General features: G+C 39.9%; 3 protein-coding genes and 1 long non-coding RNA gene across 19 annotated transcripts; 2 read left to right on the plus strand and 2 right to left on the minus strand.

The window, feature by feature from the left end:
* The first annotated feature begins 33782 nt into the window (after positions 1–33782).
* Positions 33783–130138, plus strand: OSBPL3 (oxysterol binding protein like 3). 8 transcript variants are annotated; one of them, XM_030009314.1, is made up of 24 exons: positions 33783–34023; positions 54267–54389; positions 79481–79723; positions 88719–88838; positions 89045–89098; positions 89308–89421; positions 90202–90372; positions 93737–93863; positions 94703–94806; positions 94950–95042; positions 95644–95800; positions 98192–98322; positions 101184–101291; positions 104155–104289; positions 104979–105072; positions 108173–108423; positions 110331–110468; positions 113203–113266; positions 116252–116330; positions 119359–119503; positions 121279–121423; positions 122107–122233; positions 122801–122923; positions 124473–130138. In XM_030009314.1, the coding sequence occupies exons 3-24, from the start codon at positions 79631–79633 to the stop codon at positions 124567–124569; spliced, it is 2670 nt and encodes an 889-aa protein (XP_029865174.1). In that variant the 5' UTR covers positions 33783–34023; positions 54267–54389; positions 79481–79630; the 3' UTR covers positions 124570–130138. The 8 variants fall into 8 exon arrangements, with proteins under 8 accessions (XP_029865174.1, XP_029865179.1, XP_029865175.1 ...); XM_030009319.1 differs by having other exon boundaries at positions 88722–88838; XM_030009315.1 differs by having other exon boundaries at positions 33783–34010.
* A 9813-nt stretch (positions 130139–139951) lies between these two features.
* Positions 139952–169090, plus strand: GSDME (gasdermin E). Of its 7 annotated transcripts, none has more exons than XM_030010280.2 (12): positions 139952–140262; positions 142116–142229; positions 144138–144257; positions 144671–144933; positions 146072–146264; positions 156291–156462; positions 157457–157577; positions 162051–162239; positions 164228–164355; positions 164556–164658; positions 166188–166261; positions 167054–169090. In XM_030010280.2, exons 4-12 carry the CDS (start codon positions 144723–144725, stop codon positions 167282–167284), a joined length of 1422 nt encoding a protein of 473 aa, XP_029866140.1. In that variant the 5' UTR covers positions 139952–140262; positions 142116–142229; positions 144138–144257; positions 144671–144722; the 3' UTR covers positions 167285–169090. The 7 variants fall into 7 exon arrangements, with proteins under 7 accessions (XP_029866140.1, XP_029866133.1, XP_029866135.1 ...); XM_030010273.2 differs by having other exon boundaries at positions 139954–140262; positions 164472–164658; XM_030010275.2 differs by having other exon boundaries at positions 139954–140262; positions 144677–144933; positions 164472–164658.
* Positions 169091–171148: 2058 nt separating this feature from the next.
* Positions 171149–232576, minus strand: PALS2 (protein associated with LIN7 2, MAGUK family member). 3 transcript variants are annotated; one of them, XM_030009451.2, is made up of 12 exons: positions 232356–232576; positions 200214–200340; positions 195182–195334; positions 189704–189856; positions 188953–189180; positions 187634–187765; positions 185471–185570; positions 184849–184917; positions 183631–183792; positions 180927–181129; positions 180408–180536; positions 171149–178057 (listed from the first exon to the last, which is right to left on the minus strand). In XM_030009451.2, exons 2-12 carry the CDS (start codon positions 200328–200330, stop codon positions 177881–177883), a joined length of 1623 nt encoding a protein of 540 aa, XP_029865311.1. In that variant the 5' UTR covers positions 200331–200340; positions 232356–232576; the 3' UTR covers positions 171149–177880. The 3 variants fall into 3 exon arrangements, with proteins under 3 accessions (XP_029865311.1, XP_029865309.1, XP_029865308.1); XM_030009449.2 differs by having other exon boundaries at positions 200214–200332; positions 232354–232575; XM_030009448.2 differs by having other exon boundaries at positions 200214–200335; positions 232354–232575.
* A 13191-nt stretch (positions 232577–245767) lies between these two features.
* On the minus strand, positions 245768–246723 carry LOC121233217. Its single transcript, XR_005932139.1, has 2 exons — positions 246493–246723; positions 245768–246291 (listed from the first exon to the last, which is right to left on the minus strand). It is a non-coding gene; the product is annotated as an uncharacterized LOC121233217 (long non-coding RNA).
* Positions 246724–288358: the final 41635 nt, after the last annotated feature.

The following is a 288358-nucleotide window of genomic DNA, read 5'->3' on the forward strand; positions in this document are numbered from 1 at the left end:
CATAGTGTTCAAAACACATACCTTGGAGCAGGGGAGAAGGTGTATTCTTTCCAGGTTGTTTATGCATTTAATTTTCAACAGTCTTGGATAACAACCTGGCAGTGGAGATCAGAAGTCATTACTCTGCTGGTTTTACATCTCATTAACGCAGTTCACTGCAGCTTGCTCAGGCAATGTGAGTCCCTGCCTTGTTGCTTGCAGAATCACTCACTCTCCAGATGCATCTTCCCCTTCCTTATTCTTCATGTGTTAAAACATATTTTTGTATGTAAGACTGTGTTCTCCCTGTCTTACCACGCTGCCGGTCTTTTGGTCATAAGCCCTCAAAAGTTGCTGACGGACCCTTACAATAATCTGCAGAAATTCACTGCTGATGTCCCCACTCAGTCGTGACTGTCTGGTGACAATTTCTTTTTAAGATGTCTGATGGTCCTTAATCTGTATGACATTGCCTTTTATTGATCTTGTTTAATTCTAAATTTTTAACAGAGCTAACTAAAGCAGGTGAAAGTTTTATGTGGCTTTTACCTGCAATATATCTCAGGATTTTTTTACTGTGAGCTGCAGCATGATGATGTAGGCATTCCCTGATGTGTAGGACTTCCAGACAAGTAGGAAAAATGCACCACATACACTGAATTTTAAAAATATTGTTGATGTCACCTACATGTAGCCTCAAGAACATGGTGCTGTCACCTGGGTTTCATTGCAGGAATGTGCCTATATGACTGTAATCAGCCTTTCCCTGAAAGCGTTTGTACCACTTCTCCTTCTACTGCTGATTCATTGTTCGGAGAACAGAGAGGAATGGAAATCAGGTTTCTACATATCTTACCATGTTTCTTATGGGACCTTATCATTTTATTTCCAATTATTCTGTCAGTTTACCCGCTATTCCTATTAGATCTAGAGTTCTTCCCAGTGCTATTTTTAAAGGAAAGGTACCACATTTTCAACTCCACAGATTTGTGCCATAGTGACTGATTTTAATTCTGCTTCACATGTACAAATTGTCATTGGTTATTTTACCCATCTGGTCTTTCTCTTCATTTTACCTGTTACAATTTATACTTCTTTTGTATTGGTTGAACTGCAGGCAGCTTCTTGCACTTCCATATTCAAACATACTCTTTAATTTACACATCTCTTAACTCTGTAGTGGACTGTTTTTTAAAGTTTCCAGGTAATGGCTTTATTTGAAAGTTCTTTTTTCATTGTCTTTTTCATTGTTTAAAATCTTTTTTTTTTTTTTAATTCACTGGAAAGGATTTGTTTTTTTTTTTAATTATCCTTCACACAATGGCGTTGTATTATTTTGTATACACCAGTGGTTTGGACCCAGATATTCTTATGTATTGAACAAGGATTGTGTCCTTCATAGGGATGCCTGAGAAATAGTCTTTTCTTGTGAGCCTCAAACACATGCTTTCAAAAAGCAATCATGGTAAGTGCTGAGAAACTTCTGTAACTGGCACCATTTGTGCAGTTTGTTGCTTACACCAAATGAACAGGAGGGGGAGCCAATGTACTAAAAAGCTGCAGAAGAACTCAACATGCACTTGAAGGTAATTTTGAACAAACCTCAGTTTGAAAGACGAAGTTCATTTGTACAAAAAGCAGTTTTACTACAAGTGCTCAGCAAAAAGCGCTGGAGGTGATTAGTACAGCTGAATGCATTGATATGTCTGCAATAAATTTAGGGTCTTCTGAATTCTTAAACTGATTCATGTTTCATATTTCATCAGGCTAGCTCAAGTTTGAAATAGCTGGTATTAAATTTCAACCTATTCAAATGGTAAAAGATTCAGTTAGAAAGCAAAATGTTTCTTTCTGACTACTCAAAGAATCTTAATCAAAAGTGGCAATCTCTAATGCATACTCTGGCTTTGTTCCTACTGTGGAGCTCACATTGATATCATCAGTTGACGTATTATGCTTGAAATGGATATACAGATTGTAATATAGTTTCTCCACTAGCAGTTAGGTAGGAACATGATGACCTTTGCTAGTAAAAATGCACTTTAATTCCGGTTTTAGTACTGTTTTATGGATGGTGTTTGTTGATAGACTCAAATTACTCCAAAAACCATGATAGGTTTTGTAATACAAGTATAACTAAATACTAACACTGTTACTATTTAAGGTGCTAGGAAAACTAACACTTGTAGCATTGAGTCAGAATTTTACTTAGCTGGGATATTTCTCATGGGGATATCAATGTTAATTTAACTATCAGTATGGATTTTCTGGCACGTGCCCGAACATGAAGCCTTTGCAGCTCTTCAGAAGACCATGTTGCCTTTCTTCATATCAATCCATGGTCTATATGTGGTGGAAGTTAAGCTTGTTTTCAGTGCCTATCAGGAGCAGTGTGATCAGACATTAAAAATTTAGCTCATATGTGTGTTTGCTGTCACTCTGAATTCTCAGAAAGATGACATCTCTCTGTACACCACCATGCAATGACACATCAGAAACAACTCCCCACAAAAAGAAGCAATCCAAAGGGAGAGCTTTTGCAGTTGAAAGATACTTCCACATCAGAAAAGCTATCAAGAACATAGAGAAGCCTTCTACAAATGAACAGGGTCACAAGATAGAAATCAAGATGACACACATGAAGCAAAGAAAGGGGAAACAAAGTGGAAAATGGAACAAGGTTAGTACAGGGTGAAATATTACATATTCTCATCACATGTTCAGCAGTTGCAAAGACTATGCTTGTGCTGTAACCTATTTAGTAGATGCCAGGTATTGCAGTATGAAAGGAAAAGCAGTGGAAACCCAGAAGCAATAAAAACCAAACTTGCCTACCTTCAGCTGAAGGTTTGGCAACTCTCTGTGTGTTCAGTGAATATTCCTTTGGTTGGATGCTTTTAATTTTGTTGCAGATCTGTGAAGTCATCCAATTGATGCTACCTGGCTCCAGCAGTCTGTACTCTTCGCTTCCACCGATTTTAGTGATACATATTCCACATTAGGAAATCAGCCAGCTGAGAAATGGTGTGATGTTTACTCAGTGCACATATCAAATGATGTTTTGCAGGGCTGTAAGCTCTGATCCTTCTGTAAGACTACAGCCTAATGTACCCACTTAAGCAACATGCTTGAGTTACACTGCAGTGGATGGTATAGCTTTAAATTTTGCTCCAGCTTCAAATCTTACCTGAAAAGTAGAGGTCAGTAATCTTCAGTAGCTGTGGTGAACTTAATATAGATGAAAGGGCAACAAGAAGGGCTTTAGCATGGGAGAGAGTAGTCATGCAGTAGTCAGCATGAAAAACAGCCTTTGTTCCTTAGCCAGAATATATAAAAAGCATTGATGGGGAGCATGACCTAAATTACATTTACATTGCAGATTATTTTTTTTTTTAATTTAAGGATGGTAGTTCTCTGTGCGGCTCTGTGCCAATCCAGAATTCAGTTGAAAGTCAAGTCATCAAGAAAGTCATCAACAAGTGAAGATAAAAAGACCCAAAGCCCAGTGAATCCACATCTTCTACAGTGCCATCTGTCTGACTGACTAACTGTCTGGCTCTTTAACACCAATTTTCAGCTTCTAGATAGTGCAGCCTGATGCTTTGAGTGATCAGGTTAGCCAAATTTATGGTTTTCTCTCAGAAGATGGTTTCCAATAACCTTTTTTTCATTATATTGAGATTTTAAGAGAACTGTTCCTTTGGTAAAGCAGTTGATATTATTTTTCTCATATCAATCAAATCAGTGCTGTGTATGTGACTGATGCTATCACCAGGAAAGCAGGAGAGGGGAAAAGTCACAGCGGAGGCTTCTCCCACTGCCTACAGTGAGCTGGGATAGTCCCCTCCAAGGGTTTCACATCACAGCCCAGAGACACAGCACCGTCATGAGTTGTACACCCATGACAGTTTGGTGCCTGGCAGCTGGGGTGTTTCTGTTATGGCTGTGAAACACTCCTACAAAGCTGGGGCTCTGGGAAGCCTTTCCCGGTCCCCTTTTTGTGATCTAATCACGTCAAGTCTATGCCCACTCCTACTGGGGTTAAAAAAGGGGATGGAGTAAGAGAGAGAAACTGTTACCAGTTTGTGCACTGTGGTGTAGGGGTTCAGTCTGGGAGAGTTTCCAGTTGGGCTGGTGTGGTGAGAGAAGTTTTGCCACCCAGAGTTATCTTTAATCTTGATCTTCTCACTGCCTATTACCGTTAACGTCTCTGGCACCCCGCACCTCCCCTCACTGCAGCTCCTTTTCCTGCACGGCTGCAGCAGTAACCTCCACCAGGACGTGGGCATGTTTGACTTCAAAAAGGCGGGCAGTCTCCACTGATCTTCCAGGTGGGTGTGATTTTCTTTCTACTATGTTACAATTTCCAAACATCCTTTCTTTCTAACCTTAGGGTACAGATTTTGGCTCTTACTTTAAAGAGCAGCACAGGATGCCTTCCTGAAACAGTGTTTTCTTAGCCAGTCTTTTGATTTCTCCAGGTCTTTCTTGGGCAATCCAATCACCCTTGTTTGTTTTACTGAAAGAGTTGGGCTCCTCATTTTCTGTAAGATCTTCTAAGTTTGGGGGGCGGGGGGTATTTATGGGTTGGGGGTTTTGTTTGTTTGTTGGTTCATTGTTGCTTTGTTTGTTTGTTTGTTTTGCAAGAACTAATAGGTTTTAATTTAGTCTCTGAATGGCCAAGCCAGTCCCTTCCTCATGAGAGAAGAATATAATACTATAATCCTATTTCTCTGACTGCGTGAAGGTCACGCTGAGGGACTTCAAATCTTGGGCAATTATTGGGTAAGAATTTCTTATTACTTCATCTGCAGAAGTTCCCTTTATTGATGCACATCATATACTCACTTTCTCTTCATTTATGGACCCAATGTAATTTGAGAGCTTGTAACTTCACTGAAAATCGTAGTAAATATCAAGTGTACATTTTAGGACAGCACTCAACATCAAGAGGTTTCAAAGGCAGCTTTCTTAGCTTTCAGTAGCACAGGTGCATAAGACTAAACAAAAGCTTTATAGAAGCACAACAAGAATCTTTAACTTGGGAGTTTCATATTAGAACAAGAAGATATTAATGAAATTCTGAAATGTTTGACCCTCTGGTGACCCATCCTGGTTTCTTTGCTGTCTTCAGCTATTACATGTCTCTGGAGAAGCAAATATATGGCTGTAGTGATTGCTAAAACATTCAGCTAGCAGGTGATTGTTTTAAGCTATTTTTAAGGGAGTTCCTACATGAACACAATAGCTTGTTCATTTTTCTTTTATTTTTGTTTTACTGAGGCCCTTGTCTCTCTCTCAAACACCTTGAGGGTGGAAGAGGAGGGAGAGGGGCTAGTGCACTCTGACTGCTGTATAGAGCCCTTTTTCATAGCTGTGGATGTACCCCGTATAGGTGGGACTTTCTCTTTTTCCTGTGACTTGTTCATGGCTACTGTTTCTTTCCAGCCACAGAGGAGGAGACCCTCTCCCTTTTGTAAAGCCACCTTTTGAAGGAAGGTCTGGTATTTTGTTGCCTAAGCCCATCTTTTCCAGTAAATGTGTATTTGAGTAGGTGGAACCAGTCTGAGTTTGTACACTCTTGTGCCTGTCTCTGAAAATGTTTCTTTGCAAGTTTTACGTGGTGCAGGGGGTTTAACTGATGAACAGGAGCAGAGTTTTCACTACTCTTAGGAGTGGTATCCACTTACAGTTGTAAAATGAAATGCTTTGAACTTTCTAGATGTGCGCAAATATGCAATTTGCAAGTAGGTGGAATTTTTCTGTCTTGCCAAGCTTTGTAGCAATCACATAGAGCTACAAGCAATTTTTAAGTATTGAATAGGGTTTGATTAGTTAAAAAATGCTAGGGTTTTTCTCTTATGCTTTAGTGGATATATAAGACTGTGAACCTGCCATTATGTCTTTAATCACAGAAAATGCAAGTGCCAGTAAGTCCATGCAATGTGTACAAAGCATGCCAGAGGTGTGAACTTAACTGTTTATTTCTTGTCAGTCTCAGGAAATTCAAGGTCTTAAAAAATTACAGGTGTCAACTAGAAATTAATGTGGCCATGTGCCTCACACATGTCTGCCTAAAGTTTAGTTCCTGCACCCAGACTTCATTGGGGAGGATTTACACTCCATATTTGCCTTGGTTTTAGTTCGCTGTCACCATGACCAAAATGAGAAACCTCTTCTGGGCATTGTATTGGCTGGGAAAGTTGGGTGTAGACCACTGTATTAAAGCATCTCAATAGGGGCTTGCAGAGCTGGTGTATCTATATCTCGGGCCTGAAGGTTTGGGCTTTTGTTTTTCAGCTTTGATTGTTTCTTGCCAATATGTCCTTTCCTGGATTATTTCTCTTTAGCTTCAAAGCTTACCTCAGAAAAGCTCAGAGGTCAATACTTGTATTCTTTGTTTGAATTCCATTTTATGGAAGATGTAGGAGAGGCAGTCCAGTACTTAAAAAGAAGTTAATGTTTTGCTGCTGTTGCCTTGAATCCCTTACAGCAAGAAAAGGTAATTTAATGACCGAAGCAACAACTTTGGTTAGAAAGACATCCTACACCTGGAATCCCAGATTTATATCCTAGAGGGATCAACTCTTCATCCTTCATTTATCCAGCATTAAATAGTCTATTTGGAAAGAGCTTGTCTACAGTGAATAGATGATGAACCTCCCTCCATAGGTCCTTCTGAAAAAGTTGTGGTTTCTCTATTCTTTCTGACAAAGTCTTGTCTTGGTATTGCTCTGCTGTTTGCTCGTTGAGTACTATCAAAAATATATATATGTTCTATATTCTCTCGCTGCTTCACAGTGTATGTATAGATAACTAGAGATTAAAAGTCTGCATAATATAAGTTACTACAATAATAATTACAGACTCAGTGCACTGAGTCATTTTATTTTTTTTTAAGTAATGGTCCCTAGCAGTTCAGAACTGATAAATAGGATGTTGGATAAAGACATCTGGCCCAGAACAATGTTTTCAGCAATCCTGTTTTTGCAGCTCCTTTCCTACTATTCATATGCATTTTTCCGATCTGTGTCTGAAGCTCAGGAGGAAAATAATCAGCTTTTGTGGGATTTAGACATTACAGTGTTTCTCTATTTCTAAGCACTCAAGTAATAAAGGCTTTGGTAATCATCTCCAGCATACAGTATTACAATCTTTCCAAAGCTGTCATTGCTGTTAAGTTTAATGGCTACTCTACAACTTAGAAGCAGCTATGAAAATCAAAACGGATGGCACCACAACTACAGACTGAAATCCAGAAAGCTGTGGTTCTTGCTCCAAGAAAAATATTGAGTGCATTAGCAGGACATGACTTCATTAACAGCATTAAAAGTTATCATTTACGGGAAGGCAATCTCTACTTTGGCACATATTTCAGCAAATGACAACAACTTTTTGAAAATTTCAACTAGCGTGCATAGACAGCTAGTTTAGGGCAGCAGGTCTAAAAGCATTTAAGATTACAGAAGTGCTCTTTAGAATAATATGAAGAATTGTTATTGCACTCATTTTTCTTTCATTTTAAAAAGACATTTTGCAGAATGCTTAGTGTATACTGATGTTCATATATAATTAAAACCACAGGCATGTCTCCTAGCTAATTATGTTGCCCAGTATCTTTCTAAAAACATTGTCTTTTATACTCTTCTATTTTCTTCATAGTAGGAAAGAAACTTATTCTAAATTTTGCTCCTTCGTGGCTTTTACAGTTTTGCTTACAGTTGACTCGATTTTGGGACAGGGGGGTTAGATTGCTTCCTTCTGCTTCTCCTCCATCCCCATCTCTATACATGAAACCTACATAATTCTCATCAGTCCTTTCTGCAACACTGGCTGGATTTGTTGATGATCTCTTATTTCTATCTAGCCAGCAGTGAGTCCTCTCCTAGGCTGCTGCCACACAGGGATTTAGCTTTTGTGACATTATCCATTCTGGGAACAGCAGGACAGATTTCTTGGACTTCTGCAAGCCATCTATCTGAAATAAGAATATACCACGCTGCAGCTCAAAGACTGCTATTTTTTCCTGAGCCAGCAAAATGATATTGATAATATTTCTTAGCTTTTGACAATTTATATTTTTCTCTTCAGTGTCATGATTGTTACATGAATAGCTGCTATAATGTTGATTTAGGACAGCATCATTCAATGTTTCAGAAAATCAGGATCAATTTCAATTAGGCTTTTCCAATTATCTTTTACTTACAGGAAAAAAATCAAAGTGGGTAGGAATGCTATTGTGTCTCTACGGATTTCTTGTTTACAATTGTAAGGCTTGACTCTCTTCTGGTTTACAGTGATACAAATGAGACATAAATGTAAGGCACAATGTAAATGTAGACTGGTGTAAAAGCATTGGGGAGAGAGGAAAGAATTTGGGCCTAAGGTGGGCAAAATGGAGAGTATTTAGATGAGGGTAGAGTGCATGGTCTTCAAAGCAGAGGAGTCAAAGACAGGTCCATGAATCCAAAGTGGACCAGGAATCTGAACTCAAATCCTGCAGAAAAGCATGAGAGGCAGCTGGTTTGATGTCCCTGCCCAGCCTTGCCACAATTATATGTTTCAGATATGCCTCTTCAGGCAGGAAGACATACAGGTAAGACACTTGACAGAGAGAAAGGGAACATAACCACGTAATTAATACAAGCCTTCCCTGCACCTCCTGAGAAAGGAGAGAAAGGCAGACAGGCTGTTCCCATGTCCTCACTGGTTCTGGGTGGCTGCAGAGGCCAAGCAGACCTCACCATAGCTTAGAGTACCCAGGGGGGTTCTAGAAACCAGGAAAGCCTCTCAGCAGCTGCGATGCCTGAGGTGCTGCAGATCCACCAGGACCTGCCTTCACTGTGCTCAGGCTTGGGAGCAGCTGGCGTAAAGCAGACTTCTCTCCCACGCAGTTAGAGAAGTTGTGCAAGCCTCGTGTGCTGTCACCACATCCTAACAGAGCCAATAGCCTCTTCTGTGATGGAGCTGGGCACTGTCGCCATACTAAAAGGGATGAAAAATGAATGTAAAAATGAAGTTTAAAGAAATGTGAGAAGAAAGCAGGAAAGTAAATAAAATCAAGCCTGCTCTTCAGCTCATTACAGTGAAGAGAAAAGAGTGGGGATGAGAAATCAACAAGTCCTTGAGGGAAGGAGGAGGGTACTACATCAGTTAACAGTGGGAACTGAAAATGCACAATATTTGTGCCTCAAATATTCACCTTGTTGCTCACATCTAATTTTCTACCAATGTTTTCAACAATAAGGGCCATCAAACACCACCACATATATACACAAAATCTTGTATTCTGGAAAAGGTATTCTCTTCCTCAGTCACTACAGACCACCCTGTGGCACTAAAGAACTGCCCGTGCAATGCAAGGAGCTCTTCCCTCTTGCTGCCTACCTGCACTGGATGCATGTATCTGTCCTTGCTGCCAGTTACTGGACACGGGCTTTGGCACCCCTGACCGAGCTGCAATGTCACCAGAAAAGCCAAGTTTCCTCAAGTCACTGAAAAATCAGCTACATAATTCACATTTGGCAAAGCTGTGTGGAGGAAAGAAAGCACAAATCACGGGGGTAGCTGGTGTGCTCCATGTCCAGCACCTAGATGGAGAAATGCACAGGTACTGAAGGAAATAAAAGGATGAAAGGAAAGGAGTAAGGGATACATGGAAGGGGCTGAGGGGAAGGTGAAGAGACTTTATGGGGGGAAAAAAGGTCCTCAAGACTCCTTCCTTAGGAAGGAGAGAACAAAAGGACTGGAGATAGTCAAGGGGAAGGAAAGATGGTGAAGTGATCGGATGGAAATTAGGGATGCAGACCTGATGTTCTTTACTGGGGAGACAGTCCTGAAGGGAGAGAAAGTCATAAGGAAAGCTTAAGACTTTAGGAAGGAGCAAAGCAAATGCAATTTAAAAGGACTGAAGAATTTCCATGAAAAGTGTGAGAAATTAAAAAGGCTGCAGAAAATTCACCCGGACATAAAAGGATGATGCTGGAGAAACAGAAAGTAAGAATCAGAGCAGGACTAGGATGTTATTGGCTCTGTTTTAATGAGCCTTTGGCCCATCCAGCATTCTGCTCCATGCATGAGTGACTAATGGCTTGTTTCCTTCCCTAGATTCTGTTATTTTGAATATAGTCTATACCAGTCCATTTTTCTTTTTCATTTTGAAAAGCTGACTGATCTTGCACTTGTGCAGCTGAAAGTTCATAAAAATTCAAAAAAGTAGTCTTACAGCAAAAAGCAATATTACAATAGTGAAGCGCTGTACCTCCATAGGCAGCAGCTGCAGGAATCGGGTCTAATTTTCACTCTGATCAGCTCTTCAGATGAGCATTTTTACATGCCTTTGGTCTCATTCTGTGCAATAACTGAGGTAACAACTGAAAACTATGGAAAAGCTTCACATTATTAATTATGTAGTTACTTCATTAGTGATTAGAACATATATAGCAGGAGGACATATACACACACAGAAACAATTATAAATTATTCAGTTGAAACCACATTTACCAAAATGCCCGAGCCAAATTATCCTCTGTTTCATATGGGTTTGAGATTTGTATCTTAATTTTCCATAAAGATGTGAATCCTTTATGTTCTTTAATTTGTTCTCATGTAGAAGAAAGAGAACACCCATGATCCCATTTTCTTTGGAGGAATTTCAGAGCAATGAGTATCTCTGGTAGCACTAAAGAACTCATTGAGCTAAGCCTTATTTGCAAACTCATAAAATGACAGCAATTCTTGGAAGCATCTTTCATTGCTGAAATTGATAGTCCTATAGTGTCATCTTCTGAATAAAGTTGCTTTGGAAATATGTAGTGGGGAAAATTACTACCCAAACTCTATTTGTGTTCCTTTTAATAATATTGACCTACAGTTCAGTAATAACCAAAATGTTGCTTATATGTAAATATATAGAATGTTTCTATCCTCTGATAATAAATAAATGTCTAGGAACATCTGAAGCACAGGTTTAATTTCAACTGGAAATGAAGTTTTAGAGAAGTTCTCATGCCTCACAGGGCAGGCACATTACTGGGTTTTTGACAATAGTATTGTCATTTCTGATCAGCTTCCTCTATTTCTTGAATTTGTGCTTAGGAGAAGGCCTGGTTAAAAGGATGTTTCAGCAACCAAGTAAGAACTCCTTTAGGAAGCAATGTTTCCATACTCCAAGGTGACAGCAGAAATGGGAGCTTCTACTATTCTCTTCTGCTCTAGGCTTGCTCAGGCTTTTCACTCTAAGGATTAGGTATACCTGTGCTCCACAATGCAGCGCGATGTAAAGGTCTCCAGACTAATTGTTACTGAGCTAGCATTGCTATTAAAGAAATAAGAGCTGCATTAGCAGAGCACTTCATGAGAGCCAAGTTCTCCTGCTGAGAAACTAGCTTGGATGCCTCTACTCATTTAATACTAACTAGGTCAGGCGTCACAGCCAGGTACTGTCTTCTGGCGCGGAGACATGGGCAATGTTTCTGCAAGAAAGAGCACTGACTGCATCCCTGGGTGATTCACCAGGTGAGCCTGCCTGCTGGCCGTACACATGTGGTGGCCCTGTAGCCTTCCAAAAGACGTGGTTGCTCATGAGTGACACAGCGAGGCCGAGAGACCTTTGCATCTTTGGCTTCTGACCAAACTCCTCCATGAGATGAGAGGCAGGCGAGTGGCAGCGGCTGACTGGGAACATCAATCTGGGTATTGATTTGTTTCTTTCTCCAGCCTGAGCAGAGCAGGATCCTGCCCCTCCTTGTGAAGGGAACTGGCTGCGTGGGGGCCCAAAGCAGAGCAGCATGTGTCAAGTGCTGGTGGAAACGCCTGGGGAGGCTCTGCAGTCATTCCAGCCAATGCTTTGCCCACCACCTCGAGCAGTGCTATCGATTTTGCTCCATGCTCTTGCCATCAAGCTGAGTCAATACTCAGTTCTTCTAAAAGCTACATTAGAAAAATGTCAGCAGAAGATCCACTGCACCTCCACATATTGTTCAGAAAGCTCTTGGGATTAGCTAGGCCTAATGCAGTAGGACAGTATATAATCTTTCTCTTTGATTGCTGGAAATCTGTTGTTATGCCAGGCTCTGCCTGTCCTGAGAGAGAAGAAGTATTCTGCCAAATTTCATACTGAGCGAGTGCAGTTCTATAAATCAGCCTTAATGCTTAGCTTATTAGAACTACAGGCAAATAAAAGAAGGCTAAATGAGCCATACTGGGTATTTAACTATGTATGAGGTACGACTCAAGCAGCACAAGGACTGTGTGTTGGACGTACTGTCAGTGGACTCAGTAATGAAGCTGTTTACTGGGGAACACTCACTTTCCTTTAGCCAAATGACAAGAAATCCTTTTTGGCATTATATGACTGTGATGCTGCAAGTTTTACAGTGCAGAAATAAACTTGAAAATCTAATTTAACACTGAGCAATAGCTTGTTGATCACAGACCATAACATTTATCTTAAGGTAAATCACTTTCCTCTAGACAACAGCAATTAATGTTTAGACATAGAGGTATAATGGACAGTTCAAAAAAAGAGTAATGTCTTCATCCCTGTGTCTCATAAACTCATTGTCCAGAATGTACATAGCTCTCCTTAACCTTCAGTGATGCCCTCTGCAGAACTTACTGCAAGTGTTCCAGATATTTGCTTCTTAAGGGATGACCAAAAATATAATGAGATGAAAATGGTTGTGATTTATTCTTGAAGCTGTTTGTTGCAAGATTCTGACCCAGATTCAGCTCTCCTTAGGGCAGTTTTGCACTGCACTCTGGGCAGAATGCCCTTGAAAAGGGCAGAGCTGGTGGTGTGTTTGTGGACTATACTCCAAGGTGTCTTAAGCAGCAAAAGTCAAACTCTGCTTGCTCTGTGAAATTATTTTTAAAAGTCAGAAAAAGCTAAAGGCAAAAAAAGAAAACTATTTATTCTGTAAAGAATATGCTGTCTAAAATCTGTTGAGATCATGTTTAGTAAACAATGCATTAACAAGAAATCAAAGTGATTCCTCCAATAAACCTGAAATCAGACCTTACTGTTGAAAAAAAAAAAAAAGAGATTAGCCATTCTAGTTAGTACCGTTTGGGTTTGCACTTTGGTACTGATGCTGAAAGTGCCAAGTTGGCACTCAGAGTCCAGCTTTACAAACATGACCCTACTTTTACCTTTTGCTGAAATGCTCTGTAACATAATGGGGCTCTCATTTCCTTTTTCCTGAGAGATGGGCTTTTGTCATCCTAATTCTGCTAAGAAAAAGAAAGGCTCATAGGAAACATCACCATCTTTGCTGGCTTTAGCTTATACCTAAAACTTACTGTTCTTCCTCCAGCCTGTTCTTTCTGCATTCTCTTTCCTCGCATCCCACTTTCATTTCTCTTCTTCACCCTTCTCCCTCTCCCTCTCCTTGAGCAGGTGGGACTGCACACCTCTGTGACACCTGGATTAGAGACCTATGCCTTAAAGAGGCTGAATGCTAATGCCAGCTCACCAGATTTCACAGGCTGTGGATTTGACCTAGCTGCAAGGGTGCAAGGAGTGCTGCAGCAGCACAAGCCTCACCTGTATCTCTTGCACTTTCACTCTGCTGCGTCCACTTTGTTTTGACTTTGCAGAAACACAGCTAATTTCTCAACAGCTCCCCAGGGAAAGACCGTGCTGTCTGTTCTTTTCTAGAGACTCTTTTCAGATATGCTTCAGCCGCTGGGATGATCAAATAAGTGCATCAGTAAGGATTCCTGTCTCACTGCTGCCAGACCAGACAAATTCATCTTGATACAGAGAAAATCAAGTTTGTTTGCTTTCCCTCTGTGTGTCTTACACACAGACATGTACACATATATAGCTTCCTACCTGTTGTTTCTCATCCCTCTGGGCCTGATTGTCACACTGGCAGGCTATAGCATGATGGAAAGAAGTTTCCATTCCTGTATGATTAGAGTTGTCCAGTGACATTCCACATCATGAAAGAGAGCCAAGATCCAAAGCATCCCCCACAATCTGCCATTTGTGGCTGATAAGACGCGCTGTGCATTGGAAATATCAGCAGAGGTTGTATTCCCCTACCAGTAATGAAGCTGTTCTTCAATGTTTGGCCTGAGTTGCCTCACTATCTGTCCTAGGACTGAGCAGGCAGTAGTAGCTGGACTCAGCACTGCAAACTACCTTTAACGATTTACTGTCATTCAGAGAGATGGTTGTGCTAGCCCTGCTCATTCATCTGGCCTGTTTTACCACCAAAATTAGCCCAGTGCTTGCCACACAAATATCTTTCACTTAGAGGGTACTATATAGGAATATAAGAGCACTGTTAGGACTCTTCTACACCTCTCTGTTAGAGGAGGCCAGCACAGCCACTCTGCAGAGCCTGGGGCGTAATTCTTCAACATGAGGGAAGCTGAGGTGGAAACGTCTCCTCACACTTCAGCTCATGCAGAAGTCAGAATGGAGAAAACATTTGCTGTAACTCATAGCAGAAGTAGACTATAGACAATCCCAAACTGCAGGTAAGTGCACGTTACAAGATTAGGTAAGCATGTCAAAAGATTAAAAGTCTGCTGCAAACTGTATGGTTTCTATTAGCGTCACAGTTTTGGCTTTCCTCATCAGAAAATAAATAGTTTTGTATGTTCCTCAGCGGAAGATTTTAAAACAAGAGTGAAGCAGGTGTGCTGTGCAAGTGTCAGGAATAATCCCCATACTCTCTCTGCTGCCAGTGTCCTTGGGAGCTGAGATGGGATCGACATTTTTCCTCCTTTAATTATGTAATTTTTAATTTGCTGGCAGTTCATAAGGAAGCCGCTAGCCTGAAACAGCTGCTGGGGCTGTGTAAAATTAACCTGAGCCATGTCCAGGCTCTAGCAGACGGGTGCTGCTCTGCACAAGCTGACGCATTTGGTGCTGACATCCCATCTTGAAGCTGAGTGCAGAAGGCTGAAAGCTGGATATGCCCTGGAGATCAGTATGTCCTGACTTCCTCCGGGTTTATCTTCTTAGGCCTCACACAGATGGATTTGCGGGGGGAAATCAGGAGGAGTGTAATTCTCCTCATCTATAAGTACCATAGCGTATTTCGTACCATAAGATGGGGAAGTGACCGTGGCAGGCACTGCTTTCTCCCCCAAAGCGCCGTCATGACTGCTTTATAACTAACCCTGAGCTATGGACACATAGATGAGATACCTTTGGAAAACCCTAACTACCTCCTACTCCCCACGTTCCACCCTAAAGAACGTGACACAATTTCTTAAGGCAAATCTGCCCTGGCTGAAAATTTTTACCCCAGCCAAACCACAAGGTGATTCCTGTGTTAGCAAAGGTGGTTTACCCTAGGAACAGTAGCTTGTGTGCTGTTGGTCTAGGGCGGCTACCTCTGGGCTTTTGCCTGGAAATTTTTATCTCAGGGCAGGATTGGTTAGTGCTTTTGCTCTGGTTTTACCTGTTCTCTGACTGGTGTTATGCAGTCTCCAGTGCTCCCAATGCAGTGCTTGGCTGCAGTTTGCCGAATACTCGTTCTGTCCTGTCAGACAGAAAGAAACCTGCTCTTATTTCAAATTAAGGCTGTGTTTCATGGGGAAAATCAGCAACGTTATGGTGAGTCAAGAAGTATTGAAGTCAGTTGGCATAACTTAAAAAGGGAGAAACCTGCATGTTGAAGAATTCATCCTACAAAATGCCTTTGAATCAATTCAGAGCAGTCTTTCACCAAGGAATAAAGGATGAGGATTAAAGACCACTTTAGTCTCATTAGGACCACTGTAATCCTAAATGAGGACACCCATTTGGGGCTTTAATGCATGTTGGTTTCCCATGGTCAGATGAATTGGCTTAATTTACCAAGTGTCCCCTTGCAGACAAACCCTAAGTCTCCTTTGTTTTGCACTTTTGCGGTGTCCTACAACAAAGGACTGCTGCGTCACACCTGCTACCCCACGTGTACCCAATCCTCTTTCCTTCTCTAAGTCACTGACTCATCCCTTTCGTCAACTCTTGACTCTCTTTGTAAAGTTTTGTACGCTGCAATCTATATAAAGAAACAAATTGCATTCAACTGTATTAGCAAGAAGCCTGGAGGGGTTTTGGTTTGGGGTTTTTTTTATTGTACACTGCCAGAAACCAATTTTCCCAGATCTTCAAACTTTCTGAAATACTTGACTCACATTCCTGAATTATCAGGACTACTTCATGGTCGTGTTTTACTCCTTCATTCACTGTGTTCTTTATAGAGCTGATCCTCTCTTTCCAAAATTATTTAGATGATGCTACAATTAGCATATTTCACATAGAACTAGCAAGTCCATCTACTCTCTCACTGTAATTGGAGAGAATTGTAACACATTTGAAAATAAATAGCCCAGGCATGAGGTGGTTTTGTGGAACAATACAGAACAAGTGGGTGGACAGGAATGTGGAAATAGAGCCAGGATTCTGAGTCGTAAAAATTGGCTCATCTCCATCAGCTTGCTAGAGCTACAATAGCTTCAACTGTTGCATTTGGCAATGAGCTATAAAATGGTAAAAATACATAGTATAAGGAGAAATGTGTCCTTCTAAGCTGTTCTTTCAGTGGATTTCTGCTGGCAGCAGCACAGCTTCAGAAACAAAAGATCTGAACTTAGGTTTCTGTAGTTGCACTCTTGGCTGTAACTCACGTGGAGTTACAGCACAGGAACCGTGCAGAAGTGGGGCGGGGGGAGGGGGTGTCTCTGTGATAGCTAGAATGACTGGAGATATACAGGAGGTAAATGAAGAGATTTCTCTGTACTGTAGTGATCTGAATGACCAGGAAATACGATAGCTCATACCAACACTTTATGATTTGTATTTTTATGCCATTGAGCAATGGCGAGAGAGGAATATTGAAAAATTCCTTTTATTTTTTTCCCTGTCTTGCTAGGACAGCCACTTCTTTTCCTGAGTTAAATTCTGGAGTACTGTTTTAAAAAAAATGCCAACATATCTTTAGAAAAATCAGGATACAGGTTCCAAATTCAAGGTGCTGTTGGAAGTTGTAATCCCATCCTGCCAGTCATCCCTAACTTCATATGACCAGTCTCCTATACCACAGCTTCTGTTTATAATTTCTCACAGGCAGATTTCTGGTTTGTGTTAATTGGTTGGGCTCCCTTGGCATCTTCCAGGGGATCATGGGCAGTGCTCAATAAAGAACGAGGCACCTAAAATCTGCTTCAGCCATCATTTTGTTAGCACTAAGAGGAGAAAATCAGATCTTTGTGGCCCAGCTTCCTGCTGTAGCATCTATGGACAGAAATGTGTCTTGAATCAAGACCTTATCTACTTGTTTGTTGCTGTTTAAGGAAGTCAGGTCATAAATCCAGTTATTCATATCAATCTTTATTTGAGAATTTTGTTCATCTTTTCTATTTTTCTAAAAGTCAAAAGATTTTATGACAGCTTAGAAAGATCTCATCATAGCTGTGCTATATTTATTAGTCAGAAGTCTGATAAGATGTGGCCTTTTCTCCTCATGATTCTCCAAATACATTCTTCCACTCATTTATTTGCTGCTTCTGGCTGACAGCAGCTCTTCAAATGGCTTAATATAGCATGTAAATATCATGAATTTGCAAAACATGGAGCATCAAAGAAGAGAATTATGATGTACTGTGTCCTCCCTCATTTCTCAGGCTAATATAAAATGTCATATGCTTCTGTTATTGAATTGGAAACAAGTTGTTGCTTTTCTTTAAATTTAGTTTATGGTAAAAGGCTAAAAGTACTCCCACACGCTTACATGGGAAATATTATAAGTATGAATCATCTTCATTGCATTTGCTTCCTCCCTGATGTTAGCAGTAGGGCTAGCAATGAGGTTGTGTGTGCTGTTCCATTCCTTCATGGACGTCTGATGGCTGGGATTGGGACCAGAACTTGGTTTTCACAGTTGTCAGCTGAGTTTCACACTTATATTACTCCTATACCCAAATCAGTAGGACAAAAGCATTTGTGCAGAGCTCTACTGAGCTGTTAGTGTAAGGGCTATTATTAGGATAGTGTTGGGAAGCAAGACTCATTTTTCATTTATTATTGAATGAAGTATCCCGACAAAATTCTTTTGCGTAGCTAACTTAGGTTCCCTACAATGAATGATGCAACAGTCACCTGTATTGCCACTGATCATGCAGAGGTAGATAGACCACAGGAATACTGGAGGACCAGAAGTTGCTCAGAATCGTTAATACAGCTGAGATGTCTGTGGCCTTTCAAATGATATCTGCAGCTCAGGGGAGACTGGGTAAGGAAGAGTCAGAATTAAGAGTCTGAGAACTTGCACAGTGCCTCCCCCCTCAGATGTGATGGGCCTTCTGGGCTCAGTGCCCAGGAAGAGCCGCCAGGGACTGCCATCATCACTTATCTGCAGACAGAAGGACATGAGTAATGCTTTGGATGTCACCCCACACCTCTCCTGCTGCAAAGTGGTGGTGCTGCTGCAGCACAGCCACAATCACCCCCTGGAATCCAGGGTGGCAGCAGGAATGCTGTCCCAGTCACATTTTGCATCTCTGACAAACCTCTGGGCATACGTGACACTTTGGGCCTGGCTAAGAAGAAATACAGAGCTGAGCCTGAGGTTTTTTCCCTAGATTTTCAGTGGTTCTTCTGTTATTTGGAGTACCACGCACCTCCAATCCTTTGCCAGGTTCTCACTTCTATCGGTTCTCACTGTCCAGTGTATAAGGATGCTAAGTGTGCACACTCTTCTTAGTGGGTTATTTTTGTAAGAGAGAAAAAGAGAGAGCAGGTTGGTTTGGGTTTTTTTCACTTTCATGTCTTAAGGAAATAAAGAAGTCTTTTGTCAAAGAGTTTTGAACAAGTTGGCCAGTTTCAGCAAAAGGGGTGGCTGGGCAGAGATCTCAGAGGCATGAAGATCTGACAGGTGACTGGATGGGGGCAAGAAAGTGGGAGCAGCAGGAGGAACTCAGCTGAGATTTCTCTCTGACAGCAGCTGGTTAACCAGTGACTGTGCCTGTATCTCTTCATATCATGTGCTTGCTCGTGCTCAGCAGGAAGCCTGAAGGCTGTAAACAAGGGACATAAGTAGATCTTTGGATGTTTTATGAACACATCAAGGGACTGTAAGAGGAGCTTGAGGGGGAGGAGGATTTAGGAGAGACAAAGATTGGGGGCATGGTGTTGGCAGTGTTGCAAGAAGCATAGGTGAGAGTTGGGTTACCTCTATGGATTAGTGCTCAGGACACAGAAAATACATTTGCAGGACATCAGCCTTAATTTTCTTTACTGCTAATGGAATAAGTTATTTCCCTCTTCAGTCCCAATTGCCATAGCTTTGTTTTTGTATTCACTCTCTTGTCAGCAACGACTAGAAAGGCAGACGCAAACTTCCACATCTGCTTGAAATTCTAGCATGGCAAAAAATAGTGTTTCCTAGCCAGGGAGCAGCTCCCTGATAACTGCAGTAAGCAAATGGAAGAGCCACAGCTCTAAAGAGCGTGTGTACGTGTGTCAGCAGCAGTTCTCTCTTTCACTGCAGTGATCTGTACGAATTAGAGGCAGAAGTCACTACTGAGCCAGCTCATGTAAGTAGAGCTTACCCAAAGTGTAGTGTTTAACACCTTCTCCTACTCTTGGCTTTCTGATGTGTTTAGTGTGGGTGTTCTGCAAACGTGAAAAGGCCTTATCAAGCTGTGACCTTGAAAGAGCTGCTGTTATGCAAGAAACTAGATTCCGCTTGTACAGAACTTGTACCAGTCCACCATACAGTTATTTGCCACTTCCTCAGTGAATGGAGGTTTTTTTCACTTGGCAGTATGCCTAGGTCAGAGTTTGTACCAACCAGAGGCTAAATCTACACCTTTTACCTTCCTCCAGGAATAGCATTTGCAATAGATCTGATTGCTGTTCCCTTTGTCAAGGTAACTGTGTCACCCTTTTGCAGTTCAGTGTTATATTCTTATACAACTTGAGCTCTACTGAAGTTCTAAGGCAAATGGCAACAGCAATAATATTGCTGTGAGCCTCCAAGAAAGTGGTGGGATACAACAAAGTGAGAAGACTTGGGATAATTACCCCCAGACTTGCAGAATCCATGTTACTCATCATGTATGTGATCTGATGCAAAGTACTGCGGAACTTTACAAGGACATGAAAAAGGAAGAGCTGTGCTTCATCAGGGAACAAATGGCAGCTGGAAATCCTGGTTTCAGAGAGAAAACCAGAGGCTTTGCACAACAGTCATTTCACCAAGCTGAAGGACGTGGCAACAATATTCTTTGTAGACAGGCAATGGGCATAGTCCGCAAAAATGGTCTAAAACAAAAAAAAAGCACAAGTTTACTCTGCTGAAGATAAGACAACCATCTTTTATTATTTTCCTAATCTAGGATTGTGAAGATCTAGCAGTAAAAAGTGAAATAGAAATGACCTGCCAAACTAGTGACACCCTCCTTTTCCTTCCAAGAGTTACACCACAGCCAGAGTCCTTGCTACTTTCTCTTGCTCCCCTCACCAGTAAGTTTCAGAAACTCTCTGAGAAGATAACTGTTTGCAGCTTTTATGATTACATCGCTGAAATGTTGTCAGAAGAAAATGCTTGCCCTGAGCTGCCATAAGGTATTGTGCTGCCAAAGAAAGTGGTTCTTTGTAACCGAGCAACTAGAGATCTCTGACTTTTGTCAGCTCTGCTTACAAGACTTTGTTGAAAACAGTGACAAAAGGCTACGTCCACATGGACAGCTTAACGTGCTCTTGAAGCACATATCTGACCATCAGAAAGAGTTGTCAAGAATTTATTGTGGAGTCAGAGGAGAAAGGAGAAGCAGATTGCTGATACAAGACTAGTGCTTATTATCCAGATGAGCTTAACACACAGTAAGATGTAAGATGTCACTGCAAATCTCCAGTGCTTCACTTCATACAATGAAAAGGACTTGAGCTTAGTCACTCAAAGGTATGTCACTGCTAGGTGCGGGCAATTTGAAAAATAAGTATTACTATGACTTAGCTACACACTACTCAATTTTATTGCATTGTAAATTGATTGTATTCCTGAAAATTGTTTTTAATTGCACGCATTTTAACAGTTTGCAGACTTCTTAATATTGATGAGTTTCCATATTAGCTCTTTTTATTACATCTGGAAAAGGCCCTTCCCACGCACAAATATTTAGAATACTGGCAGTTTTTTGAACCAGACCAATGTGTACCTCTTGTACTGCATTACTCTGGTTCAGGCGCCTACTTTCAGGGTTAAGAGTGTCAATGTTCCTCTCCCATTGAAAGCTGTGCTTTGGAGTGCTTTTGTCTCAGCTGAGAATTCTTTGGAGGAAAACAGTAATTATATGACAATGTTCTTTCTATTTTTTTGTATCACAACAGCAAAGAAATGTACAAAAGTCACATGAGCCAACACCATCTCTAGCCCAGGAAATGCAGGCTACTTTAAAAAGGGCAGTGTTGTAGATGAGACAGAGTAAAAGACAGCCCATGATGGATCTGGGAATTGGGGTTTACTTAACAACCAACAGTATTAGAACTTTTACCCTTCGTAATTATTTCACATACTCACTCACTCCCGCCACCACCCCAGCATTATGTCCACTAGGTCTCAACTTCCCTTCCCAGCAGGGATATCACTGTCCAGCCAGGAAGGCCATCCTCTGGCATTCACCTACATGCAGCCCTTTGGTCTCTAGGATCTTCCCCCACTTTCAGGACCTTTCCTCTAGCCAAGATCTTCACCTTCCTTTTTCCAGGCCACCTTCCTTTTATTGAGAGCACTTCCTTTTGGGAACCCTTCATTTTATCACCTGCTCTTCTTTCTGGAATTCCAGGACCCTGTTTTTCCCAGTCTGAAGAGCCAGTGTGCAGAAGCACAATGCACATGATCAGCCTTGTAATTGGTTGTTCTGTCTCATCTCTTCATTAGTTGCAGGATTTGGGATGTGCCACTTCTGTTTAGTCCAGGTGTTACCAGAATTTACTACCAGCCTGTACCAGTTGCAGTTAGTAAGCAGCAGGATTCTGCTTGACAGTTCAGAAGTTCAGCTTCAGACATTCACTCCCCCACACATACACCCAACTATCTGTGCCCTGTTAGCTTTCACAATTTAAGCCATTTTTTCACGTAGGACAGGCAGGACAGAAGCTTTTCACATTCCTCACCCACTGCATGAGCTAGGACTGGGATTAAAGGGCTTGGGGTGAATGCTTGAGGACAACTAGATTTTAAAGTATATCTGGCTGGAGAAACACTGCTGAATCCTATCTGGGCTCTACTGGAAGAAAGAATCTAGTTGGGAATAATTTGGTCATTTCTATCTTTGCTGGCAGAGTCTATGAAGGCCACCCTCAGGTTGCAGAGCCAGATTCAGGAGCACAATCCTGCCCAGTTAGTCATGAGGGAGGTGTTAGGATAAGCTAGACAAGACAATAACAAAGTTAATAAAAACATTGGTAAAACTTGGCATCAGCACACACAAAGAGATTAAATTGTAGGCAACTCTGCAGTACAAGGCTCTCCAAACTAGCATGAGCTCAACCCAGTAAGTCCTAGAGCGGATCCCCATGAGAACATGGGTATATCACTTCCAGATTCGACCTGGCTCACATGGAGCCTGTGTGGCTGTCTCTGCACCGAGAGCACAGTTACCATGCCACCTGGTTAATTCTTCCCCTGCTAACTAGGAGGACACTATAGTTGTTGTGGTTTTGGATGGGTTAATGTAAACTAAAACCCACTTGCCTGTATTTCACACAAGCTAAAAAAGACAAGAATGACTGCATCGGGTGGCTAGGATGGCTGTATTTAGCCAGAAGTCTGCTCCGTACTTGCAATGCTTCAACCCAGCTTTTATTAGAGACTCTTTTGCCTTTTTCTTCTTTTGTATTTCTAGGAGCTAATTTCCGTTTACAAAGTTATTTCAGCTGGATCAGATAGCTAGGCTTTACTTCTTTTAAAATGGCTGAAAATTATTTGAGTCTATTCATTGTGAAAAGAGGCCCCAGAGTGTTGGGCATTCACAACGGAAAACTATTTTTAGTCTGTTTTCCTAAGGAAACAATGCCTACTCAGCCAAGTTGTTTGTTCACCCATCTATCAATTTAGTTCTAATAACTATGAACCTGCAGACTGATTTCAGGCAGATTTGGCAAATTTGCAAAGTTCCTGCAAATCATGTAAAAAATCCTTGGTTAGGTAGAAAAAGCCTATTATTTCCTTCAAGATGCAGGAAAAGGAGGAAAAATTCAGCCATTGTTCTTTTGGGTGAGAACAGGCTGGCCCATTAGACTGTGCTACTAGTTGACCAGGTGCAGAGCTCTAATTCAGCTATGGCACATCTGGCCTCTTCCCTGCCTGGTAATTAGAGGACCTGAAGTGAAGTGACACTATTGTAGGAGAGCTTAGGGACATGTAGATAAACTGGAAAAGATGAGGGGAAAACTGGGGTTATTGAGTGGATCTTTGTAGGAAACATGTAGGGAAACAAATCTGTAGGAGATCAGAGTTATTACTTCTGCTACCCATGAAATACTGTCTTCTCTTTCCCTCTGAAGTTTCTTACTCTGAATTTTTTTTTTTTTGCCATTTATATTCAGAAATCTCACCTGAATGACTCAGATCTTTTCAGCTGGCAGTTTGAAGATGTCATTGCCATTCAGCCTACATTTGTTGGATAAAAACGACAGCCACCTTTCTGGGCACCTCCTCCCTGAGCTACTTTGAGAACACAGAAGTCCAAGCAGTACACTCCATTTTTCCCCACACACACTGTCTGTGTCACTTTTCTTCGTTTGGAGAGTGAATACTGAATACAGACCTCACATTGACACTGAGGAACTTTCATGATGACAGTCATGATTTCTGAAAGTGTTAGCTGGTTATGTCTGGATCATTTTCTTTTATGTGTGAGATTTCAAGAATTGAAAGCATAGAGATTTTTAGCACGTACCTGCTAAACAAGGTGCTTTTCAAATTCAAGTTATTCTCAATCTCAGATACATACAGAAGTGACAGGATGGCCGCCTGAGGAGGTGAGAAGGGAAAAGGGGAAAAACGGAGGATAAATAGTAGAGGCAATGTTTGGGTCTGCATTTATGGTATATGTGGGTCAGGTGAAGGAACAAAGGATAAAAGAGGTAGATGAAATGAGGGAGTGGAAGTGCGAAAAGCTGCACAAGAAAGCAATGCGGGATGTCTTTGAAAAATTCCTTTAAGTTTCAAACCTCTGTAGCAGCCTTCTGTTAACTGGCAAAGTGAAGACCAGAAGAACACTGCATGGTATCATATTGTTTTGTTTATTACCTTTCATTTTTCTTCTTACAAATGCTAATACCTTACTTTTTGATATATGCTGAGCACTCGGCAGATGTCTTGGATAAGCTGTCAACATGCACTTGCATCTTGAGCACCACAAATTGATTTGACAGCTAAACTGGACAATTTAAACAAAAATTGGTTACAATCAAGACTGAAGTGTATCTTCTCCTTGCCAAAATAAAACCCTGAAAAACACTGGTTCATTTGACGCAAATATTCCATTCAGCCTCAGAGAAAGGCTTTGCTTAGAAGAAAAGTAGAGGAAAATATAATCTAACCCTCCCTTCAACATTACTGTTCCTGCTTCTTCAGTGAGTAAGCGCTTATCCATGATGTGGGAGCCTAACCGCCTGTCTGAAGCATCTTCAGAGACAGCTGAAAGGAATCAAGGTTTTTTTGGCATACAGCTAATTAAACACACTAGATCAGGTAGAGGCATTAAAACCTCGCATCGTCTTGGGAATAGTTTAATCACTGCCAAAGTCAGGGATTCATTCTCTTTGGTTTTTTTCTCTGAGTAAATTAAACCCCTCAACCCACACCCTTTGGCACAGTTTGTGCTGTGGTAGCTCTGGCATTCCCCCACCAGATATGCAACTCCCTCACAGGAGAGGAAGCGGAACTGGTTCTCCTGCATCTTTGCCAAGTGCTCCAGTTACTACTTCACTTTTTTGAATCTGGCCCTCAAACATTTATGGGTCTTTTCTTGCTGAAACTATTTGGCAAAGTCAGTTCATATTTGCAAACAGTCTCAAGATGACAGCAATCACACTGACAGTTTTACCGGTGGTTTTTTAATGGTCTTCTTGCCAGTTCGGCCTAGAGCTGTCCTTGGAGGTTACAGTTCATTCAGAGCCCACTGCACACAAGCGCGCCATAGCCTACGTTCCTTCCAATAAGCCTTATCTTGAACTTTCTCTGTTGGCATTTCATTTGCAATTATATTGCTTCCAAACGTTTACGGTAGCTTTATTAGATCCATCTGGTATTCGTAATCCTCCCAAACTGTGCCAAACCCAAATAATCTGTATCACAAGCAAATTTTACCACCAGACTATTCATCTGAATATTCACTCTGAGTAATATACAGAATGCTGGTTCCAGCCAGGGTTATTGGGGCATCCTGCTATTAACCTTTTTCCATTTTAAGAGGTAGTAATTTATTCTAGTTCTTCGTAGTCTCTCTTTCAGCTAGTTTTTAACTCATGACAGAACTTTACCTTTCACCTCTGATTCTCAAGCTCCTTTACAGCCTCTTTGAGAAAGACTTTATTGACAGTGTTTCAAGGCTCTGAGTTAACTGCATCCCCTCATCCTTCATTAGCCATTATTTTAATATTGAAATAATGTTCACGTCTTAGAAAATAAATGTTTTTCCCACTATTAGCAAGTAACTTTATTTTGGCTTATCAAAGCCAGTGCATGGGAGGCATATTTGCTTGCTTTTCTCCCCCTATTGTTATGACTGTTTGCTTCCAGCCTATAATAGTCCCGCAGCTATCTCAAAAATGCACCTTTAATTCTTTACCTCAACACTGAACTAAAACTCTATAACCTATATGATTCCTAAAATCAACATGAGTTCCACTTTAAAGAGCGAATACTATGTTTTTCATTTTCACCTTGCAAAGTAAATGTTTGCCATAGCACATTGACTTAGCTCTTTGAGGTCAGATAAACAGCCCATCTAATTCAAAGTGCATTTTTCATTTTGTGGGATGGCTTTTCCTAAATTCATCTGCTTCTTATTTTAGTTCTCACTGGACATTCTTATATCACCTGCTCCCAGTTATGTAACGTGATTTAATTTCATCTATTCAAAGATGTCTCCACGAGTCTTTCGCCTTTATTACTTCTAAAAACTAAGACAAAATGCTGAATTCCCTGCAGGTAGTTATTTCCTGGCATTCCATTATACTCACTAGTGTGATAATGAATGTACATAAACAGCTCCATGTCTCTGCCAAATATTTTTCTTCTTTGGTTATGAATGGAGGACTTTCCCTTTTTAAAGACTTTAAAATATACTTTTTCACTCTTCGTTCCTACAAATGTGTACAGACCAATGGCCTCAACATTTTTGCTATAGTATTTGCTTAACTTTTCAACAGTTTGTTGTTTTGGGTTTTTTAATTCCATTAAAAAATAGCGGTTTATTAAAATAAAAATCTTAACAGCTGGTAAATCCGTGTCTATTTGTACTCAAAAGGAGATTTTAAAAGTGGCTGGCTTTAAAACCTTGTACCCATATCCTTTTTCCACACCTCTTCTGGAGGCAGGAAAGTAGAAAGGCAGCTGCATATCTCTGTCATGGTTGAGCGCACTGTTAATTGAATTTGTGCCAAGTGACTACTTGCTTGATTAGCAACTGACTGGGTTGAGGTGACCGTGATGAACTGGCTATACCTTGGCTGCAGGTGAGTAAACTTCCTTTCATGCCTTTTGCTAGTGACCTCTATATTTGTGTTTGCCCAAGGCAGGCTGTGGGGGAGGTTTGCTTTTCTATTTTACTTTGTCAGTCAGTCGTGTCAGACTGTGGCACTAATGCCATAAATACTTTTGTTCTTCTCTTTCTCAGCAATCATCTTTGAGTTCAATTGAAGGCTTTCATTGCTTTATCATTGTCAAAACTTTCTTAACCACAGAGACCCATTACTCAACAGCAAGCCCTTAGAAAAACAGCACGGATGAAAGGATGGATTGAGCAATAGACTGGGTTGCCTGTCTTGCCTCAATTAGCGTGGAGCAATAGTGGGGGAAGGTGGTTGTCCTCCCAAAAGCTGCCTGGATGCTCATCAATGTCTTGAGATGCAAGGGAAAATCCCAGCCACTCAACATTTTGATCCGTTAGGCAAGGCATCTGACCCAAATCTCATTGAACTTGAAGGATGATTTTTCCATAAATTTCAGCAGCTCTAGAACTGGTCTGATGCAGCTGCCTGGAACGGTAATGCTACTTCAAATAAAGGTGAAGATTTCATTTCTTGGACATTCCTTCTGCCTGGAACCATTGCTAGCCTCTCAAAAAAAAAAAAAAGGGAAATCTGTCTGGACTTACTGACTTGTTTTGTGTGGAGTCAGGGTTATGATGTCTGGGAAGATGTATTTCTCTGTCAAACACAGTGTTGGCAGCACTGAAAATGGGAAGTAAGCCATACTATTATGCTTCTGAATTGTTTTAAAACTCAGGCCATGACACTAATGGCTGCGGTACAGAAAGAGGAGAGGCTACTACTGTATATCAGCAGAACTCATCCCACCTAGCTTAGCTTTTCCCACTGCAACTTGGCAGCCAGACTGAACAGTTTCAAAATGAACAGTTAATTCACACCAGCAACAGGCATGCTTTCTACTCTCCTCTAGTGAAATTCTTACCTATGTACATACATCTAAGAGCTGTGGCTAGGTCTGGTACATTAACTTTTTACTGAGGTGCAGGTCCGGGAGTGCAAAGTATCAATAGCCACGAACTGGCTGTAACTATGCCTAGTCTGAGAACTGGGAGACTGTCTCATCACTGGAGCAGGAAGGCTCTGGAACAGTTCCTTGTTTAGAGGCCAGAAGCCTAACTTTCAAATGAGTGTGAGGAGAGTTGATTCTCTGCTCTTCCATTCTGATACCAGTCAGAATAACTGTCTGCTAACAAGTTTAATGTCTGTAGCTGGACTTGCACACATTGTCAGGTTCATGCTTGTTACTGCCACTACTGACCCTTGCTGAGTATCACATGCACTCAAATGAAGCACTAGCAACTTTAAGGAGTTCACACAATGGAAAACTTTGCCCATGCTGTCAGGAAATGTACCTTTTAGGTACAATTTACAAGGTTTGAACGATATAATTTATTTTTACTTTGAAGTGAAATGCAAAGGCATCTGTCCCATGGCCTTCCAGAAAATGCCTTCTAGATATAAATTCAGTGCCTTACCTTACCTTTTGCTTTCATGGTCCTGAAAGAATGAAGTAACCTGACGTCAGCAGTTTTTGTGCATTAATGTTTCCACATTTTTTCCTATTGTGTCTATTCAAAGGAAAAGAATAGCAAAGCTAGCCCTAATGAGAGAAATCTGGATCTTATTCTCACTGCGGAAAACATGACAATCTTCAAAGATTAAAGAATCTGTGTGCAGTTCCTCTGAGAAAAGGAGAGCAGGGACCTAACCTCTGGACTTGAAGTGCTCCACACTGTGTGCAATAGTTACCAAGAAAGAATAATACAAGAGGTATGCCTGGGCCTCACCCAGACCCCAGTGAAGTAAGTATAAACTTTGGTTGCAAGGGACAACATATTAAGTCTTCTATCTGCAACTACATAAGACTTTAGAAAGGCAAAAGACCCATGGGTGTGGAATATCTCTGCTAATCCTTTGTGCCCCACAGGAGGTTTCTGTCTCTCCTACTCCAGAGAGAACCCCTCACCAGCAACCCGAATAACCAGGCTTGCATCAGTAGGGGAGGATTATCTGGCCCACAGTGCACTGAATTAGACTGTTTCCTGATAGCTGTATTGCCCTCTGCCAGTTGAATGGCATCTGGATGCCAGATTCTGCAGAGACCTGTATCACACCTCTGTAAACATGCTTTCTGAATACAGTAAACTTCCATGTACTCTGATACTTTCTGCCTTAAGTAATATGGAAAAAATAGGACTATTTTTTTCCATCTGACTGCATTTTAGATAAATACTAAAATCCCAGAATACTTGGAAGAATGAGTAATAGTCACCAATGAGGGGGAGGAGGATAAATGTTATAAAACAGCATCTGACATGTATGAAACCAGCACAAGACTGACAAATCCAGAATCCTCAATTGCCAGTTTGTTTAGCTTTTCTTCTTAAAGGAAAATGCTACTATTTTTAAAAAATCAGAGTAATTTTCTCTTGAAAACCTTGGAGTTGTCTTTCATATCCAAGTCAGTATTAAAGTAACTGCTTGAAGCATGTCCTTGTCTGTGTGAAGCAGAAGCTTAGTGATTCTTAACTCCCTGTTTCTCCAGTGGTCTGGACATTAGATTGGCTCATTCACCACATGGTGACCACTTGACATTCACAAGTTGGCCCTCAAATGCAGTAAGCCTGGTAGCTAGATCCAATACAACTGGGCCCTCCCAGTTTCCCTGGAGCTAAATGGAACAGACAAATGCAAGACAAATCAACAGCAAGAAAAGTACTTTTAGTACGAGTGATGAATGTTATTATTTGGAATTCAGCTTTTTCCAAGTCCACAGATCCTATTGTGGCAGGTGCTGCACAAGCACACACACAAGAAAGACAGGGTTCTCCAGAGTCTGCATTTTCGGCTTTAGGGTTTTTTTTTAAAGAATTTATGTTGCATGCCTTCTCTATTTCTTTGGTGTGCACTGGCGCCTTCCGGGGTGGATCAGCAGTGCCGTGGAAAGAGGCTGTAAAGCTATCATGTGTCATGTTACCCAGCAGGTATACACTATGCATGCTCATGGCAGCCATAGTAAATCTGTGCATTTTATGAATGTTTGCTGCCTGGTTCATCCTACTCCAGCTTTGTAAGTCTTGGGCCAGAGCAAACTTCTTTTGACTATGTGGCACAGGGACTCTCTTGAAGAGCAGTTTGGGTATGGGGAAAGGAACATCTGCTTACTTTCTTCACTGTGGTACAGTCCCCAGGGGTAATGCCTTGCTGAGTGCCAAGCTGGTGGATATTCATTCCTTTTCAGTTTTTTGCTTTCCCATTTTGACTAACTTCTGGCCACAGATCTGCTTTGCCAACATGGAAAGACTGTAAGACTTCCTGCACTCTCTGCCCTCATCTGAATAAGTAAACTACAGCCAGTTTAGCAGTTTGTAGGGAGAAGAGTAAAGGTTGCTGCAACAGCTGGTCTGTTTTCCCCCACAGCTGTAGAGGTCTGATCACCATACAAATGAAGGGCAGAATCAAGACTGCTAAGAGTATTTGCAAAAATGAATTTTGCTACACATATGAGATGCTTTCACATGGGCATTACAGCATCAGGCACTTCAGAGGTAAACTTGGTACCTCAGAGCTATTCAGAAGGGCTCCAAAGGGAACTTAACAAGGCTAATTCTAGCTGGGAAGCCAGACAAGCCATGGAAGAAGAGCCAGTGACTACAGTCATGTGGAAAGAGGCCTGGGCAGATTAGGGAGACAGGCAAGCATTTAGAAGTACCAGCAAGAAAGACACAGGAAAGGTAGTGCCAGTAGCTTACATGATACCAGCCTGTAAATGCAACAGGACAACAGCAACATTTGCCAAAGCATTGTCAATGGGATAGAAGGCTTCTCAGCGGTGATCGACAATAAAATAAAAGGTACTGGCATAAGGACAGAAATTACATGATGGGGAGGGCTGGTGGAAAGAGGAAAGCTACCAAGGACAGATTTATTTTGGTGCACAAGGAAAGATGTTGCTGAATTTCAAGACAGATGACTCCTGCCCAGGACTGAAGATATATGTGCATAGTCATCAGGAGAGAAAGATAGATTAATCCAATAACTTTGCAATGTACACAACTCTCCTGCTGCTCACACCTTCTTGGCCACAACCATATTGATAAATATATTCCTCTGCTGTAAATGTAGAAGCTCTTCACAGGTCTTATTTGTCTTAGTTGTTCAGCTCAAACCACAGGACATAACTTGTATCTCATAATGAGCCTTCTCTGTTTGGTCCATATACATGGTATGGAAGCTTGTCCACTCACAGGAGACTAAGATTGCTTAAACATGAAACATCATTGCATTGAGTTCAATAGAGATGCAGTAATTATTTTCACCTAATAATTAAAAAAAAAAAGCTGGAAATCAAAAGACAATCCCTTTTATTGCACCACTGGAAACATTATTGAGAACTGTCTTTACAAAACCACAGGAAAGAGCAAGCTAAAAGGACACACAAAGTAGTAAATTCAGGCCATGTAATTTAATTCTGAATTATATGAGATCAAAGGGAAGCTGAATTAAAAAAAAATACCTGTTGGATTATGCAGAATGGAGTTCCTCTTAATAGCTCTGGAAAGATTGTGGTGTCATGAGGCTCCATCAATCAGAACAGAAAAACCAAAGAGCAAGGATAAATTGAAGGTTAAGTGCGTGGTGCTGAGGAACACCCTAACCACCTTCCTTTTACTATTATAATCCGGATGGGCTTGTGTTGATGGATCTATTAAGAAGGAAAAACAGCCATCTGTATTCAGGCAGAGGCTTTCTGCCTGTATATTTCCCCTGATCTGTACAATCATCTTGTATTTTGCCATCTCAGTTAACAGACTGTCACTATTTCTCTGTGTGTTGATTTTCTAACAGAAAGAATGATCTTATTCTCAAAGGGCTGCCTATTAATTTATTTCTAAACTTTTCTTTAGCCCACGAAAAAAGACCACTCCAATATTTTTTCATTGTTTCAGTTCAACAGAAGAGCAGAACAAAAGGAAAGGAAACAAAGCCTGAAATCCATAGAAAGATCAAACTCCTTCCTGATGAGACTCCAGTGAAACAATTTAATACAGCACAAAAAACTGGTGCTCAGTCTATGTTTTTTGCTGTGATGGAACACAGGAACAGTAAATGTCCTAAATATTTCAGGAAGCTCAAATAATGCAATGTCTATACAGCAGGACTCAAGATGGAGATTTTGGACTAGAAAAGAGTTTTATTTTTGCTTTGTTCATTTCCTTTTCATTGCAGGGCCTGGAGACTGTACATCCTCAGGGAGCCACCCATTCCTTTCTAAATCAAGAGGTGATCTGAGTTTGGTTTCAGCGGGAGCTGGAACAGGCCGCACATGCATGGGAAACATACTGCTACCTAATAGTATGTTGTTACATCATGTGATCACTAGAAAGGTGTACCATCAACATATTCCAGTTGCCTAATTTTGCCTTAACTGATTTGCTGCTGCAGGCTATTTGGTGCCTTTAGTTCAACAACTGTGCTCTTTAAAAGGACACTGCTAATTTTGTCCTAGAACTTGTCTTTATAAAAACAAGCTTTTATAAAATCTGAAACCTAAGGAATTGCTATAAGCTATTGTTAAATTCCAGTTGTTTGCACCCTGACAAATACCCTCTGGCAATGCCTGAACTCCCATACAGCAGCAACTTGAAGCTACGTTAAACAATATAAGCAAAACTAAAACTGCTTCTGTTGCTTTTCTTTGACTTTGTTGCTTGATGCTGACCAAAACATCATCGCTTGAGTTTTCATTGCATAGGCAGCATCCCCTTAAGCTATCATCAGGCTGTATGGCTACAGTCAGCAGCAGAGGCAACTGGAGCCCTCTCTGCTGTAGTAGCACGCTGGCCAGCTCTGAAAGCAGCATTCGAGGTGTTCGAGTCGCTTTGGTGTCTATGGTTTGGGAAGCCTCCACTGGATAGTGTTCTTAATAAATGTGATACTCTGCAGTGTCTCTCATGCCCTTGTAAGATTTCATTCAAAGTGCAAGGTACTACTCCCAGGCTATGCTACCACGAGTTCCCGTCCATGAGTACCCTCTCCAGCTTTTGGCATGTCACTTGAGCTTGCTTTTTCAAGTGCTTCTGCTCTTTTCTACTGCAGTATGAAAGGTATCAATGAAGAAAAGGGTTTCTGTTTCCCATAATCACTGCAGCTGAGAAAAGCACCAAGTTCCGAATGGAATCGAAAAGCAGCTGATCAGTTTTGAGGCGGAGTAGGGAAATCAGGGTGGTTCTTCCCGCCCCCCTCCCTTTCTCCTAAGTGGGGATTAAATCGCACTTTGTAAATAAAAACTGTGTGAATTGTGTGCCAGGTCACATCCCGTCTACGTCTTCGGAAGCAGTAATAATTTTGGAAAGATTTAGCGCACACATTAAACGGTTCGCGGAAGCAGTCCAGAGCGCTTCTAACGGCTTGGATCTAATTAGTCATTCAGGTTGTTTCTTTTTAAATAAGACCCAGAGGAACACGCTAATTTTAGGACGCCGGTGCGGGGCGGGGGGAGGCGGAGGGGGGCGGGCAGGGGTGTTTCTCTCCCCGCGGAGGAAGCCCGTCCCGAGGCGGCGGGCAAGGCCGGGCGCGGGGAGCGCTCCCCGGTCGTTGACCCCCTCTGGCCGTTGTGGGTGCGGCGACCCGCGGACGAGCTCTCCCTGCCGGCGCCCGCTCGCACGTCGCTCCGAGGGCGCGGGCAGCCGCTCCCTCGGGACGGGGCGGCTGAGGCAGCCATGGCTCCCCCGGCTCCGGCAAGGCCGGTGCGGGATCAGCTCCGCGCCTCGCCCCCCCCCCGCGGCACCGCGTGCCCTGCCCTGTCCCGTCCTATCCCAGCTGCTTAAGGCCGGCTCGCGGGCTCAGCCCCGGCTTAGCCCAGGGCTCCTGTCCCCGCGTCCCCTCAGGGACCGCTCCCCCACCTGTCCGCCGGGCGCCGCCCGTGACGTCATGGAAACACCCCCTTCCCTCACCCCAACGGCCGAGGAGGGCGGGCGGGAATAACGCCTCCTTAGCACGGGGCGGCGGGGGTGAACGGGCGCTTCCCGTTCGTCAGGGCGGCTGCCAATCGAGCGCGACGGTCCCGCCCCCGGTCCCTCTCGTGGATGTTCCCCAGACGCCGAAGCGAGCGGCGGTGTCGCTCCGCGCGCCCCCGCCCTCCCCGCCGGGACCGGCGCAGGTAGAGCGGCTCTTTATGGTTGCGCTTGTCGCTCCCGCCCGACTCCTTCCTCCCTCCTTCTTGCTGGCTGCGAGGCGCCGCTGCCCGGGGGCCATGGCGGGGGCGCCCGGCGGGCGGTAGCTCGGCCGGCGGCAGGTGAGGGGCTCAGGTGGGTGTCCGGGCGGGGCTGGCGGCCACGGGGCCGCTTCCCCACCGCGCTGTAGTAGACGGGGGGAGGGCGGCGTGGCGAGGCGTAGTCCCCGGGTGGGCGGGTGGCGGTTGCGGCCCCCCTCGCTGAAGCGCCGCGGCGTGCCGGTAGTCCGCGGGGCGGAGGCGGGGGGGGGGGGCGCGGCGGCCGCCGGCGAGCTCGGCAGGCGAGAAAAGTGGCTTTTTACCACATAAAAAGCACTTTTCTCACCCGGCTCGCAGCGAGAACCCCGAGGGCTGCTGGCCGCGGCGCGGGCGGGCGGGCGGCTGCTGCTGTCGCAGCGCCTTAGCCCCGGCGCCTCCCGCCTGCCCCGCCGAGCCCGTCTCCGGTCCCCTCCTGCGGCCGTCGGGGTCCCCGGCCGCGCCGCTACAGCCCCGGAGCGGGCAGTCTGTTCCGGAGCGGCAGCGAACGTAAAACACCTTCCCCTGCTTCGGGAGGGTGGTGCTGAGGGTTGCTCATCATTTAACTCCCGGTGCGCGCCGAGACAGAGCGAATTCCAGATAAACCGTGATACGCCGGGCAGCCACTCCCCAGGCGCAACCTCCCGGGCGGAGAGGTGGCTTTCCCGGAGGGGTGGGCAGGGACGGGTCTCCTCGCTTGCTGCGTGCTCTGGGGAATCGAGTTGGCAGCCGGCTGGCTGTTAAAAGTAACTTCAGAAGTCTCGGGCATGTTTGCAAAGCCGTCGCTCTTGTCTAAATCTGTGGTCGTGTAAAATAAAAAATGCCACCATTATTATTTTTTTTCTTCTTGCCCACATCTTCAAGAAAATAGGTTAATTAAGTCCAGCCACTTCACTTTCCAGCTTGTTTTAATTTCCATGTGAGGACGAATTAGGCAATATGAGCATTTAAATACTCTATTACTTGAAAACTGTTTGGTACAGTTCACTGACAGTGAAGTACTCTTCACTGACACTTGCTGATTTATTTTTACTAGGAGGTTATCTAGAATGGCTAGAGAAAGGGCATTTACATTTCTGTCCTAGGCCTCCAATGATGGTAACAGTGTTTTTCCTTCTCCCCTTTCTTGAGAAAGGACACAGGGAACAGTTGGTTGTTGCTTTATCCCTTGACTTTCATTGATTAATTATAGAGTTCAGGATGTTTCACTCTACATAATTTCAGCAGAGCTTGTAAGTCCAGTTTGGGTATTTAAAGCAAGTGTTTTCGTGGACGTTTTCTGTAAAGCCATGAATAACAACAGTTTTAATTTCCATGAGCTTTGTTTTTTATTATTGAAAATGTTTAAAAAGAAAACCTTAAGTAATACTCCCTAGTCTGTGCTCCGAATAGATTAAGCTAAATATTTTCCACCGTGGCTCCTAGTCTGTCTATAAAGCAATAGCATTCACGATTCTTTATTCTCTTTTCCTTTACTCTGATATCCCCCTCCCCACACACTGTTAGGCCCATTTATGTCCTCTCTTACCATTTTGTATAATATCTGGCTTTGCATGCAGGAAAGGTGGGAGGGGAGTTTTAGGGATTGGAGGTGCTCGCTGTGTATGAGTGTGGATGTGTGTGTGCATGCTGAACAGTTGTGGTTGGGCTGACATTACCAGCATGTTCACCAGGGACAGGAAGTCATGGTGAGGCTCAGCTGGAGTCTGCTTATTGCGATGCTGCATGTGTAGCTGGCTCGTTCGCTTTTGCAAATGTAAGTATACTGTATTTTATACAAAACCTTATTTGGTTTTCTGATAGCTGTGCGTATGTCACTGTACAGAATTGGGTCTAGTTCAAACTGCATCCATTATAAATAGATGTATGTCAGTCTAACAAGCTTTCCTTCATTTGTTGCATTCTGTAGGTTTTGTTACATGCTGTGTAGAAAGTAGAGTGGAATAGGGCATTATTCTGGCAGTCGGGGATCTTATGGTTTCTCACTGTAAAGCTGAGTTTTCAGTTGCTACAAACAGTGCTGTTAGCAATTTATATATGAGCTACGTTTTCAACAGGAAGGCTTTTCTCATTTTGTAGCTAATATATTTTAGACTTAAGTTTTATTTGCTTTAATGTGCATTTAAAAAAAATGCAGTAATGAACAAGGCAGCAGAATGAGTATTGGACTGTGCAGTCATGGGGTACTTTTATACGTCAGAAGCAGCATAGTATTTATATCAGCATATTTTGATCTCATTGAAGTCAGTAGAAATTTCTCAGTTGATTTCAATCTTGTTAAGATTTGACTCACTGAAGATGTAAAGTTTTGCTGGTAAAGGCTAGGGGATACTGTGATACACCACTGCTAAGGAAGCCAAAGAAACTTCTAGGAGAATCTTATTGCCTTTTCCTGTATCAAGTTTCCGTTAATAGGATGCAGATACTGTGAGATCTGACAAACAACTCTTCACACTGGGACTAATGTGTTTCTGTTACCAAATTTACCCAGCTCTGCTGTTTGAGATGATGGATTTTCACGTTGGTCTTCTGCATTTGTGGTTGTGCTCAAGCAGTATACTTTGGGGGACAGACGTTGTTTTAAGTCTCCTGCAGTGGTCACTTGTGGTACAAGTACATAAATCCTTGAATACTGTGCCTTGAAATACATGTTTTGTTGCTTTAGTTTCTCGTTTGTCTGAAGTACAAGGAGCTTTTGTGTATGTAATGTTCTGTCTGGTTGTGGGTACTTGTCCTTATTCTGCTGACATAAAATATATCTCCTTGATGTTAATTTCTAATTACCTTAGAGCAGGTTTTCTGTCTGCCTTCAAGGCTGAGTGATGTGGGTGTTGGTGCTAATGAATATGGCAATCTAGGTAAACTTGGAAACATAATAGCTAAGAAAAAGTATAGCTGTGGGTCTGATCCTGGGAGGCAGGCTATCTGTAACTCCTCCTGCTTTCAATCTGTTTTAGCTTGTTGCTCATGCAAAGTTCTCGAAGCTGTTTGTGACTTTCACATAGTGCGTGTGTTCAGAATTAGCAGATTCTGTTACATATGAAGTTATGACATGAATTAACAGTGTTGGAGTAGTGGTTTTGGAGCTCTGTCAACATGAAACTCATGGCACGTTGTTGAAAATTGCTTGAAACCTTTAAAAAAAAAAAAAGCTGAGGACAGCCTCAGTGGAGGAAGAAAGCAGAAAACTTGCACAAATTCTTTCTGATTGTCTGTATTCAGGTGTCCCAACTGAGACAATTGTTAAATGACCAGAGTTTTGTTTTTTTTTTAATATGAATTCAATGGCAATTCTGGTACCTGCCTTGTTAGTAAAAGCAGTGAGCGCTCTAAGAAGTGGTTAGCTGAGACCAAGAAATGCATTCAGTCAGTTCAGCCCAGTGCAGCTCAGCCTCTACTGTCCTGCCTGTCTGGTGTGTCAGAACAGCACTGACTCAGTGCAGGCTCCTTGGGGTAGAAGTCACGTGTTAGTGTGTAGCACTAAGCGTGGCAGTGCTTAATCCTATTTCAGTGTCTGGGTGCTTGGTGATGCTAACCATGAAAGTAAAGAAATGGAGTCAAGCTGCTTTTGATGTGGAGGGTGCTAAGTGATTTTTGCAATGCCTTTTTGCTAATGATTCACAGTCTTTGGATGAAGGCTATTCTAGACGTGGCTCTTGACTCTTTTTCTATGGAAAATAAGTACTGATAAGCATGACTTGACAGGAAACCCTGTTATGTGCAACAGGAGGGAGGAATAAGAGCAAGAACTGATTTTCACTGACCTCTAAGCCCTGAGCTGAAGTAGTGCATTGAGAATTGCTATGAGTTTCTAGCTCTTAGAGAGATCTCCAAACTTAATAATTGTATATCTGGCTCTAAGACAGCCTGACATAAAGATAGTGGGTGCCTAATAGCATCTGGTAAGTCACAGAAGGAAGGCTGCAGATATGATTCTTTATGTGCCTCTGTGTGTTGCTTTTCAATTTTGTAACAGTTTAGACCGAATCTGAAAAATCCTTCCTTTGAAGTCATTGAATAGCATATTAGCCAAGCTCTGCATTCCTTGTCTGCCCAAGAGGTGTGTATATATCTGTGTTTCTAGATTTCTCACTTTCAAGTCTAGTTGTTAAATTACAAGTACTTGAACTGAGGATTCCCTCTTTAGTGTTTAAGTTGTGGGGTGTTGATGGCTAAATCATATTTAGGTTGGCAAACACAGCTGCTGCCATGTCAATACTTAATTATTTCCTTCTGGATTTTTTCTTTGCACACCTATGTTAACATAAGTGCCAAATAAATCTCCCTTTCTTCTGCTTTCCAATGTAATGCATGAACTGGGAATTAAGGAGACTTTTCTTTTGATTCACCTTTCCATAATAGCAACTTTAAGTGATATCTTCAGATTCTGCCTGCATGTTGGTTGAGCCAAAACCTAAAAAACCGTCACAGCAAAAACGTGGTAGTATGTGGTGCTGCAGTTGTCATGCAGCACACTTGTATTTAACTGCTGTTCTTAGAGTGAAGATGGTAACAATACAAAATAGCAAAGGTGAGAAACTAATCCTTGTTTGTACCAGTGTTTATAACTATTGTGTTTAATGTAATGATCCCTGTTGGATTTCAGTAATGACTTTTTGTTTCCATTAAAAAAAACTCAAGCATTGGGCTTTCTGGCCATTCGGTATATCCTCTGATTAATGTTTTTGGGGTAGAATTCTGAAATGTTTCACTAGCTGAATGTAGTCTTACTCTTCCCTCATCTTAATTTCTGCCAATTCTGTTATTACTGCTCGTGATGATACTGTAAAGGGTCTGTTATCACAAGTGACATCTCTTATCTGTTCTGCTGATCACGTAGGTCCCTTTCAGGGGACTCTGATCTGACTTACGCCACTTGTGGTTCTGGAGGCTTTTCGTAGTCGCAGCATATGCATTGTTACTGTTCTGATTTCAGTCTGTTCCATTTTCATATAGTTGCTGGTGAAAATGAATGAAGCTCCTGGTCTCAATGGTTCCAATAAAGAACAACTGTGTGGGTATACTCCATTTGACTTAAATGTTTACTACTTTCTGCCCAGAGAGTAGCTGAAACCATAGAAGAAAATTTCTGAACAGCTTGTCAGTCACCAACAGAAGCATGTGCGCAGGAGACTTGATCCTTCTCAGTGCACAAGCCCATCTGTGTCATTGTTAATTCTGCTTGTTACAGAAGGTTAAGTCCTGCCCTTCAAGTTTTCATGTGAACAGAGGAGGATATATGTCTCTGGCACTACTTTCTTCCTTCTCGCCAACCACTCACATTAAAAAAAGATTTGTTGCAGTGTCTCCCTCTTCTGCAAGATAATTGCTTTGTCAGTGTGTCTAGAAAAATAGCCCTGAGGAGGGTTAAAGAGAGTTTCTTCATACTCTTAGTTCCCCAAGTGAAATGTACAATTCTTATTTTTACATAACTTTTGCTGTCCTGTCTGCAGTGGCAACATATGGCATTGAAACCAGCCTTGATAAATTTTATTGTCAAAAGGGTTCTGCCGCTGCCTCAGGCTGTGAGGCATAATAGCAGCGTCTCCTCTGAACCTGATGCAGAACACGTCTTGCTCATACTGGCACCTGGGACATTGCCGGTTGCAACTGTATTGCTAGAAAAGCAGCTTGTTTAATAGTCTTATAAAATACTGTATTCTGAAGGAGAGTGAATGGTTCTATCATTTCTTTCTATATCCCTTGCTTGTGACCAATATAAGCGTTGAGATCCCCTAGAGAAAGCTTTGACAGCATAAACTGTGAATTTAAGTGCAACTTATAATGTAGGGGGGGAGGAGGGAGGAAGTTTTGCTATGAATGGGATTCAGTCACTGACTGTCTGGTATACCTTAAAAAAAGAAACAGTGAGTGTCTGTTAATCTTCTGTGGTACTGCTTGAGCACTTTAAAATAACAAAGTAAATCATCAGTAGCAATGGGGATCCCGAAGACATCCTAGTGATTACTGTTTGCATACTGGGGAGCTGATGAAGCCATCTCCAAAGGATGTGGGCTACTGAGTCTTTGCTAGTTTAAGATGACTGTGGTAGGAGTTTGTGGTGGCTTTCTTGGGTTCACTCCCTGATACATTGCAGCTTACCAAAGGTAGGCAGGCTGGTGCTTGCTGAGAGATACCTTTCTACAATTTGGTAACTGTGGGTAGTTCCCCCCCACAATTGGATGTATCTGTCTGTGCAGCTCAGTGGCACATGACCTCTCAATTCTTGGGAACTATGCAGCTGTTTAGGTAGCAGATGTTCTAAGAACTTGCTAGTCCATTTTGTTAGCAATGATTTCACCACCTCAAAAGAAGCGGGCCACCTAGCATGCATCAGGCTACTTGGAGCTGGTATTATTGCTAAAAAATGGCAGGTCTTTGCTTTTTAAATAAGCAATAATGGAACAAAGAAACAAAAAATAATAAGCAAAAGCTGTTATTAAGACTATGTCTGAAGATGAGATTTCTCAACTTTTTTTTTGCTAGTGAGTAAGAGTGATTAATAAGGCTCTGTGGTCTACCCTGTTGCTGTCATGTCATGGAAACTTCTCAGAACTGTGTCTTACTTGCTCTTACGGTTAAATAGGGTTAGTTGAATTGCTCAGAACAGCCATGTTTAGTTTCCTTAAAAGATAACATCCTGATAATGGTTTTGTCACTTAAGATATGTAACAGGGCAGGACCAGAGGCACTGGGCACTGAAACACAGGAGGTTCCCTCTGAACATCAGGAAGTATTTTTTTCACTGTGAGTGTGACTGAGCACTGGCACAGGTTGCATGGAGATGATGTGGAGCCTCCCTCCTTGGAGATATTCAAAAGCTGTCTGGACATGGTCCTGGGCAGCTTCTTCTAGGTGACCCTGCTTGAGCAGGGGGTTGGACCAGATGACCTGCAGAGGTCCCTTCCAACCTCAACCACTCTGATAATTCTGCTAGTGTATTTTGAAGTTTAGTGTAGTGCAACTCTTCTCTTCAAACTCGGTTAGATTGAGAAATGTTTTTGGAAAAGCCGGTTGGAGTCCTGGTGTTCTTTTTCCAGTCTTGCCTGGGCCTTAAGTGAGTCAATAAGCAACCCTGTGGCTGGGATACAGGTCATCTTTCATACAGCAGGGTGCAACCATTGTTGGAATAGGCTTTGTAGGGAGAATTGGTGGTGTCTGTCTGACAGAATTTGAATTCTAGAAATAGAAAAGAACTAGAACTAATGGGGTTTGCTAATTTGCTGATAGTAAGGTCAGATAACAAAAAAAATTGTGTATGAAGAAAGGAGAATCTAGGCTAAAACTAGTCCTGTTATTGAACTCTAGTAACAACCATGTTGGGAAAGAAGAGTTGATATTTCTTGTTTGTGTTCTGATTAAGGTTGAACAATGGAAGGAAAAGAATTTAGGTGTTGGTCTACAGGACTTTGTCATGTCTTGGCAAGAAAGCTACTGTTTTTTAAGAAGTTGTTTCAGTAGGTGTACCCTTACTAGCATCAACAAATACTACGTACTGAACAAAATGATGGATAGCTAAGATGTATCAGGGATCCTCATTTGTCTACCACTGTGGTATCTGTACCGCTGCTAGGCTGAGCGGGCACCCAGCTAGGTTTAGATTCCTGGACTGGGTATAATGGGCTATTTTGCCATGTTATTCTTAACCTTCCATCCAAAGAACAGATCTAAAGGGAAATGAAATCTAAAGTTTGGGTGTTGAGCAAAATATTGAGCCAAAGTATTATGATTGATTGTTGTTTTCCTTAACTGAACGGTACTGATAATTACTCTTTTTTTTTTTACTGAGTGACCTAGCTAGGAAGTAACAATTCAAAGCTCTTATGCTACTGCCACAGCTGCTGAAATTCAGGAAGGATAAAACCCATTTATTCTTTCCTGTTGCTTAAAAAAAAAAGTGGTATCATTGAGTTCATTTGCAGATTTGTTACTGTCCTTCAAATTCACTTCTCATCTGCAAGGCATTAAAACCAGAAGCACTCAGTAGTATGATAACCTTCTAAACCTTGTAAAACTAAGGTTCACTTACTAAATATCTCCCAGTGCTTAAAGAATCTCAAATTGTTGAGAAAGCAGAACTAAGAGGTAGGGAACTGCTTGGTGATGGTGAATAAACAAAGTTTTTGCCTTTTAGCTGATGTCCACTTTGTTTTGTTGAAACAAGCTTTTTAACATCCTATTTCTTAGAATAAGAATAAAAATGCACTGCTACAATCATGGTTTTTCATTCAATTCACTGAATAAATATAGAACTTAATTTCAGATTCAGAGATAAGATGTTAGAATTTTCCACAGGATAGCTGAATCATAGGCTTTTCTCCCCCCCCCCCCCCCTTCATTTCACAGCTTATTTTCCTCTGTATAATACTATATTGTACTCTACTATTTGAAGTTCAGCGGGATCAACACTTCCACTTGAAAATCAACAGCAGAGTCATTGCCAGGATGTCACTTTGGCAGATGAGACTTATTGTTTGTTTACTTGTTTTTTTCTAAAAGAAAAAAAAAAGTATTGTCAGGTTTTCACAAAATGGAGTATTTGATAAGGGTGACTTGTAAAGTTTTTTTTTGGTTTTTGGTTTTTTTTTTCCTTTATTGCAGGAACACTTAAGTATACAAGGTCACTTTCTTCTGCCATGTTGTCTGCATGCAATTGCTGATGTACTGAAGATCCCTTACTGGTGATAAATTTACATTTTTAAAAGATCAAATTTCAAGTAATGGGACACCATTGAATATTTTTAAATGCATACAAGGTCATTGTTTTCATCAGGCAGGCTTTAATAATCTGCTTTTAGTCCTAGTTGATTAGTTTGATGAGCTGAGTAGGGAAGATGCAACTTCCCATTTATTTCTAGCTGTATTGTCAGCCATCTCTTTATTTTTAAACAAGTGACTTCCTTAATTTCATAGTAATTCTGTGGTAGAATGGTGGCTGTATCTCGGTATCATCAAGTGACTGAGTGTTCTCGCTTGAGGAAATGTTTGTGGGGCTTGCTGTGGTGGTGACTGCTTCCTACTTGAAGAGGCTTAGGAAATCTTGGTTCCTGAGGCAGAGCTCAGCATTTGAAAACATCCACATTTTCCTAACTGTGGATGCCATTTCAGTCTTGATAATCCAGACTCAATGACAGTTCACATTGAACTACCAAATGTTCCTTGCCAAATGAGCTTGCATTATTTACTTCAATATGACTAGAATGCATGGTTAGCATAAATGCACCCTCTATTCAGTGCAGGATGAGTTGTTTGCTTCTGGTTTTCCCAAATTAAACTATTAAGTAGTAGTTCAGTGTGCAGAGCCCTTCTTCAAAAGGATTGTCTTTGCTTGCTGTTAAGTGAATTTTATGTTCTAAACAAAAAAAAAGTTAGTCCCTTGAATATTAGGAAGATGTAATGCCCTTCTCACTCTTGCCTGTCTCCCAGCACTCACATTTTGTGAACTTGAAGTCTTGAGGGATTTTCATTCTTAATATCATTGCTCAACAGTCCGCAAGTGCATTGCCACTTGATCTACCTTGTGATGGGTTACTTAAGAAGAGAGGTGTAGGCTGTGCATCTGTTGTGCATTACTTTATCGATAAAATCATATCTTCTATATTAGCCTAACCTAATGCACTTACAGCTGAGAGGAAGGGTGGTATTTGCTAAGGGAACTAGGGATGAAGGGTGGGAAAACAGATTTTTAGATACTAGTGTACATAACTTTAATTCTCACTTCTTATTCTTGTTGACCAAACTGTTTTTTTTACTTCCCTGTCATTCTTTTTGGCCCTTGAAAATAACGGGGGTGTTCTAAGTAAATCCGGGTGAATCATCTTGTGAAACTGTTTTGCCCAGACTGTGGATGCCACTGAAACATTTGCATGCAAGAATGTTTTGTGGAATGTAGGAGGAGTACAAACAAAAATCACAAGGCATAGATTGGCTTGACTTGTGCTTGGATTGGCTTTGTTGAAGAAGGGAACTGAAGAAAACTGTTCTGATCCCCCTAATTGCTCCCTGCACTGAGATTCTGAAGTGTTTGTTTCTGTTTATCTGAGTCCCAGAACTCTGGAAACTGCAGTCATCGTCTTTGGAAAGGCATAGGCATGCAAAGTACTGACATCAAATCAAGAAGAAAATATCAACAGATTTCATTGTCAGAATTGATGTAGTGGAAGCTACATATGCCTGGTAGCCTAAACATAGATTCTAAAAAGTACAGTTTCCTTGCTCTGCCACTTCTTTGTATTCCTTAAAAAACAAACCACCAAACCTTTGTTCACAGAAGAAATACATGTAAGTGAGTAAGGCTGAAGTAATTTATTTTTATTAATGGAAACTTTAGAGTATTAAGGCAAGGCCAGTTTACAGCCCAGGTTAAATCAGCAGTATTAATGTTGGTAAGTGGTATATAAAGACTTGCTTGCTGAAAGTGGCTGTACTGACACATCACAGGAACACTCTTGGAGAGAGTTCCTGGATACTCAATGTTCAATATTGGTTGCAGTCAATACGATTCCCTTTTGTAAAGTGACCAAGCATCATCTTAAAATAGTCAGAGCTTTGTCCCTAGGTGTCCTATTAACAAATTATTTCAAAACTTCCCTGCTTTGACTAAAACTTTATTCCAGGATTCTGACCAAATGTATCCATGACCAGTTTGTACACCTGGCTAAAACTGTTATTTTCTCTGTGTTTATAAGAGCATCTGCGTTCCCTCTGAGCCTTTGTAAACTGGTTAACTTCTTACTCTGTTCACGTGGGGGAGACTCTCCCTTCCCCCCAGTCAGTCTAGAAGACTTGCATTTAGACTTGAAGAGATGCAGAGAATCTTGCGATGTGGCTGACTAGGTATGCTCATGGTATTCACTTCAGGACAATATTCTGCTGTCAATCTTCCTTGCATAAGTGCACAGTGATCTCAGGCATGTCTTAGGTGCTCTTTTTTTGTTTCCTGACCAGAATAGATGCTGGCAGTGCCTTGCGCAATGACGTTTTTAATGTTTCCCTATAAGCCTCTGTAGGAAATGCCTTATTTTTATGTTAAAGGACAGCTTTTTTCTCTTTTCAGACCTTCATCAAATTGGTGATGGAGTGAATGTGTAATCAGCTTAGATGAGTACCTTCTGCTCCTTGGTCACTTCCAGCTGTCATAGCAGAACTTCTGATTGCCTTACTCCTCTGGTCCTGACCTTGCCTTCAGGACTGATGAACTACATTCCCTGTCACCACTTCCATTCATGTGGTTCCTCTCACCTGGTGTTCTAGTTGTTCGGTGCATCAGAGGTGCCTCAATACTTTTTGTTGGCAGCAATTTTTATTAGACACCTCAATTCCCTTGCCACTAGTAGGACTGTTAAATAAAACTAGCCCAAAGATAATTCTTGGCAACGTGTTCTGGTGATCCATGTCCAGCCTGATACTTTTTTTTAATTGTTTTCTGTGGCCAGTTACTTAATCACTTTGCAGTTCTTCTACTAAATAAGATCATTGCCAGCTTTATTAATTTTTTTAAGCAGCTGTTGTCAGGTCCAGATGAGATCTACAGATTTCCCTTATCTTTTTAAAATTTTTATTGAATAGTTAAACTCTTGCCATTGACTTTGGTATTTCCTTCTGGCTCTTTGACTTAATCTGAAATCTTGCATGCTACTGATTGTAGCAGGGCTGTTTTCTTTTCCCTTTTCTCCTGTCACCTCCAACTCTAAAGACAGGTATTCTGTTTGCTCTCCTGCTGTTGTAGAATATCTCCCATTGGTTTGTTTTTGTCTTCTTGAAAAGTATACTTGATGGTTTTTAAATTTCTATATTGGCTAGAGGTGAAGTAGGCACAATAACTTGAGAATGCATGAAAGTTTTATTTGCAACTATATGTACAATGTAATCTGCATTTTCTTGCAGAAATCTGTAGCAGTATCATCTGGTTTCCTCAACTCATGCTCAGGAAGCTGTTACTTTTGACTCCATGCTGGTTGTGATAGTTTCCAGGCCTGTTCGATAGTAGACAACCTGTCTTGTTTACTAAGAAATTTTCAGTGCCAGGTTACTTCTTCACTTAGTTTCGATGTGTTGTTGAAGAAATCTGTTTTTAATATGTTTTAAATAAGTTTTTTTTTAAGTTTTAACTTTATTCCTGTACTTTAACGTATGAGGTGCAACTTCTTTAATTCCTTTCTTGCCTTTTTGGGAGGGGTGGGGAAGCTATCTAGTTAGACCTCTTTCATCTTGCAGGTTGTTTACTGCACACTGCATCCCATGCGGCATTGCCAGATTTGTTTCTGCACATTTAATTAAGCAGCAGGCTAGCATTTTCAATTTAGAGAGTCTGAATTCTTCAGTCTACCAGACTACTTAAACTAGTTCGTTTTGCTTATTGCTCACTTGAGTCAGAGAAATTAATCTCCTGTAATGCCCAATTCACTGTGATATTTTTCATTCTAATAAAATAAAATCTGTACCAATGCTGGTTTCTTGGAATCTGCTGCAGACTCTCAGCACTCTGAGCAGGGCTGTCTGTTTTTAAAGTGCTTTTTTTTGGATGCAGTTGGATTCTGTTCATTCTTTTGCAGTGTGGTGTGTGTGGTTGATTTTTTTTTCTAATTCTGTCACAGTTTTAAGTGGTGTAGATAGGTACTGCCCCTAACTCTACTGGCTTTTCTGAATAGTGTATACATTTCAGTATATGTTTTAGCCAGTAAGGCTCTGTTGTCCCTGTGATATCTAGCCTGTATTGAATTCAAGTTCATCAGTTTTGTAGTATAGGCCTCTCTTTTAAGTACACAAGTACTTCAGAATGTTTTATCTGGTCATACCTGTTTACCAGGGCAGAATACTTGTCTGCCTGACCCCTGTTCTCATCTGTGTTAGGACTTTTGGTCCTTTATCAAACAATCAGAGGTAAGAGTCCTTCTTGGCTACATCCTCATTTTTCTTTTGCTATGGTACAGTGAGGTTAGATGCTGAGATTGCATGGGTGCCCAACAACTTTCACTTCTCACTTTCATTTGTAAATCCCTTCTTGGGTGTGTCACCTTGTCCTAGAGGCTCAGTGTCATTGTCTCATGAACTGCTGAGTGACTCTGAATACTCCAGTGTTTCACCCATCTTTCTCTCTCCTCGTTATTTTAATGCCTCTATTAAATCCCTTGAGATATAGCTGGATCAATTGTTTGAAGTCCTGCCATAGAAATAATCTTTAGATTTCCTGCTCTCCTCCCCTTTGCCCCCCCCATTCTGTTCTGTAATTGTAACTTGAGTAACCTTGAACGCCCAGAAAGAATATAGCTTCAGATCAGCAGGGAAATACATAAAGTGCAAGGAGGAAGGGGAAGGGCTGACATATGTGAATCATTTGATGAGACTGTGAAAGCATTCACTTAAATGTGACTGACTTTATATAAATATATATATATGTAAATGTTAAAAAAAATCTCAAGTTGCATTTAAGTGAATATATTTAACTGAAAATATTTATATATAACTTTCTTTCCCCATGAAGTCACAGATACAGTAGTAGCTGTTGCCAGAGTTTTTCAGCAGCTATTGCTACAGCTGAGGCCATTTTTGTAGGTCACCAGATGTAGAGAAAAGCATCTGGTAAATAAATAGATTCCAGAATTTGTAGGCAGCATAACTGGCTGCATCTATTTCTTATTGTCTGTGGGGAAAAAGTATCTGAATAAACTTACTGTGAATAGCTTGCAGCTTTTGCAGGATGGTAGGTATTTATTCTGGTGGATCCTGGAGGTTGGTATATATTTACTCTGCTGAATCTTGTTGTTTTAATATAATTGCTTTTTAATTAATGTTTACATGAAAGTTTTGTGAATGTTTAGGCCTCAACTGTCCTGACCTGAGGCTGATGATGTTTTGCTTGGGGTTTTTTTGTTGTTTTGTTTTTTTTTTGGTGGGTTTCTGTGTACACATGTAACACTAAGAGGAAAAGAAGAAGGGGTTATACTTATGTAGGTGTTCTAATTTTGGAGAGGAGAGTAAAATCTCTTCAGTATTACTGGTGACAAGAAAACAAATCACCTTTTTCTGGTATCTTTTCTCTCCTGCTAATCCCCAGATCCAGATTTAGTGGATGGTCACGTAATGCTACCATAGCTGCATGCTTACTTTCCCAGACTAATGCTGCAGTTGCTTTGGCTGATCTCCACTGTTCTTCTATCCTTTCGCTTGTGCGGGTTTTTCTACTAATTTCTTAAAAAGCAGCATGTGGTATGTCCCTACTTACTGCACCTTATGTGATAGTTTTAAATGTGGGGAGAGGGTGAGATGTTTGATGCTTGAGACTTGTGCAGCCAGAGCTGGCAGGCTGCCCTGCCCTATCCTGCCCTGCCTGTATCTGGTTGCTGCCTGAGAGCAGAACAGCTCTACTAGGAAGAGCCCCGCGGAGTTCTAGGTCACTCAGCTCTGATTCATGACAGCTAACAGTTAGCATTAAGAGTATATTTATCCATAGTAGATGTGTGATGTTGTGCATGTTTGGTTGTTTGTTTTTTTTTTAAAGCATTCAGGCTGTCATGATTGGCAGTTTTGAAATAAAAATGCTTTCTGCAAGTGACAGAGCTAGTATACAAAGTGCCTCCAGTATTCATCCCTATTTTTGATGCTATTTATCCATATTTTGGTCTGTTACTTCAGAAGGAAAAATATTAATGGCAACAAGCATCATGATTTTGTGCTTTATCAGAAGTGGGTGAATGAAGCCTGTCTACGCCTGCACTGACAGTAGGGAGCCTTTCTGTTCTGCAGCAGCTCAGTTAGCAGTAGAGCACAGATGTTCCAATGCAGAACAGTGCATGTCAGGAGGCTCGCTTTAAAATCTCTCTTAAGTAACAAATAGACATAGTTCCTTTAACCTGTTTTATCCAGCCTGGTCTGCACCTCAGAAATGGTAGCTCAGAGGACAGAAAAAGCTGTGGCGTGCTACCTTTGGCCTTGTTCAGTATAGTAGGTACTTCCTGGCAGACCTCCAGCTGGTGCTCCTACAGTGCATGCACAGCTCTAACACAGGCAAACCTGGAGTCTTAGCTGGCTGTCCTGGTTTCAGCTGGGATAGAGTTGATTTTCTTCCTAGTAGCTGGTAGGTGCTATGTTTTGAGTTCTGTATGTGAAGAATGTTGATAACACACTGATGTTTTCAGTTGTTGCTAAGTAGTGTTTAGTCTAAAGTCAAGGATTTTTCAGCTTCTCATGCCCAGCCAGCGAGAAAGCTGGAGGGGCACAAGAAGTTGGCACAGGACACAGCCAGGGCACCTGACGCAAACTGGCCAACAGGGTATTCCATACCATGTGACATCACATCTAGTATATAAACTGGGGGGAGTGGGGGGGGGGGGAATCGCCGCTCGGGGACTAACTGGGTGTCAATTGGCAGGTGGCGAGCAATCGCACCGTGCATCACTTGTACATTCTAATCCTTTTATTATTGCTGTTGTCATTTTATTAGTGTTATTATCATTATTAGTTTCTTCTGTTCTATTAAACCGTTCTTATCTCAACCCACGAGTTTTACTTCTTTTCCCGATTTTCTCCCCCATCCCACTGGGGGGAGGGGGAGTGAGTGAGCAGCTGCGTGGTGCTTAGTTGCTGGCTGGGGTTAAACCATGACACTGGCCCATCACTTCAGCTCTACTGTGACATTCAGTAATGCATCTGGTCTGATAAATACTTTCTTTTCCATAAGTTGTGTTATTCTTCTTTTCCCCACTCACCAAAGACAGGGATGAAGAAGAGCAGAACTTTTAAAAATTAAGAATTCGGCTCAGTAAAGAAGAGAGAAGAGGATGGATGAAAACAGAGAAAATAGGTAGAGGGTGGGTGCAAGCTAGGTGATGGTTTGGGGGAAGGGAGTTTACAGTTATGGCCTGAGGGAAAGTGGAAAGACTTGTTATTGCAGTAGTGGCTTTTTTTTTTTTTTTTTTAACTCCCTGAATTGTAGAAAAATTGTGGGTACTTCAGTTACATAATGACCTCTAAAATGAAAGTGAACAGAAATGCTGAGTCTGTAGAACATATTTCTAGCTGTCAGCCAAATTTTCTGCCTGAAACTGTTTATTGGCTCAGAGAGGGAACCTACATAGAACTCTTCCTTAAAATTTTGAAATCCTTATTGGGTATAACAAGGCAGAAGAGAGAACTTGTTTCATGCCTTTATCGGGGTCCTGCAATCTCTGCTGCCATAGCAGATTTTGGACCCCCTCATGTATGTCAGGCCAATACAATGGCTGCAGGGAAGAGTCAGGCTGCATGTGTGTGTGCAGGAGACTCACTCTTCCTCTTCCTCCCCTGTGGTGCCTAGCTAAGTGGCACAGGAAGAAGCATGTGGGTACCAGGGCAGCCTGCCTGTAAAGGCAGCAACTTGACTGGAAACATGGGACTAACAAGATTCAGTACAGTCTGCTAATAAAGCAACAAGATTGCTTAGTTTAAAAAAGTGTAGGTATGCGTGCTTCCATCACCTGCTGGAACCAGAGTGGTGGAATAGGAAGGCAATTGATCACTTGAAAATAGGAGTTCTGAAGGAGTGTTGGACACTCTAATCATCTTAATGGTTTACTTCCTGCTTCTCTCTGGTAACATGCAATTGTGTATGCCTGTGTGCTCTTTCTAATGGGAATATTTTTCCCTCCTGGCAAGACAGAAAAGCTGAGGGGGAGCTATTAAATTCTGAAAGTTATATTTAGCTCAGAGCAATTAAAGCTAGCACTATATAATGACACTTAGAACTAGCTTATCCATCATGCAAACTGTAAGATTTTAATGTTTGGTTTCAGTCAGACTTGAAATTACTGTTAGCTTTTGCTCACATTCATTAAACTCTGATTTTTAGAAGGCATGTTTGTTGCAGGTTGTTTTGGACAAGTCACTTGCGTTCTTACCCTTCCCTGTTGGTTTTTTCCTAGTTCCATTTTTAATGTAAACCAGCATAATCCTGTATCCCTTCCAAAGGGAGTAGTTCTCCTCTACCCTCCTGTCTGCAGCTGCCTGATTTGCTCTTTTCATCTGCTATATGCTGGCAGCATGTTCATGCAGTGAACTAGTTCAGCAGTGTGGCTAAAAATCTGGCTTTTTTCCTGGTTGGTTATTAACTGGATTCATTTCCCACTCTCATTCCACTCTGTAGTCATGGAGTTTTGGTAGGAGTGGTTTTGGTAGGAGATGCAGCAAAAATAAATGGCTAACTTTGAGAAGGGAGAGAATTGGCTAGTTCTTCCCCAAGGGCCCAGTTCTACTTGTTGCGGATTTACACCAAATCACACTCAATTGCCAGATGAGGTCTTTGTTACACTCCTGGTAGGCTCTTCCAGAAATACTTAGAAATGCGTAGGTTCTTTGGGACTAATACAGTACAAAACAACCTAATGAATTGTTGTAGAGTTGTTAAAAGGTCAATTATTGCATGTTCATTCTTTTTTCTTTTTTTCCTTGGATACCAAATAATTAGTTTTCTCTGTTCTGCATTAAATGAGCATCCCTCTATGATGCTTACATGAGATGTAGTCACCCACTGTGAGATATGTTTATTGTTCAATTTATCTTTCTATTCCACTGTATCAGGCTCTAGAATTTTTCTAATGTCTAATGTTTGTGAGTATGTCTGTACAAGTGTGGATTACTTTTTTATTTTGTAGGCACAAAAAAAGTTACAAACCAATCAACAGTGCAGTTAAGCTGGTCTGGATTTCCCAGATGATTTTAGAAAGTGTGCACTCATATGCAAGATATTCAGAAACACAGTATAATATGGGTGCCATCCATATGCTCACTGATCAGACTGGATCACTGCAGCACAGTGGTTTGGGGAACATGGGACGTTTTTTGGACCAGCAAATTGTGGAGAAAATTTCATTTGGGGAAGAGGAAGACTTGCTATGTGTGTGAATATGTGGAAAGATTGTGGAACAACAAACGCATCAGTTGGCTTTATGGGGTGACTAAGTGGTTGACACAAGCCTCAGCTCCCTGATGGGCTTCTCAGATACCTTTAGAAACATCATTCAAAGCTAAGGCCCCTGCATTTGTCTTTTACTGGGTGGTATGGAGTTCATGAATTCTGCAGTTGCGAAGACAACGCCAAACTCTTACACAGGGGGCTGCATAATACAGTGGAAATTTTTAGGTATTGTTTTGGGTAACTTAGCTAAACAAAGGCTTTGGCATTGAAGTGGTGGAAATGGCAACTCCCCTTTCCTGTCCCTTGACCTTGTGGAATTGCTGCATAAGGTCTGACCTTGTGGGCTGTGTTGAAAAGCTCCATTATTTTTCTTGCTTTTTTGGGGGACAGTGATTTTTTTTTTTATGTCTATTTTTTAGGCCGTAGTGTATTTTAGAAGTTAGCACAGAACTGCTGATGGCCTAATATGCCTAGTGAGGGAGAATGCTTAGGTTGTATTTCCTTGTATCTGTCACTTTCCTTTGGGGTCCCTCTAGGGTCCCTGCTATTTCAATGTGTTATGTAATATACTCCTGATAACTAATGTAATAGTCTTTAACCTATATCAGATTATTTTTTTTCCTATTTCTCTTACGTTGTTCATGCAAGTAACACAAAGAATTAAAGGCACTATTTTTCAAAGGCTTATCATAAAGTGATTTTGTTGATTTAACCATGAGAAGTTTTTAGCATATGATTAGTTGGAAGTTGTAAATGTAGAACAGCTTAACTTTTGAGTTACTGGGAAAAACAGCAGCCGTAGATTTGGGAAAATCTGAGTAATAAAATTGTAAAGTTGGTTCATCACTCAAATATGTTATTTCAGCTGCGTCTGCCCAGTGCATGCTCCTACAGGCTAAAAATGTCGGTAGGCTTTTATATTAATAGCTATTTTAAGTCTCTAGTCTTAAGAGACAGCACAAATGAAGGAACCTTAAATTAATCTAAAGTATCAAAGCTAACATGTCAAATGTTCTTTCTTACTCTAGTTTTAAAAACTTCCACCCTTAATATTTGGAGTATTAAAAATACACAAGTTCATACAATAAAAAAAGCTAATCCTGAAATTAAATCATGGATGTTTAGACTTCAAACCAGCTGGGGGCAGTGACATTTTCACGAATGTAACAAACAGAAGAAGTAAGGAATTGAGTGTAAACATGAAATTAGGAGTTATTAAATGTAGACAACTGGCAAGAGAAGGCAAAAGTATTGCTCAAAACTCAGTGAGTGAAAAACACAGAAAAAGATTTCCTTTTTCCTTGGAAAATATGCTAACACTTTAAGAATACTACTAAATAAGGGCAGTAATGTCAATAATTGAAGAAATGCAGGAGAGCTTAGTTCCATTACTGAAATGAAGCTGTGTGGTCTATTGACAGCATATAGAAATAATAACTAAGAAAAAAGTTAAATTATAACATTGGATAATAGTTTTGAATCTAGGGTACAAATAATTTGAGGAATTCTCTGTTTCTCTTACTGATCTTGAAGAAACATTAGGAAAGCCTCAGAGCATGGGAGGAAGCCTAATGATGTGCTTGTTTTTATAAACAGTAAGTGATACGTGGTACCCAGACACTGGTTCATCTGGTGTCGATTACAGACTTTTGGAATGATTGTCATCAAGCTGATATGGGAACTGACTCAGTGCGACAGAAATTCAAATCTAATAATTGGAATAAAGATCCATACTGTCTATGAATATAGAGGCTAAACTATTGATCCGTTTTAGCTCATATTGAGCACATTAAACTTTGTCATAAGTGATTTCTGTTTGGTAGTGTTCACATTGTACAGAGAAGTCCTGCAGGCCACTAAAACTGTAAAATTGGATTGTCTTCAGAAAAAGTGCATTTGACTAAATGTCAAAACTGCATGTTGGTTGCTTCAAAGCAACAGCTGAATAGTGATTTGAGTTTGTCAAAGAGTAGTACCCCTGGCATCTCTTTCTATGCAGGATTCTTCTTTCTCTTTTTTGTGCTGACAAGATGTTTGAGTGGGTTCCCTACATCCTTGGTAGAGTTACGCACTTGTGCAGAATTCTGGATCCTTGGGGCAAGAGATATTTCTGTTACAAAATGCATTGCTCTGTTAGTGTGTTAGTAGACTAAAACTTAGTTGCTTAGGAGAATGTTGCTAACCTGAACTTCTAATACATATCTTTCAGGAGAGGAAGATGTAGCTGTAGATGCTGTATTTTAGGGAAGTATTGGGGGGGCGGGGACGACGACACACACACAAAAAACAAGGAGTAAAATTTTCCAGATATTCATATATTGTATTCCTTACTGCCCTTGTGCTTCTCAGGTGTGAAAGGACAATGCAGCAGGAAGTTTTATTTCTCATCTGATTTTTTTTTGTTTGTTTTTCAGATTCAACACCAGACTCAGGTGACCTTGCCATATCTTGCCTAATGGAATTGCTCAGACTTTCACTGCTGTAAAAAAAGAGATTTGGATTCTTCGTAGTTGGCACTGAGACACTACCTGCTCATTGTAAGTCAATCTTCCTTATATCATGGATGTGGTACCCTCCCTGTAGGAAAGCAGAAGTTAAATTGATGTGGAGCCTGTTTCAGCCTAGAGGGGATGTGATGAAAGAAGCTGTCTAAGAAGCTTATTGCTATGAAGAATCACTCCATCAATGGAGAATCAGAGGACTGTAGTATAGCTGGCACAGAGGTAGCACTTCAATCCCTGTTTGGGATGATACATTTTGCTTAATCGTATGTCTAGAAGAATTGAAGGATGTAGCAATGAAATGGAATAGGTAAACCTGAAGTTGTGCTAATGCAACCTTATATTCTGCTGAGATGAGGGTAATTGTTCAAAAATACCTCAAAACTGTATTACTTTTGAGGGAACTGGAAAAAATATCATTTCTTGGGTTGTACTGTGTTTGGGTTCCCTTTAATCTTAGGCTTTGGGGTTTCCACTGGTCACCTACCAGGTCAGGAATGGACTCTCTCACCCATTGTGCCATTGGTCTCTTTGTGGTTTGTGTCTCATTCTGAAATGTTCTCTATAGATTGCAGCCAAAGATAGGACTTCGGCAAGGTTGAGATTGTTACCGGTGATATCTAAAAACTTCTTGTGTTGCTGGTGGGTGTGTTTTTTGTCTGAGTGTTCACTGTTTGTGAAATTTATCATTAGGAGGAAATTCTCTCCCAAGTCATATTGCCAGTTATGGCACTTGTGGCATTTCACCTTCTCTGATAGCATGTAGATGTACTCACAGTGCATCCTGAATACTTAACAATTTCTCTTTTGGGGTAGGGACATTGATAATGCACTTCAGCTTCCTGGCTAGCTGCTTGTGCTGCATTTTAACTTTTTTAATATGTTCTTGACCTTTTTAACCTATAGGCATTACATTAGTATTATAGGCCACAAAGGACAGGTAGGATGTTGTAGGTTCTACACGCATATGACTTACATATTTGCTTGCAGTTGTGGAAGGCTGGATGTTCTAACTGTGCAGTTCTTACAGTCCTGCGATTGTATATAAACTAACGTTTTGAAATTAGTGTTAACAGGCTTACGTAGATCTTTTACCTGTAAAGCAGAATATCGCACTGCTGTTCTGCATCGATTTCCCATTATACTTACACCTGTGTTGGTGTAGGCTTAGTCACTGCTTTAAGCTTGGTGAGTCCTTTTAGGCTAAATCTGTCACCGTTCCTATTGTGAGCACATAAAAGGTATCACTAGCTGTATATACTGCCCAGTAGGACTTACTTTCCTCTGGAAAGCTGGAGATGAGTCATGAAAAGTGAAGTATGTAACAGGCACAAGGGTTGAATCTTTGCTAGATGTGGCTGTTGTAAAGCACATTAACATCTGTGTGTGTTTTCAGCTTCTACAAATTAGGAGCAGAAGAAGAGTCGGAGGAGAGCAAGGAGTGGAAAATATTTCTACTTGGTTTATTTGTGTCAGTAGGTACTGCCATATTGCTACAATGGGCTTTCTCTGGGAGGTGCCCAGTTGCTATAGGATCCTTTTACCTATGCAGATAGCGAGCTTTATCTAATACTATTACAAAATAGTTAGCTGATTATGTTGGGAAGTTTTATGTTTAAGTAGAAAAGCAATGTTTCATGATTGTTTAATGACTTTCAAAAAGTTTCAGTGTACTTGGCAGAAATCAATATAGACCTGCCCCACCCCAGTGTGCAACATGTGGCTGTTTTATTTACAGAGGGGGCTCCTGTGGAACAGATATGTTCATGACTTCACATGGAGTTGTGCAGGAAACCTGTGAAAAAGTCAGGGCAAGACCTCACTTTGCTGATCCTAATCTTTCCAGTGCAAGACTGTTCTCCATTGAAAGACAATTTTGATAGTTGCTAAAAGGAAGGGTGGTAGATCTATAGGGATACAAAGCCAACAGTTTCAACTGTTACAAAAAGAGAATTTTTCATTGCTCCTCTAATAGCTGTAGCAGAAGGCTGCAATGAGAACTAGTATTTATCTTAATAATAGTATTTTTGTTGTCATACTGACATAGTACCATCCTTTTGGCATATGTTCTTGGAATGCATTAATAATTTGTAACACCCTTTTTTGAAAAACATTAAATCTCACATTAACACGTGGTGTAATTTCACAGAATAACTCTGTCTTTGAAAAAGGAAAGAAACAGTAATTGGTGCTCAAAGTCAATTTACCTTAAGCTGCAGTTATCTTAAATTCATTTTTACAAAGTTGAAAACTGAATCTATGGCTATTACTAAGCAGTTTCTATATATTACTGAGCCTGTAGAGGAATTCTTTACTGCTCTCTTGAACGTAGGAAAATATAGTGAAGGAAGTGATCCACATTCTTCAATCCTCATAAATTTTATTAAAGAAACTTCATGGAACCCCTGTGAATTCCTTTCTTGGTATTTTCTCTAGGTTTTGCCAACCTAAGATTCTAAGCTTAGTTCTTCAGTACAAATATTATGTACATTGATTTTTGTTTTTCTCTCACTTGGACCTCTGACGTGGTAAATCTTGTGAAAGGTATTTAATTTTACTTTGTAAGTTGAACATTGACAGAAATGTTAAGAATATTGGTAGCTCAACATTGTCTGCTGGCTCTTTACTAACAGTCTTATATGAGAAACTCTTTGTACAGACCTAAATTCTGTGCTAAAATGTCATTTAGTACTTCCTTTGAAGGAAGATGAGGTCAAGTCTTAGTGTGCATATACCTGTAAATGCAAAAATAACCAATGTGCATAACCCTAGCTCTTCTTTGTGCACAAGCTCATGTCTGTGAATTTAAGCTACTTCTCTCAGATGAATTCTAAAGTGTTTCTTGTGGATTTAGTTATAAATACTTTCACTAACTTGTTCAATGGATAGTAGCACAGGTAGATGTTCCTGCAAAAAGAGTGGAGAAGGGGAGAAAAAGGATGTTTGTTAACTTACTGTCTTACTAGTTGCTACTGAAATAAATTAATATTGTGTTATTTTTTAAGACTAAAATAAACTATACATCTAATCATCATGGATGGCATCTATGGAAGGGAGGGGTGAAGAAGCAGGATAACTTTACCTCATAAGAGCGTAATTTTGTAACTTTTAGTTGTAGTCATAGGTGCTTTGGTCTTAAAGGGGTAATACCTGACTAGACAGAGGAGCTGTTTGAAACAACTGGACTGCTGATTTATTTAGTATGATTACAGAATAAAGTAATTTTTAGAATTTGTGTCAGTAGAAATTAGATGTTTGTGAAAAGGTGGATCAAATGTACAGGCAGAGTTTCATTAATACAGCATTGTAAATCAGTCATAGCTTAAATGCATCTTCTAGGGCAAGTTGTCACTTGTAAGTGCCAAACATGTCAGGCTGATGTTGGGCTTAAAGTGGTGTGAAAAGGTTAGGAGCTCCTTGGTCCTGTGGTGTCGAGGCCACAGAATGTTCTCCCTGCAATAGGGACACAGTATGTCTCAGACATGAAAATTCAGAGCTCTTTAATAGTTACTGCTTCCTACCTTGGGAGAGACTACGAACTTAAGTGCTTGAAATAGGTAATTAGCATAGCCAAAAGTAACTTTTAAGAGAAGATCGTGAATCTTGTCTCCTGTTATTCAAACTTCTGATTCCTCATGCTTATCTGCTTATTATGCTGTGTGCCTCATCATTCCAGAGACTATCAGTTTGGTCACTGTACATTTTAGCAACAGGAACAAATTGCTGCCTTGCTGCCATTACAAGGAGGATTTTACAAAGTGAGATTCTGCGTTTTGCTTCCAGAAAGTGATACAGATAGTCCAGATTCTTACCACTGAAAATATTTTCGTCGCACTCTCACTGAGCAGAAGCACACACTTTTCATTTGGAGGTCACAAACTCAGTCAGTCCTTTGATCTAAATCAGTTTTGTGCTTGGACGAGCCATGAAAACTTGCCTCTCATCTTAAGAGTAGCTCTAAGATACCATCTCTGTCTTTCACTATAAGTTTGAACATGCGTTTTGATCAGCCTTATCTTTTTTAGAAAGACTGAGTAACTTTTTCCTGCCTTTGCTTATGTAAACTCTGGCAAGTTGTTTAGTTGTCCACCAGGTGAAGAATAAAAATAATGCTTCAGATACAACAGAAGTGACAAATCTTCCACCATTTCAAGGGTGGCATTAGAAATTTATTTATGAAGAGCAACTGCTGTATAGCTTCAGGGCTCCTTGCTTCCAGTTGTGCAATAGCAAAGTTTTTGCATGCTTTTAATTGTGTGAGAGAGGAAGAGAAAGTTGCAGTTGTTGAACTCCTTTAGTAGTATGGTAATGAGGATGTGGGACTGAATCTCTGATCCTGGCATGTGTAATAGTGAATGAGGTATGTTCTTGCCCTCTAGTGACTCCTTTGCTCATTCACTGACTCCTAGTTTAGATGCCTTATACTCCCATTTGCTTTTGGGAAAAGGTCATATCCTCATTTTAATTCATAAGGCTAGTTCTTGTAGCAGTAGGTATTTGAAGAAATGAAAATTGAATTGTTCCTTTAGGTTTGAAGAAGCTTCCTTCTGTTTTTCTAAACAGAAAAATCTTATGATTATTAAAAGTAGGTACTTTTCAAGAAGAAATAAAGATTACTTTAAAGACTGTGTTAAATGTTAACAGTATAATTTTTTTTTAATGTCACCTGTGTAAAATTCACAATCGGTGTGCTTCTGTAGTAATGTGTTTTAATCTTTTATCCTCATGTGTTGGTCCAAGCATGTAATCTGTTGTAGATTTTTTTTGTTGCACATCTTATCAAAGCATATACGAGGGATGAAAAAAGGTCAACCCTGACCAAGGATAATTATCAATAGTGATTAATAAACAGAAATGTATTTATGGAAATGTAACATTTGCAATATTTGTTCAACAAGTTTTTTAAACTTACTGACTTTATGCTTGTGCCACACAGATATGAAAGAAAATGTGTACTGTGGAGACACATGCTTTTTAGTTAAAAAACCGTAGCAAGAACTTTTGAGAAGAAAAATATATTCTCCCATCAGCAGAAGTTATGTGGAAAGAACATTAAGATTCTGGCAGAAAACCAGGCAAGGTCTTATCTGGTAGGGAGTAAAACATGCTGGCTGGTAACTGGCAGGTGCAATAGTGAACATCAGAGCAATACAGTATAAAATGATTTTTAAAAGCTTTAAGAAGCTTTTAATGCAGCAGCAAGTTTTACTGTAACTCTCACTGGCCCTCCCTTCTGTCCAGGTGACTTCTGTTCTTCCATATTTTCTGGAGCAGACCTGGGCTCTGCTAAGATGGCAAGTTATTAAAGAAAAAGAAAATTTCTTATCTAAGACCAGATTTTATATGATGCCTTACCTTAAAAAGTACAAAAAATTTTCCTTATCTTTTTTTTCCCCTAAGTTTTGTTCACGTGTATGTCCCCAGGAGTTTTTTTACTTCCGGTCCTTAAATATCTGAACAATTTGACAACTGTCCACAGGTGTGTTTGAATGTACTGCAAGTAGTAGCTTATTTTGAATAGCAGGAATTGTGCTTTCAGAAAAATCAAAGAAATTTAAATTATTCTACTTAGAAGTCTAATACAAAATGATTAATGAAAATGTTGATACTGGAAAATTGTCTTTCTGTAGTGCAGCAAGTGTTTGAAACTGCTAACAAGCTGTCAAGTGCTACAAAAGGAAGTAATTTTAATTCTTGGGGGGCTTCTATGTTAGCTAAAAGGTAGATGCTGTCAGCTACAGTAATAGTCCAGAGACAGCAGTGCTCACTGTGACAGTGAAAAAGCTGAGTGTGTTTCTGGTTGAGAGACATCAATAGAATTTGGTGTTGCTGCTCAGAAGCATAAGGAGGACTGCAAAAGTACCCTGTCCCTTTATGTGTGATTTTAATGCCAACTGTTCTTGGGCAGCAAGTGATTGCTTCTGAAGGTTGAAACTGCTTGTTAATGCAGTTTTTAATACTTAATGATGTGCCACTCCCTGCCTGCTGATATTATTTTTGTCATCACTGGACAAAATTATATTAACAAGTGGTTGGCAAGTTAAAAGGTACTGTAAGATAAGCTAGTTTATAATTTTACCTGTAATATCTTCCAGCATCTGGCCAGCAGCTTTTGAGAGAAAACATTTGGTTCAGGAGAAGTCGAAAAAGCATTCATTGTTTAGCTCAGGCTTTAGGACTCTGAAGGTAACCAGATTCTCCACTGTTTGGAGGGAGATGGGCTGCCAAGTTAAGAACTGAAAAGTTCAGTGGATTTTGATTTGTCATGAGGGTAGTATGAATTTGCATATTTTCTATGCCTGTAGATGGCTTTCATAGCTGGTAAACTTCTGACTAAATTTAGCGTGTTGTAATGAAATGGGGATGCGAAATTATTAACAGAGCAGACCGTGTTCTCTACCCATAAAGAGGAAACATACTACATATCTCTGATCATGTAAATTAAGGTGATACCAGAAAACTACAAAAGCGTCCCTAAATCCAGAAGACAATTTTTTTTTTTTTTAGTTTACTTTAATCTTTTTGTATGTTTGCTTTTTTATGAAGATAAGAAAAGACTGATTCTCATTAAAACCTAATGAACTGTATGTGGATATCTGGTAGTAAATTTATCTTAGCAAAACAAAGTACTTTCACAGACAGCTGTACATATTTGCTTAAGTAATAATTTATATAGCATCGCATATGTCTAATTCAGATTCTTAATTTTACACTTTTTCTTACTCGTGGAATGGTGACTAGGATGATATTCTGTGTATGATCTGTGGTAAAGTGCATTTCCATGGAAATTGGTTAAAATACTGAAAAAGTAATTTTAAAAATTAAATTTAAAAGTGCTACATAGAACTAATTCACTGAACCAGAAATGTACAATTGTACCACTGTACTGATTTGTTTCTGGTTGTACTTCAGAAGTGTAAAAGCTGTTCCCTTGCACAGTTTGGTATTTTGTTAATTTATTAGGTGAAGAATTAGCAGTTTTTTCAATTCCCATTTGCCTTTCCCCCTTTTGAGTGAGCAATATACAACACTTAAGACTACGTAGCATGTATTACCTGAAGATGTTGCTATATAAAAGGTCATGTTAACTTTCCACAGCAACCTTGATTCCAAGTGGCTGATTAACAGCTTTTCCTAATCCCATGGATAGAGTCCCCTTAAAACCTTCCATTTAAGCATATGCTGCTTTAATTTGCTTTTTCAATTTAAATCATGTTTAGTAGACTATTGTCAGGCAGTGTAATCGTAACTTCGGAAATAAAATTTCAAAGTTAAACATTTCGACAAGGTTATTTTTTGCTGGCATTTCAGGCTGTCCAAAATGACCACAGTTTCAGTTTTTCTAATGTTCTGTCATCATCTGGGGTGACAGAATCCACCTGTCCTCTGCAAAACAGAGGACACAGCTCTTCTGTCTCCTTCCTTTCAGTTCTTTTAGTGGGAAAGTCAACAGGTCATAAAATATGCAAAAGCTCTAACTGCCACACTCTAAATAACAATCGGACAGTAATATGCTTCCAATAATAGATCTTACAAGGAGTAACTAACAATGACTTTTAAAACAACACTGGTTAAACTCAGGGTTTATGATCTGTAGTGTTATAGTTTGGAAAAGATATTAATGAATACAGTGGTTCACTCATTTTACTTGAACATAAAGGAATGAAAATGTAGATAAAAGTGAGATATTTTTTTTTCTACAGCAGATCACTAAGCCTGCAGAATTTCTTGCATGTGTTGTATCTTTGCTGTATGACCAACTATAGAAGTGTGCACATCAGTGTCCGAAGTACTGATAAACTTTTTGATTTTTCTTATAAATCAGTCCTCGACAGCATGCATTTTTATTTTTATTTCACCCATTGTTATTGGAGGATGTATTGGAGAGAAGAAAAGGGAGGCTAGCAGTGGGTGAGGGAGGACTGTGGCTGTCTGACCGTAAGAAAAGTGGGGAGTTTACTGCTCCGGTTAAATCACCTTCTTGGCTTTGTGCAGCATGGGCTCTTCTACAGAAGTAGGGTCTATTAGGCAATTTTCCAGAGAAATACTTGGATGTATCAAATTTGGAGATAATGTTTCTTTCCTTACTAGCCCAAATTCTGCTGAGGGGTGGTTGAAGAGTGAGGGAGTTCACTTGCTTGTTTTTCAAAGTCATCCCATGAAATTGCAAATTTTTTGAAAGTCTCCTAGGTACAAAATTATTCTTCCCTCAGGCCATGATTCGTGCTTTCACTTAGACACTGAATCTAGAAGGCTATTTGTTCTATCTGGCCAAACTGTAGTTTATACTTCACCTTTAAAATTTTTGCTTATGGTTTATGTTTTGGGGTTGTTTGGTTTTTTTTGCTTTTTCTTCCCTGTGCCATACAGTTATCAAAAATCTAAAAGAAACCACTAATTAAGAGGTGGTGATAGCTAAGTAACAGCTGCTAAGGGCATGATTTAGCATCTCCCCTTGTAACTATCTCCCCCTGCAAGTTGAGATTTCAATCTACCCTGTATTTGCAAACTCCTTGGTAAAGGAATGCTGGTGACCAGGGTGCAGGGGCTGCTGTGATGGATGTTGTGGTAGGTTGACCCTGGCTGGATGCCAGGTGCCCACCTAAGGTGCTCTATCACTCTCCACCTCAAATGGATGCGGGAGAGAAAACATAACAAAAGGCTTGTGGGTTTGAGGTAAGGACAGGGACATCACTCAGCAATTACTGTCACAGGCAAACAGACTTGACTTGGGGGGAAAATTAATTTAATTTATTACCAAGCAAATCAGAGTAGGGTAATGAGAAATAAAAATTAAAACCTAAGACACCCCCACCCCCCACCCCCCTTCTTCCTGGGCTCAACTTCACTTCCACAGTCTCTGCCTCCTCCTCACCAGTGGCACAGGGGGATGGGGAGTGGGGGTTGTGGTCAGTTTGTCACATGCTGTCTCTGCCACTCCTTCCTCCTCAGGGGCAGGACTCCTCACACTCTTCCCCTGCTCCAGCGTGGGGTCCCTCCCATGGGAGACAGTCCTCCATGAACTGCTCCAACATGGGTCCCTTCCATGGGGTGCAGTCCTTCAGGAACAGACTGTTCCAGACTGGGTCCCCCATGGGGCCTCAAGTCCTGTCAGGAGCCTGCTCCAGCGTGGGCTTCCCATGGGGTCACAGCCTCCTTTGGGCATGCACTTGCTCTACCGTGGACCTCCATGGGCTGCAGGGGGACAGCCTGCCTCACCATGGTCTTCACCACGGGCTGCAAGGGAATATGTGCTCTGGCACCTGGAGCATCTCCTCCCCTCCATCTTCACTGACCTTGGTGTCTGCAGAGTTGTTTCTCTCGCATATTCTCACTCCTCTCTCTGGCTGCCATTGCTGTTGTGCAGGATTTCCACCCCCCTCTTAAAAATGTTATCCCAATGGCTCTACCACTGTCACTGATGGGCTTGGCCTTGGCCAGTGGTGGGTCCGTCTTGGAGCCGGCTGGCATTGGCTCTATCGGACATGGGGGGAAGCTTTTAGCAGCTTCTCACAGAAGCCACCCCTGTAGCCCCGCTGCTACCAAAACCTTACCATGCAAATCCAATGCAGATGTACTCTGTGCTTCTCTGTACCTGTCTCTGGCACTGGCCAGTACCAGATGCCACAGAGGAAAGTGTGTTAGTTGTTACACTGAATAGTTACAAAATATTTGCCCTTTTGTCAGACCCTTCCTATAATCTTCATCAGGGTGACTTATGATCTGGTCTGAAAAAGGCTGTCTTTAAATTATTTTTTTCAAGTTTATAGAAATTGCACATCCTATTCTAATAAGTGTATACCTTGATGGTATACATGAAGCTAAATAAATTTATATTGTAGGGATTGACCTTGGATATATTTGGAAAAAATACATCTGTTTTCAGGGGTGGTGTATATTATTTCTACTGGCAGCAATTGCCATGGCCTAATGCATCAACTTGGAAAATAATGCTCATTTCATTTAAATAAAAAAAGTGAAACTACAAAAAAGAAAATCCCCGAACACCAAGCTAAAGAAAGTAATGACTGTAACAAACTAACAGCTGCAATAACTAACAAACAATGGCCCTTGAAATGAAAGGGGGGGGAAAATGAACAGCTTCTCCCCAGTGAAGTAGCTTTATGCTATATCATTAAATCTCACTTGACAAAATTGAGATGTCTTATTTAAGACCCTTGCAATGAAAAACTTCAATTTTTCATTTGAGTCTGTTCTCTTCCCACTCCCAGAAATGCCAGTAAGCTCTCACTGGTTTTGGCTGTGTTCTTAGTTTTGTTTTCTCCCTGCGGTTATATTTCAGATGGAAGATTTTTGAACAATATCACAGAAGTATTTGTCAAAAGAAGAAACACATAACATTCCTAAATGCTGAGTATCTTTCAGATTGTCAGTATGTCAAAACAGTATCACTGAAATGAGCTGTGCTTTAGTAAAAGTGGATGTAGCGGTAGGAGAGTGGCACCACACATCAATAGTCACCATCTCTATGTGGTGGTGGGAAGTATGGAGGACAGTATGGCTGAAAGATGTAGAGAACAGTGACTACAGGCTTTAGAGAAATATAAGGAAAGAAAGAAAGGAGTGATAAGAATTTCTTACAACTTTGTATGTCTGCACTTAAAATCAGATATTTGGCTTTGTATAATAAATGTATCTTTCAAAGCAGAAGTAGAAAGCCATTTTCAAATCATGAACAGCTCAGGGTTCTGTAAAACATAAAACCAGGCTAAAATCTTATTTCTAAATGTATTTCATTTTATTCCTGTCAGTGTTGTCTTGCGTCTTTTATATGTTTGAAAAAGCAAATTTAGAGGTCTTGAAAACCCCCATTAAGACTGAAATGCAACTCAATGTACATGACTATCACAGTTTTCTTCTTTTCTTTGAAGTCCTAATGGAGGAAGATATAAATATGTCTGCAAGGTTATGTTGGTCAAGCCACAGGTTATTTAGTGTGCATCTGTTTAGGCAGATTAGAATATTTTGGGATTTATCTTGTTAGCATCTTCAGACTTGGTTAATTCGTGACTAGCAGCACAAAATTTGAGGAATACTTCTGAAGTGAGATCTTTATAAGCTGGAGACCCTTTTAATAGTAACTTGTAAGGCATAAGGAACCACTAACACTGTCTTTTGCCTGGATGTCTGCCTGTGTGTGGGATGCTCCAGCTGTGCTGTTAGAATCACCACCTGTGGGAAGACAAAGTCATGTTTTTCAGTTACATAACTATGCATTGCATTTTATTTAACTTGTAGCCCAAAAGTCTGACCACAACATGCTAGATATGATGTGTGCATTTAATACACAGAGGCTTTGTCATAGAAAAAATAAATGTGTACATTAAGACTTGATTAAAAAAGGATCATTAACACTTGAACCAGGTGATAGCATCACTACAGATGTACGTATGGAAAGCATGTGTATACTTTGCTTAGGTATTGGGAATAAAGCAGCTTTATGACCAGCAAGAATTGTGGGTTTTGCCATGGAAGCTGCTGCAGAAGTTCTTAGCCTGATAAATGGAATACAGCTGCTGAAGGTGTATTTGGTAGAGGAGAAGGCTGCAGTCCACCTGAGTCTCCCAGGCAGGTGGCATACTGACAGATCTGAGTACAGTGGCCAGCTCAGAAAGCCCAAGTGATGCAGATGTTGAGTGAAAAGTCCAGATCTGTTGAGATTCTGCAGTGGCTCAGAGCTAGGGGGCTTCTGCCTTGGCTTCCAAATGTGCCCTGTCATGAGGCTAGTGTACTCTAATAGGCAGTAACCTTTAATTGTCCTTCAGCGTTGCAGCATCAGACTGCAACTGCCATGATTGAGTATTAGTAAAATTCCTGTCATTAAGCTGGAGTCTGAGAACAATAGGTAACATGTTATAAAGTGCAGGGGAAGGTAGGTGTACCCACCTTTGTAAAGAATATTTTATTGCTGTCACAAAAGTACTCATATTTCTGCATGCATTTGTATTCCAGAGTACTCTGAAATGATTGTGAAAACCAGTGTTGCTGATATTTATTTATTTCTCTTACCAGTGGTGAACAAGTCCTGATTCAGTATGTTACAGGGAAGATCAAATGGAAGGGTGTTTAGTGGTTTTGGATAAATCGTGGCAACCCAGTTTGAACTGTTTGCTTGCACATGATTTATTTGATTTGCTACCTGTGAAATATCCTGTTTCTGTGCATGTGGACAAGAAGGCTGACTACTCTAACTGGATGTTGTTGAAATAATATCTCGGTGCTTGCTCAGCTGAAGAAAAGTCAGGCCTGCAGCGTCCCTGGAATTAGTTCTGAATCCAAAAAAGCCAGTGGTTGATTATGTACAAAATGTTAATTGTCATTCTGCTCTGTTCAGACATAACTAATGTGTGACTTAATTTGGATACATTAGCTGAGAATCATTACATTCACATGGGAAGAAAAGCATTTGTCACATGTATTTACTTTCTCATGCTTAATGCGCAACATCCAACTTGACAATTCCTGCACTTGTTGGTGAGTTTAAGCCTCTTAATTTTGCTGTATAAAGTGGTTAAGCTTCTGGTTTTTAACTTCCAAATGCCTCATGCTTTTTCCATGTCCTTGCCTAGTGCTAGAAAAGTATTGCAGGCATAGGGAGTGGGGCAGGGAGGAAGATGGAGAGAGATGGAGTCTGTGAATGTATGAACTGGCAATAGGAGATGTGAACTCTGTTCGAGCAGTTTGTGGAGTCCCCAGGCAAAATTAATACAAAGTCAGATCCCTCTACACAAGGCAGCAAAACCAGTGCATTGCAGCATTTACTGAAAGCTCTGATTATATTAAAGCACTGCATGCTGGAATTGTATGGACAACCCACAAAAGCAAATAACAGACTTTTCAAAATGAGTTGCTAGATGCCACAGGGAGTAAAGGCAAATTTACATCCCATTTTTGGGAATGATACTGAATTTCTTAATAGGTTGGTGATTGTAATAAGTCAGAAGTTGTATGGCTGGGAATGCTATCATTTATGTGAAAGCAAAATGTGAAGTGTGAAAGCTTTTAATGCAGTTTTGGGTCGGCCTAAATGAACTGCACAGTAGGGTGGATGTTTTGGGAAGCATGAAGATGTGGTCAGCTTTCACTGGATGCTATTCAGAGCCTGGCATGTGGCTCCCATTTGTCCCACTTTCAAAATTGTTCAAAAACCTAATGGTGCTGAAAGGAGAGAAACATAAGGAGAGAGATCAGAATCTTTTTCTCCAAGTAATTCGATAACTTTTTTGTGCTTGACACAAATATAAATTATTTGGATTTTGATATGTGGGCTTCCTAAATGAACTGGCATGTGGCTTTAACAGCATTTTAATTCAATTGACCAAAATGAAGAGATAGAATACAACACCAGGTGCTCAAGAAATGTGTTGTGTTGTACTGTACTCTGTATTTGACTGTCATCTTTAAAAAGTATGATACCCATTCAGCATGATAAGAAATTGATTCCTAAAATCATCTCTCTTGGTGATGCAAATGATACTGGAGTGTAACAGGAGATCCTGTTTGTTTTGTCACTGTATTTTATAGTTTGGCTACTGACTTGAAGCAATGGGCACTTTCACTGTTCATCTGCCTAACTGGTATTGTAAAATCACATTAGAGAACAATCTTTCAACGTTTCACTGTGGGAACAACATGGGAATAGCTTCAACAACAACAATTTTATGGTTCTCCCAATTAGTGTGAGTCTTCTACTTTGGAAGATCATTATAATGAGGGACATCAGGGGGATGGTCCTTTGGTCAAAATAGTAACTATTTGTCCTTTTGAGTCTCTGTCCGTATGTGCAGGGTTTCAGAGTTTTGTTAGGCAGATACACGTGGTACTTTTCGTGGTTAGCAACATAAAGATGTCAAGAAATGCTGCTCATGAATTTCATCCATGACAAATTTGTTACATAGAAGCGCACCTCTTTACTCCAGGAAAGCCTGTAAGTCTTTCCAAAAGGATATTTTTGCAGCACTCTCCATTGCATATGAAGTGAAAATATGCTCAAACTACCTTGCTCTTTTCCCCAGATGCTGATGAGTGGTTAGGCGAGTTAGCATGCTTGAGAACAACAGTCTGAAATAGGAACTGGGGGAATACCAGCTCCTATGGCCACCTTGTTGGTTTGCTGCTAGGACAGACAGTTGACTTATTTTCTTGGTTTTGAGTACAGAAGAGAAGACTGGAAAACTGCAAATGCTCATGATGTAACTTCTCCAAATGTAATCCTTCCAACTGCCATCTGTCATTCCAAGTTTTATCTTTGATGTGACATTCCATGTAAATCCTTGTCATTTTTGAGTAACAAAAGTAAAAGGTTTGAATATTTTTGACATATTTTATGATGTGCTCTCAAAAACAGTATAACATAATGCTTAGGAGAAAAGATTGGATGCACTTTACATGGAAATTTTAAATTTTCTTGACTTAAATTACCATTCACAGCAAATTTTTTTCACATTCCTCCTCCAGTTCTTCACTTTCTACAGGCATTTAATTTTTCTACCTTTTCACAATTAAATGCATAGAAAAATAATAAAAAAATGAAATTCAGTTCAATGGTTGTGTCTTAACTGTATGGCACAGGTGTATTTTTTTCTAGAAGGAAGTGTGAGTTATGAAAATGCTTTAATGTCTGCAAACTTCAAGTTTTGTCATCAAGACTTGATGAAAACTTTGTACATAGAGTTTCAATCTTGAGCAGCCTTTGAAAAGAAAATTATGTCAGAAGTGCAGTTTTATGGCATAAGCTTTGTAAAGATGTTTTCCTCCTTCATGCATTCTATATTTTACTATGTAAAAAACATGTACTTGAATGAGTTTCTCAGACCTTTTACACAAACAGTATCACGTGCTGGCAAAACTGTGGAAAACACAGTCAATGAAAGATGAATATTAATAAAAGCAAAGGAAAAAATATATAGGTCAGAATGGGTGAAGTGGGCATGACTGCCATCTCTTAAGAAATTAGCTTTCAATATTACGTTTCCTGCAACTTCATATGTTGTTATTTTAGACATTTTTATTAAAAACAAAAACCCCTTTTAGCTCATTCTTCTGAGAAATTGCTTCTTTTTTCTATTTTCCTTTTCAGAAATTCATCAAGTGCATTATATGAAAAATTGTAGAAAATGTTTTGTTAAGTATGTCAGGATGCACTTTATGCTGCACTACTCATAATTAACCACAGGTTTAATTTATTTTTGTGTTGTAAGTTCTGATGGTCTAGAAAAGCCAGTCACATGTGCCAGCATTTTAGAAACAAACACAAAAATGATAAGAGGTTGGGAAGAGAGTAGAGAGATAGAAGGCAAAGACCACGAATGGTGGCACTCTTCTAATATTAAGCAGTTTAAGGGGAATCTACATCCCTTGTAAACACTTCTCTTTATTGCTGCTTTTATAGCCTATAATTAAAATTCAGGTTGTTAGCTGCAGTTCAAGTATAACCAACCTCAAAAATGCTATGAAGCAACCAAGTTGCTAGACTGCACACGTTATAAAACTCTTCATGTTGTTGTCTGCTGTCTCTATAGCCTGTTTACAGTGACTGGAACTGAAGTAAAAAATGAGTGTACTCATTAGAAATAACAAGTATGGATTGTTAAGTTGTAGCACCTTTCAGCTGAGCTCAAATCAAGTTCTTTGTAAATTATTCATTCTTTCATATTGCTGAGGCACCCTAATTAAAACATTCCATCTTTTAAACCTCTAAAAATGCTTGAGAATGGGAGTGTAGCTGAAGCTTTTTTTAATCATGCAGAATTTCTTTTGTTTTTAATTAAATTCAAATAGATAGCTGGTAGCTTGCACTAACTGGAATCTGAATGTAAGATTAGGGATAGAGTATCTTTTTCAGATCTGTCTTGATTGGTTGAAAACAATACTGCTTCCACTTTCTTACCCACAAGTTGGTGATGACCATCCCTGCATTTTGGCCAAGCAAAGTATGTGAACTACCTACCCCCTGTGACAAACAGCTCTCCACTGAAGTGGATTAGGGAGGGCTCCTGTGATTTTTATTTAAATTCATTTATTTATTGGCAGGGGAACTACTGATCTCCAGAAAAGAGACAGTAACAAATTGCTTGGGAACAAGAATTTCTTTAACTGCTTTGGCAGTTTTAAAAGTGAATATGAATTTGAGCTCTAACCTGTCAGTGGAGGCACTGAGCTGCTACTGAGACCCATAAAAGTTCTCAGCAGCTTTGTATTAACTCTGAGCTCTATTGCTGAAGGCAGGCCATATTTTTACATTGGGATGTCATTCTGTAGTAGACGTGTATAAACAAACTTAGTGCATTAAAACTCTACATCTTCCTTGTTCTGGCCTGTCTGTAATAGTGTTAAATTATTCACACAGTCTTAATTGAAGCTTTCCTTTCTGGCCAATCTCCTAACTTGCTTTTAGATTTTTGTTCTGTTGTAGCTAGGTAGCAGCAGGACAAGATCTGACAGGAAAGCACTCACTCTGAAATGGACTTTCTGTTCTTCCCGAGCACAGTTGCTGCTTCTGCAGCTTTGTGTTTACTTTCTTCCTCTTTCAAGGTCAACAGTTCTCTTATCAGCTCTGTCCAAGTAGAGCCTCTAAGGTAACCCCAGCTGGATTTGGGTTCTCCTCCAGAATTTTAGAACTTGAGGACATGTTGGTGGGGTTCTATCACTTGAGGTGGGGAGAGGTCCCTTTTATGCTCTCTTTTCTGCTCAAGAGCTACCCTGTTAACCTAATCGGAGGCCCTCTACTCTAGCCTGCATCTTCTTTGGCTGACCCAGCTATTATGATTGATACTTTCCCATTTCATATTATTTAGGCAAAACATTGCATATAATCGTTCAGATTTATAAACTGGTTTCCCACATCTTGCATCCCTCTGCTTCTAGGTCTCTTTCAAGTTCATCTTTATCCTATACCATGAGGATAATGTTGCAGAAAACCTGATCTGTGGAATCTCTTTCCTGGTTCCCATTGTCAAGGTGTTTGTTACAATCATAAATATGAATGGATTTAAGACCAACTGTGATGCAGAATCTTTCAAGAGCATGGTTCACTCTATCTGCATCTGCTCCTCACAGTTCTCGTCACCTACATACAAGTATGTGATACTTGTTTCCAAGCACAAGGACGCTTGCAGGTGTCATCCTGTCAGACCTTGAAAAGCTCCAGCCCAAGCCTTAATATTTTTAATTTTTAAAAAAACATATTTCTATGTACACTTTTTTCTTTATATTTGTTGTGGGTTTTGTTGTTTGTTTGTTTGTTTGTTTGTTTTTATCAAAAGCTTGGGGTTAACAAACTCTTACCTTTTGGCATTAAAACCAAAAATGCTTAGCACTTGTAGTACTAATTGTCCTCAATATACTTTATACGTGTTAAGTGTTTCCTACAACGCATCTCTAAAGTGTCAAGGTTTATTCACACATTGCGTGTTCAGAAACAGTGTTGGGAAGTTAGTGGCCCCTTACCTAGGATGGTGCTAGAAAGGGTTAACACTGATGTGCTAACAACTACCTGCCCTTGTTCAGAATACTATACATGTCTTTTGATGTCTCGGGCTATCTTAATATGAAAGACTTTCTGTGAAGAAATAATCTGCATAATATTTAAAAGAAAGCTCTAGCTCTGCATTTATAAATACTAATGTTGTAAAGTACACTGAAAAAGGTGTACTGGAATGGACTTAGAGACAGAATCCTCTAAAGATATGGTAAGTCAATCAAGAAGAAATGTGACGTTTTCATAACTCATGGTCATTACACTTTATACAGTGCATAAATGAATTTCTGTGTACCTTAAGAAGAACTGAATCTTGTTACCACGGTCATTAAAGTTAATGAGATTTAAATTTTGAGCTAATAGGCCTGCTTATAAAGGAGAAGCACTAACCATTCTCAAAGGGAAGTGTTGTTTCCTTTGTAACTTTTTTCTTTTAGAAATTAAGTGACATACATAAGACATACATGACAATTCCAGTGTATCATGGAAAAACAGATATCTGGGAGGGGGACCCTAGGTTTTTTGGGGTGGGTGTTTTTGTTTGCCCTTTTTTTTTTTTTTTTTTTTTTTTTGAAAGTAGATGATGCCAAAGTGTGAAAAGTAAAACACCACATCAAAGAGGACAAAGCAGGTTTGTTGGATCCTGCTACTCTTTAATGAACACATCTACCTTTCCTGCATGAGATAAAGGATCTCTGTGTTGTTTGCTGTTCATACATACCCCATAATGTTTTTCTTCAGACTTTGGTGAGGATCGTTCCTGGGCCACCTGAACTCTTCCAGTAGTCCTGTTTGCTGTTCTACCTGAAACCACAGGTGACTGGGTTTGGATTTCTTTCTCCATAGTTAAACCAACTATGTCAGCTGGTTTAATAAAATATGTTGCTTGATGTCAGCCTTGATAGATTTGTGCATCTCACAGCATTATGCAGCTTATCAGGTCACAAAGAGACAGTCTGATTTGTAGTTACATGGATGCCTTCAATGATTTGACAGGAAAGTGATGTCTTTTTCTTGATGTGCAGGCAGTGCTGTCTTAAGATCTTGAATTACTACATGCTGGCAGACTGACAGATATTTCCAGAACTAACATTGGGCCTATCAAAACTGAATCTAGGAAAACAAACAGTGTGTATTTCAGTAACATTTTAGCAATAACAAGTGCAGTTTTAAAAAGGAATAAGCCTTTGAGCATAGTGGAGTATCTTTGTTTTAGTGAAGAAAGCAAAGCTTTAAATAGTAACAGCAGAAAAAAGAAAGGCAACCAAGCTTGTGCCAAGGCTCTGATGGTAATGTTTCCACTCGTACCAACTCTGCGACGTTATCACTAACAGATGGGCCTTTCCAAGGTTTTAGTACAGCCTGTAAGATGATACCATGTGCCTGTTACTTTTGTTACTGTGATAATAAGCCTTTTTTCTCTTTTCTATTGCCTGATCATCCTTTGCCTTTTCACTTGTAAGGTCTTCTCTAGATGAATAGCACTTCCAGTACAAACAGACCCACTGCTGCTTTATTATTTGAGCACAGGGAGGGCTGTCAACCTTGTTAGCACTGGTGTATGCAGTCAGTGTGTGTGCTCCCAGCATAGGATTTGATCACAGCTCAGTAGCTGTTATTTTTCTGCTCCACCCTCTTGACAGGGAGACTGTGGACCCCTCTGTTACTGGGTCACAAACCGGTTCCTTCGGTCCCCCAGCTTCTGGCTTTTCGGTCAAGTGTGTAAGTCACGCTAAGAGCTGGAAGGGAGCATGTGGGACCCCACTCAGTCTGGCAGCTCATGCTAGAGAGCCCTGAGCTGCCAGGCTGTCCATAGGCAAGGCTCTCTCTGAAAGGGGCAGGGGGAGAAGGAGAATTACTAGTTATTTAGGACCTGACTGTGAGTTAGGTCAGTCCTATTAGTTAAGATTCTCATCTGCAATTAAAAGTTGGGTGGAAAAGATGGTATGATAGCTGACTAATTACTGTAATAATACAGCCATTACTGCATGTATTTTCTGTATTGCTAGTCACCAAGACTTTTAACATATCTATCTAGAATATATACTCAGCAAGGTTTTTTTTTATACAAGCGTAATCTGTCGCAGATCTCCTGGGGGGGTGGAAACAGTGTCAAGATTAAGCATTTAAAATTAATGATGTTGCATACAGTATTATAGTCCAGTTTCTATGGTGAATGTGAGGGAAAGGTGGTATTTTTATATATACTTGTATTTCAGGATGCTGATTGACCTATTTCTAAAGTTTTATATAAGATTTTTCTAATATAAGGATTGAATTATTCGCCCCAAGGTTTAGTGAAACAGCAGATACTTGTTTTGCTTCAGGTGAGTCTGACTAGACTTCACATTGAAGCATGTTCTTCTTCAACATCTTTCTCGGTATGTATTCTACTGGATTGTTTCTGGGTTTTTGTTTTGGTTCTTTGCTTTCTCTGTACTGGATCATACAGGATTTTCTTTCATCAGGTAATGAACATTATACATGAAAAGTAACCTGGTGTTAAATGTGGTATGTTTGTCATTTGTCTAGCTTTTTCCATTTCCCACTCTGTATGTGTCTCTCTTGATTAGACAGTTAGGAGAGTTTTGTTTGAACTAAATTTTCCTCTTTGGGGTCACTGAAATAGCATGATTTAATTAGTACAATAGCCTCCTTAAGGAGGTGGGCTAGATGGAACTGTTTCTTTGCATCACGGACTACTTCAGCGAGTTGTATGTGTCCATGGCTAATGAAAGCATCTGCTCAACAGAGGTTGTGATTTGGATGATGTCTAGAGACAGAACCTATCTGATGGAAGGCAGTTCTGAAATAGTTCCTGTTATTGTTAATCTCCCTAATTTGTTTGAACTTTAGGTTTCAAAGATAGTTTTAAGAGCTTGTTTTGTTTTAAACTATTTTATGTTTGTTTCTGCAAGTTTTTTTCTGTAAAGAGAATAGCTAGCAACAGGACAGTATTTGTGTACTTTGTCCTTCAATAGTATGAATCTTGTAATTCAGGAACAGCAAATACCTGCCTTGAAAAAATATCTTCAATAGTTGTAGATGGCATATCTGTAGTCTATAAATAATTCTTCCCTTTTCTGAGCCAGATGAGACACTGGGATAGATTAAAGCTGACAATTTGAAGTATGACAGAGAAAGCCATGAAAGCAGTACTTGGAAAAGACTATTGCTTTGTTTATCCAAGTGGACATGACTGAATGTAATTTAATAATAGCTACAGAGCAAAGGTTTCAGCACGGATTCTTTTTTAATTCTGTGAAAGTCACTCAGTGTTGCTTGCAACTCTGATTTAGATTGCTCAGTCCTGTGCTTGCTTTGTCCACATGACTCTCATCAGGCTTTCTGTTGTTCCTATTCTTCTATCCACAAAACCTTAATTGACTACCGTTATAGAATGAGATCTACGCTTCCAGTTTTGCTGCTCAAAATCTCTTTACAGTGTTCTTTCACTGCTGAATCAGCTCTGAAGCAGCTGTTAAGGCTTTATTTTTCTTCCGGAGCCATGACAAAAATATTGCATAATGTTGATTTTTTTACAGTTTTCCATTTTTTTCTGAATTTTTGCCTTTCTTCTTTTGTGAGATGTGGAAAAACTTGGGTTTTGCTGTAAGCTTATTGCTTTGAGAGTTGTGAGAGATGAATTGTGATACTGAGAGGCTGCTTTGAACCTGTGCAATTTTAAAGGTTTGAGGACAACTCAGGATAGTACTTATTTTAAAAAATGGGTCTTCCTGTTGTATGTGTTACTATAAGTTTACATTAGCTTTAATTGACGTAGAATGGAAAGACTCTTAGTAACAGATGATAAGTAGAGATAAGTGCTGTTTATGGGTTTAGAATGTAGTATCTATAAATAATATTTGATACAAAATGCACCTGGTGATGTCATTTGCAAAAGTACTCCTGGCCTACTTTTGCTTCTGTTGACTTGATAGCGAAGAATTAGGCCAATACTTTACACTTGTGAAAATTTCTGTCCTAAATTTATTTGGATTTGCCTCAGCCTCACACCTTTGATTTGTCTTTTTGGAGTAGACCAAAGTAAGTGGCATTGTGTGCTCCAGAGGAAAGGTGGGAACAAACACGGTTCTGAGGCCATCCTGTGGCATAGGGAAGAGCAAAATGTATTGAACCTGAATTAGATCATGATGACTTCAAAACATCAATTTTAGCTGCAATCTTAGCTTAGTTAGCATAATGCTGATTTTTATGCCTGCTTTAAAGTTGTAATTGCTCTTGTACCTGGTAGCCTTAAGTTCCACAGGTAATGTAAAATATCAGTTGCCCTAGAGAGGCCCAATCACTACTGCTGGCAGCCAGAATGAGAGTCAATTCGGGATGCAGGATCAGTGTTTTCACACATTCCTGGAAGAATAAGTCAGTTATTGTTGAAGGGCAACCACAGTCGTCTTTTTTCTTCCTGAACTTGAAGAGAATTTTTAGAAAGGAGCACAGAGTAGTTGCTGGAATATGCAGCAGTTTTCACAGATGAGTTGGGGCCATATTCATTATTCACATACACTTTTATGTTCAAATCTGGAAGTCTCAAGGTAATAAGTTAAATTACTGGGAAACACCAATGAAAAAATAATAAAACATTGTGGAGACAGGGCACATTTTACTCCTGCCTTCTTCAGGGCTCGTAACAAAAGCCTTTTCTTCAGCCCTTGTAGCAAATTAATTTGAAGGAATAAAGGAAAATTCAAAAGCCCAATCGTAGAAGCAGACTGATGAAATACTTCAGATGCTCTCTGTCAGATTTACCCCATCTGTCTCCTGCCCCTCATTCAAGCACCTCTGGTTAGGTGGCTGAGTCCCCTTCAGCTCATTTGAAAACTGGAAAAGTGTCCTTGTCTCTCTCTTTTTGATTCCAAAAGGACATATGGCATTGCCTTAGGACATCTTAGGTACTTAGTTCGGTGACGTAAGTCTGTGTCTAGATGACATGAATGTTAGCAAGTAGATCAACGCAGTAGAAGCGGACCTTTAGTCAATCAGTTAAAGGTGAGGACCCAACATCTACACCAGGATGGGACTAGTCAGGACTAGCTCTGAGTCCACAGCACTAAACTAATGCTTTGAGCACTGGATGCACTCCTGGAGCACATTTCATCCAAAAGGGATTTGGTTTCCATGCTCCAAGACTGCCCTGCAATACAAACATAAATGTGGCAAGAGGGGGGGCCAGGAGATTTGCAGTGGAAGTGCCCTTATGCTCTGTCCTAAAATGCTAATGAAGCCACATCTTAACTTCATTTAGACTCCACACCAAAAACATGGTGATAGAAATACTCTTCTGATTATATGGCTTCTTTTTTGTGTTAAAGTCCATGAAACCTCAATTTTTTCCAGTTACCTGACACTTCCAGGACATCACAAACATTGTGCTGTGTGTTCAAACAGGCAAAGGGCATTGTATAACTTAAATCTAGTGTGTCCTGGAAATCTACTTGTAAGGTACTGATGACAGCAACTTTCAGTGCATTTGCTGCAAATTAGAGCCTGTTTCTTGCCATGAACTCTGCCAGTCTTTGCCAAAATGCCAGATAGTCACCAATGAAATCCAAATGATAAAGTGCTCATTATGAACATGGAGCAGTGAAGAGGACAAGCGGTTTTTCTGAGCAAACAGTGTGCCAGAAAAGTAAAGCATTTGCTGCATGGTATTTTCAAGGGGGTGTCTGAATGATGAGTTTGCAGGAAGTGTATTTCCATTCCTGTTGTGAATATTTGACCTCTGCTTGTTAATAGAGATGGTATCATTAAACTCTTTTACTAGTACATCTTGAAACTAAGCAAGAAAGTTATACTTTATACTTACTCCACAATTAAAAAACTGCATGAAGTGAGATAAATCTAAACCTGTTAAAAGCACTAGTCCTTAATGAAATGCGACACAAATTTATCTTCCAGATAGAAAGCGACTATACCTCCTCCAAAATGCACTATTCCTATCTCAGTAGTAATTTCAGTCTAAAACCCATGTGGTAGGCCCAGTTCAGACCTTGCTATCATATTGCTGTGCTCTTCTGGTTTTCTTTGGCTTTTGCATTGTTCTCGCTGGCTTTGTACCTGTCTGGTTCCTGGAAGTAATTGCCAATCTGACTCACCAGTGAAAGAGCACCAGCAGAACTCGCTTTCTCGCTTGACTTTTGGAGACTGGGGCTGTTTCATGGCTGTTGCTGAGCATAGATTTGCTCTGGGGATCATTGAGTATTTCTAACTAGGTAAGGTAAATGCCATGAAGAAAGACCTTGTTTCAGGTGAAAAAAGGGTATGTTGGTGGAAATGTTACAGTAAATTATATTGCCAAAAGGGCACTGTAGATTGGAAAAGGTCTCTCTTTGGAAGTTGGATGCTTCAGACTGTGGCAGTAGGGAGAGAGGTTTTATGTAGCATAGTGTTGTCTTCATCTTAAATATAGCACCTGGTTTTATTTGTTTTTTTTGGTTTGGGGGTTTTTTTTTTGGTTTGTCTGTGGGTTTTGGTTTGTTTTTTTTTAAAGGGAATTGAATTCTTAAAATACACAGAGTGTTTTACTAGGGATCTGAAAACGCTGCTTCTCTCTGAGTAGGTTTTTCAGCCTCTTCAAGAAAAAAATGAATGGCAAACTTCAATAGCCAGTGATCCCAGTTCAGGACTGTTCTGACAGCACAAGCAAGGGGATTGTGAAGCAGTGCCTCCCTGTTTCAGCAATGGAATTTCTGTTCTCTTTGTGAAAGCTTCCTGACCTTACTCAGTGGTGGTTCTTGCACTATTCCTAATGTGCAAATTCCTTGCCCAAGACAATAAAATCTGAAGTGATACACAATTCATGAAGCTCGTCCACCACCCCAAGTTTTGGAAAGCATCACCCTTTTGTTATGTCCTCTGGTTTTAAAAAATATATGCAGTTACCATGACAACTCTTGCCCACACTGGAAATCCATAATTGGGAGTTTCTGACATGGCTTTTATTTGCATATGCTGCAAACAGCACTGTTATTAAACAGACTGTTAATTCTTCTTCCAGTCACTGAGACAACTGATGTGACAATAGTTACAACTTTCTGATTCCAGTAAGAGTAGTCATGCACAGCTCTATGCAGCTGAGTTTGCATGCTCACTGCTTTTATGTATTGCTCTTTTATATAGAGAGGTTTTTTGTTGTTTTTTTTTTCCTTACAACCTGAAGCCATGCTTACTTGTTTAAATTACCAAGGAACTGAGAAAAAGAGGTATTTTTTTGATTACTCACCATCCTTTTTGTGAGACTGTTAGATGCTTTCTTCTTATTTTGAGGTTGTTTCGGTCCATTTTATATAGATACTACTTATACTCTTTGTGCGTCTTTACTAAAAATCTTTTAATGAATTTAAATCTTTAAAAAGATGCTTGATACTCTACTTCGTCCTCTGAATAAATAGTGACAATTAAAGCATGCATTTAGGATCCAAATTCACATTGTTCCTGTTTGAGACTTGAAAATTTATCTTAAAGTGAATGTTGAATTAATTTCTAATAATGTACAGTAATGCAGTCAGCTTGTATTACCAAAGGCTTTATTATGTTTCATGCTACAGGATGGCAGTAAAAGACAGCATCTGATAACTTGGCTTTTTGTTTTTCTTTTCCCTTTTAGGAATTTCCATGGGATGCAGATCATGCCACTGGACTGCATTTGGATAAAGGATGAGTTCTGCATTTCTTTCAGGAGCCTTCCAACACATTTTCTAAATTGCTTTTTAATGGTGTTCTAAGTAAGCTTATGTGAAACAAATGGTATTGGATCATGAGTGAAGAAAAAAGCTTTGGTGTGTCCCAGAAAATGTTGTCACCTTCAAGAAGTACTAGCAGCTGCTCCTCCAAGCAGGGAAGTCGACAGGTAATGCAAACTTTTTTAACCAAACTGTAAGCATTGCTAAGATTGGCTGTTACTTTTGCTCGTGAATCTCTTAAACTCTCTTTTCCTGTTGCTTGTTTGCTTTATTTCATTGCTGCTTTGTTTTCCTTACTCTCTTTTGGTTTTTTGTTGGTAGCTGCATCTTGTTTTGAGTCAAATGCAGTAAACACACGTTACTGAATAGCAGGCACTTTTGTAAAACTGGAATGCTAACAGTGAATTTGAATTTCTATTACATTGTATGTATGGTGTCTTTATAGTGAAATATTGCTGCTGTAGCAGCTTGCTCTCAGTGGTTTGATTCTGAAATCCCAAATCTTCCCTGTAAGATACTACTTTTGTGGTAGAATATTGTCTAACTGCTCTGCTTATTTCAAGTTTCCAGGGAAAGATGTGCATGCATGTGTGAAAGAGAATGCATTTTTCTGAAACTTGACATAGGGCCTCTTTGAGAATGAAAAAGTGCCTGTGAATGCCTGTGTTGGTTGTTGCTGTAGAACTGTAGTTATGAAAATAACTATTTGTGTAATGTGATCCACCCTGGTGCCTAATGCAAAGGGTGCTTTGTTTTCTGCAGAGATAATGCTGTTCTTTAAACCTTACAGTTTTAAGAGACACGTCTATGAGTGTTTGCACCTGACAAATGAGACTGCTGAAGACAGCTTTTGTTTGTGAGCAAGAAACATTGGCCTGCAGCCACACTGAGAATTAAGTTTAAACACACTCAATCCATGCTTGTAAAATCATGAGCAATACGCTCAACATAAACTTTTATTTGTACGGATGCTGGCTTAGTGGAGCTCTTAAAGCTGCCTCAGGTTGAAATTTTAATTGGAATTGAGTATCCCAATCCCCCAAAAGCTTTGGAGACCTCAGCTGTGTTTTGAATTAGCACCTGCTTTTCTGGGACTTCTAGCCCCCATACATAAAATTGGCGAGGCAGACAAATCTCTGAATGATTTATGCCTTTTAAAGTGCTGTGCTTGTAAGAAATGCTGTGCATTTCTAGTATACCGAGCAAAGAAATCTTTGCTTTCAGGATGCCTTTTTTGTTTTCCTGCAACATTATTTTTTATATCCTTGGTATCAGATTACCTTTAAAAAGTGTAATTTAAAACATTTGATATAGCCTGTTTCAGCAGTTCATGTCTATCAAGTGTTATCATGTAGTATTTAAATAAGATTTACATGAGCATGACTAAATCCATTGGTGTGTTACACAGCCAGTATAAGCAACAATACTTATGCAGAGGCAATTTCTTCAAGAACCTCGCTTGCTGCCATTTAACATGATCGAATCTGTTGGCTAGCTCAGGCTTTTGACACTGTTATTAGTGGGTCCCATTTCTTACCCATTTTGTTCTCACCTCCTCTCTTTGGAGAAAAGGAATAATTCAGTAAGGTTTAATGTCATCTTGTCAATCCCCAATTTTTTAGTGTTTAATCCTTGTACAAAAATGCAAGGTGTACCTGACCAAGGTGAAAAATGCAACTTGGTGTTTTGTTTGTATTCCTGGTACATCCGTGCTCATTCATTATAGTCAGGCAGATGGTAAATTGACTCATACACCTATCAGGTCAAGCTAAAAAGAGGTATAAAGTAGGTTGTTTCCCAGTGTATATTGAAGGGTGATACAGTTTATATTTCTTTGTGATAATATGGGGCATTGTGATAAGTATCTCCACTTTGATCAATGTTTCAGTATTAATCTTTTCAAGGTCAGTCATTGCAATACCAAGTAAGTAACAGTATACTTTTACATCTGGGGAACCTACTGACTGATTGTCCATGTTTCAGGAGGTGGTAATGATAGGGGCAAGCCCACAGAATTTGGGGAGTTTGTGTGACTTGTTATGTGCTGGGAAATGATCACTAAGCAGGGCTAAAAGTTCTGCTTGCTGACTTTTTCTATATAGTCTGAAAATTTACAAACGTTTTTCAGAAGTTACATGTGCCTTTTAAGGTTCCACTGGTCTGACTGATACTTTTATTTTTAAATAGGGACTTCTAATATTTGTAAGGAATACTTCCAATACTTTCTCTATTTCCTTCTTTACCAAGTGCAATAATTTTCTGTCTTATCCTATAACTTTGTTTGCATCTGCTGAAGTGATCTGGAGGTCTTCCTTCAAAGTAGTGAAATCTGGAAAGAAAAAAAAAAAAGAAATTAATTCTAAATTACAGTTCCTTTCAGCATTGTCAGTGTTTATGTGCATGGCTGTGTATTGCTGTTCCTTCCTTAATTTTCTGATGTTTTTGGTGTTTTTCACGTGGCTGTTTTTTCACACTGAGGTTGTCTTGCAGTTTACAGAACAAACTGTTTTGCTGGGAAAAACAAAGATTTAAATATCCTGTGCAGTATGCACTCTGGATATTTCCTTGAAAGTAACTTCTGTGGGTCATTTTCCCTTATGTTTTTTTTAATTTATTTGTTAATTGTGATGGTAGCATGTTTCAGTGAATGTTTTGTTAGATATACTCTTCTGTTCTGCATGTGGAAAGATGGACCTTTAGGTCTAACAGAGGCAGTGCTCTGCAAGACTTACTGGCCTGGACACAGCAGTGCTTTGCATGAGGAACAGTTATCTTCTCCCTGTTCTTCAAAAGGCTCTGGTCTTGCAGATTATAGAGGTCTTTACCTTGCTAGATAGACCCTCTCTTTAGTGGTGTAAATCATATAGTATAGCATGTATTATAAAATCTAAATTGTTGGTCTGGGCAGTGAGGATGTTGAGATCTTTCTTGTGTCCTGTCCCTTTGCTCTGCCCTTCCCACAGAGGATTTCATGTCACACCTGATCAAGTAGTTTTGTTTATATCATTAACTGCTTCTTTTCTCATTCACCTTCTTTTATTGGTAAATTGGAGCTTCACAGTCTGTCCTTACTAATATCCACCTGCTCAGAGCTGACAAGACTGGGGATGAGTGATGCCACTGTCTGAGAGTTACTTAATTTGCCCTTTTCATCTGCATGTTAGTTTAAATGACAGCACTTTAGGTGTTCTATTAAGAAAATAGCAACAACCTAAAGTTCTACAAGTCTGTTAAAAATCCCCTATGCTAATAAGTACCACAGATTCCGCACCCCCCCCCCCCCCCCCCAAAGCCCTGGTAGAAGATTACAATGTAACACTGTCACTGATACTTTTTTATTAATAGTAGCATGAAAGTTTAAATAATTTTGCCATATGATGTGCAGATTGGGGAGTGAAGTGCTATGATTTTGATACTCTTTCCTTCACCTTCCAGCTCCATGAAGGGCTGCTTATTCCTCCTTCAAACGCTTGCGCGTCTCTCAGGGACCTTCAGAGCTAAGCTCATTGCTTGCAGGTTAAGGGCGGATCTGCCTGACAGGTGCTTTTCTCTGTGCTGCTGATCTGACACAGCAGTTGTTTTAATCTGATTAAGTAGAAATAAATTCTGAAATGCCCAGTGGAAGGGACCTGGACAGTTCATTTGTTTTCCCCCCAAACCAGTGGGATCTGAGTTTGAGTCTCTGATTTCCTAGGCACAGACTCTGTTGCACGTACACTCTAGCACCATATAATAAGAAGCTACCTGAGATTGGGATATGGAACCCCCATAGTACAAGGCTGCTGTGCCTGCTAAAATTTAGTTATTGCTTCCTGCAGAGCAACATGTGTCAGTGGTGTAGAGTGTAAGTAGAGTCCTGTGCAGAAGATGGGCCACTGTGCCAAAAGGAGGGGCCTACTCCTTCCTTTGCTAAACTTGGTGCCCTTTTTCTGCCAGATGCAGTGTGACCTGAAGATCCTAACAGTTAATCCTGTTTCACTAAGTTCACCCTGAAGCCCCATAGCAGGTTGGAGACTACTGCCACATCCCACCTCTCTGCTTTTTCTCTGCTTTTTCTCTGCTTTTTCTCTGCTTTTTCTCTGCTTTTTCTCTGCTTTTTCTCTGCTTTTTCTCTGCTTTTTCTCTGCTTTTTCTCTGCTTTTTCTCTGCTTTTTCTCTGCTTTTTCTCTGCTTTTTCTCTGCTTTTTCTCTGCTTTTTCTCTGCTTTTTCTCTGCCCCTCTCCTTCAGTCATGGGAAGCGATTTCTTCTACAAGGCCACAACTCAAACTGTGTTTTGTAAGGAAGGAAAACTGGTGCTGGTCGTCTTTAAATTTAAATTGACCTGTAATCAAAAGAAGATATATTATGGTAGCTGTTTTTAAGTCTAATAAATTAACTAACTTTTAAAATAGATTTAGTAGGGAAAAGCTTTATGTCAGAAGAGCTGCTTAAAAAAACTTATGTTCTAAAAAAGAAAATTAAATCATTTCTGCTGATTTTATGAACTGTAACAAATGCTTTAGTTGCAGCTGATGCCAAGCCTTATCCTCCACAAAGCAGGTTTCTATTTTTGGCACTTTAAAATATTCGGTACAGCTGACTGCATTTTACACTGGAAGAAAGTCTGGCACTGTCATCTCTTTTGTTCAGGGAGCTGTAAGTGCAAGCATTGGTCTGAGAGCTGTTCAAACTCATTGCTTCATTTTTTCTGCTGAAATAATTTACCTTGAGGGGCTGTATGGTACAGAATATTGCAGGAAATGAGGAGGCTTTTATTTTATTAAATAAAGAAAATTACTACAGTTATCTAATGACAGACTTATCTCTGAAGACCAAAGTGTACGGGTTCTTTTCTCAGCCACAGAGCAGGTATATAAGCCAAGTAGCAACTACAGGGAGAATTTCCAGTGATGATCTGAAATGAGTACCTCTGGACCTGAGAAAAGTAAAGAGTGTGTTCCTCCCTCAGCCTTGAGTGAAATTTCTGCCTGGGCAGCAAATGCAGTGTTGATCCTTTTGTGTGGATATTGCCCCATAATGATACACAATCTTTTGTAGTGTCATAATCTTAAAACACTACCAATCTGGACATCAGGCTTATGCTAGAATTGTTAATACCATTCAGCTGGGAATTTGGGGGGTTTGGGGGGGGGGGCATGGCAGTTGTTTGTGATTTTGTTGTTGTTGGTTTTTTTTTAATTTAGCACTGTGGTTTGGGGTATCTGTTTCAGTTCCCTGTTGTGGGATAAAAATTGGCAAAATGGAGCATAATCTGAATGCTTCCAGTAGCTTTCAGGAAATCCTGTATCTCCAATTTGCTCCTCTGCTATTTCAGACAGATGAGAACAGTTGATAACCAACCAGCCTGATTAATTTGCCTTTTGTTTTAGAGACTAAGCCGTTTTCTTTCACTTCTGCTACTGCTTCCAGCAGTAGCCAATGGATGCTTTTTCCTTACCAAATGAGGTGTCAGATCTCCTGCAAAACAAAATTTCCATCAAGATGCCGTAGGGTCTGGGTCAAGAGCAAACGGATCCAAAACCAGTCACAGCAGCAGTGTTTTGAAAAATGTGGGAGTTTGGTGGTTCAGGTGGGAAAGGTTGGACTCTTCTGGATGGATGTATGCGGAAGAGGACCAGATGCTGTTACTGCAGCATTGCACCTTGCATGTATCCAGCAGGTCCCCAAACTGTTAATTCTTTGAGCTATTGCTTGCCTTTCCTTGGATAACTTAGTTGATTAAATAGTCTTGTGCTTTTAAAAGGATCCATTTCTAATTCAACTAAGCTACCTTTACGTAAAGCTTGCAATTGAAGTGTGCGGTTCCCAGGGCAGAAATCTGAGTAGGAGACTTGCCTTCACCACCTGAGATTTGGCAGGCCATTGGGCCTGCTCGATGGGAAGAAGTGCTCCCACTTCAGCTTTTCTTCCCATTTTCACACTTTTTAATTGTGAAAGCACATTCCTGGCTGCCTCACTGACCTGTAGAACAGTGAGAAATGTGGCTCTCCTGCAGGAACGTGGGAGACACCTTGCGTGTGGACTGCAGGAGAGGCCCAGACAAAACTGGAGTTGTAATGCAGGCCAGGGTGTGCTCTTTTTTCCAAAATTTAACCAAAACTATTGATGCTGTGTATATTCCAGGTGGGTGTAACTGGCTGAGCTATTTCTCAGCTACTTCCTTTCTCTTCACCTCATATGCCCAATGTAGTGTGGGTCTGTCTCACTTCAGGAGTCCTTTTCTTTCTAAGCTTATCCTTATAGAAAGATGAATCTGGATTCTTGTGTTTTTCTTGGTTGTGCTCAAATTTCTGCTTGTCTCCTGCAAGCAGACCACTTTGTCAACCATATATTGTGTTTAAGCTTAACCAGCCTGTGAGAACTTGATCCAAAGTTCAAGAAAACTGTTTCATTAGGTATAATACTAGAATATTGAAAAGGATCTACTGTTCCACTAGTCTTGACTGCTATCAGATTAATTCTCAGTGGAAAAGTTATGTGTTTGGGTACTGCAGTTTAATATATTTCAGCGAAGGCAAGGGAAATAGCTTGCTTGGTAATCAGGCAAAACAGCTTTTAAGCTCTTTGGCTAATTTCAAGAAGAAAGAAACAAAGACATAAACACAACATTTTTCTTAATCCTGCAGATGCTCCTGTTAGTTCTTAATTAGAATTATCTTTCAATAGTTCCATCAGGTTTCTCACTCTTTAAAATGTTTACTTTTTTCCAAGTACCCAGTTTGAAATCGGCTAATGTCAAGATTGTTGTTTATATTGGCTCATTTAGCAGATCATATTTTCTGAGGAGATGAGATTTTATCCACAGGTGGATGTTTAAGCAGCAGTAAGTTCAGCTGTTACTTAATGTAAATTGTAGCATTACACTATATGTGATGATATTTAAAGAGGCTGCTCTCTGTCATCATAACAGTCCCAATCCTTGTGATTATATAAGGGCTAATAAATAATCTTTTACAGGAAAAAGGAATCTAAGACCACTACAGAAAACACTTAGTGGCCTAATATTTACATTTATGGCAAAAGAGGTGGTGGAACATCATTGCTCTTTGGCTTTCAAGGTTGTAGACTGGAATGTTCTGTCAAAAAACAAAAAGGGGTGATGGGGGCAGGAAGTCCTTAACTGTGGAGGCTTAGACCTGCCTTTGTACTTGAATAGCTGTCAAACTGCAGCTAGCAAGCTCTAGCTAACTGTCCTTGCATGGGCACAGGCTGGCTCTCTGCTTCGTTCTCTGTCAGCTTAACCCTGTGAAAGACCAGTGCTGTTGGTGTCTAGCAACAGAGCGTGCACTGCTGTGGCTGGTGTTAGGCTGATGTGCTGGAAACAGCCCAGGAGGCCTTCAGCCCACTAACTCATGATATCCATGAGTAACTTCTCTGTTCACTGATCTGATGTCGTAGTCATTTACCCCAAAGCAGGAAAGGGTTCACAATTATTGAGAATTTTGAGTCCCAAAGTAGTAAAACTAAAAAATAAGCATTATGGAGTGTAACTTCTGGTTTTCAATAGGAAAAATATGATTTCATGATCCTTGGTTAGAAATAATGGTATCTAAGTAGCTGTCAAAATATCTCTCAAACTGGAGGGAGTAAAAGAAGCTATTTGTTACAAAACTGACAAGGATAGAACCCAAACCTGTAGGGGCACAAAATGTGTGCTGTGATAACAATTTCAGTTAGGACAACTGCAGTTTTGACTTACCTTCAGGTAGTAGAATATCATTGGGTGGTCTGTAGGATGTTGAATGACGGGAGCTGCTCGGCCCCACATTTCAACTGCTTGCAGCCTGTTGTGTGGTGAGTGCTGGCAGAGTGAACTCAATCCGGGGAAGCAGAGCAGCTTTCCAGTTTGTTCCATAAAGTGCAGTGCAAGGAAAATAACAATGAAATAGTGGAGTGCCGCCAGTAACGTGGTAGAATAAGAGATCACATTCCTTAAGCTGTTTAGTGAATGTCTTTTTGGAGATGGTTTACCTTGTTACTCAAGTAATAAGCATATTACCTGATGTAATTTTTTTTCTGGGTTTCTAGGGGTGAATTTTAAGGATTCTGGAATGGATAAATGAGCACAACTAGCACTCTTACTAATTTTTGTTTCATTTTTCTTTTAAAGTTTTTTTTGAGTCAATCGAGATCTTCTTGGGAATACTTCCCTTTGTATCTTGCAGGGAGGACCACGAGTACTTACCTACCTGGTATAGTTCTGTTTTCCCCAAAGTGTTTCATACTAGTCCTTTTTTGTCATTAAATTCTATGTGTTAAAGTATTCTTTGTCTTTTTCAACTACATGGGGATGGCACTAGCACATGCCGTTTCCTGTCAGTTGTTCATAATTCTAGATCTGTCAAATCCTATGGTAGCTGGCAATAAATAATTCACGAGATCTTATCAGAAATCTTGAAACTCATGTTATATTGTCATTCGTTAGCAGCCGTCCATAAATAAGAACTGTAAAAATACTATGAGATTTGTTCTGTTATATGTTGCTGCAGGGTCTTTCATTTGAGAGTTCCTGATGGCAAAAAAGAGAGATCCTCTTTTAATTAGAGGTATATTTGATGAAGGGTGGATTTTATTTTTCTTGTACTCTCCCTTTATGTCATGTTCCTCATAGTACTTGAGTTACTTCCCTGGCTTTTTCGTTTGTTTTTATTTTATCTTATTATTTTTAGTTTGGTGTAAATTGCAGCTCCCTAAACACAAAACCTTGAGTTACTGAATATGGGCAAAGACTTTTACAGAAAAGGTCTTCATTTTCAGTGTCTGTTATTTCTGCTTCGTAACCTACGAAACATATCCTTTTAGCATAGGCTATTTCTGCCTGTGATGGCAGAAGGTTTTTTTTATTCTAAACTGTGACTAGGCTGTGGCTATGCACTGTGTGTGTATGTACAGAAAAATATACACATAAAATTCTGGTAAGCACATATATTCAATGAAGGATGGTGTCATAAAAAGTGTTTTGTTTAGTTTGTATGTTTCTATCAAAATAAAAAAGAATCTTGTCTCTTGGAAGATGCATAACAAAGTGTAAAGACAGATCTAAGCCTAGATTTCAACACCATTTGGGTTTTTTTTACTTATGGTGGTCTTCCTCTTGAATCTTTCTTAACAATTCTGTTCTTTGGAAGAAATAAGATGTACTTTTGGATTTTCTGTTTAAGCAGGACAGCTGGGAAATTGTAGAAGGACTCCGGGGAGCAATGAATTGTACCCAGGAGCCACAGAAACAGGAGGGCTGCTTACTGAAAAAGAGGAAATGGCCTTTGAAGGGCTGGCACAAGGTAGGAAATGAATGTGTATCTGAAAGCCTGATGCCATGCAAGTGGGACTTGGTGTGGTTTTGTGGCAAAAATGTTACTTAAGAGCAGAGAAAGTGTTCTCCAAACAAATGGGGGGGGGGGGGGGGCGGGATTGTGGTGGGGTTTTGTTTGCGGTTTTGGGGGTGGTTGGTTTGTTTGTTTTTAATTCTCCGCATTTCTGGTTACAGAGATACTTCTTTTTGGACAGAGGGATTTTGAAGTATTCTAAATGCCGAGCTGATGTAAGTGATCCGACACCCTTTAAGGCCATTATAAAGTGGCAACACTATTTCATCCAAAATAAAAATAATTCCATATTGTTGGCAAAGGGAGAGAGAGTTTCAGCAGTTCTAAACAGTAGTGTGAAGGGAGGAAAATGGTGGTTTCAGGAGGTAATATCTATCCTTTTGCTTTATTCTGGAGTGACTGTATTCTTTTTACTTTTTTGCAGATAGAGAGAGGGAAGCTTCATGGCTGTATTGATGTTGGACTTTCTGTCATGTCTGTAAAGAAATCAACAAAATGTATAGATTTGGATACAGAAGAGCAGATATACCATCTGAAGGTAGGTCTTCAAGATTGTTATAACCTTACTCCCAAAATAACATTAGCTCTGTATCGTGGAGACTTTTTTAATAGTAGGAGGTCTGTTAGTTGCACTAATAACTTACTTTATAGTCTCAGCAGACTAGTTTACATTTATAACTTGAGAGGCCTCATTGTACTGTTCCAGAGTCAGTAACCCTGTTCTGAATAGAAACTTCAAAGATGCCTCATATTTAGCAGCACTCTTTTCACCCAGCACTTTTTTCAGCAAAGGGTATGCACTTGTTGCACAAGTGCTTTTATTTTCGGTAATTGTATCTCGCTCTTTGTCTTATCTATAGGAAGTATTTTCCACAGTCAAATGTGTAGGTTTATCTATCCTTGTGGAATAAATTGTTTTGAAATAACTCACCAGAATCAAATTTCTATTTGTGTTTAACTAAACCTTGATGAAACCTTAAAAATGGCAATTAAGAAATGACAAATTAAATGGTTTTGGTTTTTTTTCTTTATATTGGGGGTTTTTTCCATCTAGAAGTTGCCAAGTATTGTGTTCTGCATTGGAAGTCATAACTATACTAATTGAAGTTTCTCTTTTTCTTGACTATCCTGTGATTGTTTTTCTGTCATGCTTAAGCTCATACAGTATGCATTTTAGTAGGAGCATGATTAGAAGAACGTTCCTGATATTTTGCTAATAAAGGTCAGCCAGGCTAGCTGTTTAATGAGCAAAAAATATCTTTGTTTCTTTGTTAGTGATTTTGAATGTGACTGTTATAAAAACTGAAATTTTGTGTAGGTGAAATCTCAGGAGCTGTTTGATGAATGGGTAGCAAACCTTCGTCATCACAGAATGTACCGTCAGAATGAAATCTCCATGTTTCCTCATGATGTCAATAATCTTTTCTTCCCTGTGTCTACTACTGCGGACTCTGTCCCTGGTTTCTGTGATTCTACTCTGGGTAGAAAGGTAATGGTTATGATTTATAAATAATGAGCTTTCATCAGGGATTAAATTAGTCTGACTTGTGTTTATTAAGTAAAGAGCGTAATGGAAGTTTGTGGTGGGGTTTAAATTATGTTCTAAAATGTCAAGAGGAAAATTATGTTATTTATTGATCTACTCCCAAGCAGTTTTCTCTATGATGATATTAAATTTTATAATATTGTCTCATTGGTTTAATGCAGTAAATTATATTTTCATGATGACTTTTAAAACTGCATATTGGGTTAGAATCCTCATAATTTTTGAGACATATATCAGTATTTGTCTGATATGTGCTGGTGAATACAAGTCTGGGTCACAGAAGAGCACTCAGCTAGATTTTTTTTTTTATTTTTTTTTTTCCCCCCTTTAACGCTTTTATTTATCCTTTAGCTAATAAAATCTCTCACCTTTTACAATAATGAATCTGACTGTGCTGCCTGAGGAGTATATAGGAATTATCCAAGAGCCATCACCTGTGGCTACTATTTATATTTTTAACTGAGGTAAAAGCATTATTCAAACCAATCCAAGGACCATGTTGTAGGTGGGTATGGGGTCTGGATGGGTCCAGTCAGCAGCATGCTTCTCATTAGGTAATGTCTGTGACTGTTAGTTTCACAAATGACCTGACAAATGCTCAGTCTAACACCATAACTGACCTCTTTGATGCAGTCTTATGGAAGAATGATTGTGTTTGTGCCTTCAGCAGTCTGCACATTGACTGGCTGACGCTCAACCAAAGAAGCTCTTCTGCTACGGTTTAGAACCAGTGATCTCTTTTGAGAATAATGTCTTTTTTAGCAATATTGTGTTACTTGCTATAACTGAAATGGCGCTCCCTTTCTGTCAATACCAGAGTGTCTCCTAAGCAGCAGTCACCTCTTTGTTATCCACCTATCTAAGGTTTTCTTTTGCCTGGCTATATTGGTGTATAGTGGCTGAGTGGGCTTGTTCCCCAACACCTGCAGTTCATCACTTTGGTACGACTATTCTGTAACTGACTATGAGTTTTACCAAACACAGACATGTGCCTGAACAGCTTTTTGCTAGTGGTTGAGAGGGAGGGGATCTGTGGAGCGGTCAGCTGAAAAAACAGTAACTCACCCTGAAGTAACAGGGCTGTTCTGCAAATTGCTGTCTGCATATTTTCCATGGTGCCAGCACCTCTGTGGCACTGACAGCCTGCTCTTCTGAGGCTGTGTCTGCAAGGAAATGGCAAACCTCCTGTGGCTGTTTAGTTCTTTCCTCCCAAAAGACAGCAGGGATAGAACGGGAGAAGAATATCAAGGGTAAAAGTGGAACATTGCAACATTGCAAAGCCCATGATAAATCTATGCCTGTGCGCGCTCTCTCTCTCAAAAATATCCATGTGACCAGCATATGTAAAATCTATGCTTACTGTCAGGAAACTAAGCATTTCTTCTTTGGCATGAAAGACTGTAATTCACTTCTAATTTATTAATCCAGATTTGCACTGCAAAGAAGCCCTACTTATTTTCATGTGAAAAATAGCAGGGGATAGTTCTTAAGCTGTAGTTAATCACCTTAGCACTGCTGAAGCTAAATGGAAGTTTGCCAATTTATACCAGCCTTAGCTTGATGTTAGTTGATATCAATCCAGCAGTTAGGTTATTTTGAGAAAACTATATCGAGTGAACTTTTGCATTGCATTTTATATGCTTTTAGAAACACCTGATCAGTTTTCACAGCTGTTTTTTTGTTGTTCTTGGAAGGTAGGGGTATGTATCTACATATGTTTACATGGAATGCTTGGATTCTAAAGCTTAGCCATGCTGATCAAAAGCAAAACTATGCTAAATGAAGCTACACAAACTCTCCCTTGCCTGTTTCTTGGCAATGCCTACTTCCTTCTTCCCTCCTGCTCATGCCCCTCATGTATATGAGTTCTGGAAAAGTTGGTTATATGAGATAGATTTCTGAAGAGATAAATGTGGGATTTGTTCATAAAATGCCAATACAATTGTTCATCTTTAAATTCAGTGTACTTGTGCTTTTAAAGGTGCTGAGATTATTATTTGGGTATATGTGTATAGATGATTAAAGCTCATACAGCTTTATGTAGGAATAAAACAGCTAAACTACACAGATGAATTTAAAAATAAGTGTGCTTATTGATGCTTACTACTATTGCATGCTGACTATACAAATTGACACGGTACTGAATGACATCACATGGATAGTGCATTTTATTTTATTCTGCAACTCAAGTTGGAGCTTATATTGTAAATTTAAAAAAATCAGCTAAGATAACTGCAACTGACTGAGATGTAGATGATGTTTCCTATGAATAGATTTAAAACTAGTACTACCTGAGTTTTGATATAAGGTGAGCAGGAGGTAACAAAGTTTGTGAAGTGTACGCTTCAGAGAAGAGCTGAACAATTTGGTCAGCTTTTCTTATAACCAGCAAAGTGGTCATGTAATGGCACTTAAGATGAAACATTTTAAAACTGATTTTAAGCGATGTTGACAAAGCATGTAATTTGTGCAACTTCCTGACATAGATATTATTAAAGATGAAAGGTTTAGTAAGGTCTAAAAATAATTAGGCATTTGAATGGCTATTATTTGTAGTTATGTTAGAGAAGAAAATAGCATTATAGGTCACAATCAACTGGTAGTAGTATCGGGTAGAAATTTCTTCCCATTGGAAATTACTTAATTGTACTGCTCAATTAGCTCTTACACAGAATTTCCAGCATGTCCTGAAGCATCTGATAGCGGGCACTGCTGAAAATAAGATAAGTTTAAAAATGGTTACTGGGATGTTGTAAAAGGGTAGTATTTACGCAGATGAGGTATGATCACGCATATATTAAGGCCTGTCAAGCCAAATCCATGCTAAAGTCATACAACCTTGAGTAAAATTTTTAAATAACATCTAGTAGATCTTGCTTTCTTCACTGAAAAATAGCTTTAACAAGTATGTGCATGTTACATTTAAGTTACTTTTGGGGCTTCTTTGGGGAACATGGAGAAGAAACAGAATGTCCAACTTTGGTCCTGTTCAGATATGGTGCTTTAATTGTATTAAGTTGACTTACTTTATGCAGAACTTTGCCCTTCCTCAAAATTTAGTTTTCAGCAAATTTTTATGGTTCTTCTAGTATTTCTACTGCTTGTAGACAGTAGTTATGTTGGATATCCTGACATTATGCTCAATGACTGTACACCTAGTCTAGTTCATACACTTTTTTTCCTCCATATTATTGATGCCTTCAGTCCTTGTCCCTGATAGTGGACCTCAACTGTTGGTTGTCAAAATTTTTGCATACAACATTAAAATATTGTTTGTTAATAATTCACTTATTATTCTTTGGAACAGGCAGGCAGCTTGACCAAACAGAATTCGTTGTCAGCTGGAGGTAACTTGTCATTTTCCTTTTCGAGTAATGAGTCCAGGATTTCATCTTGGCTGCAGTCTTTTGAAGACATGGAAAAATGCTCAAGAGGTAATGATATTCGAAGGAAGTTGAGAGTAGCCTAATGTTTCCCCTAGTTTTTCTTGACAAGAGTACTACACCGTAAGTAGTCATTACAGTTAGAGTTTTCTCTGAAACTGGAGGGAGGAAAGGAGTGCTTGATGATTTACTGGCTATTTGTTTTCAAAAGGACTAGTGATTTTGGATGTGGGGGTATCAATTGTGGGCACTTCTTCAAAGAAGCTATATATTTCAGTACATTTTATTCTATATATGGACATCACCTTCAGTAGTAAGATTTGAACTTTCTTAAGCTGGGTATTCAAAAAAGGGAAGCATCCAAAATCTAGTCATTTAAAAAGCACTAAATCTTTATACTTCAAAGTCACCTTCTGCTTTCATGCTTTCCTAAGAGCATGAAGATCTTTCTCATGTTGGTAGTGTCTGTGTGATACTTATTTGGTGAAGTTCTACTACCAATGAGCTTCAGCTCTAATATAGAGGAGACTCATCTCTAGCTCTGAATGTACAATTCACTGTTGGTGCCTATGGCGTTGCTACCCTCACCATGAGGAGCTCTGACTAGTCCCAAACTGCAGTAATTATCACATTATTCTCATTTTTCTGCAGTCAACTAGGATAAAATATCATGGTCATTATACACACCATATAGATGCATTTCAATATTTTGAATTTAAACTTGGAGGTAGAAGGATACAAGCTCTTTATGCAGTTGTCTAATAATGTGCTTTTAGTCAATGAATAATTTAAGCTAGCTACAATCAAAATAAGACTAACCTCCAAAGAAAAAAACTTTCAGTGTGTCTGTTACTTTAGGGCAACTGAAAATATTCTCTTGTTCAAAACAGACCTCTCCAACTGTCATGCATATTTACTGGAAATGAACCAGCTGTTACAGAGCATGGATGTTCTTCACAGGACATATTCAGCGCCTGCTATAAATGCTATGCAGGTTTGTTGTTTAAAAAGCAAAACCAAAAAAGTTTTCCCTTGCAATTCCAAAAAACAACCCCAAATCCTAAAGGATCAAGGTATTCTTGGCTCTGCTAGTTTTATGGCAAACTGTATTATTTTTGTCCTGTGTGTTGTTAAAAGGTTGGACCTTTTGAAAGCCCAAAGAAGGAAAAGAGAGCACACAGGAGGTGGCGATCCAGAGTTGTTGGGAAAGAGGCTAAAGGAATGTTACAGGTAACTTCTGTCCTTTCAGTGCCCATCTTTCTACAAATCTTAGTTGTTGATCACTTCTTGGTGTGACCAGTTTAGGAAATACGAATCCTTTCTAAATAGTGTTCTATGCTAGCTTGTTTTAAGTGGTGATATATCAGACAAAACACAAATATGTTGTCACTGATATCTGCAATAGGATCTATGCTGTTACCTTCAGGAGACTGGTCATGTTTTTTGCCCATGTTTTCAATCTGCCTCCAGTTTGGGGGGTTGTGGTGTTGGGTTTTTTTATCAGTACAGATTTTTGCAAATTCTCCAGATAGTTTAGTACACATTTGCATCCAGAGGCCATGTGATTAGATACTTATAAATGGGGAGAAATAGTATAGCATATGCTACAGCTCTCAGTGGGCTTGTTTCTTGCAGTTTTGCCAAATCTCCAATTATGGTATCTTGGGCAAAGTTGTATCTATGGTTTCATTTGCCAGGTGTCATCCATTCCAAGGCAATTGACAGTAGTTTTTCCATTTTTGGTGTCTCCAATGTAACCCAGGTGGGTACAATAAAACAAAATTTTCTTTACAGTTTGTAAAAATGTCACAAATGGCTATTCTCCTTACAGGTGCCTTCGGTATTTTCTGCCCCTATGAGACTGCATGCTTCCAATCCAAACTTATCTACAATAGATTTTGTAGAGGAGAAAAATTACTCCGATGGCTCTGAAACATCATCAGAATTTACTAAAATGCAAGAGGATTTATTTCACATTGCACATAAAGGTAAATGAAATTATTTTGTACATGGTTTTTTATCATCACAATTTAAATAATTATGTAACTTCTGAGAATGCTTCCTGTTTACTGTTTAGAAAAAGCAGAAAATGCCCTTCCTTCCTTTAATTCCCTTAAGGAATTGGAAATGTTGAGATCTTGAGTCAGTTGAAAAAAGTGGCTTAATCATCACATTTTTTAATTTTTTATTTAATAAAGGACAGACCTTTGTTTTATGTGCTAAAAACCCGGATTGTATTTTTTTGCCAAAAGGTAAAAATCCTAAAATCAGTTGCTATAAACACAACAGCAGATTATACTTTTTTGTGTTTGCATGCATATGTGTGTATATGAGCACATGTATGTTTGTATATTGTGTGTGCTTCACTGTATTTCAGGGTCAACATTTGTTGGTGATGCAAGGGTTGCTATGGTAGTAACCTATTTTTAGTGAAAACAGAAGAGTAAAATCATGTAAACCAGCCAGAGGGGCAGCTTGGCTGGAAATGTTTCTTCTCTCAAAATCATTTTTCATTAGCAGTGCTTCGCTCTATCACCCTTGCACCAGAAACATTTTTATTGTTTAAGTGATCTTGGTGAGGAAGGCACTTAAGCATTTATATCCAAAAGACTTTCGGAAGTATTGGCTTTGTCCCATTTTGCACAAGATAATGGTTGATGTTATCAATAAGCATTCTTTGCTTGTTTTTCCCCTCTGGTGCTGATATATCTTGATTCCATTACGTAAGGAATGTATCTAAGTAGTAAACTTTATAAAGTCAATTATATTAAAAACTGATGTATGTATTCCAAAAAGTGAAAAGAAGTGGGGGTGGGACGCAGTTGGAAAAGTTGCTATTAAGCAGACCAAAGAAATTACCTACTCAAGATCATCTTACCTGAAATGTCCATGTCAGAAATTTTGATTAGATTGACCCATGCATTTGAGCGGACAAATGATTTGGTACTATTTAATACAGTATTATTTTATTAAGAGTACAAAGAATTTTTTTCCAAAGTTACTTTGTACCACACCCCTTCCAAAAAAGGGTAGTGAAGAAAACTTTTGCTTTAGTTTTTGATACAAATTAAATAAAATGTAACATTAGTACTTTAGTATGTAATAATTCTTGAAAATTTCAGTTAGCATACAACTTACTAAATGACATTTAAGGTCACTGAAAATTCTGGTTGTGTCATCCACTTATGAAAGGCTAACAAAATAGATCATAGTGGATACATCTTCCTCCCCACCCTCTGTGATACTGTTAAAGATTTCTTAAAAAAGGTTAAAGTATGAGAATTAGCTTTGGTAATTGCAGTGTTAAAATATACCTTAAGAAGAATATTTTCTTAGAAGAGTAAATTAGGTTATGTCAAATACTCAATGAAGTGATGATGATTCAGGTTAACTCAGAGTGGATGATTAGAAGAGAGAGGTATCAGATTTCTTGTTCTTTGCCCTTTCCATGCATCCATGTTCAGATTTTATATCTCTATTTCCCTGTAAATGGATACATTTTTGCATTGGCAGTTCTCATGGCTGTATTGCAAGGCTTGAGTAGACCCTCAGAAATCCTCTTAATTCTCCAGTTAGATGAATGTTGAAATCCTACATAAAAAAAATATTACTCAAATTTTTATTCCTTGTGGTTAAACAAAAGATTAAATGTCTTAAAAGTAAAAAAATAAGGAGAGTGCATTTTCCCTTTAAAAATATAGTGATTTTAAAATTGCATGATCTGTTGTCTGATTTAAATGTTTCAGGCTGGGGATGCTGGCTCAGGAAGGAGTAGAAGTAGCAGCATAACATGCACAACATCCAGGATCTGACCCTTTGAGTCACTAAATCATCTAACAAGCTGAAATTTCTTTATCCCAAAAAGAGATAACAAAACTCAACACCACAGTTGACTTGCTTGTGGGGAAACTACTAACTCTATAGCTGTGACACAGTATGTGTTATAGCTGCTTTTTTGATTATTTTTTTTCTATTTAATCTTTTTTTTCTTCCCTCTCTTCTCCCCCACTGGAATTCTTAAAGGAATGTGGAATAGAGTCATGACCATCTGAAGATTCAAGCTAATTGGGGAACAAAAGCAAGTGAAGAGCAGATGTGGTTAGTTAGCTTTGTTGCCATCTGTCACAAATAATCACAGTAATTTTGACTGTGGCTAATATAGTCAACATGGTAGCATTCACCATAAACATTTATCCTACTAAAAAATCTACCCTATAACCTTGATTAATATTACTTGTTTTTAGTAACCCACCCTGGATCTCTCGACCTAAATTCTTGTTTCTGTCACCATAAATGATGTTTCGTTGAAGTTTTACATAATTGGTATGTATACAATTGATAGCTGTTTTTAACTGTCACTTTTTATGAAACGGTTCTAGTTTACTTCACCTTGAGGTCAGCTTTCAGCACCATATCTACAGAGAGAGAAAAGCTGAAGCAGATGCTGGAACACGATGCATCCTCATCTCCATCTGCACAAATAGTTGGCTTGAAGAATGCCTTAACATCCGTAAGTGACATGCTGAAGTTCAGCAAGCTTCATTGTCATCAGATACTACTTTTAAATTTTATAGTAGTTAATTTCTGTTTCTTTAGTGTCTGTTCTGTGCTAGAATTTGCAGTATTGAATCATAGTAAGTTATTATATATGGTGTTTTTCAAAGACCCTTTCCTAAATGTTAAAGGTATTGTGAAATCACTGAAGTTTGATAAATTGATTTAGGTATATAGTATAATCTGTACCATTTGATGTTAAGAATCAGAGGGCTGCTCTGTGACAATGAGTCTACTTTCTCTCAAAACATACACTGCTTAATCACTCAGTTCTGGTGGGTTGTGGGTTTCCTTTTCCTTTTCCTTTCCTAAACAGCACTCAAGTATTCACTGTATGACTTGACATAAAATAAAGGTGAGAGTGGCTGAAAGCACTCAGCTGTCCCTTCTAATGCACTAGAGCTTCACCATGCTGCACCAAGACACTGCAAAGCAAATTCAAGTACAACTTGTTATATTGACTTCCAACCTTAATTATCTGTTAGTTGTCTAAAAGCAGCAATGGAGCTGTTAGGGCAGAGTTCTAAATGACAAAAGATTGTGCTCTTTAAAAAGGTGAGGGGTTTTGGTTGGTGTGGTTTTTGTAATTGATTGAGACCAGAACTTTCAGGTTGGTCATGTTTGAACATGTCAACCAAACAGTGATCTGATTTCAAAGTAATGAGGGCCACCGCTACCATGGTCTTAAAATTTCAGTGTTTGTTGCAAATTCATAATCAGAGGCAGAGGAGGCTCTCTGGCATTGATAAATGTGATATAGATCATCTTAGAATTATTTCAGTATGAAAATCCCCTTTGCTTTACAAAAGCTGTGTATGGTTATAGTTCAAGTGTATAACGTGCCTCTTTGCCTAGACGTTTAGAGGTTGTGATGTCTTCATAGTATTTAGAGAAAGCTGAAACCTGTTGCATAACTATACTCACTCACTTGCACTTCTTTATTTTTGGCTTTCAGATGTTCCACTTTTGATATTTGAATAGGTGACTTTTCTTTTTCCAGTGTTATTTGCCTACCATTTTATATTAAAAAACAAACAAACAAACAAAAAAAACAAAAACAAAAACCCCCAAAACCCCCCAAACACTTTAAGATTTCTGAACTCAGTGAACACTCAGCTTAGCATGAAATTTTTTTTCTAGGCAATGAAATTCCGTTGTCCATCTTCGTCCTCTGTCTTTAAAAAGTCATGCTTTTAGGTCTTGTCTGATACTTATTAAGCCTTTTGTAGCCCATCCAGAAGTCACCTGTGAACCTTGGCTGCTTCAGCAGAGGTTAACACCTCTGAGAGCTATTCTTAGTCTGCAGATATGTAAAGCCATGATGCTAACAGAAATTTTCTCACCCTGTACAGCAGAAATCCTGTAGGAGAAAGTAATAAGCTTCCTTTGAAGATGTATGGAAGCACAGATATGATAAACGTGACATATTTCTAATACTTCCTTGCAAGACAGTCCTGTGTTGATGACTTTGACTTAGTGTTTGTTGCTGTTCATTTCAGTTTGTTTTCTGTACATGAGGAACAAAAAATCAGACTCACAGGATGAAAGCTATCAAACAAGTCTGTTTTGCTCTCATCAGCCTGGCAGGGGAAGAAAAGTGAACAGATTTAAAGTGGATAAAACACCATGAAATTAGCATCTCTGCTTCTTCCTCATTAAGATAGTATTCTTGACCTACACATAGTCTAAGAAAAGCAAATACAGAATGGGGAAAAGTACAATATTTTTATTTTGGGGGAAGGAAAAGACAATAGAAGGAAGAAAACACTTTGTATCAAACAATGAAAGTTGGAAGATGCTATTACAGGAAAGCTGTGTAAATTCTTTTTTTGCACTTGATGTTGTGGGTATAACACATACTTGAACACTTGGCGCAGAAGTGATATATGCTGCCTGTATGGCGAATTCAGACCACACATACGTAAAGCCAGAAATTACTTTCTCCCCTCCATTATCACTTCGAGCTTACTACCTTTCCTGCCCTCAAGACTATTTCCAGCAAAAATTACTGTCGAAATCAGAAGCATTTGTGGGACAAAGTGAATGTGTAAACAGCAGGGTTCTCCACATCCTAGTATTGATTCAGATAACTAAAATGAGCAGTAAGTCTTCAGTATTGTTCCAAAATTAGTAACCCAATCTTCTTATTCAGAGATAGTTTCATTGCAGGCAGGGTTGCATCCTCTTCATAGGAGTCTAATTGAACAGACATCTGTCCACCAGATGCACCCGGCATGAGTAAATAACATGTAACAAACATGAGTTTGCAGTAGAGACTTTTTATTCTGATCATTGCCATTACAAGCCAATAGGACACAAATTGTACCTGTACCTGTCTGAATTTAAGTCTTATTTCTCTGTCAGCGGAAGGCAAAGGGAACTGTCAGTATAGCAGGCTGATGGGAAAATCAAATGGTTTTGGATGTGGCAAGAGTAAGAATTAATGTTGAGAGAGGCTAGGTTGGATAGGGGTGAAGGAAGGGAGCTTGAAAAAAGATGCACAAAATTAATTTGTAACTTACTAAATCAGCTAGCAAAACCTGGTAACTTGAAATATCCCTGCCATCTTTGGGGTTTTTTTCTCCATTTATGTGTCTTTTCCATCACACTGAACAAAAATAGTTTTAATTTGCGAGATAAGGAGCAAGGTTTGAAGCATTTATAATAAATGATTTCCTGAACCAGTAAAAAAATCGTGTGGTGGTAGTGTTTTATACTGCACTTTTAAATACTCTTTGCCCCTTTTTACATAATAAAGCCATGTTCAAGTTAGTTGAGAGAACTTTATGTCCCCAATATTTTTGTTAAATATTCCAGGCAATAGCACAAAACACAGATCTTAAAGACCGGTTACGCAGAATACATGCCGAATCTATGATCCTTGATTCAGCATCTAATGCAAAATCAAGTCCAGATTTGGTGAAGGTGGGTATGGATTTCCTCTTTCAGTGATGTCTGTTCCTCAAGCCCCTACATCTAGACAGTGCTGCATAGCTGCATCTTGTCCTGTTCTTCATGTCTTCCCTATGGTGTATTGTGTTAGTAAAATGAGTCTGCTTTCATGGTTATGAGTCATTTCTGATGATGCATTGTGTAATATTTGATTTCAAAGGCTTTCCTTGTGAGCAGTTTTCCTGAGCACACTTCCATTGCTTTTTGCTACTGGTTCCTGGTGTTCTCCCTCGCCTCCTGCCCCGCTTTCTATTCAGCATGAACAGAGCTTCTGTCTTGTTATCCTCATTCTACTATTTCTCTCCCCCTTATTCCCTTGTTAACTTTCAAATTCTGTAGTTCTTTCTGTTGCCTGTCTAAGTATTGTTAGCCCAGAACGCTGGCTACCAGTGTGGCTCGTGTAAGGCTTAGAACAGCTATCAGACATTTCCATGAAAGGATCAAAGAAATGAGACGTACAAGAGCCCTTTCAGCCATTTAGTTTTCTTTGTGTGAAGCGAGGGAGTCTTCTACATATCCAGTTAGCAAGTTTGAGACATACTGATGTTCAGATAGTTTTTTGGCTTCCTGCAGAATGCATGTGAATATGATGTGTTTATAGGTCATAAGATCTAGGTGTTAATGGTGCTAGTGAGGGAAGCAAGAACTGTGTTATTTCTGATGGATTTTCCTAAATGTTAACTCATACAGAAACTTCTGTTGTACTTGTAGTATAAAGCTTTCATTAGAACTTGAGTGGATATAGTGCTGGGGGTTTTATATAACTTATTACTTCCTTTTATTTTTAAAGACAGTTTAGTCATTCCATCTGTTCACTTCTGGTTTCATTCTGTTTCAGTAGAGCTGTGTTTTGGTCATATTTAGCTGTTCGTTTGATTGGTAGTTGATCATTCTAATGCCTTTTGCTTTTAATCCCATGAGAATTTGAACAGCACTTAAACCACTATGCAGACAAGCATTAATGCATTGTTTTTTAATTTAAGGAGTGAGTTCTTTTCTTACTTAGTGGAGGTCCTTGCAATGACAATAGATTATTTCTGAAACTTGTTCTATGCACTATACACACACACAACAAAAATAGCTTTCAAAAGGTCCTTTAGAGGTTTCATTCACAAATTCCTTCTAGCATGGTTTGGGATAGAACTTAAGGATGAAATCGCTTATACTGGAGAAGTTTCATTTTAGATTTTTCTGAGAGCTATGATACAGTAGTGCTGCTGTGAGGAAGACAGGGCCACTGCACAAAACTTGGCTTTAAATGATACATCAGGTGCTATGATAGACCTGTGAAGATTGAAGCAGTATAAACTAGTACCTCAAGCCTTTGCATAAGGTAAAAGTTTAGTTTGTTTATTGGGCAGTTTATGTTGTCGTTTATCACACCAAAGTGGGAACATGAAAGAAGACAACCTGAAACTCTCATGTGATAGATATAAAAACTTGCTGTTTTTATGAGTGTTTCCTCCTCAGATTCAAAATAGTATTGGAAACAATCCCAGTAGCAATGCTCACATGTGACATGTGTAAGACTTTTTTTTTTAATTTTTTTTATTTTAATTTTTTTTTTTAATTTTTTTTTTTTAACTGGTAGTCTGGTATAACTAACTGCCTTCCCACAGAAGAGACGATGTTGAAGTTTCCTCTTTTCTTGCTGCTGTATCAGAAGTATTTAAAAAAAAAAAAATCTTTTGTATGATAAGAGTTTTGTTTGTTACCATGTCACCATTATCAGGACATACTGAATAACATTCCATACTATAGTAAAATCTACCAGCAGAAAAGCTTTGAAAGACTTGTCAATTTGATTATAGACTTGTCAGATTGTTCATTATGTTGTTCTGAAAGTAAAACACTACAATACCTGCAGAATTATGATAGGACAGTCATGGTTACAAGTTAATAAAGCATCTCATGCAGAAAAGCTTGAGAGCAGCTAACACACTCCTCTGGGCCAGCCAGCTCTTTTCCTTAGAGTTGGTGGAGTTATCAGGGAAAACAATAGTGCACAATGTTCTCCAACTTTTTTACTGCATCCACAGAATGAACCAAGTGTCACTGGTCAACTGGTCACCTCACCTTTGCTAGGCCACCTTTTGGAACTCTGCTTATGTCAACGATCTGTAGAGCTTCTGTGGGAGGAGTTACAGAGATCTCTGTAGCAGTCAAATGTGCCTGCGGCAGCAAAAGCGATGTCACTTACATGGCTTTGATATGTTGGTTTGGGTTAACACAGACCTATCTCAGGTGTGGATATGAAGGAAAGCTTTCCAAACCACAGCGTAGAAAATTATCTAGTGAAGAAAGAGAGCTAGGAAAGCATTGCTATTATATAGAAAGCAACTTTGCCCCTCTGAATTTTGTATGCCAGTGCACCGTAGGCTTTGCATTAAGCAAGGCTTGGGAGGGAAAGACTAATTCATTTGCTAAGATCAGAAGGGAATGTGAATCTAGGATGTAAAATAAAGAGATGGGACTTTTGTTCTTTTGGGGGCTTTTTGATGATACAATTGTGTATATCTGGCTAAATCACTCAAATACCAAAGCAGTTTTACTTTTTTTTTTTTTTAAGAAAATGTACATGCACTGCCACAACTGATTTACTAAATATGCATTGCTTTTTTTTTTTCCCCTTCTTTTTTTCTTCTTCTCTTTGGTCTGTTTTACTTTGGTTTTAAATCCCTTCCTGAAACACATACTACCTTTCATTAAATTGGAGAGGAGCATGTGCAATCTTCTCCCAGTGTTTTACAGCCCTTTAAGTTATGTGACTGTGGAATTGCATGCATGAATGCTATTTGTGGTACTTCTCTCAAAACTTTTTATTTCTTTTAAACAGGAAAATTCAAGAGAAGAAAGCAGAGGTCTGGTTCACCAGGTCTCCAATGAAAGCAGGCTGTCTATAGCTGACTCTCTCACAGAATTTTTTGATGCACAGGAAGTCCTACTGTCTGCTAGCTCTTCAGAAAATGAGGTCTGAGCATTAAGATTGACATCATTCCGATGTAGTTTCTGATCTGCTATTTGATGTGCAGTCTTTCTGAGTGCTAACTGCACATCAGATGACTGCCAGAAAATGAAAATATTCAAAATATTTAAAAACTAATATGCTGTTTGTATTTATTTGTTGTTACATTTTACTGTGAAGAGACAATGATAATTATTCTGGAGAAGTCTTATATGCGCATTGAGGCAAATGGCAGTTAGGTAGCTAGTATGCAGATACTGCATTTGTTGTACTGTTTGCCTTGAGTCGTTATACAGGTGCTTAAGAAATTGTATCACAGAAATATATATTCATACCTGTCTTTGTGGTACCTGTAGGTACCCTGGGGCTGATGTCATGCATATTGAGACTTAATACCTCATTCTCTCACACTCCATAAAAACCTTGGCTTTTGATAGGAGGAAAGCCTTCTTAGCTGTGGGGCCAAGAAGACGAAGCATGTCTCCACTAAAAGAATAGTTGAATTTTCAATGAGGGTGATCTCTCCCAAACTCAGTTGTGTTGTCTTGGGACTTCTTAGTACCTTCCTCTAACACAGCGTAAACAGTTCAAATCTATTAAAACAATACTTGCAGCAGAAAGTAACAATTTTAATGTGCTTATGGTGTTATTTTAATGAGTGATGTATCTTGCTTATTTCCCCACCCCACACTCAGGTATCGGATGATGACTCGTATGTAAGTGATATCAGTGATAATGTCTCAGAAGATAACCTAAGCAATGACATGGAGAATGAAAGACAAACTTTAGGTAAGTTCAGTATTTTATTATACCATGTTTTGAGAATTTCCTTCCTTTTTGTTTGGGATATTTTTTTCTTCTCTTACTAGCAATAATTTGATATTACAGGTTTTGAGATGTAAACAGCCTGTGTGTTTTCTCTTACAGCCTCAGATTGGTTTTGAACAGCACATTCTGGCTAATCTGATTAACAGGGTCCGGGCACCATTGATTAAGCAGGATGGTGGGTTTGTATCAGCAAAGAAACACCTCTTTTCTTGGCTGCTTTGGTGCAACTCCCACTCCTTTTCAGTTCCTTTCATGGCCACATGACTTTTCAAAGTAGCAAGGCCTAGCTGCTTTCTTTTTTTCGAAAAGTAATTTTCTTCTTGTCACTCTGTTTTTTTCAGTCTGCAATTTAACCACCACATTCAGAGTTCTGTTGTTTTTAGCAGAACTCAGTGTTTAAAGGAACATAAGAATAATTACACGCTGGCAGGCCTGGTGTGTAACCACAAGGATTTCTTTTTTGCATGTTCTAGTCATGATAGTCTTGTTAGTACATATCCTTATGTAACTGTCTTGCTAATTAGAGACAGAATCAAAAAAAGAGGTAGAAGAATTGGTCATAACAAACTAATTGGCTTTGTGCCTTCAACTCCTTTCAGCTAACCACGATGTTCTTCCCATTCTATCAATATATTTTTATCTTCAAAAATGCTGAACAATGGTTTCTTACTAGCAGCTGTTTCCTGATCATCTCCAAGGACCAGTGGATCCCTATGAACTTGGGTAGTGTGATATGCCTGGAGATCTGTTGTATTCTGTAACTGTTTAAAAATGAAGATTTCTTTTGAAAGATAGGAAAGAATACAGATTGATTTGTCTCATGATCTGGACCTTAGAAAACTGTAATAGTGTGGCTGTTCATCTTCTTGTAACAAAGACTATCACTGAAGCTCTTCCATATCAGCAGCACCTCCATGTGCTTCTGGTACCTGCTATTTCTGTGCTTTGGGCAGCCTGCCACTCCCATTAATAGCAAACTGGATGTCTTTTTCCCTACAGGGTTTTAACTGAACCATAAATTGTGGGATTATGATAAAATCCTCTGGCCACTGTAACATAGAAGGTCAGACCAGATGATGATAATGGCCCAGTCTGGCCTTAAATGTCATTGAGTCTAGCTGGAGGTCAGATGTCTTAATCTCCTTCAGTATTGTTGCTGGCCATTTGTCACAGGTCTTGCAAACCAAAACCGCACGGGCTTTTCTTTTCATCGGGGGTGGGCAAACTTCACACTTTCTGAATAGAAAATTTGGTATTTAAATTTCTTAGTCATTTCTCTACTCTGTTTTTTCACCAGTTTACCCCAGTTAATGGGCTGGTCCAGAATACGTAGTTCAGTCAATTAGTATTCTGCTTTTAATCAAGATGTCAAAGGGCATAGCTAAATCCCATTTCAGAGAGCTCTTTTGAACAAGGATAAATTTTTAGCATTTACCTCCTTTCTCTCCAGATATCCCCTCATTCCTGAGGCATCTAAGGGAACATCCTTCTTTTTGGCCTTTTCTGATATTAAATAAATTCTTCCAAGAGGGAAGTATAGGAGCCAGCCTCTTAACTCTTAACAGTTTAATTGTTTCAGGTAGATTTTTTGATTTATAGTGCCCATGCCATTTTTATGCAAAAAGAAAGAGATAGGCTATAGACTGCCAAGAATTCACCCGTCCTTGTTACAGTAACTTGGTCGTGTGAGATATTAGGACTCCTAGTTTGTGAGTGGCAGGAAAGATGCAAACTTCTTCCTCAAAACTTTGAGACTGCTGATTACACTTGAAAATCTCCATCTGAGGCATGGGCTAGCATACATGGCAGTGATGGAGAAGTTAGCCCTTGTGGTTATCTGTACTTTGTCACTGTTGGAAGCACTGCTGATATCATGCTTATATCAGTGGACCAGCAGAGGAAATACTGGTTGAAATCATGCATTTAAGAGCAGTGATTCTTTGGGCATGTGCAGCACAGAAAAGATGTGCTGCCCAGTGCTGTTTTAATTCCTCCAAGACAAAGCTGAGTGAGGAAAGCCAGATGAGGACAGGGGTTGACAGACTGGGGCTATATCTGAATGTTTCCAAATGGCAAGTGATTCTAGGGCAGGAGCTTCCTAGGTGCTTCTAAGGATGTATAAAGATAAAATATGTTCTTGTAGTGGCAACCGTATTCCTCTCTGGAATGAGATTGATGTACAGCTAAGCAATGTAATCACTTCAGACTAGTGCCTGTTGCAGAAGCTTGTAGCTCTATTTTGATCCTGCCACAAATCATTTCATGGCACACTTAGAACTATTTCTTCTGTTCCAATTGCTTTGACATAGCAACACAGACCTCAGATATTCATGTCAAGGACTCTTTACATGAGTTTGGTTTTTTTTTGGTTTTTTTTTTTTTTAATCTTCAGTGAACCTATAGCTCCACATTTCCTTCAGCTTTTCCACCTTTAAAACAGACCATTTCTCCACCAATGTATGGGTGTATCTAAAAGTGAACATCACTAAAATTTCTTAAATGCTAAGCACTATGGGGAGCACTGTGGAAAAGCCTGCATGTATATCTGTGGTGCAGTAAATTTCCCTGGTAGGAGTATTAAAAAAACTAGGAAAAGTTAGGTAGAAGTTGTTATTATGCTTGGATCTGTAAGTTACGCCTTGCCTTCTGAGAAGTGTCAACTTAATTGAAGCTCTGTCAAGGAGGGAGGTTTTATGTCCCTTAAACAGATAGGAATCCATCTCTGTTACAAATAAAATACTTACAATATTTACTCTTTCAAATTCAGTGCAAAGCCTGAGCCTTTTTTATGGACTTTAAGGGGAAGGAAGGTCGTTTTTATGCATCTTTAGTACCTGGCATTTATCTCAGTTAACGTACAGAAATTAAAAACTTGTTCTTAATTTTATCATTTTTATAACAGGCTATCTTCAAACCACAAGTGAAATACTTGAATAAATTTTGAGGGTGGAAGGAAGTTTTGACAGAAAAAAGATGGTTGCATTTTTAATGTATGTTTGCAAAGGGGATGAAACTAAGTAAACAGTGAATTGACTTGTTCTGCCATTTCCTTCCTTTTCAGACTGTATTTCTGAAAGTGGAATTGGTTGCAATTCTAAACGGAGAACATGTTTACCAGCTCGATGTCCTAATACAAGTAACATCAGCCTATGGAATATCCTGAGAAATAACATAGGAAAGGATCTCTCCAAAGTGGCCATGCCTGTTGAATTAAATGAGCCACTTAACACCCTTCAGCGTCTCTGCGAGGAGCTGGAGTACAGTGAACTACTAGATAAAGCAGCGCATACGCCTAACCCATTTGAACGGATGGTAAATATGTTATTCCAAATAGTTGGCAGCAATTCAATATAATTAGAATAAATATAAAAACAATCTGCTAAAGAAATGAAGATGTTCTGTTCTATTTTTCTTTTCCTCCCAGCTCAGGCAGACTCTCCAAACATGTGTCTGTACATACTTACATACCCACTATTTTTACTCTTCTGCATAATTTCTGTTGCTTTGTCAGGAGGTCTCCCTCCTCAAGTACCTTGCTGTCCTGCAAGGTTAAACGAATAAGTAGTTTAGTTCTGTTCTGCAGCTCTTACAGAGTAAGATTAAAAATTTACAGCAAAAAGGTGGGGGGTGGGATGGGGGGAAGGGGTGGGTGGTTGAACTAATATACTTCCCTCTTGAGTATGAAAGTTCCAATGTATCTTTTTTTTTAAGGGTGTCTAATCTGGCAATGCATTTGTGCATAGAGGATGCTGGATCTTCCAGCCCTACACTACTGTGATATCTTTATTAAACTAAATGAGCTCCATTTGTTTTATTAACTGGTTTTGTGAAGTTTTGGGGTTGATCCAAAATGTTCAGGATCTCAAAACTGGGCAATGTGAATGTATGTTGGGTACAATAATGGTGTCATCTTCTGCCAGTGCAGAACCCTGAATTCAGCATTTGGCAAAAGAACAAGAGAAAAATGTATTTCAGTTGTTCCACTTCCAGATGCACAAGAGCTACTTAACATGTAAGCCCATAAATAAAAGATTAAAAGCTCTCTAAATTCTCTTAAATGAAAGCTATAGATTTTCCCTTAAACTTAATTAAGCCTTTTCAACTCAATATATCTTATCTTAAAATGAGGTAATTAATGAGTGTAAATAGTCGTGTTATAAATACTGTTTGAAAAGCCTCTTGCTCCATTCTGACACTCTGCAAGGGTTACAATTTAGCGTCCTCAGGACAGAGTGTGTGGCTATTAACTGGGCTTTTTGGTGCATAGCTTTTTTTTGTTCTCTTGAGAACGTATGTTAAAAGGAAATGCGCAGTAGTTGTTCATATGGGAGTGAAAATAAGCCTTTTCCCTCCTTCCCACACCCAAGCATCTGGAAATTACCTCAGAATGGAGTATTTTTTGCCTTTGAGAAATTCCTGAGGCAAAATTAATGCTAGCTGTTGTTGTAATTGCAGTAGTTCATGAAAGCGCCATTCCAAAGTGGATTCAGTTTTTGAAATTGTGGAAGCAAAGCATCTACGCTTTCACAAGGTGAGGAAAAGGGAATGAAAAGGGAGAAAACTGGTACAAGAGAGACCTGAATTGAACAATCCCAAATTCTAATTCCTCAGGTTTAGGGGGAATTGTGCTTGAGCTGACTGCAAAAATTTGGAAGGGTTACCTGTGTCTCAGTCATAACCAAGAACAGTTTCATGATTAGGTAATAGCATACAGTAGATAAAAGGCAATTCAATTCAAACTGCATTAGAAATAGCAGACTTGGTGAAAACTCATCCAATACTTCCTGTGCCATGTTTAGGAAAAGGCTGGTTGGTAGATCTATAGAATCACAGACCATAAGTATAAAAGCCAGTTATAATACAAAATCTAACAGTGATTTTTAAGGTTACTGCTTTGAACTGTGTTGCAGAACGCTAAGCTGTTTCAAACAGTTTTCAGAAATGCTGTTTTCAGTGTTTGACCATAATAATTCCATCCCTGGACCATTGAATGACTCTCTGAAAACTGAATAATTCTTTAATGTGTTGAGCTGGTGCTTAACTTGCTGGAGGCATGCATGTTTGTAGTCTGCAAATGAGGGGAAAAATACAGAATCTGATGTTAGGATAAAACTTTTTTTTTTTTCCCCTCCCCCTTCTATTAAATCAGAATGTATAGCAAAAAATGTGCATGGCTGTGGTAAATTAATTCATCAAAATTCCACATATGTTATTCCCAGGTGTATATAGCTGCATTTGCAGTCTCTGCTTATGCATCCAGTTACTACCGAGCTGGAAGTAAGCCATTTAATCCTGTGCTTGGAGAAACCTATGAATGTATTCGTGAAGATAAGGGTTTCCAGTTCTTTGCGGAGCAGGTATTGTATGTTGCAACCTTTAGATTTGCTACTTCTTGCACTGCTTAATTCTAAATGCATGGCTGGAATCCTCTGGAATTAATAGCAAAATACAAAATTACTTTGCATAACTTGAGCCCAGCAAAACTCAAGGGATGTTGCAGAATTATAAATGAAGTAAGTTGTTTTTTGAGGAAGGTCTGCTAACTCTGGGATGGAAGATGACAACCAACAGCTGACACTCGAGAAGCCAAGGCTGGCAGGCTGCCTACTCCAGTAACTAGGTAACTTGGTTAAGTAGAGTGCAATTCCCCATGCTGAAATCTGATCACGACTGCAACAAGCATTCACATTCTTGTCATTTTCTTTTGTGTGTGATCATTAAAAATACTGTATCTTCATCTGTTTAATGTCTTCTTTTATGACAAATATATCCCTTGTGTGAGTTAATCAACCACTAGTATTTTCTATGGCACCATGAATATTTCTGCTTCCTGTCCAAATACTTTGTGGGCTAAGCCTTTCAAATCTGGTACCACGGCTTATTAGGTGAAGGACATATACAACACATCAAGGTCTGAATGTTTATGAAAATAATTCCCCAGTATGAGAATAATTATTAAGTATGGGTGAAAAATATTAAATTTAAATCAGCCAAGTTACCAAAATTGCTAAGCTTGAGACATATGTTAAAAAGAGATAAAACTTAAATAATCTGGTGCCTAGCAGACTAAGAATGGTTGAAAGCTGTCTCATTCTGTCTAGACATAACAAAACCAAAAATTACAAGAAGTTCTGTGGGCAAGGGTGTATAACCTAGAAATTTGATCAGAGAAAGCCTTCTAAGAGGCTTCCTTTAGGAAATGAAAAGTGTTTTTGACCACCTCTGAAGGTACAACATTTTGTACATTATGTTTTAGAACTGACAAAAAGGAGTGCTACGTGATCTTTCCTTAGTCTTGGGAAATGTCACAGGCAAGAGTAAAAATAAGGGGAAAAAAAGGCAAAACAGTCAAAGCAAGAATCAAATTTAAAGTTCAGGTAATGTATCTGGTTCTTCATTGTGTTACTTCAGTTCTAAGATGATGTGTATAAAGCACTGCAGTTACCAGTGTAACATCAAATTGGAGCAACAAAGTGGTGAATAAAGGTTGGTACTGAGCTTAGTGTTAGATTGAATTAAAGGAAAAGATATTCCCCTGAATATTGGATAAATCAGTACAAAGGCTACTCTTAAGTCTTAAGAGGGATTTTAATTCATGAGGGGGCTTGGGCTGTTAACTGTTGTTCTAATATGTGTAATAAGTGATGTGAGTGTTTAGAGTGGTAAAGTTATCGTAATAGTGGAGTGGGGGTGGATGAATATTAGGAAAAGAGAGCAGTATAGGAGGAGAGAATTTTCATGCACCTTGCAAGCATTAAATATTTCTCTTCGCATCAGGAGCTGTTGTTTATTGCTTGTGCAAGCATTTTGGCGCTTGCTCTAGATAACTTGTTAGTGCAGACAGAATGTAATTGATGGAATAGATAGGAAAAATGTATAAAATAACAGAGATTCTGTTCTATTACTAGAGTGAGTTTAGAATAACTCCACTTAGCACCATGACCTTATTCTGGACTTATAACAGTTTAAGTGATAGCTAAGTTTAACCTGTGAATTATAGTGACATCTGGGGTTAATCTGGGTGCAGTATGTGAGAGTGAGTGTTGCTCTTGGTGGTTTAGGGCATTGCTGAGAGTAATTAGTACTTTTCTCTTTTGTTTTTTAAAAGCAAGTATGTTCAGTAAATAACTGAATGCCTGCAGAAAAAATGCTTGATAACAGTTGTGCAAAATAAGTAACAAAGAAAAACTGCATTTGAACCATCTAGGTGGCTAAGAAATTAAATTCAGAGTGGGAAATAGCAATTTGACTTGAAAATAAAGCTGTCCATCAAAAGAACAGTAGATGTTACACATCAAAGATTTGGTCCTGGTCAGCTGTTAGTCATGTTCACCCAGAAGGGAGAATTTACAGCCAAGGAGGAGTAGCTGCTTTCACTTTGTGCAGTTACTTCATTATTTACTATTTCCTTTTAATAGTCTGCATTGTGTATTTGTTTATTTACTCACAGTCCTTGCATTGCTATTTTGGTGGTTGCCCTAATTCATGTATGTGCTATTACCCAAAGCTGATAAAATGCAGTGTGTGTGGTTATAGAGTTTCACACTAGAAACACCTGGGGTGTCACTACTGCAGTAGTAGGCATTGCTAGATGCAATTTCATGCCTTGATTTCTCCACTCGTGGCCCCCTCAGAGTTGCTGATTGCTGTCTCTTCCCTTATAGTCAGGGTTGTGTGGGTATTTACTGTACAGAAGAATTTGGCCCTTTGGGTTTTTTTTTTATTTTTGTCTGTGTGTTCAAAGTGTGGCTTCTGTTAATACATGAAGAGGTCCTAAGGGTAAATGTAATTATCACCTTAGAGACAATGTACAAAATATATAGTTAGATATTCACTGGATGAATAAAATTTACAGGTCTTTTGAAAGAAGTGTTTCCCGTTTCTTTCAAGGCTTCTTAGGTCTCAGTACCTTATTAATCTCACTGACTCCCCCTTCAGGACACAGAGGCAAAAAGAAAGTAAATGTTCAAATCGTGAATGCCATATATGAATGAAAAATGAAAGGGAAAAAAAAAAAAAACAGCCAAAAAAATGACTGTTCAAGTGTTAATATGTCCATCTTTTTTTTCCCCTTTCATGTCTTGCTATTAGGTCAGTCACCATCCACCTATTTCTGCATGCCATGCTGAATCTGTGAATTTTGCTTTTTGGCAAGGTAACTCTTCAGTCTATCACTTACTTTTACAGTGTTCATAATATTTTCATTGTATGTCTAACATGAAATACCCATAAATTGGGAAAAGGTGACGTTCCCTGCTTAAATTGTATTAGAATGGCTTTAAGGAATGTTAGCCTGTACTTACTTGCATGCTTCTTACTTGGATGTTCTGCCATTATAAAAATGTTTGAGGTTTTTTTTTATAACATTAACTGATTATTCTTTTCATGTACAAATATCTGCATTTCTTCAAAATCAGGTTTGATTTGGGTGGGGCGAGTCTTTAGTAAAGAAGAGTCATATCTGAAGCTATTTATAAAACAAACAAGCTAGAAGACAGCTTGAAAAACTACAAGTTAGAACCTGAGCCTTGGCAGATCTTGTAAACCTGTTCTGAAAATAATTTTCAAAAATGAGCATAACAGAAAGGATAAATATATTTACCTTGTCTTTCTCTGCTGACATTATTATAGTATGTAAGATTTTGTGCTATTTGACTACTAACATTGTGTTTCAAAAGAAGTGTGTTGGAGCTTTGTTTGCTGTGTAATGCTGATGATGTCAGCCAGTCACAGTACCTGTGTGGTTAGATATTTTTGAAGTGTACACAGAACATAACTATGCCTTTTAAGTCAATTAAAATCCTTCACCCAGAGGTTTGTCAATTCACAATGTAGCCATATTATAACCTTTAATTCTGTTATGACTGACTCTGCTGACTTGATTATAGTTATTACAGATGGAGCCATACTGAACAGAAGTTGGAACTTGCTCATTAGTCTGGATTTCATTATTCAATATAATTCTTTGCTTTGTAAACAAATACAGGGACAAGAGTCCTTTTGTTCTTAGCCAAAAAGCAGAGAGGACCAAAAATTTATTCAGTAACTGAAAACTGTATAAATAAGACTAGATAGCAGCCTGTCTTAATAAAAACTGATGAGACTGATTTGTTTAACAGATGTTGACAATGGTTATCACTCAAATAGTTTAACACTTGCATTTAGAGAACAAAGTTTTCTGTAAAGGTGAGAGCTGAAAATTTGATCAATGAGATAAAGTCTGAGATTTGGCCTTGATGAGCACAGGAGACTCAACCAGTGTACTGCAGGGGTTTGGGTGTTTGTTTTTAAATGTGGCTAGCTGAGCTTATGGGAGATCTAGGCAATTATTTTTTTCCAGTGCAAAGGCAGTTTGTAAATACTGTGGTCTCTTGTTATGGGGCTATATTAACTTCAGATTAATCATAAAGGTAGCTTGTCAATGGGGTAAATTCTTTTTGTGTGCAAAGGTCTTTTCACTTACTGTATTATCTCCTCAGCCAACAAGGAGACAGTCCTCAGCAACATTGCCAGAGTAGTGCTGTCATCCCACCAGACACTGACTTTAGCTCATCTATTTCAACATCAAGAAATCTCTTGATCATCTCTAGTGAGCTAGAAGACTGGGTTCTGACAGGGACAGTTATTTTGGAAATCGTTTTCCCTGACTCATGAAGCTGACTCTGCTTTTACAAAGGAGTGTGGACACATGAACAATGGAAATGCATAACAGAAAGTTCCAGCTGTTACAGCATCTGTGCCTGAAGTAGTCTGAGCACAGCTTTGAAATAACACTTCGCTTTTCTTTGCTGTCCTAAAATTTTTGCATGATCAAGTTGCACACTGGTTTCTAAGGTGTTTCGCACGTACTGGTCTCTGTGGGACAGCTTTGCTATTTATGAGAACACAGAACGTAACACAGTCTGATAATATGTTTTAACTGTTAAACTCAGCAGGGTGTGCCTTTAACCTTTCTCTTCCATCTCACTGCAGAAGAGAAAAAGCTAGTATCAAATTAGGCTCAACATTATCATACTCAAGGTAGTTTTGGACCTCTTATTGTGCAGTATAAGAATCACAACAGAATTGCTGTCACTAAAGATGCTGACCTAGCATCAAACTTTAAAGCCAAAAAAGCCAAAAGGTTCTTCTCTCAAGTGATAAGAAAAGGATAATTTTTTTCAATGAGGAATTCTGCCTTATGTCCCATTCCAGCCTTTGCAATTGAAGGCAGCTTGGTGTGGCTCAGTCCTACCACTTGCACATAAACACTCAGGAGATACGTAATCTCCTAACTACGATTTAAGCATCTCTCTCACAGCCAGCATAACAGCTTCCCCCCACAATTGCATGGGAAACAGTGTTTTGTTTTTTCTTGTGTTAGTACTAGCATCTTTTTGAGACTTGCGATGAATTTTTCCCTCTTTTTCAGATTGGGCAGGGAATGGAGTTCCTACTGTCTAATACAGCAAGGATACTATTCCCCCTGAGCTCTGAAGTTACTATGAAAGTTACTGCCTGATTATCTAGCCCAATTTAACTCTATATTCTTTCTCCCATGCTTTTCTATGTTTCTTTCTCTTCCAGGTGTTTTTGCTCAATAAATTTGGCTAAACTTGCATTGAGATCTCTCATCTTTTTTTGGGAGAAATGATGTGAGACTTGGACACGTCTTTCTGTAATTCAGACAAGATTTTTAAAAGGCCAGTTAAACTTACAGAGGAGGCTGGGCTAAAGCCCTCTGCAATTTTGTGCCCTTTGAAACATTCTCTTGCTTCTTCACTGTGGATGTTCTTAGTTGCTATATTTTTGTATTTGAAATTCTGCTTTTGATTTTGGAAATGTCTGCATCCATTCACTAGCAACTGAATTGTAGAGAAATATATGCTGTCTATAGCTTATTCAAATTCCTCTCTTGAAAAAGTTTTTGAGAGGACTTTTAAACCTCTGTTACTTTGCTATTTAAATGACTAATAATGTAATGGGAAAAAAACCCCTCAAAACAATGTTTGAAGGTCCACAGCATTCTCTGAACACTTTAATTAATGTTGCACTTTGTTTTGTATTTCTTGAAAATAAAGTAAAACCCAGAAATAGATTGATTCATTCATGCCTATGACTAAATCTGTCTTTTGGTTTTTTTCCCCTCTTCCTGTTTCAGATGTAAGATGGAAAAACAAATTCTGGGGAAAGTCCATGGAAATTGTTCCAGTTGGTACAACACATGTAACTCTTCCAGTGTAAGTGCTGCAGTTATGCATTGCTGTTCACACACAGGCATGGACATGCTTGCACACACTGAAGCTACATTTACCCAGATGAGAACAAGCTATGCTGTGCTGTAATAGACCTTTGAAAGAATTGGTGAATATGATTTAGTTTAAAAAAAAAAAAGGGGGGGGGGGGGGAATGGGAGGGGAGAAAAACCTACCAGACCAAAACCAGAAGCATAAAACAGAAGCACTAACTCTTCCAAATGTTATAAAACAAAAGATGAAATAAAAAACATTACTCCTGTGTATCTTGAAAAAAAGCAAAGTTGGTATTTTCCTACTTCAGTTGAATTTCAAGCTTCATGCATTTTAAACTCGCAGGGAAAAACTGCATGGTAGAGGAAGCTATGAATTCTTTTCCTTAAATATGGGTTTGGGGGAGGGGAGAGGGGGTGTTGTTCCTCCTGTCTTTTGTACCTATATTTGTAGAGACACTAACACCATGGGGTCCTGGTCTGTAGGTGAGGCTGATAGCCATCATCACTGCATAAATAATTATTGTAAGTGATAAAGAGAACCAGTTGCATATCTGGTGTTTATTATCCAAGGAAGTAAACAGCCATTTTAAGTGTTGAGTATAGTTTAAATTTTTTTTTTTAAATAAAAATCTGTAGCGATCCTATGCTGGCTTGTCAGAGTGCCCATTATAGATCAGCAATTAAGATCCCTTAAAATTTGGCCTATATCCATCATGTTTGCAGAACCAGAGGTCTAAAGGTTGAGTAGTGTTCCAATTAAATCTGTTTTCCAAATAGAGTCTACAAAATGAATTATTTTGCTATCTGAAAAAAAAAAGAAAAATAACTCAAGAACCTAGCACTCATCAGACTAAGCGACTAAGCATGCCTTTTTCTTTTAAGTGGGTAAAATTGTGATCTAATAAGATCGTATCCAAAAGATAATGAATAAAACATGTTGTGTTCATAGTGGTTAGCCTAAGCTGTGGAGTGAAAGGTCTTTGGGATGTGAGTGAGAGTTCAGAGGCAAGGTAACTAATAGATTAGGGCCCGTGGTGGGCTGATGAACTGGAAAATAATCTGATTCGTATGTCGTCTCCATGTGCTGGTTTGTATCCCTGTGTATCTGATATAGAATTGGGTAGAAAAAAGGTACTGAGGTTATAGGCAAAAATGAAGCATTAGTATTAGGGTTATTTTTGGAGCCAATACAGTATTTTTAGCATGCATGATAGAGCATGTGATCTGCAGGTAGGGGCAGGAAAAAAGTTACTGTGGGGTAAATTGGCTGCATATCTGCTAGTCTGCAAAAGCTGTTCTTGTGCGTACTCTTACAATGCAGCAAGCAAAAGCAAGTGATTAAGGGGAGGTGCGGAAAAATTCTAATATCCTCATGGGCTGTGTGTGAGGCAGTTGCTATGGCAAAACTGGTGCTTTGTAAGTTTACCCTTTACCTTACCAGTAGCGATTTGGCTATCAATACCCAGAACAAATTGTAGAATATCTATCTTCATAAGGCTTGCCTTTTCTTGAGGTTTTATAAAGCTGTTTTATAAGAACATCTACTTTAATAAAAGGCAAAAGGTTGTATTACCTATTGGTATTTGTTCATCTCCCCCTGTCTGATGTCTTCTAGTGTGCAACTGCACCTTGAACTACCTGCTGAGAATTTTTTGCTCTTGCCTGAAGCACATGTAGGCTCAGCCTTGAGAGCTTGAGCCAAGCTCATTCCATTCAATAAATTTGCTGATGACTCCGTGTCACATCCCAATTTCTCAGGACGATGACTCAGGTTTGCTGATTCCCAGGTCAGGATTAAGGTGAAACGACACCAGGGATCCTTTAACTCACAAAACTCGGTTTTTGTTCGCTCACAACAAGAATTGGCATGCTCACCACCAAAATTGGTATGCTCACAAGAAAAATTGGCATGAAACTATGTCAGTAAACTGTGTAACATGTGCTATACCCTATATCACCAAACATATACTGCAGGCCTTGCTTATTTGGGAATCAATTCAGGGAAGACAATAAGGAGACCCCTCCTGTTGAGTCACGAGGTTCAGAGCAGACCCCCTTGCTTTCTAGACTCTGCCTCAGAGAGGAGCCCAGGTGCGGCTGGATCCACTCCTAGTCCCAGACTTGGTCAACGGTTTATGTCTAAAGGGTTGAGGTGTAGGGATTACGGAAAGGAAAAGGGAGAGAGAAAGAGAAGAGTGAGATTTCACCAGTCCTGGATTCAGCGTTTGTTCAGTCAGCCAAGGGGTCTGGTGCTAGTGGGCACACGTGCGTGGGGTTTCAGTTTGTGTCCTTTTATCATCCTTGCCCCTCCTTCGGGTGGGCACTCGAACTCATTAGGCTAATTAGGTAGCCTTTGGGCCACGGGCTTGGAGGTCGTCTGGGGAGTAGCTTCCCCTTCCCTGCTGCTGAGGTGATCTTTGGCCATACACAGTGAGCTGCCCTGCTCAGCACATCAGAACAGCACACCAGAACCGGGAGCTGTGCACCCTCCAGCACGTCCTCCCCCTCCTGTTGCTGATGGATGCTGATCGGCTTCTTTCCACCTTGGGTTCCTTGCTTGGTAGAGTTTGTTGTTATGCAGTTAGTCGCTAAGCAGAACTTTCCCCACTGCAATGTTTGAGACATTAACTCCTTCAGTCTCTCACACTCCGGTGGCCTATGTCCTTGTGTTTTCAGTTGTCACTGTGTTACAAGCTGTGAAATGGGCATTTCAGCCAGTAGAAGATATTAAACGATTACTTTTGGAAACTTAGAACTGGTAAAGAGGGACAAGCAAATTGTGAGAAAACTGAATTCAAGACCAAAGTTTATAGCAGAAGTGAAAAGCTTTTTCTGGGAGACAGGATTGTTGTCATAGGGTTTGTTTTTGAGAAGGTATGGAACAAGAAGATGAGGCATTCCAGAAAAAAAAAAATTTGTGGGGTTTTTCTAATCAAGTTCTCTGCAATTTTTTTCACAAGTTTATGAGCTCAATTGAACATGGGATGAGATTTTTCTTATGAGTGTTTTTCTTACAGTTTTAAAGACCATTTTGCATGGAACAAGGTGACATCTTGCATCCATAACATCTTAAGTGGGCAAAGATGGATTGAACACTATGGAGAGATCATCATCAAAAATCTTAACGATGACACTTGCCACTGCAAACTGACTTTCATAAAGGTAACCACAGCAATGTTGGGAGTGCCTTTTCTAACAGACACAGCAGTGGGTGGATGCTCTCTGCTGAAGCTCAGTACAACTGCTTACAAGCTGTATTTTCCTATAGTTCTGCTGTAATTACCTGTGATTCTATGAGAAACTTTAACTCTGAAGGAACTGCCGCTCACTAAGCAAAGCCAGATGAGAAAGAGAAGTAACAGCTTTTTCAAGTGATTCTACTGGAGATGCGGAAAAATATGAGGAAAGGAAAGGAAGGAATATGGTGAAAAACCTACTCTGTGTTTGATGAGAGAGGTAGGCACAAGGTGTCTACTGACACTGGTTTACCACATGCCTCCTGCTAACCCATTGGCATGTGCTGTGGTTGCAAACATTCAGCAACTATAGAACCAGTGCTTATGCAGGGTGCTTCACCCGATGCTCTTTTCTAGCCCTTTGCGGGTACCCGGAGGAGTTTAAGTGAGAGGTTGTGGTGTTACTCAAAGCTTTTGCTTCAGTACAAGGCATCAAGATAGGACTTCCTCAGGAAATGCCCTCATAACTGAAATTAAAATTAGTTTTTGGCAATAGATGACTTGTTCCTAGTAAAGGAAAATCAGTGAAAACCTAAAACACTGCCAAAATTTCTAACCTGAGAGATAGTTTTGCAAAGCATGCTAGGAGACTTAACCTGCATTTTCTGTATCTGATTGCTGGAGAAAGGCTGTGCTTTACATGGAAACAGACCATACAGATACAAGCTAAGTACTTCAGCATACCTATGCAGCATGGCATGCTTAGCAGCAGAAGGAAAGTTTCCTGTATATTTTGTGCTTTTTAAGAAGCATTAGGGTGATTTTTTTTTTCCAAATGCTTATTTGAAAGTACTGTAATTTGCAGAGTTGCAGTGAATGTTTACAGTTCAAATTTTAAAGATTGAGAGCCTGCAAATCTTACACCTTTAATATTGTAAATTGTCTAAAGTGGAGATTACTGTATCAGTTCCTTCTCTTCCTCTTCTGCAAATTTGGGGAAGATGTAGATAGCAAAGTCAGGAGTCAGTGTTACCTGTTATTGGGCAAAATTCAAGGTCAGCTATGCTTCACCTAGTACTGCCCCTAAAAAAGGCAAGCAAAATAAATACAATGCTCAATGTTAGTATTTTAATAAGCTGATTAATAGTACTAACAACCGTTGTTTGCATATGATACTGTAATGCACACCTAAATGAATAGTTTTCATTTCAGAAAACTATTCTACAGCATGGTACTACTGAGATGGTGTCCTGGGTTCAGCTGGGATAGAGTTAATTTTTACAGGAACCTGGGAGGTGGGGGGGGATAGCCGAGGCAGCTGACCCGAACTAGCCAAGGAGCTATTCCATACCATGTGACATCATGCCCAGTGTATATATGGGGCGTGGGCCGGGGGGAGGGCTCTCCTGCTCTCTCGACTTTCGGTGGGGGAAGTGGCGGAGCGTCGGGTCCCGGGTGGTGAGCAGTTGCACTGTGCATCACTCTTTTCTGTATACTCTTTCATTAGTACCGTCGTTGTTGTTGTAACTTTTTTTTGCGTTGTCCCAGTAAACTGCCCTTATCTCAACCCTCGAGGTTCCAGGTTTTTTTCTCTTTTCTCTCCTCCGTCTCCCCCCTATCCCACCGGAGGGGGGCGGGAGGAGTGAGCGAGCGGCTGCGTGGTCCTTTGTTACCGGCTGGGCTGAAACCACGACAGATGGCAAAATCACTCACACTTGAACTCTTATGCACCTTTTTTTCCCTTGTTCCTTTTAATTCTAGGCAAAGTATTGGAATCCAAATGCACATGAGATAGAAGGCAGTGTCATGGATAAAGCCGGGAAAGTTGTGCATCGACTCTTTGGGAAGTGGCATGAAAGTTTATACTGTGGGACAACTTCATCTTCAAACTGCATATGGAGAGCAAGTTAGTGATCAGAATGGCTAGCATACAGAACTTAAGATCTGCTTGAGAATAAGCTTACTATTTTTATCTCTTTATTAGGCCCCAGCTTCTTGTTATTGCTATGTGGCATATTAGATTTTTGTCAAACATTTAGAATTTAGACCAGAAGAATACATCATTTAACTTGAATAATATGAAGAACTTAATACCATGGCTTCCTGCATTTTCTCTATTCTCCTTCATTTTCTTATTTGGGCATGAAGTGAGTATTGAGGACTCTAAAGCGGGGGGGTGCGGGGTGGAAGAAACAAAACCCTCCACTTTTTGTGTGGACAAGTGTTGTGTATTTCATGTATTAGACATTGGAGGATATCCCCCAAAGCTCAATTCTGTAACGACAGCCATATCTGAACTTCTCCCAAACTCGTGGGGTTTTGTCTACTGTAGTTTGAAAAAGCACTATGACAATAGCATGGCCTTCATCACAGTGGTGCTCTGATTCAGCTGAGAGAACAGAAATCTGTTTTGTTGCAGTGCAATTATCAAGGAGGTTGTTGTCTTTTGTCACATTATTAAAAAACTCCTCTTCTCCCAGAATTGAGACTGTGGTTGAGATGAACAAATGACTGAGGGAAGCTTGGAATTTTCCTTCTAAAGATAATAGCATTTAATTGGAATTCTGAATGTACTCTTTTCTTCTGTAGATCCGATGCCTAATGATTATGAACATTGGTATGGATTTACTCAATTTGCACTGGAGTTAAATGAACTGGACCTGCAAACTAGGTCATTACTCCCATCCACTGATACACGTTTTAGGCCGGACCAAAGGTAAGAAGTTTTAACTCATAAAGATCTTCCTCAAATAGTTCTTAATTTTCTGTACGCTCGCTTTACCCTAAGCTCTATTTTGTGTAGATACCTGCAGTGTGTTTCTATTTCTACACTAATGTGCATCTGAAACAGACATTTTAATCACTTATCAAGAGATGGTCTAGTCATTATGGACTAGTGTTTCCTAAAATTGGCTCTTGGATGCTTCTGGATAACTGCCTTTCCAAAGATGTTAAAACTTCAGTACTTCGGGTACTGGATGTTGAGTATAGTGTTTCAATAGCTGAAACCTGAGACACTTGAAATTTCTCTCTGCGGTGGAATTTCTACTGTTGCTAACTTTCAAGGAAGAGAATCTAATATAATGGTGACTCCGAGCTTGTTATGAGAGTTACTTTTCCTTAAGTGCTTTTTGACAGTGCAGTTGTCTGCAGACGTAGCTGTTGACCTTTCAAACAGTGTGAACTGCCTGCTGTAAAGATTAGATTCTGGAGCTCTAGAGGATCTGACAAAGATGGGGGACAGGAGCACCAATTGTGTCTCTTATCACTGCTGATGCTACAGGTTTCTGGAGGAAGGGGATATTGAAGGAGCTGAAATGCAAAAGCAGAGGATCGAGCAGCTACAGAGAGAACGACGGAAGGTGCTGGAAGAAAACAATCTAGAGCATCAGCCCAGATTTTTCAGGTACTATACAATAATTAGCATATACTATCATTTATTTAAATTCTTATTATAGATCTGATTCTAAACTGCCATAGAGCAGGCTCCAGTTTTTTCCAGGTTTCTTCTATATTCTTGATTTCTGTACTTCGGCAATGTAGAACACTCCAGACTTAGTTAAAACTCAGAATTATATATTGCTTTTTCATTAGTCCATCCCTGAATTTCTTTCTAATTGTTTTGCTTTGATGGCAGTTGATATTTAATCTATGTTTGAATTTGCCTGAGTGAATGTAGCATCTTTGATTCTTTCAAGCAAGGTGAAGTAGCTGGATTTAGCTTAATTACCTCTGCTGAACTTCAGCCAAATTCAGTGGGATTGCCTTGTGTGGAAGTGTGCAGAGTTGGAGCCTTTCATTTCCAGGGCTATTTTTGAACATGTTTCCCTTATTTCATGGGGAGAGAATTATCATTCAGAGGGCACCTTATTTCTTCCTGTTGTAAATCAATTAACAGGAGACTTCAGCCATTGAAAGACAAAAATGAATGCTAGTGAGGACATGGCCTTCTGCCCTCCAGCTTCTCTGTTCTCCTGCAATAAAAGAGCTGGAGTCAAGGTGAAGGTTGTATGGGCCTATGTAGCACAGTTAACAGATCTGGGATCCTAATTTTTTTTCTGGATAGATAGGTACTGTACTTCTGAGGAACGCAGAAACGTTTAAAATTGAGCCATTCTCTTTTTGCACCTGACTACTACATGTTTGACAAGCTGGTGAGCTAACTCATCACATGTCAATCACACCTACTAAGGAGAAGCAAATGTTGCTTCCAGCAGGATAGAGGCAAAGTCTAATACTTAGTAATTGTATATTCACAATGAGAAGTGTGAATAAGGATGAGGATTTAAATCCTCACAATAAGGATTTGAAAATTGAGATTTGTGCTGTAGATTTAAATAACAGAATAAAGAATTTAATTACTATATAGCAAAAATGTTACCCACTGTTAAGAATAGACATGAATTATGTGTTTGGCTTATCGATAGTGATTTCTCTCTTCAACAAATCACAAGCCTTGATTTACTTAAAAGAATAATTAGCTGTTGTGCCAAAAATGTTGCACACTAGATTAAAAGCAGGCTGATTCCTTCAGGGTATGGTATCTAGTACAACGAATCTCACTTCTTGACTGAGAGCTATAGGCTGTCTTTATGCAATGACTGTCTTTGGAGAGGTAAAGGAAAGTTTCCACTTTGCACTCAAGGCTGCCTTTGAGACCATGAAATAAAACCAAACTGTAGTTTTAAGTTCTAGGCACTGGCATGTGACAGTGAAATAAGAGTGTTGATCTCAGTTGAACGCTCGGCTACTGAGATGCATCTCCAAGGCCCAGTGCAGACATACCAGTTTGACTCTCCAAGCTATATTGCCTTGTTTCAAGGCTGTACTGAGTTGCACTGCCCCTGGTTCATGGGCTGGATTGGGTATCTATGCATAGTGCTACATTGCATTACACAGCATGCGTATGGAAAATATAAGCTTTACATTTAAGACATTTGTTTAATCTTTGATAGGAAATCCAACGATGACTCCTGGGTGAGCAATGGAACCTACATGAACCTTAGAAAAGAACCTGGTTTTTCCAAACTGGACAATCCTGTCCTCTGGTGAAAGAGGAGCTAAGTGAAGATACTCTGTGCTGTATTCTTGGATCTGATTTGAAAGAAGTATATATAAAATATATCTATACGTACACACCTATAAATATCTATATATATATACACACACACATATATTATATGTGTGGGGTGTGTGTATGTGTGCAAGTGTGCATATCTCCAGAATTGTGCTTAATTTAGAATCTGATAACTTGTTTCCTTTACTTTGACTATTGCAGTGATTGAATATAAATATGAGTATAAATACCCTAACTTCTTTTTATAAAATATTTATTAAATAGTACTGAATGTTAACAGCAAGAGAGCAAAGAAAAGCTTTTACACTACTTTTCCAATATGTAATAATGTCAGTTTTGAGTTAACTTATGCCTTATTGAATTGCATTGGAGACAGTAGCATCAGCATCTCCTAGCTGTGCTGAGAAATCAGAGTGCAAGCCTTAGTAACTCAAACTGTAAGTAGGCTTCCACAGTTCAATGAGTAGTTCAGCTGTCTCTGGGCTGGTATAAATTGCTAAAACAGATTATCAGCTGATGCTGGAATCTGAGTGTGATCTTTTTCTGCCTATAGAAAAGATTTAAACAAGCTTTTGTTTCTATTAGCTTTCTCCTTAGCATTATGGAAGAGGTAGTTCTGAGCTTGTATCAGTGGTTCTACTGCCTTATACATAAACTGTACCCGGCTAAATGTAGAGCTAGAAATTCAGGAATCGCCAAAATTTTCCACTTGGAAAAATTTCCACTTCAGATTTATAGCCCCCAACAGGGCAAGAGGAGGAGATCATTTGTATATACTGCTTGAGCACTGACTAGATGAAGAAGCTCTCTCTTTTTCCAGTAAGTAAAATATATACAGAGCACGAAATCCTGTGCTTCCATAGCTTCATTTGTTTTTTGATTAACCTAAAAATTGCAACAATAAGACTTTTTAAAAAGTAAGCAAACATTGTTTTAAGCTAGAAATTTTTTCTTAGTATTTTGATATTTTCTACCTCTTAAGAAATAAACAGCATATTTAAGATATTGTATTTAAAAAATGACCATCTGCCTTATGGAGAAGTGTATGGAGTCTTTGATCTTTCTCTGTTTGTTATGTTCAGATAAATATTCAAGTGTCTTGCACTAAATCAATTGCATCCCTTCCCTGTAATTTTATACATATGGCTAGGTTTGTGAACTACTAAACCATAGGTCAGAAATTTAGCAGGAAACAAATGTAGCAGAAGTTGCACTTTTGAATGAAGATTATAGAGATGGGTGGTATTTTTGTTTTTCCCATCAAATCACAACGCCACAGTCGTTAAGAGAATATTTTGCATTCCTACCTATCTGCAACTCAAGCCTGACCCATGATTCTTCAAGTTTGTTCTATGTGTCTGTGACTCTCTGGCAACAATGCAGTTTCCAAGTTATAGATCTGTATCCTCTGACCACCACCGCCTCCTTTTCTTTTTCTTACATGCCACTTCAATGACACAAAACAAATCCAAACGTTCTTGGCATGTTAAACTGCCTTATGACTGGAACAACTGGACGTGGCATGGATAAGGGAGACTCCTAGAGGGACTAGTAGCTTAGAAGAGCTTGCACTTTACTGTGTGCTGCATTGTCCTAAAGAAAACCCATTAAAAATGTATCCATGTATTATATGTAACATGAAGGAAATACTATGAATGCTTCCATTTTAAAACAAATCTGTGATGTCAGTTTGGATGTATATTTGAATTCTGCTTTCTCTTACCTTGAAGGCCCATTGTCTTAGAGGCAGATAAATGCTTTTTCACCATTTTTCACTTTGCCCAGGAACTCTGTCTCACTATCATTTCTGTAATTTATTACCAATGAAGTTAGCATAATTCTTTCTATTTAATACGTCTTTTAAAGACTTGACTACTACGCCAACAGCTTACAACAAGGCAAGGTTCACATCAATATGGAGACAAAATCTGGGCATTGATTCCAAAGGAAATCTTAACCTTTGGGGGCTGTTTGGCTTTTCAAGGAAAGTGAGGATCTCTTCATGGCTTGTTCCCTTCCTGTGTTTTATTCTCGTATTAAAAGTCAAAACTTGGCACAGAAATGAGTTGATATTTGTAACTATCCTTGCTGTTGGTAATTATCATTTATACTAAAAATAGCATTCATTTAACAACAAAAGAGGGTAAGGGAAATTTAAAAAAAAAAAAGAGCTTTTAAGAAAGGGAGCAAAATTTGTGGAGGATGCATTAAACTTGCTCATTGTCATATTTGGCAGCTACTGTGATTACTGTCTGATCTGATTGCTGGGTTTGTATTGTCTATGTGTGGAGGGGATTTCCTTATACTTTGTGATATGACCTAATAGTTGATAGCATCTGAAATTAAAGGATTAGACGCCAAAAGGCAAAGTTAAAGAATTGTAATGCATTAAAATCAGCAGATGTTAAATGAAACTAATCTCATACTGGGTGCTTGAGTCATGATTTTTGAGAAATCAGACTGGCAGTGTTGCCTTGTATCTTACAGTCTAAAATGTCTAAAATACATTTGATTAATGACAAGAAGCATTGGGCTGAGTAGTACCTTATATAAAATTTTCTTCAGCAAAATTCCCATATCAAGAAGGTAAACTTCAGAATTTTACTATCATCTCCAGAAAAATAATGCCTGAGAATAATCCAGGGCATTTCTTAAATACATGAAGCAAAATCATTGCACAAGTAATAACTCCTTTTGTTAATCTCTGATACACATCTACAAACACGATGTAACCAGTTGTTAATGATCCTCTGAGCCTGTGTTTCCAACTGCAGTATAGGTGTCCCTGCTTAGTTTTGTATGAAACAATTGGGTTTAGTTGTTAAACTTCTGTCAACTGTATATTAAGAAGTAGAAGAAAATTGTCTTGATGTTACTTCTGTGTATTTCTGCATAAAAATATATTCATCATTCACAAACCTTAATATACTCTATACAGTTATTCTTGGTAAAATATGAAATTTTGGTAATTTTCTTCCCCCAAACTTCAGATGTGTTAATGGGTGCAAAACTTAGATTAGCTTTCTGCAATATAATTAAGACAGCTGTTGTTTTTAATAACTGACATTGAGGAACTTTTTTCCCCCATTTCTACCCTGAATGGTAAAAAGAATGTATCAGGCAACTTACTGCTTCCTTTCGTACAGAGCAGTGATCCCCAAGCTGTTTAGCTCAATTGATCAGTCTTCGAATTTCCTGATGACCATGGCCTGCTGTTATAGCTCTCTTATTTGACGACTTCATAAACATTACTTAATATGATTTTGGATGGCAGTTTGAGAAGCACTCATCTAGCACTGCCTTTCTTTGTGTATCCCTTCACAAAGTAAAAAAACTCACTGTAAACTTACGTCAAGATGATGGAGCAGCTCAGGCCTTTGGGTGTTAAAACACTGGCTCAGTTTTCAAATTACACAGCAAAGAAAGAAAAAAATTCTGGGGAAATAGCATTTGTAGAAACAGAAACCCACAACTCTACTTCCAGATTTGCAGACTTGACAGTTACTGATTTTGGTGCAGTGTAAGCTTGGGATTATGAAACAGTGTAACTTGTTTAGGAGACTACTCTTGATAGCATGAAGTGCCCTTTAGACTAAGTGAAACTGGAGTGCACCATTTATCATTGTATTCCTTTCTTAATCTCTGCTCTCTGAGATATGCTTTATGTGTTAGTTTGCCAGCACTGATCTACTTCTTTTAGATGCTTTTTGAAATACAGATCCAGCAAAGTACTTAGGTTCTTTATACAGAGCTTGGAAAATTAGATGCTTTGAAGGAAGAGTGAAAACAGCCAAAATTTTGAGAAGGCAACATCCTAGAGATCTGTTCTTCCACCACCAAGGTTTTGAAGGACCCGAGAGAGGATTGCTGGTTTCTTTTAAAACCTGGCCCCTGAAGGAGGTGGTGGTTGCAAACACAGTCACCTTATTATTTGGCAGTTTAGTATTGAAGCCAGATCACTGTACAGAAAGGAACACAAATTCATGGGGCCAGAATGTACAACCAGGGACAGCTTTGGGGTTGCACAAAGGTCCAATGCTGGTCTCAAAAAAAACCCCAAAACCACCAACCTAACAAAAACCTCACCCTTTCCCATGCTACCCACTTTCCCTCAGCTGTTTACAGTCCTGTATAGATTTTCTATATGGCCCCTCATATCTGAAAGTCCTTATTCAGTGTCCCATTTTCTCTTTATTAAAAAAAATTCTGAAGAATAGGAAAACAGTACATTCTAACAAGCTTTTAAATGACAAATCATTCCTAAAAGCTAAAGTTAAAAACTTTCCCTGTAAGCATTGTGGCCTACTTCTGTATCTTTTCCTTGACTCTGAACAGATCTTTCTTCCCACTGGCACTCTGGAGTCAGACCACAGCCTGGTTTGGGTAGCGTGCTACGGAAACATGCAGCTATATCTGTTCAGCATACTCCTAATTAATGTCCTTGCATCTGCTTTTGTCTTCTGTCGTCTCTTCTAGATAACCAGCTTTGCAGAGCAGGAAATTTTCAGAATGTCTTATTTTATTCAATACAGCTTTTTTTTTTTTTTTTTTTTTTGTGTGTGTGTACAACTCATACAGAGGAGGCAAGCTGAAAAGGAGTGCAAAACTTGGCCCATAGTGTATATACAATAGAGATAAGGATGAAATCCAGCTTCTTCACATAACTGAATACATCTTGCAAGGGCTAGAGTCAGACGGTGCTATTCAAAGGAGTGAAGTTAAAATGGAAGGGTTTTTCTGCTTGAGTGTGTTTTCATTAATGGATTATGCCTACTATAAATAAAACTCACAGTATTAACTAACTCATCCTTTCTATTTTCTAGCTGCTGGTGGGTGCAAGTTACTCCAGCAGCTGTGGGTTCATAAGGAACTGCACATGTTATCTGGCTTTTCTGTTGAAACTTAGTAAATGCTGTAACTTACCACCAAATGTATTATTGTACTGCTCAGTTCTTACTGTTCTTGCTGCAGCTTTTGAAAGCAATAAGAGAAATTTTCCACATAAATAGTTGCCATATGTTAAAAAATTATTTTAAGCAGTTCATTTTTTATATAAATTGTGGATTTGGTGTTTTTGTTGTGTAAAACAAAACTGTATTAAAGCTTATGAGAATGTTTAGGAGGGTGATGCACAAGAGGTGATGAGCTCCTTCAGTTCTGCACCTTTGAGATGGTTGGTATCCCTGAGAATCAGGCAGTCTTGTATTTACGTTAACAATATTTTATTAGTTCCAGTGTTGGAAAAGTATACCACATGTATGAGGTATTACATATGCAAAGCTGCTAAATGCTGAATTTGTTGTTTGTTTTGATAAGGCATTAGTGATTTCAGAATGAAGAAAGGTATCTTGTGTGTTAGAATTATCACTGACTTTCAGATTTTTGAGAAAACTTTCTGTAGTCAGGATCATTCCTGTTTTCTGCTTCACTTACTCAAAAAATTTGTAATAATGTTGGAACACCTTGATGCACAGTTTGATTTATTATTTTTGTCTCTGTAACCAATTTAGTTGGATGTTAATAAATCATACTTGCAAAAGGTCATAGAGCACCCTGACTTTTTCCCAGGGGTTGTAAGCATCTTTCTTCAAAGGTTGTTAGTGACAGCTGAAATAAGTCTAGCTGCTGTAGTGATCTGTGCTTTTTACACTTGCCAAAACAGCAAGTATGAAAGAGCTTCCATCTGCTAGAAGCTGTATTTATCACTCTTACAATCTGTCTGGTAGCTGTGCAATGTTCCAGTTGTTTACCAGTTACCTGCACACACTGTACAGCACTGTTGCATGGCTGTTATGCCAGACACTGGGGCAGGGAAAGGGGTAAGCTGGTGGAATTCACTGATAGCTGGAAGCTGATTCTTAAAAGCAGTTTTTAGTAGACAGATGTGCAGCATAAATGTTATGCTTTAGTATGAATGTGGAGACCACAAACCACATGTTTTCCATAAAACAACTTTTAAAAACAAGGAAACATAGTACTTACTGAATAAAATAAATAAATGGAAGGAAATGGTATCAATGTGGTATTTTCTTCCTCAGAGGTGGTGATTCAGGACAGCTCTGCCAATCATATCTCAACTATGTCTCGTGGTCTCATCATATGTGTGTACGATGCAATACGTATGGATTAGGATTTTGAAAAATATGGGAGTATAGTGAGTGTAATTGCTGACCAACCTGTAATTCCTGACTGCAGTTCTGCAGCACTTCCCAGGCTCAGTGTGTAGAAAGATTTGGTGAGAGGGAGCATGGAGGTTCCAGGAAAAGCTGGGAAAATTGGATCAATAAATCTGCTACCACGCAAAATGTCCTCAGCTGTTGTACATGGCAGAATAAGGATAGAGGCCGAAAGAAAAACAGCTTTTATAGTGGGCAAGAATCAGCTCCTGTTTTTTGAAATCCAGCCATTTTGATTCTGTATTGGGTTAAGAACTTTGAAACTTGCTTATAATGTCAGTGGGAATCACTTCATTGTTCTTTACTTTCATAGAGATCTAATATGCTTTAATTGGTACCTGAAATAACTAGCATTTAGTTCAACCTGCTGGGAAAATAGCAGTTTACAGAAGCAGTAATATTTTTTTCATAGTTATAAAAGGGAAAGGAAGATGGCAAGGGATGCTCTTTATTGGCACCCTAATCATGAACACCTGGGGCAGCAGGAACTTCTCTTGCAGAGAAATGGATATGGAGTGAATTTCTCATGATTGCCCCTGGAGCTAATAACATGCCAGGTACCACAGTGTGGTCAGTGCTACCCAGACAAAACAGGCTGTTCTCCCCTGCAGAACTGTAAGGTAAAGTTGGCTCATATAGACCTTGCATCCAATTTGTGTTTAAGCTCAGTTGTCTGTTCATTTACAGTAATCTCTATTTAAAGTAATTTTGCTTACTGCAAAATGATTCAAACCACCATAGCGTGAAGAAAAACAATGACAGCTGAGCAAAGCTTGCTCTGCTCTGTATAGTAACTGACACATCTTGGCTTCTTTTTCCTTTTTTTTTTTTTAATGCCTCTGTTACATTTCTTTCATCTTGCAAACATTGCTCTCCATGCTCAATTTGCTGATTTTTAAGTTAGACCCCCTGTAGTGCAGTGGATGCATAAGAATTTCTAGGGTTACTCTCAGTTTTTAAATGGGGTTAAAAGCTGACCAGGTGCCAAGTTCTGCTGAATATACTTACGAATTTGTATCTTTGCTTACTCTGTACCAAGGGAAATATTTGAAATTGCTATGTGTAAACCCTCATTTGAGGTAAATCAACATTGCTCTACTGAGCTGAGTATAAGTGAGGCTTAAGGTAACTGAGAGTTTGACTCTGTGGGTTCATTGATGTAAATTTTTACAGGCTCTTGGAACAATAAAAAATTCCTGGAAGACAAGATGTTGTGTACGAACATCAGGTGATGTTTCTGTCTGTAATTTCACAGACTTCAGGAATTACTGGCTTTCTCTAAGTGTTAGGGCACTACTTGAGGATTTTTTTGAGCTGATGTTTCACTTGCTATTTTACTAAGACCAGCTGTTAAAATTTGAAAATATGATTTTTTTCCTTAGTTAACATTGTTTTCTTTATTAGAATTTCTTTAATAAAAAATTGCTTTCCTAAATTACAGATGTCTTAGTTTTTAACTTGTGTTGAAAAAAAAAAAACAAAAAAGAAGCCATGAAAAAGGCTGCAGTAAATCTAGTTTGAATTACTGCAGTACATGCCTTGAAAAATCCTTTCCTTCTTAGGTTTTACGAGGATATATCTGCAATGCCTAGATTGCTGCCTAGAGCAAGGAAGATTATGTAGATTTATCAATAGATGAGAACCTGTCTCATAGCTGAGAGAGATTTACTGTTTTGTTTACTCTTAGGTTTGTTATCATTTCAGCCATTGACAGACTGAAGATGGAGTGGAGTCAAGAGATCATCCTACTTGTATTCATTGTTTGTTACTTGCACTTCAGTCAGTGAAACAAATCTTGTGAAAGCAGCTAGAGCTATATAATGGCTATATAGGTTTTTTGGATGGGAAAATCAATTTTCTTATGAAGTTCAAAAATAGTGCACCAAATTCTTAAGTCCTTCCGTAGGAAAAACTTCTACTGGGGACTCTGCCTGAGAAAGAGCACCGTAAATAGGTCAGTTAGAGGAAGCTTGACTTTTTCTGAGTTCTCTAGTTACCAGAGGGTGGTGAGCCTAGCCCATCTTTAACCTGTCCCCTTTCATTTTAGAGAGACAGTAAAACTTCAGTCAAAGTTGGTGGAGGGTAGAGAACTCAAGGATATTATATTCTCACCTTTTGTGAGTATCAGAAACTGGAAAAGAGATCTGGATGTGCCATGTTACAAGAAAGGCTGTAGTAGGAGCTCCACTGCATTTTATCTAGCTGCAAAGCTTCCTAAAGCTGATGCTCATGTGAATGCTTTGGTCTTGATACCAACAGGAATTGATTGCTTGAAATGATGGGGGAAAGGAATGAGACGAATGAGTATATACTGTTGAAATAAGATTCTCAGTAGTGAAGTGTGCTGTCACAAGGTCCTAGCCAAAACAATGGCTGCAGTTCATGCTTTCCCAGTACCAGTTGTTCATTGTTTCCTTTCATACTAACCAGGACACAGCTGGTCTTCCTTCTCTCTTAGAAATTGCATTGCTCACACTGTGGTGTATTGGCATTGGTGAGGCTGGACAGTGTGGAAGAACTAAATAAGCCCCAGCTCATCCTGACTGTGACCAGTTCTGCAGGACGAAGTGCATTCCTATCTCCAGGTTGCAAAGAAGGTAGTACTGGCAATAAGAAAACCATCTACCCAAGGTTACTTGCATCACCCGTTACAGATGCTACTCACCCAAATCAATGCGTCATTCAGACAAACAAGGGCAGTACCAGCAGCAAGAACACCAGTTTCAGTCCTATGATAGAGCAAATAAAATACATGTTTAATTGTCAGAGAACAGGCCAGTACTTTGTTTCATATGAGGTTTTTTGCAGCATAGTGAAGACCTGGTCTGTATGTGCAACTGCAATATAACAAACACCTGGAGTGGTGTGACTCTAGCCCTAGCCACCACTTGTACAAATTTGCAGGACACTACTGTTGTCCCCTTCTGTTCAGGACAGCTGCAGCCTTTCATGCCTACCGATCTGTTTTGACTCGCAGCACCCCTTTTATGGCACCTTGCTGTCTTTTGGGGCAACACTGTTGCATAACATAAAAGGAACTCCCATGCAATTAGCAGCCCACGCAGTTTTGAGCTGTTTGGCAGCCCTTGCTCCTTGTTTCAAGAACCGTTCTTTTCGTTCTGCTTCTCTTTAGTGGGAAAAACCAGGTGTGTTCTTACCGCAATGTCTGTAAGACATTGAAAAGAAAACCCTTCGCGTGCTGAAACTAGGAGGCACCAACAGCAAGGTGAAAAATGAAATGGCTTTAAGAAGAAACATGAGGCCTTAGTCTTGGAACCCAGCGGGGCTGAACTATCAGCCCTGTACAAAATGGGGTAGGTGTTTTCCTTTTGTCCTCCCTTGCGGTGTGCATTTCCACAGCAGAAGGTGCAGACAGCCCCTGGCAGCTCCTGCTGCAGAGACCCTGGGAAGATGTAGGAGCCCTGACTCGCCTTGTAGTAGCAATGCAGCCTCACAGCTCCTCAGAACACTCTGGAGCCACTGGCTTCTTTGCTGTTTGTGGTCTTCTCCTCAGTGCATCTGCTACTTTTGTGGGCCATGGCCTGCTTCAGAGATCTCTAAACAAAATTCTCGATTTTATCTTTGTGGGTACTTAAAAATGCATTTACTTTGTTCTGAAGAAACCCCTTTCAGATGGCCCTGGAACAGGAATTCCAGTTCTGAAAGAGAGATTGAGCTGACAATTAATAGGTAATGAGAATGGGGGTTAAGGAGTTGCAAAATAACTGGGAAATAAAACAAAGGAGGCACAAAAACCAAAAGGGAGACAAATTTCTTCTAAATCATAATAAAGCTATTGCTACAAATGTTGTAGTAGATGAAAACATGTGTCTGGTGTTATTCAATGAAATATTAATGTTAGCTTCTGAACATTTTGCGAGGTTTGACTGCGGCTGTGCTCCAGTTCTGTGTCAGTGTAATACAAACACCATCCGGCCAGCGGCCTTGTGGGGAGCTGCAGTTACATACTGCGGTTTCTTTGGAAAATTCTGCCCAAATCATTTGCTCCCACAGTTAGATAGTGAGTGGTTTTGAGGGCTCTTGTGCATACACATCCATTCAGAGGATGCAAGAGGAATTGTCTGTACCAGAATAAACCTGGGGAGATGATCAAAGAAAACTGTTCCTTACAGTCAGCTTTTCTCTTCACAGGCAGCTTCAGTAACAGGCTCTTCCCTATAGATCATTTAACTCCTCGTTTTGCCAATTTTGTCCTAAACTTTCTATGTATTCTTTTGATGCACTTTCCTTAGTTCTTCCCTTCACTGTAATTTTAAGGTTGTCTATAAATAACAATCAGTATGAACTGCACTAATTTTAGGATCACATTTTTTATTGATCTGAAAATGTAACAGTAGAACAATTACAAGTGGAAGCACAATTTATTAAATCAATGCATATTATGCAATAATTTACAATCAGTTGTACCTTGCTGCCCATAGTACTAGGCACTGTACAGCTATACTTTAAATAGTGCCATGTGCTGTACAGTTATATTTTAAAGAAAGAACCCTGCCAGAATGCTTACAGTCTGAAACGTGTATGTGTGCAGAGACACAATGATGAAAGGCCTCATTTTTTGGAGGCTCAGTGACAGGTATCCTCTGTTTGCAATGTTTTATTGAAAAAAAAATCCTAATATTTGCTATTTTAACACAGTTCATCATTTGACTTTGTGGGTCCTGTTCCAACTGGCCAAGAACCAAAGATGTAAAAAGAGAAGAAAAATTAAGAAGCATAGGGAATAAGCTTCATTTCAGATTTTATTACTGATATATTATTTAGACTTCTGTAGTTTAATGTGGAATAATATGCTTTTAAAATAACTGTTTATGTAGGACCTACATAAATGTTTGAGCCTCCTACACAGTAGTTTGATAGCCATTCCTTTTGGCTAATTTATGAGGCAGTCCTACTACTTAAATAGCTTGAACAATATAGCAGCCAGATGGTTTTTGATAAAACATTAATGAGACCAGATGGTTCATAATAAACTATTATGGGAAAAGACTTTTGAGACATGCAAGAAACATTATCTATTCCTAAGTCTTCTTTTATCTTTATTGCAAAAGAAATAAAGTTCTGTAGCTGCCATCTAACTACAATTTAAAGTTAGAAGCACTTAGTTCATGCAGCTTCATGCAAATTGTCCTCCCTGTTATTCTTAGAGATATCACTAAATGACTCCTTAGGTAACCACAATCTATTAGACATGATCCTAGCCTACCCTTTCTGCAATTTTCTTAAAATCATGGGAAAATCAAATAATCACAAGGTTTTCATAGGTAGATCTTTAGAAAGTTACAGCTACCCTAAAACACTGTCACTGCAGGGATAAGGGAGCTTTTACAGCAACAGAGGGGAGCCCTGTGCCACAAAACATGTACTACAGAAAGGTAGATATAGTACTGTTTCCCCCCATGCCAACATCAATACTCGAGGCACCAAGATCTGACTGAGTTATACTGAACACATCTGCCACCTCCTGCATCTCAGTGTGGCACTCTCCAGTTGTCCTTCCAAGGGACTAAAAGATCCAGAAGTGAACTCTTTTTTCCTCCTATTGGTCCCTAAAGGTAGCAGAGATGAACCTGACAATAAAAGATAGCCTCAAAATAGTGGCCAAACTCATCTCACAGGCAAAATCTTCAGATGGTTAAAGATGTCACCTTCCCATTGCCAGCATTAAGAGCCAAATGGACAGAAGCTCACATAAACAGGTAGGAAAATGGAGCAGAATGGCTTTCTGGCTGCTTTGAACACACACGGTCCCTCCTGGCTTACTGCACCCTCCCACTGGTTTCCCTTAAGCAGGGCACAGTAACATGCTGTTTGCTAAGCCTGTTGCTAGCTGCTGGCAGTGTGGCAGGGCTGATGACAGCCGTACCAGAGGAAGAGCAAAAAAGCTGTTTGCAACAGGAAATGTTTTGGAGGACTGAATGGTATAGGCGAAAACTACAGAGCATCCCTCCAAAACAGGAGATGAATATTAATATGAAATATAAATGAGACTGGTTTGTTGATTTGAAAGAAAGGAAGAGAAAAAAAAAATGCTGCTCAGATCTTTTATTCTTGAAAAAGGAAATGGGGGGAAAAAGAAGTTCATTCTTTTGCTGATTTGGCTTATGTTGCTGGACACCTTTAAAAAGATTTGCTACCCTAAGTACCCTTCCTTTCTAAATAGAAGCCCAAAATAGTTTCACACTTTCTTCCCATTTCCTCCACAGAACTGAAGCCAGCAGACCCTTCTCCAGCCAGTGTGAGGGTTTAAAAAAAGCCTAGCACACAGCAACAGAGAGCTTTGGACAACCTTCTGACACATCAATGCACAGGCTGAATTTCAGTGAGCGCTTTCTAGCCAGGCTGGATGCAGCCTGAAACAACTCGTTGATGGCTACAGGGCATTATATACCATTAGTACTGCTGTTAATACTGCCCCCGTGAAAGCACTTAGAAAAGTTTTTAAGATAAGAGACAAAAAAAAAATAGCCATTAAAGAAATTCCCCTTTGCAGCCAATTTTGGACTTACATCCTAATGTCAATGGTTCAAAAAAAAGGCCAGATTATGCCATCATACAAACAAACAAAAAAAAACCAACCAAAAAAACAGCCCCCAAAACCAACCTAATGCCAAACGCCTATACCATACAAAGACCTTTTCCGTACCTGGTAGGAATAACCATTCTGCAATGCTGACATCTTGTGGTGGCCTGCTCAATTATTTCTTATCTTAATATGCCTGAGGAATTTCACACAGAGGTGTTCAAAGAGCATACAACGATTGTGTTGGGGTTTTTTTTTTTTCCTTTCAGACTACTATCTTTTGTGTAATTACTCACTTATTATGGGCATTACTCATTTTTTCAGTTGTGGCTGTGAAGTTCTCGTGTGGATTGTCTCACTTCACTTATTTACTTAAATGAGGTAGCTAAATCTTGTCCCATACCAAAAGCAGTTTATCCCAGAGGCAGAAGTTTCCGGTTTTCTCCCCCTGCTCTTTCTGCAAGAGGATCTTCTCATGCAGAAGTGCTGCATTTCATGCCTCAGCTCAGGAGATGGACTGCGTGGCAGACAGATCCCAATGCAGACCACACTCACAATGTGTATTTCTCTGATACAATGTTCTCCCTGCTGGCATCCCAGTGGGTCATGAAGTAACCCTGTGCTGTGTTTTGACTGTGCAGTACACCTGAAGAGCATTTCCATGAATACTGAAGGCTCAAGGTGAGAGTTCAATCCTAAATGTCTCCTGTTTGCAGCCAGTTTTGATAACAGTCTTTGAAGCCTCTAAGTTAATTGCTGCATAGCCCCAAAACTGTTTGCTAACACCCAGACCTATGTTTCTGCCTCTTCTAATTAATGAGAAGCATCTGAAAACTATCCTACTTTGGCTTGTGCCTTTCAAGTGGATAGATTTCTGTTCAAAGTTTTTTCTTGAAAAGATGGTAATATTCCTGGTGTGGGCGCCCTTTATTTGGTGTGCGTGCAACTGCTGGTAACATCCTTAAAATGGCTAGCAGGTTTCACTGGGGTTTTTTTGTGTCCTTCCTCCCCAGTGAATATTTCCATGGTAATGTGGTTCAGTGCAACTTCCTGGCTTGGTTTCTCAAAATATGCTGTAGCAGACACTTGCATTTGAAATGAATCACACATTGCCACTCCCTGGAAAAACACATGATAGCTGATGAAACATGTGCTATTAGTGGCCACTGTGGGAGATTATTACTGGAGCTAGCGATTCTGCAGCTTGATGCTGATCCTAAAAAGAGATCTCCTGAGGATGTATGGGTGCTTTTTCTCAAGGTGAGGCTCTAAGAATGGAGCTTTATATATATTTTTTTTTATTAGTCCATAAAAAGTAAATGATCACAAATGCAGATACTGACTTAGTTCCATTCAGGCTATTTGTTCAAATTTCTGTAAGCAGGTGCAACCCCAGAAGGGAAATCTATTTATCATTGATTCACTAAGGATGTCACCTGAGGGAATCAGAAAGGGGTGATGGATTAAAATCTGCTGAAATTAACTGGAAGTTTTGGATAATGTATGTAGTTAAACAGAAGGGAAGAAATGGATGCTACTTTAGCTATATGCACTAACTGTTACCTCTCACCCAAGACTGTTCATTTAAGTACATGCAACTTTCAACTTCCCTTTGTTCTGAAGTCCTGCTGTTACTCCATTAAGACCTGGTGATGTGACACTTGTGACTATACCCCACAGCCTCAAATGCTCTCTCTTCAGACCACAAGGGAAGTACCTGGCCTGTGGCACGGTTCACTTGAAAAAGATTTCTCTGATGTTTATTATCTTGAAAAGCTACTCCTTGGGTTTCTGCAGACTCATCTGTTTCCCACTGGATCAGTCCTTAGGCATCATAACCAACCAAGTTGTTTTATTCTGGCGTTGCATTGTTTTCAGAGGGCTGAGATAAAGCGTCAGGGCTCAGCTTTTCATGCTGTGGTTCATGAACCTGCCCCGTGTGCTCCATTGACCACATTTCTCATTTTCTGCAGTGCTGCTGTTCAAGGTCCCTGGACTGGGGACCTTGGCTTGTAAGCTCCCGTTCGGACCGCTGGGACTTCGCAAGGCCAGCAGTGCAAACCCACGGCCGAAAACGTGGCAGGGCTGTTGCTTCCAGCATGTTTTTTTCACGCAGGGCACCGCTCCTCTGCATTTCTGACCATGGGTGATCCGAGCCAGATTTGGGAGGATGCCACAAAAATTTCCTTTTTAATTGTGTCGCAAGATATCACCGTCAGGCAATTACCAGCAGGGAAAAGAAGCCACCTGTGTTATTTGACGGGAAGAAACCATGCAAAACCAGCTGTCCCACCCCGGGGCTGAGCTGAAGGGAGCAATCGAGCCCTCCACCTCAGCCCCTCGCAGGGCCGCCCCACCGCACAGGGCCGCCCCACGCGGAGACCTCCGGCTGGCCGCCTGTGCCGCACAGCTCCGTGCCGCGCCCGCCTCGGCCAGCAGCCCAGGCCGCCCGTCCCCTGCCTGCAACCACCTGACGGCGGGATTTTCAACCCCCGGGGCGGATGAGCCAGGCCCGGTGCGGGCAGGCGGGAGGGATGGCGAGGGAGGCAGAAACCGCCCCGGCATTTCGGAGGAGAACGACGGCAGCGCCTCGGCCTCTGCCAGGCGCAGCCCGGCCCGCCTGGCATGTGCTGGGGCGGCGGCCCTGCGCCGCAACATGGCGGCGGCGCCTCGACCAGCGCCCCGAGGCGCGGCCACCGCGCCCTCCCCGCTCGGCCTGAGCACCCGGGCGGGGCTTGCGCTCCTCCCGCCTCGCCCCTCGCCGCGCCGTACCGCCGGCAAGAAACCCCCTCTGCTGTGGGGGCTTCGCCCCCGGCCGCTCGCGGAGCTTTGCCCTCGGCACCTCGCCTCAGGGCGCGGCGCGGCTCGGCTCGGCTCGGCTCGGCACGCCCCGCGGGCGGAGCTCGCCGCATCCCCGGGGCCCGGCGGCGGGGATCGCCGGGAGAGCCGTGAGTACGGGAGCGGGCCTGCGGAGGCGGTGGGGGGCGGCCGCGGCCGCCTCCCCAGCGCCTGCTGAGTGGCCCCGGCCGCCGCCGCTCCTCCGTTCCCGGCGGCGGGCTGAGCCCCCCCCCCCCGCGTCCCGCCGGCTGGTGGGGGCAGGCGCGGCGGGGTCTCGGCGCGCCGTGTGCCCCCCGCCGCCCCACCCGACCCTGCCACACGCTCAGCAGGAGCCACTGCGGCCGCCTCGCTGGCTGCCGGCGCTCCGCTTTCCGTCCCTGCCAGCCTGCCCGTCTGCGCCCTCCGCCTTCGCGGGGCGGAGGGGGGGAACGCGGCCGAATGGCTGCGGTTCTCGTGTGGTGGTTTTGAGAGGGGTTTAAGCGGGGGCCGCAGGAGCGTTTGAGGGGGATCCCCGCGCTCGGGCGCCTGCCAGAGCCGCCTCGGCGCAGGTCGCGGTGAGGTAGCCCCTGGCTTGCTCACCAAGGAGAAGGGCAGCTTGGTCCCGTTCCCGAAACGTGCCGCTCCCGCCGCAGGCCCTCGCACCTCCGCCTCGCAGGGCGGCAGCTGCCGGCCCCGGGTCAGGGTGCCGCGTCCCTGTTGGGTGCATTGAGCCGCTGTGGTTTTGTGTGGCGTCAAGGCTTCGGAGGCGCGTGCCGTGAAGTCCCCGAAGCACAAAAGAGGGCTACGTCCAGGGCTAAAATACACTGGATGTGTTTTCGGGGACTGCATGTGTTCAAGGACTGAAATTCCTTGTGTGAACATCCCTGCTAGGCTTTGCGTGTTAGCTTCTTTGGGTGTTTTTTAATTTAGATTATCTAGAAAGGAGGTGAGAATAATGATAAGGTTTTGTAATAAAACACACGTTCTGCTTGTCATCACTTCCACGCTTTAGTTGCCTTTCGGCGTAAACTCCGACTTCATTAGGATTCAAAGGCCATTACTGCTGCTGCACAGCAGAGTTAATGCCTAGCAGCTCTTCTGACACCGCAGCTCCCGCGTGGTTGTCTGTGGCCTTCAGGGGTTGTATTTCCTTACCGCTTGGATTGGCAAGGGATGTGCTGACATTTGGCGATCCAGTTGTCACCCTCTTCCCGAATTCCCTGTGTACTGTGCCCGGTGTGCTAGGTAATCTTATGTTAAGTGGAAAAAAAAAAAAGCTTTTTTTGTATCTTTCGTAAAGGTCAGTGTATGTGTACACAGAATGTAAGAAATATTGGGCAACTGTTGAGAACTTGCTTTTGTGCCGATAAAGGTAAACGCTGATTATTCATAAAATGTTTCTTAGGAGCTAATGTCTCACTATATTGAGTTAGGGAGCTGTGATAAAGGAAAGAAGCAGGGTAAGATTTGTTTGTTTAAGTAAATAATGAAGTTGCTGTAAAGATCTTCACTTCATCTCATCCTCTTCGTTGAATAATCGTCCTGTAGCCCAGGTTCAGCTAATTTTAAATTTCTCAGTAGGCAAGGAAGGTACTCCTTCCTTTTCTGCTTTCGTGCCTAGCTATCAATCTGCAAGACTGAATTCACTCTGGCAGGCTCTTCCTACCAGCTTTGATACCTTCCCTTTTAATTCTACCAAACCAAGCACAACTCTAACAAAATATCCGGAGGAAGAAACTCCAAAGGCAGAGTTCTCTCAATGCTCTGTCCGTAACCACTCCATGTCCATTCAGTCAGGATGCCATCAATCCTGGTAGCTGTATTAACTCCCTGATGTTGGCTAAGGGCATATTCAATTGCTCTATGTCTTTGTTTTGTGAACTAGTGAAACAAGATATTTGGGTGCATTTTAGAATTTGTGTTAAAGGCACTATATCCAAAGAGACGTAAACAGGAATTTGGATAGAATATTCTTGCTTTGCAGGTACAGCTGCACCAGCAAATGTGCTCCCTGCAAAGACGTTCACAGCACAGCAAAGTGTACGAGATGCTGACGTTTTCATTCTGAGTCTGAAGACAGTCCTGTCTCTCCTGCCTGGTGAGTCTCAGCAGTCCTCATAAGCACTCTGTGGTCTTTCCTGGATGTCCTTTTTTGCTAGTCAAAAGTGTGGTGAGGGGGAGTGAAGACAAACCACCATGAATCGGGAGTTTTATAGAACGGTGTTAATGGTTCTCATGAGATTTAGTGAGTGTGTACTAATGCCAAATCATAGGAACTGGTTTTTGCAATTTGTCTTGTGATAAACTCCTCAGAAATTGGTGGGCCTTTTTCTTTTCAGAGACTATGCCTATGTGAGTTGGTTATGTAGGAGTGGGATCAGAATGAGTGAACAGTCATGTAAAGCACAGAAATGTTTGAAGAGGGTTATGCTGGGGAAAAGCGGCTAATGCAGGCAATGAGAATTTTCTTGATGGTCCCTTCCATTACAAATCAGTCATCTGGTTGGTTGTGAAATACAGTGTCATGCAAAAGAACTCCCAGGGAAAAAAAAAACTAGTTTTTTGGGCTTTTGGGGGGTTGGTTTGTTTGTTTTGTTTTGTTTTGTTTTTTTCTGCTGCAGTGGAGCCGCATTGCTTATTTGGTTAAAGTGTTCTCACTGAGATTAAAACCAGGGAAATTAAGGAGGAGAAATTTAAGAATGCAAAAAATCAATCTCAGTTCAGAGTTTAGGAAAAGGTCAGAGAACAAGAAAGTCAGTGGAAGTACTCCCAGTGCCTATAGCTGGGGCTGTGCTGCAGGTTTCTTGCAGCCACAATTACAACTAAAGTCCCCAGAGACTCTTCAGTAAAATGTTATGCGACTTTGACGTTGTTCAAATCCTTTCCATGCAGGCATTGCTGGGAAACACCCTTTACTTGCTTACATAGAGAACTAAGAGTAGGCCATAGGAGTTTCATGAGGAGGTAGATATCTCAACATGAATTGGTTAAATACTGTGTGAAATACTATCTGAAATGGGATTTGGGAAAAGCTAATGGAAAGTTCCCATCTTTTAGCAAAAGTTTCCCCTTTTAGCAAAAGGCTTTTTTTTCCCTCTGTCCTCCATCTGATACTAAAACACGGAGCCTGTGGTCCAACCACTAATATCTTTATTCAGTTTTCCATTTTCTCTCAATAATCCTGAGTACCCACTGCAATATCAGTTTTTGTTTGAAGTCTGTTCTAACTTATTCTGGCCTGTATTTGTAAATGAGAAATCTAACATCTCTGCGGAGCAAGACAGATAGTTAATCATGAACATGTGGATAGCTGGCTAAGACATCTTATGATTTTAGTTGAACTTCCCAGTCAGTGTCAGCTGGGGAGTTCAAAGGAATGCTGCCGACTTTAAAAACCTGATTTAATTCTGGAAATGTCGTTGGATCAAGTAACAGAGAGTTGAAAACCTTAAAAATATTGGATTTTTTTAAAAAGATCAAAAATTAATTTATTAGAATTGTGTGTTTAACACTTGTGAATGGTCATTTTTACCATTTCTCCTGTGAGTTTAGCAAGTCTCCCTTATTGAGAAAGTTCCTTGTAAATAACAGCAAAATGCATTGCTTGAGATAAAGAAAAACCTTACACAATAAGAGATGCCAGTATTTTTTAATTTAAGAGATTCAAAAGCTAGAATAAAGTAATGTAAGTAGCTGTTTAGCACATACGAATAACAGTTGCAAATAACATACGTTCAATTTAGCTGTAGTTATGCTAATGGAAAACAGAAAATTGGAAAACATCGAAGGTAAAAAGGTTCAGAAAGAAAAAAATTAACTGGGACTTTCCAGAGGTATAGTTTAGAAACAAAACTTAGTCACAAAGTTGCCAGCAGAAATACTTGTTGCTTTTTATAAAATAATTGTTATTATCCCTATATGTGTTTACTCACTATTAAAAAGATCAAGATAATTTGTGTGAATAATACCCAATTACCTTACATGGAATAAGATAATTTTATGTTAGGTGATAAAAGAAGCATTCTGTGGGGAGGCAGAAATCCTCTGCTGTTGTACCAGTGCTTTCCTCATCCCAGCCAGTCTCTGCTGGGTGCTCATTGGTAGATGCTTTTTCGTAGAATTTCAGGTAAGCTGTGTAAGTTTTTTTCCTCCCTAACAGATTAATTACCTGTGATTGTTCCTTGAAGGAACTTCTCAGTTGTAGATTGGAATATTTATTTTCTCACAGGTTTATTTTCTTTCTTCGTTATCTGCATGATCATAAATTTCATGCATTATTATTGTAATGTTTCAGCCTTGCATATCATGTTTGCAGCATGTCATTCTTTGCTTATTCACTGTTGCTTATTTAAAATTTTAACTAAAATTATTTTGTCTGTTACTGTGAAAACTTTTTTACTTTGGGATAAGTGGTTTGAACTGTCATGATTCCCAGCTCAGAGTGGAGAAGATGGGGTGAAAACACTAGCTGTTCCTGCATTAATACCAATACTATGAAGAACTTCTTAAAGTGACAATGTAAATATTTATACTTTCCAGCTGCAGTTGTTGAAAAACATGTATTCGTTCAGGCTTTAATTGATTCCCCAAGATGTTTGCAAAAGCAACAAAGAATTTTGTGAGAGAAACTGACGGTGGAGGTGATTTGATCCCTGTCTCCCACTTGAACGCCTCAGACAAGCTGCAGCTTCTGAGCTTAGTTACGAAGAGGAAGAAATTCTGGTGCTGGCAGAAGCCCAAGTATCATTTCTTGACAGTCACCCTGAGTGATGTGCTTACTGAAGACAAACCGATAAAACCAGGTAAACCCATACTTGGGCAGCACTATTACTGCAGACAAAAAGAATGCAAAGCCTAATCTTTTTTCTTGTTATTCTCGATTGTGTTACTAGAGAGCTCCTTTCAGAGGAATGCTCTGAAGTATTCTCCATCCATGGAAATGAGATGAGTGGATCTTTCCTCACTTGACTATTCATTTAACTGTAACCAGTAATAATAAATGTTTGTTTAAAAAAAAAGTTTTGCCTAGATAGACAACTAAAATTGAGTGATGAAGGTTGTCAAGACATACAGTCCTACTGTTTAATAACAGTGCTGTCTGCAGCCACAGGAGCTCCCCTATAATTTTTTGGGGGGGATTCCAGTATGTGATAGTAGCGTGAAACTATACTGGTCAAAAAAGCACTGGATAAACAGTGTCTTGTTGGTGACAGTAGCCCAGGGAATGCTTGCACTGGCAAGGCCAAGCAAGTTTTACCACTGCTTCCTTTCTTCTTGCGCAGACTGTTAAAAATGGTTGACCCTCATACTTCTTTCATCATCCAGCTGCAGCAGTCATAACCAGGTTTTAGGATTGACAATCTGGAATCCCGTATTTCTGGGCACGTCACAATTCCATACAGGAAAATAGATGTCCCTAAGTTTAGATGTTAATTGTAGCTGGCTTGGAAAATTAGCTGATTCTGAGTCAGTTCTTTGGTTTATAGATGTATAAGGTTCAGAGTTGTTTTAAGCCAATTAGATGCTTCCGTTGGTTTTCAGTGAGCTCTGGAACAGCCCTATAATGAGATATGTCAAGATAATGGCAAAATATTCACCCTATTGTACAAGCAGGTCTGCTTTGTAGTTTTTCTTTGTAGCTGAAATAAGTTTCAATCATTCTTTGTAAATCTTCCATAGCATCTGAGCTCAGCATTTCAATCACCTTATGTTTTCCTAAAATGGCAAAATATAAAAGGTAGCGGAATGAAGCTGATGAAAATTTGGAGAAAGCAGAAGTAACAGTTGCAGAGCTGTAAATTTCATTATTTACCTGCTCAATACTGTTCCTTGCCTTCACTAACCTGTCATATTTTCTGTAAGTTTCTGTTTTTCCAATCACTTCAGGACCATTTCAGCACTTCTCTTCACAGGTAGAAATTACTTTTATTGCTTTCCTAGTAATTGTGGAGTCTGACTTTGCAAAATATATGGGGAAGTTTGAAGATTTTGTTCAAGGAAGTATTGAAACTTCATTTGGAAAGATCAGCCTGGGAGCTAGAGGGAAGGGCTGTGTGGAAAACCAGTCCTCATTTGGAAACCTGAGGAAGCAGGAGATTGACTTGCAGCAGCTTATGAAAGACGTCAAGGACAGGTATGCTTTTAATGTCAGCATTGTAATGGCCAGGAAAGATTACTGAGCTGAAAAGACTTGGGCCAGCTGTGATCACTGAACAATTGATTCTGTAGTGTTGCCATAGTTTTAGAATCATTTTTATTGTAAGCTCTCATTTTCAGGTGATAAATCATATCTACAAAACCAAAAAATTCCAGATTTTGAAAGCTTGATGGTCAAACCTTTCCCTTTCATTTTAAAAACATCTCTCTGCAATTTCATCTTGTGTATTTGCATGAATTACTACGTGGAACAAGAGCCAAATCCTCCCTTCTTTGGGGGACTGTACTGAGGTAACAATCTGGAAAAAAATTGCTTTGGTTTCTCTAAGTTACTGGGGCAAATGCTATGGAAACTGAATTCAGAACTACTAATGTTCTTGTAAGCAGGCTTTATAATTTTTTTTATGTGTGTGTGTGAGCGACTGTGCTAGAAAATTGGATTCTTTGGAGGGATAGCAAAGGTGAGCAAGCATGGTCAATGCATGTTCTACTAGTTGAACAAAATATGGTTTATAGATCTGTTGCTTACTGTTTATACACTATAATAGCTGAGGGGAACTATAATCTTAATTTTACGAGATATGCAACGCTTCGTGTCCTACTCTGAAATCGGATTTATTTAATCTTGCAATAAGACATTCCCGGACCAAAGCCTACTTGGTAACCAGCTGACAAGTCAGGGGTCTACTCTGTGTTGCAGGTCCTGACTTGTGGGAGATGAGGGTGGTTCATTTGTGACAGCATTGTACCCTAGATCTGTAGCAGGTGATGTAATGCATTTTAATAGCCTTTGCTGATGCTCTGAAGATAAAGATGATAGGGTTTTGTGCAAAAGTTGCCAGAAAGCAGTGTAAATTTGCTTTAGATACACTGATGTTCTAGAAATAATCAATTATCCATTTTTACAGGAACAAATGGCTGCTGTTCTTTTTATTGTGAGCATTCACAAGTCAACAAACTTATTCTAATAAGTCATCTTGCTATCTTTGTATTAAATGCCTTATTAAAAGCAGAAAATACTGGGTTTAAATGTGTGTACCATTAAAAAAAAGTCCTGTAAAATAAGTATGCATCTAGTATCAGAAAATAGTGTCAGTCAAGATTTAGAATCTTGTTTCTAACACTAGATAGACTCCTACAGAAAAACAAACTAGAGTAACTTCTGTTTAGATCAGTAAGTTTTTACTTAGTTTTCTGCAGTAAGTTACCTGCTCTGTTCAAACAAATAATCCTTCCATAGCAAATCAGATTTACTTCAGCACGTCTTCAGGTTATAATCCTGAATGTAACTGAATACTTAAAAATATATTATCTTCTTTTGAGTGTGGAAAATCAATAGCTCTACACCGATCTGAATATAACCGTAAATGAGGTTAATGCGTGTGCAGCTTTATACAAGGAGCTAGTTCTTAGTTCATAGAAAAGATGCTCATACCTTATTAAGGCTTATGATGCAAAGTGTGTAGTTGATATCCAGTCAGTCTTGCTTCTGCCAGGTCACTGAAAATGGTAAGGATAGCAGAATTTTTATTTTTTTTCTTCAGCATAATGCTGAGGGTCACTGGAAATTGTGGCAATGCCTTACAAATGAAATTCAAGTTGTTCATAAATATTCTATAATTTATGATGGATTGTGTCCAACCTCCTAGCTTTTGTCTCATTCATGGAGCATTGTGTGGAATTCAGGATTTCAGCATTCAGGAGTGCTGGTGCCTACAAGTTAGTGATTTTTGGATGCAAAGCATTACGGTACTAAGAGGATGTTTACCTGTCAGTCCTTGTGAGATGAGAGTCAGCTTCTTGATTTCATCTAATGACATATGTTGCTTGTGCTTGTTTGGTCAATTATTGTTTCGTTTATTATTTCTACATATATAGCCTAATTAAGTTGCATTTTAAAATGTTGTTCTTGTATTAGGCTCTTTAAGTCAAAGTTGCAGATAAATAGCAGAAAACTAAAAAAAAAGTCAAAGCTGATATGCCTTCTAAACTAAGTCATGTGAGTCTTCAAGGTTTAGCAGGCTGGAAGTGCTGAGTGGCAGCAAATCGGTTTTCTGTCACTACTTATGTGAACCTTCTGAAGGAGAATCCTACTGATCTTTTAATTAGATTCCAGATGCTGCATTGGCTCTCCTTTTCTGAAAAGGGATGACAGCTGAAGGATGCGGGATGAGATCCTTTCTGATTTGCAGAAGCAATGACGTTGTAAACGCAGAACACGCTTATTAATATAACAATGCAATATAAAAATAAAGTTAAATAGTACTTTTAGGTATATAAACTCAGCATATTTTATTTTACATTATTCTTGGTTTTCTTATTACATTGTCCTTGCTAATTCAGAGTACTGTAACATACTGATTTCAGGTCAGAGTCCTGTGCCTTTAACTCAGTGAGATTGCTATGGATTTAAGAGTATATTCAATCTTCTATTTTAAGGCTTTCAATACTGTCTGCCATAAGATCCTCATAGAGAAGCTGATGAAATACGGGCTGGATGAGCAGGCAGTGAGGTGGATTGAAAACTGACTGAATGGCTGGGCCCAGAGGGTATTGAGCGGTGGTACAAAGTCTACTTGAAGGCCAGTGACTAATGGTGTACCCCAGGGGCAATACTGGGTCCAGTCCTGTTTAACGTCTTCATTAGTGATCTGGGTGATGGGGTCAATGAGTGTACCCTCAGCAAGTTTGCTGATGACACAAAACAGGGAGGAGGACTGGCCAGGGATGTCAAGCTCTACAGAAAATCTTCTATAGGTATGTTGGTGATAAAAGGAAGACTAGGGAAAATGTGGGCCCCCTCTGGAAGGAGATGGGAGGCCTGGTTACCCAGGACATTGAGAAGGCTGAGGTACTCAATGACTTTTTTGGCTCAGTCTTTACTGGCAAGTGCTCCAGCTGCACCGCCCAAGTGGCAGAAGGCAAAGGCAGGGACTGGGAGAATGAAGAACTGCCCACTGTAGGAGAAGATCAGGTCTGAGACCATCTAAGGAGCCTGAAGGTGCACAAGTCCATGGGACCTGATGAGATGCATCCATGGGTCCTGAGGGAACTGGCGGATGAAGTGGCTAAGCCACTATCCATCATATTTGAGAAGCTGTGGCAGTCCAGGGAAGTTCCCACTGACTGGAAAAGGGGAAACATAATCCCCATTTTTAAAAAGGGAAAAAAGGAAGACACAGGGAACTACAGGCCAGTCAGTCTCACCTCTGTGCCCAGCAAGATCATGGAGGGGATCCTCCTGGAAGCTGTGCTGGGGCACATGGAAAATAAGGAGGTGATTGGTGACAGCCAACATGGCTTCACAAAGGGCAAATGGTGCCTGACAAATTTGGTGGCCTTTTATGACAGGGTTACAGCATTAGTGGATAAGGGAAGAGCAATGGACGTCGTCTACCTGGACTTGTGCAAAGTGTTTGACACTGTCCCGCATGACATCCTTGTCTCTAAATTGGAGAGACATAGATTTGACAGATGGACCACTCAGTGGATAAGGAATGGGCTGGATGGTCGCATGCAAAGAGTTTCGGTCAACGGCTTGATGTCCGAGTGGAGAGTAGTGACAAGTGGTGTTCCTCAGGGGTTGGTATTGGGACCGGCACTGTTTAACGTCTTTGTCGGCAACATGGACAGTGGGATTGAGTGCACCCTCAGCAAGTTTGCCAACGACACCAAGCTGTGTGGTGCGGTCAACGCGCTGGAGGGAAGGGATGGCATCCAGAGGGACCTTGACAGGCTTCAGAGGTGGGCCCTTGTGGACCTCGTGAAGTTCAACAAGGCCAAGTTCAAAGTCCTGCACATGGCTTGGGGCAATCCCAAGCACAGATACAGGCTGGGCGATGAGTGGATTGAGAGCAGCCCTGCGGAGAAGGACTTGGGGGTATTAGTAGATGAAAAACTGAGTACGAGCCAGCAATTTGTGCTCACAACCCAGAAAGCCAATTGCATTCTGGGCTGCATCAAAAGAAGTGTGGCTAGCAGGTCGAGGGAGGTGATCCTCCCCCTCTACTCCACTCTTGTGAGACCCCACCTGGAGTCTGCGTTCAGCTCTGGGGCCCCCAGCGTGAGAAAGACATGGACCTGCTCGAGTGGGTCCGGAGGAGGGCCATGAAGATGATCAGGGGGCTGGAGCTCCTCCCTTATGAGGACAGGCTGAGAGAGTTGGGGTTGTTCAGCCTGGAAAAGAGAAGGCTCCAGGGAGACCTTACAGCAGCCTTCCAGTACTTAAAGGGGCCCTACAGGAAAGATGGGGAGGGACTCTTTATCAGGGAGTGTAGTGGTAGGACAAGGGGTAACGGTTTTAAACTGAAAGAGGGTACATTTAGATTAGATATAAGGAAGAAATTCTTCACTCTAAGGGTGGTGAGGCACTGGAGCAGGTTGCCCAGAGAAGTTGTGGATGCCCCATCCCTGGAAGTGTTCAAGGCCAGGTTGGATGGGGCTTTGAGCAACCTGGTCTTGCTGAAGGTGTCCCTGCCCATGGCAGGGTCGTTGGAACTAGATGATCTTTAAGGTTCCTTCCAACCCAAACCATTCTATGAAAACCGTTCAGTTTTCTACCAAAGGTGCTACATGGGTAATACAAAGTCACAGAATGTTATGAGACAGGGTTGAATGAAATCAATTGTGTGTGTCTGTGATTTAGAAAATAAGGAGGATGCTGAATAGAAAATAGAGGAATTGTCTGTCACTTGCACTCTCAAAAGTCTCTGGTATTCTTGGGGAAGATGTTCCATGAAGTAATTGTCAGGTTATTCTGTAGGGAAAATTGTGAAATGCTATCAGTAAGCTGACTATAGGAGATACTGTGTTCCGGTATGACTGTAAGAAGTAGGTCAGAGAGGTTATATGTGAAATGGATTAACAAAAGAAATATTATGCATCTGTGCTTGGTGGAAAGTGGCAGTGAGGTCTGGTAGATTTTACTCCATGGCACTCATCTAGAGGTCTCTATTAGAGAAGGAACAAAGCTGGGTGAAGGCTCTCACTGTACAACAACCAGCATTTGTATGGAAGACATCAGACTATTGCACATTATAAATGGAGAAGACTGAACAAGCTGAGGAATTCTGGCTGAGCAGCGAGAGAGGTTTTGAAGTCAGTCATATGGATGTTATGGATGAAGTTGCATTTGGGTGAGGCTGTGAGAGTGGGCCACCCATGTCTCTACAGCTGGGAGAGGAGGTATGTTGAGGGAGCATTGCCCAGGGCAGGACTATAAAGGTTTTTCACTCATGGGCAGTTTGGACTAGTGAAATTTTTTGCAGGCAGGCAGCAGTGCCGACTTCAGTGTGAGGATGGAGAGTACTTACAGCAGTAATCGTTCTTTTTGGTATTTGTAGTAAATTGGCAAGCACCTTGCTTTGAGGATTTGCGACGTGGGTTACTGAGAAGACTAAACAGGATTTGATGGAAACATGGTCCTAGTCCCCCTCCTTTGTGGATGGTCTGGTCAGAGATTCTGTGCCTGAAGGAAAGACCCTCAGTCTCAGCTGCGGTGTTTAGAGCAGGCTCCTGCTTTCTCCTTTAACTGCGAGAGCCTGCTCTATTGCCAGGTGTTGTCGGTTTTCTCTTGCCTTCAATTGGTTTCTGCCTTCCTCCCTTCTTTTCTGCTTCCAGTCTGCAGCAAATTGCCTGTGTGCCTCTATTCTCCACTGCTTTCCTCATGCAAGAAGAAAAAGGTTGAATAAAAGTGAAGGAAGCCTTTGCATTATAGGAGAGTTGGAAGTGTTTAACCCAATTAAATGTGGAGGGAGTGAGACCAAAACTCAAAGAAATTCTTTTCTGTTCATGCTTGACCTGTTGAGCTTCCAACATAGTAAATCATTGACCTCAGGAACATTATTTAAGCAGAACAAACAATCAAACAAAACCCCATAATCTTTATCTTTTAAATGATATTTATTTATACAGGCTCATACTCTGTGTGTTGATAATGGGACTTAGCAAACCAACATCTCATTGTATTTTATATAGTATTACTTTTGAGTACTTCAGCTCAGCTTCTCAAGGTGGGAAGGAGTATGGTGATACAGGTCACACAAGATTGCTGAGGGCTCCTGTATAATAGATGGTGAAAGAGATGGTAAGAGTGATGGCTGTAGAACAGAAATAAAAGGTCTGAAACATGACCTGTAAAACAAAAAAATGCAATGCAGTTCGTGTGCCTGCATACATGTATTCTCAGGGGTGTAACTCAGCCATCTCTTGTTAGTCAGATATATTCTTGATATTCAGTGTTATACTAGCAAATGAGTTCAGCTCTTGCAAAAATACACTCATAGATATAGCAGCCATTGCCCTGCAATACTTTAAGCTCTGCTCTGATTGTCAAACTTTAACCTTGTTGCATTTTGCTCTCGATGACTGTTTTCAATGATAATTTAAATAAGCTTGGTATTTGCTTATCTCATGTTGTCTCCTGTCTGAGTCCCTGAGAAGAGCAGAATGTTTTGCCTTCCACAGGCTGCGCCCCAGTAATAACTTGTGATGTGCCTACACACAACCCTAGAGTTTAAGGGGTTTTATGATAGAAAGGTCAGCATCAGAAGTCTAGAGGAGGAGAACATTTAACTGTGCTGTCCTAAAAGGAGAGGTATTTGTAGCTGTTGGTAAGGGTATGTGTTTTAAAGCTCTGAATCCAGTACTCACTAAACTTAGTGGGAAGAGGAGAGCATTTCTGCTGGCTTTACCGTTGAACACATCCCACTGAAGTCACTTGAATCTTGGGGCTGAGGTAGTGGCTGTGTCTGTGCCACACAATGCAGCTCTGTGCAGAGGACCCCAAGTTACCTCTGAGACACAGTGCCTGCAGGAGCGCTACATCAGGGACCGAAACAGGTAGCTCTGTGCCCCTGTGGTGTTAGTGTCACTGTGTAGCCTCCAGTGCTGCAGCAGATCATCCAGCACTGCCTCAGAAATTTCTTTGCTATGCCTCTTTCCAAGTTTACCGATGTCTTCTTTTGCTCTGCCACTCTGCTGTTAGTTCTGCATCCAAACATTGAAGCTAGGAGCATGAGGGGGACTGAGCCAGTCCCACCTCAGACAGAATACTGTAGAAGTAAATGGAAGAAAAGGTCTCTTGAATTATTTTGGTCATTCATTTGTATAGAGTTAAATTATATTCTGTATGCTTCTTATGTTAGTGCTCATTCAGAAACAGCAAATCTCTGTTTAATCTGTATTTTTCTCTCTTTGATTTTTTTTTTTCTTTTGTTCAAACTTTTGGGGATATCCAGTGAGTTTGTGATTCTCTAGAGCAGGCAAAAAACCCATCATATGAAAGCAAATGACAGATTGCTTTTGTGCTTCTTCATTGTATTTCTTCCCCTGTGGCTTCTTAGGTTGAATGTTAAAATTGCAAGTTCTTAGTGCATGAATTTGTATTTTGAAGATGCTTAGCACACCTCTTCAGAATCATAAATAATTATTGTGAAGTATATGATAGGCTTGATGGTCTGTTATTGTGATAACTAATAGCTCTGGTTTGGCAGATGCTTCTAAGAGCAGTGGTGTTTGTGATTGCTTGACATTTCTTCAATTTTTGCCTAATCCAAAGATTCGTGGCATTCCAAGCATACAGCATGGCTTTGCATCAAAAGGAAAAAAGTTTATTAATATAACTCAGGAATGTTTGGGAGTGCTTTTCTAGTGACTGCTGCATTGCTTCAGAGGTATTTTCTTTCCCTTGTTTAAACAATCAACTTTAAGATTTCAGACAGTGCATTCCAACTGATTGAACTTTCATATAAGCATGTAACTCTCCAAAGATCAAAAATTGCCTCAGGATATTTTTAATTTAATAAAGAACCAAGCTGACTTCAGACTTACACAGACTGCATAAATCCGAAACTCCAGAATCTAATAAATCTAAAACTTTTTAATTAAAAGTGGAGCTATCTCGATTTAAATAAAGCAGAGTCAGACATGTCTTTCTGTCATATTTTTGGGGAATTGCCATTTAGCCCCATGAATAGCCATTTACTGTAAAAGGGAGGAGAAAAGACTGAATAACTTTAGCCAGGGGATAGCAATCTTTTAATCTTCCAGCTGTCTTGCTAGAGTTATCTGTTCGTAGAAAATATGACATCTCATCTGAGGGCCTCCAATGAGTATTTTGCAAAAGTATAATATAATTGACACATTTTAATCAATTAAATACAGTTAAGAATTTGTTTTAACTGTTACCAGAAAGTCTGTTAACACCCCAGAAGACAAGGTAGTGAATTTTGTCATCTTTTCTTAGGAAATAATCCTCTCTTATTGTTTCTGGGAGTTTACTTTTTCTTCTGCTCATTCTAAGAAAAACCTAACTAGAAATATCTCCAGCAGCATTTAAACGCATGCTGAATTATGTTGTGGAGTAAGGATGACTTGTTAAGTTGGAGGCATGGGCTAGAGATTTGAGCTCCCTTCCTCAGCTAATTTTTCTTTTCACTGTGACAGTCCTTGTCATTAATTATAAATTGTGAGGTTATACCAATGAATAACACAGGAGTTTATAGTGGGTTTTTTTTTCAGTAATCTTCTTCAGTCCCAAAATCCATGAAATCTTTTCTATGTTTTCTCGTCCAGCCCTTTGAAGTACTTGGTCAGTGCTGATCCCACTCAGCCAGTTCGGGGTTTAAGTGAACACTGAAACAGATCCTTAGCAAGCTGTGAGGGTTGGCATTGAGGCGTCGCTCTCTTAGTGTGCTGTTCATCCCTCAAGGAGAAATTCTTGTGACTTAGAATTTGGCACCAGCTTGTCAGGGCATTCTTTTTCCTGCACATGGGCCTTCAGAGGTCAAACCAGCATTCCTAGTGGTGGTTGCCTCAAGGTGTCCTAGTCCAGGGTGAGTCTGGACATCAGCACTTGGGCATGAAGGAGCCTTACGTCACCTCCCCTGTTAAGAAGCACCTGATGGCACACCTGTGACAGGTAGAAGGATGTACGAAGACAGGGGTGACAGGACTGAATGGTGACAAGGAGATAAATGAGACTGAGTTTGGCCAGATAGCTGCAAAGTGGTAACAATGAGCTGTGAGAAGGAGGGCAGACTAAGGCTGGGAGCCGTCAACAGTTGGTGCCATCTGAGGGTAGAAGATAGCAGAGAAATCACATGGAGTGGGGATGGTGAGCTGGCTGGCGGTGGGACAAAGCTGAGATGAATGAGAAGGAAGGGGAAGAAATGGCACTTGATCTGGTTGGTCAAGTAAGAGAGAAAAAACCGAGAGCTATTATAAGGAAAAGTGGGGCTTCATTACAAAGAGAAAAACTAACCAGACTGGAAGACTGCTTGCTGTATATTTCCTAACCTCCAGTAGCTTGACTGCAACTTCACTCTTTCTAAGCAGAGCTTTGTGATGTGTGGACAATACTATTATATTACATGCTTATTATGCTATTATGGGTATTTTTATTGTGTGTGTGCATGCAGAATGTATGCAGTAGTATACTAGGCTGCAGGGAGTTCATAATATGGACCATGAGTGCAGGTCCTTTGTTTGTACTCCCTGCTAGCTTTTGGGGTTGAAGTAATTATTTTGAGTAAAGACTACAGGATGTGACCCATTGACTCATCGGCACTGTTTGTGCTAATGTGAGACTCTGAAGAGAATGGTTAGCCAGCATTCCCTGCCATGGCCATGTTAATATCAGTGTGGGTTCACGGTAGCAGAGGATTCAGTCCAGTGTCCGTGAGCCTGGCTCATTGTTTTCATACTACACTGGAAGCTTAAAGTTGTCTTTAGTTCTCCCTTGCATTTTTTGCTTAGAAAGTAGCCAGACAACTGCCGTTTTTGCTCAGAGTAAGGAATCAAGAATTCAATATGTGTGTTGGGACTTACTGTGGAATACAGATATTTACTGCTACCAAATAACAAAAGAGGACATAATAATTGAGGAGATTGCTCATACAGAAACCATTGTTACTTTTACAATGAAAGCTTCTTCAAGCAATTAAGAAATTGTTTTTTCTCAAGTCTAGTATTTATGTTGTTAATGGCATCTTTTCTTTTTCAGAACAATAAATCTAAACAGTAGTTTACTGCAACAAGTAATAGAAAGAAAAAGTGAAGTGCTGTGCATCTTGAGAGAAAAGATAATAACAACTCAGAAGTGTACGATATCTGAACATATCCAGACAGAAGAAAAAATCAGTGGTGTGATGGGATGCAGTACAAAAATAGTAAAGGTAAAAGTTATTAAAAATCTGCAAGGAATAGAACATTTGCAGATTATCTGAGAAGAAATTATGATTTCTCCAAATAGACTTCAGAGCATTTTTCATGCTTCCTTAACATGTCGAACTCACTGCACTGCTTAGTTGTGAAACTTCAGAAAGGTAAAATGTTTTTTTCCTTTGCCTCACTGGCAAAAGATGGCAACTTTTAGCGTGAGCCTGGAATGTGGTTTCTATCAATACTGTCAAATTGTGGTTCAGTTTCTGTGTAGATTCCTGCCTACTGCAAAACATAAAACAAACATATAACAATTCAGTGAAAGTTGGAAGAGCAAAAAGCATTGCTGAAACAAATTTACTTGAAAAGCCAAGTAATCATTCATCAAAAATGTTTGCAGTGTCTACTGAGTTTTAATATTTATTGAGAAGCTATTTGTTTTTGATCATAGGAGTAGAGATTAACTGCATTATGAGGATATCTGAAAAATTGCCTATGAATTGGGAAGGAATTACCAAAGTCAGATGATACGCTCATTCATTGTTTTTTTTAAAGCTGCAGATGAATCACTTCTGTGTACAGGGTGTCTCCAGTAGCAGAAATCTGGGAGTTGCAGTTCAACAGCTCCCTGTGCAAGTGCCGCCTTCCTGGTACCAGTCTCCAGCTGGGCAAAAGGGGTGTCAGGATAGAAGAGGGCAGGGCAGGATACTGAAGTGGGTGCCCGTTTCCTAGTGACACAGTGTTTCATGTGTGGCAAAAGCTGCACCTGGAGCTCAACTTTGTACTAGGACAGGGTAACAAAGAGTTCGAGAGCTCCGCTTGGCATTGAGCTTCTACCTCGCTGCTCATCTAGTTACTTTCATAGATGTCAAACGTAACGTGCTTTACTTGGATATCATGGAGAAAAAAGCACATTCTTTCTCTGTATTTTTTTTCCCCTTAATTAATTCTGTGTTTAAGCTACACAATATCTGAATTGGATAAACGGTGAATAAATCTGTCCTCTAGGTTTCAGTGAGTGAAACTGGAAGTATGATGAAGGATTCTAGTGTGATCCTTGAAATTCCTCCTGCAACCACTATTGCCTACGGTGTAATTGAACTGTTTATAAAGCACAGTGGCCAGTTTGGTAAGTAGAAAGCTCATTTTCTGTGGCACGCAGTTCAACTGTGGACAGAGGTATCTGTTGGGCAATGATTTTTGCATTTCCTTGTGTATGAAGGTGATGATGTTGTATGGTCTCCATTGCCTTGTTAGTTATTTGTGCTGTGAAATGCTGCTCTTCTGATTTAGTAATGCTTTTTCACTTGTTTGAATAAATCATAAACTCAGAATAACTTAGGTTTCAGGGGACCACAGGAGGTCATCTAGCTCAAGCCCCAGCTCAAGGCAGGACCAACTTTTGAAGTTTGATCTAAGTTCAGAGTTTGATCAGATTGCTTGTATCCTTGTCTATTCAAGTTTTGATTATTTCCAGAGACAGAGATTCCATCACCTCTCTGGGCAGCCTGTTCTCATGTTTGACTACCATCATGGTGAACTTCTTTTTTTTCCCTTACTATCTAATGAGAATTTCCCTTTCTTTAATTTGTGTATCTTGCCTTTTGTCCTGTCATCATACAGAAGAGTCTTGGTCTGTCTTCTCTTCATGCTTCCATTGAGTAGTTGTAGATAGCAGTGTGGTTCTTCCTTAGCAGTATTTTCTCCAGGCTGGACAAACCCAGTCTCTCAGCCTCTTCTCATACATGATGTTCTCCAGCCCCCAGCGATCTTGGTGGCTGTTTGCTAGATTGCTCCAGTATGTGAATGTCTGTCTTGTACTGGGGAGTCCAAAACTGGACACAGCACTCTGAATGCAGTCTCCCAAATTGAAAAATCACTTTCATCGATCTGCTAGCTACACTCTTGTCAGTATAGCCCAGCATGCAGGAAACTTCAATGGCTGCAAGGACGCTGCTGATCTCTTGAATTTGTTGTCCAGGTCTTTTTCTGCAATTTTGCTTCTAGCTAGCTGGCCCTCAGCCCGTGCTGTTGCCTTCACCTATTGGCAGGGAGAGTGAACTGAATATAAATCAATGGTCAACCAGGAATGTTTAGACAACAGTCATGCTAAGAAAAGAATTATTCATAAAGTATAGGACTGGAAGTTAAACTTTTTCTGTCTATTTTACACTTTCATATAGAGATTGTTCTCAGAATGATTGCAGAAATGTCTTTGTCGTGTTTTCTGGTCATGTTTTACTTATTTCAGGTTGAATACTTTCAGGTGTCAGATTAAAAAAAATGTTGAAATTGGCTTTGGGGGGAGTGGTAACTCTGCTCTGCAGAATCACTTGGGTTTTTCTTTGTCTGTCCTCAGTTAAACTCTCTGACCTAAAGGAGGTTTCAGGGGATGTTATGCAAGAAGGAAGGAAATCAGATGGACTGTGTAGAGCTGGAAGTTGGAAAGGACCGATGTGGAGAGAAACAGGAGATACCTTGAAGAAATAATAGAAGTGGAGTTGAGATTTGAATCCAGGATGCACTTTATTTGGATAAGAAATGCAGAAGATACTCTCCATCATTCTCCTTGAACTCACTTCTGATATTAAGGAAGGCTGTAGGTTCAGGAATATAAGCAAATATCATGTAACCTGTAAAAAAATTTCTGAAATGTGGAATTGCTCTGACATAGACTGAACACAGAGATATAGCAGAGGGCATTGACTTCATGGTCGTAACAGAACTGTAATTCAGAATAAGCAGGTGCAATTAAGGCTGTCTGACTACATAGGTGTATAGTTGATAGCCTACTTGTGTGACTTCTAGATGGAAATTCGTGTGTCCTGCTAGCTGATAATACATGGGTCTTGTTAATGATCTGTATTTCTCTGCTTTTTCCACTTCTGCTTCTTTTTCCACTTTTTTTTTCATATTTAATGTCTTCTAAGCTTCAAAACCAGCACAGCTTGTTTCATGTTTTTATCTCAAACAACCTATGTCTTGCCTCTTATTTTTAATTTGTGCTGTCTTCACTGTGTGTCATTGAGAAGATGAAGTGGAGGAACTAACAAAATTAGGGATTTGCCAGCAAGAGTAAGTATGGTGGAGCGTAACCTTCAGCTGCTTAATGTCTGAGCAGTGATCAGTGTCTGTTTATGGAAATAAAAATAGCCTTTGAAGTTAAATCCAGAGATTGATGTAGTTCTTTCACATGAGACTGAAAGTGACCAGTAGCAAGTGTAACAGAATGGGATTCTCTTCACAGATAATTACAGAATAGGGTGCATGTAAGTTGGTTTTTTTTTGTTTTGTTTTTCTTTGCCACTGATAGTGCTTGAGTTATTCTGTAAGGAAGAAAGGTATATAAACTTTCTTTAAAATGTTCTGGCTAGTGTGACTGGACATGCTTGGACATTTTTATAAATAAAAAAAAAAAGAAAAAAAGTCTAATCCTTTTCTGTTCCCTTTACTATAATGTTTTCTTGTAATCATTCTGTTTGATTTCTACAGGCTAATTTTCCACTACATCTAAAAGCTGTTCCTGTTAAAGGCTTTGCAGTTTTGTGTGTCTAAAGTTTCACTGCGAGTCCTCTTTTCTTGCTTTACAAAACAGGAGGTATAGTAGCACCCAGCTGATTTGCTTTGTTCTGTTCATTGCTATATATGTGTGACTTGCTTCCTGTTAAATATCTGTAAATTAAACAGTCCCAAACTTTTCAGCTTCTCCATGCAAAGGAGTCTCTTTGTCTTTGATTGTTTTCATTGATCATCTCTGGTTTTCTTCTATTTTTGTTAGTGTTTCTGAATAACTAACAAGATCTAACTGCACTATTGGAGGTTTGTCATCGATGGATGTAATAGAATTCAACAGAGAAAATATCACACTATTATGTATATACTTTCATTCACTTATTTTCCCTTTTCTTTTTTTTAAAAGAGTATGATAAAATTAATGAAATACAAAATTAATTAATAGTGCTTTTAATACAAAACTTTCAGAGTTCTGTATTTTCCTCTGAATTGAGTCCTATTACAAGATTTAACAGCAGGGTCTGTATCTCTTTAAACTTGAAAACACTTGCTTGTATATTGATTTCCCTTATTAGCATCATTCTGCCTTAGGAGGGCAGATAGTGTATTAGCAGTATCTTCCTCCTTCAGGGTTCCTGTGAAAGCATTATTACCAATGAAAGTAACGTGAGCGTGTTGGCCTTCTGGTGCCTTAGCTGCTGTCTGGAGTCTTGTTGCTTTGGGAAGTTCTTGAATTTGTGTTAATCGCTTTCTGCTCCTCTGTAGCTCGCTCTTCTCTGTGAAGGGTTATGCAGGCGTAAAGGTCTCTGTCGTCTGTCTTTCTCTGTGGCAGATTTCTTTGTCTGCTCTCCCTTTGAAAAAGCTTTTTGCTGATGGAGTGCTCTCCGTGCTTTCTCATCTGCTTTGAATGTCCTTAATTTGGTGAGACAGACTCTCACAACTGCAGGAAGGTTATATTTAGGTTTTGTGCCTGGTACATGTGAGCACTGTGCTTGATTAGCTTTTTTTTTTTTTCCCCTTTGCTGTCAGGTATTACTTTAAAATCGAGGTCCTCTTGCTAGCCTGCCTGCATTCTCCTCAGACCCGCTGCAGAGTGCCATGGGTACAGTTTCAAATCTTGCGTTTGAGCCAATAAAAGATGATCAAAATAATTGCATTTGAGCCAATAAAAGATGATCAAAATAATACTTAGGGCTTCGATTATATTCTGCATCTTTGGGGCACGATATTGGACACATGAGCACAGAACTTGATATTCCAGATTTCTCAGCGTAACTCTTACAGAGGCTCCCTGTGTACCTTCCAGGAGTCCCTTAGCTTCATCGAGTTGGCGGGATTGGAGTGGCAGGAAGTCTACAGTCCTGTTTGGGTGAGATAGGCTGGTGCTTGTCATGAAGATTGAGGCAGAAAGGGTAATCCAGCGAGGGTGTGTTATTTTCTCCATAAAGTTATTGCAAAGAGGCGATAGATATTGTAGAGTGATTCTGTTAATGAACATGGCTGGGTGAAGTCCTTTAGAGACTTTGAAAAACCTCCTATCTTCTACTCATCTGGAGAACTTGAGGGTGCACCTGTGACTTGGCTGAGAAAGAGGAGTCTATCAGTGCCAGGACCAGAAGAAGCCTGTGAGAGACTCTTTAGAGCTCTTACGAATCTCAGAAAGCGCTTTCATGTGTCTCCATCGTGGGTGGATCCTCTAGCCCACGTTACAGCACATCTCTTAATTGGTAGAAAGCGTGAAGAATTCATACCTGAATCTCTTGTATGCAGCATTCAGGTTTACAGTGTCGGTGAGAAGTTTTCATGTATTTGCTGTCTGCATTAGTTTTAGTTTACAGGAGCTGGTGTCACATTTTGTAGTTGCTAGCTGCACCACAGGACCTTTGTCTGTGCACACTGTACCAGACATCAGGGCTGCAGTAATGCTCAGTAATTCACATACATAGCAACCATTGGCATTCTTTCCATCTAGAAGAGATGAGACACAGAGAAATCATATGCGAGAACACTAGATAACATAAGCTAGCATCTTATTAGGTAATTGCTTGTGTACTTTATTTTTTTTTTAAAATGTAATTTCTTATTACAGAATTCTGTCTGCTAGATGAACAGCAAGGAGGTTTTGAAAAAGAAAGCACAGAAGGCTCAACTTATCCCCACTCAGCACTAATCGGAGATGCTTCATTTCTCTATCAGCCAGATGCTGTTGATAATGAGATGTACTCTGGGGCTAAAAACCTCATTCCCAGTGATGCTTCTTTAAGTGTACTGAAACAAGGTATTACCAGAAATGCTTTACATTATTACATTACAGTGAGTTAAGCAACATGATAGGAGGAAATAATCTGGTACAATAATACATAAGAAATTATGTTACTTCATTTTAATAGCCCTTATCAGGAACTCTTAGGGGAATGCACTGAAAGAATAGAAAAATTTACTTCTGCAATTGGTATATGTGGTGGACTGTTCCCTAGGAACGTCCTGAATCCCTTTGTCATAAAAATTATTTTACAAAATTGGGTTTTTATGCCAGTTCTGTTACAATCCATAAGGTTAGTGATGATCTATGCTTTCATTCAGAAAGGGTCACTGAAAATACTTTTTCATGATCAGGAAAATACTCTCAGTAAAGCGTCTCAGTTAAAGGTTATTTTAAGTCTCAAAAATTACAAAGACATCTCCCCTGCCTTCAGTTAGCCTCATTATTTTCTGAGAAGCTTTATAGAAATCTTTGGTATCAACTAAGGCTGACAAAATTAAAATGTGATTTAAATGGAAGCTTGCAAATTGGTGTAATGAGCCAGGCACAACTCATTTATTGTAGGGATGTGGAAGGAAGGGGCAGAATTGTCACCAGAGGAATGAAAAAGAGGAAAACAAATGAAGGCCTCAGAATACACTTTACTTTTCATCAGTTCTTGGTAGTTCCTCCAGCTTGTTCTAACAATGAACATAACTTTTGTTATCTCTAAATTTCACCCTTTGTGGATGGCTGTTCAATAGACTAACTGTGACCAAAATAGATATTTGTTGTCCTGAAATAAATTCTGTCATTCTCTAATGTAGACTTGTTTGAAAGGAATAACCGTGTCTCCATGTGTATATAAAAGCCACTTATTTGTGAAAGAATGGTATGCTACTGTTTTGGGTTTTGTTTTAGCTTGACATGCTTTTGTCCCTTTCTTGCTTAAAAGGCTCGGAGGTTTCTTTTAATTAACCTGGACTGTCTCTTGGGGAAAAAAAAAAAAAAAAATATTGTTTCTACTAAAGCAATTTGAAGTAGGTTTCCTCTTCTGTTATTTGTATAGCCAGTCATATGATTGCATTAGGTACAAAAAAGATCTGCCTGTGGCTGGGCTTTTTCTTTTTTTCCAATGAAATAATTTTTAGATATAAAAGGCATCTTTGAAGAGAGCATGTTTCTTGACCAGAGTGATATGAAGGGAAATTTCTTTTAAAGAAGGTTAAGAATGCTTGCATGCCCATATTTTTGGAATGTGGAAAAACACATTCCAGCCTTCCTTCCAGTTGGCATTATTGACTTGAAAACTTGTTTTCTTTCAGCAAAGTGGTAATTTGATGTCATAAAACGCTTTGGTTTAGTGTCATAGTTGAATTGTGGAGAAGGAAGTGTAGTGAACAGTCTTCTGCTTCCGTTGTATGTATTGTAATGGATTCAGTATTTCAGTCAAGAAGAGATTTTTGTCCTGATTTTTGTAATAAGTCTTTTAAGGTCAGGGGTGAAGGGATGTAATTCTTTGATGCACCTGATGAAATACGAGGACAATAACAATTTAGCATTGCAATAGGAACTTTTAATTCTGTGTGGGGACTTATACTGTTGACTTTGTAATTCCTATTAATCCACGTATTAAGAAGTAAGGGTATGAGCAGAACTCTTCATTCTGCCTTATAAATGAACATTCTCTGGTGATGAACTTTCAAGTGAGAAACTTAATATATAGTTAGTTCAGTTAACGTTAAAATACTGACTTCTAAAATATGAAAAGTACTGAACACCAAACGTTGATCCTTGGTAGCTATTCTTCTTTCTTAGAATATTCATTGATGCTTCATTGGCTCATTTGGGAAATATAATCAGATGTATTTCAGCCTTGCATTATAGCTTGTGCTGATGGTAATTAGGATGTCAAGATGTGGTGATAAATGAGCTTATGAAACACATAGCAAAAATGCTAACTGTTTTTACTGGCATTTGTGTAGAAATACTTAGTTTTACTTTTTACTGCTTTCTTGGGAAAGATCTGTCACAGTTGAAGACTCGGTTCCAGCCCTTTGTGAAGCTGCCGGAAGACAAGCAAAAAGCTTTATATAAAACCCTTTGTGAACTCTTGCTCCATGAAGAAATGATAACTGCCCTGGAGGATGTGGTAAGATGAAGAAACTTTTGCTTGCTTCCTAAAAGTAATTTCAGGATAGAGATAGCATTCTCTTTTGCTTGAACTTTTCTCTTTTCAAGAAGTTTTACTTATTCTTTTGCTTCCAGTTAGATGATATCTGCACAGGAGACAAGCCAGATCTGAAGGAGTTAAAACCTGCACAACGACAAGACCTCCTTGATTTCTTGCAGCTCTTAGGGTGCAGTTTACAGAGTGAGCCACTGTTGCAGAAATACCAGCCTCAGGATGAAGAACTCTTCTCAGCTGCTCACCTCCTTATCAGTGCTATCTCTGGTATGTTGTGAATGAAGGAAAGAGCCCTTTTTAAAATTTTCCTTTTAGAAGCTCCTTCTATGTTAAAGCATTTATAGCTCTTTTTGAGCAGTTGGTGAGCCAGGTGAACATAATTTGTTCTGTTTCTTTTTATGGGTTTCGTATACCATGCTTAGCATTCCTGGCTGTGAATTATATTCAGCCCTCAATCACTGGCGGATTTTGCTTGTAAAATACACATTCCCCCAAGATCGCTCAACTCTACTTTCTGCTGAGTGTGGGCATTTCCAGTTTGGCAAGCTAATCTCTGTTCTTATTCCATACCAGAGTTCTTCCTGCCTAAATGCTGAGAATTACAAATTAGGTGTTGTCTTCAGTATAACAGCATTTATTGTTGAGGTGCAAACTACATTTAGCATAAATGAATTTAACATAGAGACACTACAATTAGAGGGTTGTTTTGCAGCTGCTGAAAAAGGACATTAAACATAAATGTCAAACAAATGCCATGCTCATAATCTAGTTGGCACCACAGTGTTAATTAAAAGCTACCTGCAAAGTCCAAGACAGACTCCTTCCTGGCTTTCTCTCCTCTCTCTTATATATAAAGAATTTCCTGACATTAAGATAACGAAGGGAAGTGCAGTGTGGTGTTAGTTAGATGTGGCACTGTGCAGCAAAATGCCAGCGTGCATCCATATACACACAGTACCCAGGTAGGAAAGCTTAACTCATTTGCAGAGACAGAAAAGAAATCGAAAACAGAAACCTGCTGATGTGGTAACACTTGTCAGATGCTATTAACAGCAGGGTGCAGTTAATTGAGTGTGGTGCATTATCACCTAGCTTTGGACATAATGTCTACTGCTAATGTCCAGGCGTAAATGTAGCTGGATCAAGAATCAAAAGCTGTTTTATGCCTGTTGCTTCTATTAGGAATTACAGCCTTGAGTTACAAAGTTGAAGGGTACCACAGGGATCATTTAGTCCATCTCCCTGCCCCAAGGCAGTCTCAGCTATGTCATTCCTCTCAAATTGTGTTTTTGCTGAAGTCAGCATCTCGTATAGATTTTGAGAGCAGAGGTTCTTGTTTTATTCAAGGCCTAAATCATTCATCCAGCCTGCAGACTGGGAGTGAAACACTGGGGAGATAGTTGGGGAGGAGCTGAGAATGATGGGGAGGAAATCCCCTTTCCTACAAGCTGCCTTTTTTCAAGGGTAGGGATAGTCAGTGTGGGGCTTGTACCCATTGCCTATCCCATTTTATTCTGCACTCTGGGAAGCAGGCAGGAAAGGGCTGGATCAGCCTCTTCCAAACATCTAGCAGAGCACTTGTGACAGCTGTCTTCAGCATTGAATCACTTTGGTCTCCAGTGTCCATTTCATGAGGTGCTGTACCTGCAGATGGGCTTCAAAAATGCAGCTTGTCTGTCTTTGCTCAGCAGAACCCCGTAACAAAGCTCACTGTTAAAAGAAGTCCCCTTTCCAGCAGCCAGCCTCGTGCAGTGTTTGCTGGAAACGATCCTTCCCTTTTAATGTTTCCTTTACAGAGCTGTCTGATTACACTCTTGCCCTGCTGCGTGCCTGCTGTGATCTTCAGGTTGTTCCAGCATTGTGTTGTTTGGTGAGTAATCAAAATGTGACTGTGTAGCGTGTGGGCCCCAGCAGTAGTAATGACTGTGTTCTCTGCCTTATTGTGTTTCTCATCCAATAAAGAAGATGTCAAGCTCCAGTGCAAATTTCAGCTGTAGGCATTGCTTAGGCAAGGTCAGAGTCTGACAGTGGCAAACGATGCAGGTAATTTACTGGAGGTGGATACCTAACTTTAAAATGTTTCTGTATTTGGGAGATTTCATGGGCTGTGGGCAAAAGAAAATTGTAACTTAAGCTCAAATTTTAATTTACTAATAGTCTCACTAGCTCATTTTAAAGCCTCAGTAACAGTAATCACCTGCCCTTGGGAAACAGAAATTTCACTTTGATAGCAGAAGTGCTTGGGCCTTGGCAAATTCTGAAGTTCCAAAATTCTGAGGCCATTCATTGAAACTGCTGAAGGAATGGGGCAGGGCTTTTTTAAAGCTTTTTAAGCTCACTGACAAAAGTAATAGTAGAAGCCTTTAAATACGTAGGGGCAAGCTCAGAGTAAGAGAGTTTAGTGTGATCTGCAGGAGAGAAGTTGGACTGGAGGAAAGGATGCGGTAGGAGAGATGTTTCTCCTTAGAGGGGGCCGTGCAGTTCTGGATAAGTACATCGTACTTGTCAAGGCTAATAGTAACAGGAATCTTGCCCTTTTGCCACTGCCTTGTAAGCTCTCTGGTGGTGGTGTAAGAAGGAACTGAGCTATGTGATGGCAGGAACAGCACTGCTTGGAAAACCTTTTAATGTCTCTGTCTTTTGCTCTCTCTCATAAATACAGCCTAACATCGCTTCAGCCAATGGCACTGTGGCGCTGAGCAGTCCTTTGGTGGCTACTCTCACTGACAGAGGAAGATTTGATGTCGTGCAAAGGCTGTTTGCTTCATCAAACATTAATTTCGAAATGACAGAGTCTTCTGTAAAAGCTCTAACTGTGAAAGAACCTAGATTCTTCCCGCTTGTTCTTTATGTTGCATTGTACGGATTTTATGCTTTAGGTGGGAATGTATAGGAGCTTTGCTGAGTATCCAGTTATTGCTCTAGCCTGTTCTTTCTTCTGTAGCTCTGCAGCGTAGTGTTGGTGTGTTTGAGCTCGCAGCAGAGCCACTCAGCTGAGTACTTATGGCAGTCCAGCCAGGGGTTACGGAGGTCAGGGTGGACTCTGTGTGCTTGGGGTGAGCACTCTGCACTGCCATCAGGTGTGCTGCTGCTCTGCAGTTTCACTAAGGTGTGTATGTCTGCAGTGGAAAATACATCAATAAGGGATGAAGGGGAGGAATTAAAAAAGACAAGTCTGTAACAGAAATTAAACATAGCTATTCTGGTAGTTGTTAGATCTGCAGGGCAGTAGAAGCCTGATTGCTTGCATTATTATGTGTGGGAGAAAACTGCAAAGTACAAACTGCTTTTTGTAAGCAAGCAAACAAGCAGGCTGTGGAAATCCAGGGTTCTGCAACGCAGTAAATGTTTTGCTTGTTTAAGACTTGATGTGCAGAATGCCTTCACTCTGGAGCAAGTGGAATGGAGGACTCTCAGAGGTACTTGATTAGGTTTTAATTTATTAAGTGTAGTTTGGCTTTATGGATGTGAACTGCACACTGCAGGAAATAAATAAACCTCTTTTTCAAAAATTAAGACCACCTTAGGGATTTATGCCTCTGTACAGCATTTCTGTTTTCTAATCAGTTTTTACTCACCTTAGCAAGTTTCAGCTGTTTAAATTGCATTCTGAACCTTCTCTTTGAGGTACGGTGAGGCCTTTTGGCGTGTGCACGTGAAATGTCCCCGCTGTACTCCACAAAAATGATCATTTTACCCATATGACATTTTAAGTGCAGATGTTTGGCTTGTTTCTTTGACTAACAGCAAAGTGTTAGTAAACCACTTTGTGCTTTGAACTATTTTGCCTTTTTTTCATCGTAATTTTTTGTAATCATGTGGATGGGACAGAAATGCAGCAGAGATCACTGTAAATATGGGCTTGGGAAGATGACGTTCCAGGTAAGTGGAATACCAGTGCTTTCAGATAAGATTGTGAGATGGCTGACAGACAAACAAGCAGGCACCTGGAAGGGGGGGTGGTGGTAATCAGGCACCTGTGTGTGTGTGTGAGGGGCATAATCAGTAACCAGGCCCTCCCTGCAGGTTAGCTAGAGGGTGGGAGTCCTGGGTTCAGTTTTCTGCTATATTCCCACATGGTCTTGAGCAGATTGTCTAAGAGGTCTTTAAAAACTTATGTCAGTTAAGCTTTCCCCGAGGAAGTGGACTTTGCAAAAAAGCACCGCGGTACCTTTCCATACTCTGAGAGTGCAGGATAGCCTTGCATGCTGAGCTGTTGGCATTCCTGCGTCTCATCTGTTAAACGAAGCTGATGGTGTTGCCTGAACGTTGCGCTGGTGTATATGGAGATGTCCTTTAGGAGGATGGAAGCATGTTACTCTGCTTCTGGGAGTGATGGCGTGTTTGTAAATGGGAGAGTCTTCTTTTGCCAATCACTATTCAAAAGTTGCCTCTGTAACTAACTAATTTATCAAAACTTCCTATTAAATGGTATGTCAAAACAATAGAATAACTTATAACCTCATGCATGCAATTTCCATTGTTCTTCTTTTTGGGATTCCAGTCATGCGCTTGGCCTTGAAAGGTGGTGCACACACATGGCAAGTGGGTATGTGGGCATCCATGTAGTGCCACTGTCCACGTGCTCTGGTCTTCCTCACAGAGTTTTGGTGTAAGCTTTATGTGCGCTATATTGCATAACTGCTTTCAGGGTATGCATGCTGTGTCATATATGTAGGAGAGGGGATTTGTTTAAAGAGGGGGAAAAAAACCCAAACCCTAAATGCTAGGTGTTCTACAGAAACATAATTAAAAAAAGAAAAGGTTTTGTTTGTTTCCTGCTGTTTTGTTTTCAGATGTACATTAGTCTTTTGCTTCAGCTAAATCCACGGAACAGGTTGAGGCTGAGGAGTATAAAGGTTGCTGACAGAGCCAAGCTGAGGGCACCTGAGGGGCTGGCGGTGTTTATGGTACTGGGGAGGCCTAGCAGCCTCACAGCTTGACTGGCAGTAACTACAGCCGAGGAGGGTGCAGGCACTGTACTCTGTGTTACAGAGTCCTGCTGCTTGTGACCCTTAGACAGATGGGAACTCGGGGAGACGTTGCATGAGGCACCACCGCTGCGGGCTGCGCTGATGTGTGATACCCCACCTCCTGCGCGGGACCAGCGCCCCTGCCCCATGCCTGAGGGGGGGGGAGCAGCGGAGGGGGCAGGTACCCGGCAGGGAGGGGTGGCGGGGGCAGCCGCACCAGGGCCCCTGCTCAGGGGAACAGAGGCAGGAGTCAGGGCAGCCTCGGACTCACAACACAAGAGACGCTTGGGCAAGCAGTGGTGTGCCCCAGAGACCCCAGACTTGCTGCTAGTCGTGAAGGTTGCTTGGGTCTCTTGGCTCCTCGCCTCATCTGCTGCCATACTTTTAGGATTGATCAGTGTCTGCAGAAGGCAGCGGTTGCACTTCAGCCTTGGCTTTGTCCTTTTATGTGCTCTTTGTGGAGGGGTTTCCCAGCTTTCCTCCATTTGGCAGCACTTCTGTGACCACAGAAGCACCTCTAGACCAGCAGGTAGCCTAGGGTGACGTTTTTAGAACTGAGCGAGCAGCACAAGTGGCAGAAAAAAGATGCACTAAGGCAGGTTATCTGTTCATCACTTTCCCTCCAGTTCCTTCTTCCATGCTCTTGAAAGCAGGATCCTTACGCACACTAATATGAAAAATAGCTCAGACTGGGGATATGAAGATCCGAGGGAACAGCAGGAACAATATGTCTCTCTCCAAGTAACTCTTGTCCTGTCCTTCCCTAAGCTAAATGAGGATAGCCTCTTCAGGGACCCAGCCTAAGCTGCACTGATCCAAATTAATTCAGAATCCACTTCAGAAGAGCTGGATGTGCATCCACTACATCTTAGATAAAACAGCGATTTCCTGTGACAGGTTGGTCTCGTACAGAAAATGCTTTTTCAAGGTTAGATGGGGTCTTCCCTAGAAAACGGAGGTGGTAAAAGGGCTGTAGGGTCCTTTAGAGAAGGTTGGAGCTTGTCTCATAAATGGTTTGATTTCACACCCTGATACCCCTCCTCAGAATGTTGCTTCCCTTTGCTATACTTCCACACTCCCCAGGAGGAAGGGGGAAGAAACCGCACTTTTGCAATTCAGGATCAGATCGGGACCAGGGAAGACGAGGTCCGCAGCCTTTTTTCAAAGAGCGAGCTCCAGAGGGCAGGGGGCTCAGCCTTGCCGTCAGTAACCAGCACTCACCTAATACAAGCTGCAGGCCGGAGCCCCTTAGGCTTTTGCATGCTGGCTAATTAATTACAGTGCAGGCCCAGGAGAATGACTCCCTTAATGCCGCAGTGCTCAGAAAATAAGGACCCCCAATTCAGCAATGATGACATTTATAGGATGATTGAAGAGGCCCCAAGAGCTGTTGAATGGGCATTTGGTGCATTCAAGAATATCAAGCTAACCAAGACCAAGTGAAAAGTTGCTTTTCGGAACTTTGAGCACTAAATGAGACCCAAACACGCTATACAAGCAGTGTGCGTGTACCTGTGAAGCCTGCTACACTTAAAAAAACCACAACACCAAAGCAGCACACAGTGCAAAGCCCGATCTGTGCAGACAAGTGGGTCAGTGTAATATTTGGTACCAGCACACCAACACATCAGTGTACTAGCAGGAAACAGAGTGTTATGTGGAGCCAATTTTCAGCAGTAAAGGATTAGGTAAAGATAAAAGGCAGATGTGCACAGATAGCTTCTTGATAGCTTATTTGGCTAAAATTCAAAGTATGACCAAAAAAAAAATCAGAAAACAGCTAATTACATTTTTTCAATATTAAATTTTTATTATATACAAAAATATTTTGTTGGGAATTAACAGAATTTCACAATTTGTACATTAACATTTTTATGTTTGGCTGTGTTTATTGTGAAAATATTAGCTGTGAAAAAGGGGGGTTTTAGAAAACAAGTCGCAATTTAAAAATGTCCTATGTATTAGCTGACTTTATCAGTATGAAGTCAGAATGCTAACAAGTCCCATCTCCTAGGCCTGCTCTACAGTATTGTATTCAAACAATTAGGTACTAAATCAATTGCAGGTTTACATTAGAAAGTTTAGCTAATAGTTAAGATTTTTTTTTTCTGTAGGATGTTTTCAGCTGAAGAAAGAGTATTTTTTTTTACAGGAGAGCAGTTTTTAAAGTTTTACAAATGTCAAATCCAGTTTAATTTAATATGCTGTAGAAGAAAAAAAAAAAAAAACCACAAGAGCTTCCAACAGGCAAAAACAATTGTGAGAAGAAGCAAGGTAAGGAAATGCACGGTGACAGAATTCTGATACACATTTAAATCCAAACACTTAACCTACCCCAGTTTGGGGTGGGAGAGCGGCAAACTTTTTTGTACTTTAAAACCTAAGGAAGCTGTCCCCCTTCTTATACCACAGCACACAAATGTTACACACAGGCAATATATGATGAGGGAGGGGAAGGAATGTTCAACATGCATTTTCAAAGGGGGAGAAATACATTTCAACAGTTATCACCATATATAATTGTGTACAAGAAAGACCTAAACCAACAAAAATCAGTCAAAAAAAATTTGGTTTTGCAGCCAACAATTTTGCTGCCACCCCCAGAATACAGAGCAGTGCCATTCATTTTGCTCTACACTATGTATCCTGTAAGAGATCAAATAACAGAAAAGTTACTTGGGTTTTTGGAAGAGGGTTTACTGTACTCTAGGTAAGGTTGACTACTTAGGAAGTAATACCTGGATCAGCTGTGAAGACAGGCAAACTTGCAGGGACAACATTAACATGGAGCTAATGACATTAAAAGGAAAAGGATAAATGGGAGAAAGTGTTTCCAGGACTACTTGAACTATGTTAGCCTTGCAGGTTGGTCAATAAGTATTCCACAACCAACCACTGCCTTAGCAGCAAAAGGAACTCCATACCCAACTAGCACGAGAAAGGGTTAAAAATATTGAGAACAAAATTGACATTTACTTCAAGTGTAATTTATCCTATAAAATATAAATATATTGCTGAGACCCTGCTGAAAGAAAAAAAATTCTATTTGGAGGTGAAACTGCTTAACAGCCTTCAGCAAGCTGGAGTTTGTTTTTAAGCCTGTACAGGTAAATTCCAGCTGCAGTACCAGCAAATGAACTGAGAATTCAGCAGTTTAAAATGTGACAGTTGTGGAATAGTATCCCAGCATGGAGAATTCAGGTAAATTAGCAGATACTGTCTGAATTACCCCTAAGTTTTATTTATATGTGTGTGTGTGCGCGCACATGAGTGTACTTTTCATATGTCTGGAAGCCAAAGCTGCCTCTGAAAATTGGTTATTTTACAAGTGTTTTCACTCTTTTTTTTTTTTTTTTAAAATCTCTCTTGGGACTAAAACCAGTAAGTTACACCAGTCTTATATACCAATGTTTCTGTTGACCACTGTTTCCTCTACAGGACACAAGCTAAGAATCCCAGACAATTCCCATCAGTAAGCTCGTTAAACACACATGAAAACCAAACAGGGTAGGCCAAAAAAAGAAACTCAGGAGAAAAAAAAAAAAAAGGGCCAGGACTTCACCACCTTTCATAATGACAGTCCATCAGAGAAAGCAAATGGCAGTGCCTTTAACTACAGAAATCCTTTTAATGGCCCAGGAGAGGTTTTGTGTAGGGAGGGACTGACAGCTGGAGGGGTATTTAAGGCAAGAGGCCTAGGAGACTACAAGTCTTTGTATGCAATAACCACTACCTAGGCAACAATAAATTGGTCTCACCACTTTTGCAAAAGTAGTATAAAGTTTGGCAACAACACTACGGTACTTCAACTCTTCAGAACTTGGGTGAGCCAAGAAGCCCTGCATGAAGCAAACAGTCTATACGCATTTGCATGACAGATGCAACAGGCCTCCACCTGTAGTTTGTCTTGAAGCTGTACCTACAGGCGCAATGAGCGAGGGGGAATCGACTGACTGCCGTACGCGCTATAGATGAACTGAGAAACAGCATCTGCCTCAACGTTCAGTCTGAATGAAGAAGCCAGACAGAGGAAGCCTGGATGGGAAACCAAGGAATAGGTAAAGGAAATTTGAATTTGTTTATGTTCACAATTATAGCTCATCGCCTCATTTCTGGAGTGGTGCTCTACTTGATCATTCTCCACTGGTCCTTAAGAATAGCAGAGAGGCAAGCTTGGCTCCAAAGGGTACCTAGTCAGGAATTTTCTGTGTTTCGAAGAGAAAAAAGTTTCCTGTTTCTTATCTGAATCACCCTCTTCAAAACAAAACAAAGCAAAACCCAGATGACTTCCTGAACGCTGAGCTGCAGGCAATTTGTACAGCAAGTCATTTAGGTATGATTTTAGAAGATGCAATGAGTTAGAGTTGTGAGTATAGAGGATTGGGAAAATCGTGTCACATTTTGAGCCTATCCAAGATGTGACAGTTCATATAAACACAAATTCAGAAGTGATGAGCTGATCTTCCATCCTTGTCCACAAAGCTTTTGTACAACTAAGTACACAGAGCTGCACTGATCTGAGAACACGGCACAAGTTAAGGATACTGCATTGGTTATAAATTCAATTTCCCTTGCCTACATCGCTGATTCTTCTGCAATTTTACCTTCATTTTATATTTGCAGAACATTTTGAAAGACCTTTCTAAATCTATGCAAGATGACATATCCCATTATATTTATCCCACTAAACTTTTAATTGACTGCATCTTGTCACATGATGTAGAACGTAAAGTAGACCTGCTAGTGTAACATTTAGAGACAGAAAGGTAATCACTTGGGTACATATGCACCAAAGTATTTACATGAATGTTGAGACTGGTGCACACTTAAGGGAATTTTTGGTGCATTTAAGGAAATAATTTATGGGTCTTGGCATACTGACTGTACTTTTATGTACAACTTTTCATTCACAGGGCAACTACAGTGTTTCTTCTATAAGTCTCTTATATGTACAGAATTTTACAGCACCTCATGCACTGTCCAAAACAGATAGAAATTACAGATAAATATAGAATTTTTAGATTGAAATATCTGTATATTTAGAAAAATATACATTAGTAAACACAATAAACCAGGTAGAGAAGTGTACCAGTTTAAAGTCTCACATGCACATTTCTGGATTAAGTCATGGTAGCTTAGTAATGTGATAGCAGAGGTGAGCATTTTTTGTTTCACCATCCACATACATACATATACACAGACAACTATTTGATAATTTACTTTTCTAAACTACTTAAATATTTATCTTGTGATACATACCACATATCTTAAACATTTAGCAGCATCTTCACCTCGCTCAGACACACCTATTGTTATCATTAACAGTCAAATGTAAAAAGTTTTCCTGTTAGTATCTGGAAAATTAATTTTTAGTACAGAATGATATACATGAAATCCTAGTTATTTTAACTCCTCCAAAATACTTCAAACAGCTGTTACATGAAATATTTTCACTTGCTCAAAACTAGCCTTTCATAGTGTCTTTCTTCCCTAATTGCACAATATACAGGTCTCTTATCTAACATCTGATCTAGCATACCCTGACAGGTAGAGACTTTCACTGCTGTGTATATAACTGAAATGGCACCATCATTCTAAGAACCTCCAAGAATGCTCTTTTTTAAAAAAAAAGTAACTGTCATTCTCATTCTAGTCATCTACCAGGTAGTGACAAACTAAGCAGGATATCTGATGAAAACCTGATTTTGCTAAAAAACAAAACAACCCCTCTCCCCTCCCAACATTATAGACCTGCCAATCTGAACTCTCAATTTTCAAGATTTACCAAATAGATGCAAGAAGTGTGGTGTTTGGGGTTTTTTTTTTTTCCCCTTAAAACCTGCAGGTGGACATCCAATTAAAACCTGTGATCTTTGCATGCAACCTAAGCAAGCCATCTTCTCTTATTGCTTCAGAATTGTACTTTCATTAGCATCTACATTAACACCACCAAATGGTCAGCCACTAGGCTCCACTGTGCTAGCTGCTTGATTTAAAAAAGCTATGTGTACCTGTAGCAAAAACTAAAGCTTTAGGCTTTAGCAAATACATGGCTGTTTGGGGATTGCTAACTAGGGAGGACAGTATTCTCCCTGGGATGGAAATAGAAGGAGCAGAGAGGTTTTCCTGACTAAACCTTGGTGCCCATGTTTCGTGTGTTTCATTTGGTTAAGTAAATTTATGGAAAAAAAGATGGAAATAAGTGATATTTGCAATATAACGTACTATGGTGTGGAAACTGAAGAATCTTCTCATTCCATTCATTAGGGAAGAGTGAGCTCGGCCCACTTTTGGCATCACAAATAGAGTATTTTCTAACTGATAATGAAAAGGCATCATATCTGTCCAGATAGCACATCTTATTTACACCATATGTAGGTCTCCTATTACACAGTATACAAACACAGTTTAGTCATGTTCAGCATCTAGTGCCAATAGCAAATCATTAAAATAGTCAAGCAATGGCTCTGCTATCACTGCTGCTACATTCAACACAATCCATTTCTCAAAGCAGCCTCTGAGCAATAGGATCACAGAACATGTCTCCTGGGAAAGGAAAAGAAAAGTCTCATGCTGGTGCCACATTTAAAAGCTCTGCCAAACTTAAACAAAACCAGAGAAAACACATCCTGGAAAGTGTAACAATAAACCAAAGTTGTGGTACAAATTTTCCTTTGAGAATTTCAGATTCCCTCTAAAAGACTGAAATCTCAGTATTAAGAGCCACAAAGATGACCTGCGCTATACACAGTTTCAACTAATATTTTCCACATACACTAGGATCTCAAGCTCCCCCTGACACTTTCCCCCCACAACAACCAACTTTATAGGCTTTGTAAAAATCATCTGTAGTATACAGGTGTTTTGAGGGGTTTTTTGAGACTTACACTTTTCCTATACTGCACCAACTCCATTTTCCTTTTCCTTGTGCACATAAAATCTTTAAGAGCCCCAGGAAGCAATACTGTTTTACAGTGTCTAAGCCTCTTTTCCTTCAGAAATACTTCTGAGGAACTTGCCTTTTGATAGCATTCTGTGTCACACTTTGGTGTTGAAAAAGAATTCAGAAGCCAGGTGCCTGTCACCAGATGGAAGAGAAATTAAACAAATAGATGACTTCAGTTTAGACACCTAACCTGGTAAGTGATGGTGAATGTTACTATATACAACAGCTGACATTATAATATAAAATATGGTCATAAAAAGAGCTAGTCTTAGTGACAAGCTATATTTTCATTTTGTTCTTGTTAAGCAGAAATTTACATCAGCATAAGTTTTGATAAATTAACTTGAACCTAATACAAATTATATCAATGAGCCTACTAAGGGGAGAACTGTCACTAAACAAAAGGAAATATGTTGTAAAACAGAAAGGTATAAACAACATTGCTTTTTAGCAGTAAGCTTCCAATTCACAAGCTATCTAATGAAAAATACAACTAAAAACAATGCAACAAAAAGCACAGAAATTCATTACATCACACTCCTAAAAATACAGCAGTTGATCACACACAAATATTCAAAAAGATAATATAGAACCCAGCTAGATATCACAGGAAATTAAGCCACAGATCACTATACAAATATTGAACAATATCCTAAGAAAAGAAAATGCCTTTTTTTTTTTTTTTTTAAAGCAATGTGTTTTCACAAGTGTGAATAAATAGTCCTAAACCTTAAGCGTCACTCTACAAGGCTCCACGTTATCAGGTTCTCTCTCAGGCTACTTCACCATTATTCAAATTGCACTGAATTATCTTGTGTACAAGCTTTCTAATGTCAGTTTTTCAACCATAATGGGCTAACAGGTTGGCTCCCAAGAACAGCCTAATAAGCAGCTTACAAAGTATTGCTTTACGTTATTTAAGAGACACGTATAAGGGAACCTATACAACAGTTGTCTAAATCAAGAGACATCAAGAATTTGTGAAACATCAAGAATGCACCAACATTAAGCCGAAAGAAGCTGCAGCAATGGAGCTGTGTGTTGGTTGCTGCTTTTAGTATTTAAAATTCTGCTCCCATGAAATTACTATTTTTTTTAAGGAAGAAAAAAACCCCAAAGAAATTAGTGTTCTTTCCTAAGAAGAGCTATAGACTTTTGACCAGTTAAACACTGACGTTAACAAGTTTTACAAAAATTGTTTCAAGTATCCTTTTTTTAATCACAGTGAAAATGTAAGACCAAGATGTAAATGTTGAAGTGAATGACTGAAAGTTTCTTAGATGAAAAAGGCAAAGGTACTAAATCAAAACATATAAAAATGCTTAAACGCATTTCCTTCATGTGATATGAATAGAAAGGTTATCTGTAAAAAGTTAGAAAAATTAAAATAAATTACATATTTAAGTACACTTTCCCTTCGACATTTTTATAAAAATTCAGAACAGTGTACTTTTGAATATACAGAGTAAAAATGCACAGGTGCCATAGGTTATCGTCGGTATCTACACGTCGCATTAGCATATTTGCTGCAGTTGATTTTATTTGTTACTTAAGCTCCTCTTGAGAAATCTCAATATACCCAGCTAATTGGGACCCACTGTGGTTCCAGCCTCAGTCTCTCGATAGCAGTCTGTAGCTTCTCAAAGGCTTTGTCTAGGTTGTCATTTACAATGGTCAGATCAAAATAGTGGTTGTATGCTCTCTGGATCCGTGCACTTTCATCCACTGTTTTTTTCAAATCAGTGTCCTGTTGAAGAGAATTTAAAGATTACTAAGAACATAAAACTTGGCAAATCCTTATAAATACAGAAGTATCCCTTCATTACATACTGCAACTGACTATTTAAAGCTGTATACTGAATATATTTAAAAAATAATGAAAGTTTTCATTTATAGTAAATCCACACAGAACTTCAGCCAAAATGCACTGAAAGAGCTGAAAAAGTTAGGAGCTGTGCCAATAATGTTAAATATGGCAACCAAATGTTTTCAAATCTTGCAATTTTTAAGAAAGTCAATAGAAGCATGTTAACTTGGGCTGGTATGCACAACGGGCAGTTAATCATTTTGTATGTGCAACTGACAATCCAATCAGAATAAAATTAATGCTTTAGGAATGACTGAGTCAATCAGTTATGTAAATATATTTCTGCCCTTTTTTGTTTCCACAGAAAGCATCAAAAAATCCAGGAATTTAAATTAGTATGAAATAAAAGAAAATGCAAGATACATTTCTAGTAGAATAAAGCTCTAGAATACCTTATTGCTTTTAGAGGCTACATTTCAGCCTTGCTCACCTGACATCAGTTCCTCATTCATAAACTACTGCTGCATTACTTTAGTTCTGACATAAGCTGCAAAATATGCAGGAAATTTATATTCCTACATTATTAAGCCTTCATGAAGTGCTGCCACTGAGCACTTTTTTAGGTTTCATTAGTCCTACATTCTTAGAAAATTCCTCTCTGCTTTTGCACAAAAGCAATTTTTTTCTAAGCGGTTATAAGATTTGTCCCCTTGACAATATTTATTTTAATATTTTCAAGTCCTGATACAGTTGTAAATACAAAAGCCAAAATGAAAAAGTAAGTTTGTGAGTAGCCTTTCCTTCACAGTAAATGAAGAAGACAAGCAAACGTATCACAAGAGCCAGAATTTTTGCAATGAAGTGGCTTAGGATGCTAGAAATAATGTAGACAGACCCACTAGCAAGCAGAACAATATTTTAAATGGTATTTGTTTTTCATTTGTTCAGGAAGTACAAGAATATGAAATGGGAAATCATACTCTTTATATACATGTGCACAGATATGATTTTGAATTCATAAAGATACATAAATGTATATTTTAAATGTAACTATCCTCTTTATTATTCATAAGGACAAGTAAAACATAGGCAAGGATGTCCCTTAGGGAATCAAATATTAGGAAGTGCAGGAAATAATTTTTATACTTGTCTGGACAGTTTTAACCTTGCCTTCTTGTATATGCATCACAAAATTCAGGGTCATTCAGGGCAGAGAGGAGGAAAGGCAGAGCACCCACAGAGATACTAGAATCTACAATAACCAGAATCCATGACTAGGACAGGACAGTCTCTCACATGGTTAAGAGAATGGGATCTCACAGGTTTGAAAAGAAAAAAAGAAGACTAAAAATCCCATATTCATTTAGTGGAAATTAACCCACCCCCCATTTTATTGCTTAGAATGTGCCATCAGCATTAGACAAGGTATTGCTACTATCTAAGCTGCAGCATTGTCATTGTGAGTTGTCAGCAAACCATGGCTTTTCTCAGATGAGGAAGTTGTCCTGCTGAAGACAGAGGATAGTTTTCTTAACTGCTCAGTCTCGCTTTTTTTGCTTTGCTCCTGCAGCTGGGAAAGTTCATGCCCATACAGAATATTTATAATTTGTTGTGCTGGAGGAGGCATGTCTCATTTCCCTCTGCTATACACCATCTCAGAAAAGGAGAGAAGATCTAATGAATAAAATGTGCCACTTTGCTTTACATGACAAATCCAAGGAACTTAAGGGGAAGAGAAGCTATTCAACACTTCTTATTCTCACAGCTCCCAGCCACTCTCAGTGCAGCATGTGCTGCTGCAGCAGTGGAAACAAGGCCTACTTGCATTCTGTTGTCAGTTGGGTTTTTTTAATGCAGGCTGCAATATCCTTCCTAAGGATTAGAGACTGCATTTCTAAAGCACACCTATATTATAAGACAAACTTGAACAAAACTTTTTGGAGGGAGAGATGGGAAAAGTGAAGGAAAGACATTTACATAAACGAACAATTCCCACCATCAAATATCTACCATTTGCTGCAAATAATCAAGAGGTGACACTTCCCAAAGAACACATTACAAGTAATTTTTGTAATCAGCACTTCTCTGTAAGAGGTCTATTTTTAAGAAGCAATCTGCTTTATACATAGTATTTGGTTAACTTCTACTAAGTAATCAGCAAAATTCTTGCCTAACTTTTCTTTGAGACATTAATTTCAGAACAAATTCCATCTAAAATGAAAGCTAAAAAAAAATAAAAATCTAAGAACATCCTGTTCAAAGCAAGCTAAACATGAAATAATCTGCTTACAGTGAGAAGTTTGGTTGTAATTCCAGCATCTACCACAGCCTTGTGCATGGCACGCAAAGTCTCCAACTCTGGAGCAGCAATAAACACTACATAGGGCATGAATTCTGAAGTCCTCAGTATTTTCAGGGCCTAGAAGCAAAGAAAAAGAAAAAAAAACCAAACCCTACATTTGAGAATGACTCATCACATGTCCCCATTACTTAAGGGGCACTGCAAACTAGTCTGTTACAATAGGCAGAAACACGTAAATGAAGATTCTTATTTCTATTTTACAAACTCCTACACTGCCTTTTGAAATGCTCAACATCACTCTTTCCTCGGCTGAAAAGATTATTTACTACTCTGCAAGACTCCTCTTCCATACGGAATCTAAGTGGGGTTTTTTCCATCTTTCTAATTCATTCCAAGTGCCACAAACGTAAGAATCCAGTTGATATTGTAATCTTTAAACCAGATAAGAAGCCTTCAAATTTAAAATCATACTCCTACACTTGTAGTCTAACATCAGAAATTATATACCTGAGGATTCACGTCCAAGATGCAGGTCCTCCCTGTCTGAACAACTTCAAGGATGGAATCAATTTTGGTGCCATAAAGATTTCCTTCATATTCTCCATGCTCTAAATATCTGCCAGCTTTAATATCCATCTCCATTTCAGCCCGTGACACAAATCTGTATGCTTGCCCATCCTTTTCATCATCCCTTGGCTTTCGTGAAGTAACTAAACAAAAAATTTAAAATAAAAATTGAATGCTTTCTTTTTGTATTTGGCATACAAATATGAGACTGGACTGCCTTAAGTTAGGGAGAGTATAATACACATTAATATACAATTATAATTGTTCCATATACAGATTAATTAATTATTCTAGTGTAAGTTTCAAAACTGAGCAAAGCCCCTCCTGTTCCCTTTATTTCTATTCTTTCCTATATGTTGCTTACCCACCCATTTGCTTATTTCCTTTGTGTTACTCCTTCACACCATATACAATACTCATTCATGTCATTTTTTTAATTATTCACTTAAAAAAATAATTATTTAAGTGACTTGGAAATCAAATGGAAGTTAACTCTCAAATGCCAAATGTACTTCTGAAAATAACTGGGCACACGCCAACATCTGCCCTGCCCCACCCCCCAAACCTTAGCACATACTTTACTCACTGTATTTGCCCTGTTATTCAGGGTAGAATTACTTGAGCTAGCTATAAAGGAAGTTAGCTTAAATATCAGAAGAAGCCCAGCTGCCATAAGCAGAATGGTAGTGGAGGCCAGCTAATGCTGCTTTCCAGGACAGCTTACCCTTTAAAGCAAGGTAGATTCACTGCAGAGATTAAAGCCAACATTTAAGTAAAACATTAGCAGCTATCTTGGGTATTGGCTATACTGGACAGTACAGACATCATTTAAGCAAGAAAGTGAAAATTGACCTCTTTGGCAACAGCTGTATCATGCCCTGTCACCACTTGGTGATACAAGTGGAAAGCATCCTCCCCCTTCCAGTAATTCCTATCAACTTCATTATTATAGAAACTCAAGTCCCAGGAGAAATGATCTTCTGAAGCTGTTAGCAATAAACATACTACTAGAACATCTAGTTTTAGCCAAGATTCTACAGAAAGATTGAAACTATAATGGTTAATACAATACCCCCCGCACCCAAAATCGTATCAGTTTGAAATAAATTTTGGAGAATGAGCTTTAACAGTTTACAGCCAGAAGATGACTTAACAGTTCAGCTATCCACACTTAAGGAAAAACACAGCACCATTTGCTAGATTAGAACTCAACACCAAGGACATGCTTCTCCCCATAGAAAAATGGATCGATTTCAGACATTTAAAAAAAAAAAAAAACACCAACCAAAAAACCCCCATACGTATTCAACTGTGAATAACCAGGAGAATCATCTTCTAATCAAAGAAACTGAGGCCAACTAAGATTACTGATTATCCTACTTATAATCTAAATATAAAGTAGAGAGGAGATTCTGTATAGAATAAACTATGTACTGCATGTGCATGATTAGATTGTCAGACTGCTAGGTGGGAAAAGTTAATTTTTATGCCTTTGAAGGGTGTTCAAGAGCTCCAAGTAAAAGCATTTTAATACTGTGGTGCATTACTTAATATATTTAAGCATCTATATAGCATTTTAGAGAAACCAGTAATTTTGAGGGCTTTTTTAAGAGGGAATAAAGAATTTTAGAAGTAATAAAAATTTTATTGCTATTTTGCCAATATAAAATAATGAGATTCCCAGGGGAAGATTTCTTTAAAAAAAGTAACACTGAGAAGCCAACCTTGTTATCAGTCACACATACCAATTCTTAGTGCCCTGGCCAGTTTTGGTGTTAAGAGATTCAACAAATGAGAGTGGTTCTCTCGTGTTGTACAATTTATCTGTCAGACCTGTCCCTCCTCCCCTATCTATTATCAGATCTACTTCTTGCCCACTGAAAATAGAAGGCAAGATACTGTTTTTGAAATTCTAAAAAGCAGGTGGCAGGAGGAGAATAGTAATGTAGCTAGGGTGGACTTCTCTGGTCAGCAGTCAAACAGGAGGGGGCAGTTAAAAAAAATAAAGAGCTTGTGAATGAGCAAAGTAACTAACTGGAAGGAAGGCAAGAGAACAATACTTCAGTAAGGGAGGAGGGTCTTTTTCTGAAGTTGATAGAGAGAAAAAAAGAAAGATCATGGGCTTGAGGCTAGATGTATTAAACCATCTCACTGTCATACAAATCTTGGACATCACAAACACTTTAGTTTTATTGGAAGTTTGTTGCTTTTCCCTACATTTCTCATACTAAAGTAACAATTTATAATGCCTAGGGTGCTTCTACAGATGGAAAACTAAACAGCAGACCTGAGAAACTCCACTGGCTGTTCATTACAGAAGACTACTAGGAACTTCTAGAATCCCCTCAGTAACTGATGGTGACTGGCACTGAAGAAACCTAGCAGACTGAAATACTGCACATACAAAAATTGTTTTTCTGCAGCATCGGTAACATTTAACTGCTACTTACAAATATTTTCACTGTCATCATATGTTAGTTCAGTTGTCTGAGAACATGAAGAATCTTTTGTTTTCCCACTCTATGCAATTTTTATACTCTGACAAAATTACTCCTACCCCAAATCACAGGGATAAACATCAGGTATTTTCCAGATAATCAGAGACTCAAAGTATGATATTACAATAGGAATGCTGACAACTTACATGGCACTGTAGTTCCAAACCTAGTGGGATTCAGTACTATAAACCTGTTCTTCAAACTTCTTCGCCCCACTCCTTGGGCCCCAATTAAGACCAGTGTTTTCCTCTGAAAAGGAGGCATTTTGGCTACTTCCTCATAGATCTGGATTTCATGACGATCAAATTCTACATTGAAAAATGTACAAATGCAACAGTTAATACACAGTCAGTACTGTAAGAAAAAAAATTAAGCAGTCCTGCTATGTATCAACAGACCACATGTGAATATAAATAGTAGTCAAAGGGCATTAAGTCTGATACAAGCTTTCTTGTTTTAAATTGGTATGGTAATAAAATAGTTACCCCTTCATGGACAGCATATGGTCAGATTACTACCTTTACTTCCAAGGAGAAAATCCAAGATTGATCAGAATGTGAAAACTGTGATTAACAATCAGTGAGCTTTCACAGAATCACTGCATGGCTGAGGCTGGAAGGTACCTCTGGAGGGCATCTGGTCCAACCCCAATGCTCAAGCAGGGACACCTGGAGAGGGTTGCCCAGGACCACGTCCAGACAGTTTTTCAATCATCTCCAAGAAAGAAGACTCCACAACCTCTCTGGACAAACTGTGCCAGTGTTCAGTCACCCTCACAGTGGAAAAAGTGTTCCTGATGTTGAAAGGGAACCTCCTATGTTGTTGTGTGTTGCCTCTGGTCCTGTCACTGGGGCCCTCTGAAAAGAGCCTGGATCCGTCCTGTTTGCACCCTCCCTTCAGGTATTTATACACATTGATGAGATCCCCCCTGAGTCGTCTCTTCATTAGGCTGAACAGTCCCAGCTCTTTCAGCCTTCCCTCATAGAAGAGACGCTCCAGTCCCTTCATCATATTCATATGTCCATGCCTCTCTTGCACTGGGGAGGAGTCCAGTACACTTCAGGTGTGGCCTCACCAGTGCTGAGTAGCGGGGAAAGATCACATCCCTCAACCTGCTGGCAGCAAAGCTTTCATTTTTTTTCCTCTTTTTAACACATAGTTCTTCTCTGACTTCCACATATCAAAAGATGTACTCAGCATGATCATATCTTCACTGGTCACTATTGCTTTTAAACCACAAAAACTGTCTGATCTATCAAATTTATAATCAAATATTTTACTGCAAATCTTTCAGCTTCAGATATGCTAGACTCTGTAAGTTTAGATGCCTAAAGAACTTTGACTCATATGCAATATTGAGATACCTGCATTTCTTGTAGTGAGATACATCATCTTTTTCTTTTTTTTGCTGCTTATTGTTCCGCAGAAAGGCCCTAGAAATAAAAATTAAGACCAACTCATGATTTGTGTTAAACGGGTTTTTTTGAAGCTTATTTACATGAACTTATGCAAGTTTAGATTAATTAAATTTACAAGGACTATTTTAGAATTTTATATATTCTAGGGCAGGAGATCACATCTATTTTCATACACATCAAATGGTATAGTAAGAACTGAACACAGAGAAAAAATTAATTTTCCTAGAACGCTTTGTAAAAAGCGGCAGAAAATTCCATCAAACAGAATTAATTTATTAACCTTCAGTGCATACTATAAAAACATAATTTAAAAAAAAGAGCTAATTCTTATGCCTTTCCCACCTCATTTAGCTTTTCATCAGCACGTGGCAAAACTGATTCATGTATCTATGAAGACTAAGCATAGACTTTAGCCTTTATCCTTCAGTCAAAGCCAAAATATAATAATTAGCATTTTGCAATATTCTGTGTATTCTCACACAGCAGTTTTCTAGTATCTGTGAAGGCAGGGAAAGCAAAACAAGTGGAGTCAGAGCAACATCTATTCCTGAAATTCATTAAATCTCACCTGAGTTGTCCCAGTCTCTCCTAACAAAGGCCTTTCTCTTCTCTTCCAGAAACTGGCTAGGAATAAGCCCTGCACTTCCTCCTTCTTTGACATGACTAGCCTGGGTGCGGTGAAAAAAAAAAAAAAAAAAAAAATCATCAGGTAACTTGTGAGAAGCATTTTCTCATCGACATGGTGTTGACTGACTTTCACACTGCCAGAGTTTCTCAATGGTGAGTGTTGAGACATTTACTACTGAAACTTGGAAATTCAAACTTAGATGTGGATATTAAAATTCTGTCTTACGTAACAACACCTTGCCATTGAGTATTAAAATTCAGGAAACTTAAATAAAATAGATGCAAGTTTCATTACTGGTTCCCATTAAGTTAGTAAGCTCCTATAGCCATAAACCTTTGGCATCAAAACCCTAAATGGAATTCTATGGCTCCAGACATTGAACTCTCAAGTGACAAAAATCAAGACTTTCTAGTACACAGTACACTTATTTTGTATTCTTGAGCTGCTCCAAACAGGTTACAGTGCAGCTTATTAACTGTCATTTCACAAACAGTGAATGCCATTAACACATGCCTAATCATGCCTTCAAGCTTTTTGCATTAAGTGACTACAGATTTAAAAATCTTAGTAACTTAACTATTCCCAGTGAGCGGCTGCATGGTGCTTAGTTGCTGGCTGGGTTTAAACCATGACACCTAGTAATGAAAGTTTGGCTAAGATTCTCTATAAAATAATTTCATGGCAAGCTCAATTCTCAGCAAGCGTAACACATACAAACACACAGTTACAAAATGTTACACTTTCCTTCTCCCTAACTGGTTGGCCTGTCTCCTGCTAACAGGAACTGTTTGCTTTTCAACTTCTATGCTCTTACCTCTGACTAACTGATTTTTGACAGTTAGCAAGTTTTCTAGCATTTCTAGAAAGCACAAGGAAAAAATAACTTTCTTTCCCAGTGGCATGATCTGCATACCAATACTTGCAACATGCTATACTTGTTTAACACATTTCGGTTTTGCCACTGATGGAGTGTTTTATTTCTCCTGGACCCCCACAAGCTACAATTGGAGAATTTGAAAAGCAATACAGAAGACAGCATATAAGCTAAGTGTCAAACTAGTCCAGAGTTTTGGAGTATCTAACTTCTGAAACTAATTAACTTTGCAGTAATAAATTTTCTGCCTTCCCTCACACTTTTTATTCTCTTTCTTTCTGTTACTACTGTCACTGAAAAGCAACAGAATTCAGCAACAGTTGTTGATGTACATTCAAATATTTTTGTTGCTTTTAAAGAAGTCATATATATATATATTGCTCTCAAGTAATGTTTGGCTCACTATTGCTTGTTGTCTAGCAAAGGGTGAGCAATTTAGGAGTAGAAAGGGAAATTAATAATGCTAAACTCTTCACCTAGATTGCCACTGCCACTTGCAATTTTGAGTATCTCGGTTGAGAAAAGTGTCTTAAAGGTTTACTCGTCCCACTTTCAAAGGCACTGATGATGTTTAATTGTGTGTATAGCATTCTGGAAAAATAAAAATAGCATAGGCAGTGGATTACATTTCTACTGAAGGACTGAATGTAAAACTACAACCTTAAAGCAGGATGAACTGTTAATATTTCAAAGAGTGCCAAACACTTTGATTATGAACATGCATGTTACAGCTCACAGACATTGACCACCACTGTAGAGATAAAAGATACAGCTTCTCCAAATAGCTATTCTCACCCCTCTTCAAATCCACAGGGTTAATTTCCCCCTCTCTCTCCTCAACTCTGAGCACTCAGGAAGGGGTCCACTTCTTCCACAGTCGCTGTCAGGGAAGGCTTACCACAATTAACATAGTCAACCTAAGACCTTCTCCTAGAAACTGTCCACTTAAACTGGTATTGGAATGTCTAGGCTTATGATACAAGAACAAAGACAAATAAATAGCAGTAATAGCAAAATGAGTGTTACATACACAATTTATACCATTCCATTTTCTCCAGTATTTCAATTGTTAATATCTTGATATTAGCTTGAAATTGGATTGCAGTGTAAATATTTTTTCTTATATCTACTGTTAAATGGGAGTAGATCATAATTTAAAGAGTTTATTATTAAGGCAATTAGTGAAACTTTTCAGTTTTTTATTTTATTTTTTTAATCTTTTTACCAACCTGCCACCAATTTGGATCTTCCCGGTTTACAATCTGAAGAATTTCTCCTTTAGAAAATTTCAAACCTGCTTCTTTGCATGGGATGAGGTTGTCATTATATGGATTATAATCAAAATGACACTTCACAAAAACCTGAAATGTGTAAAAATTTACAAAGCTTAAACATTATAAAATACACTCTTACTAATTTATCTGTCAAACTGAAGTAATGTCTTTACCTACAGCATAAAAAGTTTGACATGATCAAAGTTGCATTTGGCAAGTAAAATACAATCTATGGAAATAACTGGCATATACCACCTGAGAGAGTACAATAATCAGCAGTGCAAACCTTGGCTGAAGGAGCTTCATGATAAAAATAAAAAACCAGCTGTTCTATTTGGACAATGTATTACAAAACACTCATTTTTGCATTTCAGCATATACAATTCAATTAGTATTCTGACTTTAAATTACTTAAAAATATAAAATATTCTCAGAATGTGAGCACTGTATTGAAAGCTTGTGGAATCTTAAGAATTTTGCTATGAACTCAATGTTTTAAAACAAACAAGATATGTGACTGCTTAAGACTCAAATTTGATGCAGAGGAAGAAACAGTAAGTTGCATCAGTAGACTGGAAACATCTTTGACTTTTTTACCAGGTTGGGAGCAAAGGAAGCAGTGCACCTGCCTCAAATACAGCACATTCCCTCAGCATCTACTCAATGTAAGCATAGTCTATTATAGTCACGGGCATTAAGACCCACTACCTGAAGGAGTGTCTCATAAGATGTTTCAGAGGCACTGCTTTAGAGCAACAAGTTACTTCTGCAGTAGAGAAATCAACAGCCTACAGCAACAACAGAAGGATAAGGAATAGCCACCATCCAAGTTTCTACTTAAGTCACAGAATTCAAGCTCATCTGTTGAATTCAGTATGTTTCTGAATTCTATGAAACAGATTACTTGGAACACTGGTCGTGTTATAAACACACGCAGTTCACCGCAGTTTAGTGTGATTGTGGCTAGGTCATCAGAGGTCACTGGATGTCAAAGAGACATGCTTTATATGTAGTATACAAATGCTTATCAATCTGAGATTACTAATTATATTTTTTTAGGCAGGTTTATTAGGTGTGGTATTAATCTACTCAGTAAACCCATTTCCAAAATGTACTTAAAGGAGAATACAGGTCTCTACATTTTAGCCTTCCTGCTAGCATTAAATACACAAAATAATCAAAATATGTCTAATCCAAAATCTTAAAATAATCTCATGCGATCAAGTACCAAGCAGAAGTTATTTTGACAGAATTGTTAGAAATGTGCTACTGACCTGTTGAGGAATAACAGTGTCTCTGTAGCTGGGGAGAATCTTCAGAGTGACACTGCCACTAATATTTTTCAGCAGTTCCTGCAATTCTTTTGGATTGTTTCCAACCTCATGGCCATTCACCTCTTTAATAATGTCACCTACATGCAGAAGACCTTGTCGATCTATCATTCCGCCATGAAGAATTCGTGCTATTACCAGATCATTGTTCTCAACTCTAAACGTAACACCCTGAAAGAGGTATGTGATATCTAGTTTACCACTGTTTGAATTTCAATTTCATTTTACCATTATCTCAAGCAAAAAAATACAGCTATGGGATATTCTGTATACCCCAATGAAAACATACAGTAATAGTTACTACAGTGTAAGAGTTTCTAATACACTGATAAGCGTCAGGTAACACAAAAGTGCTTTCAGACAAGGTTTTCATACGACTGAACAATGACTGTATCGTTCTTGATTGCACGCAATCCTGTTGTTTTGTATCAGGACCAAACAGATGTTGTGTCAGTCAGCTATGCTAGCAAGTCATTCAGTCTAGTGACTGCCTATTCACTATCCCAATAATTTCTTAGAGAGAACAGGACGGAGAACACACAAATATCTTATTTCAACCTCTCAATACTGATCCTATCACCCATTAAATTACACAATAATGGAAATAATTGAAACATAATGCAAGAAATCGGGCACATGCAAACGTTTTCACTCGTACTTTAATTTAAAGACACACTCATCTTCAATTACTTACCAGTGGTTCTCCTGCTCTTTTGTGAATTCCAAGGATACGAATAGCATCTACTGGAACAATCTGGTTGTTCACTGAAGCATTATTGACTTCTGGGCTAGAAGGAGGGGAATCGTAACATTTTGAAGCCACAATATCATGTGCTTCCAAGAGTGACTGCAAAGGAACAGAAAACGCCATTTTTTAAATCACGAAATAACCATTTGCAAAAGGATTTATTGCTGAATAACCACTGAATCTGCCCTTTTGGGACCAGATCATAAAACTCTTACTTCACATGGAATAGAGCAAAAATTGACATAGAAGTACTCACATGGACTGATTAGCCTACTGTCTTAGCAAATATGCTCTCTTTTGTAAATACAAATGCTGCTTCTTAAGGAAGTATAGGAGAAATGTAATGAATCTGGGAGAAATATGTGATCTTGCAGGGAAGAATATAGAAAAAGGAGTACCTAAAATAGTCTTTCACCTAATGAGACAGTATCCCAGCAAATTGTTAAAGTAAACGAACAACCCACTGCACAAAAATGAAGATAACTCATCATTAGATACTCGTGTTTAATGTAATAAAATTTTCCTCCACAGTAATTTGGATAATTACAGGTATGCAAAGATTTCTAGCAATCTACAGAATGAGTGCTTTCTGCTTGCATAAAGCCAAGGCAAGATTCTAGCACCAAATGAATCCAAGTCGACAGAATTCACTTTCTGGAAGACAACAGCTGAGACCTCACAGTTAATGGTGTTTTCACCAGTCCACATATATAAATACAAAGCAAAAGGAGAAGATCCAAATAAATATAATCATCTTTGGAAGACAATGCAATTTAGACTTGATTTTCTCATAAAGGATACTTTAGGATTTAAAGAAAAGATTTATAAGACAATACATACAAGTAAAACAAGATCAAACTTGTGAAATTAGACAGTGGAGACTTTCTGTCTTAAAGAGGAAAAGGGACACCCTATAGCCACCATATAGGGTAGTTCAAAATAAAGCATCCTATAGCGCAAAGAGTCTCACTGACAGATAGAGAAAGGAAAAGAAGCAAGTAGAGGAGATGCCTACTAGGTCTCAAACAACAACAACATAGCTTTGTTTCAAACAGTGACCTGATGAGATACAGTCTTAAGTCAGATCACTGACTGGTGTCGCATAAGTAGCTAAAAAGAGAAGACACCAGAGGGACTGTCACTGATAGTGACATGCACATGCCAGAGGAAGACAGCAAACTCCTAGAAAGCAGATCAGGTGAGCAGGCAACATTTAAGCAAATTTATGAATTTTGCTATGCACTCTGCTCCATCCTTCTGTAAGCCACCTCTAACCTAAAAGTTGTGCAACCATATTAGTTTAGTGCTAAGCTCAACATGCAAGCCCTCAAAGTGTCACAAACCTGAACAGTCATTTTAATCTGCCCATCACATGATGACTCTGCTGATACTTCAGCTTGAGGTTAGAAGGAGGTAGTAATTCACCTATTCTGCCCCTGCCATTACGACTGTAAAGACAGCTGCTTATTGTGGCTGCTCTCATATTGTGGACATAAACCAAATCAAATTAAATAGGAAAAACAATCATTTATTTAAATCAAGCAGCTGTCAGATGGTAGCAATTTCTAATTCTTCATTATCCAAGACACATCCAATCCAGAAACTAGGAGAACAGATCTCTCTCTGCCAATGTTTGCAAGCAACATTTTTGGATCTTTCTACATTTCCAAAATGAAACCAACTAGCATCAACTACACATTTTAACACATTACCACTGACAAAACTAGGTAGATACACCAGTATGATACTTCCAGTTTTCTCTTTTGGTCACATGCTAGGACAAATTGTTCCCAAACTTTCTGGCTACAAACCACTAGATTTCTCATGGAGCCTTACACATAACCATGCTTGTACAGCTCCCTGCCCTTAACGGTCATATAATTTATGGATTATAATCTGATCCACAGTTAAAAAAGTCTGCTAAGCTAACAGTCTGTGTCATCCTTTTCAAATTAACATGCTCTGTAAGATTCTTCAGTTCTTAAATCTGATCCCATTCTACATTCTGATCCAATTTATTCACTCAGTTTTATGGATAAGCATGAATTCTTTCAACTACTACTTAACCATCTCTCAACCACAAAATCCTTTTCCTGCTATTTACATGATGACTGAGTCACAGAACTGTGACTATCAGGGACTGTACATTGCTGCCCACAATTATAAAATAATTTCTTTAAGAAAAGTAGTTTATTGGTTTCCTTAAAACAAGCCGTAGTTAACTGATTACCTTCGCATACCTAACTCTTGGTTCTGCAACTCGAGAATCTATACCAGTTTTACAAGACTGTTTCCAGCCACCTAGGTCACAGCATACAGTCCTGAAGAACACTTGAAGCCACCTGGCAATAGGGGCCATGTGTCTGTATCCACTACCGGACTACTCTCCAACATCTTATGTCACTCAGTTACTGTCTTATTTCAGTAATATGGTTGAGAGATCTGAGAAATACGGTTGCATGAACTTCACTTGTTTCTTTCTTATGGTGTCGGAAAAAGCGATATCCTGTCCTCCTGCAACTCCAGAGCTCCCCTGGAATCTGACCTTTCCCATACTGGTGCTGGAACACTTATAAAACCACTGCCAAAGTCTGCAAGACAACATGGACTGAATAATCAACAACCATAAAATGGTTCAAAGTTTCCTCCATACAGCATGTGTAAACAGGACCAGCTGACTATCCAAGACTGGATAACTGTAGAAAGGTTCTCATGACAAAAATGGCAATGTTGCCAGAACAAGGCATTTAGAAGAACTCTGTATCACAAGAGATATAGGGCAATGGACATACAGTTCTGTGGCAGGCAGTATGGCCCTTTTGTGCGAGATACTGTCATAAAGTAATCCATAAACTTAGAACATATTGACTTCTTTACAGTAGTTTTCTGTGACTGTACTTATTTAACAGGTAAAAATAAATTTTAAAAGTAATTCAAAATTCAATAAACAAAGAAACATTAAACATCCAAGGGTCTCTACAGTGCTGAAGCCAAGTTCAAACTCAAAATTTGTTTTTCTTAAAAAAATTCTCAGCACAATCTATACATGTTATGAAGCATTCCCTGCCCTATATGATAACTATTCCCCCAAGTGTGATCCAATAAAACAATTAAATTACAAATTGGGGGTGGGGGGTGGGGGGGAAATACACAAGAGCAGAACAACTCTATGGTCCTGAATTCAGGACTCCTTTCCTAACACTTAAGGCCTCAGAAGTACTTAAAATATTTCCGTTCCTCTTTTATGCACTAAATATGTGCTAGTCTTCTCTGACAATACTGTTTAAATATTAGAACTTAATAAATGGACTACAGGCCCCTAATGTACATGTGAAAAGAAGACATTTTTAAAGGCCGTTCTAGAAAAGTGAGGAAATCATTTAAGATCTTAGAGAAATCAGGGGGGCTGGTAAGGAAGCATGAATATGTGGGAAAAATAACCCTATAAATTAAGATCTATCTAGGAGGAAACTTAAGATCACTTTTCTAAATGAAACATTTTAAAGGTGTGATTAGCCATTTTAAAGCTATTAGAATAAAATATTGGCTGCTTTTCAGATTAAGTATTTTATTGCCAGCAGAATCTATTTAGGATGAATGGCTTGCATAATTCTTGGAAAGGTGAAAGTAACTGAACAAGTTCTTCCAAAAGCAGCACAAGTGATTCTTCTGCATGTTTAACCACTCCAACAGGGTGATACTTTCAACTCCTCCATCTTCTCTCAAGGCAAACTCTCTTACCACTCATGTCTTCTGCTCTCTAGCTACTGTCTGCTAAGACTTGCTATAGCCTTTTCTATGCACTGAATGTGCCAGCTGGTTATTCAATACATACTGGCCTGATGGCCAGTCATTTTTGTTCACCAGCTACTTTGGAACTTTTAAAATAAATGTGTAAGTTGCTTAAGCCTGAACTAATGGAGTAACTGACACCAGCATCATGTTGTGCCTCTCTGGAAATATGACCACTGAACAGGAATGAATGCTGGGTTTGCCTTAGTATTGGCTATTCACCTTAATTAAAATTCTTATTTGATCTCAGTCTCCTAGAGGCCATTTCCAGTCTCCACCACAAAGATTCTTTGCCCACTTGGTCTCTGGTCTTTGCCATCTCTCTCCAGAGATCAACGCTACAGTGCCTTTCAAAGTCAGTCTACTCCAGCACTTCACTTAAATCCTTTACATCTTCTGATTCATCCTCTTCAACTTGTCAGCTTTGTTTCTCAATCTAACACAATGGATCTTTGTTAGGTCTGTCACTGCACCATTTGGCCCCAGGTTCCAATCTTTTTGCATTTTAACTACCAATTCCTCCAAACTCATCCTCTCCTTTTCCAGTACCAATTTCTGCTAAGGGATCAAAGACCAATTTGCAGGTTTATTCACCAGTAAGCCTCAAAATCATAGTCTTCGATCCCTTAGCTATGATACCCTTCTGGACAAATAAGAGCACAAGAGAGGCCAACATACTGCTCTTCAGAACAGGCAGAGGAACTGTCAGCACTCAGAATAGCTACTACCTCAAAAGCTGAGCTCTTAAAGTGTTCCCTCTTCCAGCAGGCCACAACACAGCTTGACAGCATTTCCGGTGTTTATTTATGTTAAACGGTAATGCACCTCACTGCTATGTTTGTATAATGTATAACTGAAAATTCAGAAAAACATGTCTTTAAATGCATATACACCAAAACTGTCTATGACTCTATACCTGACTGCCAAAAGAAGCACATTTATACTGTGGCAAAAGGTTTACTTCTGTTCTTCTACAGGGTACCTATAGCTAAGTGCTAAAGTCAGCTAAAGCCTACCTAGAAGGTCCAGAATCTACCAAGGATTTACAAACCCTAATCTTCAACAGTCAGTACGGAAGCTGGTAATAGAATGGCAGCTATGGAAAAACATCTGCCTTTGACAAGCCTATGTCAAAACTTCACTTATGTTAAGTAGAGCAACAGGAGAGGGATGCAGAGTCTCAAGTTAAGCTGCAGTGCAGACCGCATCATAGAAGAATCATGTTCATTCACTCCACAAACTACATCTTACACGTGAGTATGAATGCCAACAGCTGAACCGAAATGCAGAAGGGTCAGCATCAGGAACTGAAACCATCTGGAAATGCTAAGGATGAAGTCTTCAGGGAATTGTTATGGAAACTCCAGTCATATAGGAAGTAAATATTTGTCCAAGATCTATAACAGAAACTCCAGTGGATTTTAATATGAGTGAAGATATTCTTGAGGTGATACCAAAGAATAAAATCACGCTCATTCTTAACCCCACATGGCTTCTGCTTTACCTTTCATTTGGAGTAAAATCCTACATATTAAAGTTTGCTACAGTTCGGGTTTTGTTTCATTATTATTCCTAGATTCATATGTCGACAGTGATACAGTAAGTAGGTAATGCACAGTAAAAAGGTGGTACCTGAAAATGAGGCTCCTTGAGTATTCCAACCAATTCTGCAATATTTTCATCTTTATTTACTAAGGGACTGATGTCTTCAAGAATTTCATTCACCAGCTCCAGGTTGTTATCACTGACAGCCTCAAGTTTAGAATCTTCCAGTCGCTCATGTGCCTGTAAGATTAAATATATGGGACTATACTGTAAATATAAATTTTCAAGTAGTTCCAATTTAAAAGCCTTTTAAATAATTTCTTGATGCAACCTTTAGCAGGAAAGCCAGAAAAATTACATATAGTATAATCTGTATATTTTATAACTGCTGAAGGATTTTGCAAGTCTAACTATGTGACCCAACAAACTATAAGCAGCACCTGTCAGAGATACTTGTATGTCCTTATTTCCTATAACCTCTATGCTATATACACAAACAGTCCTCTGAACAGTATAGTGCCTCATATCTTTTCTACTTCAGAACCCCGTACAAGTACACGTTCTAGAAGAAGGACAAAAAAGGAACTATGGGATCTGCTCCAAAAAAAAAGAAAGTCTACAAGAGAAGCATCTACCCCAGGCTCCTCTCATTCAAAAATCTTCCAAACAGCAAATTCTAAAGGAAAGTTTGCATAACTAAAAGAAACACTAAAGAAAAGTCTGCAGCAAAGGTGGCTAACAGTATCCTGGGCAGCATTAAGAAGAGTGTTGCCAGAAGGTCGAGCTCTACTCAGCACTGGTGAGGCACACCTGGAGTTGAGAAGAGAAGGGTCGGCGGGGGTAGAGGGGATCTCATCAATGTGTATAAATACCTGAAGGGAGGGTACAAACCTTGTACTCTTGGAGGTACAAGGGAGGATAGAGCCAGGCTCTTTTCAGTGGTGCCCAGTGATAGGACAGGAAACAATGGGCACAAACTGAAACACAGGAGGCTCTGTCTAAACATAACGAAACACTTTTTCCACTGTGAGGGTGACTGAGCACTGGCACAGTTTGCCCAGAGAGACTGGGGCCTCCCTCCTTGGAGATATTCAAAAGCCATCTGGACATGGTCCTGGGCAACCATCTCCAGGTGACCCTGCTTGAGCAGTGGATTGGACCAGATGCCCTCCAGAGGTCCTTTCCAACCTCAACCATTCTGTGATTCTGTGATAACTTTTCATCTCTTTCTAGAGCTATTGCTGCAGACATAATCCTTTCCTAAACACTGCAGACACTTGAATTCATTGAAAGGTAGGAGCTTTGAGCAGCAAGAGTAACATCTCATAAATCTGAATGCTTCACTTATTTATTACAGTAGTGCTGTATCATAAAATTAGGGAATAAGAGGAGGCCCAAAATAACTAAAATTCTCAATTCACTCAATTAAGAGTTATTTACAACACCATAGCAACAAGAAGTTCAAAAAAGAACAATTACTTTGGCATGTAAAACCACAAGAAATAACAGATCTATCTGGGAGTCATCTATCTATACTTCCCATATATATAACTTGAAGGTATGTGCACACATCTACTTTCTTATTAGTGCTTTAAAACAGATGTTAAAATAAAATTTTGCTAAACCCAGAAAACTTTGTTTCCTGAAATCATCTGAGTATTAAATTCTGCTTCATATCTATAAAATGGTATTTCTGCAGGACTGATGATCAAACACTGGAAAGGCTAACAACATAGAGAAAGGCATTTCAAACATTTCCCAACACCAACACGCACAATCCAAATGACCATGATTACAAAGTCATAGGAAGCTGGGCACCTACACACATTCTCCTTGATAAGGGAATGCTATTTTGTACATAATACATACAGTAAACAATATCCTTCTTTTAAAGTTTACTACTTTTACAGTAAGTAAAACCACAAGTCTATTGACTTTTAAACATACTCCAACTGCAAAACCTTTGTAAGATTAGAGAATAAGGGTTACTTTCTTTCTCACTCATTTTATTTAAAATACTACCACTAACACAGAGTATAATCTAAATACAAATATCCTCACCCTTCACCCCAAAATCAAGGCCATGTATACACTGGGGAACAGAAAGTTTATCAGTGAACAACCTCTGATCCTGTAGTGCGTTGGAGAGTACTAGGATATGGAGTGGTATGAATAATTAAACAAAAAAAAAGTATTACATAACTTAGATATTGCAATTATTTTTTTTTTCAGTTCAGTTAATCATTTCAGAAATAGTGAAACTGAATTGAGTCTTTTAATTCATTCAATACTTATTATACTTGCCAAATGCTCAAATAGTAAGGCTTTTGCCTCCAACAATCTGACATCCTAAATACTGGACTCAAGTGTTTATAGATCACTCCTACGATGTTTCCATGGTCAGGCTTAGGCATTCACCTAGTATGCTGGAGGCTATACTACAATAGTAAAAGCAATAGCGTGACTGCAGAAAAGCAGGTAAAGTTTTGAGGTTCAAAATAACAGTTAACAATCCAGGAGAAGAAATTTTTGGTAAGACAGCTCAGTAGCAAAACTGAGTAATCATGCATGTTCCAATTTCAACAACTCTTTTCAAAAAAGCATAATAATTCTAAGGGCTAGTTAGGATTGAACATAAACCTTAGCACAGGAAAAACATGGACCTGTTGGGAGTGGGTGCAGAGGAGGGCCACAAAAATGATCAGAGTGATGGAACACCTCTCCTATGAGGAAAGGCTGAGAGAGTTGGGGTTGTTCAGCCTGGAGAAGAGAAGAACCCAGGGAGACCTTATTGCAGCTTTTCAATACTTAAAGGGGGCTTTTAAGAAAGATGGGGACAAACTTTTTAGTAGGGCCTTTTGCGATAGGACAAGGGGTAATGGTTTTAAACTAAAAGAGGGTAGATTTAGACTAGATATAAGGAAGAAATTTTTTTACGGTGAGGGTGGTGAAACACTGGAACAGGTTGCCCAGAGAGGTGGTAGATGCCTCATGCCTGGAAACATTCAAGGCCAAGTTGGATGGGGCTCTGAACAACCTGTTCTAGTTGAAGATGTCCTTGCTCATTGCAGGGGGGTTGGACTAGATGATCTTTGGAGGTGATCTCCCTTCCAACCTAAACTATTTTATGATTCTATAAATGTCACTAAATGACAGGAAAATATATTTCACAGTAATTACAGTTACCTCACCTTTGCCCTACCACCCACTGAAGAACGGAAGGGTACAGTAAAAGAACCCTATTCCAAAAGAGATCTGTAATTCCTACATTGATGCCTTTATTCTAGACAGAAAAAAAAAATATGAAATTAACGCAATGTTAAAAGATTAGCCAAACTTTGCATTGCAAAATATTATAAACTAACTACTATGCTTATTGCTTGCCTTTGTTTTTTTTAAGGACTGAAAAGAACAATAAGCTTGTACGGCTCATGGCACATTTCCCTAAGTTTCTTTTTATCCTTTTTGGGATACTTTACATAATGATTAGTCTTTAATAACTGCCTAATAAAGGAAAATTAAAAACTCTTATGTTTCTGGCCTGGTCTGAAATGAATCTGCTTAAACAATCTGACCATCTCAGGGTCCTGAGAATTGTGTATTCTGTTAAAACTAGCTCTTCTAATAGGAAAAACAAGTTTTACATATTTTTAGAGACAAATGGATATATATGAACTATATATATGTCACAAAATGTGTTGTCGTTTTGATCTTGTCCTTATTTAGCTCTGCTGGTTAGGACCGAGTTTTGGGGTTTAATTCTGAAATAATTACAAAACAAAATATGAATGTGGTCATGCCATATGACCACAATTAAAACCTTTCAGCATTCTAGATAAAGCAAGTTTATAGTTAAGAATCTGTTTCCATTACAAGCATTTTTTTACATCTGCTAGTCGTTAAATTCCACATAATTGTAATTGGCCATTAAAACACAAATTCTTGGTAAGAAAAAAAATGCTTTGCAATGAACATTTTCTTCATGATAAATATTAAATTAAAGATGACCTAGGCAGCAGCTGGAAACAACTCTAAGTAAGAAAATGCTTATACTTACTCTAGTAAATGTAGTACACAAATCTTTCCCTCTGCAGTCATCTCACTAGCAGATGAGACACTTGTTATTTCTAAGTTCATTACTATGCAGTGTCTTCCGCTTACAACCAATTTTTCCGAACAGCTAAACAGAAGTAAATTCTTATATAAATTCTTATGAGAAGTCTTCCTTTCCAGATTTTTATACTGAGCAAAATCCCTGCACAACAATCCTTTAGCTTTACAGAGTATTTCATGCCTGCCCAGAGGGCATTGCTTTCAGATGTCTATTCATATTAAAGAGACAGGTACATTTAAGTTAACTGTTTTTTCTTCATGAAAGGAGCTTATTTTTATGAAGTAGGATTAAGAAAGAATGTAAGTGCTGTGCAATATTGACTGCATCTCCTACTGGTAAGATCACCTACATTTTAATTACAGAGTCCAAAGATTTTTTGTAAATATCACCTTACATATTTATAATTGATTGCTACCATCTATAAATAAAACATTTTCATAATGCAAGACCAAACCTAAGGCTAGCTCATGTCTCAGAGAGCTGACAAATCAAAGGTCCCAGCATTACTCTGAATCCAGGAAAGGGCAGGGAGAGAATATTTCACTGGGCTGATCAGAAAGTCATTTTGAGCCAAAGACAAAAAGAAAACTTGTTTACACCATGGGAGAAAGAAGGTTATTGCTCTCACTTTTGATCTTTGGCAAAAATGCTAAAAGTCAGAAGGCATATGGGTTTTGCACACAACAGTAGTCACAAGACTATATTAAAACCAACTGCTTCTAATTTCAAGTATTTTGACATTTTCTTCATAAATAATGTTACCACATTATTTCTGGAGTCTCTGAATTTTTCTTCTTCCTCTAGAATCTTCCATATAACAATAAATCAGCGTGCACAGAAATTACATTATACCAAATCTTCACCTTCAAGAAATCCTTGAAGTCTTTTAAAGATGTACCGCACATAAAAGCCATTGTTAATACCTCAATCAATATTCAATGTTCACACAGTAATTTAAGAGTTAAAGTATTTCCAGATTCTACTCAGAGCAGCTAGTTTAAATACCTTAGCAAGTGATCTTACAATAGGGTTTTCCATAATTCCTTTAAGAAAAATCAGGTCTATTTCTTCAGCGCCTGTCGATGTTGGCAGATCAGTCAGGTTATCCAGGACCTGCTGCATGGCTGCTGACAAAACAAAAACAAAAAGTAAGTACTGACCAAAATAGACTTGCAAAAGCTCTGGGAAACACAATATTAACTTTAGAGATGTTAAGCAGCCAACTACATCTACTGAGAGCAAGTGGACAGAATGGAAAAAGAACTTTGTTTTGTTTGTTTGAAAGATGGAAATAAAGGGTCTATCCAAATCCTTATCACCACAATCAACTTAAATCCAGGCCCTGCACATTCCTTTCCAGATTTGCTACTACTTAAAGATTGAAAAAAAAAAAAAAAGTATAAACTATGTATAAGGTATGCATAATCTTCCAAATACATAAAAGCAACTCATTCATGACTGTCTTCATTTAATCTCTCTTTCAGAGGAAGCTTTCAGTCCTCAAACATGTTCACATAGTACAAAGTTCTTATGCGTTTGGGCGCATGTGCAGCAGCCCTTAGCTAGGATTACATCAGCTAGCCCCCAAGCTTGCAAAGAACGTGTGCCAGCTTGGGCTGAGCACAAAAGGGGGCATCACTGGAGACAGTTATGATGTCCTTTGCAAGGTAAATGGTCATTCTTTCCCTGTTTTCCAACACATGACTAAATATTCTTAGCTTGCAGTATTATCTTAGTAGTGAATAACCTATACTGTTCTTGGTTTTAACTCTATTCTTTTAAACTCCTGGCGAGTTATATGCACATGCTCAAACAGACACACAGGTATACTGAAAAAATCTTCTGCTGAGATCTGCAACAAGCTAAAAAGCATTAGAACAACCACTGTGTACTCCAAAGCTCTGCATGTTGCAAAGCGGCATATATCAAGAGAATTAGAAAGCCTATATGCCCCTTCTCCCACACAGGAATTTACCCTTAACTTTGCTCATTGCTTTATAATGAAAGCTATTATGAAACACTGCACAGTAACAAAGCAAACAGCATTTCTCAACACCTACTTTCTAATTGCAATTCTTCCTAGAAAATTCCATCCCAAGAAAAAATTTTCTGGCCATTCTTTCTGTCAAGCGGAACTGACTTTTCAACAATCAAATCATCTTGTGTGCCACCTTTTAACTACAGCAGTGTATGTCAAAAGAGTGCATTTTTAAAAAATATGTTTTAACCATACTTCTCACTTTCAAAAAGTGAATCTTCTGTGAAACCATGAGTAGGAGGGAAAATGACACTTACTTTATGCCTTCAGATTTTGAAGCAATATTATTTCTACTTTATAATAGACTAAGTGCTGTTAGAGAAGTCACCAAATCAAACTGTAAGCAGTCCACATTTTCGTCAGACTAGGTATGTCCTATATCTTGACTAGTTCAGCTGCAGATGCAACTGCCTTGTTTCACGTTTTCTCAGTTCCAGTTACAGATTCGTGACTCTTAATGCAGTCATGCAAGCTATAGTATTTGCAGAAGTAGACAGATGTTTCTAGCCAATTTATGTAGGGTACTAGATGCTGCATAAATACTGCAAATGTTATAATAATAAGCTTTCTTTACAGTTTTAACAGTTATGTAAATTGTTTTTAAGGGACTTCAGGTTAGTGCTTTTGTTCTTATAAATAATCTGGGTAAAAATATAAATCTTCCTTCAGGTTAAAGCATGCATCTCAACTACCAGTTGCAATTCCAGCACTTGATGCTGACAGAGGTGTGCATGATAAAGACATTCCTTATATCTGTCCACGTTAATAAGCTGTTTCTTATGTAACCTTCAGAATTCTATCTTAGAATGATCAAATTAAAAAATAAAATCCCTACATTAAAACTTCATCATCAAGGGGAAACTGTTGAGAGCAACATTAAGCTTCACAAGAATGACTTTCAATCTTTGTGCAGCTAGACAGGGTATTTTCAGATTAATATTTTATTTAATAAAGGTTTCACAAATTCTAGCATCAAAACTGCTTAAGTATATTTTAGCATTCTTGGAAAGCAGCAAACACCTTTATCAACATGCAGAGTTCAAAAAATTCACAAAGGCAGACTTGCATCCCAGGTGATCAAAACCAAAACAAGCTGTTTTCAGAAATAGCTCCCTATTGCTGTGGATCTGATGGTTGCCTCCTCTCATGACACAGCCATCACGGCAACAGTCTTCTTAGCATTAAATAATGCTGCCTTAATGTTAGAAAGAAAAACAAAAAGGCAGGCAGAAAAACAAATCCCCACTAAGTTGGGATAAGGCACCGTTACTCACCCTGGATTGTTTATGTTTGAACACAATGTGGGTCTCTATATTGCCTCAGTGTAGCTAGTAGTTTAAAAGGGAAGATCTTTCTAAGCAGTTGAATAAAAAAATAATACTGTTAAGCACCCCTTTATTTTAACCAGCTACAAGGTTAAGTAAAAAATTTTTAGCATGCGAGAAAGCTTTAAGAAGCTTCAACAAAGTGTTTGCACCTGTTACCTAGTACATGGTAACTAGAAACTAGAGCAACGTTTATATGCTTCACAATGTTTCACTGCACATTTACCTGGCAAAAAAATTCAGAACATGACCAAGTGTTATTTTTCAAAAGGTCATCAAAAGTATCTTCCAACAGGAATTATGTCAGCTGGTTTATTTAAAAAGAATAGACAATACATGGGTACTTTTTGTAATGGGCTAGACTAAGCACTTTAATTCCAGTATCCTACATTTATTATGCAAGTCATTGGCCAGCTTCAAACGTAGTTCCCGTTTAATGTGATATGCTAATATTACTCACATGTGAAAATAGCTTTGAAAGTCTAAGCAACATACATATTGACCTACATATGCCTTAGATATTCATACTTGTACTTTCAAACAATTTGATTTATCCAAAGACAAATTGGTGGTGGTGGTGGGAGACAGTTTGGTGAATGTATTATAGACCCTCTTTTTATGTATCTATTCAACAGGCTTTTGTTTATTCATTTCTAGAGGAAAAAAATCTTAATAAAATACAAACAGCAGGAGATATGTTGTTTCCAGGCTTAATTATAATGACCTTTCAGAATAATGTAGATATACATGGAATTTCAAGTAGCAGTCTTTAAAACAATTTCACTTTTTTCTTTCCTGGGGCAAAGCCACCTTAGCTCTTTTAGAAAAGTATCTTATCTTTGAGCAGCAGGAATGAAAGCTGAAGATGCAAGTACTCATGTAGGAAAGTTTACTTAAAAGACCAGGTCCTATCAAGCAAGAAACAGATGGAACTAAGGAGTTTAGAGACTACCAAATCTAAATACCCTATCAAAAATTGCCTTTTGAGCCTCCCATCTCTTCTCTGGCAAATCTGCCTTGAAATGTTGATAGAGGTTACTGACTGGGGGGAAGGCAAGGGGGAAGACCTGTAGAACTTATATTTAAGTCAGGCATACAAGAACTAAGGACTACAGTGAACAAACTGCATAAACCTGGCTCCTTATTGTTGAATACTTTGTTGTCCAATGAAAAGCAAATTGGTGCTTTTCCTTCAGTGGAAAATTAATTGGGTCTCTTATTGCCTCTCTTGTCCCATCTTTTAGAGGAAACTGGTAAGGAGAAACTATCTTTGAGAGCTCTACCATGCACCTCCTCCTCTCTCTGAAGACAAGCCTTTTTCTATTTTCAAAGACCCATCTGGGTAAAATTTTAAATTCTTATCACAACACAAAAGGATTTGCTTTTGTGAGGACAGCATGAGATAGGCATGGTTGGCTACAATGGCTAACAAAACCATCTAGGAACAAACACATTACAAGAAACACACATTGACAACAGCCTCCAGACAGAACAGGAGGAACTGAGCAGCAGAAACAGGCTCTCAGTTGAGGCAAGGTGTTGAAATAAAGGTATTTTTAGGAAAAAGTGACAACAGAACTGAGTCTGAGCTGGGACTCCTAAGAAAAAATGAGATTACAATGGGCCACCCTCCACTCCAGCCCCTGGCTTTGGTGACAGGGAACGTACACACACATAGAATTAATTTCACAGTCAATTTTCAAAGAATATCTTCATAACCATAGAAGTTTAAAGCCTCAAGCAAGACTCAACAGGAGCATACTGGTCTGCTGTGTACATGCATTGAATGATTTAAGCCCACTATGCATATGACCCCATACTCAGAGAAACTAGTTTGTCATTTGAACCCCATTTCAAAAAAGGAAAGGGAGGGGGGAAGGAAAGGCATGTTAATTGACGTCTGGGGCAAACAGCGTGCATCCTGAGGCATAAGAATACAGAAATCCCACTCACTAATGCAAAACTTACTAACCAGAATTAACTCGTCCTAATTCACATATAGCTCTTCAGACAACCAAAAGATGCTTTGAAGGTTTAATCTACATACTGTACTCTACATACTTACATTAGTAAATTCAGATCAAATAGAAGTAAAAGATATTATGATAACTCTTCTCTTCTTGTACTTGTAAGAAAAAGACAGGTTTTCACCAAGCTCTCAACTGTGATTCTTCTATCGAATTTGATTTTACTCTTTCTTTCAGTGCCTAATTCTTATCTACATTAATTCTATGTAAAGGATAGAGGAAGCATACATTTAAATAAATTTTCCAGATTTGCAGACAGAAGACAAATGTGTCACTCACTGGGGAAAATTAAAGCTTTCCAGAGTGAATACCTTGCACAGGTTTTTTAGCTCCATTTCAGTTTATTAGTCTCCAAGCTTACGAACTACCAGGAATGAAAATAAAATTATGTATAATATATTTAAATAAACATGCATATTTATTTCCACATGACCTACTCATCTAGATAGGAAGGTATAATAAACACCTCAAGGACTATTGGTGAGGCTGGTGCTTCACACAAAGTCTAGAAAGTTAGATTAAAATCTCGTCACATACATAAAATTTGGAAACAATTTCTTGTGTGATTTAAAACCTTTTCAAGAGGGATATATCCAAAAGAAAAGTTTTGCAAGACACCCAATAAGCATAGACAAAAGAAAATTCATTTGTAACTCATATAGCCCTTAACCAATGACAGCTGTGCATTCGTGTTTTAAAAAAAATGGATTTATGCTTTAACATGAAATGGAACAAAAAAGTTATTTTTTATTGGCCACTTCTCTCCCCAATATATTTTAATATTTCTGGCAGCCTAGGTCTGAGAAAAGGAGTACCTATGAACAAGTTAACATTTTGAGCTAGTACAAACAAGTTCATTCACTAACAGACTATTGACCAAGAATATACGAAACACTAACAAAGCCCTCTGATACTACTGTTAGAGTAAATTTCAGAAACCAAGTTTTAAGGTAGAAGTCTCTGGGAAAGCATTATGCAGTGAGCACATACAACATTATGTTTGCATTTTCACAGCCAGCAACTGTATTCACTGAGCACAGATCACATTTAGAAATACCTCCAGAGAAGCGCTATAAAAGCGATGTACAATTGCAATTTAGCCCCTCTGCTCCTCTACGCCAGGCTACAACTTAGTTACATAATCCCATACAAGGTATGCCTACATTGCTTATTGTAGTAGGATATAATGATACTTGGGCTCTCAAGCATCCACAGACTTCACATCTACCTCAGTGTGGGGTTTTATCCAGGCTATTTGACAAATAACTGCCAAGCAGGGAGTGTTGGGCCAATGCAGTTATAGCCCTATGGATAGCCACCTTAACTCAAGTACTTATTTTTGGGCAGCAGTCCACTGTAACATCATGTAAGGACATTTTCTAAACAGGACCCCTCATTCAGTAAATACAGTGTATCTCCCCTAGAAAGACAGTAAGACTGCTTAATGAAGGAAGCTGTTGTCTGCAGCATGCACACTTTACTGACTGCAGAATCAGAGAAATAAATAGCATATATGGCAGTGAATTAGTAAAGGAAGGAGGAAAAGTCTAATTGATAAGAATGAATGCCCCTGTGGATATTCAAATTCTACTCACTGAATTTTTGCATGTTGAAAAGAAGTAACATAAATGCTTAGAAATGTTTACTAATTTTTTTACTTCATTTTCTGTAAGTCTCCTGGCAAGCCAAGATTGAGCTATTTTAGCATAACTATAAATAGAAGCTCGAGCAGTCCCTACCCTTATCAAACCTAGCTCAACTACATCTTACATGCCCATTTTTCATGGCTCTTAAGGTCACAAAAGCCATGGGGAAGAGCGAACGACCGTTCCCCATCCCAAACCCTGTAGCCATAACTTCTTTCAGGCTGTGAAGTTTGTCTAAATAAGATGAAGCACAAATTTTCTGATGAACAGATGGACCTCACAGCTGCATCTTTTGGAAAGAAAAGCACTATTTTAAAATTATTTCAGCAAAGATAAAAAGGGAACAAAGCATCACATCTCCAAAACCAGCTGAATTAAAAGGTTGTCTTATTTGAATATATGTATCATGACCAACAGTAAGATATTGGTAAGAGATGCACTAAAATCCAGTACTGAGGATATAGTGTTAGGCATCTCTTTCTTAAAAGATTGTAAAGAAAAAGATCTCAATTGTAAAGTACGAAGGCAATTAACTTAACCGGATGCTCACTAACTAAGCTTGATGCTTTGAAGCCTATACAGGTGTTAAATATTACCAAGTTTTCTGACATTTTTAATTACAGAAAGACTGATGCAAGCTTCAGTCACAAATGATGATTAACTGAGGAAGCATACACATGCATACACACAAGTATGCTGAATATGTCTTCTCTGACAGAGAGAAGCCTCTCAGATAATGGTTTAAATGTACAGGTCTAAACTCACAGTTGAAAGTTCTCTGCAGCAAACAAATGGTAGGACAGCAGAAACCTGCATGGTGATTCCTCTGTTGTAGTCTGAGCCACCTAATGAATTTGCTTCTTCATTATGGTATTTGTGCCACACTGGAAGAGGCAGGCCTTAAGATGCCTTCTGAAAGGTTCACGAGATGTAATTATTTAAAAAGGTAATTCACTTTACCATACTTCTGCTTAAATAGTTTTCATGCTCCACTAAAAAAGTAGCATTTCTTACTGAATTACAGCATGTACAACTGTTTGAGAGTAATCGGTTAAAAGAAATTATTACTAAAAAGTAAACATTTTCTTCCCGGGGTACATTCAGGAAAATAATAGGATCAAGTTATGAAAGCTTAACTTCAGTGGCAAGGGTGCCCACGAGCTCTCTAATCCAACCTCATCCTCTAAGAAGGGACAGCTGTGTAAGCACACCACATTGCTCAGGACTTTACCCACTAAAGTCTTGAAAAACTCCCAGGATGGAAACTACATAACTTCTCTTGGCAACCACTTCCACTACCTCCTAATGATGAAAAAGGTTTTCCTTACCTACAGCCTGAATTTCTCTTGATTCCATTTATGTCATCTGTCTCTCATCTCACTAGAACAGTTTGCTCACAGAAGTTGTGGAGTCTCCATCCCTGGAGATACTCAAAACCCAATGGACACAGTCCTGGACAACCTGCTCCAGTTGATCCTGTTTGAGCAGGGAGGTTGGGCCAGATGATCTGAAGAAGCCCCTTCCAACCTCAATGATTCTGTGATTCTGTAATTATTTCCTGGCATCCTTCATTCAGCTGGAAAGCTTTGCTCACTACTATTACTCTTCTTGAACTTTGCTATATACTCTTTCACACCATGTAAATACTACCTTTAAATAAATACCGTAAACTCATTTTGATACTATACTGAAAGACAGAAATGTCCCTCTTTCTGTAATATAAAAGGCCCCAGTTTAAACCCATAAACACCATCAGCTCAGTTATGGATGTCTGTACTTCTCCAGGGCAACTCAGGCAACATTCAAAAAGCTATGCTATCAGTGGTCATTTTAAGCTAAACATAAGAATTTTCACACCATTAAAAAAAAAGAAAAAAAGCAGACCTATGCCTCCAAATAATTACGTTATGAATTTATACTAAATTGCTAATATGCTGTTTTACAGCTTCTAAATACTGTTCATCAGAAACTTAATAGCTACGGTAAATCTTTGCTGAACATCTGAACATCACCACTGCCAGTTGCCAACAAATAAATAAATTTACTTCCACAGTTTCTGAAAACTACACATTGCCCTAAATATATGAAGCTTTTGCTCTAGCTGACTATTTGCATTAGTCTTCCTAAAAGGTAGTATTAAGGAGCCAAATTTTGAAACCAGTTCCATTTCCCCTGTAAATTGTGTATTATACAGTTATGATAAGGCACAGCTTAAAGGAGACCACTACTTTTCCTCTTGCTCTTACAAATGCTCATATGTTGCCATTTGGAACAAATAATCTTTGAGGAGATCTTTCAGAAAACTTCAAAACATAAGCATTTCTCTGCACCTGCCAAGTTACACAAATAGGAAGACCAAATATTCCAGACATTGAAGAAATTATTAAAAATCATTTAAGTAATCCAGAAACCTAAATCTGTTGGAGCCAGTGGAGGTCAGTGGAAAGAAAAGGAGATATTCTGTACTTCTGAAAGCCTCTACCTATAGCCTAGATGAGTAGGGCTGTATATGCAAAAGCTTCCATTGTAGGAAAAAACCTAAGTGTTCCAAGAGGAGAGAAATTAAAAACCGTATTGTGCCTCAAATTACAAGCAGCAGTTGCGTTTGAAATAAAATACAGAATGAATTCAATGCAAAAGCTTCAACCACCATACAGCACAAACTGGAGTGTGTAAAAGCAAGTCAACTAAAAGCTTTTTAAAAGGCCGAATTATTTCCTTTTTTTTTTTTGTAGTATTCTTACTTTTCAGCTACAGATGTTAGGAAAGAATGTATTGATGTCACACAAAGACTACTGTACTTTAAATGAATACTAGCATATGCCCCTGGAGAAGTTTCAATTTTGGTGAACAAAGACTGTACTCCCTTAGTTCTTCAACTACTTTAGTACTTTGGGTACTAGAGGATATTTTAAAACTGATTTTTAAATGAAGGTAAAGTGCATTCCGTGGATATGCAGTCTAAGATACTACTTTGTACCTGAAGTTTCAGCACGAATTCAAGAAGTTTCAGGACGTATCCTGCACTCCACTGAACTTATACAACAGGCTGAACTTACTGGATCACATCAATCATCTTCACTGGTATTTTGCAAGAAACAGCTGGATGAAGAAACTTGTATTCTCTGCAGTCACACAGGCAATTAATGCCAGTATTTATGAAGTCCAAAATGCCAGCATAACAGATGCAACAAAGTAAGTACAGCTTTTGAAGTACGCCTTTCTCTAGATCTTAATTTTTCAGCTATAATGTGCACCCTTCCAAATGAATCAAAGCTTTGTACCTCTGTATTTCTGCCACAGGACTCAAAATTATTTATCTGTTGTAGGGTGACAGAGCCTGAAGACAGCGTAACTGACTGAGAAAATACTAACAACATAAGTAAAGACCACAGTTATATACCCACAGGAGCAAGTTACATGTACCAAAAATCAATTCAGTTTATTGTACCACTTATTTTGATGGAAAAGTTGAGGTGAAGTCATGCAGAAACATCTATACAGTTTTATCCCATTGATAACATTACCCTAAGGCCAATTAGAAATCAATGAAGAGATCTTCCTAAATCAGTTCCCTTCTTCACACAAGTACTAAATTTAGATCTGAAGAGAAAATAGCAAACACCCTTCCAAAGGGAAAGGAGAATTCCACTTTAAGTGTTACATGCTTGCATCTTGTTACTGGTTTCCAATCAACACTGTCATAGCGGATAAAGTTCAGCTGTGAAACTTCAAGTTGTATGTTGTACCCCACTTCTTAGAACAGGCACCCCAGGAGCAACAAAACCAGAGGTTCAAGTTCTGCTATGATGTTTCTTCAACCATTTGCACTTTCATCTAGGCACACTAAGCAGGCATATTTTCAAAGAAGAAAGCTAAAATACACAAGGATTGTAAGGCACTCTACTGTCAGTGTAAATGTCATGGCTCAGAACAATACTTAAAGAGCTATTTTGTAATGTGGTTTGGGTACGTCTGCAAACAAGACAAGGTACTTTTAATACACAAAATCAGATACTCTACTGCATAGCAAAGTAACAACTCTGTGCACTTCCAGAGACCCATGATGAATCTGATCACTAGAGATCTTGTTGGTTCCACTGGAGTTTGCATCTCAGGGGTGCTTGCATCCTTCCATCTGAAACCACCTGATCACTCAACAGAATATCAATAGGAAATCATTAAAAAAAATCCATACTTCAGATACCTGGGTGTTTCCTTAATCTTGGTTAATATGAAATTTAGCTTAAACAATTCTTTCTGCTCCCTGTTCTTAACCCAATTTTTATACATCTAGCAACCAATGCCTCAGTTTTCATTCTTCTAACCTGAAGAGGGCAATTTTCCACCCTACAGAGGGCAATTTCTCCTCTCCTATATTGATTGGGAAAGAAGCAAGACTGGCATAATTCCCCTGTACTTCTTCCAGTCTGCACCTTTTTTCACTATGGGGAGTCAGAATTGTGCAAAGTATATTAGACAAGAGTCTCATGGGTGCTTTGCATAACACCATTAATACTTCCCTTTCTACTAACACAGATAGATCATGAGATCTATTTTGACATTCTCAGTTACATCATACTGTCAGCTCAACCTACTGGTCTGTCACAAAAGAATATAAAAGATCATTTTGAACCTCTGTCTCCTCCAAACCTTAAATTTGTGGCTGAACGAAGTGTCCTCTTCCTTAAGTGCAAAACACTACATGTATATTTTGTCCCACTGCTATTACTCTAGGCTTCAAATCAGTTTTTGGCACTTTGGTTTTGATCCGTTTTGCTTCAGTGAAAATGCTTAGACAATTAATTTCACCAGAAACCACCTTTCATCTAGATACTACTGCTGCTTTTAACTCTACCTCCTTCTACAGCTTTAAGTGTAGGAGACACTGAGGAATTCTAACAATTAAGAATTTTATGATGAAGAGTTTTGATATCGAGTGAAGTAAGGCTGTATTAACCCATTCTCAGACTTATTTTATAACAACAGTGGAATGCTTTTTTTAAATGAAAGCATCCAAAGCAACACTTTCAAAATCTCATCGCCCCATTACAATGCAGCCACTTAAAAAACCTACACCTATGTCCTTTTAATACATCACACCCATATATTAAAATTTCAGGCATGCCCTGTTTCAGATTTCTGTTACTGTGAAGTACTTGTTGAATTATCCCTTCCAACCTAAAACACTGAAGTATTTAAATTAGATCTGCATCAATGCAGACATAAAAATATTTTTATTTGGGGTTCTACTACAGTTGCTGCACAAGCAATTGCTCAGTAAATTCATATGCAGAAAACAGAAATGCAAGACAGCTTTTCAGAGCACAAAATAAAGCAGTTTAGAAAATATTTAGACTATCTCAACACATTCTTTAATCAAAAATTAAAGTGATTCTGATTTAAAATAGAAATATATTTGATTATTATATGATTATTATATCTACCCCATTTCTCTAGAAGAATAAAGACCCACCATGAAAAATTTCCATAGGGAAGTTTTCAGTTAATTCAGAGTCTACTTAATTTCACTGAAGTCTTCCTCTTCATCGCAACTTGCAAGTGAAAAATTTAAGACAGAAGTGAAACTGCAAAAATTATAAAATTTAACTGAAATTACCTCTGGCCCAGGACCTCAGTTTTCAATTTTACATGATCACCTAGTACATTTTCCAGAAGTTTCATTTGAAGTTCATTCCTGAGCTCTGACGCTCCCACTTCCACTAAACTAATCCCTCTCATGCAAGCACGCCCTATCTCTGCGCAAACAAACTTATTAGGAAGCTGTAAAAGCAGGTTGCTAAATTAACAATGTTATAGTTCAGGGTGACTTGCAACAGAAAAAAAAAAAAACACCAAAAAAAAACCAACCCCCAAAAAGTTTTCTTTACTACCCTTGTCATATGACGCAGTTCTTGTTTATTTTAAGGACACAAGGTAAAGCCTTACCTACAAAGAAAATTTACCAAATGGAATGTTAGTGATGTAGTGGATAGAAAATGCCTTTTCCAAATTTGTTTGCAGAACAACATTGCTGATGTTTTTAAACAGTGAAAAATACCACATAAAACATTTGTACTTTAATACAGAGATGGCAAAACATGATGGCGTGTTAAATGCTTATCTGACCTGCATGAATGCCCAAAATGCATCTCAGTCACTTCCCTGTTAAGAGACTCTATTGTAAATTTTTCTTTTAATTTAATGCAGTCAAGATTTACACAATTACCTATTCATTATCCTCAACAGTTACCTTCCTTTAGTCCTTTGAAGTGTATGCTCAAGAACCCTGGAAAAGGAATAAAAAGATCACCTTGACACTCATTTTCAAGGGAACTGAAAAACTCCATGGAGTAAGTCATACTGCACTTAGTCATGTGTTTCACCTCCCAGACTACTTCCCTGCAATGTGCTGTCAGGATTTATTTAGGATCACAAATGCTTAAAAGCGGGAAATTTAATTTCAATTTAAGAATAACTGGGCACAGTAACAGGGGGAAAAGTTATTTCTAGTGGTCTTGGGACAGCTTGCATTAAGAACTAGACATTTTTAAGGAAATTACCACTTTGAATGTTCACCACCTTCACTTTCAAGTCAGTTTCCAACTTAGTGCTGTGAACATTGAATGACAATGTTCCGTGTTTTATAAGGTGGACACAGGCACAGAAACTGAAAAGGGTATCTTCAAAATGCTATTTTGCACTTGTACCTGTGATGCATATTGACAAGTTTGAAATTTTCTACTCTATTTCCTTAGAATACCAGGTTTGGTTTCATTAAGTTTTGCCTAAGAACTTCTGAATTTTCAGTCATGCACTGTCACCCCAACTGAAGCAAAACCAGAGAACGTTTAAGTAAAGGCTTACAGTGAATAACTTGTGACCAAATAGTTACAAGTTTTCTGATTACACAATGAATTTTAAACATCTTTCCATTCAACTCTTCCTTTGGAGAGAGGGATACTAGATGACAGAAGTTCAAGGACATAACTGAAACTTCATAGTGGTGGAATGGCTACAGTAAAATACAGGGGAATATAGTTCATGCTCAGAAATATAATGATCAGCTTCATATATAAACAAAAATCTTACTTCCAACAACTATTGATGGCTTCATTCCCAGCGTCCAAAGAATGTGCTTAAATAAAGTACAGCTTACTACCAGAACTAAAGATTAAGTGGGAAGTTAGAAACATGTTACATGCCCAGACATAATCTGCTGCTATTGTACCAAGCCCGTACCAGTTGATATGAAAGCATGCAGAGCCTAATAACTGCTGTAGTGGAAGGCAGCCATCTCACTTCAGTTTATTTCTCTTCTTTGATAGCAGTAACTATTCAAGTACATACTTCCAGTCACCCACATTACACAAATCACTCCCTCAATTACTGTTGCACAAGCCAAGTTCTGCACATCTTCAGTTCAATCCCCCCCCCCCCCCCCCCAAAAAAAAAAGAAATTCTGGCAAATGCAAAGACAGGTGAACTTTTCTTCTTGGACAGTTCACACCAGTGCAAAACTTAGTCAAAGAATACAGTCTATCAAGGCTTTTTATCATTTTCTGAGACAGGTAAATTGCTGTAATATCTAAAAGTAGAAATGTTTAAAACTACAACTTCTACTTATATTTCATGATCTCTTTTATAACATCTTTTCTTGTAAAAATGAGGCCATGATGGAACTTGGCTTTTTGAGTGCATCTGAAACATGAGGAAGTCTACAGAGGGGAAATAAATAAAGAAATTTTAAGATTGTTTCTTTCTAGACTCCAAACTGCAATTGCTCTTTCTTAAAAGCAGTTCATATATGTCCTCATAGGCTAAATCTCTTCAATCCCATTTATGGTGAAACAATAAAAGCCACAGACTCTCTTGATTTTGACCCAAGTCCTTTGTTCTATTCTTTCCACCACTGCTTAGGGGTCTCAGAGAAAGGGGTGGGAAAAGAGAAGAGAGGAAGATGTTAGTACAAAAACAGTACCTGACTGAGCCAAGAACCTCATTGGTTTTTGACAACGGAACCTCTCAGACTCGCACGAGTTTTGAGGCCCAGTTACTTGGGTATCAGTAGTCAGAATTACTTACGAACGCCATCAACAGAAGTGGAGAGGACTCTCAAAATAGCCTATTAAAGTCCTCCCATGTACAATCAGAAATGGCGGGTTAGGGACCATGATTCTATTCCATCCCCAGTGAGAACCCACTGCAATAGATAGATAATTCCATGTTTCAGCTTTTCCACAAGAAGGTTTTATGAAGTCTGGGTCCTGACCTGGAAAAGAGTAATTGCTTTGCCAACCATCTTCAGCATGGCAGTTGAGAGGTCTGTCTCATCACACTAAATGAGTTCTCAGAGCAGTCAGTCCCATACATAGTAGTTTCTGCTTGTTATACTCCCCATTTAATTCCTCTTTACCAGAAGAGTATTGGGCCTGAGAGATATATTAAAAGAGATCAATGCACCCTGGATAAATTGGTTCTTTGGACACAACTAGCTTTAAGATTGTGGAATAATTTAACATGAAGTTACCCTCAAGTTCCCAAGTGAACTTAAAAGGGCAATGATGTCTTATTCCGTAATACTAAGATACCCAACTTTTTCTGGGTGTTACAAGGTCAAAAAACTGTTCATGACATTCACAACTACTGGCAACAGAGAAAACAACTACTATCTCATCAGAAAGGTCATACAGTGTACACAAGGTAACAAGAATCAAATAGATGAAGTGGTCATTGTCTCATGCAAACTCAGCACTTAAGTTAAATGGCCACATTCTTCCTCATAATTTTGAAAGGTCTGAAACAAAATGTAGTCTAAGAATGCATTTTCAGAAAATGTAAATTCCTCTTCATAGAAAGGAAATCAACCTGTTTAGCTGTTTTTCAAATAATCAGCTATATTTCTTTCATTTTCCATTACACTGTTCCAGGAGACATGCCCAAACCCCAAATGAACTCTTGATTCTGCTTCAACTTTTCAGATACCCCGTCTGTTAACACGGGCCCCAGCATACCTGCACACATTTCACTTGTCACGTGGTGCAAGAACAAGTCCTATACTCAGGACAGAATCTGGTTGTCTGTCTCTACTCAAAGAGCAGCTGAGATTTTTAAGCAGTCCAGGCTTGCACCTCCCTAAATCAACAGATGCTGATATCTCAGCTACAAGCATCCTACATGTCAGCTACATGCACGTGCAAAGCTGCAAGGTAACACACTGGACTTTAGCTTGCTTTTTGGTCCAGTTGGGAGGGGAAAATAGCTTGAGGAAATGAAGTAAACCACATGCAGGTAGACTGCCAGAACACCTGTCCCTGTACAGGTCCAATGGCACACTAACAAAGGCACAAGCCCAGCAGCCTGTTCATAGCCAGGCAAGCACTCATGGGATTGCTGGTCCACCTACTAGTGTTAGTCTGCACACAGAGATCCATTAGAAGCACCAGATCTTCATGATGAAAATTCCTTTGGCATACTCAGTTTGGAAGAGACCTTAACAACAATAATAGCATACTGCTTGGAAAGGTATCTTTTTATTTTCATTAATATAATATCCTTTCCATAAATCAAGCTTACTGATGGCACCAAGTATTTCTCTACAGAAACTTGCCATGGTAGCAAATAGCAATGACACTTGATCCCATAAGAAGGAATTTGTTTTCAATGACTGAAGCAGTTGAACCATGAAAGAAGCTTTCTCAATTGCAAAAACTCTGGCAGAGTTTCTGTTTTTCTAAACACAGTGTCAGGATTTAAATACCACATCACTTCTCAGCATAAGTTTTAAGACCCAGACAAGCCAACTTTCACACTGAAGGAATCAACACTTGCCTTTTAATACCAGAGAGACTGGTTTGAATGAGTTCCTGCCAGTAGTTCAAAAAAGAAGCCAAGTCTCTATTTAAAAATTCTTTTCTCAAATTAATTACCATCCCCCTGTCCAGAACAATGGACATCAAGGGCTATGAAGGAAAAAGATACGATCAAGCATGTATCACGTTGGCTCAACATAGGATTAAATTATAGCTGAAAAGGTAGAGAATTAAATAGTCTAATGGTAATTTTTTTATATAGATTCTAAGTACTTGAAATTCACAATGCAATTATGTAAATTTCACATGTGCTTAAAACTGTGATTTTTCCTGTGCTTAGTAAATGAATTGTTAGCATATTGAACAAGTTTAAGCAGACTACACCAAGGAGCCTTGTAATTTCCTGGTCTCGTGTGCCTGTTGCACTTTTCTTGCTCTGACAATACCTGTAAACCCATACTCTGGCTCCATGTAACTCCTCTTGTATACTTGACTACAAGAAGGGAAAGAAGCGTAGGAAGCAAGTGGACATGCAGATATCCAAACTTGAGATTAGGCACGTGAACTATGATTCAGAAACAGCAATTCAGATTTTCACTATTGGCAATAAATTGAGTTTTGTACCAATGGATTTTACATCTCTTCAGACTCATGAGGTGTCAGTCTTCTCTGTTCCTACAGGTAGTGAGTCCAAATAAAATTAAGCATTACCAAATCCACTAACTGCCTCAAGACAAACAACAGAATTCAATTACCCACATACTATTGCTGTGTATGACAAATGTCAAACGAGACTCCCAAGGCAGTTATTTGATCTTAAAGCCAATAGTATTCAATGGCCCATATTCAGTAGTATAACACATGGAAAAAGAAAGAGCCTAAACTTAAGTATGAAATGGAAAATATTTTCATCCATTCTGAAGACAATACTAACAGCAGGAAACTGTAGAACCCTTCCCCTAAAGGATTTTCACCAAAGACTTGCAGATAAAGTACTGTCTGTTGGTTTTCCTAATTATTCTTTAGCCAAGTCCATCACTCAGCAGACAGTTCTTGTTCTAAGCAGATACCTGAACCTAAACAGGTATCTTTTTGTAAGAAAGGAACATTCACACAATGCTGTATGAGTACATATGTCAGATCTCTCTTGATTTAAAGTATCAGGAAGACTATCTTAATAAGCTTAATAAAATAAATAAATCAGTCAAGTAATTCTACCAGTTTTGCTCTTCAGTAATAGGGCTTTCTAAGAACAGGTGGATACAGGTTTTTCTGTATGATAAATACAGAAAAACAGTGCAAAGACTACAAGAAGAGAAGTACATAGCACAGCAAATGCAAAGACTACAAGAAGAGAAGTACATAGCACAGCACAAATTTGCTAGTTCGGCAGAGCTGCAAGACTCTACTGTAAATCTGAAGCACGGAAATATTACTGTAACTGCATCTGTGACATTCTTGCTTTCCCTAAAAATTTTTACTTGAATCTACAGTGCTAACAGCAAAGCCAATGCAACACACAGTGTCCTATGATTTTTGAGAAAGGGAAATAGGTTCCACAAAAGACACACACTACAATAAGAGCACCCCAAACAAACTTACAGACACAGCACTTCTGACATCTTGTACAAAGATGCCTCTGTAAAAGAGCTAGCTGATTTTAATACTCTGAAGGTTTTTGTTGGACTGTATTTTTGGGATGGGTGGAAAATATATTTTAATAAGTTTAATCACCACTGAGACGCAGAAATTCTAGATCATATTAGTGTCAGATTAACTCTCATGGTTTTTTTGCAGTCATCTGTTTTGTACATTTCCAGATTATACCAGCCATCATAACACTCACGCATGCACACACACCCCAACATCAGTGTTTATAACATTTAGCCAAAATTTAAACCCTGCCTTACCCAGAAAAGCTGGTCATCTCTCCAACACAGAAACAAGAATAAAATTCTGTTTGAGTCCCAGAAGTCCTAAACGCTTAATAGCGAATTATTTGGAAATGTATTGAATAAAAGGCAAAAAATGGCTGGAAAGTAGGCAACACATTATGATGAAGTTAGAAAAACTAGATACAGCAAAAGGAGTGGCTCAGAAGGAAAAGGAAAACCTTTAAGATGGCTTACAGCATATTCCAGCTAATGGCCCAGGAACCACACCTGGCCTGTCATTTTTGCACACACTCCAGCACTAAAAGATAGCGCCTTCACCATGCTGGAAGGGGTAGTGTTTAAACAGGACAGCCACCTGCTCCACTTGTCTTCATGTATGCAGTTTGGCACCTCTACCTGGAAGACGACATTATGCTTACTACTCCTTCCTTGATGGGAAAGAGAGGGAGGTACCCAAAGCTAAGTACATTCAACTTGCCACTCATTGTGCTCCTTTTTAAGTCTACTGTCTTAAAAAAATGGTTTTTAGACAATTTTACAGAGAAGTGGGATTTGCTAAAATATTACTGAAATTATTTAAGTGTATGTTCAGCTGCAAGCAGGTAAGTAGTCCCAGTGACTTCAAAGTTAAGGCATCTGTTAAAGTTGTTTCTGGGAATTAGGCCAGAGAAAAAGAGCAAAAAGGAAGGAAGTGACCTACTTGAATGAAAGACTCATTCTGAGGTTTATATGTTCAGATCCCCTCAAAAGAGGCTGATGAGAGGTATTTGAATATATTTCCTTAAGTACAAACTGTGAAATATCACATAGTATAACTCTTGATTAACCCATTTGGTTCACAAAGGCTATTCATACTCATATACACTCGAGATTTTTTCCACTATCCTTCCATTCAGTGCCTATTTCTATTCACCCAGGAAAGTACTCCTCTTGTTTCCTAAGTATACCCAAATGCTTAAAAAACAGAGTCAAGACTAAAACCAAAATGGCGGCTTAGCTCCATTAAAAGAATGAGTAGTTTGATTAAAAACAATCTGTGCTATAGACATTTAGAGATCTTTCTAACATGTTTAAATTCTATTTTAAAAGATGGCCAGGATCTAGAGTCCTGATGACTCTTCACTTCTTCTGCCTTTCTTCATCCTGTTAACTCTGTCTGAAGCTGTCAATGAACCCTAAAAACTACATAATAAAAACTTCAGCAGGATTCTAATTTTGGTCACAGATAACCAAGTATAGTAATTCTAGATAATACTAGATGAGATTTACGATGCATTCAACATCTTCAGACGCACAAGAGTATTTCTGGGCATGACTTGAACAGACAATATTCAATGTACAGCTGGTAAATTTTACTCCTCTTTTTTCTTCTATTTCTATACAAGAAGTATATGCGTGCTGTACTTTACCTCAATTTTCTTCCAAAGGATCTACTTCTTCAGCAAGACAAAAGACAAGTCTAGTCAAGCCTCACTTTCAAGACATCAGAAGATCAAACTATAGCTATTTTTGAGAATGGAAGTTAGATATACCATCATCACTTCTCTGAGCAAGACGTACCAACAGTTAAAGGAAGACCTGTCCTCCTGGTGCAACTTGGGATAAGAAAAGCTGGTCAATTTTTTCTGAACTCCGCTGTTGCATTATTTCTAAACCACACCCCCCCCCCGCCCCCAATATTTGTTTTACCTACCACTATCAAAATCTCTTATCCCAAGAAGAAAGAGCACCTCAAAAAGCCGAGATCAAGTTCTTGGTAATGGAACTGCTCTTACTTTTGTACACTTCCCAACTCATGTCAAGCCTGAGAACTTCTACATTCCACTTACTCCAAACAAGGGGTTTGCCAGTGACTACACTTCTTGTTCAAAGGTAATAAGAAAATCACCTTGAAAAAATATTTTTTAAAACATTTTAGAAAACTATATTGGGACACTGCTTCTTTATCACCTCCTCAACTGACTGATGAAAGGATCAAACACAAGAACCTTGACTTTTACCAAGTACGAAAAGATGAAATACTGAAAAGCAAAGAGGAAAGAGCTCTCTACATCTCTCTGGGTCTTTGTCATCCCATTTCCAACAGGTAGCAGAAACTATTTCTATAGCACTATGCCTCTATTCTGTATGGCAATCACTGCTTGGATTTTAAGATCTTGTATCAAGCTGATTTCACTGAACAAAATCCATCTCCTGCTCACTGTTAACACAGGATGGTCTAGAAGTCCTGACTCCATCCTTCTTACTTGCATCAGAAGGCTGAACCCAGAAGCTTAAAAATCACTGGATACCATAAACTTGGAAGTGTTTCCCAAGTGATACCGAATATAACAAACCGGTAGCTAGCTGTAGAATGACTGACGTGAGTGAAAGATGAGCCAGTTGCTACAGTTTGTAACCAATTCCGAGTAAAGATATAGGACAATGTGAAAAGGGAATGTGATTTAGGAAGAATGTTTTTTAATCACAGCAATCTAAAACAGATCATTGTTTCCTTATTATCTATGCATTTCCACAGATTGGTTGAAGATCTCTTTCCAAGCACAGGATACCATACTGTCAGTCTGAAACAGTATTTCTAGTGCTAATCTAGAAGTCTTTCCTTTAACTTCAGATGACCACGCATTATCAGCACAGACATGTAAATTCAAAGGACTCTATGACCAACTAACCCAAAATTCAAACTATCAAAATGTTTTTCCTTTAGCACCATCACACTGTATCTTTCTGTGTTTATTAGAACTCCACAGTTAGGGTAGAAGAACCTTTAAAGCCACACCAAGATCTTGGCCAAGGCCAGGTCCACCTTACAAAGGCTGCCTGTGTGGAAGATGGGATCAGACGGAACATGTCACACAGCAGCAGTCAGATTTCTGGAGAGCAGGTAAATATGTAAACAGGCATATAGGCTCCAGTGCTTGGAGGCTAGACATCTATTTCTGCTGTTCTATCTGGACACACCATTAGGCAGAATGGAGCAATGGCCAAACAAAGAACAATCTGTGGATATTCTGGCCAGTCTGACATGCTTCCTAAACTACATATATGGGTAATCATTGATCTGCTGCAAACTTACTGCCAGCTCTATTACCAAAACAAGAACTAGTACTGGCTCAATCTTCACAGAAGGCTACAATGATACACAAATCACATCTCAGTCATCAAGCACTCCAGAGAAAATCCATGTCAATTATTTAAAGAAACTAAAGAGTAATCCAGTCCAAGGATAAGAGTTTCTTATGTTTAATCAAACAGATCACCAGTGCAGAGTAGCCATTTATATATGAATACTAGTCCATGAAGCAGTTGAGACTAGTTTTGAAATGGAAGCATCCTGAATAGTAAAAGCACACAATATGAATTACATCAACAACCCACAAACATAATTTGGTTCAAAAAGTCTTCAGGTTAAACATTAGTTGGATTCTGGGAGATTACCTGGGGAAAATATCATGTATGCTTATTTTGGTTTTATACTTTTCTAGACAGCTTATGGGTGCTGGGCTTTTTCTTTACACACAAGTGTTCTGTTTTCTAAGATGCATATGTATGTATATATATAAACACATACGCTCTTAACACACATATATATAAAACACTACACTTTATTAAAAATGCCCTCTTTTTATGTATGTATACAGTTACACACACACATACAAACAAAAATAAAAAATATAATTTTTTTTAAAGAGCTTTTAATGGACTGACTGCCAGCTCCAACCCATTCAGTTCACCAACCCCGTTCAGTTCAAATGGGTAATATCTCAAGACAGAGCATGATCACATCAAACAGGAGAAAGGTCCTGATGCAGGGTCTTTCTTCTGTGCAATATTAGGGAGTAGGAATCTTTTTCTTACAGGTAGCCATACCCACAGCTGCTCACCTGTGCCTCATATTTTAGATCATCCTCTTGCATTTATACAGGCTCCCTAATGACTTGTAGAAAAGCAACAAAAGAGAAAGGGTGGCAAATGTGTTATCTTTGTTGTCTACAAGGGGACAGACTTTCTGAAGACCTTCAGTCTTATGTCTTTAGCATTATCAGTCATTCTGCTGTCTTAGTTTGCAACCCCCTCTGCAAAGCAGTCAGATCTTTTTGGAAACTGTTAATGTGCAGGCCCAGGGCAATTACATAAGATGTTATTTTAGTCATGAACAACACATTAAATTTTGGATTCTGCCACTGTTGCAGATTAGCACAATGAAATTCTTCACCAGTTTTTGGTTAATGATGTCTAGGCGCTTGGAGATTATGTTTCTTTACCCTCTTCTGCAAGCTGAATTTAATGCTAGCCAGACACTAAATTTTCTGGCACCAGCTCCTTCTCATCAAGAGATATCCATGTCTTCTGTCTTCTTGAAAATCTGCTCAGAGATAATGTTCACAGGAGCTCCTGACAGATTCTGAATGGTTTCAGAAGTTGTGTTGCATGTTGGAAAAAGGATACAGAGTTAAATGGACCTTCAGTCTGACCCAACGACAGTTATTATTGTTTGAAAACTTACCATATTAAAGAGCACCCAAATACTTTCAGGTTTGTAATACACTCAAGTGTTATGTAGCTAGGCTGTAGGACTTCACTGACAATGCAAGTAACAAGTTTCACCCATTAATGTTGCATTTAACAAACAAATCTTGCATTAGTATATAATGCTCCTGCACTGTGATACAAGATGCCAACTACAGAATTAAAATTAACTGCCTCTACAGATATCCTGGCTAGTCTTGTATTCAACACAAACAGGAAGTCGTGTCCTGAGACCTCAAAACACCAAAAATTTCCTTCTGCCTATTTCAAAACAGCACTATATTCTCAAACAATGAGGTTCACTTACAAATTCATCCTTGTAGATTTCTCTGATCTAATGCTTAAGTGCATAACTACTTCATAAAGTAAGTAAAATCCAAATAGAAACAGGACATTTATATAAAAGCATTTGCATTTTGGACTTAGTGTCCCACCATGGTTCACAATCATCTATCCAGAGAATTGCCCTTCCTGCTGAAGTTCATGAAGAAAAATGGGAAAAACATTGTCTTGATTGTAGTATCTCCCAAGACTAACTCTGCTCCCCTGTTTATTTCATACTGACTGGCTTTTTGTCCCAAGATTTTGTAATAGAGGTAAAATGTAGTAACTTGTTTTATTCACGCAGCTTACTACCAAACTACTTGAAAGGTTTGCAAACCCAGAACTCTGGAAATACAGATTTAACAAAAATGTTGCTCTAGCTAGACTTACTTAAATGTCACAACTGAAAGATTCGGTGTGCTTACTCTCTGCTTATTAAGTAAATATTTCCAGTATTTCCAAATTAAGAAACTCTACAACTGAGACTAAGTGAATACTACTTAAGCTCCAGAAGTAGAACAGTTATCTACCTGGAGAAAATGAAGTTACGGGTAAAAAAATGTTAATGTTAACCTTTAAAATGCAAGTATTCTTAGCTATCCCAGTTTAATAATAAGGAAGAATAGTAAGCATCAAAAGTGATCTGAATTTTGAAGTAATTACAGAAAAATAAAACTCAATGTATTAACTCACCCTGGAGGAAAAACCAAAGTAATCTAATTCAAACTAGTCTATGGCTGTCCAGAGAGATTACCTTCTGGAAGTACAGTAATTATATTTGTAAAGTAAAATCACTTATGCCTGGGGTGGGGAGGCCCAAGGGATTTTTTTTTTTTTTTTAATGTGCAGAAGCTTCATAATGGCATGAATACTGAGAAAAGAATTTTGTGTACAAAAGTACACATTCTGTGTAATGGTCTTTTTTTGGTGGTGGTAAATGGATATGTGTAACAAGTAAGACTGTAGGACACCAGATGTCAAACATGAATGGACATACAGTTCCACTTTTCCATATAGTGCCCATACATTCTAAGCTAAGTAGCAAAGTGGAACTTCTTGCAAAAGCACTTCTTGCCAAATTTGTAATTAAACTAATCCTTATAACTCTAAAGAGAAAATTCCTACTGGTTTCACTGAAAGTTTCTCTATATAGGTTTTTGCCAGTACCTTACAAATGAGATTACTTTAAAAAAATAAAACACTGTATTCTTATGAGCTCTAACTTACTTAACAGTCCACATAAAGCATTTTTATTCAACATCTCCAGTTAATAGCAAGACCTAACAGCACCATTCTGACAGTCTCACTGTGATACAAAACTGTCCCAAAATAGTTTTGGTGGCTTTATGGAGAAAAAAAGATGTGTGGTCAAACAAGGCCTAACCTTTTGTCTTGTCTACAAAAAAAGAACTTTACTAGGAGCCAGAAGCTCAAGTTTTGAACAGTTAAAAAGAAACAAAGTGAAACAATACCAGAAGCTTGGAATCAGATATGAAGCATTCACTTCTCTTGGAAATTACAAATGACTTACGACAATACATCTTGATACCTTCCACTTTATTAGGAGTCTGGCTGCTGAAAAGTCCGCCCTTCTCTTTTCCATTTCCTATTCATTAGTACCAATGAAGTAATTCCTTCTGAAGACCCCTGTTCAGCAGTTTTACTGTTGCTGCTTACAGCTTTCCTGAACTGTAATAGCATGGAATCTGACCTAAGACTGAGAACTGTATGGTAAATTTGGTAAGAACTACAGATTTCATTCTGGTGCTGTTTAGTTAGTCTGTGCTGTTTGCAGAGCTATTTGCCAAGATTTGGCAGTTGAATGCGTACACTTCAATTCATAGCTACTAAATTCCATTCAACAGTAAACTTGCATGCTTCCAGGTGACAGCACAAAAAGTCCCAGCAAACAGACTACAGCAACTTCCCCAAGCAATAGACTACTGGATGGGAGATTCACTTTTTGATCCAATTACTAGACCAAGATTTCTAAATGTATCAATTTTTGGCTACAGTGGATTTTTTTTTTAATGTATTTAGCTACTTACTTGTTAAGCAGCACCGGCTTATTTATCACTGTACACAGCAAAGCAAGCAGGCACCCATACAAAAATACTTGTCTCCTGTCACCCACCCAGAGCAGTAACTCCTGACTCCCCTGAGCACTTCCCCAACGTGGATGTCAGAGTGTAACCACTAGAGGGAGTATTCGAGCTACAGTTCTATTGAGAAACCGGAGGTGCTCGCTGCAGGCTTTCACACTTCACACTCAGAACTTGAAAATAATAAAATAAAAACACCTTTCTACAGCTTTTAACAACACCCAAAGCCTCTTGCTCTTCTCACCAGTGTACACATCCAGTTACTCTCCCATTCCAATAGCAAAATTTCTAACAATGTCTTGATCCCTAAGTCCTACATCTTGGGAGCTGGGGTGAGGAGGGGGTGCGGGGGGAGGGAGACACACAGACAGAGGGATGGATGGATTTTTTTCCGACCTAATCATGTGTCAGACTTAAGAGACACTTCAACTGCCAGCCCTTCAGTGCTCTCCCACCCCTTTCCTAACGTTTCTTTTTGTGTATTTATTGCCTGTCCTCAAAACTGCCCAAACGTTTCTCCCTTCTAGCAACAGGAACATGAAATGGATGTGGTCCCTGCAGGCAGCAGCAGAAGGATGAGGGTTCTCAACCATCAGTCAGAGCAACTCAAGCACAGTCACTACCTCTGTGCAACCAGCTAATGTTGCAGAAGTGCTGTTTAAAACCCAGTAACACTAGTTACCAGTTTATCTTGCTTCCCAAAGAACAGTGACTCAAATGTACACGTCCATTTTGTCACTCAAGCCAAGACACCTATTATCACAGAGCTAATGATGGACAATTCTCACACGACAGGTTCATGCCAAGGTTAAATTTTATCTATGCAGCAAGTGGGCCACCCCACAGAAAGCTACGAAAGAATGAAACAAAAATCACAGAGCCAGCCCAAATATCACTGGTGTTTTACTTCATAAATAAGCTTCTCTTGAACGTGCCTTTGAATATCACACATAATAATGTACACAAAGAGTTTGTCCTCAGAGGGAAGATGACGTATGACAAATGCCAATTACATCAAGCAACATGCTTCTGGAAGTTGCTCAAATACTACATAGATTAAATCTGTATAAAAGAGCTTCACTGATCAGTGATCAGAACTGACCAAATCAAGCACTGCTCATCCCATTTTTCTATGGCTTACCAAATCTAGTGTAAGCAGCAAAACTGTACCAGTAGATCTGGGAAAAGCGACTGGACATCTGCATGATTTGCATTCAGATGACCGTCTTACAGTCATACACTCTATAAACATTAAGTTTCACTTAACAATTTCTCCCTGCCTACATGTTCTTTACCAATGAATCCATATACTGAACTTTCAATTGTTAATTACACCTCCTCCTCCTGCATTCTAGTGACCCGAAAAAATGCAAGGGAAGCTGTGAGAAGCAGTATGACTATGGTAAACTTAGTATCATTCAAGCAATTTCTGTCCAGCAACACTGTGCTTTGCTACAGCACAATAGTTCACAATACAAGCCAGAATTGCTTGGAAAGGTGAAATAAACTTTTCGCTCATTTCATTCACTAGACTGCAGTTTGCCTTCCCAGTTTCAGAACTTCTGCTGTATAAGCAGTTTTATCTTGCCAAAAAGACTTCTGTAAACCTCAGCAGTGGATCAGGAAATGCATGGGGTGGAATTTTAATAAGAAGATATGTAAAGGCTGACTTACCAATTGGCCCACTGACTTGTTAAAAAAATAAATCAATGTCACATAAAAAGTTGTTGAGATGTTTTACATACAAAACCTCTCACATGATAGCTACATGCATACCTCCAAACATAACATTGGTAATGAATGAATGAACATGGAATCAAATTTTTTTTATCAAAGAATGTAATAACAATATCAGAATGGCTGATATATTCTTCCATTCCCCTACAGATTTACTTGAGTGCTCCCCTACATTGTGTTATTAGTCTTAAGAAAAAGTTTTACCCTCAGCCTATTTACCGTCAATCTACTTTCCTCCATCATGTGTTTAGATATTTAAAATGGTATCACTTTCACTTTTCACTAACACACATTTGGCCAGTGGGTGGAGGTAACGCTTAATTAGAAAACTGAAACCAAACTATTTGAGTAGCCACTCTTACTACAGAAATAATATTTGAATGCCAACACTATCTCAGCAAAAGAGGCTTAAATGAACTATCTTAAAATAAAAATTTAAACTGTTTTTCTTACCTTCTAATTTTCATTATTTCAACAGTATCCTGACAAAATGTTTGGAATCAAAAAGTAAAGGCTTAAGCTTATTTGAAATCAACAGTTTTGTCTCCACCTACTGGAGAAGTTAATTTAACTGAAACAGTAATTTGATCCTTTGAGATTTGGGTAAGCAAAAGCTGTAAGAGCAATATTTTTGTGTAAGATGCAAAGAATTGGTTTCCTTCCCACCCCCAAAAAAGCTTGCAAAAACCACTGACATTACCCGCAGTCAGCATGGATTTCATGAGGTTCCTACTCTCAAACAGCTGCTTGTCAGAATGCAAAACTAGTCAATACTCTTAAATAACATATCCAAGTAATTTCTTAAATAACATTTGTTGCCAGCAAATCTGAAGTAATCTAATTTCAATATCTTGCTAATTTCCACCATGCTTTCATGAGACCTGGACACTAACATTGGAACAAGTTCTTTAAATAACCGATGTGTAAAACCCACAGAACAGTTGCTAATATGAAGCATTCTCAAGATGTAACACCTTTTTTTTTTTTTTAAGCCAAAAAGACCTTGAAAATAATTAAACATTAAGTAAAAGTAGAGAATGTCCCATTTTCAAATTTTTGGTTTTATTATTTAATACAGGTTGTGAAATTACTTACCATCATTTTAAAGACTCTTAATTAACCCAAAATAGGAATGTACATATTTTGATACGGAAAAACACCTCTCCTAATCTGTCTTTTTCTCTTTTTTGCCTCCATTATTCTTGTAAGAATGACATGAGCTGTAACTAAGTAATTCAGGCTTGCTTTATTCTGAAAAAAGCAATTTTTAAGCCACAAGATAGCACATTAACATCACAATGCTTTGTTTATGCCTCTGCAAAAGACAACAGTTTTGCTGTAGTATAACCAAAGATCCAACCGCAGATGGTTATAATGACCATGGAATCAGATAATACGTTAACTTGAAAATGATGTTAACTCCTCCCCCCAAAACCTGAACTATTATTCTGACATTTTGTTGAACTCAGATTAGAAAGACTAGTCACAACTGTATACTGAGCTAGCCAATAACACCTACTGGTCCAGCTATTTGGCACTGCCTTCTAGATAGCACACACTTAAATAAAATCTTAGATCAGTTTTAAGCTCTGAAACAATCATCATCTACTATTTATCCTGCAATAAAAAAGTCACATTGACACCTTCCTGTCAATGAAAACAAACCATTATATTCCTCTAATAGTATTTGTGACCAGCACATCTGTATTTCGGCCTGCCTCTCACATGTCAGCCTGAACTAAACTCACTTTTCCCCAGGATACTTTATGAGCTGCTTCTATTCTGGAGGACAGCAAAACCACTTACACCCTCACAGACTCGCTCTTAACCTTGCCATTATATTCTACTTTGTATTTCCACACAAACAACTCCAATAGTGTCTGTGCCACTCCAGTTGCAGGATGTTTCTAAAAAGTCAGGTTTTTAGCGCATATGCAAGGCCAAACCCATTCCAGCTTGCCTCAGCACTGAATTTACAGAACATATACTGTGCACTTCATACTGATAACAGTAACTTTTTTGGCTTGTTAAGAAGAGTTAAGAGTTTCTCCCTACACCTCAACTCCTCTATTGGCTCTCTTTTCCTTGAAAAAACAAACATGAACATCTCATTCAAGGCCAGCTCAAAAAAAAAAGAAAAGAGAGAGAAAGAATAAAGAGCAAAAAGCAAGTTCAGGTGTATGTAGTGTTGAGAACCCATCTGTCCATCCTGTGGTACTCCTGCAGCAAATACTCTTTCCTCATCTAGTAGGGGGATCACTACCTCGGTCAATTCCCTCAAACCAGGATGAGTCAATTTTTATCCATTTTTACCTTAAACACAGAAAACAACAGGGCATTTTATTTAAACTTACATGATTTTTTTATCCTTTCAAATCTTAGGACAGCATAATTCATTCCACATTTGGATGGAGACTGCAACACCTAAAGTACTACCACAAACATTATCACAATCCCAAGTGCATACCTGTCTCTTAAATAAAAAGAAATCCCTCTGCCTTTTCTACAGCATAAGCAAAGATTCACTGATCTACAGACAAGTGTCCTGCACAGAAGATGAAAGGGCATTCAGAAGAGCCTGGGACAGTCACATCAAGTCAGAACTTTAAATCACTTTCTATAGCAGAAAGCATGGTTCTAAAGCAGGACACTAAACTTTTATAAAATTACATTCAAACTGTAAGCATTTTCTACAAATGAATACATTTAGAAAAACAGAATGATTCAGGGACTGACTGTACAAAGAGACTCATGCTAAAGACTCTTTTGCCTGTCCTTATGCTACTATAAAGTTTTCCCCAGACCACGGACCTTTGTTTCTGCATGTAGAAATACCCAACACAAGGACCCAATATCAGGCTGGAACTTGATTCTGACTGAAGAAGCCAAGTGTTTGAGGACAAAGCTCAGATCACATCCTTAACAGCTCAAAATAAAGCCTGTCAAATTATTGGTAGATTATTTGGTTTTCCTGCTTTTACTGTTGTTAAACATCAAATAAAAAATGCCAAAAGTATTAAGTTATATTGCCTAGATTTCTATTCCTTTCTACCTCCCTGAGGTTTGCATACACAGTCATTCAGAAAAAAAGATCAGATTAAAATTTTATGCTTTAAATAAGAAAAGTCCTAGAAGTCAGGGTTCCTGCAGACATTCACCCTCTCTATTAGCCTTTGTTAAGACTCCTTCATATTAGCCAGGCATGTTTTCACTACCTCCTTTCTTATTTTTATTTTATTTTAAAAAAACCAAACCATATGTGATTAAGCCATGATTTCAGTTAATAGCTTCCATTATTTGTTTAAAGAAAAAAAAAAAAGCAACAAGAAGTAGTTCAAGAAAGGTCCAATTGCACATATGTTGCAACAGCTTTTCAATCATTTTAGAGACTTTTAGTATGCACAGTTAGTCCACTAATATAGCAGCAGAACAGACACCATTCCACATAGCTGGTACAGTATATTTGTCAATAATTTCCATATTAAGTAGTTCTTGACAAGACAGGCTGAAACAGCAGTGATCCGTAGGATCTGAAACAAATGCAAGCACCCAGAATTCAAAGCAGCTGAATATACACACTTTTGGTTAGATGCTGAAGGTTCCATAAAAAAACCACAAAAACCACCAACACCCACCCACCCCCACCCACCCAAAACCCAACAGTGAAGAATGTAGTAAAATGTCTCCTGTAGAAAAGATGAGAAAATAAAAAACTAACAATGGTACCAGTATTATGACACCATGCCTCAGTACTGCAGATTTTTCACAGAAATATGGATCTCAGGTAATCTGTATAGCGTAATACTTCAAGAACAAAATAAGGAGAGCAAGATCATCAATTCCAAACATTTCAAGGGAGGGAAGAGGAAATTAGAGATTTCTCTGAAGAGTCCTTTAAAAATCACATTAAAATGAGATCAAACTAGACTCCAATTATCAGTACTTTATTTAAATGAGAATTTTCTCTATGGCATTTTCAGGAAGAATTTTGTGACAGATGTTGCATGGTCCAGTCACATGTCAAAGTGTAAAAAGCCAACCACCTCAGCAGAAATAAAAGGAAACACTATGATCCTAGTGTCAACTCAACCAGTTTAACAGACACTATCTGTTCAGAAGCAGTATGCTAAGATTTGTTCAAAGCCTCCCCTAGTCCAACATCTATTTATAGCTGCCCAGCCTCTCTACAATTTCTCACAGCCCCTCCTCCTCTCAAAGCCAAGTCAGGGAAGTTTAATGGATATAATCCTAGGCCTTGTGCTGCAAGATGGTCAGAAGATCTGCAACTCTCCTCCAGCGATCCCATGTGCAGTAAGGCCAGGAGCAACGAGAAGAGAATGGTCTAACCTACACAGGAGCCAAATACACGGGATAAACCTTATCTCTCCTCTTTAGGAACAAACTCATTTTTCCTTTGCCAACATGTTGATGTTAATGAACCACATAAGCATCAGAGGCTAAGCAAAAGATACCTGCCTCCTTCCTCCTCACCACAGAGCAATAGCCTAAGCCAACTGCCTTGAAAGCCACGACAGAAGCTATCCAAGTCAGCTTTGACCCCTGGACAGCAGCAATGTCATCCATGCACCTTCCCACTTATATTATAATGCTACTACTGTACGTTGTACCTTCCTCAAAGAAACTAGGAGGCTGTTGGCTTTTTTTCAGTGCAGTTTCTAGTTAATGTGCGATATTCACCACCCAGCCATGCATGTGCATGTCTTTATAAAGCATTGATCCAGATAGGCTCTCTTTCACCGGCATCTCCGCCAACAGCTGCAACATCACAGAAAGGGTGCAGATATTTTCCTGCATACGGAGCACAACGCCACAGGCTGAACTCTGCCACAAGCTTTGTACATCCTCGGTGCCTCTCCTGTCACCTACATCCACTTGCCCGTAGTACTAGTACAGAGACCAAGCAGATGACAGCACTACTGGAAACTCCTGCCCACCCGATTACAACCACATTTTCTCCCCTTTCCCCAGTCAGAGGCAGACGGAAGGGGAGGGATGACTTCCTCGGGAGGAAAATAAGCAGGGAAAGGCCGGGGCAGAGATCAAGAGAGGAGGAATCACCCCGAAGGGAAAGCAGATAATCCCTGAGAGGCGAGGCTGCGGAGGGGCATAACCGGGGAGGGAGGGAGAGGGGCAGCGAACCGGGGGGATAATCCGTCAGAGAAGGGGGGAGATAATCCCCTCGGAGGAGGGGGGAGGCGGAGGATCCCGGAGAGGGAGGGGCGGGAAACCTGATAATCTCCAGGAGGAGAGAAAATACCGGGAAGGGGGTGGGGGAAGGAGGGTGGGCGGGTAGATAATCCGGAGCGGCTGATGAAGAGCGAGTCTCCCGGGGACGCATCCGGAGGCGGGAGGAGGAGGGTTAATCCTCGCTCTGGGGGCAAAAATCCCTCTTCCCCGACTCCGGCGCTGCCATGTTCGCTCCCCTGAAGGCCCGCCCGGCACCGCTACCTGAGGGCGGGCGGCTCTCCCCCCCTCACGCCACACGCACACGCGGCGCTTCAGCTCCAGCCGCCGGGAAAGCGCGCCCCGCTCCGGCCGCCCGGCCCCGGGGCAAGGGGCTCGGCCGGGATCGCCGCGGGACCCCGCCTCCCACCACCATTTCCCCGCCGGTTGGAAGGGAGGGAGAAGCGGGCGGACGAGCCCTCCCCCCCCCGCACACGCGACCTCCTCGCCGGTACCGCAACTCACCGGCTGGCACCGGCTCCCGCTCCCCGTCCCCTCCTCAGCGGGCGCCGCTCAGCCCCATCTACGAACTCGGGCGCGCGGGCTGGCGGTTGGCGGAGGGAGAGCGCGAGCCAGCGCTGCCGCCGCTTCCCCCGCCGGCTCCGCAGCCGCCGCCGTCCCTGCCGCTCTGCGCCCGCCTCGGCGCGCGCCGCCGGCGTGGCTGTAGCACGCGCTCGCGCTCCTCCTCCCCCGCCACCCGCCTCCCCTGCGCGCGCGCGGCCTCCGAGGCGGCGGCGCGCGAGCACCTCCCCCGCCTCCCGGAGCAAACGGCTGGGCGCCTGAGGGGGCGCGCGCGCCTCTGCCTCTGCCTCGCCCCTCTGCCCGCCCGGGCCCCGCCCCCGAGTGTGCGCGTGCGGGAGGCTGCGAGTGTGAGAGCGCGTGTGTCAGTGCATGCGAGAGAGCGTGCGGGAGCGTGTGTGGGAGAAGCAGGGCGTGGGGCGGGGGTGAGGAGAGAGAGCCCGTGTGTGTGACTGCGCGCGTCAGAGCGTGTGCGTGAGAGAGAGCACCTGTGTGTGTGACTGCGCGTGGGAAGGAGAGCGCGTATGGGTGTGTCAGGGAGGGAGTTGGTGTGCGTGAGAGGGCACGTGTGTGTGTGTGTGTGTGTGTGTGTGTGTGCGTGAGGGCGACCGCGCTTGTGACGGAGAGCGCTGCTGTGTGAGAGAGCAAGCGTGTGCGTGTGAGCATGTGTGTATCCCCGTGCTGTGGACCACGGAGCACACGCACTCCCTGACTGGATTTGGTGTCGGTGTTTGCCAGGACAGGTCTGGGCTCTCCTCGGTCCCAGTCAGGAGGGAACGTGCCAGCGTTTCACTTGGCGCTGCCTGTTCGGTCACCAAGTGCGAGAAGCGCTGGCAAAGGATAAGTCAAATATTTCAAAGGGGAAGGTGGAGGAAATTTCCCCTGATACTAATCACATGCAAGACCACTGAGATGGAAACAACACTGAAAAACTGATTTTCCTGCACTTCCGATCACTGTTTACTTTAAACATTTCATTTGTTTTGAACAGTGATAATAGACTAGCTTTCACTTTTTGCTTCTGGTTGATTTTGCAGAGACTCTCACCTTTGGATACTCTTGGACTTACTGGCATTTGAGTTGCAAACATCAAGTCAGTCTCGCACTCACAATTCTCACTAAAGCTGGATCGTATATCTAAGGGTAAAATTTGCCCAGAAAAGAAAATGTTCATATCCTAAACAATACTTCATTCCTCAGCTTGTGTTCATTTGCTTTTTCCTTCTCTTACTGACTTTTCAAAAAATTTTTAAAACCAAGTGTACAGTTTGATTGTAATCTACTTAATTATGCTGTTTTAAGAATACATGATAGCCTGGTGTGACATATGGTAACCCTTAATAATAAGCTGTCTGCAATTCCCACTGGCTTTTGCTTTGGGAGCCACTGGGGAGAAGAGAAAGCCAGAACTATGTGGGGGTAGAGTTTCAACAGAAAATCCACTAGGTATCGATTTTCATTTTAACAGGTTCAGATTGTGCTTTCCTACCAGATAACAAATAAGCTGATTTTTATGCAAACAAAGATATCAAAAGATATATATGATGGGCATAATTAAAGAAATTGTGGAACACCAGCCAGCAGGCGAAAAACCTTTCTCAGATTGACCAATAAAGATGCATCAAGTAAATAAGATCTTGCTGTCCTCATCTTAGGAAACCAGCATGTACAATTCTTTTAGGAATTATTTTTACTTACTCTTCAAATTACAGCAGCTACCCTGTGCTGAGACCTTCACAAGCATGTGGAATTATGCATCCCCGGGTCCAAAGCTTACAGCCCTCCTGCAATTTCTCAGTAAAAAAGTCCAAATTGAGCATATTTTTGGTAATGTTCTTCACAAGCAGTTATCTTTTCCTTATTAAACTGAAAGGAAACTTAACGCGTCATGAGGGAGTCTAAGCTAAGTAATGACCTACCACCCTTTCAGTGTTCAAACCCCTGCAGCTACAACGGAAAAACTGACAGGCATAGGAAATCCTCACTCCCCGAAAAATAACTCCAGATCTTTCTCTCTCCTTTGCCCCTCGTTTTTTGTTTTTTTTTTTTGATGTTCTAATGGAAAATCTTTTGAACCAGAGCCACAAAACGCATAACTGTCATCTCGTCCCGTATTTCACAACTCAACATCTTGTTGACTTCTTCTCTTACAGTCCCTGTGTTTGAGGAGGCTGAACATTATTCTATTAAGGAGAAAGGGTTGTAGCGATTTATGCTGGCACCTTTCATGATATCCGAACCTTACCTTCATGGCCAATGAAAGAAAATGGCTTCACTGCAAAACTTAGAGGTTCCTTATTACAGTTCAACTCAAAGCTTGAATCCAAACCTGTGAAACATGAGAGCCCATTTCTGGCTGTAACAGAAATATCTAAACACAAAGTACTTTGACTGCTCCACAGCCTTTTGAACGTCTTCCATTCTGGCCTCTGCAGCTGCTATTTGGCTATTAAAGCCCTTTAGGGAACATGTCCCAAATGCTCACACACCATTTCTTGCCCACTGCTTAATCCATTTGACCCATTAGGTCAAGGAAGATACAGAGATATATTGTTTTAGAGAATAATTTAGAAATTGATGTTTACCCTGTGGCAGGAATTATCATATCCTTTTGGCTTTTTATTACTTACATCCACATGCTGCTCATAACAGAAATCCCCCGTCCAAGGATGGTCATTAGGACCCTGATGGTGCAGTTCAATCTGATAGCTTTGCATCATTCCTGCAGGGCAAAACGACTGTAAATCTCTCTTATCCATTTAACAGGCAATTACTGTGCTTCAGCCAAGCCTCACCCTGTTCCCAGTTTAGGGCAGAGAAGACAGGGACCTGGCCAGGGCTGACTTATGCCCCAGCAATTTCTGGCTAGTGATCATGGTCAGCCAGGCATAAGTTAGAATAGTGCCAAAGCCGAGTTGCTTTATGCCAGGGATTATCTCAGTCACTGTCTAGCCACAGGATTCAGGGAGCATAAAGACTGTATGGTAGGTCAGCCCCAGCCCTCATACTTTTGGGCTGATTGATTAGTATTCACTTGAACTGGAGTTTATGACTCTTCAGAGATTTGAACTCTGCCTTTGATAATACAGATCTTGCTCAAGCAAAGGGTTTCTTTTACTGTGAAGTCTGATGCTCCTCTCTGTAAAACTGCAGAGACCAGTGTTACTAATGTGATACTTTTCTGCTGGTGCTACAAGTAACACGGTAGAACGTCTTTCTCCAGGGTCTTTTGGTTTTGCTAGGGCTCCTACCCTGATGCAGAGGCGTTAGAGGAGCAGACACTCCAGTGTACAAAATGTGTGAAGGAGGATGATGTGGTTTTCAGTCCCCTTACAGTTGTGGGTGTACCAGTGGAAAACAAAACCTGTAATCACCACCAGCACTGCCACATTTGCTTATTACTGGAGGAATGATCTACTGGCTGGTGTCAGCTATGCCAAATTTTTCTTCGTCTTCTGCTCTGCAGAATTCTGGGTCTGAATTCCGATTTCTCCTGTCACTGTTGTGATGACTATTTTAATGACAAAATGAACATATGTACCCAGAGAAGAGCAGCTTCTTTGAGTTAGTTCCCCTTTTTATATTTAATTGTTGTGGGGAACTGATGTTCAGTACTTTGAGTGAAGGACTTTGAGACAGTACGTTTTTTAAATGAAGTTTTGAGCTGATTGCTGACATACTCTGCAAGCCCAGTGTTCTGTGTACTTTAGTTGAGCAGTGTCTAACTTGGATAATCAGTTGTTATGATCAGTCTTCAGACAGCTGGAACTCTAGACTACTTCTTTACTTGATAACCCCTAAAATATGCTGTCTTCATCACCTGTTAAATTACAGACAATAAACTATCAGCTTCTTTGCTGTGTTTATCACCATTTGGGAATCTTGTGACAATAATTTGTTTATGTATCCACTGGCTTACCATCCAAGATCATCGTCATCCAATGAGATTCTTTTTTTTTTTTATGAAGTTCTTTGTGCCAAAGAAATGAGCTAGGGGTTTTTTGGTATACAGTATGATTTCATGTCTGTACACAAAACATCATTCAAGATTTTCAAAAAGATCCAGCAAAGACAGAAAAGTCTATAAGAAATTCCATGGTTTTCCAAACTATCCCAGAGGAACTCATTAAAAGATCACATGGATGATTACAAATATTGAAGGTAAAATAAAAACAGGGGTTTTGGGGGGGAGGGAGGGCTGATCAAAACCACAATAGTTAGGAGAATGTTGATTTACATGGAAAGGCAATATGAAAGAATAAAAGGAGACAGTAGCTGCAGAGTTAAAAGGCTATACGTCTAATTCCTATGCTATTTTCATCACTGAGGTCTGTTTGCATGTGGAATTCAACTCCACAGGAGGAGATAATCAAGACAAATAGTACAACTTTATTTTTAAAAGGGGTGGATAATTTCATGGCAGCTTACAACATTGGTAACTGGGCAAGCTAAGATAATAAGGCTAATCAAATCTCATGCTTCACAGCACTAGTTCCCTGCGGGGTCAGGAAAAATCTTTCCACTACATACAACACTATACAATTAGCAAGGTTATTACTGGGGAGCAGAGGTACAGCCTTCTAAAGCAACAAGCTTTTACCATTATCAGAGAACAGAGGCTGTACTTGGCCAGATAGAGAAAAGAGCATTATTTTCTTATGCCACTTCTGCTCCTCTTCGCTGTCAGTTTTAGAATTACAATACTTGGGTTTGTCAAAAAAAAAAATTTCCTCTGAACATGATTACCTAAGTGCATCACTGTCTGAAATCCATCAAAACCTCTTATACCTGTGACTGGTAGCCCACTTCAAAATAGCTGTCACTGACTGAACACAGGAATGGTATTGATTAAGCTGTTGCAGGTTGCAAGTGCACATTGCCCTCTGGTTAGGTCAGTAATGTTACAGAATTTGCTTCTCAGTAGTGGTTTAGACAGAAAGACATAGTCCCAAATGATGATCAGCTCTTAGCTAGGAGCTGAAATGACATGTGTTTGGAATATTTAGTTTTGGAAGTACTGTTCATTTTCTTTAATTGCTTGAACATATTGTTGTAGGTGTTCTGTGTGTATACTTGAATTTTATTTTCCATCAGTGTGTGCATCAGAGAAATGATATTAGCTGCAATTGAAAATATTTATCTATTTTTTCTGCAAAATTTATGTTCTGTATATGAATGTGATACTCTTTATGAGTTGGGTTTTTTTTCTTATGCAGTGGAGGAAGCACAATAGCAGAACAACATCCTTTGAAAACCTATATTACAGGCTCTCTTTCTATAAGCTCTACCTCAGACACAATGTGTAGGTATTTCTTTGACCCCTATCTCAAAGATATTCATTTTAAATGTACTAATTATTTTCAGGTGACCTATTTTTCCCCTGTGCACAACCTATGTGCATTCTCAACTCTTAGCCCAATTACTGTTCAGAGTGGGGAAAAAAAAACCCAAAACACAACCTCACCTCAATCTTGAAATTTGGGTTAAGTGACAAGAAAATCTAAAACCATGACAGGAGCTTACATAAAGATAATTTCAAGATTTCTTCACAGGTGCAAAAGTGCTAAACTTTCTTATATAAAGAATATATTTCGCTAGACTGCGTGGTCATGAGCTGTAGAAGGTTCAGCTAAATGAAGTTGAATTAAAAATAAAATTTTTCTTTACTTCTCGGGTCTCAGTAACAAGTTCAGTAAGGGATCTACTGTCTACAGTATCCTCCCGAATACAGAGTTAGACACAAAAGTTCCATAGAGCTGAACAATGAAAATGTGGGTCTGTTACTGAATAGGGTAGGTGATTTAGTGACAACAGACAGAGCTATGTTTTGGGTGCTCAATGCCTTCTTTTCCTCATTCTTCACCAACAAGGTCTCCCAGGTCTTTGTGGAAGGAGGAGGAGAAGTACCAGCAGCGGATAAAAATCATGACAGGGATTACTTGTGAGAACTCAGCTCATACAAGTCCATGGGACCAGATGGGCTGCATGTGAGAGAGCTGACAGGGCTGGCTGATGCCCTTACAAGGCTGCTCTCTACCAGCTTTGAAAAGTCATAGAGATCAAAGGAGGTCCCTGACAACTGAAGAGAGGCAAATATTGCACCCATCTTCAGAAGAGGCTAACAGGATGATTTGGGAAACTACAGGAGGGACAGCCTCACTTAGGTTCCTGGGAAAATCCTGGAGCAAGTCCTCTTGGAGCACATGTCTAGGCATATGTAGAAAGTGACTGGAAAAAGTCAGCATGGATTTACAAAGAGTAAATCATGCCTTACCAACCTGAATGTGTTTCTGTGGTAAAATGACTGGATTTGTGGATGAGGGGAGAGCCGTGGATGAAAAGACTTTATCAAGGCTTAAAAAGCTTAATAGACTGCAGCAAGGTTTTTGACACTGACTCTCACAATGTCCTTTTACCCAGGTTTACACGTTTCACTCTGGATGAGCAGACAACTGATGGATTGGATGGTCTGGCCCAGAGGGCAGTGCTTAATGGACCATGCTCTACCCGGAGGCCAGTAGCAAGAGTAACAAGTGGAGTACCACAGGGTCTGTCCTGGAACCTGTCCTGTTTATCGTCCTTAACAATGACCTGGAGGAGATGACAGAGTGATGGTTGCTCAACAGATCTGCAGATGAGACCAGGTTGGGGGTACAGTTAACATGCTGGTGGGGAGGACTGCCATCCAGAAAGACCTTGACAACAGAAACTTCATTAAATTCAGCAAGGACAAATGCTGAGTCCTGCACCAGAAATGGACTAACCCCTTGCACTGATCCAGGCTGGGGGGAAATGTGTCTGCCTGGCTGGGCAGCAGCTGTTCTGAAAAGGCCCAGGGGGTGTTGGTAGACAGTAAGCTGAACATGAGCCAGGGGTGTTCTCTGGCAGCAAAGAAGATCAACAGCAACCCAAGCTTTATTAATATAGGAGGAAAGTCAGTATATTATTGCCCCCCATTACTTGGCACTTGTTAGACCACATTGAAATACTGCCTACAGTTTTGGAACCCCAGTACAAGAAAGACACTGAATAAACTGAAGCAAGTTCAGCAGAGGACCACCAAGATGGTTGGGGGCTAGAGCACTTGGCCAGTGAGGAGAGGCTGAGGGAACTGGGCTTGCTCAGTCTGGAGCAGATATGGCTTTGAAGGGGACATAACAGCAGCCTGGCAGTAACTGTGAAGAGGTTACTGGGCTGATGGAGCCAGGCTCCTCAGTGACACATGACTGAAGGATGAGAAACAAAAGTCATAGATGGAATCATGAGAAATTCAGGCTGTAGATAAAGAAAATTTTTTCATCATTAGGAAGCAACGGAAGCGTTTGCCAAGAGAAGTTGTGCAGTCTCCATCCTGGGACGTTTTCAAGACGCAGCTGGGTAAAGCCCTGAGCAATGTGGTGTGCTCTCATAGCTGTACTTTCTTGGACCATGAGGTTGGACTAGAGACCTCCTGGGGTCCCTTCCTATCTGAATTACTCAATGATTCAATGACTCCATGAGTTCACAATTTGTATACAAAACATAGGGAAAAGGAACTGTAACTCCAGGGAGAGAAGGCAGTTCTGACATCTATGGTTTATCCAATTAAATGGTAAATCTTAAATTATACTGGGAGCATGGACCAGCATCCAAGCTACAACTGCCCAGCTGTGCTGTAGTAAGTTGGCTATAGTTCCATACTCCCCCTTGTTTGCTGTCCTTTTGGCCTCAGCAACCGTGCACTCTTGGCTGCACAGCTTTAGGAAGAAGACTTGCATGTTTTGAAGCTTTTTTGGCCATCAGAAAATTTCTTAGTTTTTTCCATCTCCATAGCCTCCTTCCCAGAGAATAAAGTCCCCAGAGTGAAAGAGAAGCCATGGCAAAATTCTGAAAGTAATGCTTGCCAGGTCTCTTGACAAGGTACTCATATCTGAAAATAATTTCTTGAAAGAAAATGCAGAAATCCCCTATTTCACCATCTTGTCTTCAGTTCAGACACACAAAGATGAAATTCCAGAAAAGTAGAATACAGACATTCTCATGTTCCCTAAGGTTTCCTTTACATTGTTAAAATGATGTCATTTACGCCCACTTCAAAATTTTTTTACACTGTGTCATGGCTGTAAAGGGACCCTAGTTTAAACAAAAATCAACTCCCAAGAAATCTTTGTCACATTCAATAAAACCAGAATACCAATGCAGAGAATTTTAATTAAAAACTTCAAATAAACTCAAGGGAATCAAATAATTTGTGAACCTAAGCATATCAGAAAAGCCATGGCTCAGTGACCTACATGAGTAGACTCTGCTCATTTCCTAACAGTGTTCTCCACCTTACAAAAAGTGTTGCCAGAGAGACTCTGTATCCTCATGCTTCAACGCAAAATTAGTAGTCACTAAGGTCAGGAAGAGCCATGCCTTACAACAGAGAAATAAGCAGTATTAGCAGCTTCGGACTGCAAGGCTCTCTTCCCTAAGCTGCTGTTGTAGCTCTGGCTAAAAAAGACAGTTCCTTCCCTGAACTCTTTGGCTGCAAATCTTTTCAAGACAAAATACATTGGCGTTCATGTCTCCAGCTCAATGGGAAGCCAGCAAAAAATTGTGTCTCCAGTGAAAATCTAGTAGAAGATAATCATTGTCAGTAGCAAACATTGCTGCCTGTTCCCTGCTATCTGCCATGGCAAATTCATTTAAAGAAACCCACAAGTCAGTCTGGCAAAGATGACAGCAGCATCAGAGGACACTTTTCTGCCTGAATGAGGAAATAAGAAATAGTGAAGACAAAATATGAGGCAGTTTAAAAAGGTACATGGATTGGAAAGGGGAACAAAGGGGAAAATAAGTGCTGATTGAGTATTTTACTTTTTACAAAGGACTCATTTTACTTACAACCACATTTAGGGATCAAATTCTTATTTTAGACAAATCTGATATCATGGGAAGAGTAGTTAAGGAATTATTCCACCAATATTGTTCTTACCTAACTTCTGGTTCCTTTTCCTCTTTAATTTTCAAATGCTTTTAAGACTGTAATATGTAATTTTAAGATTTGAGCCCGTTTGTCCTAAAAGTATTTGAAAGAAATCCAATTATGGCCACTACAGCAAACCAGGCTTTAAAAAAAAATAATTGGCTGTAGGCACGTGTAACACAATGTCTTCATTTACAGTCTAATTACTTATACTGCATGGTCTAAACAGACCCCAAACCTGTATTTTTTTGTTCCTGCAGTTAATTTCTTTTACAAAATTGCTTATCATTTCAGAAAAGTTAGCTTGTAGGACTAATGGTATCCTTTTTTTCAGAGTTTTATGTTCAGTCAAAACACTACTTTTGCTGTGGAGCGCATTTTGGAAAGCCAGGGAAAATTGGGCCTCCTGAACCTCTTTGTGCAATTTCTTCTGAGGCAAGGGGATGGTTACAATACAGATGTGTGGAGCTGTACAATACAAATCTGTCTGTGGGAGCTACAGACAAAGCTCTCATTTCCTTTGCCTCAGACAAGTTTCTGGCAGAGGAGGCAACTGAGAACAAAGCTGACTAAACATAGGGCAGCACCTGCCAAAGGGAAGGTACAGGCTAGTTACTTTGTGTTTTTCACAGGACAAAGGCTGTTGGCAGGACTGAATTTCTGGTTATTGGTTAAACTCTCTCATGCGAGATATTATTTTGTACATTACCTAGGAAATGTGGCAGAATTTCCATCATCATCAGTCTTTGAGAACCTTCAGAGTATCACAGGTATGGTTCATCCTGCCTTGAGACAGGGACAGGGACTGTTTGACTTTTGAGGTCCTTTGCATTCCTAGTTTTTTGTCATTTACAGAGAATAATTTATAAACCAAATGGAAATTATATTTACCCAGTGTTGTACATTGCACTGGATTATTAAAATATCATCTATGATCTTTTACACAAAGTAATTATATATTTTAAAGAAGCTGTCATATATAAAGGAACTATCCTTTTTTACAGTATTTATCGACTATATACCCTTTTCCTTATTGTTTTTCAGTCTTACTTACATTTAAGCTCCAAAAGGCAAGGATTATCTTCATTCTGTGTCTGAACAGTGCCTAATCTGTTAAAACTGCACTTCTAGTTGGTCCCCAGGCACTCCTATGAATAAAACTACTAAAAATAGTAAATTATGTTTCTTAGTTTCCAGCAACATTATATATAGGGTCCTCTTTTTTGTTTTGACTTCAGATTTTAGCTGACCCTCTCCTAGGTGTTCTGGTGCACTTTTATGCCTTTCAAAAGCTGTGTACCCACCACAGAGCTTCCTTTCAGCTTCTTAAAAATTTTACTGAAAATCAAATGGTGTGAAGTTTAGGACATTTTTAAAAGCAAAATTTAGAAGCAGCAATGTCTGAAATCCACAGCTGAGCTAGTTCTATCAGAGAAGGGTAAAAATCCTTTTTCTTTTTTTTTTAACAGACTGCCAGTGACTTTTAATAGCACTTCCTTCCTACCTGGCTTTTCATTTCTTATTAAATGAAAAAAAAAAAAAAACCCACCAAAATTAAATACAAGTTCAATCAAAATTGAAAGTTGGCAGCGGTATTTTCCCAGGCATAAGACTACTCAAAGCAAAGCTAGGTAATAGTGGTAACTACCTACAACTTAGCAGTGTATTGGACTTCAGCCTGAGAGACCAAATTACTTTATAAACTCACACACATGTTATGCAGAGATACTATTTAGTCTACCAATCAAATGCTGGAATCTGGAGGGGGGAAGGGAGAAGGAAAGAGGACATGCCATTGATATTTAACAGTGCACAGCTGTTTCAGAAAAAAAAAATTCAGACAAGAAGTAAAGAAAGTATTCAGCTGTAGGTTGGATTTATGAAAGTGGTCCACAAAATTTGGCCAGGTCACAAGGCCATGTGATTTCTTCTAATCACAACCAGGGATCAGGTTTCTGAATTTATATCTTATCTAGATTCCTATCTGTGTCTGAAGAATGCAAGACATCACTCAAAGGCGGGGCAAAAGTGACTTATAGCAAGGCCAGGTGCAACCACTCTATACATGCAAAGGCATACATAGCTATGTGCTGCTTCCATATCATGCGATCTCAAAAGCATGCTGTACTCACTGGTACTATTGCAGAGGCTACAGCCGTGCTGTTTCTGGTTATCTACACTGACTTTGTGGCTGTTTGAGCTGCGCACGACTGGTCTTGTCCCAATACAGGACTGAATACAGCCCACTAAGCACCAGGTGCAGGCTCCAGGACTAGACTTTCAGTTCATTGCTGCTTCTGGGGGAAATGCATCCACTCTCAAATCACCAGTCCTGTTGCTTGTGAGAGCTCATATTTCCAGGTGTACCCCACGCGGCTACTGGTAAAGCCAGCGGTTGAGGTTGTGTGACAGCTAATAGGCTCATTCCTGAAGCTGGAAATTAATTGGGATCCTCCAAATGCAAAGCAGTTGATGTCAAAATCAGGCTTAAAATGCCAAACACCAAACGCAGGTATCAGCTGTTAAAAAACTTGAAATAAGTGCTTAGAAGTTTGGATCCGAGGTTCCCAGTCTTTCCCCAAAGGTGAAGGCTGACCTCTGCCGCTTACAGCAACACAGCCCTTCACAGGTGAGCTGTGTCCTTCACAGCAACAGTCTCAGGAGTAAGGCCTACCTCAGAAAGAAAGGGATGTCAAATCATCATAGGGGATATGGCATGAATTAATCCCTCCAGGGTTAGAGAAGTGTTTCTGTGTTGAACCAAAAGCCAACGTAGAGTTGGCAATCCCTACTGGGGATCCATCTTGTTGCTGGGATGTGCAGCTGTCTGCTCTCTTCCACTCACAGAAACAGAAGGGAACATATGGTTTCGTACATCTATCTTCTGTGGCATGACCTTTTTTCCTCTGCATAAAGGAAAAGGAGTGTTAAAAAAAATCCTACCTTTTTAGTAGTGTATTAATCACCAGGTGCAAATTCGCAATCATCTAAACTAAACACTTGAGTTTGATTTTTATTTAACAGAAATCTTAGCTCAACAGATATGATCTGTGATTATCACTTACATTTCCAATGTACTAGATTAAAATGACAGCTTTAAAAAATCATTATAGAGTGCACTAGAAGCCCTCTCCTTTTATTGCAATCTATTTTTCCCTAAATAGAAATATGAATTCATTGAAATATATTTCATTAAAATGGATGTTTATTGATAAATATTAGAGAACCATATTATTATAGGAATAGCATACAATAAGCCATGTATTAATTGGCTATTAGTACAGTTCTTGGGTACCTGAAGTTACACAGTCTTGAGCTTCTTGAAGCACATGAGGTGCATTTTAATAGACCATTAAAACATGGCATGTCGTGTCTTACTGCAATATATTATGGAGTGAAACAAGCTGCATTTCACTGAGAACACATTGACTGCTTTTAGCCTGAAAAATGGATGAGAACACTGTGTTCCATACATGTTGGGAGAACCAGAAAACTGTGGCATTTCTCCCCAGTGACAGAGAACTTTGTGGAAAGATGTGAGTCATACTAGGTAGGAATCTGTTGCCTAAACTAAGACATTTTTGACACTGCAGGGAGCCTGCATGGTGTCCAGCTGTCACTCCAGAAGGTGCCAGCCTCTTCTAGATCTCTCTTCATCTTCACTGTCATTTCTATGCAGATGTCTTACATACTTTATGTCCTCTGAAGGACTTCAAATGCCTACTTGTCGGCACCTGAATGACTACCATTGCAACCTCTACCTCCCATAATAAACCTGCTAGACCAGCACATAAATACTTCAGCCATGAGCTATGGATAGACAGACATACAGATAGACAAGTGGATAGGTAAGGTCTCTGCAGAACAATTTTCCAGACTTTCCATGGAGCTTTGCTGTTGAGTCACTCTGGTTCTTCCAAGGTGATAGGAAATAGGTAACAGAGGTGCTCTCTGCAGTTTGTCTCAGCTTGCATTTCTCACCAAGAGCTTTTACTGCCTCAAAGTTTAGTTCCTGCAAGGCCTTCTCCATGAGCTCTTTGGCTCTTTCTCAGGTAGGGATGAGCTAAGGAAAACAGCCAACTAACACCTCATGAAGCTTCTCAGATATGCATGTCCTCTCTGTGGATAGCTAACAAGCACAGGAGTTTCAACCCAACGCATTGAGATTTCCTCTTCCTGTCACTATTCAGGCAGTGTTATCAGAGCTCAGAAAGAGTTGCCACGACTGCGAGGGGGAAAAAAGCTCTTAAACCAGAACAGATTAGTTTAGAAATGTTCTAAATTTACCTGCTACTGTAGCGGTCGCAGTACATTTTTTCTTTTTTTAGTGTATCAACTTTTACAGCAGAGAGTTGTCTGTATTTGTGCCTAGTACTTTATCAGATCTTAATAAACACAGAACAATAAATGATCCCAAACTGGTGTGCTGTGATAACTTACAAATATGGCAATGCTTTTGAGTTTTCTAGTGCATTAAAAAAAGATTACATTAGTGCTTCAAAAATAGAGTGAAGTAAATAAGCTATGACAGTATAAAGAACTGTTGGAGAGATTGGAATCAAGTTAGTAAAAAAGGTTCTCTGTTTATTCAGAACAGAGTTTGATGTGCTAACTGTTAAACATTAACGTATTATCTTGATGGATTTTGTACCTACACACTTTAACATCACAGACAAAAAAGCTTTAAAAATAGTGCATTGTAATATGTGCTTCATTTATTAAAAATGTATGGGCAAGATAGATTGTATTTTTCATCCTCTTCACATTCTTGTCATTGTTCTCACAGTGAAAATCACAAATTCTGTTTTGAAGCTGAAAATGAATTGCAGTTGTCATTAAATGTGGGTGTTTACAGCTGTTATTAATTGAGAAAATAGTACACTGTTCTCAACAAGAGAATGCTTCATTTATACTCTGGAGAGCTGAAAGCTACCCTAGAAGGAGAGAAGAGCACTTAGCAGCTTTTGAGACATGAAGAATGTGGCACATGAGGAACATTATCTCTCTCTTACCTTTTTTTATTAATAACCTGAAATAGTTTTTACCATGTTTCAAATTTCTTTTATCAAATTTCACCAATAACTTTGGCAGCCAAAACAAGGATCTAATCCTTCTGAATTTTTAACAACTCTTACCAAGTGTTGAAAACAGGCAATGTCCAAGGTAGATATTATGGAATGAACAGCACCCAAATGCTTCTACATCTTGTTCTTCTTCTATATCTTCTACTTCTAGTTCTGCTAGTGGCCTAACCACACCAGCTTTCATCAATTTCAGTAGGTGATTCAAACTCCATTCATCTCTTGGGATCAGGAAATTCATTTCCAGAAGAGATGTTTTATGCAAAATACATCTGCTCCTGTAAAAAAAAAAAAAAAACCCAAACCAAAAAAACTCTTTCCTATTTAAAAAGTATTTTACTCCAGATTTTTTTTATTTGAACTGCTTTGTATCAATGGAAATCAGAATCAGCACTTTTAAGTTGATAGGAAACTGAAGGTAGGATTGGCCTGTAATTATCTTGCTCATTCCAAAATAATCTGAATGTTAATAACATACAACTGACTCTCCTCTTTCAGGAATCAAAATACAGGCTATTAAGACAGATGTTCCATTAAAGTGAGTCTGCGTGTAGATTTTGGCAGGTAATAGAGAATGGGCAAAGTACGGAATGAACAATGTCTATATTTAATATTCAAATTAGCCTGTTAAAGTTTTTCAAAACATTTTTGTTGGTTTAATAGGAAAATATAGAACGCCTTTTGTGGTCAAAACATTATCTTTTAATTCCCTAATGTGTTATCCTAAACTAGCACATTTGAGCAGTAACAGTATCTATCCTTCATACATTTCAGTAGCACCAAATAGTGTTGCTATTACGAACACATATACCAAGATGTCACTTACATTTTTTTCTAATACAAGTTTTGTACTGTATTTACTACTTTTTGAAAGACAAATATAAAGGCACAAAGTGGCCTACATAAAAATAACCAAATGAGTAAAAAACCAATACTGCACGCCAAGATGTATGGCTCGTATCTGCACTGCCTCACAATGCAGAACCACTTTCTAACGTCCTGGTGTCTTATAAATATGTGTTTGACAGCTCAGTAGCAAAGTATATTCCCACTTTGGATGGAACATTGCAATTCTGTAGGATGTTGGTTCATTGTGAGTTTCTCCAGTTGCCAAGTTAATTAATGTCAATCAACAAGAAGAGTTACAAATATCCTCATACACCACACTCTTCCTTTTGCTTCTTCAGCCCTACTACATACGATGGTTTTGATCTGGGCATGATCATTAGGTTAGCTTGAATTGTGTCTTGTTTAAATTGATCATTTAAACAGTTAACCCTTGCTTAACGTGGCGGCTCGTTACTGAAGGGCATCTCAAAGCACAATCCTTTGTGGCTCAGCAGGGGCTTGCAGGCAGATGGTGACTGCTTTTGTGCTGGAAACTGCTTGAAAAATCCCACAACAAAATGCTTAAACTAAGATTCCACCTTAGTCACATCATATTTCTTACAGGATTCTTCAACAATGTTTTCCAAACTAGTGGTCTGATGAACCTCGTCAGGAAATGGCTCCACTGGGTTTGCAAAATACTGGAAAAGGTGATTGCACCAAATCAGAGTGTTCTTCTCAGGTGAGATGGCAGGAGCTCAGTGCTTGTAGGGCTGGACAGGGAGAAGCACTGCAGTCATGTTTGTGCAGCAGAACTGCAAACGTCTTTTATTTGCGTTTGACAGTTTGCAGGTACCTGGTCCATACAAACATCTGCAAATGAGCAGCTCTCATTCTGTGCCCCTGAGGGACCAGGTACCAGCTGACTGCACCCCCAAGTTCAGCCAAGCTTGGGCTTAAATTCAGCTTGGCTGAAAGTAGCCACATAAGTCTTCCTACAACCTGTCTGAGAACTCAGCTCAACTTTTCAGTGGGCTTTTCTGGCTGGGCTCTTTCAACTGAGACTTTCCTCCCAACAAGCTGGTTTCTTCCTGGTGCCTCTTTCTTATTTTAATGGAAAATACTGAGTGCTGCTCACGTCCCTGTAAAGCAGCTAAAGACACCTGGGCAAGGGATGTAAGCATGTGGTGTGAAAGACTCGTGCATGGCCAGAGCATTTCCTATCAGCTAGTCCCAGTTGCCTGCATGATCTCTGTTTGCTGCTGCAAATCCTTTCCGAGCAAACCCTCTGTCCCTGCACCAAATTTAGGAGCTCAGGTACTTACCACAGAGTATGGCCTCCCACTCTCTGGGCCAAGTTTGGGAAAGACAGGCATTTCAATACCTCGATTTAATTACCCAACTTATTTATTGGCTCCCACATCTTTCCATTGATTGTATGTCAGAACCTAATTTAACAGTAGCGGAGTGACAGGGAACAGAGGGCACCCAGGGGCTTAAGGCACTTACGTTGTTTTCCTAAAATATCCTGAAACATGCTGATGTTTTTTTCTCTCTAAGGAATGGGAGAATATACATTAAAATCAGAACTAAACATTCTGACACATGAAGTCAAGGAGAGTTTTGCCATCAGCTTTGGTGCACCATGATTGAACTGTAGCTGGCCAGCTGCCAACAAGGTAAAAACATGTCCATGTGTTAATACATTTTCATGACATCCAGATGTGTACATTTACAAGCCCAGGAAAGGGCAGCCTTGCTAATCTGAATTACAGTGTGTCTCTTCTAAGTTGACAGAAGTGCTACTCTTGCTGCTGCTCTTTAATATGGGGCAGATCCTGTCACCTGCCAGGAGGACATCTATTCCTTATATTTCACTATTTATTTGAAATATTTATGTAGCAAAATAAGTAAGGAAGAGCTTTGTCAGTAGAAAAACATAATAAACAAAAACATACAAGTCTAAAGTTGCACATTCTAGGGAAAAAACTAGCTTTCCTATGAAGAGAGCTTCACAGAGCAGCTGAAGTCAAATTATTAAAAATTTGAATGAATGAAGGGTTTCTCTCACTAAACTAGAGACTACTCTGGTCCTGCAAGCCAGCCAGCATCTGATGGTGCATCAGATGCATAACGCTCCCACTTGAAAAAAGATCAGATTCTTTCATGTCTTGAAGTTAAGATTCTTTCATTTGTATATAGACTGTTGTATCACTTTTTTGGTTCCTTACAGGAATATGAGTCATTAGGAGAAACTTGAACGTGGAGAAGGCTTGACACTCTGGGATGGGGAGGATAGGAATAATAAAAATAATGAATATGGGTGAGGAGATGGGAGGAGAAGGCAAAAGAGATGGCTAGAGTATTGATATTGCCTGCGACTGACAGCCTCAGGAAAACTAATTAGGGCTGAGGAAGCTGATGAATTCCATATGAGAAAATGGAGTTTGAATATTAAATAGGGTCTGCTCCATTATTGTCCAATTTTAAATCCATTAAATTTGAAGGGTCTTAAAGTTTGGGAAAACACATTTTCTCATTCTTGTGACCTGATGAATAATGCAAGGATTAGGAGATAGTACTTTTTGCAAGGGTCCAAACCCACGTGTATACTGGGGGTTAGCACACAGCTAATGCACAACTGAAGTCCCACTTAAATAATTTCTTTTTTGATGGTCTCCATGAAACTTAAATGGTGAACTGGGCTCTGTTTCTGCATAAGCTTGGCAATGTCACTCCGTATTTGCCGTCAGACAAGGAAAAAGTGTTACACAGTGTATTTTTCATTTGTTTTGCTATTATGCTGTTTTAAGTATAATGTTTTGCCATTGCTTGGCTCTGTGATTCATTTGATTGTTTTCCCTCATTTCAAGATGAATCGTAGTTTTTAATCTGTTTGCTGTCACCTCTCATTTCATTGAAGCACACATATTGCCGTTATTGCCATGCAAATAGGTGCTATATAAATAAAATGTATTATTATGATCATCAAAGTAAAAGAACCTAGAGTCATCTGTTACACAGCGTGCTCTTTGCCAGACTCAGTGCTCGCGCTCACAGTCCGTCTCTCCACTTCTGCTGGCAGTGCTCTGGGGAGGCGGCGTTTCTGAGCCATACTGACTGAGAAGCACCAGGGCAAAAGAGTAAATGGAAGTAATGGGGCAGATTTATCACTGATACTTCCAGAGAATTACAACTGACTTTCCTCAGGCAGAAACCAGTGATAAGAATACAGCTGTGAGTTTTGAGCTCATCATACCTCAGAGGAATGGAGATGGCAGATTAGCACTTGGGTGGGAAGCCTCCCAGGAATACCTGTAGCCACAGTCTGAGAACCGTATTCCCATGTCTCTCTCCTGCACTTACCGGCTGGATGCTCTCCTGCCTCAGCCACCTCCCAGAGGAATGAAAACAGCAAGTGTAGAGGCACAAAAGCATCCCCCTATCTGCCTTTGCCCAGCTTTCCTTTGGTCAGGCAGCGTGTGGAGAAGCACGTGTGGGGATATGGGGAGCAATTCTGGGGTGGGTACAGCTTGAAAGGGCTATAGGTCCTCCCAGTCTTACTGACAATATTGCTGTAATACAGTGAGGGTTTTTGTTTGGGTGTTTGAATTGTAAACTGAACTCCTGGAAATATAAATGTGACAGCCAGCCGTCTCTTGCTTTGCTCAGACAGATGAGGACGCCTGACATGTTCACTTCAGAATGACATCTGCTTGAGGATAAGAAACCTCAAGGAATATATTTTGGAGTGCTGCCTGCATGGGTGTGTTGCAGGGGAGAAGGAAGAGTTCTTACTTACGTTCTATTAATTAACTTGTTCTGCTATAAAACACAATATATATTGTGCTAAATTAGGCCAAAAAATTAAATGTGTTTCCTGGATGCCTGGGTAAAAGGGGCTGATCTATATTGGTTCCAAACACATGGTGAATCATTCTATTCTCTGGACTCCTGAGAGAGGCTAGTTAGCCCGCATTGGTCACATCTTGCTGCTGCCACTTTCTGTGCTGGCATGTAATGTACTTACAGGCTCTAGATTTCCTAATTACTTGTGTTCTTACTGCAAGCCAAGACTAGCCATATTTTACAATGTTCCTGAGGGAATAAATATATTCAGCCTGTTGAAGCTGAATGCTGTCTCCCTTCTTGAAGGTTTTCTTATCATTTATCCCAGCCACCAGCTGGGGTGCAATGTGATCTGCTTCCACTGGACTTCTGCTGAGCATCCTGAGGACATGTGGATGCAGGCTCTATACCAGGGAGGTTGCACACGCATTACGGGGTTATCTCAGTGTGGGAAGAAAAGCCTGGCTGGGTGTGGGGCACAGGGATAAGGAAACTGCCAGACTGCAGTAGCTCTTCATGACAGGGAAATGTTATTTTAAGGTTTAGGACAGGATACGTGGAGGATTTTAAAGCCCAGTATATATTGTACTGGGCAGGGGAGTGTGGAAGGGAGGACAGCTGCTTAAGGAGACTTCATGGGATACAGTGGCAGGGGAATGGCTGACTCTGAAAGAGGAATTAGGAGCAGCAGGGGCAAGAGATGGTTGAGGCATCTGGAAAAAAGCAATGCTTGAGAGCATAGAGACCACAACGTATGCATGCAGTGCCCTTTATCACCAACTTATACAGACACACACCATATCACAGTCTCCCCTTTCCTTGTAGGACTCTAATGGCTGCTGGTGGCACTATCAGGCAGGGAGAAAACTCTCCTGAGTCCTGGCTGTGGTATCACATGTCATGTCAGCAGCAGCGGCAACCAGTAACCTGCAATGTGTTTGCAGAGTGAATGCAATGTGGAGGACTCCTCACTTGAGTGTATTGGAGGCTGACAAAAAGTGTATGGGACAGATAAATCAGGTGACAAATGCCCTCATACCTTTGTGGTAGTGCAAAGGGGCACAGAAAGCTGCAGAGTTTGAGCTGCTGCGTGGACATGTTTGATGTGGGCCTGAAGCAAGCTCTGCACAAGAGGCACTGCAGTGTGGACACGACTCTGTGAACCCAATTGGCACGGTGAATTTGAGCCCTAATGCTCACTGCTCCAAGCAGCATGACTGAGTCACTCCCCACTGAGCTTCTCTCCCCACTAAGGCTGGAGGACACTGATGCTGGGGGTTGGTTAAGAAACAACCTAGCTTCTTCAGGGCTTCCTAACCATATCAGTACTGGCTCAGTTCTCCATCCTGACAGCACTGCAGCTCAAGGATGGCAAATTACCAACACTGAGATCCACCTCAGAGTGCATTTCTGTTCTGGCATCAGCTGAATCCCTGAAGACACATTGTATGATAAGCTACAGCAGAAATAATAGCATATTTTTAGTAGCGACAGCTTTTTTTACCTGGCTGGCAAGCCATCCGAAACCACCTCTGGATTTGTGCAGGAGGGTCAGAAGTCAAAGCTGCTAACTGACTTCCTTGACAGCCTGTTCTTAGTTAACGTGTCCCAGTGTCCCCCAACGTCAACCTTGTCCCAGTTTTTACAAGTGATCCTCTTTTTAATCCATCTTTTTGTGGCCACCCTCAGGGGTTGTTGTAACTCCACCAGTTAACAGATATCAGCTCCACAGCACCTGTGGCACTTCCACCTTCCCTGTCTCCATGCTCTGCCTCCCAGCGATCAGAGGGCAGTGGCTTTTTGCTGACAATCTCTGCTCAGCAAGGAAGGGGCATCCCCAGGGCAGCCATCTTAAGCACAGGAACCCCAAGACGCCTATCTTGCTGGTGCGGTGCTTGATTCATGCCAGGAGCATTCTGCAAATTTACTGAATTTCATTGATCTGTTGAAGGAAAACAGAAGAAAAAGTTGTGGCTTCTCTCATCCTAACAAGAAACTTTTCCATCATAAGTAAAATGCCAGGTCTTTTCTGTGAACAATATCACTACTAGTTTTGGTGGGACCTTTAATACAACCAGACATTTGATGCAAGGTAAAAACTATCAGAGAACAAAAAAATGGCTCTGGATACATTGCTGATCTAGACAAACCGCTGCTGACTCATTGCCAGCTCATGCGGAACGCAATCATAAAAATTCACAATTTTAGCTGTTTCCTGGTTAAGTACGAAAACTGGAGGAGTTTTACACATCCACTGATGTGTGGTGTACAAAGTTGAGGGACAGATCAGTGCAGGTCTCAGCTGCTGAGGACATGCAAGGCATTTATGCTGGCCTGAAGTAACACTTCATGTCTCAGGAAAACCATCTTACATGCTGCAGGAATTGTCTGGGGACTCACTTTCTGAGGCTGAACTATTTTTTTTTTTTTTATAAAAACTGGTATTTTTCACTTTGGTTATCAAGGAGTTGAAACAAATATCAACAAGAAATATTGAGGTATTCTCAGAAACAGCCTGCAAGAAGGAAAGCTGAGCAAGGAGGATTTGCGGTAAAAGTTATCTGAAGAAGTTATCTGATACAGACAAGGCAAATACCCCAGCAAATGGCTCTGCTGCTTCCGAGCTGAGTCTCCAGGGCCAAGTGGCTTGAGCTTGATGGATCCTTGTGGCCTGTGAGCTCAAAGCTCAGGCTTGTCTCTACACCTGGATTTTCCTGCCAGGAAACCAGGATGCTTTCTCCAAGCTGGAGGCAGAGCATGAGACAAAATTACGGACAGCCATAGACAAGAAGGGAATGTGTGTTGGGGGGAAGTGCAGCCACAGCCCCGAATGAACATGACAGTGTGGGTGCACCTTCTGACTACCTCAACCACTGTGAAACATGGGACTTGAAAAGATAAGGAGATTTAGGCAAGGGAAACAGCTAGTTAGCTCTGGACTGAACAACGGGGAAGGAAGGCCTTCCTCTGTCACTTCGCAGATAATCCTGCCTCTTGATGAAAGTGGTTATTTGACAGAGTGAAGTCCTTTCCAAAATTTCCATTCATAACAAGTTATCATAAGTATGGCTGAAGATCCTTTCTTACCAATAGATGTGGAAGAAAAAGGGGAAAATTTATCTGAGGCTATTAAACTTTTACTTACCACTGAATCTTAAAGACAACTTCAAAATTGCTATGTTCTGACTTCCATGACAACTTGCTCAAGAACAAGGATATCCATCATGAAATAGATGCTCTAAAAAAATCCCTCTGCAGAACTTCAGCTACTTCAGCTGAGCAATTCAGACTATCTATATCTCAGTAACATCTGGTATATGTGTTTGTTGCTCAGCTTTGGTTTGTAAATATGTTTGCTCTTAGCGCCATGTGTTAATATAATTTTCCTTGTATGGGTGGATTATTTTCCACTGTGTGGCACAGTTAAGAATCTCCCATTTGTAACAACATATCTTAGCAGTTTTGTCAAAATATATACAATCGTTAAAAGCTAATAGGTAACGGGTATTAAATTGAATGTTGGTATGTTCTAGACTTAAGTTATCCCGAGTAGAGGCTATTGATTTTACTGAGCTGTGAACAATCAGCACTTCCGAGACCTGGGTCCATAAAGTGGTGTTGTTTTTATAACTGTCCAAACTAATAGCCTTAATGCCTAAGAATTGTCCCTTCCTCTCTTGAAAATAACAATCACTTTATTCACAATATTGTGACTTTTACACTCCCTGCAGATTTGTTTGCCAAAAGACCAGGGCAAATGACTGCAATCTCTAGCACACCAACATTTAAAAATAGCATGACAACACTAGTCCGTACATACTCCATCTTCATCACATCAGAGACTGAAACTTCCTGGCAGTTGGAGAAAAAGCCATTAATACTCATAGCCTTTTATTAGCCAAGCCAGATTTGTTTTAATTTTCCTTTGGCTACAGCAGTAGCTCCTTCAGACTGCACAAGCAGCTACACCTGAGCAGAATCCAAAAAGGACACCTTGCTTCCACCACAGAAATGTTAACTCTTGCATGGTGGCTGTGAAAGAGCTCCTGGTACTGCAGTGCCAGGGGAGTCCTCCTGACAGTTACACAGCTAAAACTGACTGTCACTCACAATACAACCATTATTTGAGCCAATGGAACTGTAAGTGTGAAGATTCACCTAACCTGCATCACACGCCATTGCTGAAAATCTTCTAATGCTTTTCAGAGGCAGATACTCCTGGTTTATTCTGCTCAGACGAGAAGACACAATGCAGTCTCCAAATGCAAAATCTATTGGTGTTATGAAATCAGGGCCCTCCCTCTTGGAGTCAGTTCCCCTGAACTGTTGGGTGATGGTGACTCCCCTGACATTTCCTTTCTGAAGGTGATGGCAGAGCTACCTTTAACCAGTCATTCCCCCCACCAACACCACCTATTTTTGTATTCTGTTCTCATCTCAATTCTAGTGAGAATCGTGCTTTGCAAACTAAAGAGGAGAAAAAATGCAGTACTATCTGTGTTCGCTTTTATTTTGTTCATAGTCCAACTACGCATCTTAAAAACTTTGAGCTTTTCGTTTCGTTTGAAGCCAGCACATTAAGGTTCATTTATACTTACAAAAATATATATGTTGAAGTTGTTGTCTTTGAGAGCATCTGATTGTTATTCTTTGACAGAGCTGTCACTAGAGGGTCCATTTTGAACTCATTCATTGAAAGCTGTGGCAGCAACAGCAGCCAGCCTTAGCTCAGTTCTGCCTCCAGAGATTTGCAGAGAAGCTATTTGGAGTTTATCACACAGTTTTGCAAAACACTACAGCCTCGGCAAGCTGTCATAAAGAGCCTCTCATTCCAACTGGGCTCGTTTACAAGTAGTATTTTATTACTCTCTGCTCTGTTTTACCCTGCACCTTGCAAAATCTTTCTTCACCTCTTTTACTGTGTTGATAGATTAAAAAATTCTGAAATACGACTCTGAAAAATGCTTGGTATTTTTAATGCATTTATAATTCAAGAGCTATCCAGTTCCACTCAGACTGGGGCTCTGATTCTAAGCTGTTCCACATCCCGAGCCCCCCTAGCTAGGGCCTGCAGCTGAAAGCCTTATCTTGAGCAGACCCTCTTCCCAAACCACTCTGCAGGCCTGTGACTAGCTCCTGCCTGTGACTAGTTCCCGCCCGTGACTGTGCCATTTGCTGACAATCAGCCACTTCCATCTGCTCTTTTCATAAGAGAATTTTTAACCTTGAGCACCAAAAGCCACTGGTGTCTGAAAAGCAACGTGCTTTTCATCCCATAAGGAGGATAACAGAGCAAATAAAAAAGTCCACGAGGCCAATTTCACCCCTATACCTTGCCCTGTGTATGTCGGCTCTGCCACAAATCTGTCTCCCAGGGGAACTCCGCTGGGAGGCTGCGCAGCGGCTCCAGGCCACCCTTTCCTTGGCATAGCATGATAACGGATTTGAGGGTGTTCTGGGTAAAAAGCTCGAATTCGGGGTTGTATCAGATTGTCATCTTAAGTACACTAATCTGCATCAATAGAAGCCTGGGTGTGCCCTCCTCACCAACTGCTGGCACTCCAAGCAGCAGTGCTGCCAAATCGCACAATTTTATCTCAGGGCATATAAACATTTGGTGCTTTTCCTGAAGTCTCAGCTCCTCGAGTCAAGTGATTATATGCACACACCAGCTTGTAAAGGTGAAGAGCCAAGTTCTTGCTACCACTCTACCCTTTCCAGCAGAGGTAAAATGTGACGGGAAGAGAAGCAAAATGCCCCATTTGACAGGTAAAATGCAGTGGATGATAACGGTCTTGCAAGCCAGGTGCACACCGCAAGCACATTGCTGAGGCTCTGAGACACATCCACCAGGAGCAAGGATATAAATGAAGGAGCTGGGTTTGTGCAGCTGCCCGGCCCCCTGGGGATGCTCCAATTTTAGTTCCATGTTTGATGCAAACCCATCCCACAGCGCTGCGTTTTCTGACTGGGAGAGAAAAGCAGCTGCCACCTTAAAGTTGCTATTTTGCACATGACTGCCTGCTAGATAAGCTTCCCTCCCTTCCAGAGCGTATGGTTAACTCCTGCTCTGTTTTCCTGCGTCTCTTAATCCTCTGAGGCCTCACATACTTTTCTAGTTGAGAAGGAACTGTCTTCTCCCTATACATCAGTTTCATCAGTTGTACGAATTCCGTATGAGACTTAAAAATCATTGGCCTGCATGGGATTCTTGTACTTATTTAGTGGCAGTAGTTCAGGTGATTTTTCTCTTCCACTTCTTGTTCATCCACATTAGTGGGTGACAGCCTGTAACAAATGCATTCGTACCTGGCAAAGAGTATTTATTAGCATAAATTCCAGCGCCTTCATAAGGTAATTAATACCAAACATTTCTGTCATTTCATAAGATCATAATTCTGAGAACCATTTTTTTAACCCAGGTAAATGATGATTTACAGCTTTGCAGATAATGTGACTGAAACCAGCTCCTCTTTTTTTATGCAGAGGGCTCTGTTTGTTGTAAAATGAAGTTTTCTCAAAATCTGGTCTATAAAGCAGAGTCAACCCACATTCATTTATTTTTCCTCAAAGACTTTCTCGTACTTAAAATAGTAACTCCTTTTAAAACCATGTATTTGTGTCTCTGTTGATATAGCAGCAATTTCACAGTTGCCACCGGTAAGTTTTCATGGTGACAACACCAAGAGTTTCAACTCTCTTTTGACCAGAGGAACTCAGTTTCCTTCTCCAGCCCAGCCTGGTCCTTCGAACTTTTTGCATTCTCTTACCAGGATAAGCTTTGTTTCCATACAGCTTGAAGAACCCAGCAGGTAGCTCTGCTCTTTCAAATTGCTTTTCTGACACAAGAAAAAAAAGTTACGTATATCGTATCTGATTTAGAAAATGTTGCATACCCTCTGAAACCTAACATCTCGTCCAAGAACCCTGCTACTGAGGACTGCCAGAAGTTCCGCCATAATTGCAGTTAGTGCTAGCATTAAGCAGAAGGTTTGTGTTTCCTTTCCTTCCCTCCCTTGTTAGCTATTTCTGCCTAATGAGAAGCATAACTGATGGTATTGCTTGCACTTGTGAGAGGAAGGACAGCCTTCTGCATGTTGCTGCCTGAAGCCCCATCCATCCGGACATGTGTTTCTGGATCTCTTTCCTCAAGCCCGTTACCAGACTCCAGGGTTGGGAGCAATGCAGTGCGGTGGTACACACACTCTTCTGGTAACCCCGTTGCTGCGAACCCCATGGGTGCAGCTCTCTTCTGCAGGCATGAACAAATCCTTACTGGAGAGGTGGTGGGAACAGGCACCCCATGCCCCCGCTGGGGACCCCAAGCCTGTGTTACAAGCAAAGGCTGAAGGAGGTCTCAGCTGAGGGTTGTGGGTGCAGGTAAGCAGGCACAAGACCCTCCACCTGTTTCATGAGCAGTATTGAAGGTCTCATCACACAGCAGCTTTTGATCACTACCCACTTTGGATGAGAGCCAGAAGCAATGACGTAGAGATGAAAGCTTCTGTATCCCAAAAGCAATCCTCTAAGCCATCCAAGTCCCTCTAAAGCTCTGACTGTTTGCTAGCTGAAGAGTTTTACGTTGTTTATGTAGCAAGGATAAGAGTGAAAACACTCCTGTGGAGAACACCAGCACTCTTTTTATTTTGGATGCTCAGTCTGTTTCCTTTCCAAGTGTTTGTTTGTTTGTTTGCTTTTGCTGTACCACTGCCCTTTGAGACATTTGTGCCCACTCTATAGTAAGGGGGATGGGGCTGGCTTAACTTCTAAAAATGTGCTACCTTGCATACCTCTTTTGTTAGTTCAAACAAAGGAGTCTTATTAGTGGAGACTGTTCTATTTAAATTACATGTTTACGCTGCTTGAGTTTATGGACTTACATTAGCTTTAATTCTTACACTGAAATAAGCAGTAAAATAAAGCTGAAAAACATCCAGTGCTGCCAGGGTCACATTTTTCAGCTGAACTGCTAAGGGGATATTAAGCATGCTTTGGCTTTTTTCGATAAATTGTGATTTCTCCTTCTCCCAAAGTCAATGGAGGAATAGTATTATGTGTTTGTTTCTTCCATCTCTGTGTAAAACTCAGTGTGTTTTACAGTCTTTGGTACAGGGGGGCCTAAGTCTGCAAGGCACTTAGGCACATACAAAAAAATCCTCAGAGCAACTCTCCAAAGCAGCTGATTAAAATCAGACTGATTTAAGAGGCAGAGAATATTCTGATCTGCCTGATTTTAATCAGCTTGTTTCAGGAGGTGGCCCCTACAGTCTGTGTTATTTTCAAATGTTTGATCCCCGTGCTACATGAATTTGCTATTACAGCAGGGCCAGTAAAGCGCTATCTCTGCTGAGATCAATGGGAGTTTTGCTACTGACTTCAGTGGAGTCATGATTCACTGGTGATATAGCTGGGGTTTATCTACTTTTGATTTGACTGCTGTAGCATTCCCCCATTTCTCGTACATACTGAACACAGACATTTACACGTATTTGCCATCTGTGGACATCATTGGCTTTCACCAGATAACCCCAATGCAGACACTAAGTTTAACCATTTAACCATTACAAACACTAAATTTAAAATTATTCTACAAGTGAGGGCATAACACGCAAATATATATAATGCCATCGATTCTTGAGCAGATGAGTCTTTGTGAAGAGATTTGATGATCTGTATGAAGGCCATTAGAATCACTGTGCAGGATTTGAGCGAAACAGAACAGCTCACAGATCTGGACTCTTATGCAATTATTTAAGTTTGCAGAGCAAGGTACCCAGGAGCTCTCTATCAAAATTTCAGATGCACATTTTGCCTAATCACAGAAATATTTAAATAAAATCACACTCCTTAGCACTCTCGCCACTACATTCCAATGTTTAAAAGATGCCTCTTTCAATGCATGCCTAGAAACATGCCAATTCACTGCTCACTGGAGAAAGGAACTACACAGCTTGCTGCTAAATATCCTTCTCTGATCTGGCCTGCTTCTCAGTTGAATCAGCCTGGTGTTGCATGCTGCATAGCTGGTAGAACTGGTCTAATTCCCCTGTGTGATACTTCAGGGGGTTTACAGAAATAATCCTATACTGGAAAGTGTACAAAGATATAAATAATGTAATTTACAGTTTATATGTACAAGAATCATAAATAGAATTAAATTCATTAATAGAGTCATTTGGCTACTTTCACAGCAATGGGCAAACCCATTAAAAGATCCGAGTCAAAATCTAAATAGAAAGTTGAGGGTGGCTCTTCATTTAATTTAAAAGCATTTTTTTTAAGTAAGAGCCTAACTGTATTGTGGGCGGTGTTCTTCTACTGCTGAATAATTTCTGAACGTCAGAGCCCTCAGCACTTCAAAAAGGTGATCAGCACCTCAAAGAACATGGACCTAACTCTAGCAAGCAAGAGAATTTTGATCATTTAATGTTAATGAAAAACAATTTCCAGTAAACATTAAGCATGCTAATGAAATTCATTCTAGTGGCAGTGGATTTATGCTCTATTTATTATTTTTTATTCAAGCAAGTGCAATTACTTAAAGAGAAATGGAGATTCATACACAAGTTACTAGTTTGAGTTCTTAAAAAAAAACCCTTAAGAACTGTATAAATCTCTTTGAAATTTCCTTTAACTTTAGATTGCTATCAAGGAAAGTATTTTAATGAGGAAATTAAAGTGTAAGTATGTCATATCTGAAGTTTTAATTGAGTTTGTTGACGATACTCTAATAGCAGCAGCAGAGTGCAAGCAAGGACTTTGAAACAAAGGCAATGAGCTAGCCAGTTGCTGAATGGCAGTTTAAATGCAATTGAATATATAATCATATAGAATATTTTGTCCTAAATTCCACTAATAAGAAAGTGTGTATGTGTGTGAATGCATGTGTGAGAGTGCATGCATGCATGTGTATATGTGTATTTTCAGCTTGAGACTGAGACTCTTGAACCTGCATCTACAGCTGAACAAGTCTGGATGTGGTTGTGGTCCAGATTCAGCTCTTGCTAATACTTACTTTTCAAGAGTCACAGTAGACAGAGGGATCATTTAATTCAAGTTGCACCTGTGGAGATGGTAGGAAGTTGGTGGGGAGATCATAGCTGCCTGTGCTCCGGTGGCTAAAGAGCAGTTTCTCCAGACAGAGACCCACATTACCAAAGTTGCACTGATCTGCACCGTACCCCAAGGTCAGAGGCTGCTTTTGACAATGTTTGCTTTAACAGTTTGTTCACAATTTTTTACATTTGCCAAATTAAATGAGGACAGTAGCTAGTGCCCAGATCATCAGCTAGTGGGGTATGATGTCAATGGAGTAAGGTACACATCTAAAAGTGCTATTCAAAAGGGCACATTCAGCCATGCTCTTCTCATCACCCAGAAGAAAGAAATCTGAAAAACACAGCACATTATCTCTGAACATCGCCAGTAGTACTTCTCATGTACACACAGCCAGGATCAAAATAAATTACTGGAAATATCTAACCATTTACAAATAAAAACGCTACTAACCAGTTGACTTACAGCTCAGTCAAAGAGGAATCACAGTTTTCTCGCAATTCCAAGTCTCATGTAAAATATCAGCTGCTTCTGGCTTCAGAGTAAATATGTGCTTTTGTTATCAGGCACCTGACATTTGCAGGATGAATCCTGTGTGAATTTTAAAATAGAGAATGAAAGTGAAAATCCTTCTTATTTGATGAAAGGTAAACTGAGTAATTCGTGGGAAGATTACAATTTTCTGCTCCTGAAAAGAAGCGCCTGGGTATTGTCAGGGCAACTTAATTGTTCGTTTCCAGCAGATAACAAGAAATGAACACTACAAAGCTGTTTGTGTCACCAATGCAGATCACAAATTTTTTCCATAGGATTGGGCATTGCTGAGATTACTCAGAAACAGACTTTAGTATAGGAGGAAATAAGATCTCTCTGAAATATCACGTTAAAAACTTCTAGGCCTACACAACAAGATACCTGAGAGGGAATGAGAAATAGCAATTTCCGAATTAATTTTATTTTTAAATCAGAACTGCCATGATTACTTCAATTCCTTTGTATTCCTGTCTTGAAAGATAGAAAATATTTCTGGGTAAACAGGTAGGATGAGAACTAGATAGATAGCATTTAAATCCTATTTTGAAGATCTCATGAATTTTACCTCATGGTCACCATGGGTTTGAAACCATTGCCCATTCTTGACACAACAGAAGGAACAAGTGATTGTAATTGCATTTCTGTGGGATGGGGAGATAAAGACCTACAGAGGAAAAATGTTAGCAGTTCCCTGATGACGTGACTCCACCACAGTTAAGCCAGCAGAGAACGTGGCCATTTTTCCTTGGAAAAGTTATACATACCTGTAGAAAAATTCCTACCACACACAAGATGCTGGTTTTTTAGAGAGAGGGGCACCCCACTTTACATTAGTAAAATTAGTGTTAGAAATGGTATTTTTGGTACTGTGGAAGTTCCATATCCAACCAGACGAATAATAACTACAATTAAACAGAATCAGATTATGTTTTGCTGCTATTTACCAGTGAAATTAGTGATTTCTTATGCAAGACCTGTGCATTGTAAAAACTTAAGCCCTAGTGACCTGAGGTTAATATTCATGTATTTAGATTGCAGTCAGTTCCCAGGATTTAAGAAAAGCCTGAGATTTAACAGGGTGGTTAGAGTAATCATAAGAGGCTGCTGTTAGAAACGCTGGATTGAGCTTGAACTGTCAATCACTTCTAAAAGTAATGTACATATATAAACAAGGTTATCAGGTGACCATGAAATGTCTTTTGTCATCAACTAGTGAGAGCTTCAGGAGCTACAGGTGCTTGAAGTGGCAAAACTCTTGGAGGCTGGGTCAGAGGAAGGGCTTGGAAAGCCCTGCAGATTCCCCAGCACAGACTGAAGAGAAACATCTATATTCCTGGCTGCTTCTGCAGCAAATGTTGTTCGGGCGGGGGGGGGGGGGTGCTGGAATAGTTCTTTAGAAGTGCCTATGTTAACAGAAGAGAGAGTCATGGTAGGAAATCCAAGCTGCTTCCTTCATAGAAAAACTTTAATGCAGCCATGCAGCTTTGTGGGGACATTACTGCTTGTAGACTATGGGATACAAAGCTTCATACAGAAAAAGTTTCTCTTCCAATTGGCTCACATGTCAATATATTAATAATGGCAAAAACCCCAAAGAAATATTAGAAAAAATATGTGGAGGAAAAACACTTGGATTTCTGTTGCTGAAGTACTGTACTACAAGCCTCAATATCAAACTGTTCCCTCTGACTTTGAGTGGGAGGGATGAAAACCTGACATAATCTGGGGCAATGACAGGGACCATAATTCCTCCATAGCACTGTCCCTCCATCAGCTGGATACAAAATAAGATGCCCCGAGGTATTTCAGTGGGCCTGGGGTAATCAGTGAGGCAGGATTCCTGTCTATAGCACTGTCCTCAGCCGACCCCAGGGATTTCCGACTGGAAATCAGAGCTACGGCTAATGCTGCTTGACACAGAATTAACTCTCCCAGGGCCTCCTCTTTGCTTCTGCAGAGCTGCCATGGAAGAAAAAAATACCTGAGTTGGATTGTGTGCTCCCCACAGGGTCAGGCTGCGAGAAAGACTAGAAAGATGGAGGAGAAGCGTGAAAGGGGGATCCCTTAAAAGATCCATCTTTCAGCCCCATAGGGTACAGTCTGAGGGAGAGTCCATAGTTTAAACTTGTATAAATATCATATATCTCCCATATCTTGCCCACAGGAATAACAATGATCTGCAGCAAAAAACAGCAGTTCTGTATCATCCTTCCTGCTGGTGTATTTGGATAGGAACTAGAAAATAAACTTGAGTTTCATCACCTTTTCAGATTTCAAACATATGTATAGCACTGCTTTCTCTCTGTTATAATTGCAAGCCGAAGAAAGTGTTTTATCTGTTATAACCAATTTAGCACCACTCAAGAGTGTAACAATGGTTTCCTTCTCAATCATTTTATCATCTTACTTTTTACGTGCGAGTCATTGTTTCATAGGTTTGCTAATTTAAGATGCACATATCTCTCTAGTGGAGAATGGTAACAGGAACTCTTACACCTAGAATAGTGCAAAACGGCTCCAACCTCTGCACCAAGATGTGAGAGAGACCCCCGTGGTGTGGAGCCCCTGGGATTTCCTCAGATCCCTCTGCAGCTTCACCAAGCCCCAGGTCCCTCCCAGGGAGGCAGGACCCACATCACACAACCTCACTGGCTTCCCGGGCAGGAGGACCTCCTCCCAGGCAAGAGCAGCTGGTCCTACGGTGTCTGTCATCAAGGAGAGTGCAGACAGACAGGTATTTCTCGAGGTCAGATGGGGAATATATTATTTCGGACCAGAATAATAGCCCTTCCCAGAACCTGGGTGGGCCGAGAGGTGTCAAGGAACCGCAGGCAACATACCCCTTAGCTAGATGTTTCTCCCCTTTGCAGAGAGATGGGTGCTTTCTGCCCTGTGAACAAGACTACAGCTATTTACCAGGAACTTGGTACAGTGCTGGACCTCCAGTTAACCGGAGCGTGTCAAGCCCAGATCAGCCCAGAGCTGCCTCAGCAGTTCCAAGGGGTTAACCTTCGCCCTTGGAGCCCCGGTTCAAACTTGTTAAAATTTACAATCAGTAACGTAACAGCACAAATTCTTCCGCTGACGCAGAATGAAGAACTTCTGAGGGATGTTGAGCAAATCATGAGTTAGACATTGTCCTGGAAACACCCCTGGAGCTCCCTTCATATGCTGCATTTTTTTCCTGAAAAAGAGATTTTTGCAAGCCATGCAAACGAGTGAATTCAGCATGTGATTCCAGAGCAGTATGCAGCTCTTCTCTTGCCACATACACAGACACTGTTTTTAGTGCACATCATCACATAGTGATTAATGGTAACATGGCATTTACTTCAGGGAACGCAGCCAGCTTAAACATGAAAACCCACGTTGACTCAGATGGACAGACAGGCATATAAACTTTATTTATTTTGTCAGCCAAGTAAGCAAACTGTAAAAATAAGAATACAAAAATCTGCTCTGATGTTTGCTTTACCCAGGGATAAAGTGATTTAACAGAATTACCAGCCATGATTTTTTTCTGAATAGGGTTACACATACTAGCCTGTTACCACCACTGTAGCTAAGCTGCGCTCGGCACAGTACCAGATGCAAGAGAGAGAAAAGAGAGAGGGACTTTCCACCGTCTCTTTATTCCTTTCTTTTGGTGTCCTCAAGGGGTACCGTAAAGATACCGGCCTCAGGAAGAACCTCAGTTATGGTCAAACGTAAGGGGCTGTTGCAACAGCAAGGGGTCACTGGCCTGTAGTAGCATTTACATCATGCTTCCTCCTCCTCGCCTGGCTGCTCCGTGGCAAGAGCTGTCACCTGGGGTCCTGTCGGGATGGAAAGGCTCCTCGGGAGACCAGTTAAGTTGCTTTATGGGCCTTTCTGTTATGCTGGAGTTGCAGAAGTGCTATACATATTGTGAGACTAATGTTCTGGTCTGATATTTGTATTCCGTATATATTTCATCTTTCACAGCCGTCGGAGACTCTATCAGATGACAAACTGGCTCTCCAGATATTAAAGGTTTAGTGCCACTGATACAAATAAATGAAAAGGACAAAGGTTTGTGCTATAAATATGAAACACGGAGTGCAATCGAATTAGGTTATTTTCACATCTTAGATTAAAATGTCCCTTTCCCCTTAATTTTTCTGATTTTAGCTTAAATCTTTCAAGGTCAGTGGTTCTCTGGGGTAGTTTTGTGTTATCTGATAAGCCCTTTCCTGATTTTCTCAATGGTGTTCCTCAAAAGGATTTTCTCCTATCCTTTTTGTCTTCTTTAATACAGGATTTTTTTTCCTGAAATTGTTTCAAGAAAAGCAGATAAATCACTTTTTAAAAGTGGTGCTTTTTTTAGAGAAAGATTGCTTTCTGTCAGAATCATTCCATGTAGCATGGCATTATAATTCAGTTTTGCTAGCCAGCTACAAAAAGAAGCATTTGTGAAGAGGGTTGAAAGGACAAGAGAATAGAAGCCAGAAGTCTAATGCCATTCAAACGTACTACTCTATGTAGCATTTTTGTGATCATTTTTCCCTACTTCTGTTGGACTAGATGGGAGTTTCAGAGGCTACAAAAAAAAAATATAAATAAAACATACCAATATTTATATATTTAATATACAACTCTTAGTTAAAGTCCTTTTGATGGAACATAAAATCCTCTATTTATTTAGTTTCTATGAGTTTACATGAGCATATCAAAGGGAGCAACACATACAACATACTCATTTCGTGCTGGGAGGCAGGGGGGAATCCTTCATTTTCATCACCAGAGATATTTTTAAATAGTTGTTCATTCATGGCTGAATTTTAAAATACCAGACATCCAAAGGAGCCAAAGGCAGATATAAAACCCCTTACATGATTCAGGCATGCCCTTGCCATGATCCATGCAAGTGTTTGTCTATCTTGGGTATTTTTTCTGGTTTGATGTTTTAAATCAAGACCATGTAGAGAACTAAGACTAACCAAATTATCACACTGTGCTACATTTCTTTACACAAACACTGCCATAATTTTTAGTAATGAACCCAAGATAAGAGGAAACAATAATGAACTCTTTTAAAATATAAACCCCACATTCTGAGCAAATTGCAATATTATCAGGAAGCTAAATTTCTTACTAATACGTTACGGACTTCTCAGCTATTTGCATGCAGCAAGAGTATTAGAATGATAGTATTTTTTAAAAATAGACTCACATAACATTTTTTAGTGTAATCAACCATGGATGAGGCCCATCTGTCATATCTAGTCTGTATGACTAATTGTTAGTGGTCTCTAATTGAAATTTAGATTTATTAAATAAACAGAGATGCCATTATAAATGCACTAATTCAATATGTGGAGGAGGGAGGGCAGGATATGAAACTGGGCAGTAGCTTCTGAGCATTGTTTATGTTTATACACATTCAGATTAATATGTTCCTGTCTATTACTGGGCCAATCCCTCTGCAAGGCACATCAAAGCAGGCTGGCACATGTCTAAATCACGGCAAACATTCTCCTCCTCATTTTTCCACACTTCAGAGAGGGTTGTGAATGGAAGATGGGCTCAGGCTTCTTGGAGGTTTATATTTTCTAGGAGCTCCTAGAAAAAAAGTGTTCCTTGTTATCATTATAAAATATGGTTTTATATACACCATAACAGTGGCCAAGGCCAGCAGAGTGTCAAAGAATCTGTATGCAGACAGCAGACACATCTGTTTTATAGACCTAGGATGAAATCTTAGCCAGACTGATGGCAAAACTCCCATTAACTTCAAAAGAGTCAGGATTTCACTGCTTGGGAGTGAAGTGCATTTCTGTGATGTGCTAAGCACCCTCAGCTAGCATCAGGTAAGCTCATCGAGGAAGGACGTTGCTCAACCCCTGCAAAATTGAGTTATTCATCCCTAGAAAGCAAAGCAACATCTTCATGCTTATGAGAAAGTGTTTTCAGAATGATTATATGGCTAATTTTTCTTCAGTGGAATAAATAACCACTGAACATACACAGATGTCATCACCAGATGCAATTTCTCACTTGGTGTCACAGTAGAAGCTAGAAGCAGAAAAATCACCAGTGAGCTCTGCATTGCTTTATTTTTGGTTTATGTTGTCACTTATTTTAGCAACTCCTTATTTTCTCAGCTAATCTGTTTTATTACGGAGGTGTTTTATCTTTCTGTTTGGAAAATAAGGCTAAGCACCAGATTTAATCCCAAGGATATAAGATCATGCCTTCTGTGAGAGCCTGTAATTCTTTAATGACTGCAGCATCAGCATGCCGGGTATGTGCATGGGCAAGAAGTGGGGGATATTTTTTAGCAGCTAGTAGCTTGATCCTGCAGCCTCCTGAGCAGCTTTAAATTGCAAGCACTATCCTGAGAACTGAGGGCACTCAGTGCCCTGCAGGGACTGCCAAGGATTTCACAGAACTGGCACTTTCAAAAGAGTGCATCTCTGTGTGTTTTCAGAGATGAATTTCGGGACTTCTGCCACACAGAGGTTTTTTCCTGAGTTTTTTCTTGTTGTTTTGAAAGAGCTGCTTTTTTTTTCATAAGAACTAAACCCAATCCACTCCAAGTAAAAAATGCTCATTTAAATAGATAACCACTTACAGCAGATGCACCAGAGAGCAGTGTCAGAAAAAGACTGTAAATGCTAAGGCTATTAACATAAGAGGTCAAATCAGGCACTGCTCTTGGATTCAGCAGAGCCTCCAAAAACACTTTATGACCAGAAAGGTCTCCCTTCTGCTTAGGTATGTCACTTTTGCTTCTCAGCTCTGCCTTGATGCTGTTTATATTGGCTGTGGCAGAGCTTCTTTCCAGAGCACACTTGTAATTAGGGTAGGAAATTTTGTGGGGCTGTTAGGAGACTGCAAGCTGTTTTCACATGGAAATAAGCAAGACCAAGGGCACTGTTTTGGAGAAAAAAATAGTATATGAATATGGATGTTGTGGTTGCTCAGTTGAGAGGAATGAGGAGCCACTGTGGGAAGAGAAGTCAAATCCTATCTTTGTCTAAAACATTAATGGCCCGATTCTGACTGCTAAACATAGAGCAGGATCCAGAGTCATTTCATTATGCATAATGACAATGATCATGCCTCTATGGTTGCAGCTTAAAAGGATATTTTTATAGTCTACTAAACATTCCCACCGTTGATGAGAGACACTCTTCTTTAAGTGTGAGCAGTACTGTCCTTGAAGCTCAGTTATTGCATCAGGTGAAATCACAGATAAATCCTGCACTCGTTCCCATCTAAGCGCATAACTAGAGAAGGAAAGAGCAGCATGGGCTCTTGCTGAAGAGGAAGCACATCAAACAACTTCATTTTCCTGCTCTTACCATTCAAGGCTGCAACAACTGTTTGTTTTATGGTCTAGCAGGCATTTCCTCCACTTTGTGACATGCAGCCTTCCTTTCAGTGCAGAGCTGGTACGAGGTGTTGCTCTTACTCAGGATTGCTGAACTGTTCCATTTATTATTCTGGCTGGAAGAGAGAAACTGCAGTTTTGGGTAATCTTCTGTACATCCTTCTCTGCATACTTCTTGTTGGCTTCCTATTTTATACATGATTATGCTTTTTCTTTGTAAGCTAGTGTCACAAATGTTAGCAGGCTAGGTCTGGTCTTCATTATTCTTTTGTCCCTTTTCCAAAAAATTATTTTCTCTCCTTGGCTCTTTATCACTTTTATGGTGACTTGCTCATATTTTGAATCCTAGGATTTTGCTTGCTTTATGCTGGCAATCCCTTCTTGTGGCTTGGTGTAAATTACAAATTATAAAAACAACCTGATATTTCAGAAAAGTGGGTGGGATGAACAGAGGGAAGGAAGGATTTTGTGTTTCTTTGTTTTAAAAACCCAGTCTCCTGCCTGCTTGAACTGTCTTGCTGTTCCATCAGGCTCTGCCTCCCTAAACCCAGGGCGTACTATTTTAAAATCCTTCCAAGTGACTTGGGAGAAATACCTAAGGAACTTGAGATACTTGAGCTGCTAATTTACAACAGCATTTGAAAACGTTACTGTCAGCCTCAAAGAAGCCGCCACTTTAGCTGCTGTCCCAGTGTCAGCTCACGCGATCTCCCGCAGCGGGTGCGTGCTAATGCCTTTCGTTTCGCTGAGCTGCATGCCACAAAATCCGTCCTCCTCTGCCTGCTGTCTCTGTAGGATCCGTTCCCTCTCACCAATCCCCAAGCAGAGGCCAAATTCATCTTCCAGATTTTGCAGACTAGATGCTCAGCTATGTAAACCGGCATCACACTGCTGACTCAAAATCATAAAAGATAGAAAAAAGCGTAATACTTTAGACCAAACGATCATGCAATATTGATGCAGTGCTCAGGGCTGGGAAGGATCTTTCACCTTATGCCTCAGTCCCTGAAATGTAACTGAGATCTGTTGCATCAATAAGCCATGAATGAACTCTCTGATACTTTTTTGTAGCTATTTTAAGTCCTTTTTTCCCAAAAGCCCAGGCCTGGTTTGCTCTGCCCAAGCCACCTGCTGGGAAGTTGTGTCCCCTGCAGCTTGTTGGCTTTGCAGCCTGTCAATCAGTGTTCACTGTCATAGGACATCAACATCTTGAAATCTGGTAAATAAAAAGGAGGTCAAGCCTATAACGTTTTCCACTGAGTGAAAATACATAAATGTTGCCACTGTGATTAAACTCTCTCTTTTCTCTGCTTGTCTTAGGGATTTATTGCTTACATGCAAGCTTATCAGAACCATAACTTGTTCAGTTTTGCACCTATGCCTCCTAGTTTTTATCCAATTATTTCAGCTCTCTGGTTTTGTAAACTTTTATTTCTTAGGCTGTGCCCCTTCCCATCAGGAAATGTCTTCTGGGGTCGGTGTTGAACGCAATGCACTATGATTTAGCCTCATGCCTGCCATTAATGTCAGTGGGAATCAGGCTGCTAAACCTCTGAACACTGTCTTCAAAATGTACCCCATAGTACTCGAGCTCTCACTGCATTTATAAGCATTTCTTTATAAGATGTCTCACGTCAGGCACATATATGCTGGCAGACTAGCCAATGAAAATGCACTTTTTTTCTCCTTTCTTAATTGAACTGGCAGAGGAGATGAACGAAAGCCCAGGGGGAGCACAAATAAAAGGGTCAGGGTCAGACAAAGAAGGTTAATGCTTTCTGCAAAATCTCATCACAGGACTTACGAGTGCTACGGCACAACCACGGAGGAGATTACGTGGCTTGGTCAGCAGCGTACAGAGGACAACAACATCAACACTGAGCTAATTAAATGAACACAAATTACGACAGCTTTCAGGATCAACAACTCGCCTTGTAGCTTGTGTTTAAAACTGATTTCAGATGTTACCAGAATGAGCAGCTCCATGTACGATAAAGAACAAGATGTTTACAAAACTGCCTACTACTTCCTTATGTATCCCCCCCCATTCTACACAGAGTTTGCATATGAAAATTTACGCAAAGCATTCAATCGTCCTTAGTAATCTTTCTGTAATGATCAGCCTGCCCAGACATCCCATCCCTCTGCCAGGGAAAATTGAATGCAGGAAAAATCCTGAGTCAGAGAAATGTTTTAAAATATTTACATGGCATTTGCCATTATTATCCCAGTAACTGTGCATTTTATTAAAATCCCACATGTTTATTTGAGCTGCTGGAGTTGTTCTGCTTAATTAACAGAAGAGAGGAAGGCAAGGCCCTGCCTTAAATTTTCACATCCAGACCCGAATCCTGTAAATTCCTGTGCACCCGCCTAATTTTACATACTGGAATAGCCCCTCAGGGGCCAGAGCTACCCAGTTGTGTTGTTACGGAGGGCTACTCCACTGACAGAGATGCCACAGAAGTACCTGCAGGCTCTTCAAAGTGCCCCAGGTGCATCTAAGTTTCGGAATTGGGATGTACTTGGCTCCACTCGTATTTCTGCAGCTTTTGCGATGCTGGCATGAACAGGTGCCCTCCTGCAGCACCTGCAGCCTGCAGTCCACGGGAGGTATGCATGATGCTTGGACAAAGCCAGGGAAGGAAATTAAGGTCAGTGGGGTCATTCAGACAAGAAAGCCTGTTTAGGGAGCCACAGCCTCTGTGTGGAGACAGCATCCAGCAGAAAGGGGGAGGACTTCATGAGGAGCCTTGATCAGCTCCTACAAAGTGCTGGGGAGGACCAGATGGTTGTAGTCCATGTGGGTACCAATACTGTAGGAAAGGCAAGGCAAGGAGAGGGGAGAGTGAGAGAGAGGTGATGCAAGGTGCTAGAGGCAAAACTGAAGATCTGAGGCGCTGACAACCAGGATTTCTACAGTAGCTGTGTCTGAAACGCTCCTGGTACCCACGCGCTACCAGGGAAAGAGAGGCAGAAAGGAAGAACATTTAATGCCTGGCTGAGAAATAAGATAAAGGAACAGGCATGTGTACTCTGAGTGAAGGCATCAACATAACAGACATCAGAAATACACTGGAAAGAGGACAGTAAGTGGGACACTGTAATACAATATTCAGCAAGTTTAGAGTAGGCCATGCTGCAACCAATAGAATTAACAGATTAACCACATCAGTAAGAAACATAAAATCTGTGTGGATTGAAATTCCAGACCGAGATAGGAAGAATATAGTGTTATTGCTATAGCACAGGAAGAACACTGTGTATGATACTGCCTCTGCGGCCAGGATGTCAACACCAGCTGCAGTATATGGGGGAATTCTGAGATGCCAGAGGCAGGAAAGGCAATATCAAACATCAGACTTCAATTCTTTCCATGCAAATTGGCCAGATACTGCACAAGGATGTAATGTGAAACAGTCAATAATGTTTGCATGGAGGAACTGGTTAGGGATATTGATCAGAAAAGAGGCAATTCTGGAATTGGCTTGAAGGAGAAACATATATAAACAAGGAATTTTGTTTAAAAAAAAGCAAAATGGGACAACAAAGAAAATTAATTCTTTCTTCCAGGCAAGCAGTCTGCTAAAGGACACTGTGCTGAAAGCACAAGGCCAGTGCACATTATTCATCAAGTAGGCTTGAAAATGGGCAGTACATGGTAGCTTTGCAAGACGGCAAGATAAGGGAGGTTATTAAAAGACTAACTGCAAATCCTTCAAACAGCTAAAGTTGGATCCAAATGAATAAGTTAGAAAGTAACAGACACTCTGGAAGATTACATGTACAAAAACAATTAGACAGCCAAAAAGAGTTTGATGAGTTTCTAGCAAAAGGAATCAAAACTCATAATAGATCTTTTTTCCTGCACATCAGGAGCAGGAAACCTGCCAGAAAATCTGTGGAGTCCGTTGATTACCAGAGTTTGAAGGAAGCACTCAGAGAAAATAAAGCTATTAAAGAAACTAAATGAATCCTTTGCATCACTTTGTTCACTGTAGAAGAGTAGGTTCCCATATCAGAAACCTTCTTGGGATGGGGTCACCCTCATCAGCAAGTCTGTCTGAAATAGCTGTGTTGAGGAACCAGGTCTGGCAAAACTGTAGCAAAATGAACAGTGACTGGTTGCCAAAACCCGGATAATATCACCCAGGAGTTTCAATGGACCTCAAGGATGAAACCACTAAATTACTAATAGCAGATTATAGCTCTGTGCTTAAAACTCCCTTGATATGCAAAGAGTGGTTATCAAATTTCAAATACCAGGCCAACTTTTTTAGAAAGGTTCCAGGGGAGATGTGAGAAACAGCAGACCTGAAAGTCAGAAATCTGTACTAGGCAAATTAGTAGAAAATGTAATGAAGAACCAAATTCATTGACACTTCAATAAATTTGATTTACTTGGGAAGAGTCAGCATGACCTTTGCCATTTTTACATATTGGACTTGTTTGATGAGATCAGGGAACATACAGATAAGAGCAATTCAGCTGATATCGTCTACTTGGATTTCCAAAGGCTTTCAGCAAATTTGTCCCTTGATTCCCCACTACAGGCTTTTAAGGGAATCAGGAAGCTACATCATGAGAAGGAAAGTCAGTGCATGATAAAAAGACATTTAGAAGATAGGAAACAGAGGAAAGGACTAGAGAAATTCTGCAGGGCTGCATAGAGCAACCCTTGCTGTCAGGCTATTCATAAGCAACCTGGAAAAGGGAGTGAACAGAGAGGAGAGAAAGTTTGTTGGCAACAGCAAAATATTTATGCTGTTAAGGACAAGGGCTAACTTTATGAGTCGTACTTTAGTAGTACTTTATGAGACTTAAGTGACTAGACAATAAAATGGTAAATGAGATGCAGTGTAGATAAATATAAAGTGATACATAGAGGAGAAAAACAATCCATTTCACAACTAAAATTACATGCTGTGAGCTGACCATTAGCACTTAGAAGCAAGATCTTGGGACCTGTTTGGCAGCTCCATGAATATGCCAGCTCAGCACTCAGTAGTGGTTAAAAAAAACCAAATAAAATATTAGGGCTTAGTAGGATAGGAATAAAGAACAAAAGAGGGAAGAACATCATGCTAGTGTGTAAACTCATGACTGACCCATATTGTGAACAGTCTGTACTGTTCAGGTCTTCTCATCTCAAAAAGGGTCCAGCAAAACCAGAGAAAGTTCAGAGGAAAGCAACAAGTATGATCAGCTTCAACATCTGATCAGCTACAGAGCGCTTCAGTACTGGCAATGACTCTACCAGGACAGGATGCTCCAGTCTGGAAGAGACAACTTAATGAATCACTCTACAGCATGAAGAGTGGCATGGTGAGGATGCTCAGAAATCAGTCACTTGCTGTCTCCTCCAACACAAGGGCAAGGGAGCACGGGGTGTTGTTAATACAGAGTTACAAGGAGCCACGATATATTCAGGGGGCATTGGAGAAGCTTGTGGATGGGAAAGCCTTTGGAAGCTAGTGAATACGGAGAAATCCCATCTATCTCAGGAAGTTCCTCACAGAAAATACCTTGAAATTGGGAGAGTACCCTTTTGGGTATCTGGGGCAAATGCCACGTACATTCATCCTGCTCTTATTCTTCACTTCACTTACAGCCGCTGATAGGGAGGGGATACTGGGCTAGCTCAGTTTTTGGTTTGAATGGGTGCTGCCGTTTGTGTGCTTTTATGCTTTCAGCTAGACGCAGACACTCACACTCAGAGTGTTTAGTCCCATCCTAGGTTGGGTTTTCCTGTGTGAGAGCCCACACCGGGGGGAGCACAACCTGCACCACACACACATGCTCATACAACTGCACCTCCATCCCTGTCCATCTCTCCCACTGCCATGCAGAAATGATGGCTCTTGGTACAGAGCCAGAATGAGGGACAAATGGGGATCTGCTGAGCAAGCAGCACAAAAACAAGGGGGCAGCTGCTCCATAGAGCTGCTGAAATATTAAAGCCTGCCTGGAGAACGCTGCCTACGCACTTCCCCAGCCTTTCCCTTCCCCAGTCCCCTGCCCCGCGCTGCGATCTGCTGGGTAAGCCGCGGCTTGGGGGTCCCTCTCTTCTGCCAGCAGCTAACAGCCTGCCTGGGAGTGCAGGGCGGTCCTTCTTACCCAGGGACACAACGAGTCCACCCAAAGGTTGCTGAGCCTGGAGGATAAACATGTAATAAAACCCAGAAATAACATACTGTTGTCAAGTGTGAAAACCTTTCCTTACCATGCAGCAAGCTGTACTGGCCTCACCCAGAGGCTGCTGGCAAGCATTAAGCCTTGAAAGCCAGCCCACTAGTCACAGCCCAATCCACGGGGTGCTCATCCCATCAGAAGATTTAAAACAGAAACAGAAAATGTTTGCATATGGGCTTGAGCCCCTTTATGGGGCCCAGACCAACTACTCAAAGTCTACAGTTAGAAATTATCTTTAGATCAATGCATCTTTGCTTTTTTAAGGCCAGCTCAGACCAGTCCCAGGCTTATCCTTTTGAATCCACTCCACCTTTCTACTTTGTTTCTCTTTGGGCTTATGGACAGTGCAGTTTGAATACTTGAAGTTCTTTATTGGCACTATCTTATATCTTATTGTAACAAGTCCTGAGGACATCAGAGCTTCACACCCTACAGAGCTTTATTTTAAACTTAAATTGAGCCAAGCTATCTTTTTTTTTTTTTTTTTTTTTTTTTTAAGGTAATATTCATTTTTCAATGGAAACAGATACCAAAATGCGCAAGACTAGTTCCTCTGGGATTTTTGTTCTTCCTGGAAGCAAAAAGTATGGGAACTCACACGGGACCACCTGTTTGTATGAAATCCTGAGCTTCATTTTCAGTCTCAAGTAGTTAAAACTAGTTCTGAAGTGGTTCAGATTAGCAGCCGTGCTTGGGGTGCTTATCTAATTGACCTGAGCTTGGCAAGCTTTTGATGTTCCCTCATCAGTGATACTGCTCTGCAGTACTAAGGATGTAGCTCAGTAATCATAGGTTTAATTAAACGGAAAAGTACTTTGTTTTTTATGTGTGGGGTTTTTTTCACCAAAAGGACGAAATCTTCCCACACATGAAACAAAACTTATGACATCAAGGATTAGACCTGATCTAACATCAGTTACTGAGGTTTTGTGTCTACATCCTCCTAAAGTACCTGAAAAGAGCCTATGTTCAAAACCAGACAGCAAACTTTTCAGAAACAATTATTTGGCAGCTCCATCTCTCAAGCTGAAGGACTTCTCGCTCTTGCTAAAACAATACTTCCGATTTAGAGCCCTGCAGCTGGTTGAACTACAGCCTCTCTGGAAAGAGTGGATGAGAGGGCATAAATACACTCCAGCAGTTGCAACATGGCTCTGAGCCCTGGAGAGAGAGTTTATTTCCACTAACTGGCTGCCAAAAGCCTCTCTCCTGTCAAAACACAGCCGACGAATTCACAAATTCCAGATTTACGTTCCCTCACATTTGTGGGCAGGTGATCAACTGCAATCATCCTGCAAAAGGGTAAATAATAACCACTATGGCAGCCAACTCCTGAGCTAAGTATCCTTGAGCTCTCTTCTGTTGCAGCCTTCTCTTCTCACATTAGTAATCAAGTGGGCTGAGTAAGAGGTTTTGTGGCAACAGAATTAACTTCTGTGAGTCCATAGCAGCTTCCTATACCTCCATGCCCAATGCATCGGAGGTGGTTTTTAACCTTCCTTCTTCCTGGAAACCTAGCAGGGGGAGGAGAAGAGTTCTTCTTGCTCTTAGGGTTGAAGACAGTCTTCTGGATAGGGATTTCTTCTTTGCCAAGACTATGGATGCTGCTGGCAGTGGTGGTGATGTTAAAGGGACTGTATTTTAATAGCAATGGATTTTTTTTTAAAACTGAAATAAATATATTCTTTTTGTGAAAGAAGACATGCTCACAATGGAAATGTTAAATATTTCATTAAACTCTGTGCATCCCAAAACCAAAAATATTCATTTCTTTTTATTTTTTACTTAGTTGAAAAGTTAAGATTTCTCATAGAAAATCAAGTCATATACCAGACGCAGTCTCTGATCAGTCTTTCAGTAACAAATTGCTCCTTTCCTTCAAATGATGCGAAAAAGCTATGATTTTTACCTCATGCAAGTTTAACAGGTTGTAGGTTGCTCTGGCTACAAGTATAACTTCCTGAGGTTTTTTTTTGCAATAAGCCTCATTCACTTTTCTTTATAAAGTGAGAAGTAAGAAATTCTCATTAACCAGTCTTACATTTAAAAGCATGTTATAAACATTGTAATGCCAAAATCATCCTTCTGAAAGTTATGTCTTTCTTAAATCAGCCTTTAGGTTTAATGTTCCTCTTACTCTCCTTACTTAAGAGTGCATTCATAGTTCTAAAAGGTTGGGAAGAAAATTGCTCTTTCAGAAGGCAAAGCTGCACATTCTTCTCTTTCCCTGAAAATCAAATACACAGCAGTATCTTCCAAGTGTTGCTCTTGCTTTTTCCCTTGGTGAAGGTCCTGCATACTTTGTGGTTTTTGCACCCCTTCTGCCAAACCAAGACAGGCACCAGGTGTGATCCTGCCATTCACTGTTCTATTTGCTGCAACGTCTGCCAGGTTTTGCTCTTGCTTTTCTTCCTTGGTGATGCTCCTGGGTACTTCAGGCTTTTATGTTCCTTCTACCAGAAAGGCAACTCAGAATGTTAGCTTTCAGGCAAAAGTCTTTGGCTGAAAACTTGGGTGAGTTGATTTTTACCTGCAAAAGTCCACCTGTCAGCGGGTTAATTCTGATGTGAAACACAATTTTTGTCACCTCTTTCTGTAAAAACAGAATGTGTTTTATGGCCACACACATCAAATCACATTTTTAAAGACTTTATTATAGAAGATTTACTATTCGTCTGTTAGCTGAAATTCTTCCATAGAATATCAGCTATGGGCAAACTAGGTGCCTGATCACTGCTTATTAGAAATGCAAGAGATTAGATAATGGGGTATCTGGAGAGGAAGAAAATAGCTAAATGCAATTATTTTAATTCTTTCAATTTCTTTCACCCCCACTTCTTATTGAATAGTTCCTGACTACACGAAATGAAATTCTTATCTGTAAATTGGGTTTCTACGAAACAGATTTCCGTACATCACTGGATATGTTGGCTTATATTGCGTTTGTATCCAGAAAAGATCTGCATTAAGTTTTGCATTTGGAGCAAAAAGTCCTTCTGGGTGCTGCCTGAAAAGCAGCCTATGACCAGGAAGAGGATTTTTTTCATCTGAGGTGTTCTTATCTGAAAGACAGGGAGAAAAGATACTGAGCTTGATTCACGAGCCTGATTTGTGGAATTCAGTTGTAGGTAAAGGTGTTCCCTTTGCCTTCACTCAGGTGTTTCATTTTAACCTTGATGGTGATTATCCTGTGTTCATCATGCAGCCAAATTCTCCCTGAATTCAGAGCGCTCCAGGCAAACAAAAGATGCAGTCAAGGTCAGTGTAATTTTACCGTGTAATAACGGCAGGCAAAGGTAAGTTGCTTTCTCCCATTTCAATCTAAATGCTAAGTGCCCCAAGCACTAAAAATTTACGGCACCAAAGAGGTGCCAACAAGGATAGCAAGCACGTTGCAACTTAGCCAAGAAGCAGGGACCCAGGAAAGGAGTTAGTGTTACACGTTCCCTGCACTCTGGGTCTGGCTCGATATTGCTCTGCCTTTTCAACCCTTCCGTGAGCACTAAGTTCAGCGACAAATCCAAAAAGCACTCAATTTTTGCATTTTCCATGATGAGAAAAAGAACCACAACCGATAGTCCCTGTTGAATATCTTTGGATATTTGAGATCCTTTCCCTATCAAATATCTTGGGAAAAATGTAAAAGTTAGGTATCTCATTTACCCAAGTTCTAACACTGCAGGCTGCTGGCAGGGCTGGCAGCTTTGTTTGGGCTAGGTGGTACAGACTAGAGCATGCTTACATGCCCCGCATTAGAGTTAATTGATTTTTTCAAAAGTCAGTGCACACATGTAATGCAATATACGGCCAATCAAAAGACCAATTTCAACAGCAGAATAAAACACAGAACATAATAACAACCTAGAAGAAATGAATGTAACCAGGAACTGTGAGAGATAGATATAAATACATAGATACATCAATATCTATAGACAGGTGAATTTGCATATAGCTAAACACAGTTAAGGGGAAAATGTCAGTGCACGCTATGCAAGGGGGAGATGGGCTGTGTCATTCCTTCGTTGGGAGGAGCTGCTGCAATAAGGGGAAGCTGGATGATGCAGTGCTCTTATATAGGGTTCCCAGCCAGGGGCTATGAACGTGCCATCATGGGCACTGCAAACTGGACTGCAGTCACAGAGCACCAAACTTGTACGTATTCCTAATCACATGTTTAAATGCATCAAGCCATGCAAAAGTCTGCTTATGTGGAACTAAACCCATGTAAAAACTAAACATCTCTGCCTTCGACTTACGAAAGCAGGACACTGGGGCTATTTCCTCGCTGCCAGGCTGCCCAGCCTCTGCTTCCCAAGCCGGCAGGTCCCCTGACAGTGCTGCTATATTTTTCATTATGATATTCTGCACATGCAGTTTTACACAAAAATGTATCACTTTGTCCCTGAGCCTTTTGCTCTTCCCAGGCTTTTATTTGCTCCATCTTTTTTTCTCATTCTAAAACTAGCCATGGCCTTCCACTCCCTTTGCTCTTTTTTTTATTCCTCCCTCCCTCCACTACCCCTCTTTTTAATAAGATTTTGGTTTTGTTTCTGTGACCCATCCTACACTGTTTGACCCAAGTGTCTCACAATCTTTTAATAAGTCTATTCTCACAACATGTAGCGACATTTCCCCTATTTGACAGATGAGAGGCTCAGGTGTTTCAAGGCTTGGGTGTTTAGATGCAGAGAAAGCTGAATCCAGTGATGAGGTAACTGCCTCAATTCTTTCATGGCCCTGGGTTGCAGTGGTTTCCTTGGGACCATAACAAAGCATCTTGGGACAGGGAAGGTCACTGAAGTCTTGTGCTAGTGGTAGCACTCTCCTTTCTCACTTTTCCTTAGCTCCCAGACTCTCTTTCTGCTTTTTGTACTTCCTTTTGTAAAAAAGAAAAACAAAGACAGAAAAAGGATGCTGTTCCTCTGCCCTTCCTTTTCATTTCTGTTCTCCTTTATGCACTTACAATAAGGAGACATATTTGTGGGCTGTTTAACTGTTCCCCTTTAAAGACAATGCACCAAGTGTGAAGTTCATGGAGAAGGATTGGCTGCTCCAAAGGGATATATATCTTGTGTCCCTCAAAATGGTCGAATATTTGCAAAACAAAATTTTAACGAAATAGTCCACTACCCTGCAGACAGTCTTCTCTCCTGGGGAGAGAAGAAGCAAGCCTCATGGGACAGAATTAGTCGTGTCTCTAAAGGTGCTACAGAAAGGTGCTCACTACCCAGGTGAAATAAGAACATCAAGGAATTATACTCCAAGCCTACCTCCTCATTTATGTCAAAACTCTTGCCATGTTGCAGAAGAGGATGGAGGCAGAGGGAAACAAAGAGATGTCAACCCTTGGAGTATGATCTTTTGAGAGTAGTCTGTTCAGTTTCTATTCCACATGAAATTTTGACATAAGTGAGGAGATAGACTTGATGTGCTCTAGTGTTCGGGTAGACGCTGAATACTGTGTTTCATCACCTGTTTATGATTTTTTTATTGTTCTTTCTGTATCTGTACATAGGAGGGAGAAAAAACATATTTTCAATGGCTAGTAGTTGAAAGGAAGAGAAATATTTCATATCTGAGTGAAAGAGACAGGAAGGTTCTGATGCTTAACAATAGGTGCCCCCCACATAGCTTAGATCTTGCTTTTCTTATACATACAAAGCTCACTATAAGTTTTGTTGTGCATGCAAAGAAATCTCCAGTGCATCTGCACTGCGTTATATGGATTCTTCAGGGTCCCAAGGGGCAGCCTCGTCTTCTCAGTAACAAATCATTGCCCAGGTGCTAGAAAACATTTGTGGGAATGAGACCCAGCTCCTTAAATCTCAAGCATAAGTAGGGTCCTTCCCAGGAGTGGATAGTTGCAGAGGTTTGTCTCTCAGGGAGCCCTGGAGCCTGAGGGACCATCCGTCAGTGAGGAGGGAATCGCTGACTGGTCTGAAGGAGCAATGGGGAGGGGGGAAGAAGGTTTATTTTGGGTTTCTTATTCATTGAGCTCTCTTAGCCCGGACCTGTGTATTTGTGGGTGGACTAAAGCATGATAGACAGCCTTTCATTGGCATGGCTTTAGTATTTGCTGTCTGTGGTTGGCAGGAGACAAGATCCACCCACAAACATTATAGTATTTTTACACTTGGTTTGAATATCTGTCCCCAAAACCACTGTGTAACAAACCAAATCCTTCGCTAAAGATATTAGAAATTATGTTAAGAGCAGTTCAATTTCACTGCATAATATTCCCTAATGGGATGAGTTGCTTAAGTTCCTTGTTGCTTTAATAACCGCAGCCACAGATGGGCTGAAGGAGGCCTCAGTGGAAGAATTCAGAAGGGACTCCCAGAAGCTGTTGGCTTGTACAGTGATAATGAGGTGATAGCATTTTCATAATTGACCTTGTTTCCATCATTTAAAAGAAATCCTCCCTGTGATAAAGAGACTTTTAGGAGATCTCTGTATCAGATAACTACATTGTAATGGAGATAAGCATGCAACAAACGCTGTCACATGCGGCGAGTCAGACCGATCTTACATGAAAATCAAGATGCTTGTGCTGCAAAACCATTCAGGCTGTCCTGGATGATTGCATTTCTATTTTCCTTGCAACTTTATGAATATTTTAATAGGAGGACAAGATGATCTGCTTCAGCCTGTGTGAGAGCCTGTGTCCCAGGCAATGGGGGCCGTGCTGCACGGTCTTTCACCCCCACAGGGACGAAGGAGCCGCTTTCTCTCCACACCACCCTGCAAAGGGCATGGTCTTCACATCAGCCTGAGCCCGACTCACCTCCTGCATATTGGGACTGGAGGAAGGGTCACAAAGTCACGGTGACATGTCTATCCAATTACACAAAAAACACAGCACAGAAGGCGCCGGGCAACCTTTGTACCTGTGGTTTGGAAAAAATAGCCATGCAAGGACACCTTGTAGCTTAACAACCTGCTGTAGCCAGAGACAAGTTGTGAGCCTGGGCACAGGTGCACAGACGGGGGGGCATGGTCTTACTCTTCTGTCACAGGCTCCCGCTGCGCTGTGGGTGCATCTCATCCTCTCCGCACCCTGATTTTGCGGCCAGAAAATAGGATAGTGCTTCTTCCCTACCTCCCAGGCATGTTGAGAGGATAAACACGTTGGAGAGTTCATAGCTATTCAGACACCGCGGTGGTTGTGGGGACAGTGGGAATATAGCAGCACCAGAGATAGAAACCTGTGGGCACAGATGTCTTTCTATGTTATCCCGTGGGCTGGGTACTCAGCCCATGTGTTCAGCCTCGATAGACACACACACACAAGTTGAACACAGGCTCTTTGTTTATCTGCCCCACACTGGCTTTTACAGACACCAGTTGCATAACCTACCTAGATAAGGGTAACACATAAGACAGCTTCTCAGCTTTTTTTTTAAGAGTAGCTTGAAGTGAGAGAATAAAGTTCTCCTTGAATATTTTTGCTTTTCCACTTTTGATATATTTCCTAGTTAAAAAGCAAGGCTTGGGGTTTTTTTTTATTTTCATAAAATAAATTATGTACTCCCTCTAGTGTCAGAAATTGGATATGGGCTTAAACCACGTTTGATCAAATGTTGCTATAAATGCTAAAGGTTCAATTTCATTTCTCCACATTTCAAGGTTAATAAGTTATAGTGATATGTAGAATTAACAACAGTCCTACATGCTGCTGTTCTGCCTCCTCAGCACTGCAGCCATAGAAAAGAAATATATTATTAAACAGTGAAATAAAATAAGTACTTGTCTTATTTACATAGCCAGGTCTCTGACTAAGGCTTTTTGCCACCCTCTTTAATTCCAGTTCCAAACTGCCACTTTGAAAGGGAACATCTGAAAAGCCAAATTGTGCAACAGAAATGCGCCAAAGGGGAGAGCTAGAATCAGAGGAAAATCCAGGGAGGGACTATTGAAATTCAGCAGAGAAGAAAAAGGGAGTGTCCTCAGTGCCTTGGTATCTGTCATGGTTTCATGGGCTTTCTCAGATCTTCTTTTATTGTAAGTTGTGAGCATTTGGAGCACAGGGCTTAGGGCTCTTGGAGCACCCAGGGCAGTTCCTCAGGGCAGTAAGCCCATGGGGTTGAACCTTTCAGCTGCACAAGTGCTCAGTGCATCACTGCTTCTGCTTGAGGAGGGCCAAAGGCAGTCACACTGCTGGGGCTCCGTGCTCCCCTACCCAGCTTTTCTGAAACATCATTGCTAGGGTTTTTCCAAAAAAGTCTGGGGGGAAGGGGTGTCTTCTCTTGCACACAGGAGAGCACTGCTGGCTTCCAACAGCAACATATTGACCAGGATATCAGATGTCCTCTACGGGTTTCTTCTCTGATGCTGTTTTTAAATCGTAGGTAGTGGTAACACCCTCTGTTTTCCACTAATTGGAAAAAATGAATGTCCCTGGCAGCTGGCCACCTGCAGAGACTCTGGCCTTCTTGCCAAGCAAGGTCACAGAAACACATAGCTCGCTACGGTGAGCAGTGGCAGGTGAAAATGGAAAGCAGAGGAGGGATCCCAGCTCCAGGGAGGCTCAGTCCCTGTGTCTGGCCCTGGCGAGCGTTTTCATGCTGAGATGCCTAAAGGCAAGCACACGAATACTGAGGCCATGAGTTTGGATGTCGGCAGCTGCTGACCACTCACAAACAAAGCTCCTTTCCTCTAGCCACCTGACCGCTGATTATAAGTGTCTAATTTTATCCAGCCAGTTTGAAAGAACTATCATTACTCCTTGCCTAATCCTCCCTCTAAACATCCTGCTCCAGACTGGCAGGCCGTGGCCGTGGGCAGCGCAGGGGAGGCAGCAAGCATGCACTGTGCGAGAACAAAGCTGCAGAGGGGCAGGGATGGATGCTGCATCCTCGGGGGTGGACTGTGGCCCCAGGTAGGTCTGGAGGAGGTCCAGAAGGTGCATCCGTGCTCACCTGGGATCCACATCTATCCAGATCTCAGCAGCTTCAAAGCCTTGTCTTAGGGAAGTAAAAGAAAACAGCAGACCCCAATGCTGTTAATTTCCTAAAACTATACAAAGCCGTGCCCTGAAAATTGTGCCATGGCGTGGCCGGCCAACCTTCTTACCAAAAATATACCCAGCACTATGCTGTGCATCCCCCTCCACACACCATGGGGAGTGCCACGAGCCATTTAAGGGAAAGGGGAAAACAACCATTTGTCCTTTTCCTTTCCATGGTGAGAGACCAGCCAAAGCTGGACCGCTGGGAAATTTTTTGAAGGCCTGAAAAACATTGTTGCAATTTGGCCTGTTCAGATAAGCATCTGTAGGGCCAGATCATCTTTCCTCCTCTTCACCTGTTTGCTGTAGGCAGGTAACGCGTAGGGCCAGGCAGCAAGCAGGGATCACCACCAGCTGGGGGTCCACCACCCTCTTTGGTGACCTTCTGGTTCTCTAGACCTAGCTCGCATGTCTCAGCTGTTTTCTGCTTTTGCTCATAACCACCTCCTTCCCCTCAAAAGAAGATTAATTATTTAAAGGCATCAGGTATTGCACTGCTGATGGGAAGTCGGTGCTCTGTACTGGACGCTCACCTGCAAAGCTGTGTGAGCACCCTGGAGTACCCACTCCCGCCTGCCTTCAGCCAAGTGGTTAGCCTCAGTCAGGACCTCACACCTGCTTCCTCTAAAAAGAGAAGTAAAATGAGTGAGCTTCTCTGAAGCCATTGTGTTTCTTTACAAATCACCTACAAAATGTCCTTTCCCTGAACAGGGGAACAAGGAGGGGGTTCTTTACTACAAGCCCAACTCACTTTCAGCCAGCAGTTGACCCAGAAGCTTTCTCTGTCTTTCAGCGCTTTTTTATTTCCCTCAGCAATATGCTCCCAGTGGTTATTCAAGCAGCATCCAGTGCCACCTCTGTGTGTGCCTTTTCAAGTCTTCCTGCTGCTGTTTGTCACAGACATGTGGTCGTACGTGTTTTCAGCAAACGCTCTTCTACCCTCACTGCCTGATGCCGTCAGCTTAGAGGCCCTCTCCAGCCATACGTGTGTGCTTATATGTGCATGTTTTGCCATGTGCCTATGTTCTGGAGGCTGATTTCTGTTGTTTCAGCTACCTGATTTGGGGAAGGCACTCACTGGCTTCTTTACATGCAATCTCTGTGGAAAGGTGGCTGCTGTATTCCCCAGCTTCAGTAAAGCTTAACCAATCCTTAGCAATACTTGTGTTGTTTTAAAATTGAATTTAAGGTTTTATTCTTTTTCACTTGATAAGTGGCAAAACTAGTCAGGGAGTTGTAAAGTATTACATCAAAATTTTGCAGTTATGATATTTGGTCCAGGTCCCACAAGCAGCTGTGCAAGCTTATGTCTTAGAATTTTTAATGCATACCCTTCACTTGGAAATAACTGGGCAGGATGAACTACCTGCAGAATGAGGGTCCCAGCACGAGACCAGAAAGTAATCTGCCTCATTGTGCCCGGAGTACTGCATCTAACAGTAATCACTGCTTTATCTGCAGCGATTCACTGTCATTTAGGAAGGCATTTATGAACAAACAACATCCAGAGGTGCCTGTGAATATTTTTTCCAATATTTCAAGATGATGACATTGTAAAGACCCTGAGGAACTATGGGGAATGCCTGAAGGTGCACAGCTGTAGGCCGAGAGGCAACAGAGAGAAGTTGCAACAAGGGAAATTCTGTTTAGACGTAAGGTCAAATACTGGAATATGTTGTGCAGAGCAGTTGTGCAACGTCTGTTGTGGAGATATTCCAAACACCCCTGGAAGTGGCCACAAGCCACCTGATCTACCTGAACCTTCTTTGAGCGGGAGGTTAGATGGGATGAGGTGATCTCCAGAGATCTCTGACCAAAATGATGCTATTATTCTGTGATTGCACGCAGTAATATCACACAGCCACCTTTCAGATATTACAGTGAAAGCTGTGTGTTGCATGGACAGCAAAACCGTTGACTAAACTAAAGATTCAGTGTGTTTGCCTATCCCCACCAGTACCCAGCCTTTTACTTGGCTATTCTCTAATATGCAGAGTAATTATCATGTCTATGCAAAAAAACAACTCTTCTGTTATTACCCCACTAGAGGGTGCTTTGGCAATATAAATCTTAAATACTTGATTTAATGCTTCAACAGTCATCATGCTAGAGAACTACTTTGCATATTGGAGACTGCCAATTCTTTGAGACACTCTGAAAAACTTTGCAATAATGGATCCAGGATGCTGCATTTGTGCACGTGTGATAAGCATGCAAACAACAGAAATAAATAAATAATAAATGTTAGGGGTCGTTTCCTGAAAGCCGAGAAACTGGAAAAGGCTTTGCACTATCTGAATAGCAGCTGTCCTGCAAAGTGATCATTTTCTTTTTTTCTCAGTTTGCTGGTAGCTTGGGTCAGCTCTCCACAACTAGACGTAAGAGCCAGTCTATATTCAGATTGTTTGAGTTGCTGTTGTCAGGATTTGCAGGGTTGTTGTTAACTTTTGTGATTTCACTGAGTGTCCTGATACTGAGGTTTTGCTTTTGTTACTGTTTTTAAAGGACAGTCCTTACAGCATGCTGTTTGCTTAGAAGTGTTAATGTTCCTTGGCACGAAAAATAAGCAAAATACAGACACTCTGAAACCATCAGCAAAATCCTTTTCAACATCTGTGGAGCCATCACTGGCAGACAGGCTTAAACTGTGACCCTTAAGTCTTCAAACATAGAAGGCAAATACGAACAGTCCCCATCCTGATAACTCTCCTGAAGGTCCTGGATACACAAGAATGGAAGGAAAACGTTCTCCTTTAGGTCTTGTCATAGGAGTGGTTGCAGATGTCATGTACAATCTTTTCATGTTATGAAAAAATGTGATGGGTGACACAGAGTCAGATTGTTGGTGATGCTGTTTTACCCAGGCTCTTACTTGCCATTACCTGCTCTGTTGCTGAAACTCAGCAGAGACCTGACATTTATCATCAGGTAAATATGGCAAGTAGTGGCTGGGGCATTGTTCAGGTTCACTCTACTGTAGCTTTTGAAATGCATGACAGCACAGTAATAAACCTGCAGGCAGTTTTATTGTAAGCTAGAAATCTGTCATTTAGCCCCATGAGCAAAGCATTCTGCTATTGTTGGCACGTGGTAGTCCTGGCTTCAACAGGAAGAAGCCAGCTAAAACCAGCCTTGGTTTTGGAGGCAGTTGTGAAAAGTTGTTCAGAATTATATATATATATTTATAAAATAATGTGAGAAATGGTGGAATGAATAAAAGGAGTAGGAGCCTTACCTTCACTTTTTATTCATCAGCAATGGCTGAGTTTCAATGCATCCAGATGAGACCTGCGAGAATTCCACTTGAAGTTCTCTGGTTGCATCTGCCTTCATTTGGCTCTCCTGGAAGCTAATCTACTTAGCTAGTCTTGCGCTAAAATCATCTCTGACTCCATTTCAGAGACACAAAAATGTCTCTCCCTGGCTATGTCTCAGCTAGTCCCTTTTTTCTTGAAAACACTTCCTTGTGTGTTAGCACCTTGTCCAACTCCATCAGTAGTACAGTTAAGTGCTCAGGCATTGGTTCAAGGCAGGAGGAGGTAAATGAAAATGGGAAAGCAAAGGGCAATCTGCACAAGTCCTGCAGAAAGAAAGAGAGAAACTGATATTGTAAAGAGAATGGGTTTTACAGGAGTAAAAACCTGTTGCAGGTAAGTAAAATCCTACTGGAAGTCTTGGAGACAAGTGAGCTCGCAGGACTTGGCATCTCCTTGAAGAAGCTACGTGAAGGACAGAAGTGCAAACTGCCTCCTGGCAGAGGAGGCTGTGATGCACAGACGCAGACCAGCACCACCAGTCACAAGCTCTTCTGCCATCTCAAGGGAAGGAAGGAAGCAAGCTCCCAGAAACCTGTTATTATGGGCAGATATAAGGGGTAATTGTGCAGGGACACAACTATAAAAGCTCGGGAGCAAGACAAGATACAGCTCCCCAGGGACACAAGTCAACAGGTTATATTAATACTTTATAATATTGAAATGACTAAGGCAAGAGTTGTCTAGACTTGTAACAGGGCAGGAGAATTATCTACCGATTACATTGTGAAAAGTATCATCAGTCGTCACTAAAAGGGCCACTTGGGATCCGGTAGTTAATGTAGT

Source organism: Aquila chrysaetos, chromosome 3 (assembly GCF_900496995.4).
Source record: "Aquila chrysaetos chrysaetos chromosome 3, bAquChr1.4, whole genome shotgun sequence".
NCBI classification, from domain to species: Eukaryota; Metazoa; Chordata; class Aves; order Accipitriformes; family Accipitridae; genus Aquila; species Aquila chrysaetos.

Bases quoted from the DNA above. Each gene is read 5' to 3' on its own strand.
- GSDME (XM_030010273.2), top strand. From the start codon at position 144,723: ATGTTTGCAAAAGCAACAAAGAATTTTGTGAGAGAAACTGACGGTGGA. The intron at 156,463-157,456 runs GTAAAAGTTATT...TCTGTCCTCTAG, and splicing joins GCAGTACAAAAATAGTAAAG to GTTTCAGTGAGTGAAACTGG. The intron at 164,659-166,187 runs GTATGTTGTGAA...TTTCCTTTACAG, and splicing joins CCTTATCAGTGCTATCTCTG to AGCTGTCTGATTACACTCTT.
- PALS2 (XM_030009451.2), bottom strand. From the start codon at position 200,330: ATGCAGCAGGTCCTGGATAACCTGACTGATCTGCCAACATCGACAGGC. The intron at 195,335-200,213 runs GTATTTAAACTA...TTAATCTTACAG, and splicing joins TTGTAAGATCACTTGCTAAG to GCACATGAGCGACTGGAAGA. The intron at 183,793-184,848 runs GTATCTCAATAT...TTTTCAATGTAG, and splicing joins TCTCACTACAAGAAATGCAG to AATTTGATCGTCATGAAATC.
- OSBPL3 (XM_030009314.1), top strand. From the start codon at position 79,631: ATGAGTGAAGAAAAAAGCTTTGGTGTGTCCCAGAAAATGTTGTCACCT. The intron at 119,504-121,278 runs GTAACCACAGCA...TTTTAATTCTAG, and splicing joins GCAAACTGACTTTCATAAAG to GCAAAGTATTGGAATCCAAA. The intron at 122,234-122,800 runs GTAAGAAGTTTT...CTGATGCTACAG, and splicing joins CGTTTTAGGCCGGACCAAAG to GTTTCTGGAGGAAGGGGATA.